This window comes from Mustela nivalis (genome assembly GCF_964662115.1).
Source record: "Mustela nivalis genome assembly, chromosome: 19".
NCBI lineage: Eukaryota > Metazoa > Chordata > Mammalia > Carnivora > Mustelidae > Mustela > Mustela nivalis.
The window spans coordinates 15536582-15758437 of NC_139038.1; the positions used below are offsets into that span (position 1 = coordinate 15536582).

Here is a 221856-nt window from a genome sequence, read left to right on the forward strand (position 1 = left end):
CCCAAGTTGTTCACAGTAATTCTTTCTTTAAATAAGAGTATGGGGGTGGCGCCTGGGTAGCTCAGTGGTTTAAAGCCGCTGCCTTCATCTCAGGTCATGGTTCTAGGGTCCTGGAATCGAGCCCCACATCGGCCTCTCTGCTCAGCAGGGAGACTGCTTCCTCCTCTCTTTCTGCCTGTCTCTCTGCCTATCTATGTCTCTGTCTGTCAAATAAATAAAATCTTTAAAAAAAAAAAAAAGAGTATGGGGCACCTGGTTGGCTCAGTGGGTTAAGCCTCTGCCTTCAGCTCAGGTCGTGATCTCAGGGTCCTAGGATTGAGCCCCTGGTGGGGCTCTCTGCTCAGCAGGGAGCCTGCTTCCTCTCTCTCTGCCTGACTTTCTGCCTACTTGTGATCTCTGTCTGTCAAATAAATAAATAAAATCTTTAAAAATAAATAAATAAATAAATAAATAAGCGTATGGAGCATGGGTGTGAAGAAAGTTTTTCACATCTTATTTCAAAAGTAACCATTTACTATTTTTATGATTTAAAAAAAATAAGTAAACAGACCATCAAATTGACAAAAGAAACATTCACTATAAATAAATGGGTGAAATGGACAGATGATTTAGAAAAGAAATAGAGATAATAAATGGACGTAAAGAAAGATATTGAATTTTGACAAGTAAGGATGAGGTCTTTTATCTATTAAAAATAGTAAAAAAAAAACCTACTAAATTACAATACCTCATGCTGGTAAAGATACACTAAAATGGGCACTTTCTTGTGCTTTTAGTGACATTTGTATTTTATATGAGCCTTCAGGGATAAAAATTGGCAATTTGTATCAAGGGCAACAAGAATGTTCATGTCTTATGACTCACTCACTTCTGGAAATATCTCACTTTGGAATCAATTCAACTTAAAGAAAGGTCATCTGTATAAAGACAGTGAAAATTTGGAAGCAATTTGAGGTAGAGTGGCTAAGTAAAATAAAGTTGTGAGAAATTAAATAATCTATGGTATTTATAGGCATGTTGTATGAGCTTAGAACATTTTAGCTACAGCTGTTATTATTGTTTTTATTTATTATTATGGCAGTTGTACATAATATAAAATTATGTATCATTAAAAATTATCATTGTCAAGTCTATGAAAAAACAATGTATCCTATAGCATAACCATGCAAAAACATATAATATTAAAATATTGAAAATGAATTTACAAAATGATCATGGATGTGTTAGGATACCAGAGTAAGGGTGATTCTTTTTATTTTCTTGTATTTTCCAAACTCTTGATAATATGGTTATATACATCTATAATTTAAAAATAAATTTTAAAATATTTTAGCCCATTACTCATCTAGCTTCAAGACCAAATTTCAAAAGCCATATATATCTCCCAAAGTTAATATTACCAAAACATTCTGAACAAAATATTGTTCAGCACCTAGTAAAGAGGTATTTAGAGCTATTTTGAGTTTGTCCCACACTCAGCTGTGACAATCATAATATGAAGAATAAAATTACATTCCAAGAATTACACCAATAAACATTAACACAATAAAACGTACCAATGAGAAAAACCTAGTTTAGTATGCTTTTTGAAATTTTAATTGAGGCTTGAGAAACACCTGAATCCAAATAAGGTGACTAGAAACAAGTTGTAAATGTAGATGAAAAAAACTGTAGCTGAATTAACTTATTGAAAATTGGACAGAGACTAGAATAGTAGAGACGTGTAGGCTAGGTTAGCTGTTCAAACTTAAGAAATGCACTTACATCTTGTAAAGGAAAAATTATGACCCTCTAATGTTGACCTGTATTATTTTTATTATAATGAAACTTAATATACAAATAGAAAACTAGATATAAATGCCTTATTCTTGTTTTCATACCATTCTTTATGTATGTATTCATATATTTGATAAAAATGTCACAAGTGAAGTCATTATGATGACATCAGTTTAACTAAACAAACTGACCCCAAGGGTAGAGTCAAGTTGCCAAAAATCAGAACACAAGCAGCACACAGTTCCTTAACACCTGTGCCCTTGCACACCCTTGTCCACAGCCAGGCGTGCTCCAACAATCACAAGTGCTAAGTTCAGGCATAATCCCCAGAACTTTTCCTTGGCTTCCATCAAGTCCTGGGATGAGAAGAGAGAAACGGTCAATGAAAAGACCAATGGCTCAACACATCTCTGTTCTAACAACTCAGAGAAGGCAAGACATGGAACACTGGGGCAGTATTTCCTTATAAATGCCTTATTCTCATAGCTGCTTCTATAGGTATAAAACCAAAGCTGATTTTAAAATTAAATGTCATTGTACCATATAAGTAAGACTCAAATGAATAGCTTTAATTTAATATGATGGGGGATGTTTTCTGAAAAGGAAATTCAAATTAAACTCATGAATTACCATTTCCAACCCACTAGAATGGCTAACATTAAAAACAATGACAAGGAAGGAGAGGAACTGAAACAATTGTTGGCCAGGAAGTGTAGAAACTGGAACAATCATACATTGTTGGAAAATGTAAAATGGTAAAACACTTTGGAAAATGTGGTGGTTTCTCATAAAGTTAAATATCACAGCAATTTCACTCCTAGATGCTTTCCAGAAAAGAAATGAAAATACATGTGTCTTGGTTTCCTTTCTCCTCCTCCTCACCATGTTCACTTATTTTGTTTCTTAAATTACACATATGAGTGAAATCATACAGTATTTGTCTTTTTTTTTTTACTTATTTCACTTACCGTTGTACTCTCTAGTTCCATCCATGTCATTAGAAACGGCAAGATTTCATTCTTTTATACAGCTGAGTAATATTCCATTTTATGTATGTGTATACATACACACACACACAAACCACATCTTCTTTATCCACTCATCAGCTGATGGACATTTGGGCTCTTTCCATAACTTGGCTATTGTAAAAAAATGTTGCTATAAATACAGGGGTGCACGAATCTCTTCAAATTAGTATTTTTGTATTCTTTGGGTAAATTCCTAGTAGTGCAATTGCTGGATCATAGGGTAGTTCTATTTTTATTTTATTTAAAAATTTTGGATAAATTTTATATTATATAATAATTTTTTTCTTGCAAATTCTCATCAAAATATATACCAAATACTTTTTTTTTTCACAATAAACTGGAGTGTAGGTAAAATTCCCTTCATAATTGGGCTAAGTACCTTATTTTACTCATTAATATCTCACTATATTAGCTAAATAAGGCATAAAAACCTATACAGTAGAGTGTAATCACAATTTATTATAAAATGCACTAAAATGATAAAATGCAGCTACCGTACTTATTAATAAGCAGGTAAGCAGGTGATTATTAGTTAGATTTAGATTTTAATCACCTAAATAAATACTCTAAAAAAGCATATTAACTTATTATCTGATATTTATAAAGTACCCTCTTAACACTTCAGGCTATTTATCATATTTTATCTAATAGACACACACTTCAAACCTTAATTCCTAAAAGACATTACACATTAAAGCAAACACTTATGCATCTCTTAACATGCAAATTACCTTTGAGTTCCTTGAATCCCCATACTTTCTCTTTGTATTCATTTAAAAAAATTTTTTTAATTTTAAAAAGATTTTATTTATTTATTTGACAGACAGAGATCACAAGTTGGCAGAGAGGCAGGCAGCGGGCGGGGTGGGGGGAGCAGGCTCCCCGCTGAGCAGACAGCCGGATGCAGGGCTCAATCCCAGAACCCCAAGATCATGACCTGAGCCTAAGGCAGAGGCTTTAACCCACTGAGCCACCCAGCCGCCCCGACCACATCTTCCTTATCCATTCATCTGTTGATGGACATCTAGGCTCTTTCCATAGTTTGGCTATTGTGGACATTGCTGGTGCACAGCAATTGTTTGGCTATTGTGGACATTGGGGTGCACGTGCCCCTTCAGATCACTACATTTGTATTTTTAGGGTAAATACCCAGTAATACGATTGCTGGGTCGTAGGGTAGCTCTATATTTTCAACTTTTTGAGGAACCTCCATGCTCTTTTCCAGAGTGGCTGCACCAGCTTGCATTCCCACCAACAGTGGAGGAGGGTTCCCCTTTCTCCTCATCCTTGCCAACTCCTGTTGTTTCTTGTGTTGCTAATTTTAGCCAAATAATGTATTTTTAAAATACTATATTTTCTAAAACAAAAAAAATAGTGAGAAAAGTGGACTCATTTTTCATTTTTGCCTGTCTCCTTAATGTCTGGCTTAATAAAAGACAGCTGGATTTTCATATCAACATTCAATCTGTTGTGAAACCCCACTACATGTAGCCTCTGGAAAATTTCCACTCTACACTAATGAGAAAACAAGAGTGAGAGGTAGATACCATCTTTAACATTGTTATCAAAACAATTTTCACCTTGTGGAACCCCTTTGCTCATAGTTTAAAAATCACTGACTTAAGCCCTTAGACACATCTAAACTTAGATGGAGTTGGTCAAATAAAAAACACCTAGGTTTTACCTTTTTAAAAATAGTTGTTCAAGAAAATTTACTGTTAAAATGTAGAGTTTGAATTCTGCCTGAACTATAAGGAATCTGTAATATGTACTTAAAGTTACCTCCTGCAAAATGGGTTTATTTTTCAGACACTCACACAGCATTATTTGGTACTGCTGGTCTAATACCAGAAACTTCATCTTCCGTTGCTATTTGCTTTTATTTTAAATGTTATTTATTTGTTAATTTTAGAAAAAGAGAGAGAGCCATGCATGGGGGCAGTGGGCACAAGGAAAGGAAGATGGAGAGAGAGAGAATCTCAAGCAGACTCCAAACTTAGCAGGGAGCCCAACTTGGGGCTTGATCCCACCCATCCTGAGAGCATTACCTGAGCCAAAACTGAGAGTCTGATGCTTAACTGACTGCCACCCAGGTGCCCCCATTGTTACTTGTTTTTTAAGCTTTACTTAGCTCTTAAAGAAAAGTCTGCTTATGGCACTATTGACTTCAAACAAGTTATAGATTTGATTTCCAATTTTTAAAAAATCACAATTAGGGGTGCCTGGGTGGTTCAGTGGGTTAAGCCTCTGCCTTCTCATCCCAGGGTCTTGGGATCGAGTCCCGCATCTGGCTCTCTGCTCAGCAGGGAGTCTGCTTCCTCCCCTCTCTCTATCTTCCTGCCTCTCTGCCTACTTGTGAGCTCTGTCTGTCAAATAAATAAATAAAATCTTTTTTAAAAATCACAATTAGTTTTATAAAAAAAAAACAAAACCTGCCATACTGTCTTCCAGAATGACTATATCATTTTACATTCCCACCAGCAATGAATGAGAGCTCCTGTTCCTCTAAACCCTCACCAACATTTGGCGTCGTCAATGGTTTGAAACTTAGCATTCTAATAGGCATGCAGTCATGTGTCATTGTTGTTTTAATTTGTAATTCCCTAATGATACATGATGTTGAGTATATATTTTTTTAACCTTTTTTTAAAATTAAGTAGGCTCTACACCCAGTGTGGGTCTTAAACTCACCACCCTGAGATCAAGAGTCACATACTCTACCAGCTGAGACAGCCAGGCTCCTCTTGAGCATATTTTTATATTCATATTTGCCATCTGTATACCTTCTTTTGTGGGGTGTCTGTCCAGATCTTTTGCCTATTTTTAAGCAAACTGTTAAATTTTCTTATTGTTGAGTTTTAAAAGTTCTTTTTATATTTTGGATACCAGTTTTTCAACAAACATTAAGTTTTACAAAGGTTTTCTCCCAGGCTGTGGCATGCTTTTTCATTCCCTCAACAGTGTCTTTCACAGAGCAGGTGTTTTTAATTTAAATGAGGCCCAACATGAATTTTTTCTTTCATGGATCATGTTTTTGGTGTCGTATGTAAAAAGTCAACGCAAAGCCCATAGTTAGCTGCGTTTTTCACCTATGTTATCTTCTAGGAGTTTTATGGTTTTTTATAGTTTTTCCAGAGGCTGGGGGCAGGAAGGACAAATACTTGAAGTAGGGGGATTTTTAGGGCAATGAACATATTCTCTGTGATTCAATAATGATGGACTCATGTTATCATACATTTGTGAAAACACACAGATTATGGGACACAGAGTGAGCCCTAATGTAAACTATTGGACTTTAGTTAATAATAATGTATCGACATTTGCGCATCAGTTGTAACAAATGCATGACCCTAATAGAAGATGCCAATGTGGGGAAACAGTGGGTGGTATGTGGAAACCTTCTGTACTTTCCCATCAGCCTAAAACAACTCTAGAAATAAACTCTATTAATTTTTAAATTACAGCTACCCCTAAAACTACTACAAAATAAGCAAGTACTACAAAATGAAATTAATAGGGGTGCCTGGCTGGCCCAGTCGGTGGAGCATGCAACTCTTGATCTCAGGATTGTGGTTGGGAGCCCCACATTGGGTGTAGGGATTCCTTAAGAATAAAAAAAATCTTGGGACGCCTGAGTGGCTCAGTGAGTTAAGCCGCTGCCTTCGGATCAGGTCATGATCTCAGGGTCCTGGGATCAAGTCCCGCATCAGGCTCTCTGCTTGGAAGCAGGGAGCCTGCTTTCCCCTCTGTTTCTCTGCCTGCCTCTCTGCCTACTTGTCATCCCTCTCTCTCTCTGTCAAATAACTAAATAAATAAATCTTTAAAAAAAAAAAAGAATAAAAAAATCTTTAAAAAATTAAATTAAATTCAAGTGAGGCTTTGTTCAAGATTATTGGAACTCATACTTTACCAACACTGTGCACAGGTAATTCTTGAAAGTCCAAATTGAAAGGATCACCTCTTTATCTTCATGGAATTTTCTGTTCATTTCAAGATATGAATAGGATTGTGACCTAGGGAAATCTTCATGAAAATGATTATCTAACCCAATTTATGCTGGAACTGGGAACAGAGTTTTTTCGTGAAGTATTTATGGCTTCATTTGCTGTTATAAACTGTTGCTAGTGGTGTTTACAAAGCAAAAGCCTCATTCCAGAACTACCGGCAGGGAAAGGTGGCATCGGGGGCACAGGTGTTGAGGTCTGCCTCAACTGTGGGTGCTGAATGGAACACACTTGTCCATCATCTTTCTCTGTTCCAGCTACTGGGAAACTATGGCTCATCCAACTCAGCAGGACATCATTTGCTTTTACTTGGCAAGAACCACAAATGCAGGAATGATCATGAAAGCACAGGATGGTACCTGTTCTTAAGGGCATCTCAGGCTTAGGTGAAATTTTGTAAGAGGAGAACTAAATTGTTAAAAACTCATCCCAGTTTTTTAAGGAACCTCCATCAGCCTTGGTTGATGGAGAGGGTCCTCTGTTCAATAAAGAGGTGTGTTCTTATTTGGAAGAGATACTGACCATCAAGCTTGTTCATGGCTTCTTTCTGATCAGGAGCTTAGTTTTCCAAGAACCTTTCCATTGGGACAGGAGTCCTTGGAGAGTGGACCTGAGTTTTGAGGCTACTCCAAGGGTAATGCCCCCTTTATAAATTGAAAAATGGTCCACCTGGATTAAAAAACAAGGAGTTTCTTTTAGAAGGAACATTTCCCTCAGGCCCTGCCTATTTATATTGGAAACATGAAAAACCAGAGTTCCTGGCGTATTGCAGGCCCTGTTCTGTACCGTAGAGATCTTATTGAGGTAGAGTGTTGTCAAAGCACAACCCACTGTCTCTACAGGTCCCTGTGTGTGTCTGTGGCTGTTATTTCCCCCAGAGGATGCTATATTCCAGCCCTCCCTAATGTTTTGTATCTTGTACAGTTCCTGGCACAAGGTCTTGCAACAGGGCAGGCTGCTGAGTCAGTGTTGACCTACTGCAGCTCTGACTTCAGGTTCCATCAGGGCAGTTTCCATTTCAGAAAGCAAACAGGAGAGAGTGGACCCAGCCAAGCATTGGCCAGTTGAGCAGTCTAAAGATAGATGCTGTTCAAAATGGGGGCAATTCTTCCGATTTTCTGGGTCTATCTTCACTCCCAGGGCCCTTTGGATAAAATAAATTTGCTTCTTCCAAGGGCCTCCCAAAAATACAGTCCCTACAGAGCGTGGACCCATCTATCTCTCTAGAATTCATATCTTAAATCCCTGTCTTTGTTTTCTTCCCTCCCACCCATCGGCAGGGAGAGCAAACACAGATCTCAGTGGGGCAGGCAGCCAGTTTAAATGAGGGAAGGGCTCCTGTTAATATGGGGACTGGTGGGAATTGTGGAACACTAAAAAGCATTCACATTTGGAAGTTTCTTTCTTTAAGATTTGATTTATTTATTTGACAGGGAGATATACAGCGAGAAAGGGAACACAAGCAGAGGGAGTGGAAGAGGGAGAAGCAGGGAGCCCGCTGAGCAGGGAGCCCGACATGGGGCTTGATCGCAGGGTCCTGAGCTGAAGGCAGATGCCCAACAAATGAGCCCCCCAGGTGCCCCATATTTGAAAGTTTGAAAACTGTCTTGGTCAAATGAAATGCATGAACAGGAAGGGCATCCCAGCAGCCAATGTGGGATGTTTGCTCTACACTGTAGAGTATAAACTGCTTTGCATGAACAAAAGGGCCCTTCCCAGCCTGGCCTCCAACAGCCTGCCCTGCAAGTCCAGCCACTCCTACCCATGCCCCTACACTCGGCTTATGTAACATACTTTCATGCATACTCTCCCTGTCACTTTTGCTTGTACATTCTTTTTGTTCCCTAACACTTATCAAACACCTAATAGGTATCGGGCACTATAGCAGGTGCTGAGGAAGCGATGGTGAACAAAAGTTTCTGACTTCATGGAGTTTATAGTGTAGTAAGGAGACATATATGTCTAACATATATGTTAGACAATTACTAGCCTGTGAGAAGGGGTTGAGAGAAGTACAGGGCGTGACTGAAACATACACAAGGTCACAGAGAGCAGGCTTGGAAGGCTTCCCAGAGGAGTAGATACCCTCACTGAGGTTAAGGATGAGCTAAGGAAGCAAAGACGAGAGTGAAAGAGTAGGGGGTGGGGGTGGGTGGGAAGAGGGTTTCCTAAAAGGGGAGCAGTACTTGTATAGGTCCCTGAGGAAACTGACATTTGATGTGGCTGGAGAGCAGGGCTGTTCAAAGGTGGCACAAAATAAAACTGGGAAGGTGAGCAGAGACCAGATGTTCCCACACTTTGTGCCCCCAAAAGGAGTCAGATTTTGTCCAAAGGGCAATGGACGGCCACCAGCAGTTTTTGCTGAAAGACCATTCTGACGTGACTTTGCATTTTAGAAGAATCCCTCTGGTGTCAGTGTGGAGAAGAGTCTGAAGTGAGCAAGCCTGGAAGGAAGGAAGGACAATTACAGGTTCTCAGATAAACCAGCGGGAGATGATGGTGGCCTGGCCCGAGGAGCAATAGTGGGGTAGAAGGCATGGACCCGACTTGGGAGACAGAGTTGCTATAATTCAGACATTTATTATGAGAGCATGAGGAGAAAGACAAGAGGATGTGTTAATGATGAACATGGAGTGTCCTGATTGCCTACTCCTCCTTTCAGCTTAGTTCTCTCGTAAGTCTTCATGGACCTCTGAAGCACCTTCTTACCTACTGTTCCCAGGACTCTGTCCCATTACTGGTTTGGCACAGTATATCATACGATGGTGAGAACTTGTATGTCCTTCTTCCTTGTAGTGTTGGGCAGGGACCCTGTATCAGTCAGGGTCAAATGAGGAGATGGAAGCCACACAGCAATTTTAACAGCTAAACTTTAATGTGTAGAATTAACTGTAGCAAGGGATTTGAGTAATGAGGGTAATTGGCTGGTAAAAAGTAAGAGAACTCTAAAGAATATAGGACCAGCAGACATAAGGTTCACAGACCACCTCTGAGGCTAAGATAGAGCTGAGACCTTGTGGGAGAGGACATGGCTATGTGCAACTGGAGGGCACAGAAGTTGCTTGGTGCTCTGCCAGTGGTAATTGCTGGAAATTTGCCCTCCACAATTTGCTGGAAATCTACCTTCTGAGCTGCCAAAGAAAGTCATTTCATAGAAAGGTGTCTCACTGGAGGCACCCAGCTACAAAGCCAATGAAAGTGTGTTTCAGGGAGAAACTACTGGCTCCTGGGTGCTGCTAACCACTGTTACAGGAGAAGGCAAGTTCTGGAGAGGCTACATGAGCCGCAGCCCATGGGTACTGCAAAAGCCATCTGCGCTGCAGGAGCTGGGCACTGAGGAATCCCTGCATACTACCGGAGCCTGCTGCAATACACCAGAACAAGGAGGAAAACCCCTTCCTCATGCAGTTGTTCTCCAGAGCCCACAGCTGACAAAGCTTAACATTGCACCACCTGACAAAGGAATAATTACTTTCATATGGTCCAGCTCCATTCTTCCACAGCAAGCAATGAAGATTGAATGTAGAACCAAGAAGCAATAAATCTGTAAGCAGCAAAATCCCTTCCTGTTGATGGGCACCTGGGTGGTTCAGTGGGTTAAGCCTCTGCCTTCAGCTCAGGTCATGATCTCAGGGTCCTGAGATCGAGCCCCGAGTGGGGCTCTCTGCTCAGTGGGGAGCCTGCTTCCCTCTCTCCCTGCCTACTTGTGATCTCTGTGTGTCAAATAAATAAATAAAATCTTAAAAAAAAAAAAAAAACCCTTCCTGTTCATCATAGCTGCTGGAGTACCACAGGGGTTAGAAGTCAATATGTCAAGGAAGGGCCAGCATGAAGAAGTGTATATTTGCCCATTTTTTAATTAGGTTGGTTTTTCATCGTTGTCATTGTTATTGTTGTCAATGAGTTGTATACATTCTGGATCTAAATCCCTTATCAGATACATGGTCTGCAAATATTTTCCCTCATTATGTAGATTTTTTCACTCTCTTGATAGTGTCCTTTAATGCACAAAAGTTTTTAATTTTGATGAAGTTCAACTTATCTATTTCTTTTTGTTGCCGGTGCTTTTAGGTTCATATCCAAGAAATCATGACCAAATCCAATGTCATGAATTTTTCCCCTATGTTTTCTTCTAAGAGTTTTATAGTTTGGTCTCATGTTTAGGTCTTTGATTTACTTTAATTTTTTTTTAAAGATTTTATTTATTTATTTGTGAGAGAGAGAGCGAGCACAGGCAGACAGAGTGGAAGGCAGAGTCAGAGGGAGCAGCAGGCTCCCTGCGGAGCAAGGAGCCCGATATGGGACTCGATCCCAGGACGCTGGGATCATGACCTGAGCCGAAGGCAGCTGCTTAACCAACTGAGCCACCCAGGCGTCCCTACTTTAAGTTAATTTTTATATATGATGTAAGGTAAGGGTCCAACTTCATTCTTTTGCATGTGAATATCTTGTTTACCCAGCACCATCTGCTAAAAAGCACTTGACCATATATATACAAGGGCTTATTTCTGGGCTCTCCTACTCCACTGGTCTGTATGTCTGCCTTTATTTCAGTACCACACTGTTTTGATTACTTTAGCATTGTAGTTGGTTTTGAAATTAGGGAGTGTGAGTCCTCCAAACTTTTTTTTCAAGAATTTTCTGACTGTTAAGGATCCCCAGGATGGACTTTTCTATTTCTGGAAAAAGAAAAAAAGTTCATTGCGTTGTGATAGGGATGGCATCAAATCTGTAGATCACTTTGGGTAGTATGGAAATGTTAACAATATTAAGCCTTCTGATTGATGAATTTGTTTTTCCATTTACAACTTCTTTAGTTAAAAATTTTTTTTAAGATTTTATTTTTAGTAATCTCTACGCTCAATGTGGGACTGAAACCTACAACCCAAGGTCAGGAGTCACATGCTCCATTGACTGAGTCAGCCAGGCACCCGTATTTACATACACTTTAAATTTTCAGCTGTTTTTTTTTAAATAAGATTTTATTTATTTATTTGACAGAGAGCGAGATCACAAGTAGCCAGAGAGGCAGGCAGAGAGTGAGGGAAGAGGAAGCAGGCTCCCTGCTGAGCAGAGAGCCTGATGTGGGGCTCGATCCCAGAACCCTGGGATCATGACCTGAGCCGAAGGCAGAGGCTTTAACCCACTGAGCCACCCAGGCACCCCTTCAGCTATGTTTTGTAGTTCAGTGTACAAATCTGCCTCCTTGATCAAATTTATTCCCAAGTATTTTATTCTTTTTAATGCTATTATAAATGGAATTTTGTTAATTTCCTTTGCAGTTTGTTCATTGTTGATAAAAAATATGCTGATTTTTCAATGTTGATTTATTTGTAATTTTGCTGAATTTATTAGTTATAACAATTTCGTGTGTAGGTGCAGACTCTTAAGATTTGTCTACATATAAGATCATGTTATCTGCAAACAAGAATAATTTTACTGCTTCCTTTCCAATATATGTGCCTTTTATTTCTTTTTCTTGCCTAATTGTTCTGACTAGAACTTCCAAAACTGCACTGAATAGAAATGGTGAAAGCTGGCACCCTTGTCATGCTCCTGATCTTAGAGGGCACGTTTTCAGTCTTTTACCATTGAGTGAGATGTTGTGGGTTTTTCGCATATGACATATTTACATTGAGGAAGTTTCTCTTCCTAGCTTGCCAAGTCTTTTATCATGAAAGGGTGATGAATCCTCACAGATGTTCTTTCCACATCAGCTGAAATGATCATATGGTTTATTTTTTCTATTCTGTTAATGTGGTGTATTACACGAATTTTCTCATTTTTATTAAAGTATAACTGACATATGACATATTAGTTTTAGGTGTAAAACACCACAATTTGATATTTGTTTATACTATGAAATGATCACCACAATAAATCTAGTTAACATCCATCATCGTACATAATTATGAAACATTTTTTTCTTGTGATAAGAACTTTTAAGATCTACTCTCTTAGCCACTTTCAAATATGCAAAGCAGTATTACTAACCATAATCATCATGATAGACATTACCTCTCCATAACTTATTCATGTTATAACTGAAAGTTTGTTGATGTTCTTTTATTGAACCATCCTTGCATTCCAGGAACAAATCCCACTTGGTCTCGGTCAGTAGTCCTGTTAATATGCTACTAAATTTGCTTTACTAGAAAATTTTGTTGAGGATTTTTGCATTGTTCATAAAGGAAATTGGTTTATAGTTTTCTCATAGTGTCTATCTGGCTATTTAAGAAGGTAATGCTGACCTTATAGAATGAAGTAGGAATGTTCCTTTCTCTTCAGTTTTTTGGAAGAATTTGAGAAGGCCTGGTGTTGATTCTTAAGGTTAGTAGAATTCACCGGTGAATCCATCTGGTTAAGGGTTTTCTTTGTTGGGAGGTGTTTGATTACCGATTGAATCTTCTTACTTTCATAAATTTATTCAGCTTTTTTATTTCTTCGTGATTCAATCTTGGTAGGTATGTGTTTCTAGGGATTTGCCCATTTCATCTAGGTTATCCTTTGATTCCTGTCTCCTTTCCTTTTGTATTCTATAAATATTTTCTTTGTGGTTACCAGGGGGATTGCATATCAAAGTTATAACAAGCTATTTCAGATAGATACCAACTTGACTTCAATGACACACAATCAAAAACTGCACTGGATACAACTAATACTGTTATTGATATCACAAGTTACATCTTTATATATTATATTGTATACCCATTGACATAGATTTATAATTATCTCCATGAATTTGTCTCTTAAATCTTGTAGAATAGAAAAAGTGGAGTTATAAACCAAAATTATAACAATACTGGTTTCTATATTTGCCCATGGTTTTACCATTCACAGAGATCTTTATATCTTTATATGGCTACAAGTTACTGTCTAGAATCCTTTCATTGTAACCTAGAAGGCTCTCTGTAGCATTTATTGGAAGACAGATCCAAATGATAATGACCTCCGTTAGCTTTTATTCACCTGAGAATGTCTTATTTTCTCCCTTGTTTTTGCTGGATATAGAGTTCTCATTCATAGTTTTTTTTTTTTTTTTTTTTCTTTTCAGCAGTTTAAATATAATCTGGAAATGTCTTATTTTCTCCCTTGTTTTTGCTGGTTATAGAGTTCTCAGTTGACAGGTTTTTTTTTTTTTTCTTCCAGCAGTTTAAATATATAATTCCACTCCTTTTGGGCCTCCAAGTTTTTACTGATAAATTGGCTGCAATTTTTTAAAATAATTTTTTTCAAAGATTTTATTTATTTAACAGACAGAGATCACAAATAGCTGGAGAGGCAGACAGAGAGAGAGAGGAGGAAGCAGGCTCCCTGCTGAGCAGAGAGCCCGATGTGGGGCTCAATCCAGGACCCTGGGATCATGACCTGAGCTGAAGGCAGAGGCTTTAACCCACTGAGCCACCCAGGCGCCCTTGGCTGCAATTTTTAAAAGAGATTTTACACCCAATGTGGGGCTTGAACCCACAACCAACCCCAAGATCAAGAGTCTCGTGCTCCACTGACTGAGCCAGCAACATGCTCAGGCTACAAATTTTATTGAGGATCTCTTGCACATAATGAATCACTTTTCTCTCACACTTTCAAGATTCTTTGCTTTTTCTTTTCATAGTTTAATTATAATGTGTTTTGGTGTAGTCTCTTTGGGTTTAATCCTATTTTGAGTCATTGAGTTTCTTGGACTTGTAGACCCATGTATTTCCTCAAATTTGTGAAGTTCTTGCTTATTACTTCTTTAAATAATCTCTGCCTCTTTCTTCCTCATGTCTCCTTGTGTAATTCCCATAATGCATATATTGGTTTGTTTGATGATCCCCCACATGTTCCTTCAGCTCTGTTCACATTTCTTTCTCTCTTCAGATGGGATAATTTCAAAATATCCTATCTTCAAGTTCACTGATGCTTTGCCTGCTAAAGGTCTGCTCCTGAGCCCTTCTAATTTATTTTAAAATTGTTATTGTATTTTCTAGCTTAAGATTTTTTAGTTCCTTTTTATAATTCCAACCTCTGTTTATATTCTCATTTTGTTCACATACAATATTCATGATTTCCTTTAGCTTTTTGTACTTAGTTTTTTTTTTTTTCTTTAAGTCTTTGTCTAATAAGTCTGATGCTGTGATTTTTCAGGGATGTTTTTTGCCCATTTATTTTCCTCCTTTAAATGGGTCATGTTTCCCTGTTTCTTTATATGCCTTGTAATTCTGTGATGTTGAAATTGGGCATTAGAAAGAACCCATCTCTCCTAGTCTTTGCAGACTGGTATTGCACTTATGCATTCTTTCTTAGTTATCTGGCTCATCTCTAGAACTTGAGATCAGCTCGAGTTGAAAGCTCAAAAGTCTTCTCATGTCCCTTCTGAGTATGTGTCTTCCCTCAGTCTTTGTGTCTTTACTAATTCCCCTGTATGCATGGCTACTTTTTAATGTCTTAATTTTCCAGAGTCTCAAGAGCTTCTTGAGACTATAGATGGTCTATTGTATATCTCCACCTATAATCCCTGTGGGTCTGTAGTCCTCTGCAGCTTTCTTGAGCCATGCCCACTACTTTTCCACTTAAGCTTTCAGTGAGACAAAGCAGATACAAGTCCTTCAGCCCCCAGGCAGTTTAGAACGTTAAAGTAAGTTCTGCTCTGCTCTCTCTGGTTTGAAGGAGGGAATTGAGGACTGGGCTGCTGCCTCTTTCAGGTGAAAACCATTGCTATGCTATGAACGATATGGGGCAAGGACAGGTAAAAATAGTACAAAATTTCCTACTGTTTTGAATCTGACTTTTTCTTGATTGGGTATTTACTTTAACTGTTTACCAGAACTCCTAGAGGGTTATTTTAGCTAGTTTCTGGGTTTTTAATTTTTGTTTAGTTGTTTGTTCATTTTAATGTCTTGTGTGAGAATAAGAGTTTGGAGGTTCCTATTCTACTATTTTGCTCTTGTCACTTTTGGTGTCTTCATTTTGTCCTTTGTTCCCATACCATTACCTTAAAAAAAAAAAAAAAAACCCTTGTGTCTAAAATATTACATTCATGACATTTTCATGCTGCATATTTCTTGTCTTATCACTGAGAGATCATATATTACATACTTTTTATTGTCTGTCTCTTCTAGAATATAAAATGTATGAGAGCAGGGAACTTTAATCCTGAAAGTCTAAAACAATATCTGGCACATGCTACATGTTTAGAAAATATATTTTGAATGAATGAGGTTTAAATTATTGTTTAAATTTTGCTCATTTTCATTAAGAGCTTTTAATGGTTCTGGTTGTTTAAACATACATATATGTATTTATTCGACATTTATTCATTCAGCATTTATTTTATAACTACTGAAGATGGGGGTGGAGTCAAAGGTGTTTCTAATGTTATAGGGGAGCTAGACAAATACACAGGTAATGCAAATGCGTGAATAAGTGGGGAAGAGAAAGAAGTGTTGAATATAAGCCATAGTGAGCTCTGAGCTTGTGAATGTGTCACTTAATGCAGACACAGGGAGTCACTGCACCATAAGCCTTGTCTTATCAAGGGCAAGCCATATGACCCAGATGAATCTCCATTTCTCTTTCCACTACCCTATGAAGTAGTTGCAATAATCTTTAGAAAGTGACAGAGCTTTATAAACTGTACATGGTTATGCTAACATGAGGAGTTGAAGTCTTCTCCTGAAGCACGCTTACTAGTTTTTATCCCCTGTCTGGAGGTCAAACCACTACATAAGGTACAAAGTCCACTTTATAATCTTACTGCAATGATATCATCAGAATCAATTCGGAGTTCTGGGGCCAGAGAGCAAGACAGATGTTGGCACCTGTTTTTAAGTATCATCTCAGAAGCTAGGAGGGCAGGCATGTTTAGCAATCTGTGAACTGACAAGTAAGGAGTTTCTATGAAGAGGCATAGTAAAATGGAAGATACAGTTACGTAGGGGTCAGATCTCACTCTTAGCCTGAATCTGCTTTTTATTAGTTATATAACCTCAGGGAAGTTGTTAAATTATTTCCTTATTTGGAAAACTGGGACAGTAATAGTTCACAGGGTTTATGTAAAGACCAAGAAACGTAATACAAGGCCCTAAGATTGTTGTGTCTAAATCCATTCTCTACACTAAAAAGGTCAAAGACTCCTTGGGGAAATAGCTAATTCCAGGTCTGGGGCATACAATGTATAGGATGAGCCTAGATGGACATCTTGGTTTACACACAAACAAAGGCATTCTCCAAGACTACTAGGTTAATGCCAATAGAACATAAGAATCACACGAAGGAGCCCCCACTGTCCAAAGATGGAAAAATTTGAGTATTAAAAGTGAGTAAAAATGAATGAAATTGATTAAACACACTGTGTCTTAAAATGGTACTTGAGTTCATAATGATTCTCAATAGGATAAAAGGTAGAGTCTGTTAGAACCCTGAAAACCCATCTGTAAAAGGGAATTAGGGGTGCCTGGCTGGCTCAGTTGGAAGAGCATGTGACTCTTGATCTCTGGGTCATGGGTTTAAGTGCCACATTGGGTGTAGAGATTACTTACACAAATAAATAAATACTTTTTTTTAAAAAAGATTTTATTTATTCATTTGTCAAAGAGAGAGTGCACTAACAGGGAGAGCAGCAGGCAGAGCAGGCAGAAGGAGAAGCAGGTTCCCTGCTAAGAAAGGAGCCCAATGCGGAACTCCATCCCAGGACCCCGGAATCATGACCTAAGCGGAAGGCATCCAGGTGTCCCAATAAATAAACTTTAAAAAATGAAAAGGAATTAAACATTTGTTTTGCCTTTCTTGCCAAAATGTATTTCAGGGTAACTAAATGGACTAGGTTGATGAAAGAAAGAATTCTAGCAAATAAATGTGGAAGGAATGATTGAATTAGAAAGTTGTATTTTGTGGCCTATAATGAAATAATAGCAAATAAACATAATAGCAAATAAAGCAATGAACTATAGATGAAATCATTAAATAAAAGTTTATGTGGAACTTCACAATTTCAAGGAAAGGCTGTTACTACCTGCATCACTAAAACTGAGACAATGAATTATCGTGGAAATCCTGGTGTGATACCAACACACATTACTTCCTAGGAACTTTTCTTTACCCCCAAATTGAATCTGAGTATAAACGAGTCTCTAGATTCAACCTGAATTTACAGGAAATGTGGGAGAGAGAGGAACAAGTTAAATGACACCACAAAGCTGCAGACAAATCCACAAAGTGGGACATTTTACAGGACAACTGACCCAGTTTCTGCAACAAGTCAATATCAGGGGATATGAAGAGGACAGGGAGACGGCCCTAGAACATGAGACTTCCAAGCAAGCTTCATGTAGATTTCGCTCATATTCTGAACCGCATCCCGGTGTCTTCTAGACAATCAGAGCAATGGGATTCTGGACTGAGGATGAGCTAATAACAAGACTGGCTGATTTTGTCAGGTGTGAAGATAACACTGCAATAGGTCTAATTTTTTAGAGCTCATATTGAGAAATATCGGGGTGAGATGACATTAGGTCCGCCGCAGAAGAAAACGGAAAGGGATGTGCAAAGCAAACGTGACAGGATCTTGTTAAGCGTGGAAACCGCGTGGAGAATACGGGGGTTCATTGTTCTATTCTCTGTACTCTTGAGGTATCTGAATATTTCCGTAACAAACTCCGGAGAGATTTTTTTAAAAGACCGTGCGTGGGAGAGTAGTAAAACGATATTAGTTTCTCTTTTTCGCAATAGCAAATATAAGACGTGGGCGGAAGAGAAAATCCTCTCGGCGTTTTATTAAAAATACTCTCGGGGACTCGTTCCTTTAAGGATCCCCCGAAACCGCCCTCGGAGCGGGTACGCAGGCCACGCCCCAGCCGGGAGCGGGCTTCAGAGCGCGGAGGGAAAACTCAGATCAGCACCAAACCCTGCAAGATCGAGTATCAGGGAAGGCGTTTTTTGTTTTGTTTTTGATCTGTTAAAAAGAAAATCCCCAAGAGGGGAGCCGCAATTTTTGTGGGACGAGAATTATCTGGGCTTGTTAACCCTCCGCACAATAAAGGCGGTCGCGGCCGTGACTCCCGGGAGCGGCGCTGAGAGCGACAGCAATTGGGGAATCGGCCCTGGGCGTCGCCGCTGAGCCGGGGGCCACGGAGCGCGGAGCCTCCCGCCCTGCGGTGCAGCGGCGGCCCCCGGAGCGCGGAGACCTGTTCCTCTCGGGCGCAGTCCCCCGGCCCGGGTCCTCTTGCCCCCTCCCGGCGCCGCCGCCCCTCCTTCGGGCCCCTGCGCGAGCCGCCGACGCGTCCGGCTAACGAGTGCGGCCCCGCTGGCCGGGGTCGTGGGCTCCCGCGAGGAGTCCGCAGTCGCGCGGCTCCCGGCGCCGCAGCGGGCCCGCGTGGGGATCTCTCGCTGCCCCTCCTCGCCTCCCGCTTCAGATCATTCCTTCCTTCCTCGTCGAGAGGGGGACGGCGGGAGGGAAAGGAGCCGCGCTCGTGCGGCCGCAGTGCTGGCAGCGCTCTACGGGCCTCCCTTTCGGTCTCCTCGGTGGACGGCCGTGGGGCCCTGCGCTGCCGGGACACCAGAGTTGCTCGTACGGGAGCGACCGCTTCACCTCACGTCACCACCGGGCGCTCCCTCCGTCACCTACAACCTGACTGATGTTCACGGCGGGGGAGAGTCTCCGGACGCGCGCGGCCGGTTTCCCGTACGCAGTCTCTCACGGCTGACTTCGGGCCATTTTCCCGTTCGGGCCAGCGCGGACCGAGGGCTCGGCCGGACTCCGCCGAACGCCCCTCCCGCACCCGCGGCCACACGCCGCAGGGGAGGGAGCGGCCGCTGCTCCTGCGACTGGAGCGCGGGCTCCCGCGAGCGACTCCTTCCGGGCTCTGTGACGTCACCCGAGGTCCCGCCCCCGCGGGCAGAGCCAATCGGAAGACGGGGCACGGTCTGCCAGGAGCGCGCGCGCGCGCGGGCGGGCGGCCCTGGGGCGCAACGCCATGGACCCGGTTCTCCTCAGCGCCCAGGCTCAGGTCCCGCCGCAGCCACCGGAGGGGTGGCCGCCCGTGAACTCCGAGGAGGAGCTCTACGACTGCCTGGATTACTACTACCTGCGCGACTTCCCGGCCTGCGGGGCCGGGCGCAGCAAGGGTCGGACGCGGCGCGAGCGGGAACTGCGCACCAACTGGCCGGTGCCCGGCGGCCACGAGCGCAAGGTCGCGCAGAAGCTCCTGAACGGCCAGCGCAAGCGTCGCCAGCGCCAGCTGCAGCCCCGCGCGCGCACCCGCCTGGTCTGAGCGCGGGTGCGTGCGGGCTGCAGCCGCCCGGACCCTGGCCCAGAACCCTGGCCGCCCGGGCGCCGGTTGTGCCGGCCGTCTGCGACTGCGGCGGGCAGTCTCGCCCCCCCTCCCCCCCGCGCGGCGGCTCCCGCTGGCGAGTCTCGGCCGGCCCCGCTCGCCCCTGGGCCGCAGTACGAATGGCGTGAAGGATCGACACGGTCAGAGTGGGGAGTCGGAGAAGAGGCTCGGCGGTGCGGAAACATCTCTTGAAGACTGAGTGGAGCATTTTCCTCCAACGCCTGCGCGCGGGCCGGGGACAGTGATCGGCCTGGCGGTTCCCTGCGGGGCGCCCGGCGGCCCCGAGCGAAGTGTTTTCTCCGGCTCCGCGGCAGCTGTGCTCCGCAGGGGAGAGTGCATGTGAACCAGCATTTCTTCCCGATGTCGCCCAAGTTGACCGCCGCCGCCTCTTTTCCTTATGATTGTTAAGTAACACCAAGTGTCCAAGGGGTGTGCCTTTTTAGGGTTTCTAATTAAAGCAACAAGAACGGCATTTTAACTCTTGGTGGTTTCTTTTCTCCGTTGCTACGGTAACTCGTTTCAAGTCCACAAAGAAAGTAGTTCATCTTACGCATAAGGAAGATGAATGGGGGTAGGCGGAACCTGCACAATTCACAGATGTGGTGTGCAGGCTTAATACTCGCCAGAATAAGAGTGTATTCCGCTGTAATCGTGTACATGGGACATTGGCTAAGACTTGATCTCGCACCAGTCCTTCCAGGCGCGCCCTGCTAGCTCCCATTCCTCAGGTACGCAGATCAGGCCCCTGCAACGAAAGTAAAGGAAGAGGCGAGAAAGCACTCACCAAGTTTGTGTGGAAGCTCGGAGTCCAGATGAAAAGACCCAGAAGCTCCACATTCAGGTACCAAATGATGTGGTTTTGGAATATAGGTGAGGTTTGGTGAGGTGGGGTCCAGAGCTGATGACCAAGAAAGAATTCTTGAGACATATTTGGTGCACAGGGGTGGTTTTATTAAAGCCTGGACAGAAAAAGCTGCTGCCTGGAGCTCTTTTTTATTCTTTTTTATAGTTACATAGTATGTGATGTGACTTTGAAAAAAAAAAAATTAGGGGCGCCTGGGTGGCTCAGTGGGTTAAGCCACTGCCTTCCGCTCGGGTCATGATCTCGGGGTCCTGGGATCGAGTCCCGCATCGGGCTCTCTGCTCAGCAGGGAGCCTGCTTCCCTCTCTCTCTCTCTGCCTGCCTCTCTGCCTGCTTGTGATCTCTCTCTGTCAAATAAATAAATAAAATCTTAAAAAAAAATAAATCAGTATTCTACTGACAGGAATCTAGGTTGTTTCAAATCTTATACCATTACAAAATAGCCTGGTACAAATATGTAATATTCTCTCTTCAGTGTAGGAATTAATGACTTAAGCCAGGAATGACTTTAAAAGTCTGTTCTGGATGCTTGCCTGAACTGTCCACAGTTATGCTCTTCTTGGGCCCCGATGTCCTATACAAGGCTGGCTCCTTTACTCCTTCTCCGCTTATGAATTATCCGACGGCAAGTACAAAGTCGCATCATTATTAAAGCTTTCATTGAGTTCCGTGAAAATAAAACTTCGTGAAAGGTTTGTGCGTTATTTACCTTTTGGATGCACACACATTCCCTGTTACTGGAAATAATGCGTTAAACTCTCTTACTCTGGTGGAAGGGGAAGGCGTCTCTTGACATCCACGCAGAAATGCAGGGAACACCTCCGCTTCTCCTCCTCCATAAATCCCACCCCATCCCAAGGCCCTTCCCATGAAATGCCACTAGCCAACCTCCCCCCTTACTGCAGCGGTTCGGAAACGTTACTGCAGCCGCCTGTCGCACCAACAGTCACGGAAACGCACACACTTGGGGCTTTCGCAACTGCTGTTCCCTCCGCCGGGCCTGCTGCGACCCCTGATCGACACCTGGTTTCCTTTCGGTGCCTCCTCCAGGAGTCTATTCAATGCCGCCTCTTCAAAGACCGCCGCCCCCTCCTGCCTCTCAATTTCCATCTCACTCGCGCAGCTTCTGTTCCTGTCGCCACGACCTGCTTCCTGCGGGCGTCTGTGTCCCGCTCCCTGCCTGTCTCACGTGCTGCCGTGTGGACCTGCAGGGCCTCGCGGGCGCCGGACCGCCGTTCGGAACACGGGTGACTACCAGCGGACGGTCCTACCCCGCTGACGCGCACAGGCCGGGACACAGACTAAGAGCGTCCGAACACGCGCAGCCATAAATGCGAGGCGCCGCTAATCTCCACTTCTGCTGCCTCAGCCCAGATGAGAGAAAGACAAACCGGTCCGACTCGGCGCCGTCGATCCTGCCTGAGGTATTCCGGCTCCCTCGTTCAGTCCCTACCGCGCGCCCACACGGTGACTCAGAACACCCGACCCGGGCGAGTAACTTCATGCTGAGAGCTAACGCGTCCGAGGGCAGCGGCAGTCGCGCCAGAGATCTGTCCGCGCGACTAACAACTCGCCGGTCCGGAGGGAAGCGGCGACGGTCCCCGGGCCCAGGGAAGCGAACCGCAAGCCCCGCCCACTCAGGCTCAGCTGGGGGAAGAACGCTCGCGCGGTTACTTCACGCACTTCCGGTCCCCTGCCGGCGTCCGGCGCGGAGCCTATGACGCAAACCGTGTGCGACCTGGCGCCGCTGTGGCGTCCTGCCCTTCCAGCGACCTTCAGGGCCCGCGCGGACGTGGGCGAGCAGGAGCCTCTGCGTGCGCGCTGATTGGTCGCAAGCGCAGGCCCAGCCCGCCCCCTGTTTTCCGTTCTGCGGCGCCGCCGAAGCCGCTGGGGTCTCCGCCGAGTCTCGGACGTCTGGAAGCAGGGCCGCTCCGCCAGGAACCATGCCGCGTGGAAGCCGGAGCCGCACCTCCCGCATGGCCCCTCCGGCCAGGTGAGGCCTCCGTGGGGGGTTGAGGCCCAGCCGGCGCGTGACGCAGACGGAGGCCGCGCTAGGCCTCGCCGCGGCCGGGGGCGCCCGGAGGCCGGCGTGGCGGGGGTCAGCGTCCGCCGCCGCTCGTTGGTTGTCACGGCCTTCGGCTGGGTTTCGCGGCGGGGGCCCTTCCCGGTTCCGAGCGCCCGTGACTCCCTAGAGCCCGTTGAGTTAAGTGACTCCTCCGGGAGGGGCTTGGGACTCACGACCCCCGCTCCGGCCCGGCCCGCCGCGCGCTCCCAGAGCGCCTTTTGCCTTGGAGCGGCCGCGGCCTGGAGCTGGCGTCCTCCAGTGGGAGCCGAAACGTCAGGAGGAAGAGGGGAGGAGTGTGCCGGAAAGGCCGTCGGGTGGGGGGAATGACCCGCATTTCAGTAAACTGGCAGATCTGAGCACCAGCAGTGGGTTCCGGGGGCTCGGCCTGGTCGGGAACGCAGTTACTGAAGCCTCCCGTGTAGGGGACGTTTTCTAGTTCTTTTCTCTTCTTTTTTACTACTTATTTGTCAGGGCACAAGCAGAGGCCGCGGTAGAGGGAGAGGGACAAACAGGCTCCCCGCTGAGCAGGGAGGGGGGGGCCCCCCCATGTGGGCCTCGATCCCGCGACCTAGAATCATGACCCGCGGGGAAGGTGGACACCTAACCAGCTGAGCCTCCTGCCCCCCGCCCCCCGTTTTCTAGGTCTTAAAATATTTTGAAAGTACACGGTTACTCGCACTTTAACCTCAACACCAGTAACCTTAGGGAGAGATGTTATTCATCTTTTCCAGAAATAAGGAAATCGACGGCTCGGAGCAAGTGACTTGTCCACGGCCCCTCTATCAGTGCGTAGGAAAGCCAGGTCCGACCCGAGTCTTCCAGTTCAGGACGTTTTAGCACACTGGTTTTCTGGAGTAGGGTGGATTGTGGTGAAACAGTAGGCTAGGAATATAGGGAAAGAATAACGCAAAGAAGTTTCTCTCCAAAGAACCAAAAACCACATTTTTCTAAAGTGATGCCAGATGCACCTTGATGGAACCGAAGTATAAACTTCTGACCTAGCCTTTTTTGGGGCAAGAGCACCCGAGGAAGTAATCTAAAAATGGCCGGAGGAAACATAACATAGGTGAAGATTTTTATTTTATTTTTTAAAAATTTTATTTATTTGTCGGAGAGCAGAGGCAGGCAGGCAGAGAGAGAAGCAGGCTCCCTGCTGAGCAAGGAGCCCAATACAGGACTTGATCTCAGGACCCTGGGATCATGACCTGGGCCAAAGGCAGCCGCTTAACCAACTGAGCCACCCAGGCGTCCCTTTAAAGATTTTATTTATTTATTTGAAAGACGGAGATCACAAGTAGGCAGAGAGGCAGGCAGAGAGAGAGAGAGAGGGAAGCAGGCTTCCTGCGGAGCAGGGAGCCCGATGCGGGGCTCGATCCCAGGACCCTGAGATCATGACCCGAGCCAAAGGCAGCAGCCCAAACCACTGAGCCACCCAGGCATCCCTTTATTTTATTTTTTAAAGATTTTATTTATTTGACAGAGCACAAGCAGAGGGGAGTGGCAGGGACAGGGAGACGCAGGTAGCCTGATGAGCCAGGAACTCCATGCGGGGCTCAATCTAAGGATCCTGGGGTCATGACTTGAGCCACCGCCATAGGTGAAGATTTTTAAAGCAGTACTGGACATGTTAGTGAGAGCCTGTTGATGACCAGAAGCCTTAGTAATAACAGAAGCAGGTAACATGTATTTTGTATGTTTTATTATTAAAATACTGTATTCTTACAACAGAGTAAACTAAAGGAAAAATGTTACTAAGAAATCCTGAGAAAATACATACAGTGGCGTACCTATCCTGTATTTATCGAAAAAATCCACATTGAAATTGGACCCCTGCAATTCAGACCTGTGTTAAATGGTCAACACTACCATTCCTTTAAGTACAAACCTTGTAGCAGGTGGGCATTTCATACTTTCTGTTCTGTTCTTTCTTAGCCGGGCTCCTCAGATGAGAGCTGCACCGAGACCAGCGCCTGCAGTTCAGCCACCAGCAGCGGCTCCCCCATCTGCTGTTGGCTCACCTGCGGCTGCACCCCGGCAGCCCGGTCTCATGGCCCAGATGGCATCCACTGCAGCTGGCGTGGCTGTGGGCTCTGCTGTTGGGCACACGATAGGTCACGCCATCACTGGGGGCTTTGGTGGAGGAAGTAGTGCTGAGCCTTCAAGGCCTGACATCACTTACCAGGTAAGGTTTTGAGCAGTGTTTTCTTTCCATGGGTCATTATGAGAAAACCTAGTTATTTTTAAGTTCCTTATGTATAGGAACTGTCTGTAATTTTAGAATCCACAGTGCTTTTAACAGAAAATGGTTTATTAAGAGCCAAGCTTGGCAGTTGTTAGTGGCTTAGATCAGCATCATCAAGTACTGAACAAATTGTATTCGTTTTTAAGGAATAGAAGAGCAGTTCAACTTGATTTCACTGTAAACAGCCATTTCCCCCTTATTTTAAATTTAGTTTCAATCTTACTAAGTGTTTAAAAATCTCTTCAGTAGCTCTAAATCTCTTCTCTACTATGATCTCTTCTCTGACATTTGCCACTGCCCCTTTTTCTGAAGTATGTGAATTTATTTCTCTGATGAGCATATGTGTTTGGTGTGTAGCCTGTTGTATTTTGGTGTATTCGATACTCTCATCTGTCAGTTTTTCTGTAATAGTCCCACTTTCTCCTCCATGAAACTTCACTGAACCTCACTGGTATTTTGCTTCATTGTTCTTGAATCTTCCTTCTTATAACTGGAATTTTGTTAAAGTCCATTTGCTTTTGCCTTTAAATTTTTTCACTTTCCATGTTATTAGATGGAAACCTTAATTTCCATCTAGTTCTAGAGTTCTAGTTATGTTTCCTCAGTTGACCTCAAAGACATTGGATACTGTTCTTTGTTCAGGCGTAGATCTAATTTGCTTTCTAAATGGTCCTGAATGTTGTGCCTTTCAGGAGCCTCAGGGAGCCCAGCCAGTGTACCAGCAGCCACAGCAGCAATTTGGCCCTTGCCACTATGAGATGAAACAGTTTCTGGAGTGCGCCCAGAACCAGGGTGACCTTAAGCTTTGTGAAGGTTTCAGCGAGGTGCTGAAACAGTGCAGATTTGCAAATGGTAGGTGATGCATCAGTCCCTGTTCGATCCTGCATTTGCTCAGTTCATAACTTTGGGATTCTGTGTCATAAATTAAACTGACAAGTTGGAGATTTCGTTTACATTTTAAAAATCTAGTTCTTCTAACAAAGAGCTGGTCCAGAGGTTTCTAGTCATTATCTTGAGTTTTTGCCAGTTACATTGTGATTCTGATTTTTCTTTAAGTGGGTGTAGATTAGTGTGTCAAGTCTTGTTCTGGTTACAGGATGTGAGTGATCTAGCCATAAAGCTGTGAATAAAAAATTAGATTCCATTTTCACCCATGTCCAAGATTAGATATAAGGACTGATAAGTTATTGGCATTCTTCACACCTTATTTGAGAAAAGAGTTTATTCCATCCCTCAGTGGAACTCTGAGGTTTGGGCTATCTGGAGTGCTGGCAGTGAATTTGTTTATATAATCTCCTCCTTTTGATCTAAGAATTCACCATCTGTTAAAATGCTCGTTTTCATTTTCCTACCTTCATTTAGGCAAGAATCTGATAAACCTGGGCTTTCATCTGTCTTTTTATCATTTGGAAGGCTTCTGCTTTGCCAAGAATATACAGTTATTACTCTACTAACTTACCTTTTCTGTTTGCAGGATTAGCCTAATCAAGAAGTTCAAATTGAAGACACGGAAAATCATCTCTCATGACCAAGTTAATTTAGCATAAAAATATATAATTAACAGTGAATATATAAAGTATAAAATCACCAGTTAAGCCTTTCCATCTTTAATTACAGCTTTCTTCAGAATTGAAATGAAAAAGCATGTTCTTACTGAATAGAAGTTCATTGAGATGGTTTGAGTTTGGGGCTGCAAGGATGTTTGTGTGCCTCCTTAAATCACCTTTTGTGATGTTCTCATTTGTGAACTAATTAATAGAATAAAGTGATTTTCTCTCAAAATGTGGTGTCTTTGAAGTGTGAGATTATAAATTAGATATGGTGTACGCACGCTGCACATAGGCATTTTGCAAAAGAACCCAAGTGTCTCAACTTGTCTTTAAGCATCTATGTTTTATAGTTTTAATATTAAATTAGCATCCATCTGGATGATCTGGCTGAGCTCCCCGAGGAGCTTTTGTAGGAAAGTAGTTCCGTAAGGAGTCGCTCACTAGCCAGCAGTGCTCACTAAAAAGGTTCCAGATGGAAGGCCAGGGTTTGGTACTGAGCAGTAGTAGGAAACTGTTTTAAAGTGAGCGATAAAGGAAATGTGGGCGGAGACCTATTGCAGGAGTGGGTTCCTGTGGCCAGGTCAGCACTTCTGTCACTTCCCCAACTATATCCAATTAATTGGTCAGAGATGTGAACCAGTCTCAGTACAGGCATTTCCCCTGCAAATGTTTTTCTTCTACGTAAGGCCTTATAGCTTCCCTTTGCTGAAAGACTCAAGCTAGCTGCAGCTGCCCACTCCATGCTGTCTTGAGATGGGCTCAATTTGGGGCGCATCATTTTTAAAAAGGAACCCAGCGCCATTCTTCACAACTCAAAATATCATTCACTTCTGGGAGTTCTCCAGCCTGTGTTGTGCTCTGCACTTCTGCTTTCAGATGCACCTTTCTGAGGCCACTGGATTTCTTCAAGTTGCAGAGACCCGTGTTACTGCAAGGTGAGGAAGGCGCTGTTGAGTGAGTAGATCTTCCTCCAGTTGCTGCCTCCTGTTCTCAACTGTGTTCTTAGAGTGTCCCACTCAAAAAATTTTTTAAAGATTTTATTGGACAGCACAAGCAGGGGAATGGCAGGCAGAGGGAGTAGTAGAAGCAGGCTCCCTGCTGAGAAGAGTGCCCAGTGCAGGGCTCCATACCAGGACCCTGGGATCATGACCTGACCCAAAGGCAGATGCTTGACCAACTGGGCCACCCAGGTGCCCCTAGAGTGTCCCAGTCTTACTGAGTTCCTGAAAGGGGCCAAGAACACCTTGCCTGAATCTCCACTGACCACTCACTCCTGGCAAATCCCCCAGCGCCCATTTCTGTGAAAGCTCAGAACTTCTAAATTCTAATAGTGTTACTTCTAATAGTTCTTGTAATAGTGTTACTGCCCCTTATGTCCATGGTGTGTGATGGTGTATGGTGGGTACCCAAATAGTATTTTTTTTAATTCTTTTTTTTTTTTTTTTTAAGATTATATTTATTTGACAGAGATCACAAGTAGGCAGAGAGGCAGGCAGAGAAAGAGGGGGAAGCAGGCTCCTGGCTGAGCAGAGGGCCTGATGTGGGGCTCAATCCCAGGACTCTCAGATCATGACCTGAGCCGAAGGCAGAGGCTTTAACCCACTGAGCCACCCAGGTGCCCCACCCTAATAGTATATTGTTGAATCAATGAATCAAGGGAAAATGGGGCAGCTGGCTGGCTCAATGGGTAGATCATGTCACTTTCAATCTTGGGGTCATGAGTTCAAGCCCCACATTGACCGCAGAGTTTATGCTAAATAAGTAAATAAATAAACAGCTGTCAAGAAGAATGAAATCTTGCCATCTGCAATGGCGTGGATGGAACTAGAAGGTGTTATGCTGAACAAAATAAGTCAGACAAATACTGTATGATTTCATTCACATGTGGGATTTAAGAAAACATAAACACGAAAAAATGTTCATCATCACTAGCCATCAGGGAGATTCAAATTAAAACTATATTGAGATATCACCTTACACCAGTTAAAATGGCCAAAATTAGCAAGACAGGAAACAACATGTGTTGGAGAGGATGTGGAGAAAGGGGAACCCTCTTACACTGTTGGTGGGAATGCAAGTTGGTGCAGCCTCTGGAGAACAGTGTGGAGATTCCTCAAGAAATTAAAAATAGAACTTCCCTATGACCCTGCCATTGCACTACTGGGTATTTACCCCAAAGATACAGATGTCGTGAAAATAAGGGCCATCTGCACCCCAATGTTTATAGCAGCAATGGCCACGGTCGCCAAACTGTGGAAAGAACCAAGATGCCCTTCAACGGACGAATGGATAAGGAAGATGTGGTCCATATACACTATGGAGTATTATGCCTCCATCAGAAAGGACGAATACCCAACTTTTGTAGCAACATGGATGGGACTGGAAGAGATTATGCTGAGTGAAATAAGTCAAGCAGAGAGAATCAATTATCATATGGTTTCGCTTATTTGTGGAGCATAACAAATAGCATGGAGGATATGGGGAGTTAGAGAGGAGAAGGGAGTTGAGGGAAATTGGAAGGGGAGGTGAACCATGAGAGACTATGGACTCTGAAAAACAATCTGAGGGGTTTGAAGGGGCGGGGGGTGGGAGGTTGGGGGAACCAGGTGGTGGGTATTGGAGAGGGCACGGATTGCATGGAGCACTGGGTGTGGTGCAAAAATAATGAATACTGTTATGCTGAAAATAAAAAATAAATTTTAAAAAAAGAATAAAGAATGGTCAAGAGAAAACAAAAGAAAACATAAACACGGGAAGGGAAAGAATAATAAAAGATGAAAACGAGACAAACCATAAGAGACCCTTAGCTATGAGGAACAAATAGAGGGTTGCTGGAGAGGAGGTGGACGGGGGTGGGGGGGATGGGGTAACTGGGTGATGGGCATTAAAGAGGGCACTTGGAGTAATGAGCACTGGGCATTGTTTGCAACTAATAATCACTGAATTCTACCCGTGAAATTAATATGTGATAATTTAAGTAAAATTAAAAAATTAAAAGGAAAATGAACCGCTGACATCAATAAATGCAAGAGTCTGGCTGGCCTGGCCTCTCTCTGGTAGAAGCCATGGCTACAAAGAGACAGGAATAATCCACTAGATACATTGGCCTTTTGCCCTGAGGTTAAAAGGGATTTTGTTAAACACTGAAAGTATAAAGCAGAAATCAAGTCTGTAGTTTAGCATCCAGACAACAGAAGGGATCAGGGAACTTAGTGACCATAAGTGAAGTGTCTTCATCTTGAGCCAGATGCTGCGTCTCAGCAAGCAGAAGCCTTTATGCACAGACCCCAAGTCACTTCTGCTCCTGCCTCTCTAGCAGTCCAGCAAGTATCTCCCCCAGGGGAAGAAACAGATGGTCAACATGAATAACGGAAAGAGCACTTGGGGCCACAGCTGAGATCAGTCTAGAACCTCTTACGTATTTAGTGGCCTTGAGCAAGTCACATTCTCTTTACCATGGGCTTAACACCAGAGTTTTGGGGTGCAAGTGCTTTGTGAAATGCTAACCAGGTGTGCTTGTGGGCTCCGCCTCTGTGTGGGGCACTGCATTACCCCTCCCTTCATTTGTTCTATTCAAATTAGGGATTTGGAAAAAGGTAGTTTTAGGGACATCTGGGCGGCTCAGTCGGTTAAGCGTCTGCCTTCAGCTCAGGTCATGATCTCAGGGTCCTGTATCGAGTCCCACATCGGGCTCCTTGCTCAGCAGGGAACCTGCTCCTCTTTCTGCCTGCTGCTCCCCCTGCTTGTGCCTTCTCTCTCTCTCTGACAAATGAAATCTTAAAAAAAAAAAAAAAAGAGTAGCTTAGAACGGGAGAGCAATAAGTAAGTGTCTACTGTGTGCCAGCACCTTCCATACATTATTTCCAATTCTGTCAACCTCTTAATCATACTGATGAGGACCCTCACCCGAAGAGCCCAAGGGCGCACACTGTCAGAGCCCATATGCTTTTCCTGGCTGAAAACCAAATGGGTTAAGGATGAAATCATGGAGGTAGGTCAGAGATCAATTCCTAAAGGGGATGTTCCCTAACCTTTAAGGTCTGCATTTTGCAAGTCAGCCACACTAACCGTTCCTCCGTGGGCCCCAATGTCTGGGTCCCCATGGCAGCCAGGGCTGCTCTATGGGTCTGCCAGTGCTTGGGTTTCTCCAGGGCCCTGCTCTCAACATACACAGAAATGGTTCCCAGAGAAGTGACTGCATTCCCACCAAGGCTGGCTTTGTCTACTCAGGGTCCGTCCGGAGGCCGAGGGAGCTCCGAAGGGGAGACAGGTCACCTCTGCCGTCCTGACTGGTCCCAGGCCGCCCGAGCTTCCCTCACCCTCCAGCAGAGGTCACCTCCTGGGGAGACTCTGGGCCTTGGCCTGCATCCCAGGTTTGCAGTTGTGATTTATTTCTGGTACGTCAGCCTTCCGTCACCAAGTGGCAAAGCCCAAAAGCCGAAGGAGGAGCAGCAAGATATCTTACTGTGGCCACGAGCGTCTGCGGGGGAGCTGCTTCAGCGCTCAACTGTCCCCACTCCCCAAGGGGCTCTGAGAACTTCAGGATTCCTGTCACATTCACTCCGGGGCCTGCGAGGACCTAACAGTGAGTAGCTGGGCGGGTGATGGACAAAAGCCAGGCGACAGGCAGAGAGAGGGAGAGGCTCTGCGGCAGAGAAGACAGAAACCCCAAGAGCTGTTAGACCCACTTTTCTCTTCTGAGGGCAGATGGATGCAGAGCGACACCACCGACTCTTGAAGCCCCCCTCAGGGTATTTGCCTACAGAGAGCAGGTTCCCTGTATTTTCAGACTCTCTGAGCTTGGGGGAGGGATGTTTTGTTCCAAAAAAAATCAGGTAACCTACTCCCATCTGGGGACCCTTCCCAAAGAAGTCTTGGGAAAGGTGTGGGGGGTATGGATGGAGGCCATGGACAGAGGCCCAAAGATGGCCCAAGTTAGGCCTAGAGCAAGGGGCTGGCCCTCCTGCCTCACCCCAGGAGAGGTGAGTGCAGCCAGAAGTCTGTGAAGCTCCTCATGCCAGGGAATGGAGACCCCAGCCTGGATGGCTTCCGGGGCTGGGGGTGGGGTGATGGTCCAGATAGATACACCCTCTGCCTGTGGAGGGCTGGGGAAAGGGAGAGACGGTGTGCTACCCAGTCGTGGCAGGTGGGGGCACAGATGCCCATCTTGGGAGCTTAAAAGGACTTGCAGGAAATAGGCTTGTTTTTACAGGAACAGACATTTCTGTGCTCAGCTGGGGTTGCTGACTGGGAGCCTGCAGCAGCCCGGGCACCTGCTCTTGGCAAAGGAGACTGTTGTTATTCTAATTCTTCTTCTGGTAACCAGGCACCCAGCAGTGGGGACACCAGGCATCCTGGAACAGCTAGCCCCACTTGGCTGGTCAGAAAATTGGCCCCTTGTATAGACCAGGCCTTCCTGAGCCCAGAGAGGGCAGTAGAAGTGAGACTAGAGGCTGGTTTGGCCCTATGGAGTGTGAACTTGTCCCCATTTTCTGTCTGCCCCCTCTCCATCCCTCAAATCCTCTATCGAAGGTAGGAGTACTAGGTGGCCTCGTGGGTTGGTGGCCTCCATATTCCTGCGGCAAAGCCAGCTAGCTCAGCAGCTCTGTGTCCGGCCTGCATATCCTGGCTTGGTAGTGCCCCGAAAGGCAGTACCTGCCACAGGGCTCACTGGCCAATGTTTTGGTAGGACATGGGGCATTCTGAGGACAGGTCCACTCTGCCATCAGGACCCTGAGCCAAAGGGATACCTCCAACCATTGACTCACATTCAGGGAGCAGCACTGGGCACAGGTGGGGAGGAATGGCTAGGGCATCCCAGATAAGATCAGTCGAATGGAGGAGGTGACGCCACCCACTGATGAGTGACACCAGAGCTTGGGACCATGAAGCTCTGCATCCCTCTGAGCACCAGGCAGAGGGCTTCTCGAGGAGTATGGAAGAAAGAAGAGGAAGAAAGAGAAAGAGAGAGACATGGAGCGAGGGACAGCAGAGCAGGCAGGCAGGCAGGGAGGGTGGAAGGAGAGGACAAGAGGGAGGAGAGAAGGTTAGGAAAGTCCTGGATAAGGGCAGAAAGAGTAAGGAACAGTGGGAAGCACAGGAAGTGTGTCCTCGAAGGAGGGGAGTTTCCAGGAGAGGACAGTTATGACTGCAGGTGGCAGGGAAAGGCTATAGGACTGCCATGTCAAGAAGGGAAATCATGAAGCTTCTCATCTCTCAGAAGTGCAGAGAACAAGCAGAGGAAAAGCAGGACCACCCTCATCTCCTCAAAGAGAGGAGACAGCCCTTTAATTTGTCCCCTGAAGGTTTCTCGGGAGTTCTTTCTGGATTCAAGGGTGTGACAGCCTTGTGAGAGCTGACCTTGAGGGCTGATGGCCCAACCTCCTGCCTCCAGCCTGGGCTTAGGCCTGGCCGACCACATGCTGTCAGAACAGCAGCTTACAGCCAGAACATTCCAGGAGCCACGTGCTTGCCTGGGGTTCACAGAAATTTACAGCCAGTGGGAAGGTGCAGGTGTTTGGAGCATTCACAATAGGGCTGCTCTGTGCCAGGTGATACAGACGGGTGAGAAAGGGCCTGGCCCTCAAAGGGCACACCACCTAGATCAAGAGGACTAACAGCTGCTGCTGCTTCTTTTTTTTTTTTTTTTTAATTTTTAATTTAAATTCAATTTCGTTAACACCTGGTGTAATATTAGTTTCAAGGGTAGAATTCAGTTGACAGCGTCTTTCTATTTCTCCCTCAGAGCCCCTGAGAATCACCCCGAGTTGCTGAGCATGACCCGGGACGAGGCACTGCCGGACTCGTACTCAGCACAGGGCTTCTATGAGAACTATGAGCCCAAGGAGATCCTGGGCAGGTAAGGCCCAGACCTTCCCCAGGAAGTGCTGTCTTAGGCTCCAGCCAGTTCCATGGCCCCTTTTCCATCCCCAAAGCATTATCCCCTTGAAGAAACCCTTAGTTTGGGTCCTGCCCTCCTGAACCAGGACCGATGAGAAGGGTACAGAAGCATCCAGGTAAGAGACCTCTCCCAGCAGAGCTGTCCCGGTGCTGTCGACAAGCACATCCAAACCCAGTTTTGTGCCAGTGTCGGAGATCAGGGGTCAGAGGGAAGATTATGGCCTTCGGTGCTGAGAAAAAGCACTGAACTAGGAGTCGAGGGTCCCAAGACCAGGCTTATTACGAAGCAGCTCCAGACAAATCACCCTCCAACTACCTTCTTCATCCTACCCTCCCCCCAAGCTCACAGGGAGGTTGTGGGCAAGAAAGGACCTTTCTTTGGTGGCTTAGACTTGGGATTCTCCCTGGGGTGAGGGGGCCCTGGAACCACTTGTCCTCCGCACCCCCAGAGGAGTGAGCAGCGTCGTCAGGCGCTGTATCCACAAGCCCACGTGCCAGGAGTACGCTGTGAAGATCATTGACATCACTGGCGGAGGCAGCTTCAGCCCTAAGGAGGTGCAGGAGCTGCGGGAGGCCACACTGAAGGAGGTGGACATCCTGCACAAGGTCTCAGGGCTCCCCAACATCGGTGAGTGGTGGCCCTAGGCCCCAGCACGGTGCTCCACCATGACTCTGCTCTACTAACCCAAGTCCAGGATCGCGGTCCCACCGGCCCGTCTCCTGCCCCTGAAACCCCGCCAGCCCGGTGCCCTGAGGCGTGAGACTCCCAGTTCCATGCTCTCTGCTGCGGAGATTCAGTTCTAAGCCTCCTCTTCCAGCCAGACGGAAGGGGTTGCAAGCAGGGCTGGGGCTAGTTGCAGGTTGGGAATGGGAACGCGAGGTCCCTGGGCGGGTCCCTCCCTTAGCGGTCCTCCTTCGAACAGCATTCTGATGCCCCTTCCAGCTTCTGAGGTCGGTCCAAGCAGCTTTAAACCTGTTGCTCCTCTACCCCTGCTGCCGCTCTGCCCAGGCTCCTCTGCTACCTGACACGAGTTAGTCATTTCCATTTCAGTACAGCTGAAGGACACTTATGAGACCAACACTTTCTTCTTCTTGGTGTTTGATCTGTAAGTACCCAGCCCCGGAGCCAGCCACACCCTGGGGCCTGTCGGAGAACCTCCTGTAGTGGTCCCCTATCCAGTGCTTCCTGGAGCCCAACAGTCAGCTCCCGACACTGTGGAGGCCAAATACGATCTCCAGTGCGTTAGGGAGATCAGCCCTGGGGGTCAGGCTGCCAGGTCTCGAGTCCTGTGTCCACCATGTAGAAGCCAATGATTTCTTTCAGTGTCTGTTTTCTCACGGGTATTGCAGAAGTAATAATAGCACAGCAAATGGCAGGATGTAAATGCTATGAATTATTTACTACAACGGTCCTTCTACAAGCGGTCCTTCAACCCTCACTTTAGACACAGAGGCTACAGCAATGAGCAAGACATATAAGGTTCCTGACTTCGTGGAAGGATTTTCAGAGAGTGAAGAGAAAGCAATAAAGTCAGCCACAACACACGCACAGTTACGTACATGTATAGACACATGAGCCAGAACAGGGCTTAGAGAGAGGTGGGGTTTCTTTAGATGGAACGACCGGCCAGGGAACGCTCTCCAGAAGGTGACCTAAATAGAGACACAGTCGAAGTGAGGGAGGGATCAGAGTCAAGACCTGGAGAAGGCTCCGCAGAAGGGCAGAAGGAAGAGCCAAAGCAAGGGCCCTGCTGGGTGGGCTTTGCATGTTCCGGGAAGCCGGGGTGGGGGCAGGGAGCAAGCCTGTGGTGTTGGCAGGATGTGAGGTTGGTCTGGACTGAACACCAGATTTTGCAGGCATGTTAGCCAGAGTCAGGATTTTGGAGGGATGCGAGCAGGAAGGTGATGGGATCTGATTTACTTTTGAAAAGCATCCATCTGACTGTGAGGAGGCAAGAGTGGGAAGGAGGAGACCCTCAGTATTGGTGCAAGAGGCCCAGGAAAGCAGGTGGTAAAGGTTATATTTGGGGTGTGGCTGAAAGAATGACATCTTTGTTGTCATCATCAATGTCACTATCCCCCTGCTTCTGCACCACTAGGGCTCACAAGATGAGCTCCTGTCCGTGTTAGCTCTGAGAGCCTCTGTTTTCTCAAGAAAGGAAAAATGACACCAACCACTCTCTCTCCCAGGCTCTCAGCATTAAATTCCAACCACACAAAGTGCTCTGTGAACAATGCCTTCAGACCTACTATCATTATTAGAAAAGTGTCCCAGGGAAGGGAGCCCTCCAGCTCCCTGTTCCCCCACTCCTGAGTCCTCACTGAAGAATGTGAATCTCCCTGTGTGCATCATTCCTGTGGGGGCGTCTTGATTTCTCCACACATAATGGCTAATTTAGGGACTGGGTTTACCTGAGGAAATTACTCAAGTAGATTTTGTCTTGTTAGAATGTTTCATACTGTAGCCGTACTGTAGTATGAGCAGGGTTATTGTGCTCGGAGACACAGTGTAACTTGGCTGGTGTGTACTATTCAACTGCCACCTCCAGGAAGCCACAGCCCATTGCACCCTGCACAGTACCCAGTTTTACTGGTAAATCTTTCTGCAGCTGCTAACAGTGAATTCTCCTAGTGTCTTTAAAATGGAATTAGAATGATAAAAACTGGATTCACACATTGCTTTTTAGGAACACAGTACAGGTATCATGCAAGTAAGTTTCACCGCTGTGAATTCTAGGTTATCTCCTCAAAGGGGCCCCCTTCCACCTCCACCAGCTAAGCTCAAGGGTTTTCTTGCCTCTGTGCCATGGGCCAAATCCCTTGTGCCTTAGGAATCAAACCGATTTCCCCAGACGGGTGGCTGGGAGGGGGCAGGACGCATCTTTCCTATTTAACCAGGGGAGACTTTCCCAGGATCCCCAAGACTTAACTGGCTGCAGCTGTCCCAACTCTGCTCAGTGACATGGTCCTTTAGAGCCCTTGAGGCAGCTCAAATATCCCTAACCTTTGAAGAAGTCGCTTGGGGAAGCTATTTTTAATGCTGTCCTGGGTTGCCCTCCAGAGTGTAACTAGATTGTTCTAGCAGCGACCTCTTTCCACGTCATCCCAAGAAGTGAGAAGACTGAACCATAATTCTTAATCCCAAAATAAGCAGACTTCGCTCCCTCAGCACTTGCACTATGGCTTCTACCATTCGTTCCTGGGAAAGATCAGGATACTCCTGTCCTTCTGCTCTGCATCTGGGGCCTTGGACCAGTGGCTCGGGGTCCCTCTTTCACCTCCCAGCCCTGATTTTTTTTTAAAGATTTTATTTATTTATTTGACAGACAGAGATCACAAGTAGGCACAGAGAGAGAGAGAGCGCAGGAAGCAGGCTGCTGGGCAGAGAGCCCGATGTGGGGCTCGATCCCAGGACCCTGAGATCATGGCCTGAGCTGAAGGCAGAGGCTTAACCCACTGAGCCCCCCAGGCACCCCCCAGCCCTGATTTTGACACTGACAGATCCCAGTCTGGGCTGGGACTTCCACACATGGGGGACCCGACACTGCTGCCATCCTACCCCTTCAGCCCCCCCACTCTCTTAATCTTCTAGACAACGGCTCTACTCACGTCCCCAGCTTTTCCCTGCAGCCCTTGGTCCTTTATTGTGGCCCACCCGGTCTCTGGAGATGTGAGGGTAGGAAATAGGTCCCTGGGAGCAGGATAAGGAGGGGTGGACTTGGAACCAATCCAGCCACAAACACTCTGTCCCCACAGGATGAAGAGAGGGGAGCTCTTCGATTACCTCACGGAGAAGGTCACTCTGAGTGAGAAGGAAACTAGGTAAGGATCCACCTGCCCCCACCACCACCCCCTGCCCCCGAGCACAAGTGGTCCCACCACCAAGGGCTTGGAGGGGGCACAGCATGCGTTTGTCTGGGCTGGGGGTGTGCTGCAGGCTTCCGCAGCCTGTCCGGAGCCCTCCCTCACTGGCAGTCCGGCAGGTACATGGGCTTTCGTCTCCCTCCTGGGAGACCTGGCCCTGCAGAGGAGGAGCGAAGAGTAACACGTGCCTGTCCCACCCCAGGAAGATCATGAGAGCCCTGCTGGAGGTTATCCGCAACTTGCACAAACTCAACATTGTGCATCGGGATCTGAAGCCTGAGAACATCCTTCTGGATGATGACATGAACATCAAGCTCACCGACTTTGGTTTTTCCTGCCAGCTGGAGCCAGGAGAGAAGCTGCGAGGTCTGGTAACATGGCCTTGACCTATGTCAGAGGCTCAGGCTCTCTCATCCACACTTCCAGGAACAGAAAATGCCTGCATTTCTCCTCCAAGTCCTCCCCCCTTCCCCGGGAATAAAAATGTTACTGTCTCAGGTTAGGTGTCTTTTCGGGTAAGCCTCATCCCAGGGTTGGGCCAGGTTCCCACTGCTGGTGTTCTAGGCCATGAAACCACAGGCCCAGGCAGGTGGTCCTAGGAGCCAGCACCTAGTCCCTGCCCTTGGTCCTGCAGTTGGTCAGTGTTAGAAGAATCCCAGCCCAAGCACCCGGTCACTTTTATCACCAAGTCACCATTGTTTTCTTTGGACCTTCCCCTTCCAAGTGCCCCCTGCTGACCTATCCCGATGGAAACTATTCCTGCAGAGGTCTGTGGGACCCCCAGTTACCTGGCCCCTGAGATCATCGAATGCTCCATGAACGATGACCACCCAGGCTACGGGAAGGAGGTGGACATGTGAGTACACTGGGGAAGACAGCGACCCACAGTGACAGGGGAGTCCCCATGGCCCAGAGCACCTGGTTACGGAGGGAGGAAATGGCAGGAGCCACAGCCAGCCCTCCTGCCTTCCTGTCTCCCTGGTGCCAGGTGGAGCACCGGGGTCATCATGTACACCTTGCTGGCGGGCTCCCCGCCCTTCTGGCACCGGAAACAGATGCTGATGCTGAGGATGATCATGAGTGGCAACTACCAGTTCGGCTCGCCTGAATGGGATGACTATTCAGACACTGTGAAGGACTTGGTGAGGCCAGGCCTGCTGGAGTGGGGGGCATATGGTGCTGCAGAATGGAGGACCCTGCTGGGAAGACCCTCTGTCTCGTCAAGTGTAGCGGGGACCCTGCCTTGGTGTCTTCAGCTCCCTTCCTTGTTCTCTCAGGTTTCCCGCTTCTTGGTGGTGAACCCCCAGGACCGCTGTTCAGCAGAAGAGGCCTTAGCGCATCCCTTCTTCCAGCAGTATGTGGTAGAAGAAGTGCGCCACTTCAGCCCCCGGGGCAAGTTCAAGGTACTGAAGCTCCTCCCACCCAGGGCCCCGGGGCAGGACCCTCAAGCCCAAGCCTCCAAGTCCCCTTCCTTCCCCCAGGGACTCGTTTCACCCACAGGGCTTCCAGAGCTCTCCACCCATCCCCGCGATGGTTCCAGTTCAACTTCTGAATTCAGAGAAGGCTCCATGTGGCTCCTACAGCCTACATCTCTGCAGATGCCGCAGGGGTTGGGATGTAGGGAGAACACGGGGAAGCGCCCAGCAGTAGGAACACAAGGCTTCATGGCAAACGAGCTCAGGGACTCTCTGCTTCGGAGGGGAAGGAGACAGGCCGGCAGGGGCTGGGGCCAGCTTCTCACTTCTGGCTCTCCACAGGTGATCGCTCTGACAGTACTGGCTTCAGTGCGGATCTATTACCAGTACCGCCGGGTGAAGCCTGTGACCCGGGAGATCGTCATCCGTGACCCCTATGCCCTCCGGCCTCTGCGCCGACTCATCGACGCCTATGCTTTCCGAATGTATGGCCACTGGGTGAAGAAGGGACAGCAGCAGAACCGGGCTGCCCTCTTCGAGAACACACCCAAGGCTGTGCTCCTTTCCCTGGCTGAGGAAGACTACTGAGGGGCTGGCAGGCGGGGTAGGTAGGGTGGGCGACAGGCAAGGGGGGGAAGCCCAGAAACGTAAGTTGAGGAGTAAGACCATGCCCAGGCCTCTATCCACAGGGGGCACTTGGCCCTGGCCAGGACCCCTGGCACTAGGGCCACCATCCCCTCTCAGAGGCTCTGCACAGGAAGAGCATGTTGCTCCCATCACACGTTGTAAGTGTGGTCAGGGCCAGGTCCCGGGGAGGGGCAACTAGCATTTGGGTTTGAGAGCCTTCCTGCTTCTCTCCTTCCCAGCTGTGCCACCATCTCAGGTCCTTCCCCGAGACCCAGAGTTCCTGACACTCACAGGTACTTCCCTTAGGGTTCCAGGAGGAGGGTAAAAGAGAGGACAGTCTGAGATACACAATCATGGAAATTTTACTGACCCCGCAACACCCACTGACACCATGGGAGCAGGTTCCTTTCCAGGGACATGTGTTTAGAGGCATATGGAAGCCCTCATATAATTAATAATAGAAAAGGAAGGTTCTGGTATTTGTTTCTCTGGAGTGTTACTTACTTTGTGACTCCCACAATGTAGTTTTGTCTAGTCCATAATTCAGTTCTCCTAGACCTTTTTAAGACTCATACTGTGCTTTAAAGAACCCAGCTACCGCCTTCTACAGACCAACAGCGGAAATCAGGTTCCCTCAAAGGCACATGAAACACCCCAAATGAGGCTAATGAAGGATGATTTTCCTTCTACAGCAGTTCGCTGGGAAAACAAAGAAAAATGGGGAAATTCTGTTTTCGGAAAACAATGTGGGATCCCTGCATCAGGCACTGAGAAAGGGAGAGGGAACAAATTTAAAAATTTCTAACGACGGGCCTTTCAGAGCATTCTGCCCCAGATGTTTAAGGGCTGGCCCTATATGGTTAATATCTGACCTCTATGAGAAATGGCCAGCTCCCGGGCCACTATCCCTGAGTCAGGCCCCTTCTTCAAGAGATAGCGGGACCCCTCCTCTGAGGTCAGAGTCCTCTCCTGGCCTGACGAGAGATGCCTGCCACAGAGGGATGGGGTAAGGGGAGGGAACTCCTTCTTGAGGCTAAAGCTGAAGAGCCTGGAGTTTGGCTGTGTGGGAGTGACACGGGTACCACCGGGCTTTTCTCGGCTCTGCGTGGCTGTTCACAACTCCCCAGGCAGGCGGCCTGCACTGGAAGCACAGCGGAAGCCTAGGTTGTCTGAGGCTGAATCTGGAGTGTTGCCCATCCTGCCACCAGAGAAGAGAAAGAGAATGGACATTCGTTGAGAAAGGGGCCTGGAGCCTTACCCAACTTTCCTGCTCCACCTCCTAGGGCCTGCTGTGGTCCAGGGTGCCTAAGGACTGAGGGCAGGGACTAGAAAGAAGGCTGGTTTGAGCGCACTCCTGGGGAAAAGGGTAAGAAGGGATCTGGGATATGGTGGAGGAAGTGGGAGTGCGTAGTCCTGAGTGTCTGCTCTGGAAGGCAAGAAAGGCAATGACTAGTAGCTTCGGCTGCTCACAGTTCAGAATAACTCAGCCAAGACAAACCTGTCAGTAAGAAGCGAGAATATCATGTGCCAATGAGTACTTCATACTTTTCAAAGGACTTTCACATATATTCCTGCATTTGCCGTTTCTCAACCTTCCGGCAGGCAGGTTTGTTCACCACTTTACAGACCCAGAATCAGATACCAGGAAGATTCAAATGTCTTGGCCAAGGCCAACCAATGCTTCACGGGCACAAGAGATTCAGTGGCAAACCAGCTTCCTGGTTCCCAGGCAGTACTTTCTCTACTACTTTACTGTAGAAGAGGAGGGAGGGAAAGCCGGGGCCCTCACTGTACCAAAAGAACCAGCTGCAAACCTGACTTCCCAAGGCCACGGAAACTGTGGTCTCTTTCTGGTCCTTATGGAACCCAGGAATGGGAGGAGTCAGAGGGAGATCATCCAAATAACCCTACAGATGAACAAAGCAGAGAGTCCCAGCAGGGGACTCGGGAGCCTGGGACTCTACCACTCAGGCACCAACACTACCCATCTGTGTGACACGAGCAGCTCCCAGCACCTCTGTGAACCTATTTTGACTGTGAAGTAAAATGGTTATAGAAAATGATTTTTCATGTGCTTTCCACTTTGAAGGGTGAGCATTTCCATGACCACGGGCCATGACCTAGTACTGATGTGGCCATTCCCCTCCCCTGCCTCTGCCACCGAGTTATGAGGACGAGAGGAGAAACCCTTATGATGCGAGACACAAAGTCTCTCTGGTTGCTGAGACATGGCAAGAAAAGGTGCAAGTTGACCTAGGTTCTTCTGCTTCTCATGGCAAATGCTGCTTATTCTCTTTCCTCTACCCACAATTTGGGGTGCAGACCGAGGGGTGGAAGCAGCAGCAGCACCAGCTCTGGGGCTGCCTGTGCTCTGGGAGAACAGGACCCAGACCCTCAGACCCCAGCTACCAAGCTCCTCACCTGGTGGTGACCCGGGCCCGGTGATTGGCAGAACCATCAGCTGTGTCGATCCAGGAGGCCCCCCGAAGGACACGCATGTCCTGCTCAGCAGCCTGGTATGGAGATGCTGTCCACTCCCACACGTTGCCCATGAGGTCATAGAGTCCTGCAGCACAGCAGGTGGGTCAGTCCCAGGCTGGGCAGCACCATCCCCCACTCCCCTGCCCCATAGGTATCAAATGCTTCCCTGGTGGTGTTTCTCTCGCCTCATCCTTCAGGCAGAGTGATCCCACCAACCAATTTGAGTGCTGACAGCAACGTGGAGGGAGAACTTACCGTAGTTATTCTGGGGGGGGAAAGCATTCACTGGGGAGACTCCATGGAAGCCATCCTCAGCCTTGTCACCCTTGGGGAACTTTCCCTGAGGGGGAGAAATTTAAGCTCAAACATTTACCATCCTGTTCCAAGGTGGGTGTTCCTGCCTGCCCGGAGGAAAACCAAGGTCACCTGGGGCAGGATGAAGGGCATGAGGCAGTGTACTGAAATGCCCATCCTGAGCTCCCAAACCTGTCTCCTCATGAGCTCCACCCTTACCTCCTGGCTGGATTAGGAAATGTGTGGTTTCCCTGTGCCCATAGTGGTCTACGTCAAGCCCATCCCACTCCCACTTTCTCCACTTTCGGCAGCTTCCACCTCTCAGCCTTGAACGCCAGGTCTTCAGTGCCTTGGGGAGGCTCCTCCTCTCCGCTCAGCACCACCTCCCTTCTCAAGGACGACTGATGCCTGCCCTGTGCTCTCCTGCACCATCTCCTCCCCTTCTACCCCCCAACAGTTTAACTCTCCCTCATCTGACCCGACTCTACTGTCCTCATCTGTTCTTATCACCAAAATGCTTGGAAAGGAACCTGTATTTGCCGATGCAGTTTGTTCAATCTTCTCAGTAAAACTGGGGTTCAGGTCCCCCTACTCTACAGAAGCTGATCTCACTAAAAGGAAGATGAAGGGGTAATAATTTACTCAGCAGCTACTCTGCTCTGGCTGCCACATTTCTCTCTTTTAATTTCATCCTTGCACGGTTGTGAGGTGAGTATTTTCTCCTTTTAAGAAACTGGCAACTGAGGCTCAACGTGGTTAACTTATCAAAGACAATAGAGCGAACACCTCAGATGTGTCTTTCTGCAAAGCTCTGATCCCAAGATCATCTAAAGATCAGTTTAGCCCTCAGGTCCACTTTAATGCTTTCCCCTGAAATGCGGATGCCGTGCCTGCCCCCCCACACTCTACAGGGATTCCCAGGGGAATAACATTCTTGCCTAAGATAAATGTTGCTGACTCTCAAGCCACTTGCTCTGACCCAGACCTCTGTCCTAAGATTCAGACTCATAGATCTAGACTCATGTTTTCAATGTTTGAGCACATAAACGACCCAAGGGTACCTTAAACTAAGCTGATGCTAAACCCATCACGTTCTATCCTTCTGACCCCAACTGCATACCATCTGTTCTGGATGATGGTAGCACCATAACCCTGTTGCCCAAGCTTAGTTTCATGCTTGAATCCAACTCCCTCCCACATCTCCACTTTGATTAATTACCAAACCCCGTCTATCTTTTGGCCATGCCTCTCCCATTTGGCTTCCTCTCCATCCCATTTCTACTTGATTCACATGTTCATAATCCCCTGGGCCATTGCCACAGCCTCAAATTCAGAGACAGCTCCCACCCCTGCCCCCACTGCAGCTCTACTTCACTTAGGCACCAATGAGTGACTAGCATCCTCCCCAAATCGAATGATGTTGTGAGTCCCATTTAAAATCCTTCACCAGTTCCCCACTACCTGTGGGGAAAACCGTACAACCCGCTGTCTACCTCATCTCCTATACCTCCTGGGCTCCAGCCTCTCTCAATTTGTCCCATTTCTGAACACATGGTATCCCTTCCAATATAATGCTGACACTCACATTGTTCCTTCTGTTGTGAACACCCTTTCCTCCAATTTTCACGTGGCAAACTCCTATTCCATCAGCTCAAATGTCATCTTCTCCATGAAGTCACCCCCACCACGCTCAGGCAGTCACTAACTTCTGCAACTCTTCGATATGTAGACCTACCACAATATCCTTTGCTTTACCAGGTCCCTGTCCCATTAGGACACAAAGCCCACTGCAGTCCCACAGCCCAACACAATGCTTAGCCTCAGGAGGTTTTGGTCGATGCTTTGAGAAGGGACGGGGTGAGGAACATATGACTTACCTGCCACAGGTTGGTGCGGTTTGGCTGGAACTGGTTTCCCCATGGGTAAACCTGACCTGCCAGGACACAAGGAGACAGTGGGGGAGGAGGTGAAGGGTTGTGGAAGGGAAGGCCAGAGAGAGGGAGGGAACCAGAAGGAAGTCAGGAGGTGGTGAGAAAAGAGAGAGCGAGCGATTACTTACTTTCATTTCCCATGCCTCACCATCCACTCACCATCCCGCATTCGGAGCCCTTGGCCGCCTGATCTGCTCCAGGGCAGTGCAGTCCCAGGTGTGGCTCGGACTCAAGCCAGTCTGTAGACTATCTGTTACCCGCTCAAATCCGGAGAGGTACAGACACTGAGAGTAAGAGCTCAGACACTTGTCCATTGGACTTAGACTGGATAAATAAACAAGCAACCTCATTTATCACAGTAGTTTTGACTAATGGCATGGCTGGTATTTAAAAAGCAGCGGAGCTGCTGTTTCCTTCTCCTGACTTTTTGTTTAGTTGGGACTGCCACGCTTTGTAGGAGTCCCTTCACGCCTACGGAAAAGGATTCTGGGTAATTCTTTTCTTATTCCCTGTACTATGTTGTTCTGATTATATGCATTGAAATATAACATGTCTGGGTAGAATCTCCAAGAAAAACCAATTTTACGTCTGTTTCTTCATTCCAGTTTTCCAGTTATTAACTTTTATTGGTCTGAGATGGATCAGAACTGAGAATGGTAACAAGTGGCCCTCCGCCAGCCACACAGATTAAGAAGCACTGCTCTAGGAAGTATGGACCCTTCCCCCCCTTCAAAGCTCCCACACAGGGCAGGATGGGGAGAAGAATACGGGTAAGTCGCCTTGCCAGCTCTATACCGTTCAAGCCCCCTCGGGCAGCAAACTCCCACTCTTCCTCAGTGGGCAGCCGTTTCCCCCGCCACGCACAGTAGGCACGAGCATCATTCCAGCTCACGTGTACCACTGGGAGCTCCAGTTTCTCTCGGATGCCAGAGCCAGGACCTGCAGGCTGACAGCCAGGATGAAGTGAGACAAGCTTCTGGGACTTCACAGAAGTCTGAGGACGGCTAGGCCTACGGTGTCTGAGTTCAGCTTTTACCACTAGATGGAGCAAGGAAGTCGGAAGAGGCCGCCTGGAGCGTGAGCAGAGGTGAGTCAGGAGCATAAATGTGAACCAGAGGGGAATGGGATGGGCAACGGGCAAGAAGATCAGGGCGGAGGAAACAAGGGTGCTTGGCCGCTGCCCTTTTTAGTTTAATATCCCCAGATGGGCAAGGGGTCAAAGGAAACCAGGCTTCCAGAATAAGAGTCAGCAGGAAGAAAATGAGGCACAGGAACCAACCCTTACCTGCCTCCAGAACGCCCTTTCCACTGGAAGCCACCAGAGGACAGACTACAAAAAAGAAGAAGTATGACCGCCAGATTCTCTGACCCAGCAAGGGCACCTTCCTGGCTGACACACACGAGGCAGAGTGACACTTCAGGCTCAGAAGCAGGGGGTCCAAGTGCGGGTGTTTCTGAGCCCCTGAAAGCAGGCCACCTCACTGCTGTTACTGGAGGGGTGACAGGCTGTTCTCTTGTCAGCTCAGGGAGTAACTTGAACCCTACATGTATCTGGTTTCTTACCGAGCCTCAGTGCGCAGAAACCAGCCCAGTGTGAACACCAGGAGTGTGTGTCCCGCGGACCATCCGCAGGGGGTCTCTTTTGCTTCCCCCCCACCCCGCCCCCTGCAGCTCTCAGATGGGCTTCCCTGTGATGCTCTACCGTAAGCACCATAACCCACTCGCACTCCCTCCGTGGCAAGCCCGGTCCTCTCACCTCCATCTGATGGGTCACTTTGTTTCTGAGCTCATCCGAGACAAAGTCCTCAAAGACAAAACTCCACCCAAACATCTCAGCCTCTGTCCGGTACTTTTCTTCCCTGACAAACTCCCTGAAAAGAGATATTTCACTTGGTTAAGCTGATGATAAGGTTCCATGTCCTGCTCTTACCCCCTCTTGCTCCAGAAAACCTCATAGAGTCTCCTCGAAGCCACAGCAACAAGCAGGTCCTACGAAAGCCCGGGCAGGAGATTTTCTTTTAAAATCTGTGGCTGGGGGCACCTGGGTGGCTCAGTGGTTTGGGGCCTCTGCCTTGGGCTCAGGTCATGATCCCGGAGTCCTGGGATCGAGCCCCGCATCAGGCTCTCTGCTCAGCGGGGAGCCTGCTTCCTCCTCTCTCTCTGCCTACTTGTGATCTCTGTCTGTCAAATAAATAAATAAAATCTTAAAAAAAAAAAAAAATAAAATCTGTGGCTGTATGTTTAATTCACATACAGTACTTTTTAGTGCATAGTTTTGTGATTTTTGACAAAGCGGACAGTCACCATCACAATCCAGATAGAGAGCAACTCCCTCATGCCTCTGCAACCACTCATCTGTTTTTGTCCCAATGGTTTTCCCTCGCCAAGAATATAAATTCACATAAATTGGATCATACATAAATTGGATCATCCAATAAATTGGATCATAACCAAACTTCGCTTATCCATTCACCAGGCACAGATCATCTGGATAATCTCCAGTTTGGGGAGATTATGAATAAAGGTGTTGAGAAGATTGAAGCGGGGGGGAGGGGAATGGGTCTCCTCTCTGAAAGGCCTTCATCATACACCTACTCACCCAACAATCACGAGAGGGAGGCAGAATGTGTTACTATTTCCATCTAACAGATGAAAAAAATGGAATCATATAAAAATAACGTGCTGAAATTTTAGAACGGATGTTCACACAGTTCGGTATGGTAAAGCAAATTTCAGCAAGCAAACTGCCAGGGTAAGATGGATTGTTTTCACTGGGCTAAAAGTACCCCGTCGATGCCCGCCCTTTGATCTGAGAAGACCTTGTTCACCCGTCAAAGGGGCACTGAGAATGGAGGAGGTCAGATTAATAGCTATTTACCAACCTCAGAGTGTCTGAACGGTTTGAAAATCTTCCACCAGAGAGGCAGAGATAAATCATGGGTTCTAAGCAACGTTTAGAGGCTTGCTGAAAGTCTATCATAAACAGATGATAAAAATAAATAAATAAGTAACAAACAAGTGTTATTTGAAATATAAAAGATTTCTATCACAAAATAGATCATAAGTTGAAATACACAAAAGTGCACATGCGTCTACCCAGCTAGCTGTTTCTGTCATGATATAGTGCAAGCCTGACCTGACGTGATTTCTCCTTAAATTTTAATAAACATTTTTTTAAAAAGCACATATAAGTAGTGCATATTATAGAAAAATGAGAAAATAGAGGTAGATAAAAACAAAAAAACTGAAATCCATTATTACATCAACTAAGATATATCGTCCATATTCTTTCCTGTTCTGCCCCATCCACAGGATTTCTAAATAGCTTTAAGGTGTTTACCTAAAAAAAAAAAAAAAAAGTGCTGGGGCGCCTGGGTGGCTCAGTGGGTTAAGCTGCTGCCTTCGGCTCAGGTCATGATCTCAGGGTCCTGGGATCGAGTCCCGCATTGGGCTCCCTGCTCAAGCAGCAGGGAGCCTGCTTCTTCCTCTCTCTCTCTCTGCCTGCCTGTCTGCCTACATGTGATCTCTCTCCTTCAAATAAATAAATAAAATCTTAAAAAAAAAAAAAAAAGTGCTTCTGTGCAATTATTCTCATTTGGACATCACAAAAACATGGGCAAATTCTGTTACCTAATGCAATGTTACATCTTCCAGTCCTTTTTAAACACATTTACACTCCATGCACGTATTTTTAAAAAATAGGATCATACCCTGTATATTGTTTGTAAGCTACTTTCTTCACTTAACATCTCACAATTCTTTTTGACAAAAGGATTTTAATGGCTGCTAAGTATTCTGTGATGTTGATGTAACATGTTTAAGTGATCCTTATGTTGTTAGTATTTGTTCACAATGCCATCTTTTTAGCTAAATGTTTTTGGAAGACTTTCTTTTGCTTAAGGAGAATCTTTAAGGGTGGAATCACTAAGTCAAAGGGCCTGAGAAGTCACCAACCACCCTTATGCTCACCTCCGTCTGTGTCTCCTGAATTTTAAAAAAAAAAATTGTCTTTTATTTTTTATAGATTTTATTTATTTATAACAGAGACAGAGAGAGACACAGCAAGAGGAAGAACATACACAAGGGAAATGGGAGAGGGAGAAGCAGGCTTCCCACCAAGTAAGGAGCCCAATCAGGGACTTGATGCGTGCTCAATCCCAGGACCCTGAGCTACCTGAGTTACCCAGGCGCCCCGAATCAACTTTTTTCTAAGTCCACAATGTAACACTTAAGTCATTTCCCACGTTTGCTTTGTTGTTCTGTTCCTTCCTTTCCTTACACTCCCCTCCTCCCTCTCCATCCCCCTCCTGTATCATATGAAGGTAAGTCACGGGTATCTCCTGTATCATTTTCTGCTTTAGCCTGCACAAACATACACAAACATACCACCTTGAGGAGACCAATACAGCTCAGCATGGCTTCTCAGATTGAGCTGGAACCACAAATGTCCTTCCTAGACTAACTCCATTTCCCTAAGTAAATATAAAGGGAATTTAAGAGACTCAGCTACTACGACCCTGCTCCCAATTCCTTCTCCCTGTGGAAGAGGTTTTCGTTGAGTGTTTGACTTCCGCCCATAATTCTCAGTGCTATACCCAGTGTAATGGAAAATCCACTGGCTGAAGAGTTGGGGGATGTGAGTTCCAGACCCAGCTCTGCCACTAACAGAGCGTGAACCTCCAGACTTCAGATTCTTCATCTGAAAACTGTAGGTAACACTTATCCCACAGCATTACTGCAAAGATGACATGTAATAGTAAACAAGCTACTTTCCTTTTAGATATAAGGAATGAAAATTTGAAAAAGCTCTACCACTCCTGGAAGAACACCTGATGTACCTGAAATCTTTGTTGGTGACAGGAAATATGTCAATGGCAAAGGGTTTTACTGTCACCTCCCGGACAGGCCCTTCACCATCTCTGCCATCTGGAGAATTTGTTCCCATCTGGAATCTCCCACCTGGTAGCTGGACCATGTTAGTAGTCTGCCCATTGCCTGCAGAGAGGAAGAACCATCATCAGTAATACATGAATATATATTAAACAAGTGGCAACATTTGGATTATATGTAATATTCATAAGGGTGTAATGAAAAAAAGTAGGCTTAAAAATCTGGCCTTAAGTTCTTGTTCTGCCACTTAATTTGTTGGGTAATCTTAGGCAAATTAGGCAGATTTATTTGCCTACAAAGTTGAGATAACATCTAACTATTTCATAGGTGTGGCTGTATAAATTAAAATTTTATGTGTGAAAAAAAAATTTATGTGTGAAATGTTCTGAGCAGATGGTAATTACTCAAGGAATGTTTATTTCTGTCCCTACTGCTCTATTCCTGTACCCAACAACTCTGTCCCAGCTACCTAAACCTAGACGCTAATACTCGCAGAACGTGTCTATCCATACTTCTCATGTTGTTTCTCTGCCTCTTCCTCCCCATTTCTTACTGATTTTCCCCATTATATTAGATGTTCCAGGAAGAAAAGTACTATATCTATTCGGCCACTGTATTCCTGGCATCTAGCACAGAGCACAGTACTTAGCAAATAATTGACTGAGATCCTTCATATCCACTGTTTGAACCTCAGAAAATCAGGATTAAAAGGATCATTAATTCAACCCCCTTATTTAACAGGAAAAAACCCAGGACTCCAAAAAGGAAAAATCACGTGAAAAGCTAGTTAGCCGGGAGTAAGGACTAGATGACCCGGGTCTCCTTACTTCCTGCTCAGTGCTGTTTCCAACCCACCGCACTTGTCCCCACTTTGGAACGTCCTGTTTCTACTTAAGGACGTCTGAGTACCCTACGTTCCTTTATGGCAGCAGCGTGCACCCTCTTCGCGTGTTTCTGTCTGCAACCTCCTGTGCTCCTTCTGACGCACTCCCACGGGGACTTCGGCTACCTCAGGGAGAGGAACGAGCAAGCAGGCCCTCAGACTGAAGGGAGTTAAGAGACGACGTGCACTCGCCGCGCCACTTCCTGTGGACACCAGCGCTCGGAAGCCGGAACAGAGACACTGGGGAGCCGACGTTTAGGGACTTAACGAGAACTGTTACCCTTTTAAGGCAGGGAAAGAGGACAGTATTTTTTTCATGACTCTCTTGTGGCTTTTCAAGCTGATATTTACAAATAAAAGTGTGTAATGCCTGGATTCACTTCAAATGGGAAAGTGGGAGCGACACCAAAACATCAAGATCAGCTATCAATTCGCAACTGTCTTAAGCTGCGCGACGGGCACATGAGAGGGACGTCTTTACACCCTCCTCTACTTAACGTCCAGAGAGAGAAAAAGAAGGGAGTGCACGCCGTTCCCACCGCGCGGCTCCGGAGGTGCGTCGGGCCGCCGCAAGCCCTTCCAGGAAGCGGGCGGAGGGGCCACGGTCTCTCTCCCGACCAGGGCGGGGAACCCACCCCCTTCCTGATGTCTCCCGGGGCACACAGGGTCAGGCCAGCACACTGACCTAACGCGAACCGCGGACCACACAGGAGCAGCAAGAGCGCCGGGACCCGCGGCGAGGGGCCCATGCCGGCAACACGAGCCGCGCGCACAGGACGGCCCTGCTGCGCATGCGCTCCGCGTGCCCCGCGTCGGAAGCCGTACTGCGTGCCCCACGTCGGACGCCGTAGTGCGTGCGTACGGCCAGAGCTTTTTTTTTTTTGGCGTTAAGGTTTACTTCTTCCGGGGCTACGGCTGGGTCCTGACTGAACACGTGTGGAGCCAGGTAAGAGCGGTGTCGTCAGGCTTAGCGCCGAGGGACGCCGCCTTTCCAGAAGTCCCTCATTACCCTATGAACAGAACATTTTGATTTCCTTCCCTTTTATAGTCTAACCCTTGTCGGGCTGGAATAGCATTGGAGATCAGAGAAAAGGTTTCAACTTAACATTTATTATGCATGTACTTAGGCAGCTGCCAAGCCCCCCAAAACACAAAGCTTCACAACACACAACTTTGGGGGCGGGGGCTGCAGAGATACACCGACGGTACCGAAACCCTGGGAGGAAGGGCACAAGCTCGGGGGGTGTGAAGACATGACCCGCGGAGAATCCACCCCTCAGCCGCGGCCTGAAAGGAGTGGAGGCAGCAGTGGTGAGACGGCCTTTTTTCCCCACGTCACACTCTGGGCTCACTCAGCTCCCCCGTCCTTCTGTTCACCACGGCTCTTCTGGGGAGCATATTTAAGCACAGCTGCTTGGAAATCACTAGAAGTCTCAAGATCCAATAGTTTCACTCACAGGAATTTACTAAAAAGGGACGCTTTCAAAATTTTAAGTTACTTTAGTATTTGTATTAGCGAAAACTTCCAAGTGTAACAATGGATAAATGAGAATACGTCCATTAGAAGAAATTACTAAACCATTACAATTTGTTTTTCAAGTTACATTTAATAACAAGGTAGATAACATATACTTAACTAACATGGGACTTTTGTTATCACTCTAGCTAAAGCAAACATCCTTCTCATTGGGTAAAAACGGCCTGCTTGATGGGTGTACACTGCAGTGCAATTTAAAAAAATACTGTAATTTCAGAACTTCAGAATTTAGGTGTGTCAGTGTTCTCTTTTTTCATATGGGAAAGGAAGATGCTTTTGAAAATTGTTTGAAGCTTGGACAAAATTGTCGCTATATTCTTAGGATCACTCTATAGTCTTCATGATTCGGATGACATGAAGGAAGCTTCAAATTCAACCTTTTAGAGAAGACATTCCAGCTCGCATGATCTCATCAACCAGGAGAATGTTGGTGGCAATCACAGTGCTGAAAGGGGAGGAAAATTCAGATGAATTTGAGATATGAACCCTAATTCAGCTCAATTTCCAAACTGCAAATTATATCCAATTAAGTTTCTCCTTTCCTCTCCAAAAACATGGGAGGCTAGTTTAATTTCTATACTTTCAGTTGATGATCATTTCTGCAAACCAAAACCAAACAAAAAAACAAAAACAAAAAACCGAAGGAATTAAATAGAAAACACCAAATTAAGAGTGTGATGAGTCCCTAAAGGTTATCTTAGTTTTGGTTTTCTCAAACTTACCAGGAGTGAAGCAGCTGCTTCTTTACACAATAGTTATCCCATATGCCTACTTCGGCTGCTACCATTGGCTCACCTGCAAAGAAATCCAGGCTTCTTAAAACCACACAGGAGGTTACAAGATCAGAATGCTAAGACAAGAGTATTTTGTCATTTGCTCATCATTATCCAGACTTCCTCAATTAGTCCAATGTTGCTCCAAACCATGAATCCTGTATATACCATCTCTGATTAACTGGTTGATCTCTACTCAGAAGACTTCTAGTAATAGTAATGCTCTATTTGGTTACCAAATGATTTATCATCTCTATTTTATGGGACATGTTCTCATTTGTCCCTATTAAAGTAAAAAGCATTTGAATTATAGTCTGGCCAAAATGGGTTATCATTTCCCTCATCCCAGGAACCTTTTCTATTAACCTGAATGTAAATGATGTTATTGATAACAATAGGTCTTACACATACTGCATGGGAGTATACATCTCAGTTCTCTCTCTTCCACTTTCTACTTGTCTATTTTGTGTGATTGCATTTAAGACTAGGACTTTAAAATCATTTCATTAAGACTTGGTCCCATCTTCCAGCATTATTTGCTATCCTCAGCATTTTTTCATCCACGAATACCATCATCTAATGTATTTTCTTTTTAAAGTTATGGATAAAAGACTGAGTACAGTCAGCCCAACATGAAATCCTTCCATATTAACCTGAACCACCTACTACTACTCAGCAACATCAAAAATCCATCCTCTTTGAAATTACACAAATGTCTACCTTATTCCATTACTTACTGTATCTAGTCATTCCATTTTTATATTTTTTACAACTCTGGGTTCCCTAATAACACTGATGTCAAACTGCAAAGCATCACACCAAGATTCATTTATCTCCATTTTTTAAAACTTATTTTTCGTTTATCTCCATTTTTTATCCTTCCTGGCTTTCTCTCACCTGAATCTAGCTCTCCCCCTACAAATAGCTGTGTTCTCTTACCTGTGTTCAGGTCCACACCGACAAGTTGACCTGATTCTGAATGTTCTGCTTGAACTTTAACTAGTGTTTCCTGAAGGTCAAAACCAGAATTCTGAGCAAGTACCTAAAGCAAACAAATTTAATCCTTTAAAGACAGAACCTAAGAAGTGATAGTCAATCAACAATAAATGAACTGTAATTCCAATTAAGAAAAACAAACAAAGGGGAGCCTAGGTAGCTCAGTCAGTTAAGCGTCTGCCTTCAGCTCAAGTCATGATCCCACGGTCCTGGGATCAGAGCCTGCACTGGGTTCCCTACTCAATGGGAAGCCTGCTTCTCCCTCTCTCTGCAGCTCCCAATACTTGTGCTGTCAAATACATTAAAAAAATCTTAAAAACAAAAAAACAACAAACCTTTAATGAAGACAGACCGGTATTTACATTCACTTCACAGAACAGACATTTGTTACTAACTCAATCCACTTAGCCCAGCAACACACTGATATGAGCAATACCCCCAAATGAGCACATGACAGAATAAAAATAAAAAGCAACGTTTACTCGGGAATATAACCCCTACACTCCAAACCCTCTAAAAACAGTTTCTCTCCTGCATCTGAAACTTCAGATATTCAATTCCCTTCCAGAGGAACCAAACACATCTGACTGATGAGAGATACCGAACTCTAGCTACATTCATGAAAAAGTTGATAAAACCTGTTTACTCAAAATCTACATTATGAAAAAGATCCCACATTATCAAAAACTTTCATCAGCTAACTCATTTTGATATAGTTAGGAACACTGACTGTTAAGGTAGTCCTACCTTGGGAATAATGAGCAATGCATCAGCAAATGCTTGAACTCCCAGCTGGGCCCTGCCTTTTACACTGGGCTTGTACTTAATCAAGGCTTCTGCCATTGCCACTTCCACTGCACCTGCTCCTGGAACTACACAGCCTATGGGGGGTGGGTGAGGAAGGAGAGAAATGCTCAACTACCAAAATAAAGCTGTAGAATCATTTTTAATACATAAAACACAATGTAAAAATCATTAATTTCCTAAGAATGTGTTACAGTCACAATGTTAATATTGTATTTGAAAGCACTATAAGCAACACATCAAATGGCAAAACGGTTTAATTTAACTAGTATCTGCAAGCTTTTAGTATTAGCTCATTTACATGTACCCACTTTTAAATATGATATGCTATGAAAAAGCTTAGCATACCATCACAGGCATTTTAGAGGGAAGACTTTACTTTTGCATGGTGTCTGGCTGTGTAAACTACTGATAAAAAGAACACAGTATTCAGCCATGCCTTTCACATTAGCCAAAGAACATAAATACAGTAAGGATCTTACCATCATCAAGAGCATTTTTAACAGCCCTCAAGCCATCTCTTATTGCATCTTTGATTTGTGTGAGTGTGTGCTTATTTGGTCCTTTGATCAATAATGTGACAGAGCGAGGATTGTTACATTTCTCAATAAAAGTGAACTTCTCTTCTCCCTATGTGAACAAGAGATAATTATTTTCAAAAACAGGGTATGTTTGGACAAAGAATGAAAAGCTTACAGGGCTTATGGAAGAATAAGTAGCATATTAATAAGGGACCAACAGACCAATAATATTACAGCAAATTACTTCATTAAAAAAAAAAAATCACATATAAAAGAAATGTTTTTTCCCATCAGTGGCTTATCATTTACTACACATAACCTTCAAAATGTATGTACACAAAGCAAAAACCTGATCCTAAGTGTGAATGAATTTTTACTACCAAAGAATTCATGAACCAAAAATCAGTATTTATTACATTATCTTTGGAAAGAAAATACACTTACCAATGTGTATTCATAGACAAGTCCTGCATGTCCCAAACAATCAGGACTTAGGTCATCAAAGGAATTTAGAGCCACTCCACCACAAGCAAGAGTCAGCCTGAAACAGTGAAGTGTGTTAAGGAAGATGTGTAAGCGGCTCTGTTATGTCTAAAGAGATTATTAATAATTTTTAGGAAGCAATCTTTCAGAATTACATACTAAAATCCTAAAATGTTATTTTAACTTAAATGTTCCCACTCACCACCAACCAGCTAAACTAGTCTTTTTTCCTAACTTCACATTTAATCCACTCTTTGAAAGTCAGCAAATACTCCTCTGATAAGAAATCTCAAGATGAACAAGAGCTCTTCATTGTGATGAGGTCTGGGGAAAAAGTCATTCTCTGAAACCCCTTGATACTCTCTTGACATACTCTCTTAAGGTAATGTACATACACACATCATGGTTTAAAGCGTTATTCACAATAGCCTAAAGGAAGAAACTGAAGCATCCACTGATAAATGCATTAAACAAAAGGTGATATATCCATACAACGGACTATCATTTGTCCTTAACAAGGAACAGCATTCTAACCCACTACAACATGGTGAACTTGGGAAACACCATGTTAAGTGAAATAAGCCAGACACAAGAGGGCAATTATTGCATGATGTCTTAATATAAGATACCAAATTCACAGAGACAAAGTAGATTAGTAGTATTTGCAGGGACAGGGGAAAGAAACAAAGTTATTATTTAATGAGTAGAGTTTCAGTTTGGGAAGATGAAAACGTTCTGGAGGTGGATGATGAGAATGGTTGCACAATAATGTGTATGTAACTTAATGCCACTAGATTGTATGTTGGAAAAAAATGAGTAAAATGGTAAAATTTTGTATTGTGTATTTTATTCAGAGTAAAAAAGGAAAAACACAATAGTAAGAACAGAAAAAAGAAGTAATCCCACTTAATTTGCAAAGTAAGTAAAATTTACAATACTAAGGTAATACGCTATGCATACCTTTCCATATTTCTCCTTTTAGCTCTACGCAGAGCTACTATACCTTCTTTTGCAAGAGCATCTAAGGAAAATGGGTCAATTCCCTATAACAAAAATAACAGTTAGTTAAAACAAAAGGCACTTTAAAAAATAGCAAAATGGACAATACAGACTCATTTCATTCTCACCTTTTGATTAATAACAACGAATCCTTTATCTGAATCACCACAAACTTTCTTTTTCAATTCTATTATTTTTTTAACTCTATCTTCAATGAATTTTCTTTCAGCCTTTACAAGCTTCTCTCTCTCTTCCGCACTCTTGTAAAAAAAGCCAGAATTCACTTCTCTGTTTAAGAAAAAGTTACGGAAAGGGGGTGGGGGAAGAATGTTTATTTTTTGAAAAGATAAACCAGCAGCCTCAGAAACAGGAATGGTCTTGAGATTTAACAAATAGCCACTGAGCTCCAATCCTGCCCCTGGTATATTTTCAGAGGTTGTTTTACAGAATTCACCTGAACCCAACTGAAGCATTACTGCCCTCACAGTGGGGAAACTTAAATCTCACAAGTGACTTGCCCAAAATACCCAGCTCCTCCACCTTTCTATTCCATTTGTTAAGGGGCTGTAAACTCACGTTTTTTCATATTCTAATGACACATTGCATGTGAGGATGTATGCATCTTCTACTCTTTTTTTCATATCAGGATGCCGTGCCCCATGGTCCAAAACAAGACCTCTGATTAAGCTGTTGAAACACATAATAATTTGTACTGTTATTTAGTTCCAGATGATATATAACCTATACTAATGAAATTCAAATACTGAATTGAGACTGTATTGGTAATTTTCACATTATATTTCTTGAGTTTTTGAAAAAGGCTTTTGGGTTAAATCTAGGCAGGTTCAATTATGAAAAAGCAATACCCAGAACATAGTACAAAAACAAGCCATTCAAACAAAAGTAACAACACTTATCTTGTACAGAAAATTCTGCAGAGATACAGTAGCAACTGTCAGGCTCTCAAATTGTGATAACCTCCTTTTAAAAATTATTTCCGAATTAGGCTTCTGAAATGTAATATATATTCTAAATTCCCTGAAAGTCTCCTGTTATGCTTTGTAACCTACAGTTTAATAAATCACTGACACAGCTCACTTTTCAGAATAATTCCAACTATAAATACATCATTTCAAGAACAAAATTGAGCAAACTAAATACTAAATTACACTAAAAAGTAACTTATCTAGGCAATACACATAAACTCGAAGAAAAAGAAATCAGCCAAATGATATGAACATACGTATAAGGTGCCTGTAAATTTATAAACACACTTTGTAAGTATTTCATTGCTTTCTACCACCTACCTTGTATCAGTTTCAGATTTATGTTTCATCTCCATGATCTCAACCATGAAGAGGTCGATAGGTTCATCTTGTTTTTTAATGGCCAAAATGGAGTCCACCACAGCCTACAATAAGAGCATAACCATTAAATGAATTTGATTTGCAGAAGTCCAGATATTTACATTTCTTCAAAATCTCTGAATCAATCTATGTTTTTTTTTTTTAAAAAGATTTTATTTATTTATTTGACAGACAGAGATCACAAGTAGGCAGAGAGGCAGGCAGAGAGAGGAGGAAGCAGGCTCCCTGCAGAGCAGAAAGCCCGATGCGGGGCTCAATCCCAGGACCCTGGGATCATGACCTGAGCAGAAGGCAGAGGCTTAACCCACTGAGCAATCTATGCTTTTTTTCTAGTCAGTAACAGAATACATTAGTTATAAAGGATTGAAGTCACTTAAATTTCAACATCTCAATTTACAATTACATAACTGACATTCCTACTATTCTATTACAAATATTGGGGATAGGAAGTTTTTGCACAATAAAATCTCAATTTTATACACCTTTGATGAAAACTCTGATTACATCTTTATAACCCGGTCAGGTATACTGCTGTTTTTCTCATTTCACACACATCAACTCTCAATGCCACAAAAAGAGAAATATACTTATTTCACATGGTATGACATTGTGAGTTTTTAGGTAGCACTTTGTAATTTCAACTAGAAAGTATGCCAGGGGTTTTCAGTATAGATGTGCACACTGGACACATACATTTAACATACCTCTGTTAAGACATCAGCAAGTTCAGCATGCACTTTAGTACGCAGAGATGTTTTGGCCACATCTATAAGTGTTTCCCTGTCCATTTCTTTGCTTACTTTGACTTGTTCCAAAAACTGAAGTGCCTTTTCCTTTGCAGCTTCAAATCCTTCTGTTATTATTCTGGGATGAAGACCCTATAAATATACAATTATATAACCACCGCTAAGTGGAGTTCTTCAACTAGATGGTAAAATATTTTAAAGGGATATTCTGGATCATTCACATGCTTTATTACAATGTGCTGACTTTCTGAATACATTTAAAAGGATAAATAGTCCTTTCAATGCAGAGGGAAAGAACAGACATTGCTCTAGCACAGACTCAAAGCCAAGGGAACTATAAAGCACACTTGGGTGTTCACTGTGCACACCACAAGGAATAACAGCCAAAACTTACAACCATACTCAAGAAGACCATTTACCTTTTCGGTTCACATCATTTGCTAACAAAAACAAACAGGGAGACTAGGGGTCTGCTTTTTCTCTCTTCCCAAGAATTTCTTGGCATTGGATTACTATTAAGGTTTGCTTTAACCCTCAGACTAACTCAGGGTTAAAAACATTTTGTAATTCTTTATGTTTTAGTTGGCTTTGTCCTTTAAATAAATACGCCTAGTCCTGAATATCCTGTTTTGAGATCTCAACTATCACTCTTATAGATTTATATAAATGCAACTTGATTTAAAAAGCTTTCAGGCCAAGGAAGTTTCCTTAATCTGTCCAAGATCACAATAAACTTGTATGAAGACCAGGATATAGGTTCTAGTTCCCAGATTAAGCCCCTGCTCTTTACATTCTACTACATGGCCACAACTATTATTAACAACTCAATTTATACAAATTTCCTACATATAAACTACTACAGAAACAAGAATCATGTATACTTCAGAAATGTAGAGATCCGCCTGCTTCAGTAGCTCGCCAATGATTAGGACATTGGAAGTGGTACCATCACCAGTTATGTCATCTTGGGCTGTTGCTACTTTGGCTATTAAGGAGGCTGTCGGGTGCTGAATTTGCTGAAAGTAAAAAAGAAAAAAAATACTTGAACGGAAATAGTCCACATATACCATAAGATGTATGAAAGGTCTCCATACGTGTATTTATTTGTGTAAATTGCCCCAAGTGTTCCGCTACAAACCACGCTGATTTAAAACTCACCATTAACTATTTCCCACATTAATTTATGGTAACTCAAACATTTTCACATATAGATTTGAGATCATCTCTGCTTTACTGATGAGAAAATCTGAGGCCCAGTAAGTTTTACTGAAGAATGCAGAGTTAACAGTAAGAAATAATTTCAAATCCATGCAAGCTTCTTTAGAACTCTTGAGAGTAAACCAGGTTCCTTCTAAAATTAAATCTCAGTCTCCAGTATTACTTGGAATTGAACAAAAAATTACAAAAATCATCAGTGAATGCTAAATCTTGAAAGGTTCTGTAAGAACAAGACATTCACTAAGTCTCCAATATCACCCACGGATTCTTAAAATTGCAAAGGATACAAAAAGTGTTCCTGAACTGCTTTTGGTTTTTAAGTCTCCTTATTCTCTGTAATCTAGAACAGTTTCCAGCCTTTTCTCTTTGGGGACACTGACAGTTTTAAGAATCTAGGCCAGATATCTTGCAAACTATCTCACCTAAATGTGATGTTAATTTTGGGGGGGACAAGAATATTACATGAGTAATACTATATACTTCTCACTGGTTTCATGTGCTTCTTCATTTCTTCTATATATATATATATATATATATATATATATATATATATATATTTTAAATTCTATTTATTTGACCAAGAGAGAGAAATCATAGGCAGAGAAGCAGGCAGAGAGGGGAGCAGGCTCCCCAATGAGCAGAGAGCCCAATGTGGGGCTCAGGGATCTATCCCAGGGCCTTGAGGATCATGACCTGAGCGAAAGGCAGAGGCTTAACCCACTGAGCCACCCAAGCACCCGTCTCTCAATTTATATTGTATTACACAATTTAAGAACTCAAATAAAAGAAGCCACACAGATAAAGCCTTTTTGACAACCTATGACTCTAAGTATTGTCTGTTAGTGCAGGTCACCACTTAGCCAACTAAAAACAGAGTTTTATCTCCCTTTGAGTCTGGAGGTGGAGAGAGATGTTAAAAAAGACAGAAACGAATATTTTAAAAGGCGAAAAAGTATAACCATTTTGCACCTGTCAATCACTTAGTTTTTCAGATTTTAACAGTTAATCTTAATAACTACAACCCTTTAACCACAGACTTACATGGCGAGAACTCAAAATTTAGCTGTGACTGCAGGGTCCCTCCCGGCACTGTACGGTCAGTGCTCTTACCGCACTTCCTCCACTGTCTGAAAGACCTGCTGAGAGCTGACCAACGTGCCCGCTGTTGAAAATAACATTAAAAACCTTCCTGCAAACCACACGCAACGCGGGAAACCCGGACATTTTGGACCTGGTAGAGCAGCCTCTCACCATTTCATGAAGCAGTACATTGCCGTCTTTAGTGAGCTTGATGTCTCCAGCTCCCGAAACCAGCCTGTTCGAAGGCACAAAAGAACCAGTGTGACTTTTTCAACGGGGACCTAACTGAAGAGTCCCACTGCAATCGGGCTTTACCCTGATCCTAGGCAGCGGGGCCACGCGGCCAGTTCTCGCCGCCCGTCACAGGAATGGTGCAGTGCCCACGCCCTCCCTTCGGAGAAACAGCCTGCCCCCCTCAGGGTCGCCGGGGTCCCCGGGCGCGGAGCGAGTCGCGCACGCGGGCGGCTTTGTTCTCCGCAGAAACGGCATCCATTACAAGAGGAAACGGCCGGGGCAGGAAACAGGAGCGACCCGGGAGTCTGCGGGTAAGCAGGGCCGCAGCTGCGAGCGGTGAAGCCCGGGGGCGCCCGGCTCGAGGCCCGGGCCCCCTGCGCCAGGCCCGCGATGGCGCTGGGTGCCCGCCCGGCCCCCGCCCCGCCGGCCCCGCCTTACATCTTCATGGTGCCTTTAGGCCCCAAGTTGGTCCTCAGCACGTCCTGCAGGCCCCGGGCCGCGCTGATGTTCACCGCCAGCGCCGCCTGGGCTCGAGCTACCTCGGCCTTGGGGTTCAGAGTCTTCACGGCCGCCATGGCTAACCAGCTCAGGAAGAGGAAGAGACCTGGCGGCGCGCCGAGTGCCCAACGCCGGCGCAGCGTGGCCAGGAGGCGCGCGCTCCCGGAGGCTTCTGGAAAAGTCGGGCGCGCCCGCCCCGCCCCCGGCGCTCCCGTGCGGCGCTACCATTGGGCCGCGGGTCGGCTAGCGCCGCTCACTGGGTGGTGGCAGCGACGGTCCCGCCCCTCGCGGCCGCCCGGCAGCCATTGCGCGTAGGAGGGCTCTATTACCGGGCAGTAAGGGTTCCGGGCGGTCGGTGTGGCGGCGGCCGGGACCCGGCTTTTCGGACCCGGGACCTGGGGACGGAGGCGGGGCCTGTGGGCCAAGCGTGACCCGGCGGGACTGCGGAACGGGCGGCTCTCGCGGAGGTCTCCGGCTGCAGATGTAGGGTGGACTTCCCCCCTCCCCCGACTCGCGCGGTTCGCTCGGCGTCCTGTCAGCGGCGTCCTGTCAGCAGCGTTTTCTTGACTGCTGCGTGCTTGGAGGGGGTCTCGGTGCCGTGGGGACACGGCGGTGCGTCTGATAGTGTCTCTCGCCCAGTGCTCGGGGGTTGGAAGAGAAAGAGGGCGGGTGCGCGGTGCCTTGTTAGCAAGCTGTGGGCTGAGGAGAAGCCGGGCGAGCGCCCCCCCCCCCCCGGACGCGCTGCTCTCTAGGCGGGTTTTTCTTTATTCATTTGTCGGAGAGCGCCCGGGCAGAGGGAGAAGCGGGGAGCCCCATGGAGGACTCGATCTCAGCACCCTGGAGTCACGACCCGAGGGGAAGGCAGACGCTTACCTGACTGAGCCACGCAGGCGCCCTCGAGGCAGGTTTTCGATGGTGGAGTGAGTCGGGATCCGGTTCTCGGAGAGGACTGACTCCCTTTTATGACCAATTCCGAGGGCTGCGTGCGGTTCCTCTCTGCTCCCCAGTCCTCAGCGCCCGTATTCGGTCTGCGAGGTGACGTTGGGCCTCATTCTTGCAGGTAATGAGGAAAATGTTAGAAGTCAAAGTGCCGAAGGGTGCGGTGAAAAGTAGGCTTCTTGCCTTTCCTTCAGCTTCCTTCAGACAACGGCGTCACCCTCAGATACCCCGAACTTCGGATGCTGAGTTTGTAAATAAGCCAGCAGAGGTACGAGCATTTCCTCCACACGGATGCCGGTTTATAACGCGCACGTTGGGTGTGTTACACTCCATCTCGGCGATTTTGCACATCAGTAGGAGCAGGGACGCCTCCTTCCCGTTGCTGGTATTTTCTGTGAGAGTGACGGGATTAACCGGTCATTCGCTGGGTGACACCTAGGTTGTTTCCGGTCTTTTGCTCTTCAGCTGCCGTGAATACCCTGGTGTGTAATACTCTGAGGTGGCTTTATGCTTGAGAATCGGAAAAGCACACGCACACGTTTGAGTCACAGCGTTACTTACTGTGTCAGCACCTTATGTGTGTGCAGATGTATTGACTGTTACAGACGAGCGGGGAGACGGGAGCGGAGATGAAGGTTGTGAGGTTTCCAGGCATGTGCTTGCAGGTAGGGAAAGGGGGAGTGGATCTCCTGAGGTACAAAATTTAAAGGGGCACCAAAAACTTAGTAATTGAGACCAATTTTTTAAAAAGATTTTATTTATTTATTTGACAGAGATGACAAGTAGGCAGAGAGGCAGGCAGAGAGAGAGGAGGAAGCAGGCCCCTTGCGGAGCAGAGAGCCTGATGTGGGGCTGGATCCCAGGATCCTGAGATCATGACCTGAGTAGAAGGCAGAGGCTTAACCCACTGAGCCACCCAGGCGCCTAAGACCAATAATATTTTAATACAATTAAAAAAAAAACAAAATTGATGCAAGAAATGCACAATAAATGGAATTTTATTTTTTATTTTTAAGGATCTTATTTATTATTTGACAGAGAGAGACACAGTGAGAGAGGGAACACAGCGGGAGGGAGTTGGAGAGGGAGAAACAGGCTTCCTGCCAAGCCAGGAGCCGGATAATGGGGTTCGATCCCAGAACCCTGGGGTTATGACCTGAGCCAAACACAGACGCTTAATGACTGAGCCACCCAGGTGCCCCTGAATGGAATTTTTTTTTTTTTAAGATTTTATTTATTTATTTGACAGGTAAAGATCACAACGAGGCAGAGAAGCAGGCAGAGAGAGGAGGAAGCAGGCTCCCTGTTGAGCACAGAGCCCAATGCGGGGCTTGATCCCAGGAACCTGGGATCATGACCTGAACTTGAAGGCAGGGGCTTTAACCCACTGAGCCACCCAGGTGCCCCTGGAATTTTTTTTTTTTTAATATTTTATTTATTTATTTGAGAGACATCACAAGTAGACAGAGAGGCAGGTGGAGAGAGAAGGGGAAACAGGCTCCCTGCTGAGCACAGAGCCGGATTCAGGACTCGATCCCAGGACCTTGAGATCATGACCTGTGCCCAAGGCAGAGGCTTAACCCACTGCGCCACCCAGGCACCCCCTGAATGGAATTTTTATTAGGCAGCTCCACTAACATGACACCAGACAGTCTAGGCAAAACAGATCCACATGATCCCTGTAGAGGCAGTCTGCTTGCATATAGCAGTCTCCACTGCCACACTTTGAAGCAAATTAATTGTTTTCATTATACCATGCAAAAGAATGTAGCAAGGGAGTGTTGCCTGTATGCTAATATATGTGTAGAGTAGAAAACACTAGATTGTCTTGGGAGAATTTCACAGAAAGGGTCATGTTGTGGGAGCAGCTCCATTTCAATTATAATTGAAGCTGTTGTGGTGACAGGAGATATTTAGCCATTTGATTTGAAAGGGATTCAATAAAGAATAAAATTTTGAGGAATGAACTCTAATGAGGCAAGGTGGTGATAATAGAATCCTAGAGTCAAACAATTTGAGTTTGAATTCTAGTTTGGCAAAAAAAAAAAAAAAGAATTCTAGCTTAACAATATGTACCATTAGTGACCTTGGACAAGTTATTTAATTTTTTTTTTTTTTTTACTCTATTTCCTAATCTATAAAGTGACATCTTAAAAAAAATTAAATGAAATTACGTTTGTAAGTAACATGCTTTGTGTTGTGCCTGACATGGAAGGTGTGAAGTAATTGCCACTTTTGCATTCATACGGTATAATTACGCTATATAATTTTTTTTTAAGCTATATAATTCTTATGGGACTTCACATGTAGTGTTTCATTCACTAATATGAATCCTTTGCCATTTAATAGATCAGGTATAATTAAGCCAGTTTCATAGGTGATTAAATCAACCCCAAAAGGTTAAATGACCAACAAGGTCATGCTGTGTTGTATGAGTAGAGGGTCAGAAATCTAAATTTCACCCTTGACTCCTCCCTTTGCCCCAGCCCCCCACATCCACTTACTCCCTGAACACTTTCACTTTCTAGATATATCCATTTTTCTCCATCCCCACTTACACCACTCAGGTTTAGGCCATGATGATTTCTTACCTGTATAACTACTGTAGTGCCCTAAGTAATCGTTCTGGCTTTCTTCCCCATGTTGCTACTGGAGCAATCTATCAAAAGTAAATCTGTGAGCCACAGCTCTGCTTATAATCCCTGTTATCCTCAAGACCTTAGACTGAAATATAAACGTCTTAATTTGCTTCCAGAATCAGCAACATCTTGTGCCTACCCTCTGGGTCAAAACCCTTTTCTCTTTTTCTCTTACTCACTGCATTCCCTGGTCATCTGAATTTTTCAGTGCTTGGAACACTCTTCAAGGACCACTTCACTCCTCATTCTTATCCCCATTCCCATCCAGTGTGTATAGAAATAAACATCCCTAATCCTCAACAGGCATGCCCTACAAGGAGATAAACTTATAAATAGGTGAATGACTATAGATTGTAAGATGTTATAGTTAAGAGAAATGAAGTACAATGAGCACAGAGATATTAGCTTTGAGCACCAAGGAAAGTTTCTTGGAGAAGATGAGGCTGATGGGATTTTGAAAGATACATAGATAATTCTTTCAAGAAGAGGACTTAGGAGAGTGATTCCAGACAGAGCAACAGTGAAAGGAACTGGCATGCCCATTGAAAGGTGTATACTTAGGATGGAGAGAAGAAGATTGCAAGAGACAAATCTGGAGAAGTAGTATTTCCTGGCTGTCATGTCTTTTTTTTAAGATTTTATTTATTTATCAGAGAGAGCGAGCGAGCGAGCACAGGCAGACATAGAGGCAGGCAGAGGCAGAGGGAGAAGCAGGCTCCTTGCCGAGCAAGGAGCCTGATGTGGGACTGGATCCCGGGACGCTGGGATCATGACCTGAGCCGAAGGCAGCTGCTTAATCAACTGAGCCACCCAAGCATTCCCTGGCTTTCATGTCTTGATTAAGACATCTGGGCCAGCAGTGGGAACCTCACAAACTAGTGATGAAGATGACTCTGGAGGTGGAATGGAGGATGAACGGAGAGAGAAAACTAAGGGCAAACAGGAAGAAGGATGTTGAAAAGTTTGTGCAAAGGTGTTGAAGGCATATTTAATGACATAAAGAGGTGTTCTTGGTAAGAGGGAAAAACATACTAAATGGCGTAAATTTTACGTTTTCCTTTTTGTAACCACTCCCCATGTATCTATACCAAAACAAGGATATGCATCAAAATACTATATTAAAAATTTCAGAATACTTTTATTTTTGCAAAGCTTCACAAATTTATGTAGCCACAAAAGGGAGATGCAGAAGTATATAAATGAAAATATGAAATATACAAAGTGTGTCCAGTGTCTTGTTTTTAAGTCTTCTAAGTGTATGTGTGTATATTTGTATATATATCAATAAAGAACCAGAAGAATATACATCAACATGTTTAACATTTTCTATGTTTGCCAGTCTTGTAGGTGAAAAATGGTATCTTAAAGTTTTGTTTATTGAGAGTGAAGGTGAGCCTGTATCTTAGATGTGACCTGTTTCTGTGAACTGTCTATTCATGTCTTTTGTCTGCTTTCCTATTTGGTTTCTTGTGGATTTGTGGGAACTGTTTATGTTTTCTGTGTTGCAATTAACTTGTCTCTATACTATTTGTACAGTAGTTTGTATGTATGTCTTTTTTCCAATTAAAAATTTAAAAAATTCTTTTCCTGTAATCATATATATATATTTTTTTTCTTTTATGGGCATTGGATTTTGTGCTCTACTGTGTAAAACAGGCCTTATGCTCTTAAAACGTATTTTTAAAATTCTTCCATGTTTTCTTTTGTATTTTTAAGATTTTCGTTTTCATTTTAATCCTTGATTCATTTGAAATTTATTTTAGTAAGGAATGTGATAAAAATCTGTGGTATTATGAAAATATATATTTGGTCTTTGTCCCTGGTTCCTGGCACAGAAGTCCTTAACTATTTCTGAGTGATGGGATTATATTTTGTTATCCATAACAATTCCATTTAGAATATACTTGAGATGTGCTAATGATGTAAGTTAAGGTGAGAACTCTAGATAGCCTCAGGATGGGGACTGGTTACTAGAAAGACTAAATACAGTGATTACAGTGGGTATTCTCAGTCCTATGCCCCCATCCTCTGGGGGAGGCATAGTTATATGATAGTTTATAAAAATGGTTAAATAACCAGTGTGGGTAAACCCATTGGTATCCTGGTAGGGTGGTGTACCTAGAGGGCTTGGAAGCTCTGTGCTTCTTCCCCACTACCAGATCTTGTGCTTTTCTTCCATTTGGTTTCTTTATGAGTTGTATCCTTTATAATAAACCATAAACCTAAGTGAAGTGATTTCCCAAGTTCTGAGTTAGTCTCAAAAATTTTCAAACCTGGGGCGCCTGGGTGGCTCAGTGGGTTAATGCCTCTGCCTTCAGCTCAGGTCATGATCCCAGGGTCCTGGGATCGAGCCCCACATCGGGCTCTCTGCTCTGTAGGGAGCCTGCTTCCCTTCCTCTCTCTCTGCCTGCCTCTCTGCCTACTTGTGATCTCTGTCTGTCAAATAAATTAAAAAATCTTTAAAAAAATTTTTTTTCAAACCCGAGGAGGGAATTGTGGGAACCCCCAAATTTGCAGCCAAGTCAGACAGAAATGGAGGTAGCATGTAGACCTGGAGCTTGTAACTGGAGTCTGAAGTGGAGGCAATCTTCTGGGACTGAGCCCTTCACTGCAGGGTCTGGGCTAATTCCAGGTAGAATTAGAATTGGATTGAATTGCTGGATACCCAGTTGGTGTTGGAGAATCAAGAACCTTGGTATCTGAGGACTGAATTGGTTGTCAGTATTTGGAAAGAGCTCACACAGAATCCAGTTTAATTTTTTTTCAGAGTAATTCATGTTTTCCACCACTAATATGTAATGCAATTATTAGCATATGCTATGTTCTCAAATGTACCTGGATCCACCTTGGACTAAATTCATAGCTAAGTCTATGTAAGTAGGAATACCATATTTTATTTACTATAGTTTCACAATATGTTTCAAAGTTTGGTAGAGCTGCATCCTCTTCAGTCTTTCTTCAGAAATTTTCTGGCTATTTTGCATGTTTGATTTTTCCTAAATGAAGTATAGAATTATATGGTTTTGAAAAATCTGTTCTTTTGGCCTACACTTTCAGAAATAAGCATATATTACTTTTTAAATAAAACTCGTTTTATAAGTGTGATATTCAAATCAAAGCAGTGGACATACAGATAGCAAAAGGCCAGGGGCTACAGGCATTCTTGACATAAAGTTGACAGAATTTTGAAACGTACTACGTGGTCACCATTTCTAGTCTAGGAGTCTGAAGAAGTCAAAGAAATCCCAGAAGTGGGCCAGGTTTAGAATGGGTAGGTGGAGTAATAGTATCCATTTGGGGTAATATTTTTTCTGTTATTCACCATTCATTATTTGAGTGTACTTTGTAGCAGAGTAGTGTGCTTGGGATAAACATATGCACATGAAAAGTGGAGGCTCTTTTCTGTAGAGCCTTCCTAGTTTATTAGACAAACATACAATAGGACACACAATATACACAATGTACTCAACAGCTATAATGGTATATTCTGAGTGCTATGCTACTAGGGTAGACTTCCCAAAGCAAATCTTGATTTATTTTTTAAAAACTTTATTTACTTCTTTGATACAGAGAGAGATCACAAGTAGGCAGAGAGGCAGGCAGAGAGAAGTTGGGGAAGCCGGCTCCCCGCCGAGCAGAGAGCCCAGTGTAGGGCTCTATCCCAGGACCCCGAGATCATGACCAGAGCTGAAGGCAGAGGCTTTAACCCACTGAGCCACCCAGGTGCCCCGCAAATCTTTTTTTTAAAAAACTATTAAAAATATATATTTACTTATTAGAAAGATAATATATGATAATCCTAGAAAAAAACAAAAAATTTTAAATAAATTTATAAACTTCCCCAAGAGATAACCATTTGTGATTGTTAATTTTATGTGTCAACTTGGCTGGGCAATGTTGGTTCTCAGATACTTGGTCAAATGTTATTCTGAATGTGTTTTTTTGGATGATATTAAAAAATTGGTGGACTTTGAGTAAAGTAGGTTATTCTACATAATATGGGTGGGCCTCATTCAATCAGTTGAAGGCCTTAATAGAATAAAGACTGACCTCCCTATAGCAAAAAGGAATTGTGCGAGCAGACTGCCTTTGGATGCAAACTGCAACTCTTTCCCTGGGTCTCCAGTCTGCCAGCCTGTGCTGCAGGTTTTGGATTCATGAAGCCTCCACAATCACATGAGCCAATTCCTTAAATTTCTCTTTTTTAATCTCAATGGTGGATAATTCCCTCACTATGGATGGATATATAGATGTGTATATGCATCCTGTTGGTTCTGTTTGGAGAATCCTGACTAATAAAGATTTTGATACTAAGAGTGGTTCTAAGGAAGCAGAATCTTAAGGGTGAATTCTCTGAGTAGGTTCTGGGGTTTCTAGAATTGGCTCTCTGATCTGATCAGATTTTAGAGATGCTAAGGATTGTGTTTCCAGTAGTAAAGAGTAAAAGTAATGATAAAATCCGTGACATGATATGAAAATAGGAATATGTGAAATACCACTATTGAATATTCCTAATCAAACACAAGAGGCAAGAATCTGGATTACTGTGTGTGATACCTTCAAACATTTTTGTCAAACTAGGGAGTATAATGAAGTTGCTGTTGCTTCTAATGTCACTGAACAAAGTGGGAAAATGGATGAGATGAAGGGTTCAGAGTCCCAGCCCAAGAACTGTATAAATGATTGAAAGCTTCTCTGTCTATGCTGAAAGATACTCCTGTAGCTGCAGAGCTGAGATTGCTGAAAACCAAACCCCAAATCTCATCATGTTAGTAGCCAAATTATAATGTGAGTTGAAAAGTGGAGGCATTGGTAAGGAAGGAATGGGATTCTGATATTTGGAATGGGGTGTATGAGAATGCCCTGATGAAGTTTGGGACACTGGGCCTGTAAATTCAGTTGTACTTTATTTGCTGGTAGAAGCAGTCTGTCTACCCCTCTCTGTGGAGATATATCCTGCATTGCACTAGGAAACTAAAGGTCTTCCCCAAGAGAGTTGCCTTGGAAGACACTGCTGATTCTCTTCAGAACCCATTCCCACCACCCCTCTTTGCACCTAGAACTATAACTAGACTAATATCCCAGTAGGTCCTGGAAGCACAAGTAATTGTATAAAGAAGTGGCCCAAATATTAATGGTCCTAACTCCTGCTGTCCTACCTTCTCTGTCCCAGCCTGCACCTGTGGCTTTATAGGAAGTTCTCTCTGATCAGGTGACAGAGGAAGAGAAAACTTGGTCCTGGTTTACAAATGGTTCTGCAGGATATGCAGGCACCACCCAAAAGTGGGCAGCTGTGTACATCCATGAAGGCAGTGATAGAGGGAGATCCTCTCAATGGGCAGAACTTCAAGCAGTGCATCTGGTTACTCGTTTTGCTTGGAAGGAGAAATGGCCTGATGAGTGATTATATACCAATTCATGGGCTGTGGCCAGTGGTTTAGCTGGGTGGTCAGGGACTTGGAAGGAACATGATTAGAAGGTTGCTGACAAGGAAGTCTGCAAAAGAGATATGTTGATTTCTCTGAATGAGTGAAAAACATGAATATATTTGTGTCCTGTATAAATGCTCAGCAAAGGGTGACCACAGCAGAGGACGATTTTAATAAGTGGATAACAATTGGCCCCTTCAAGCCACCGCTGTCTTTGCCCAGTGAGTGGCCATGTTGGCAGGTTGGAGGTTATGATGGGGTCAACAACATGGACTTCATTCACCAAGGCTGACCTGGCTATAGCCATTGCCAAGTGCTCAGTCTGCAGAGACCAACACTGCATCTCTGATATGACTATTCATTGGAGTGATGAGCCAGCTACCTGATGGCATGTTGATTACATTGGACCACTTCTGTCATGGAAGAGGCAACGATTTGTTTTTATTGGAATTGACACTCTGGACATGGATTTGCCTTCCTTGCACATAATGCTTCTGCCCAAACTAACATCTGTGGACTCCATGAACGCCTTATCCACCATCACGGTATTCCACACAGCATTGGTTCTGGTGAAGGAACTCAACTTTATAGCAAATGAAGCTAGGCAATAGGCCTGTGGTAATGGAATTCACTGGTCTTACAATGTTCCCCACCATCCTAAGTAGCTGATTTGACAGAATGGTGGAATGGCGTTTCTGATTCAGTTACAGTGCCAGCCAGGTGGCAGTATCTAGTGGGGCTGAGGGAAAGTTTTTCCAGGAAGCTTATATACTCTGAATCAATGTCCAATATAGGGTGCTGTTTCTCTCATACCAGGCATTCACCAGTCTAGGAATCAAGAAATGGAAATAGAAATGGCATCCCTAGTAACCCAGTAAAATTTTTGCTACCTATCCCTAAAAACTTGTGCTCTACTAGGCTCCTGGTCTTAGTTCTAAAGGGAGAAATGCTTCTAATAGGAGACATTCCAATGAATTGGAAATTAAGACTGTCACTTGACCACTTTGGATTCTTCATGCCCTTGAATCAATAGATTTATCTTTTAACTTTATGAAGTTTGCTTTTGTTTTTGTTATGTGGAAACATTTATTTATTTTTTAAAAAAATATTATTTATTTATCTATTTGGCAGACAGAGATCACAAGTAGACAGAGAGGCAGGCGGGGGTGGGGGCGGGGAGGCAGGCTTCCCGATGAGCAGAAAGCCCGATGCAGGGCTCGATCCCAGGACCCTGGGATCACGACCTGAGCTGAAGGCAGAGGCTTCACCCAGGCACCCCAAAAAATTTTTATTTATATGTGGTCAAATTTACTAAGGTTTTTGTAAGTTTGAGTACTCATTAAAAGTAACTCCTCTACTGCAAGAGTAAATTTATTTTTCCCTATATGACTTGTAATTTTTGCTTTATGAGTATGATATTATACAACATAATTCCTGATACTTATACCTTTTCTCTTCATTGTGAATTAAAACCGTAAGCAGTATTTCTCATTTAAAGATTTTTGGCCTCTACCTCATTGTCAATTAAAATTGTTACTCCTGCTTTCCTTTATTTGCCCTTGACTAGCAGATCTTTAGTCATCCTATTTCAATCTTCTGAATCACTTTTAGGTGAGCCTCAATAATGCAGCATACAGATTGGTTTCACTTTTAGATGCAATCTGAAAATTCTTTTTTAAAGATTGATTGATTGATAAATACCAGGGGTAAATATGCAGTAGTGCTATTGCTTGGTCGTAGGGTAGCTCTATTTTTAACTTGTGGAAACTCCACACTGTTTTCCAGAATGGTTGTACCAGTTTGCATTCCCACCAACAGCGTAAGAGGGTTTCCCTTTCTCCACATCCTCACTGGTATCCGTTGTTTCCTGGGTTATTAATTTTAGCCATTCTGACTCCTGTGAGGTGGTTTTGATTTGTAGTTCCTTGATGCTGAGTGATGTTGAGCATTTTTTCATGTGTCTGGTGGCCATTTGGATGTCTTCTTTGGAGAAATGTCTATCATGTCTTCTGCCATTTCTTAGCTGAATTTTTTGTTTTTTGGGGTATTGAGTTTGATGAGTTCTTTATAGTTTTAGATATTAACTCTTTATCTGATATGTCATTTGTGAATATCTTTTCCCATTTTATAGGTTGTCTTTTAGTTTTGTTTGTTGTTTTTCTTGATGTGCAAAAGCTTTTTACCTTGATGAAGTCCCAATAGTTCATTTTTCCTTTTGATTCTCTTGCCTCTGGAGAGATGTCTAGCAAGAAGTTGCTGTGGCTGATGTCAAAAAGGTTGTTGCCTGTGTTCTCCTCTAGGATTCTGATGGATTCCTGTCTCATGTTTACGTCTTTCATCCATTTTGAATTTATTTTTGTGTGTGGTATAAGAAAGTGGTCCAGTTTTATTCTTCTGCACGAGTGTCCAATTTTCCCAACACCATTTGTTGAAGTGACTGTCTTTCTTCCATTGAATATTCCTTCCTGTTTTGTCAAAGATTAGTACCCCTAGAGTTGAGCATCCATTTCTGGGTTCTCTCTTCTGTTTCATTGATCCCTGTGTCAAAAACAGGGCCCATACCACACTATCTTGATTACAGCTTTGTAATACAGCTTAAAGTCTGGAAATGTGATGCCTCCAGTTTTGATTTTCTTTTTCAACATTACTTTAGGTACAAATTTGGCTATATAAATTTTAAAAATTGTTTGTTCCAGCTCTGTGAAAAATGCTGGTGGTATTTTGATAGGGATTGCATTGAATATGTAGATCACTTTGGGTAGCATAGACATTTAAAAAAAATTAAATTTATTTATTTATTTTTAATAAACTTATAATGTATTTTTATCCCCAGGGGTAGAGGTCTGTGAATCACCAGGTTTTCACATTTCACAGCACTCATCATAGCACATACCCCCCCCCCACCAATGTCCATATCCCCACCACCCTCTCCCGTCCCCCCTCCCCCCAGCAACCCTCAGTCTGTTTTTTGAGTTTGAGTCTTTTATGGTTTGTCTCCCTCCCAATCCCACCTTCTTTCATTTTTTATTTTCCTACTCCCCAACCCCCCTACATTGCATCTCCACTTCCTCATATCAGGGAGATCATATGATAGTTGTTTTTCTCCGATTGACTTATTTCGCTAAGCATGATACCCTCTAGTTCCATCCATGTCATCGCAAATGGCAAGATTTCATTTCTTTTGATGGCTGCATAGTATTCCATTGTGTATATATACCACATCTTCTTTATCCATTCATCTGTTGGTGGACATCTAGGTTCTTTCCATAATTTGGATATTGTGGACATTGCTGCTATAAACATTCGGGTGCACATGTCCCTTCGGAGCACCACGTTTGTATCTTCAGGATATATACCCAGTAGTGCAATTGCTGGGTCATAGGGTAGCTCTATTTTCAGTTTTTTGGGGAACCTCCACACAGTTTTCCAGAGTGGTTGCACCAGCTTGCATTCCCACCAGCAGTGTAGGAGGGTTCCCCTCTCTCTACATCCTCGCCAGCATCTGTCATTTCTTGACTTGTTAATTTTAGCCATTCTGACTGGTGTGAGGTGGTATCTCATTGTGGTTTTGATTTGTATTTCCCTGATGCCGAATGATGTGGAGCACTTTTTCATGTGTCTGTTGGCCATCTGGATGTAGCATAGACATTTTTAATGTTTATTCTTCCAACCCATGTGCATGGGATGTTTTTCTATTTCTTTCTGTCCTCCTCAAATTCTTTCATAAATGTTCTGTGTTTTTCAGAATACAGATCCTTTACATCTTTGGTTTGTTTTATTCCTAGATGTCTTATGGTTTCTGGTGCAATTGTAAATGGGATTGATTCCTTGATTTCTCTATTACTTTATTGTTAGTGTATAGAAATGCAACAGACTTCTGAGCATTAATTTTATATCCTGCAACTTTGCTGAATTCCTGTATCAGTTCTAGTACTTTTTTGGTGGAGTCTTTTGGGACTGGGTGAAGTCTGCATTTCATGTCATCTGTGAAGAGTAGAAGTTTGACTTCTTTGCCACTTTGGATGCCTTTTATTGCTTTTTGTTGGATAGACATCCTTATCATGCTCCTGACCTTAGGGGAATTGCTCTCAGTTTTCCCCCATTAAGGATGATATTTGCTATGGTTCTTTCATATATGGCTTTTCTGATGTTGAGGTATGTTCCCTCTATCCCTACATTGTGGAGAGTTTTTATCAAGAAAGGATGCTGTACTTTGTCAAATGACTTTTCTGCATCTATTGAGAAGATTGTGTGGTTCTTATCCTTTCTCTTTTATTAATGTGCTGTATCACATTGATTGATTTGTAGATGTTGAACCACCTCTGCTGCCCAGGAATAAGTCCCACTTGGTCATGTGAGTAATTCTTTTAATGTACTGTTGGATCCTATTAGCTAGTATCTTGTTGAGAATTTTTGCATCCATGCAAAATTGGGGATATTATTCTGCAATTTCCCTTTATGGTGGGATCTTTGTCTAGTTTGGGGATTAAGGCTTCATAGAATGAGCTTGGAAGTTTTCCATACATTTCTATTTTTGGGAACAGTTTCAAAAGAATAGGTATTAATTCTTCATCAGATGTTTGGTAGAAAACCGCTGGGAAGCCATCCAGCCCTGGATGCTTGTTTTCTGGGAGATTTTTGATTACTGGTTCAATTTCTTTGCTGGTTATGGGTTTGTTCACATTTTCTGTTTCTTCCTTTTTCAGTTTTGGTAGTTTATATGTTTCTAGAAATGCATCCATTCCCCCCAGATAGTCTGATTTGTTGGCATATAATTGCTCATGATATTCTGTTAGAACTGTTTGTATTGCTTCAGTGTTGGTTGTAATCTCTCCTCTTTCATTCATGATTTTTTTACTTATTTAGGTCTTTTCTCTTTTTGATAAGTCTGGCTAGAAGTTTATCAGTCTTTCTAATTCTTTTTAAAAAATATTTATTTATTTATCTGACAGAGATCACAGCAGGCAGAGAGAGAGAGAGAGGAGGAAGCAGGCTCCCCGCAGAGCAGAGAGCCCGATGTGGGGCTCGATCCCAGGACCCTGGGATCATGACCTGAGCTGAAGGCAGAGGCTTAACCCACTGAGCCACCCAGGTGCCCCTTTCTAATTCTTTTTTTAAACAACCAGCTCCTAATTTTGTTGATCTGTTGTACTGTTTTGTTTTGTTGTTGTTGTTTTTTTTTTTTTTTTTTCCCCTACATCACTGATTTCTGCTCCAATCTTTATTATTTCTTTTCTCCTGCTGGGTTCAGGCTTTATTTGCTGCCCCGCCCCCCCCCTTTCAGGTGTAACGTTATATTTTGTGTTTGAGATTTTTCTTGCTTCTTGAGGAAGGCTTGTATTGCTATATATTTCCCTCTTAGGACTGCCTTTGCTGCATCCCAAATGATTTGAGCTGTCATGTTTTCATTTTCATTTGTTTCCATGTATTTTTTTAAATTATTTAATTTCCTTCTACCCATTCATTCATTTTTTTTAAAAGATTTTATTTATTTACTTGAGAGAGTGAGAGAGACAGAGAGACAGAGCATGAGAAGGGGAGGGTTGGAGGGAGAAGCAGACTCCCCGCTGAGCAGGGAGCCTGATGTGGGGCTCGATCCCAGGACCCCTGGATCATGACCCGAGCCAAAGACAGACACTTAACCAACTGAGCCACCCGGGCACCCAGCATTTATTCTTTAGTAAGATATTATTTAATCTCCATGTATTGTGGTCCTTCCAAATTTCTTGTGGTTGACTTCAAGTTTCATAGCATTGTGGTCTGAAAATATGCATGGTATGAACTTAACCTTTTTGTTCTGGTTGAGTCCTGATTTGTGACCTATTATGTGATCTGTTCTGGAGAATGTTCCATGTGTACTTGGGAAGAAAGTATATTTTGCTGCTTTAGGATGAAATGCTCTGAATATATCTGTTCAGTCCATCTGGTCCAGTGTGTAACTCAAAGCTCTCGTTTCAGGGCACCTGGGTAGTTCAGTTGGTTAAATGTCTGCCTTTGGCTTAGGTCATGATCCCAGGGTTCTGGAATCAAGTCCCACATTGGCTCCCTGCTCAGTGGGTTATCTCCTTCTGCCCTTTCCCCTACTCATGCTTTCTCTAGCTCTCTCTTGTGTGTTTTCTGTCTCTCTCAAGTAAATAAAATCTCTAAAAAAATTTTTTTAAATGGAAAAAAAAAACCCACCAAAAAACCCCCCAAACCCTCATTTCCTTGTTGATTTTCTACTTAGATGAATCCAATGAATCCACATCCATTGCTGTTAGTGGGGTGTTAAATTCTCCCTACTATTATTGTATTATCATCAATAGGTTTCTTTAAATTTGTTTTTTTTTTTAAGCTCTTTTTTAAAAGAGTTCATTTATTTGACAGAGAGAGAGAGCAGCAGAGGGAGAGGGAGAAGCAGACTCCCCACTGAGCAGAAAGCCTAATGCATAACTGAGTCGAAGGGAGAAGTGTGCCATGCAGGCACCTTCTGTAAGTTCATTACTAACTGATTTATATATTTGGCTACTCCCAAGTTAGGGGCATATATATTTGCAATTGTTAGATCTTGTTGGATAAAGCCCTTTATTATGATATGGTGTCCTTCTTCCTCTCTTATTACAGTCTTGGTTTAAAATCTAGTTTGTTTGATATAAGGATTGCCACCCCAGCTTTCTTTTGATGTCCATGAGCATGATAGATGGTTTTATACCTCCTCACTTTTAATCTGGAGGTATCTTTGGGTCTAAAACGTGTTTCTTGTAAGCAACATATTGATGTATCTTGTTCTTTTGTTTGTTTGTTTTGTTTTTTCTTTCTGATACCCAGTGTCTTTTGATTGGAGCATTTAGTCCATTTACATTCAGAGTAATTATTGAAAGATTTTAACCTAGTGCTATTATATTACTTGTAAAGTTGCTGTTTCTGTAGATTGTTTGTTCCATTCCAGTCTTTGTTATTTTTGGTCTCTCTTTCTCTCAATGGGTTCCCTTTAATATTTCTTGCAGGGCTGATTTAGTGTTCATGGATTCCTTTACTTTTTGTTTGTCTTGGAAACTACCTCTCTTTCTATTCTGAATGGCAGCTTTGCTGGATAAAGTATTCTTGGCTGCATATTTTTCCCATTTAGTACATTGAATATATTGGGCCAATCCCTTCTGGCCTGCCAGGTCTCTGTGGACAGGCCTGCTGCCAGCCTTACATGCCTACTTTTGTAGGTTAAGTATCTCTTGTCCCAGACTGCTTTCGGGATTTTCACTATATTTTTGTAATTTGCAATTTTTACTATAATATGTTGAGGTTTTGACCTATTTTTGTTGTTTTTGAAGGGAGTTCTCTGTGCTTCTTGCCTTGAATGCCTGTTTCCTTCCTCAGATTAGGGAAGTTCTCAGCTATAATTTGTTCAAGTGAAACTTCTGCCCCTTATCCCCCACTCTTCTTCTGGGACTACTGTATTATGGATATTATTTTGCTTTACGGAATCACTAACTTCCCTAGGTCTCTTTTCATAATGTAATAGTTTTCTTTCCTTTTTCTTTTCAGCTTCATTGTTTTCTGTAGTTTTATCCTGTAGATCACTGGTTCACTTGTCTGCTTCTTTCATCTTCATTTTTGTGGTCTCCAGTTGGGACTTCATCTCAGTTATAGCATTTTTACTTTAGACCTCACTAGATTTTAGTTCTTATTTCTCTACAGTAAGGGATTCTCTAGTGACTTCTATACTTTTTTCAAGCCTGTCTGGTTTCTTTATAATTGTTGTTTTAAATTCTAGTTTGGATATCTTACTTATAGCCATATTGATTAAATCCCTGGCTGTAGGGGCACCTGGGTGGCTCAGTGGGTTGAGCCTCTGCCTTGAGCTTGGGTTGTGATCTCGGAGTCCTGGGATCGAGCCCTGTATTGGGCTCTCTGCTCGGTGGGGAGCCTGCTTCCCCCTCTTTCTGCCTGCCTACTTGTAATCTCTCTCTCTGTGAAATAAATTAAAAAAAAAAAAAAAAATCCCTGGCTGTGAATACTACCTCCTGTTGTTTCTTTTGTGGTGAATTTCTGTGTCTCATCATTTTGTCCAGAAAATAAAAGAAGAAAGAAAAAAAACAACAACAGCATCATCAACAACAGAAAGAAAACAAACAAACTAGATCCTGGGTGTGTTTTGATCTCTTGTTGAAAGAAACTAGATCCCAGCCCCTGGGTGTCTGTGGGTTAAGCCTCTGCCTTCAGCTCAGGTCATGATCTCAGGGTCCTGGGATCAAGCCCCACATCGGGATCTCTGCTCAGCAGGGAGGCTGCTTCCCGCCCTCCCCCCTCTGCCTGCCTCTCTGCCTACTTGTGGACTCTCTCTATGTCAAATAAATAAATAAAATCTTTAAAAAAATAAATTAGATCCCAAAATAAAGAAAAGAAAAAACATAGACAGGTAAAAATTTCCCCTAGAGCTGAAGCTTTGCAGCCCTCTATGATCAGTGAACTTGGTGTGAATGAGCTGTTGTGCTGGTCTTTTGGGGGAGGGACCTGTTCCGGGTCTCAGGTGAACTTGCCCTAGTGGAAACTGGCCTCCAGTGCACAGGGAGGCAGGGCTCTGTGTAAGCAGCTCTGGAGTCCACTAGGTCGTGCTGTTTGACTCCTTGAGGGCTTTCAGTACTGATGGGTGGGATGAACGTCTTGTTGCCCAGCTCTCTAGCTCCAGAGCTGAAAAATGTGCATCCTGGACTCTCCAGTGAGCCCTTACAGGAGAGCGATCAATCACTCTTGTCTACCGGGTTTCTGTCAGAACTCAGTGCTCACCCTGCCTGTGTCTGAGCATATTTATCTCGGGCATGCACTGAGTTCCCAAACTCTAACTTTCAGGGACTCCTGTGGTGTAGATCCAGGCTGTTCACCCAGGGATGGTCTTGCCACCTTTCTGCCTTTTGCTGAACCAGACCCATGAAAGCGGTCACAGGATGGCTCAGTGGTTCGCAGTTTAGGACAACCCAGAGCAGAAAGTTGGCACCTGGACTCACTGTTCTCAGAGGGCTTTCATGCTCCTGTGCCTGGGAACCATTCGGCATGCAGGCACCACCAGTTCTTGCAAACCTGGCGATCCTCAGACCGCACTGTCACAGCCTGGATTCCACCCAGCTTCGCCACTTGAGCACCTTGAAGCCAGGCAGGTCCCCCACTGTAGCCGACTTCTAAAGGTTCTAATGTTGGTTCTGGTGTTTTTAATACTTTGGGGTAGTCTCCTTAGGCAGTCTCTCTCCCTGCCACCATATCCTTAGCTATAGCACACCGGATTCAAGTCTCTATGCTTCCTACCTTCCAGATTAATGGTGGTTTTTCTCCCAGGAGACTTGCAGAATTTTTCTCAGACTTCCTACTGATATTTCGGGTGTTCCGAATGATTTGATAACTATCTAGCTGTATTCAAGGGATGAGACAAACTTACGGTCCCCCTACTCCTCTGCCATCTTAACTCCTCTCCTGGAGAGATCTTTAGATCCACAAGAACTCTGTGGATCTCCAGACAGCATCTCTCACAACTCCCCCATGTCATTCCTCTGGGCTTGATTCAGAGACCATTATCTCTGGCTGGGGCAACTGCTCTTGCTTTCAAATGGCTTTTAGAAGTGAGGACCACACTGTGGTTCATCTTGATGGGATGAGTGTCCTTCAGATGCTGGAAAGATCAGGGAAGCCTTGGCCTGGAGCTATGACACTAGGTCCAGGAGGGGGAGGAGCTAAAGGAGGATCTTGAGGACAAAGAGCTGATGCAAATTCAGCCACTGCCTCCCACCAAGGTCAGCAGGAAGCTGTTGATGGTTTCTTCAATGGTGTCTTTCCTTATTTTTAAATCCAGTAGCTGTTATTTATGTATCTTTAAATACTTATTTTGTTCTCATGTTTGGTTATTTTCTTTGGAAAGTTCAGCTATGCTTTTGTTGCATCTCCCTTGCCTGTTTTCTATCATTTTCTCTTTTATTCTCTTTCATTATTTTATATAGTTTGGTTAATTCTCTATCATTATAATATACTGTTTGCTTTGCTCAGTTTTATCCTTTATATTGGTAAGTGGGTTTTTCATAGTATCTAATTTATTTGTGTCCTTTTTTAGTTTCATCTTTATTTTTTTATTTTCCCCTTTCGACTTTTCCCTTAGATTTTGTTTTGTCTTTTGTCTTCCTCTTCTCATGTCATCTCTTCCCTGAACTCCTGCCTTTGTATTTTTGTTTGGATGGAGTCAATTCCCTGTGTGTTTTTTTTTTTAATATTTTATTTATTTATTTGACAGAGATCACAAGTAGGCTGAGAGACAGGCAGAGAGAGAGGAGGAAGCAGGCTCCCCGCTGAGCAGAGAGCCCAATGCGGGGCTCGGGGCTCGATCCCCTATCCCGGGATCATGACCTGAGCTGAAAGCAGAGGCTTTAACCCACTGAGCCACCCAGGTGCCCCTCCCTGTGTTTTTAATATTAAAACAGAATATATAATCAGTCTTAGTTTTCATCTTTTCTGTGACTAACAGTTTTCTGGTGTGTACTTTTAGCTATAGGTAAGATTTGCTCTCCTTTTCTACCATTCTTATATAGTAATTTTGTATGAAAAGTTGTATTAGTTTGTATAACAAAAAAACCACAGACTGGGTGACTGAAACAATACAAATTTGTTTTCTCACTCTTCTGCAAGCTAGAAGACCAAGATCAAAGTGTCAGCATGTTTGGTTTCTTCCAAGGCTTCTCTTTGGGCTTGCAGAAGGCTGCTTTCTCACCGTGTCCTCATAGAATCTTTGTTCTCTGTGCACTCACAATTCTGGTGTCTCTCCATGCATCCAGCTTTCCTCTTTGTTTTGAGCTCCTGGTTGGACTGGATTAGGGTGTAGTCTAAGGACCTCATGTTGACCTAATCATCTCTTTGAGAGCCTTATCTCCAACTGTTTTCACATTGTGAGGTACTAGAGGTTAGAACTTAAGCATATGAATTTTGGACATACACAGTTTTAACTCATGACAAAGGTATTTGTCACTCTGTTTTTCTTTATTTTTAATCCATTTCTTTAAAAGATTTTATTTATTTGAGAGAGAGAACATGAGAGGGGGGAGGGTCAGAGGGAGAAGCAGACCAGCCCCCTGAGCAGGGAGCCTGATATGGGACTCCAGGATCATGACCTGAGCCAAAGGCAGTAGCTTAACCAACTGAGCCACCCAGGCATCCATTTTTAATCCATTTTTAAATGAATTGTGTTTTCTAGGACCCATGATTTTCAGGGATCTCCTGCGAAGGAAGGGCAAGAGGGCCCAAGGTAGTTTTCCAGGCTGAACAGTGCCAAAGTTTTTAGCTGCCATGGTCACACACCTCATTCAGTGTGGCTTTTCTTAGCAGCTTTTGTGTAGCCTCTCTTCCTTTGCTTTCTTGTCCTAAACTGGCCCATACCTGCTGTCATACCTGTGCTCTCTGGCTTTGTCACTGGTCCCTGAACCCAGGAAACATAGTGCCTGCATTTGAGGTGAGCTGTTTATCTACTTTCTGAGATTTATCATGTTTGGATTCCAAGACATTCTTTTGGATACTGTGTACCTTCTCTGTCTACTGGGTTTCTTGTAGCCTAAGTGCAACCTCACCTCTCATCGCTGTGTGCGTTCTGGTTGTTTTGAACAACAGGTATTTTCATTTTCATGTGAACCTCTCATCCTCAGGGAATCTGCTTTCTGGTGTTTTCTGGGATCTGCTGCTGCTGCTTCCCTTATGACCTCCCAAGTGCCACTTTCCCATGCGTTGCTGCCCAATCTCTGCTGCTTTTGGTGGCCCTTATTCAGGCCTTGGAGTCTCTAGTGGCTTTTCTTCTAATATTGTGGAATACAGGATATTCAGGTCCCCCTCAACCAACTCTTCATTGCTTTGTAGAATTTCTAGGAGGAGAGGGGAGATTCAGTCATGAATGGCTGCACTTTTTATATTGTAATCATCCTGCTTTATAATGTAAGTTTTCCTATTTTTCTCCACTATAAGGATAGCTTTATGTTTTCCCTAATGACAAATTTAATACTTAATGTGCAACCATGTAGGAGATTCAAGTAACACAAAAGAGTACAAGGAAGAGTGAAAATCATCGAGAGGCAGCCATTTAGCATTTTGGTAAACATTTCAAATATCTTCCAGTTACATACAGATTTATATGAATAAGTTCATACTGTATATATTGTTTTATATTCTGCATTTTTACTCAGTAATTTGTCCAAAAGCTCTTTGTCAATAAATATAGATTTACCATCCTTTTAAATGGCTATGCTGTGTTCTATTGTATAATATATATATATACCATACATACATATATATACCATATGGTATATACATAACATAAATTGTTTAACTTATCTAATGAACACCCTGAAAGAGGAATATTTCTGCATTGATTGAGCTCTTTGGGATGGGTAACTAGAAGTTAAAAAATTGCATGCCTTTATATTCACACTGCAGATAAGGGCCCATTTTTCTGCATCCTTATCAACCTTTTTCATCTTTGTGTATGTGTGAAAAAATTTGTAACTCATTATTTTTTTTTTAAAGATTTTATTTATTTATTTGACAGAGAGAGATCACAGTAGACAGAGAGGCAGGCAGAGAGGGAGAGGGAAGCAGGATCCCTGCTGAGCAGAGAGCCCGATGCGGGACTCATCCCAGGACCCTGAGATCATGACCTGAGCCGAAGGCAGCGGCTTAACCCACTGAGCCACCCAGGCGCCCTTTCTTTGAATTTCTTTACTAGTTTAATTAGTTTTTTTTTGTTTGTTTATTGGCCTTTAGTGAATTGCATATTCATGTTCTTTTCCCATATTTCTACTGGAATTAGTTGTTTCCTTTTCTTTTTTTTTTTTTTAAAGATTTTATTTATTTATTTATTTGACAGAGAGAGAGATCACAAGTAGATGGAGAGGCAGGCAGAGAGAGAGAGAGAGAGAGGGAAGCAGGCTCCCTGCTGAGCAGAGAGCCCGATGCGGGACTCGATCCCAGGACCCTGAGATCATGACCTGAGCCCAAGGCAGCGGCTTAACCTACTGAGCCACCCAGGCACCCCTAGTTGTTTTCTTTTTTAAAGATTTTATTTGCTTATTTGACAGAGAGAGATCACAAGCAGGCAGAGAGGTAGAGAGAGAGGGGGAAGCAGGCTCCCCGCTGAGCAGAGAGCCCAATGTGGGGCTTGATCCCAGGACCCTGGAATCATGACCTGAGCTGAAGGCAGAGGCTTGCTTAACCCACTGAGCCACCCAGGCACCCCTGGAATTAGTTTTTTTTTTTTTTTAAAGTTTCAGAAGCCCCGATTTCTTTCTTTCTTTCCTCTCTCTTTTTTTTTTTTTTTTTTTGAAGATTTTATTTGTTTATTTGACAGAGGTCACAGGTAGACAGAGAGGCAGGCAGAGAGAGAGGGAAGCAGGCTCCCTGCTGATCATGACCTGAACCGAAGGCAGCGGCTTAACTCACTGAGCCACCCAGGTGCCCCTGGAATTAGTTTTTTATTACTTATTTGTAAGTCTTTGTAATCTGTGCTGTTCCTTGGCCTGCCTTTGTCCTATCTGTTCCTTGCTCTTCCTTTGCTCTGTTCTGTCTGACACCTACGGAAAACATATTTCCCCTTAGGTTCCCTGTGTCAGCTGGCTTCTAGGTAGATTTAGCCAGGAGAAACCCTGATGAGAGGAAATGAGAAACCAGGGTGTTTCTCCCCCATGTTTCAGGTGGCAATGTGTGTATTTCCTCTATGGCTCCTGCTTTGCTTGGACAGCCCACTGAGCAACCCAGATGCCCTGAGCATCTTGTGTTCTAATGGAGCACCTCTGGGTGGGGTTCTGGATGAAACCTAGTCCCCAGAAAGACCAGTCCATAATTAGAAGCTTGGAAATTTCAGTCCTGCCCCCATTCTCTTGAGAAGAGAGAAGGGCTGAAAATGGAGTTACTGATCGATCATGCCTCTGAAGACTCCATAAGACCCAAAAGTGTATGGGGTTCAAAGAGCCGCCAGGTTGTAGGACACCCTGAGGTGCTACACCCAGCTTCATGGGGACTGAAGCTCCTACACTTGAGACTCTCCCAGACTTCACCCTGTGTGTATCTCTTTGTTTGGTTGTCCGTCTCTATGCTGTAGTAAGCTGGTAAATGTGTTTCTGAGTTCTGAAAAAGCACATGATCCAGCAAATCAATCAGACCTAAGGAGGGGGTCGCTGGAACCTCTAATCTAGAGCCAGTCACACCATACACATATGTCCATGATATGTCCTGTGAATGAGGCAGACTTCAGAATAATATATACTGGTCTATTCCCATTTTTGAAAGAAGAAAAAACTCTGTGCATGTCAATAGTAATTCTGGTGAGCAATTAATCCTGGGGAGTAAAAGGAATGAAGAATTTACCTTTCTAATTTTTTTGGTTTCATATTGGTTGAGATTAGTTTAAAAATATTTATTAGTTTTGTAATGGTTTATGAATCGATTAAAACTAAATGCTTTAGGAGTAGGGAGCATGAACTACATGAAGGTGGCCAAAAGGTACAAATTTCCAGCTATAAAATAAATACATTATGGGTATGTAATTAAAAAGAGAAAAACTCAGGTTTTTTTCCTCCCAGCAAAACCCAATTCTTTCCTCCTATGTTGACTTTTACTACTTACACAAAACACTTTACTTCTGGTCATGAAATGTGGAAGTTTCACTAGCTGTGTATCCTATTATCCTAAATTTAACTCAATTCTGACACTATCTTCTCAAACATAATATCCCACAGGTTAAGGGCTCAGTCCCACAAGACTGCCCCCATCCACACACACATTTCACACACATTTGTGATTCTTTCATATTATCTGTGACCACCCATTAGCTTCCTCTGGACTTTTTTTTTTTCAGTGCGGTTTGTGTTGTAGAGCACTGCTACCTCATGACCCAAGGGTTAGTACAGATGTGACTATGAGGTAGGTAGAGAGACCATGAGTAGCTGACAGATTTTATTCAGTGCAAATATTTTATTTGAAATCTGTTTCATATTAAGCATCTATGAAATATGAATAATAGCAGGAACTAATTATACTTTCCCACATTATTGTACTTGGGTTTCTTTCCCCCTAGAAATACTCAATTACCGTCTATACTTATATACAAATATTTGGTGTTTAACATCTTTTATTATACTGATGTCTAAATTACGACAAAATATAAACAGGTTCTTAATTAGATTGTTATTTTAGACCCCCTTATTTTACCCTCCCCCATTAGTGGTATCATTTTTTTACCTCATATTTCAGAACATCAAAATTCCACCTCTCCATTCTTCAGATCAGAACCCCCTTTGACACATCTGGGAGAAATTAAACCAGATGTGCCCCAAACCTGCAACCATTTTCTTGCTGAACTTCAAGGGCATGCCTGGCTAAAGAGCAGCAGCACTCTTGTTTCTGGATTGAACTGTGTTTTGAGAGGTTCTGTAGCAAAGAGCAGGGATGTGGTGACCGACTGTCCTGCTCCAGCAATTGCGTCCCCTCTCCCTGAGTGACCACTTGTAGGGAACCTGAACTGTTAGCGCCTGAGGTTTAGGGCGGCACCTCACTGTCCTGCTCCAGCCAGCTGACCCAAAGGTAAATGTTTGGAGGTGCTCACCCCTTATTTATTATAGTCAACTTAAAAGTAGCTCGGCAAGTGACACCTAGAAGAAAATAAGATGACAAGAAAAAAGAAAAGAAAAAGGATCAGACACATTTTGTCATAGCTTTCTGCATTTAAGTTGTTTTGCTTTTGATACTGTATATATTTTTAAGTGATGGTTGATAATATGATAGAAGTAGTTACTGAAATTCTCCTAGAGACCTACATTCCTAGAACAGAAGATCAAACGTGAATTCAAAAAAGACCCCTAGAAGCTTCCGTTAATTGCAGAAAAGGTCCCTAAGGAGCCCAGAAGTCCCTGGCTTTCTCTTACCCTCATTTCTAGTGTGGCGTGCGGGGAGCGCTTCTGCCCCTCCCGCATGAAGTGGAGGAGGGGCGGGCTCAGAGAAGCCCCGCCCAGGGGCGGGGCCGGGAGGCGATGAGGCTGCGGGTCCGCGGCGGAGGGGCGGGCTCAGAGAAGCCCCGCTCAGGGGCGGGGCCAAGCGCTTCTGCCCAACCCCGCAGCGCACCGCCCCGCCGGTGCGGTCGGCGGCTGGGAAAGCCGCCCGGAGGACGCCGCGCTGCCAGCAGACCTCACGGGGCGGCTCGGGGAAGCCTCTTACCCTGCGCAGGCCGCCCCCTCGGAGCTCCGGGCGGAGGGTCGGGGCGCGCCCGCGGCTGCCTGCAGTCGGAAGGGCAGCCCGGCAACCAGGAAGGGCAGCAGCCCCGGGTGAGTCTGGGCGCGTGCCGGGCGCTCCGGTGCCGACTTCAGGTCTCCGAGCCGGGCCTTGTCCGTGGCCGGCGGCGGTCGCGGTCGCGGCGGGGGAAGCGCTCGCGGGGTTTCCAGGCTTTGGCTTCCCGGTGTACTCTGGAGGAGCCCCCCGGTCTTCCCCCGCCGCCGGTTCCCGGGCCGCGGGAATGAATGATGCAATCCTGCACCGGGACGTCGCCGCGGCGAGGTCGGGGGTCGGCGCGCGTCCGGCCGGGCCGTCTTTCCCGGCCGAGCTGGGGTGTCCGCGGAGCACCTGCCGGGCCCGCTGCCGCCCGCGACCGCCGCGAGGCAGGGACTGAGTCCTCTTCGTGAGAGAAGCTTGGCGGCGTCTGCTTCACGGGCGCCGCGCGCCGGCGTCTGCTTCACGGCGTCCGCTTCACGGCGTCTGCCCGTCCGGGGCTGGACTGACCCGTGCGGGCGAGAGGGTCCGGGGAGGAAGGGGCAAAGTCCAGGATTTCTGAACGGTTTTACCACAGCTGCTGGTGGGTGCTCGGTGTGGTCGCGGGGCCCTCACCGCCGCGGGGGTGACCTCGAGCGGTCGGGACGGTTGAGGTTTTCAGGTAACTGGATGCATGCCAGTGCCCTCTCTAAAGCTGATGTTTTCTGAGGTAGAATTCGACGCAACAGGACGCACCCATTTTGAGTGTACATTTGGGTGAATTTCTTTTTATTTTTTTTAATTTTTTTTATTTTTTAAAAGATTTTTTAAAATTTATTTGACAGAGATCACAAGTAGGCAGAGAGGCAGGCAGAGAGAGAGAGAGGGAAGCAGACTCCCTGCTGAGCAGGGAGCCCGATGCGGGGCTCGATCCCAGGACCCTGGGATCATGATCTGAGCCGAAGGCAGAGGCTTTAACCCACTGAGCCACCCAGGCGCCCCTGGGTGAATTTCGAGATTATCTACACACTTAAAATCGCCAGCGGATAGAATACTTCCGTCTCCCCTGCAGAGTCCCCAAGGCCTCTTTGCAGCCCGCCGGGCCCTCCTGACCTGATTTTTGTCTGTGTTTTCTGGTGTGTCCTGGAAACGGAATCGTGCTGCATGCGGTCTTTGGGGTCCGCCTTCTCTCACTATCACGTTTTCTGTGGTTATTTTGGCGCGTGGTACTCATTCCTTCCTCTGGGGCGCTGAGTACGGTTCCTGTGGGGATATCCCCCGGTTCTGAGCGCTTATCTGCTGGTGGACTTTCTGGTTGGGGGCTGTCACAAAGAGAGTGCTCTTGGGTCTCTCTTGGGTAAACCTCTGTTTAACTTCATCAGAAACCACTAAAATGTTTTCCAGAATGGTCGTATTATTTCCTATCCCGAGCAGTTCTGCGGTTCCCTGTCCTCACCAATACTTGGTGTGGTCGGTCTTTTTCATCTTAGTCATTCTTCTTTTCAGTTTAGTTTCATATCTTCTTTTCTGGAATGTCTATCCCAGTCTTTTACTCATATTTTAATAAGTTGTGTTATTACTGACTTGTAAGAGTTCTTTATTCTGGATACAAGTTCTTTGTCAAATACGTGTATGGTAAGTATTTTCTCCTATTCTGTAGCTTGTCTTTTCTTTTTCTTTTTTTTCCCCATTATGGTATCTTTTGTTGTTGTTGTTGTTGTTGTTGTTATTGTTGTGGGCAGAGGCAGGGGGGAGAGAGAGAGAGTCTTAAGGAGGCTCTGTGCCTAGTGTGGAGCCTGATGTGGGGCTTGATCTCACCACCCTGAGTCATGGTTCTGAGCTGAGATCAAGAGTCAGATGCTTAACTGACTGCACCAGCCAGGTGCCCCATCATGGTATCTTTTGAAGAGCAAGTGCAAGTTTTTAATCTTGAGGAAGTCCATTCTATCATGCTTTCTTTTTTTTTTCTTTTTTTTTTTTTTTAAAGATTTTTATTTATTTATTTGATAGCGAGAGATCACAAGTAGGCGGAGAGGCAGGCAGAGAGAGAGAGAGAGATGGAAGCAGGCTCCCTGCTGAGCAGAGAGCCCGATGCGGGACTCGATCCCAGGACCCCGAGATCATGACCTGAGCCGAAGGCAGCGGATCAACCCACTGAGCCACCCAGGCGCCCCTATCATGCTTTCTTTTTATTGTTCATGCTTTATTTAAGAAAGTTTTGCCTACCTCAAAGCTGTTATTCTAGCTATCTATTGCTGTTTAACACATTACCCCCAAACTTAGCAGCTTTAAAACAAACATTCATTTTTTCACAGTTTCTGTGGGTTTAAAATTTGGGAGGTCACGTTGGCCACGTCCAGTTTATTTGAATGCTTTATTGGAGATCTGCCTTGCTCATTCACATGGGAGGCAGGATTCAGTTCCTTGAGGGTTGTGGGATCAAGGGCCCCAGTTCCTTTCTGGCTGTTTCCTGGGGGCCTCTTCCAGTTCTGCCACATGGACCTCACCATAGGGCAGCTACCTCCCAGGAAGAGAGGCTGGGCCAAGATGGAAGCCACATTCCTTTTCTTTGCTTGCGTTTTCTTGCCTCATCTTCTTAACTATTTCTATTATCTTTTTTTCTTCTGAGTTTTGGTACTTTTATCTATTTCTACTTACAGTTTTAATTATGAGGATTATAATTCAGAATTGTTGGCTGTGTTCCCTTGATATTGGGCAATGGAACTTTTCGTTGACTGTTCTTGGCATGTTGGCCACTGTGTCTACTCCTTTTGAAGACAGAAGGATCTGTTTTGCAGAGTCTGGGATATACCTGAGTCAGCCCTCTGTCTGCATTTTGTTCTCTCAGTAGATCCTCTCCCCTTTCCCTCTCGTTGGCATTCTGCTAATTGGGTTAGGTGATTTCCTGTCAGACCTGAGGCTTTTGCAGAATAAAGCCAGAGAAAATAATGTGTTTACTCCTCTGCAGTGTGAAAAGGAGGCAGAAGTCAAGCGTTTCGCAAGGGAAGCAGTCTTAGGGAATTTTGCATCTGACCCTTCTTTGTACTAATCCTGCCAGTGGGGAGAGGGAAGCTAGACAGTTTCTCTTTCTTCTCTTGTGTCTGGACCTTGATGTTCGTTTCCTCCTCTCCTTCTAGGCTCTCATCTTGCAGAACTCTCAAGATCTCTTGTAAAGAGATTCATAGTCAGAGCTTTATGCTGCATTTTTATTCAGGAAAGAAGCAGGGAGAGAAGAGTGTTATTTCCCAGGAATCCAGCACTGGAGAAACGTGAGTCTGGTTTGTCTGTTGTTGTTGTCATTTATCATTACCAGTTTCCTCCTCACCTGAATAAAACTGTCTGCTGTCATGTATGTGGGATCCATAAAATCTCAGGTTCTGCGGAACAGCTATACTTTTTTTGAGTCATAAAATACACTATAAATTCATTGACTGGGAACCCTAGGCCTATTTACCAGAGGCTCTTTGATTCTCCTCTGACCCAGAAGCTTCTCAGGCTGCATTTGTGCCTTCTTGCAGTGCTTGGAGGACCTGAAGCCGACTCACCGCTCCTCTGCAAGGTGACATCCATCTAAGCCTGGTAAGGTTTATTCTCTTGGATGTGCTTTTCTCCACAATCTCTGTACCAGCTTGCATTTGTTCTTACACAGGTGAAGGTAAGAGGTTGGTCCTGACAAAGAGTAAGCTGCTGAAGCGATTTTGGATGCCTCTCATGAAATACAGAGATGAAGGAGTTCAAAGAGATTCTGGGTGAAGAGGTTTTTCCCTCTTATCTAAAATCAGACCCCCTAAGCCTGGCCCTGAAGGAAAACTTGCTTTTGTACTTTCGGAGCTGGGGATAAGAAGGGGTCATCCTCAGAGGCTTCTTCACCATTTGGCCCTTTCTTTCCCCCAGACAGACCAGCTGGGCGCCGGGCGGGTGGGAGACCTGTTCTGACCCGCGGAAGGGAGGGGCTCAGTGGTCCGGACTGGGCCTGGGAGCTGCCATGTCAAAGCACCTATCCTTCCACCAGGACTTCTTCTGCCTCCTGTCCTGTCCCCCTGCCAGGGCCATATGTGAGGGATCCAGAGTCCATTCTCTAGCAAGGAGTTTTGTGTATGTGAAATTCTAAGGTTCACAATTTACTTGGAAGCACCTGAACTTACCAGATGTTTTTTTCCCCCTTGTAGACATGAGAATTTTGACTGAATTATGAATGGCTCCTGGTGGAGAGCTGAGAAAAAAGGCAACTGGCAGTAAATAAGGAGGCAGGGCATTTTATGGTGTGGGCTGGGAAGGGCTAGGGGAGGCTCAGGCCGTTTGTTTTGAGTGTGAGCAGGGAGCTGAAACCTGTGTAACCCCTGGTGTGGAGGGCATATCCCCTGATATGAGCATTTTTTTTTTTTTAGATTATTTATTTATTTATTTGACAGAGAGAGAGATCACAAGTAGGCAGAGAGGCAGGCAGAGAGAGAGGAGGAAGCAGGCTCCCTGCTGAGCAGAGAGCCCGATGCGGGACTCGATCCCAGGACCCTGAGATCATGACCTGAGCCGAAGGCAGCAGCTTAACCCACTAAGCCACCCAGGCGCCCTGATATGAGCATTTTGTGGGCAAAGTTAAGGTTCTGTAATCCAGCTCTGTCTCCCAGGGAGCGTGTGGAGAAAGATTCCGCCTTCCCAGTAAATTCAGTGCCATTTTTGTCTCAAGCATCGTATTTTCTCTGCCTTTGGTACCACTATAGTGTACCATGGGAGGTGTCGGCAATTCTGAGTCCTAAGTCAGGACTCGTGTTCATCTGGGGATATGGAAGTCAGCCCTCACTCTACTTAAGGAAATGTGTGTTTCCTTCCATATTTGAGGCTGATGGTCTGGTGGAAGCTATTTGTTTTGTCTGTGGTTGGGGAGAAGCTCAAGCCACTGGCTTTTCAGACATGAACAATAATGATTGGTCTGGTCATCTCAGTGAGACTGCGCCTCTTGGAGATGATGCCCGTTCTGTACTTTCCAGGTCTAAGGCTAGGCGCAGGGGGGCAGTGTGGACTGGCTTTGGGGCTAGGAGTTTTGAGACTTCAGGAGCCCGCCAGTCCTCCTCAGGAGTCTTGCCCATTCTTAGTTAGGTTGTGTTGCCTCATGCATAGTCTTTAGCCTGTCCCATTTATTTCATTTTAGCTCTTCTTAGGTATATTTCATTTTAGCTCTTCTTAGGTAATTTGTCTGCTCCTGGCTTTCCCTCCATTTACATATGACTCATTCTCCATGCTCAGGGGGGTTGCATTGCACTAAGCACTGCTTCTCTGCTGACAGGCCGTCTGTGCTCTTCTGTGCTGGGGTAGCTGTCTTTCCATGTGATGTGAAGTGCGTTGATTCTCTCTGGACCAGTGCCACGTGGGTGGTTACTGAGCCATAGAGAGTGGGATACGAGGCTCCTTGGTATTCCCTGGCTTGGTGGAGATTGGACAATTTATGAAACTTGTTTCTATCCACTGGTCTCCCAAAGAATGTGCAGACTTTCTTCTTTCATTATTAATGAATCATCATCCATCACATTGTCCAGCTAGCAGAACTTTGGTCTGTTTTTTTTTTTTTTTTTTTTTAAGATTTTAGTTATTTAAGAGAGAGAACATGTGGGGAGAGGGGTAGAGTGGGAGAGCAGAGGGGAGCCCAAAATGGGGCTCCATCCCAGGACCCTGGCATCATGACCTGAGCCAAAGGCAGACGCTTAACCGACTGAGCCACCCAGGCACCCTGGTCTGAATTCTTCATGGCAATCTTTGACATTTCCTCAGTCCAGATAGGTTCCTATCCAATGTTTAACCTTATTTAGTTCTGCTTAATTTATCTGCCTCTCAGTTTATCCACATCTTAATTTATGTACCACCTTTTATGTTGTCTGTATGCATTTGAGATCCAAATTTTAGTTTTTTAGCCATCGCTTAGGAGCTGTGTCACCTGGGTCATTTAATTTCCTTATACCTCTGGTCATTAATCTGTGAAATGGACACATTAATATCATTCCTACAGAAAGGCATGGGTCCAGACCTAAATGATGGCTGTGAAGTTTCTTCCAACTTAAGAATTTATGATGTCAATTCTGTTTCATTCATGATAGTCATCATTGCTGGTTAAGGATTTTAATTTTAGGCTAATAGCATTCTAAGTTGGAATAGGTTTTTTTTTTAAAGATATTATTTATTTATTTGACAGAGAGAGGGAGATCACAAATAGGCAGAGCAGCAGGCACAGAGAGAATTGGAAGCAGGCTCCCTGCTGAGCCGAGAACCCCCCATGTGGGGCTTGATCTCAGGACCCCAAGATCATGACCCGGGCCGAAGGCAGAGGCCCAACCCACTGAGCCACCCAGGCGCCCCTAAATTGGAATCGTTTTGTTGAGAACAATAATCTCAGTTCTAAGTTCTCAATAACTTCTTAGATTCAACTCTATTTAATTTATGAAACATTTACTTTATACCTACGGGGTCCTGGAAATAAAGGTGAAAGATATTTCACTCAAGGAGAGGAATGGGAATGATTAATTAATTCTCTGAAGGAGTAGGAAGGAGATAATGTAGTATAAGGCAGGTTATTTAATTATCATCTTGAAGAATAAATAGGAATTTGCCCACTGAGTATGTGGGATTAGGCGATTTCAGGCAGAGAAAATAGCATTTGCAAAAGCATAGAGGATTAAAAAACCAAGACATATTTAAGAAACAAGACATCTTCTGTATATTATGAACATAAGTTGTGTGTGTGAGTGTGTGTGTTTTGTCTTGGGGGAGAAGGTTGGTGAAATAGGATCCAAATCATGGAGGGCATAAATTAATTGAATAACAGAGATATTATGGTTAATTAATATGCTAATGATGGGGAATGGTTTAGCAAGGGCATCATTAGGTCTGCTATGATTAAGTACTTTTTTTTTTTTAAAGGTTTTATTTATTTATTTGACAGACAGAGAGAGAGATTACAAGCAGGCAGATAGGCAGGTAGAGAGGGGGAAGCAAGTTCCCCTCTGAGCAGAGAGCCCGATATGGGCGGGGCTTGATCCTAGGACCCTGAGATCATGACCTGAGCCAAAGGCAGAGGCTTAACCTACTGGGCAACCCAGGAGCCCCTTGATTTTGATTAGACTTTAAAGATAGAACCAACATAGTTTCCTGAATGATTGGATAGGAATTTTGGACATGGGCCATCAAGGGAGAGAATGGATTTTTATTTTTTAAGAAATTAATTGGACTAGAATCTTGGGGGTAAACAGGATCCTAAAGGTTCCATTTACCTTTAGGTAAATTGAAGAATGGCAGTTTTGGTGGGACAAGAAGATCAGGAGTTCAGTTTTAGGCTTGTATTTGGGGTGTTTCCCAGACATATGAGTCAGGTCAGGAAGGTGGTTGGAGTTGAGAGTTTGGGAGAGAGGACTGGGCTCCAGGTACACATCTGGGAGTTCCCATCCCAGAGACGACATTTCAAGCCATGAGCCCGGATGAATTCCATCGGGGAGTGAGTATGGTTGGAGAAGACCGATGGGGGGCTGGGGACTGTGGGCATTACAACATTAAGAGAATGGAAGAGAAGCAACCTGCAAAGGAGCTCAGTCTGTTTAACGGAAACTAAATTCACATTGAGGCTGATGTTAGTTTAGAGTTTAATACTCTATTATCTTACTGGATTCACGGACTGTCTTCTCTTTCCCCCTTGTCAGTGGGTCTCCAGTGAAACTCCAATTTCCCATTAAGAGCCCTCTTTTATAAGGGTTCCAAACAGGGGTCTGCAGTTTTTCTGTCAAAGGCCAGATAGTAAATATTTTAGGCTTTGCAGGCCTTACAGTCTCTGCTGCAGTGGCCCACCTGCTGTGTTATGTGAAAGCAGCTGTGGACATGTAAGCCAGTGAACATGGCTGTGTTCTTCTGAAACTTTAATTATGGACACTGAATTTTTTTTTTTAAAGATTTTATTTATTTATCAGAGGGGGAGAGAGCGAGCACAGGCAGACAGAATGGCAGGCAGAGGCAGAGAGATAAGCAGGCTCCCTGCTGAGCAAGGAGCCCGATGTGGGACTCGATCCCAGGACACTGGGATCATGACCTGAGCCGAAGGCAGCTGCTTAACCAACCACTCAGGCGTCCCATGGACACTGAATTTTGAAACCCATGCAATTTCTGTGTGTCGCAAAGTTTTATTCTATTTTTTTTTTTTCAATTATTTAAAACATAGACATGCCTGGGGCTGGGGCTCAGTGGGTTAAGTGTCCCGCTCTTCATCGCAGCTCAGGTCTTGATCTCGGCGTTGTGAATTCAAGCCCAGTGTTGGGCTCCGTGCTGGTGTGGAGACTACTTGAAAAACAATAAAAAAAGCAAAACCAAAAACAACTTGCTCTTACTTTACAGACTGTACAAAAACAGGCTGATTTGGCCTACCGGCTATAGTTTGCCTCCCCCTGGCATAAAAGTGTTAAAAATATAAAACGTTTCTGCCCCCAGGTCAGCTTTGCCCTGGACCCTTCTGCCAGGTGCACTGCAGCTCTTTGGGGTTTGTTTTCAGCAGTGTCTGTTCTAAATACAGATTATTTGCATCATCTGTGTAGCCTCATATGGGACATATTTGATGAGAGACGGGTTTGGGGAACCTTTAGGATCCCATTTACCCCCAAGATTCTGGTCCAGTGATTTTCTTAAAAAATAAAAACCCACGACATCCCTTTCGAAACTGTCCTCCATTGCTTCTGCAGCTCTGTGGTCTCTCAGTCTCTTCCTGTGAGTCTCAACCTCCTTTTCCTTTCCAGGCTCCTGATCTGATCCTTTCTGCTCCTGAGAGCTCTGTCCTCAGACCCCCTCTTTCCCCCTCTCTCTACTCTCTGGTGACTTCCGTCAGGCCATACCCTCTGTATGGCTGACTGACAAATGTGCTGTTCCGCTCTGAACTCTCTTCTGTGGCAAAAAGCCTTTCAGGATTTTCCACTACCTAGATGTTAAAATCCAAACCCGTCAGCCTGGCCCAGAGCCCCGCTTGGTGCCCTGCCCGGCAGCTGGACTCCAGTGGGCAGTTTCCAGAATGTCAGCCATCATTCTTGTTCCTTGCCTTGGGCCCTGCTCTTCTCTTTGCTGTCATTATCCTCTCTTCTAGCCTCCATCTCCCTGCCCCCTACTCCCAGCACCCACCAAACTGATGCCCTGCCCTTGGAGAACCCACTCAGGCTACTTACCCTTCAAGATTTGGGTTGAGTTTCTGTCCCCTTGGAAGCCCTGTCTCATAGGCAAGCTCAATCATCTTCTCTGTGTGCCTGTAGTATCTTTAGTATCTTATGCACATTTCCACTTCAGCGCTTGCCTTTCTGCAGTCATTGTCAGGTCAAAAATAGTCGAATATTGGTTGAATGTGATATATATTTGTAAGTCGGTACCTTCACCAGACTGAGCTCCTCAGAGAAGAGTTTGGTCCTGCTCATCTTTGTATTCCAAGAGCCTGATATTTAGATGGTGCTTACTTTGTGTTAAAAACAACAACAACAACAAATGAGCCCAGGAGTCCATGTTTATGTGGAATATGCTGACTTTGATACAGATCAAAGTATATTGGCATTAGTAGGCCTAATTGGATCTTTTTATGGTGAAGCATGTTTAAATATGTCTGTCTTTTTCTGTTGTAGGAGGAAGATTCTTGCGAGGATGGTCTCCCATTCAGAGTTGAGGAAACTCTTCTGTTCTGCAGATGCAGTGTGCTTTGATGTTGACAGCACGGTCATCAGAGAAGAAGGAATTGATGAGCTAGCCAAAGTCTGTGGTGTTGAGGCTGCCGTGTCAGAAATGTAGGAATAGTATTTATTCACTTTATGAAGTGATAAAGAGTTGCAAGAGCGTGTTTGGGTGGCATGCAGGACCATGGCCGTTATTCCCTGAGTTTTAGGCCCTGACAGCAAACCTGGGCAAGTTAGCTTCTTCCGTCACTCAGGGCTGAATTCACCAGTGTGCATCATCCAGTCACCCATTTATACAGACTCTTATGGCAGAAGAAAATAGTTGCCTTTAAATAAATATGAGTGACAGGCTTTTACCCAGTGAGGGAAACGACGACCCTAACTAACCAGAGGAGATGATGGGGGGTGGGGATGGGGATCCACGGGATCCCCAGTCGTCCAGCGCTTTGTGTCCACGGCTGACCGTGTGGCCTTAGTGGCTTGCTACAAAGCTAGTTTGGGTTCAGAGTCTCTTAGTCTATGTGCAGGTGAGACCCTTCCCTCCCTCCTGCCCTCCCCATTGCTGCCTGCAGTCACCAGGTCAGACATTTCATGTTCAGCTGCATTTGACGTGAGATGTGACCACAAAATATTAATGTGATTCTCAAGCAGACTGCAGTAAGTTTATTCCCATGGCCTCGCTGCTGTGGCACTGTAGCATGTTGTGTGGTGGGGCTCTAGGCAGCACCTTCCTCATGGGTGGACACTGGAGGAGCTAGGGAGGTAAGGTGTGGACTTGGGGGACATCTGACTTGCCTAGTCTGATTGTTGGGTCTTCCTCCTAGGACACGGCGAGCCATGGGTGGGGCAGTGCCTTTCAAGGCTGCCCTCACAGAGCGTTTAGCTCTGATCCAGCCCTCTAGGGAACAGGTGCAAAGGCTCATAGCTGAGCACCCCCCACACCTGACCCCGGGCATAAGGTAAGAGGAACCCTGGTCTTGGTACCATCTCTCCGTAGCACCTGCATTTTGGGGCATATCCTCTTGAAAGCATCTCACTATGGCTCTAGCGCTGCCTTCTGCCTGCCTCTTTCAGCTCTTACGTGCGGTGCTGTCTGAGTGGTTCTGCCCAAGTCATCTGCCCTCCCCTTCTCCGAAGAGAGAGCCAAAGTTTCCTCCTCATTATCTGTTTCTAGGTTCATGAGCAGATTGGGTTGTGGGATGGTTTCTTAAGCAGTCCAGCCCCACCTATTAATTTCTTTTTTTTTCCCCTAAACTTTATTTTTTTTTTAAAGATTTTATTTATTTGACAGAGACACAAAGAGAGAAGGAACACAAGCAGGGGGAGTGGGAAAGGGAGAAGCAGGCTTCCCGCAGAGCAGGGAGCCTGATCTGGGCCTCCATCCCAGGACCCTGGGATAATGACCTGAGCTGAAGGCAGATGCTTAATGACTGAGCCACCTAGTGCCTCCACCTATTAATTTCTAAGTGCATTTAGAAAAACATACATGGGGGGCCTGGGTGACTCAGCAGTTAAGCATCTGTCTTCAGCTCAGGTCATGATCCCAGGGACCTGGGATTGAGCCCCGCATCGGGCTCCCTGCTCAGTGGGGAGTCTCTTCCTCTCCCTCTCCCTCTGTATGTGCGCTCTCTGTCTCTCTGTAGCTCTCATTCTCTCTCAAATAAATATATATAAAATCTTTTAAAAAATACATAAAACATTATAATTAACCAAGCAATATACCTTGTCCAATGTGTTTGGGCATATGCTTTGCGAACAAGAAAATGTATTTTAGTTTCCTTTTCATGTTTCATGTTTAGTAATGATTTTGGTGTTTTATATTTCTTTTTGCAGGGAGCTAGTAAGTCGCCTCCAAGAGCGAAATGTTCAGGTTTTCCTAATATCTGGTGGCTTTAGGAGCATCGTAGAGCATGTTGCTTCAAAGCTCAATATCCCGTCGACCAATGTTTTTGCCAATAGGCTGAAGTTCTACTTTAATGGTAAGAATTGAATGGTACCATTTTTCCTTTCTTGTTAGTTTTAGTGTTTGGTATCTTATGAAATGTCTGTTGGAATGCACCTTAAGTAAGGCAGCCTCAGAGTTAAACACTGAGATGAAGGATTCTCTCCTTTTTATTGATTTAATTTAATTTAAATTCAATTAATTATCATATAGTGTATTATTAGTTTCAGAGGTAGAGTTCAGTGATTCATCAGTTGTATAGAACACCCAGTGTAGGGGCGCCTGGGTGGCTCAGTGGGTTAAGCCTCTGCCTTTGGCTCAGGTCTTAATCTCAGAATCCTGGGATCGAGCCCCACATCGGGCTCTCTCCTCAGCAGGGAGCCTGCTTCTCCATAACCCCCTCCTGCCCCTGCCCGCCTGCCTCTCTGCCTACTTGTGATCTCTTTCTGTCAAATAAATAAATAAAATCTTAAAAAAAAAAAAAGAACACCCAGTGTTCGTTTTTTTACACCTAGTGCCCTCCTTAATGCCCATCACCCAGTTGCCACATCTCCCCTGCTAACCTCCTCTCCAGCAACCCTGTTTGTTTCCTAGAGTTAAGCGTCTCTTATGTTTGTCTTCCTCTCTGACTTTGTCTTATTTTATTTTTTCCTCTCTTCCCCTATGATCTTCTGATTTGTTTTTTAATTCTACATAGGAGTAAAATCATATGGTAATTGTCTTTCTTTGATTGACTTATTTCACTTCACATCATACCCTCTTTTTTTTTTTTTTTTTTGAGATGAAGGATTCTCTACTGGTGTCTTTTGCTCCTTGGGATCCTTTGCTCTGTGAAATAGACTTAGGCCATCATCTCTCCCGGCTTTAATGTCCATCTAATCTCTCTCGTTGTATAAGTGCCTGCACTTGATTCCTATGTACCTAGGTGACTTGTTTTGTTATGTGTTATAGTTCCATTTTTTGAGCTCTCTTCTGTATTTGAACCAGTTTAGGCTCAGGAAAGAGGGTTTGTTGGCCACGAGTCGCTGCTCTCCCAGCTCTGAAGGGCCTGCCGGTTCTTCTCTGGGCCATCACAGGGCCGCAGCTGCATCCCTGCCATTTCAGGAGGTTTCTCGTGATGGCCACGGGTGGCTGACAGCCTTATAACCAAATAATGTTAATTTAAAAAAAGTAAATGTGTTGGTGGAACATTTTTGAAGGGTCTACAGGTAGAGATTGTTAAAAAACGTAGACAGGGGGCTCCCTGGGTGGCTCAGTGGGTTAAGCCTCTCCCTTCGGCTCAAGTCATGATCTCAGGGTTGTGGGATCGAGTTCCGCATCGGGCTCTCCGCTAGGCAGGGAGCCTGCTTCCTCCTCCCTCTCTCTCTCTTTCTCTCTGCTTGCCTCTCTGCCTACTTGTGATCTCTCTCTGTCAAATAAATAAAATCTTAAAAAAAAAGTAGGCAGAAAGTGTGAGAATTACTATAAGAAAGAAAATCGATCAGATCTGAGTTGGAATCTCCTCTTAGATGAAATTATATATTAACTTTTTAAAACTTCGAGGGGCGCCTGGGTGGCTCAGTGGGTTAAAGCCTCTGCTTTCGGCTCAGGTCATGATCTCAGGGTCCTGGGATCGAGCCCCGCATCGAGCTCTCTGCTCAGCAGGGAGCCTGCTTCCTCCTCTCTCTCTGTCTGCCTCTCTGCTTACTTGTGATCTCTGTCTGTCAAATAAATAAATAAATCTTAAAAAAATGTTTAAAAAAAAAAAAAAAGACTTCGATATATTACTGTTTCATGCTGTTCTGCCCCCTTAGTGAGGTTTGAGAATTACAACTCTGACAGCTTAGAGGGTAAAACCGATTGACCCCAAGGTGTTGATGACCTAAACACCTCCACAAGAGGGACCTGTACTTTAAAGTTGTCTGTTGGAGGGTGGGGAGAGGTGTGGACATCCAGGCTGTGTCACTTTATTGAGGGCCATTTTTAGCTTTCTCGGTGATATTTAAGTGAGGGTATCATCTGTGCACAAAGCTGGCTCTACCGGTATAATTCTTTGGGTCACTGACAGTGTTTTAACTGCTTTTTTAAGGTGAATATGCAGGTTTTGATGAGATGCAGCCAACTGCCGAATCTGGTGGGAAAGGAAAAGTTATTAAACTTTTAAAGGAAAAATTTCAATTTCAGAAGATAGTCATGATTGGAGATGGCGTCACAGACATGGAAGCCTGCCCTCCTGCTGTACGTATTAAGTGTGCTGGTTTTTCTGGTTGTGTTTTTGTTTTAGACAGCTAATTTGGAACTCTGTGAGATTGGTGAAAGTTAAACAAGAACACTAGGTAGCATTGTGAAGAACCAAAACAAATAAAACAACTTCAGTCTCAGTATGTCAGCTGACATTTTGCAAACCTAAGGAAGAGAATGGTTTAGAACTTTTTGACCTGGTTCCTGACACCTCTCAGCCCAGGTGTGTGCCCGATTTTCAGCTTCACTTCCTTGAATAATACCAGAAATAGTAAGACAGCTCTCGTAGCTGGAACCAAAATTTTAATGTATATACATACATATATATGATTTTATTTTTTGAGAGAGCGTGTGTGTGCGGTGAGAGACACGAGAGCATGCAGGAGCAGAGGGGAGGGGCAGAGGGAGAAGCAGGCTCCCTGCTCGGCTGAGCAGGGAGCACAGTGTGGGACTTGCTCCAAGGACCCTGGGACCATGGCCTGAGCTGAAGGCAGACACTTAATGGACTGAGCCTCCCAGGCGCCCCTGTGTTTTTATATTTGATAAAGTATTTCTTCATACATTATCTTCTCATTTTTACTAGTTAAAGGGGACTGAGGCTCAGGGAGGTTTGAGAGTGTGCCTGTGTTAAAGCACTTCATTCCTATGAATGAATGTTTTCTGAGACTAGCTGGAAACGCATGCTGTGTAGTAAGTGTCCAGAATATCAAATATGTCCCTTTCAGGTAGGACTTTATCCTTATTATTTCATTCTAAATTAAGAAAAAAGAACCAAAAATAGAGTGGTGAACTTTTCAGTACCTACTTTCCTGAGATCTAAAAATAGTTGTCTCTGTAAATGATTAACACAAAGTGGTTAAAGAACCTTTGGGTCCTTTCCACTGACTTGCATCAGCTCAAGATAAGACATCTTCAGATGATTGACCCCCCACACTGGTGCTGAGTTAGTCACAGAGGCTGGGCCAGTTGAACGAGGAGTGCCTGAAGGAAACCGTGGAGAGTTCTGTCAGGTTGCTGCTAACCCTGATGTCAAGAAATGACCAAACTGTGAATAGCAGAGGACCTTACCCGTCATCAGACAATGACAGGCCTGACTGAACCGAGCGCGAGTGTGTCTACGCAGACGTATAGCCCTCAGAGGTGGTCAGAGGAGTGTGTGATATAGAGGAAGGTTAGCTGCCCCATGTGAAGGCCTGGCAGGATGGGGATGGGGGGGCAGCGGAGCAGAATGGGGACGCACTAGGAGCGGACCTGGGCCTGTCAGGGGGCAAAACTTGGCGGGAATGGGCTTTCTCTTCAGCAGCTGCTGGAGACTTTATGTATCAGGCACTTGGGGGTTTCCACTAGGCTGTGGGGAGCCCTGAAAGGCTTGGGGACAGAGAAGGAAGGCGACAGTGTGTTGGGACAGCTGAGTCGGTGCTTGCTTGCAGAAAGGGCTGCCAAGGAGGCAGGAAGCTCGTGAGGCTAAATTTAACTGGAAGGTCAGAATCTCGCTCTGTTTTCCCCTTGTGTGGTCTGAAAACAAAAATGAAGAGAAAAGGCAAGTAAAAGAATTTTCAGTGTCCAAATTAGGTACAGTGTGCCTATACCCTGGCAGAAAAAGAGAAAGTACCGCTTTAAAAGACCATTGACTATAAGAAGGTGTCACTTGGTGATACTAAGGAAACAACATAGATGCAATATTAAATTTAATGATGGAAAGAAGAGTGTTGCCCCAGATCCTGGGGCTGTCATCGCCTTCAGCCCAGAATAACACCCTCCCTGGGAGGGAGGTCCGTCAGGCTCACAGAGGGCCCGTCAGGAGATGCCTGCTGTGGTCCTGATTCTAGGGCCAGTGGGACTTCACCTGCACCCCACGCTTCTCTCTCATCTTCCCTCTTTGAGATCATCTGGCCTGGCTGTGCCTGCGTCCAGTTTAGAACTCAGGGGATTTTATCTTTGTAAGAGATTGTGCTGGTGTTAAGGGGGCTTAAATTCTCCTGGAAGGCTGCAGTGGCCTGGGCCTGAGTGGATTTGCAGCAGAGGTGCTCGGACTCATTCATTCTTGGGACAGGGGAGGCAAGAAGGCACCCTTTGAAGGCTTGGCTTTACCTCTCTTTGCACAGTTTGTTCTTTCAAGGAACACTTACTGCCCCAGGGTGTATCCTTTTTTTGTGTTTGTTTAACTCTTTCCCCCCTTTTTCCCCTCTTAGGATGTTTTCATTGGATTTGGAGGAAATGTGATCAGACAACAAGTAAAAGACAACACAGAATGGTACATCACTGATTTTGTAGAGCTTTTGGGAGAACTGGAAGAATAATATCAATTTTTATACGGTTCATAACAACTTTAGGTAAATTTTTAAGAGTTATACAGTTTGATACCATTTGCTTACAATTGCTTATTACAGCCTAATGTATAGGTTTGGTACCGATTATCTGTACTTCCAAGTAGACTACAGAAAATTGCTCCTTTTTAACTGCAGTCCCAACATTATTATGACCATTAATTACCTGGAGAGTTTTATAATCTGAATTCTTTATGTATTTTCCTACCTATATTTTATTTGAAACCTTTTAAAGGTGTATAGTAAATGAAACACCTTCCCTATTGGAAATACAGGGTAGGCAGCTTATGTGAATGTTGGTTTTCCCTTTGGAGGTAAATAAAAATTTATCATGTATCAGTACAGATTGGTGGCATTGTCACTTTCTGCCTGTCGTGTATTTCACTATCAAATGTTTAAGGTACGTTCAGTGTTTGAGTAGAAATAGCCTCCAGGCAAGGGACCAAGAAGTTGGGAGGCCCTACCCTGATCACAGGGCGCAGTGCTGGTAACCACGCAGTGCTGGTAACCACGCAACCCCGCCAACCCTCACCCTGGGCGGGGGTGCGGGGGGGTGCGGGGGGGGCGGGTTGGTGGGGGTGGTGGCGGCTGGAGAAGCTTCATTAGCTCTTGGAATTAGTCCTATCAGGAATGTTACAAAGGCTTAAAAGAATGGAGCCTTAAACAAAAGCAGTGACCTTAAAAGACAGGCATTTGATAATCCCATGAAGTAAAAGAACTAAAAACACATTTTACTCATCCCAAACGGGTTTCACCTTAAATGAGTTAATACCTCCTAATAGCCGATTTGAGCCGTTCTTTCTTAACAGAGGACTTGGAAAGACCTGGAAGCCAGGTTTGTGTTGATTCTTGCAGTGCCAGGAAAGAGGAATTTCAGAACGGGCTTCGAAAGTAAGTGGTTATATACCGTCCCTGGTAGAGACACGGGGAGGGTAAAGCACAGGTGTCGCTAGAGGCATTAAGTGAATAATTAGGTAGAAAAGGCCAGAAGGGTTTAATACAGGAATTTATTTGAAAAATTTTATTATTTAACCAAATAATCAGATAGTCAGATACTCAGGTAATTGTGTACCAATCAGATGACTCGGATTTCCCTGAATCCAAGTTGCGGGAGGAGCGCGGTGACAGGTTTGGCGAGTTTAGAGGAGACCCGCAAACAGCGAGGCGGCGGTCAGGCGGAGAGACTCGCTGGCAGCTCTCCCGGGAGCTGTGCGGAGGCTCGGGGCGGGGCGGGGCGAGGCTCGGGGCCCGGGGTGGGGCGGGGCGAGGCTCGGGGGGGCGGGGCGGGGCGAGGCTCGGGGCCCGGGGTGGGGCGGGGCGAGGCTCGGGGGGGCGGGGCGGGGCGAGGCTCGGGGCCCGGGGTGGGGCGGGGCGAGGCTCGGGGGGCGGGGCGAGGCTCGGGGGCGGGCGCTGCCGAGCCCGTCTCCTCGCGGCGCGCGCTGCAGGAGCACCGGCCCCCGGCTGCGGGAGGGCGGCCCCCGACGCTTCCGACTGCCGCACCGCCGGGGCCCGCCTTCTGCGGGGCAGGGGCCTGAGCGGGAGGGCGCCCGGGGTTTGGCGCAGAGGCGTCCGATGGGCTCAGGAAGCGCGTGCCCGCGTGGAACCGGCTGCGCCCGTCGCCCGCGTCCTCGGCCCCGGCCCTCAGCGCCGCGCCGCGCGCTCTGCCCCGCTCTGGGGACCCGGCGGCGCCGGCAGCTGCGCGCGGTCCCAGGAGCCCGGGGGCGGGGGTGGACGGGGTTGGTTGTGACGCGGCTTCCCGCCGGTGTGACGTCACGTTCCGTGCTGATGACGCGCTGTGCTGTGTAGACGGGAAGGCGCGAATCGGGGTCGTGGAATAACTGGTTTTTCGCGTGGGAAATGGAAACAGTCCCTCAGGGCTTCCCCGCGCCGAGAGGGGCGCGAGCGCGAGCCGCGGGCGTGTCGCTCCCCCCGCCGCCCCCTCTGGGCCGGCCGCGGGCGTCCTCCCGCTTCTCCCCGGACGCGGTTTCTCCGCTGCCGCTGCGGGGCGCCGGGCCGAGCGCTCGGGACGCGGCGCAGGGGCGCGGGGGGCGCGGGAGGGCTCCGGAGACGCTCGGGGTGGCGCGAGCGCGGTGCTCCTGCCTCTGCGACCCTCCGTCCGACTCGCCCCAGGGTCCGCACGGGAAGCGCGGGCCGCGGCCTGACCCACGGCCCCTCCGCGGCCGGCCGGCCCCGGGCTGCTCCCGCGGCGCTCGCGTGGCTCTCCCGGCCCGGGGCCCGCGGCGCGCGCACGGCCCACCTCTTCCCCGCGAGGGCCGCGCGCGGGGTCACCGCCGGCGGAGGTCACGTGCGGAGCCGGCGACTCCCCGACCCGAGGGTTCACGGGGCGCTGGGCCCGGACGCCCTCAGCGGACACGCGCCCTGGGAGCGCCGTGTTCACGCGTGTCCCGCGGCCGAGGAGGTTTCACTCCCCAGGCCGGAAGCCTGTTCTGCAAAGTGTGCGGCGGGTGTCCTTTCCGGTGGTCACGACCTCTGCAGAAAGTACTGCTTTCAGCCCTAAAGAGAGGACCATTCAGGACTTTGCTGACCAGTTTGCACCTCGGAACTTATTTGATGTATGTTTATGATTTTCCTTGTGAATTGTTTTTGCTGACTTGACCTAGGCATATCATAACTTCCAAGGATTGCTAGAATTTGCCTCAGAAATAGTACGCATGAAGACACTGCCCTGCCTTCCGAGAGCCTCGTGTATTTTCCAGCGGGAACCCACTGTCTCCTGTCTCTTTTCCGAGCTTCCCTTTCTCCCTTTCTCCACTTACTTCCCCCTCCCTTCTTTCTCTCCATTCATCGAGCACATTATTAACATCTACTGTGTCCCAGCCAGAAAGTGAAGGTATCAATTTAGTAAATATAATGCAGAACTGAAGAAAAGGCTCTTTCACAGGCAGCCATGGAATTAGGGGGAAAGAAGTGGGTTCTGTCAATTGTTGGTTTTCGGAGAGCAAAGTGTGGGTCCTAGAGGGCTTTTAAAAAGGAGTAGGGATGGGACGCCTGAGTGGCTCAGTTGGTTAAGCAGCTGCCTTCGGCTCAGGTCATGATCCCAGCGTCCTGGGATCGAGTCCCACATCGGGCTCCTTGCTCAGCAGGGAGCCTGCTTCTCCCTCTGTCTCTGCCTGCCATTCTGTCTGCCTGTGCTCGCTCTCTCCCCATCTCTCTCTCTGATAAATAAATAAAATCTTTAAAAAAGAAAAAAAGGAGTAGGGATGATATCCCATGAATGATAATTAAAAATGAGTGGGCTTGGGGAAGTAATATTCACCAGACTTACACCCAACGGGTGGAAAACGAGTTTGGAAGTTTTGAATATTCCTAATGAAAATTCGTAGTAGGACAAAATGATTTGCTCTTCAGTGGGCATTTTATAAAGGGAGTTGGCAAAGTGGGCAGGAGCTGGTAAAATAAAGTGATTATTTGTAATTAGTATAATGAAAGGATGTTCTTGATAGTCACCAGGTGATGGCCATACTACTTAGTGAGTGCTCAGTTTTCAGACTTCGTCTGACCCCGCCTCGCAGCAGCATTTGCCATCGGTGATCGCATTCTTGATGGACTTGTTCACTTAGCTTTCATGACATTACACTTCCTTCAGTTTCTTCCTGTTTCCCTGATGGTTCCTGGTTCCTCCTTACCCTGGCCCTCTTCTCTGTGTACACTCACTCCCCATAAGACTTTAAGTTCTGTATGCAGAGAGTTCACACATGCCTGTCTCCAGGCGAGTCTGCTCTCCTGAACTGCAGAATTCTCACACACCTACCTGCTACCTCCATCTTATACCCGCATGGACCAGCTCAAACTCTGTATGAGCCAAACAGTTCCTGATCTTCACTTCCCCAGATCTGCTGTACCATGCCACCGACAGCCTTCCCCATCCTTAGTTGTGGAGGCCAAGACTTCATTCACTTGATTTATTCCTTCATTCATACTTTCATTCAAATCATCTTGGCTCAGCCGTCAAGACATATTCAGAATCTCTCCATTCTGCCTACTTCTACTGCTACCCCACTAGTCTAAGCCACATTTAAAATGTAAGTCAGATCTGTCCTTCTCGGCTCAGTACCTTCCAGTGGATCTCATCTCGAAAAGTAAAAGTCAAGGTCCTTCCAGTGGCTCCCAACTCTACTGATCCAACCCCACGACCTCTGCCTTCTCCCATCAAGACCTCCCTCCCTTCTGTTTCAGCCAGTGGCCTCCATCCCTCTGGTGCATGCAGGAATGACCCTGATTCAGGACCTCTGCTGCAGACATTCCCCCAGCATGGTGGAATTCCCCTCTAAACACTTGTTAACACTGTTACCTCCAAGTTTTTGCATAGATCTCAGCTCTTCAGTGAGGCTAACTCTGGCAATGCTCTGGCACTGCCTCTCCCAGCCCACCCTTAGATTCCTGATCTCCATTACCCTGTTCTACCTCGCCCCACTACAGCATGCATCAACTTCTCCCATATCATGTAACTTATAGTATTTTTTTCCAGTAACATATAATGTATTATTTGCTCCAGGGGTACAGGTTCATGATTTGACAGCTTTCACCATAGCACATGCCCTCCCTAGTGGCCACCCGGCCACGCCATCCCTCCCATCCCACCCCTCCGGCAACCCTCAGTTTGTTTCCTGAGATTAAGAGTCTCTTATGGTTTCTCTCCCTCTCTGGCTTCATCTTGTTTATCATATGATCTCACTGATATGAGGTATTTGAGAAACAAGACAGGATCACGGGAAGGGAGGGAAAGAGAACTTGCAGGATCTTACATTTTAATTGCTGGTCTCTTCTACTGCACTGTAAGCTTCACAATGGCAGGGATTATGTTTTGTTCATGATGTATTCCCTGTGTCTGATGCTTGGCACATAACAGAAACTCAGTATTTGTTGAGTGATGACTAAAGCCTAGCATGAGGCAGGCTGCTTTGGGAAACCCAATGACTTAATTAGGACAAATTCTTCTTCCTAGTGTAGGGTATATTCTGAAAGAGCTCCATTTTACAGTTGGTTCATTCCTTGGCTTTCTGGACAGAAAGCTCCTTTAAGAAAGCAAAACAAAAGAAAAGCAAAGTTTCTAAAAGAAAACATCATTCTTGCATATTCTGTTTGGCATCTGGACATCGTGGTGCTCACCAGAGACTGAATGGCATCTGGATGGGGAGTTGGGTGATGACACAATTTAGGGAGACTCATCCAGCTCGTCCACCAACTGAGCTCAGTTGTGATAGCTAATTTTATAGGTCAACTCGACTGCCCGAGGGATGTCCAGGTAGCTGCTAACACATCTCTCGATGTGCCTGCCTGTGAGGGGTGTTCCTGGAAGGTCAGCATTTGATTCAACAGAATGAGTAAATATCCATCCTCTTCAATGTAGGGGGCATCATCTGATCCTTTGGCGGCCCAAACGGAACAAGGCAGAGGAAGGGCAAATGTATGCGCTCTGCTGGAGCTGGGAGGTTCATCATCTGCTTTCAGAAGATCTCTCTGGAGATCTTGGTTCTTGGGCCTCTGAGCTTGGACTGGGAGTTAAGCAATCAGCTCTCCTGATTCTCAGGCCTTTGCACTTGGGACAGAATTATACCACTGGTTTTCTTGGTTTTCTAGCTGGCAAATGGCAGGTTCTGGGACTTCCTGACTTCCATAACCATTAACCAATTCCTGCCTCTTCTTAAGTGTACCTTATTTAGGTATTCTATTGGTTCTGTTTCTCTGGTAAACCCTAACACCCCAGTGAATGATAGAAAATTCGTTTCTGCAGGGTTCACTTCAAGTCCATACAGTTTATAAGTGAAAATCCCTCCATTCCTCGCAATTTTTTCCCAGTTCTGAATAGCTAGGTCACCAGTAAAGGTAATTCACCAGTAATACTAATTCTATCCTTTCTCTTTATATAGTTTAGAAAGCAGTTTCATCTAAATAATTCTTTGTTTCACATCCTATAAACATGCTCTGAGCATCCAGTCAGTAGAACTGCTAAGATGCAGGTCTTCTATGCTGGGGCTCCCTGTCCCCCCTCCTTCCTCCTGCTCCCCGTGGCACTAAGAAGTTAAAAAATTCAGAGCAGAAGGGATGTTAAATGCCACTGAATTCCACCTCCCCATTTTATGGATTCAGGGAGCTGAAAACCGAAGACGGTAAGTGCCTTGTCAAGGAAAAGCGCCGGTTCTTCTGCCAGCTGCCCCAGTCCCCCAGACACCATGCCCTGGTACACCAACACCCAGTCCTCGAACCCTTGGCTAAGTGGCTAGGGAGAAGTCGAGGAGCTTATTCAGTATTTTGCTCCATAAACTCAACATGTGCCCACTCAACAGGGACAAGCTGTATTTCAAGAGGGACAGGGTCATTTTCAGCACAAGTTCATACAAAAAGATTGCAAACAAGTAATATGTGAAAATCAAGAGGATTTTATTGATTTTTTAGGTTCTTGGAGAAAACCATTCACATGTAAAAGTTTGACATTTGCTATGAGATTTATTCACACTTTATTTTATACATAAGTTCTTTAATTTGGGGGTCAGACAATTTTTCACTTCAACAGAACTTTCACGTGATTACAGTCACAAAACAGGCACACTATATTGAAAAACTAAATCAAACAGAGCTCAACAAAATATGCACTTTATTCCAACTTGAATCTCAACATGCACCACCCCTCATACATGATCTTGGAAGTATCTGCTGTGAGCTTACTAAAATATTAACTACAGAATGTCTGAGGTCACAAATGATTGTTTACAAAATAAAACCTCTTTTCCTAGTGCTACTCATTTTATTATAGAAAAATATTACCAATAAAAATTAGTGCTTTTCAAGATGTTCATTTCAAAATCACATATGATACACAGGTTCAAGACATTATTTCCTCTCACACAGAGCTATCACAGTACACTCTGTGAAGACAATTACTGATTAAATGTATGTACCTTAGCAACCACTTAGTAATGACATGTCGTTTACTACACCAACTGATTAAAAAGGAGAATGAATTAAAACATTTTCAGGTATTGGGTATGCTCTTAATTTGTTCTGAGTCTGAGGCTCAGAAAAACTGCTGGAGTAACATGACAAAATTTATATTTCTTCCTGATACAAGAAATTTGTCTAAAAAAATCTGTAATTATAAAACAGATTTGCTTTTAATAAAGAGGTTGCTAGCTTTTTTTTCATGGTTATGTTCCTATTTGGAGAGGATTCAAATTTTAATTTGGGCCCTCTTTTTCCAGAGGGTGAAGAGGGGTGGCTAGAAGTATAAGGTGTATTCGACAAACACAGGGATGTTTCCACTGTTACAGTCAAAATGTAATGGTTTCCTTTCTTGTGATTATGTAAATTTTAAAAAGAAAAGAGGTCTCATAAGCTATATACAGCAGTTTACACTTCAGTGTTTTTTCACTTGATATACAATTAAAATTAATTTATGACAAATACTTGTCCCATAAATTTATGTAGGCACGTCTAAAATCTGTTTACTGGAGGGGTGAGGTCTTCAGTGGGATCATGATTCTGGATTCCATTTCCTGAATGAGTGGGACTGAAAACAAGGATAAAGATTATTACGCTTGTTCTTTTCTTTTTTTTTTTTTTAAAGATTTTATTTATTCGACAGAGAGATCACAAGTAGGCAGAGAGGAAGGCAGAGAGAGAGGAGGAAGCAGGCTCCCCGCTGAGCAGAGAGCCCGATGCGAGACTTGATCCCAGGACCCTGAGATCATGACCTGAGCCAAAGGCAGCGGCTTAACCCACTGAGCCACCCAGACGCCACGCTTGTTCTTTTCTAAACAGCTTATGGTAAATGTACAGTAACAAACAGGTTGCAGAGAATGTTCAGAAGACATGCTGCTTGGAATCAGAACAGACTGGAAAACAAAGGACTGATCTCAGGGAGAGAAATACATAGGCTAAGGGTAGACCAGTTAATGTCCCAGGAGATGTTTTTAAAATTAAAGCAGATTCTGTTTGGAGATCTGTTTCATTTGTAGAAACTTAGGAAAGTCCCTGTTGTAAGAAAAATGATGCTTTCTCAAAAGGCTGAGAAGTCTGAGCTAAATAAAGTTATATAGAACGAAGTAATACTGCTTGTAACTACAGACAGCACTGAAACCCACTGCTGAGTAAACTACGCCTCTTGGAACTAATGAACGTTTAAGAATAAGCAAATCATCCAATACAATTACATGATGTTTTGAACCAAAAGTCAAGATAACACTTTTTTCTAGAACAAATTACTCTTTGATTTTCTTAGTAGTGTATGGACTTAAATATACCTGACATGCAACATGACTTGTACTTATAACCTGTGTCCACGTTACTGGGTTGTATTCAGCCCAACTGTTCTTATAAAAAATCAAGCCACCAGGATTTCATAGTATATATGTATGTGGCTATCCATGCAAAATGTCAAATTAATTTTCAAAATTACTTTTAATTGCTGTACTAAATTATAATGTTTTTGGGAATAGATAACTTTGATGAGAAAGGGAAAGCCCAGAAAAATATTGTGTAATAAATATTCAGAGAATATTCAAATGTACAAAAAAAGGGGGAATGGTGTAAAATTTATAACATACAAGGATCTGAAAACTGTACCAGACAATACTTGCTTTTTTAAAAAGATTTTATTTTATTTTTTTAAAAGATTTTATTTATTTGACAGAGATCACAAGTAGGCAGAGAGGCAGGCAGAGAGAGAGGAGGAAGCAGGCTCCCCGCAGAGCAGAGAGCCGGATGTGGGGCTCGATCCCAGGACCCTGGGATCATGACCTGAGCTGAAGGCAGAGGCTTTAACCCACTGAGCCACCCAGGCGCCCCTAAGATTTTATTTTTAAATAATATCTACACCCAAAGTGGGGCTTGAACTCACAACTTTATGAGATCAAGAGACACATACTCCACTGACCGAGCCTGCCAGGCATCCCCCACACATACTTGAAAGAAGGAAAGTTCCTTATTGAAAACAAGGCATTAAAGAAAAATCTGACTATTCTCCATTCCCCCCAGCCTTATGAGTCACCATCCTAGAGCAATATACTATTAAAAAAAAAAAAGTACATATTAGCCTTGGAGGGAAAGAACATAAAACAGTTAAGATGAGAAGAATGACAAGTTTTATGTTTATGAAAATATTACCTGTATAATATACCAATTCTTCCCAGCCATGTTTATGCCACGCTGCATTCCGTATATCTTCCCTGGTCTGAAGATCCTTGTAAGCTGAAAAAGAACCACACAGAAGCAAGGCTTAAACCAAAGAAAATGTCCTGTATTCCACTAGTATGTCCGTCAAGTACTGGGTCAGCTGCTCGGCTAGTTTTCTCAAAAAGACCACTTTGGGGATTTAACACTAAGCTGGGATCACTATAAGCTGGTTAGGTTACTCTGAGCAAAATTATTTAAGCCTTGTGAGAAGTAAAATAGCTCTCTTAAGTTTGACAGTCTAGTTGATCCAAGACCTATCTTTCAAACCAAGTGAATTTCTTCAATAACATGTTAAATTCATAATCAGAACTGTCACACTACAGATAAATAATATTCAATTCAATTTTGCTCAACATTTCCAAAGCACTACAACGATGTGCTCACTGCAGCGGAGGGTAAAAAGACTAGTAAAGGCAAAGAACACGGTGGTCTCCTTGAGAACAGAGCAGGGAGGAGAGCTGTGGGAGGTGTGATTTGACCAGGTGCGCCTTGAAGGTTGAAAAGAATGTCATCGACAGGAACAGAAGAGAAAGCTCCTCCAGGTAGAGAGAAGAGGGTCAAAGGCATCAGGTCTTCGGTGTCACGTGGTACAATTCAGGGATCTCATCCGGATGCCTTGATTTCTGATTCCCGATTCCCGGGCTAGGCAACCTCCTTCCAACCACTCACCAGGGAAATACCTCTGAGGCATTTTGACAGGGGTGTGTCAGTGCATCTCTAAAGCTTTTCACCATCGCAAATTAAAACTGTACCCACTGAACACTAACTCCCCATTCTCCCTGCCCCCCAGGCCCGGGTAACCTCTACTCTGCACTGTCTCTATGAATTTGCCTCTTCTAGACACCTCGTATAAGGGAATTTAATGTTTTCAAGGGTTATCTGTGTTGCCATATGGACTGGCATTTTGCTCCCTCCAGACGGATAAATACGTACATACCACATTTTGTTTATCTGTTCATCAGTCTATCCACATTTGGATTTGGGGAGGCTTTTATTTTATTACTGTTTTTTTTTTTGTGGTGTTGTTGTTGGGGAGGCTTTTAACGGTGGGAGGCCCTTGAGCGTGGACGTATTGCGGAGGGAGGGAGCCTCCCTCCCTCGGTGGTGGTGAGCAAACGGATGGGGTGGTGGTGAGCAAATGGATGCAGCGAGGCGTTGAGGTGAGGAAGGAACGCACCAAGCGTGCAGGTCAGAGGAAGAGTTGCCGTGCTGTGGAGAGATCTGCTTTGGAGTTGGACGTGCTCAAGTCTGAGCCTGGTGCAGTGACTCAACGGCTACAGATTCTCGCTGATTTATTTATCTGTGAGTCACAGATACCTCGCTGTGGCACACGGTTGTAAGGATGAAGGAGAATGACGCTGGAGGGGCTGGGTCAGTGTGGTTCTCTAAGAAGTACGGCACAGGGAGGCAAGGTTTTGGAGGCAGGCAACTGAAAATTCAATTCTGCCTGTCTCAGTACTTTCTCCAACAAAGTAGTGAGCAGGCAGTGGACATTTGGCACACTAACTGGGGACAACAAAGGCAGGCAGAGAAAGGCACTGCCTAAGAAAAGACACGATCACAGACACGGCCTGGTGGCATGTCCCTTGTACTGGCTCTTCCCTCATGAGACCCGTCACCGCTCTGACACAGCAGGCAGACAGGTGCCGCCCTTGGTGGGACGCGGCAGGTCAAACCAATGCCTCAGTTAATGAATATGGTCCAGAAACGAGTTATGCTTTTCATTTCTTTTAAAAGTGGTCCCCACACCCAGTGTGCAGCCCTTGGAGGGCTTGAGCTCACACCCTGAGATTAAGACCCGAGATGAGATCAAGAGTCCGACGGGTAACTGACTAAACCACCCAGGCATTTTAACTTTAATGAACATACACACATGTGCCCCAAATGACCAAGCTGTTACTCAGACCTGGCTCCCGTTCAATCGGGGGACAGGGACACATAGCCTCAAATGACGACCTACCTGGTATCAGGCTCTGGGGGCTCAGGAGGAGAGGGACAGTCACTGGGGGGCGAGGGGGCACATCTGAGTCAGGCCCTGAGAGGCCAGACCAAAGTGAGCAGTGATGGAAAAGGTGACAGGAGAAGGGCCTCCAGAATGACAGTCTCAGACACAAGGCAGGCAGTAAGTGAGCACGTGGGGACCTGCCTCTCTGGATTGAATGTGGGATAATCCGTGAGGAGCCACGGAAGTGTCTAGAAAGGGATGGCAGCTTTATCATTTTCCCTCTCCCACGGCTGCTCACTTCTCTTGCTCCTCTCACCATGATCCCCACTCTGATGTCAGCCTCTAACACACCCCGAGTCTACGGGCCTTTCACTGCTGACCTCTTTCCTTCTAGACAGCCCAGCACTTAACTTTCTGTGTTTCAGTTTGCTGCAGTGTTTATAGTTACTGATGGGGGATGTGCTGTGTCGCCTGGTATAGCTTATTTGGTAACAAACTCTGAAATCCTAGTAACACAAAAATGAAGGAAAAAGTTACATACCCCAAAGATGATGGACCATGTATAGCTGCCCAATCTGAGAGAAGAATCCTCCCACCGCTTCACTACCGTCCTGTCTGAAGCGAATCGCACGAGCCCTGTGAGGAAGAATGACAACGCTCAGGTGCTGAGCCAGGTGTGCTGGAACAATCCGATTCTCTCCGCCCTCAGAGCAAGTGGTACCCTATCAAGACTAAGTGGTTTTTAGCTACCAAATGCAACTGAAAATTATTTTAATGTGGATAACATATCTAAGTGCAAATGTACTTTTCTGTAGCTTTAACAGTTATTTTGGGGAGAAGTGGACAGTAATTAATGACTCTTAAAATCAGTGCTTGATAATACATTAGTCGAGAAAATTGGCCGAGGATAGGACCCATCAACTTAGAAAGAACTGCTTCTCCAAGAACATGCTGAGAGAAAGCTAGAGAAATGTGGATGCTAGAACACTCAAGATGCCGAAGGTACTGTGTCTTAGGGAGACAGGGACTGCTCCTGGAGAATGGGGTTTAAGAGAGAGATGAAGGGAGCACACCTTCAAAGCAGCTGCAGACCCAGGAATTCTGGAAAACACACTGAATAACCATGAACGTGGAGCTTCCTGGCAATCCAGTGTCACTATCAGAACGGAAGCTGCCTTGTGGTATTGTCATGGTGTTGCCCTATGATGACAGACGGCAGCTACACTCGGGGTAAGCAGAACATAATGTACAGACTTGTCAAATCACTGCTGTATGCCAGAAACTACTTTAACATGTGTGTCGACCATATTTCAATAAAAAATGGAAACAAAACCCCCCTGCCTTTTTTTCTTTTTATCAGAACAAACCATTAGGAAAATTACCAAATGGTATTCCTAATTTGTGGAAGAACATGTATATACATGTGTCCATGTGCATGACATGGAATTGTGATTAAGTTGGCGAAAAACCGGCACTTGTCTTCAACATTCCTTTTTAAGATTTCCTACTGCAAAACCCAGCTCCTTAAACACCTTCCGTCATATTTGTACAGTACTTTGTTTATCTATGTAGTGATGCATCTGAAATCCTAAAATGGTTTTTAAGAAAAATGTACAGGGGCACCTGGGTGGCTGCGTCGGTTAACGTCGCACTCTTGAAATGGACTCAGGGTCCTGCGATCAAGTCCCTCATCAGGATCCACACTCAGCTGGGAGTCTGCTGCTCTCTCTCCCTCTGCCCCTCCCCTAGATCGAGTGTGTGCCTCCATGCTCTCTCTCTCTCAAATAAAGAAAATCTTTCTAAAAATTTGTTTTCCAAAAGCAGTTTTCAGGAATCAAACTTGAAAATGAAGGAAGTGGCCCGAAGTCACCTGGAAAATAGCTGGGGTGTCTCCAGGGCCCCACACCACAGACCACCCGGTATATTTACAGCAACACTGCCCAGGTTTGGGCCTGAAGTCTGTCACCTCAAGGTACCAGAGTTGACAGGACTTGGGAAGATGGATTTGTTCTAATTAATTTAAAGGAGCTGGAGGCATAAGAACAAGGATTCTAATCTACTCACATATACAGTGAGACAGAACTCTTGAGGGACAAGAGATTTCAGTTGGCTTGACCAGCACTTTCTTGTCCTGGAGGTAAACTTCACAGCAACTGAATTAGAACATCTCGAGACAGTGGTGGGGTACAGATCCCAGCAAGGGCAACCAGGGCAGGAGTGATACACCCAGAATCCTCCAGACTGATCTGTGCATCTCCACTCTCATACCCATGAGCTCCACTCTGAGCGGGACCCACACTTTCAGGTTCTTCTGTGGTGAAGGAGGAATCTCTTGCTAGTGCCCCCATGGGTTACCCCCAAATAATATTAAATTCTTTAACCCTTACATTCAGAATTAAGTGATCAACAGCTTTATAATAATTGTAAATCTGATTGGTAAATTACTGAAATTAAGCAAATCACTTTAATGTGCACTCTAGCTCTAGAGGGAAAAACTGTCTTTCATTGATCGTTATAAATATTCAGCATTATTCATTCCATTACGAATTTTTCTAATTCAGTTACAGGAGGCAAAGAAAACATACTTGCCTTAGCGTGGTAATAATCAGAAGCATGTACTGAAGAGATCACCATCTTAAATAGTTACCTATGTGCCAAAATATAAATTGAACGCTGAACTGGCTTTATAAATACTTAACTGAAGAATCATCTCAGCACTTCTTTGTGAAGTCCACGGCGGGCAAGTCTTAATTAGTAATGTGCAAAAACAGAACTAATGAATGATCCTATTCTGCGGGCAACTAAATTATTACATTTATAAGGCCCCTCCCTAAAAATGATCCCTTAATAAAACGGTGCCTCTAGTAGTGGTATCCAATTAAATAGGTATGTCTTAGTTTTCAAATTAAAAAAACTTCTAACTTGCTTTATGTAGCCTTTGATGACCCAAGAAGAAAAGATTTATTAGAAATAAGAATCACGGGGGCCCCTGCTGGCTCAGGCTATAGAGCATGTGACTCTCGATCTCTGGGTTGTGGGTTCAAGTCTCATGCTGGGTATAGAGATTACTTAAAAGAAAATCTTAAAAAAAAAAAAATCCAGACCTGTTTTTTGGAGCTAGAAGAGATCTTAGTTCAAAGCAAGAAATTTCATTGCTGAAAAAAGAACACGTCTAAGCTGAAAGTAAGTAAAAAGTCACAGGTTCTCATTTAAAGATAAGGAAGGCAAGGGGTTAATGTCTGACTAATGGCCAATAACCTACTCTTCTATCCCTCTTAATTCCTGAGGTTTTATATTATTATAACTTCTATTTGTTTTTTCCTCACAATAGGATTTTAAAAAACTATATAAAATGATGGTAAAAGTTGGTGTTTTGTGATAATGCTCTTGAGCCAGCTTCTTATGTTCCACCATCCAGTTTAACATAGCTGTTAAGATGGAAGAAATGGGGCGCCTGGATGGCTCGGTTGGTTGAGCTACTGCCTTAGGCTCAGGTCTTGATCCTGGAGTCCCAGGATCAAGTCCCACATTGGGATCCTGCTCCACAGGAGTCTGCTTCTCCCTCTGACCTTCTCCCTCTTCATGCTCTCTCTCACTGTCTCTCTCTCAAGTAAATAAATAAAATCTTAAAAAAAAAAGAGATGGAAGAAATGGAGAGTTTTATAGTTCAGGCCAGGGCTGGCAAAACACATCCTCAGACTAAATCCCACACCAGAGTGAATTGTTTTGGACACAGAATGGTCCACAAACCCTAAAATATTTACTAACTGGTCCTTTACAGAAAAGCTTGCCAACCCGTGATTTTACGAAAATATTCTCTATTCCTAATTTTTAAAGTGTCTCTTATTAGAAGTTAGTGTTTAAATAAAACTGGTGTTGAATCTTACCAAATGTCCTCTGAACATGTACTAAGATGATTTTTATACTGTTAATTTGTGCCCATTAAAACACTCTGGCCACTTAGATTTTTAAAACATCAATACTTGACATTTTCATACATTTCAGATCTTTTCAAACAGAAATGACCACCACAGAAACAGAGGAAGCTCCCTTTGCATTCTTCCCCCGCCCCCCCGCCCCCGGACTAGTTACCACTTTTTGGAAGCAGTTACCTCTCCTTTGAAGACCGTCTTCCTGTCCACGGTTCTATATTTCTACTTCATATGTGTGTATCCATGAACAGTAATTATATCTTTTTCATAGAACTCGTTTATATCACTCTCTTGATCATTTTAAAATTGTACATATTCTCTAACTAGCTCTTTCTCCTCAACTTGGCTTTTCAATATTACTGCATCTGCCAATCTGTTTCACATTCGCCACCGTGTAGGATTCTACAGCACGAATTTACTACAATCCATTTCCCTCAGACACATAGGTTGTTCACAGGTTTGGCAATTGACCTTTTCTTCATGTGCAACCACGAGTTTCTGCTGTCCGTTAAATGTTTACCAACCGCCCAGGATGGGCCAGGCCTTGTAGACAGTGTCAGGGACTGGAAAGTGGAGCGGCTCCTGGGCTGACAAGTGCTCTAACAGAGGCGTGGAGGCAACGGGCTGGGGTGCAGAGGCCACACACCAATTACACACTTGACTGTGTTGTATCTATCAATTTCCTTATTGTGAATTACCCTTGGATTCATGGTATAAATTCTCTTTAGCGAGGCGTGTCATTAGCAGCTCCACTGAGGTATATTTTATAACCTATAAAATTAAATTAGATGTATAGTACTTTTTAAAAAAAAAGTAAACTTACAGCCTTGTGCAATCATCACTTAAGCTAGGATCCCTTGTGCCCATCTGCAACATTTTCTGTTCCCACCTCCAGCCAAAAGAAATCACTCATCCTTCCGTCTCTATAGATTAGACGTTTCTGGACATTCCATACATGTGGACTTCGAGCACTTATCCATGGTTCACTCCTTTTCATTGCTGAGTAGACCCCCACACGGACCACCACGGCTTGTTTATCCGTTCCTCTGCTGATGGGCATTTAGGTTGTTTGCACTACTTGGTTATTATGAGAAATGCTATCTATGATCACGGATATGAATCTATAAGGATGCATGCTTTCATTCTCTTCGAACAGAACTGCTGGGCCATATTGTAATTCCACGTGTAACATTTTGAGTAACTGCTTATTTTCCCAAGTGCCTGCACCATTTAATATTCTCCCCAGCAATGTATGAGGGCCCCAAAGCATTCCCAACCTCACCAACATTTGTTACTATCTGTCCGTTTAGCCACAGCACTCTGAACATGTGTGGAGTCTCATCTCTTGTGGTGTTACTTTGCATTTCCCTAACAACTGAGAGGGCTGGGCACTTTTCATGTGCTTATTAGCATTTATTTATACATCTCCTTTGATGAAATGTCTATTCAAATCCTTTGCCCACTGAAAAACATTTTTTAACATTTATTTTATGATTATTATTTTTTACTATTAATTTATTGTATCATTAAAAACACGTAACATTAAACTTATCTCAGCCACTTCACAGTTCAGGACTGTCAAGTACATTCACATTGTTGGGAAAGAGATCTCCGGAACTTCTTCATCGTGCAAAATTGAACTCGATACCCACTAAATACCAAGTTCCCTTCACCAGGACCCTGGCAACTGTTCATTTTCTGTCACTGTGATTTTGGCTACTTTAGATACTCATAATAGTGGAATCATATAGTATTTGTCCTTTTATGACTGGCTTAATGTCCTCAAGGCTCATCATATTAGAGCACATGGCAGAATTTCCTTCTTTAGAAGGCTGCGTAATATTCCTTTATGTGTATATATAAGATTTTCTTTATCCATTCATGTGTCAATGGATATCTGGGTTGCTCCCACCTCTGGGCTACTGTGACTAATGTTGTAATGAACAGGAATGTGAAAATACCTTCTTGAAATGCTGCTTTGAATTCTTTTGATTACATACCGAGAAGGAGGGTTGCTAGATCATATGATAATTCTATTTTTAATGTTTTGAAGAACTGTTGTACTGTTTTTTCCTAGTGGCTGCAACATTTTACATTCTTACTGACAATGTACAAAGTCCCAATTTCTCTGTATCTTCACCAACACTTGTTATTTCCCGTTCTTTTGATAATGGCCTTCAGAGAGGGTGTGAGATGGTATCTTATTGTGGTTTTGATTTGCATTTCTCTTATGATTAATGATGCTGAACATCTTTTGGCTGTTTGTGGATATTTAGAGAACTGTCTATTCAAATTCTGTCCATTTTTAACTGGGTTGTCTTCTTATTATTGAGTTGTAGGATTTTTTTTATATATGTGGATACAAGTCCTCTATCAGGTATGATTTGTAAAATTTTCTCCCAGTCTATGACTTACTTGCCTTTTAATTTTAAAATGATGCCCTTTGAATTATAAAAGTTTTTAATTCTGATGAGTTATAATGTATCATTTTCTTGTGTGCACTGTGGTTTTGGAGTTACATCTAAGAAATCTTTGCTTAACCCTAGATCACAAAGATTCTCTCCTGTGTTATGGTTAATTTTGGTATATATGTGAGACAGGGCTCTAAATTTATCCTATTGCAAAGATATTCAGTTATTTCAGCACCCTTTGTTGAAAGGCTATCTGTCCCCACTGAAATGACTTGGTGCATGGACTGAAAGCTAATGAAGTCATGTATGTGAGTTTCCTTCTGAACTTGCACTTCTGTTCCATTGATTTGCATGCCTGTTCTTATGCTAGTACCACACGGTCTTGAATACTCTAGCTCTGTAGTCAGTTCTGAAATTGAGAAGTGTGAGTCCTCCAGCTTTGTTCTTCTTTTTAAGGTTGTTTTAGCTGTCCTGGGTCCCTTGCATTTCTGAAGCCTTGCTGGGGTTCTGACTGGGATTGTTGTGAATGTATAGATCAGTTTGCGGAAAAACTGGTACTTTGTTACTTAAATGAAGGAAAAAAACAACAAGCAACTGTGTTATTGTGGTGTTGTGTGTGTGACAAAGACATTTCAAAAAAAGTAATATCCAAGAAGAATATGAAATAACCTAATGCAACAGGGGGGGTTTATTTAAAAAAAAATATATGTGTATATATATATATATATATATAAAACATGTTATTCAGGATTTACCTTCAAATAGTCTGGGTTGGGAGAGTCAGACCTAAGCAAGACTGGCCAGGTGCTGGTAACTACGGAAGCTAAGTCACGGGCATGGAAGCTGGGGAGATTCATGGGGTTATTCCCTCTAGTTGTGTGTATGTTCAAAAAAATTTCATAACAGAAACATCAAATAAAACAGTCTAGTATCAACTCATGGCTTTATACCCAGATTTTATTTCTGGAATTAACTCTATAACCTAAAATAATCTATTAGTAAGATTACAAACTCACCATTTGGTAATATACTCACCAGTAATTGCCCCATTCTATCATAGTTCCTGGCTGAAAAGAGATTTGGATTTTGGTTTGTTAGTTCTGTGAATACATATGGAAATAGTAGTATAAAAAATATCAAATGACAAAACTAACTTAAAAATAGCTTTTCATAACATGAAGTATAATGTTAAAAATGTAACAAATTAATATTATTTACCATGCTCATATCTATCCCATAGTGGAAGTAATGTTCTATTCTATTTCAAGTAAGAAGGCAGTATTTACAGTAAAGCATCCAATTATGGTTATCAAAATCATAGCTAGGTCCATTCTCCAGATGTACTGAACTCATGATTAAATTGTTGGCACCCATTCAGACTTTATTGTGAAATTTAAAAAAAAATTCAATTTACTGAATCACTATATTTTCCAGTATAATGGTGAGTATTAGACTACTAAGATCTACTACTGATAGGTACTCCTTTTAACAATATTGCCATGTTGCTATCTGGGGCTTTCTTTCTAGTAGTGCTCAGTGGGGAAGCACCATGAAAGGCTTACAAAATATTCCCTTCGACTCTTAACAGTGCTGTGTGACTTATTCAGTGGGGCCACATTTATTAGTGGCTCTAGTTCAATTACAGCAGATGCTATAAATTGCAGCTAGTCCTGCATTTAAGGTCTTTCCTCTTAAAAACCGCTATGCTAGGGGCGCCTGGATGGCTCAGTGGGTTAGGGCCTCTGCCTTCGGCTCAGGTCATGGTCTCAGAGTCCTGGGATCGAGCCCCGCATCGGGCTCTCTACTCAGTGGGGAGCTTGCTTCCTCCTCTCTCTCTCTGCCTGCCTCTCTGCCTACTTGTAATCTCTGCCTTTCAAATGAATAAATAAAATCTTTAAAAAAAAAAACCCGCTATGCTAGATGGAAAAATGTCAAATAATAAACATTATACATAAGATTATAAAAAACAAAAGAGCATGGCAGAAGAGAAAGAATATGAGAAAAGAAGATAAAAAAGGAAAGAGGAGAAGGACTGGACAGCAGAGAAGACAAACCAATCAAAATATTATGCCAAACAAACATCACAAAATGTAAACTCAAGTTTTGTTTTTGGCACTAAGGGGTGCTCACGCCTCCTCACAGAAGAATGAGGGCTGTTACCCGTATTTCAGTACTCACTCGGAGCTGGTAAGATCTGAGTTCATATATATTAGGTCCTGACCGTGGCACAGGCTCATTCCAGAAACTGAACTCCAACAGCAGCTGATTCTTCCTAGAGAGAAGCATGTTGCTTCTTGCCTTGCGGAATTCCACAAATTCCTTTGAGGGAAACAAAAAATGTGCTCATGATATCCTCTGATAGTTACATAGAAACCCACGTTAGTATCATTTATATTCCTCCCATGATAGAAAGCTACCATAAAAAGGGTCCCAGGTGGCCCGAGACAGCCCTGGTTTACAGCTTGTTGAGCCAGCATAAAAATTATAAGCACTCACTTTCACTCTCAAAAGTGTCCAGAGTTAGATGACCAACTACATGGCCATCTCAAGTACTCAGGTAAGAGTGTAAGCAAATTCAATTCCTACAGTTTTAAGTTCTCCTGACAGTGACTGACAACATATCAATAGAAGTGACATAGGATTACAGAATACCAGATGGTCCAAAAGCCACTTAGGTTTGGACTGGGAATCTACACAAAAGGTTTTCTTTCCAGTAGTGTGTGACTGTTCAAATTCTCTTCATCGACCTGCACCTATCACTGAAGGGATAGGAAGGGGAGGGAAGTCGCTTCCCAAAGCAGCTGTGTGTTAGGTAACCCACGGCTCACTGTGTCTACCATGCTGACTTGCTGGCGTCGAAGTACCGGCTCACCAGTTTCAAAGCACAGCCGACTTCTATAGTAAGAACTGTTATGTTAATAGTATTATAGCCTGTTAATTAGTTCCAGTACAGCTTCAAGAATCCAAACAATAAAACTTTTACTACAAAAAAGTTTATTGGGGCGCCTGGGTGGCTCAGTGGGTTAAGCTGCTGCCTTCGGCTCGGGTCATGATTTCAGGGTCCTGGGATCGAGTCCCGCATTGGTCTCTCTGCTCAGCAGGGAGCCTGTTTCCCTCTCTCTCTCTCTCTGCCCGCCTCTCCGTCTACTTGTGATTTCTGTCTGTCAAATAAATAAAATCTTAAAAAAAAAAGTTTATTAATGTTAAAAACTGAGGACAGAAAAGAGTCATTTAATTCTATACTATCATTTATCATTAGTCTGAATAAATAAACATTTTTCAAAATCATACCCGATTTTCTCTGAGTTTACTCATGACCTCTGTGAGGGCTGGGTAGCCTCCTTCATACCTCCAGAGGTGCACTGAAATATATTTTAAAAGAGAACATACATTTAGGGTTTCATTATACTCTTCCCTTGAAAACAGTCTCCACACACACGTTAACACGACACGAAACTATAATGGGCTGTGCTGCATACGAGTGACACCATAAATGTTCAATAATGGATTCAAATTTAAAGAAAAAAAAGTAGTTTTTTGAAATCAATTACTGGAGAAACTATTTTAAACATAAAACTAGACAGACTTGGAGAGCTTTGATTATAAAGACAAGTATTAAATTAAATATTATTTAAGTCATTGACAGGAAAGGCATAGGGAACAAGCGTTTATTCCAAAGACGTCTGCTTCCTACCAGCTTGATCCTGCTCGCCATACCACGTGTTCCAGGTCCCCACCAGAGTACAAGGGTAATGCTTATCTTCATGAATCTTTGGCAACACCTCTTGACTTAAAGAGAAGAAACAGCAACACTAATTACACAACTGACAAGATCATACCAGGTGGACACATGATCAGCAACAGGGAGAAGCCGTCTACTCTGTTCTGACAACTAACATCACAATACATTTATGATAAACCTGTGTTTAGAATTACCCTTTTAGCTACGTTCTACTCTAACATCCCCCTTATCAGAGACTCAGGTTTCCGTAGTCCAACTACCTAGAACAGCTGGAAACAACTGCAGTGATAAAAATGGATAAGGAAGAGCCAAAGGTCCCAGCATTCCAGGAACTACATGGGTCTACCATTTGCTATTTCAGGAAAAAGAAAATGAAGTACTTAGGAATGGTGAAGTTTCTAAGAGCTAAGTTCTGCTAGTTCCCAAGATAGGAAGGAGAGAAACAGGAATAGAAAAAGAGCACAGAAGAAATAAGAGAAGGAAGTGATGTTTAAGACAGGGGACAACAGAAGCGGCCCGAGCAGGTAGAGGTGGCCGGGGCAGAGAACAAGTTGTTTCTAAGGAGGGAGGAGGAAGACAGAGCTGGAACCCAATAGCCTGGAAGCAACCCAGCTCTAACAGTCCCCAAGGGAATCAGAAACCAAATTAAAGATACAGCGTGGAGCATAACTAGGTTCTACTCGATTCAACCAGTTGATGGGATTTAGGAAGTATCATACAATCCCATTTTGCATCATTACCAGTGACTGTACAGACTAGCGGCAAAGCCATGATGGTTATGACAGTCTATTAATTTAACAGAGGTGCCAGAGCTTGGCTCCATGGAAACCTTCCTATCATACAGATTTTAATAGCCAGAGCAAGGCAAAAGGAAGAGACATGACTGTGCCATCCAAAAATAAAAGCTAAAACATGCACATGTTCTGAATAGAAAAACTGTGATGAAAAAATACAATACAGATTCAACAATAAATGCAAAAGGGTATCAAGGCTTGGAAATGGAACCTGTTCGAACTATTTGCTGACACCGAGTGAAAGTTAGTGGTCACTGCCAGAGGCTGAGGCACCACAACTGAGTGTACATGCAGTTAACAGAGAAAAGCCCAGAATGCTCTTCTGTCGAGCCAAATGAAAACCCAAAATGTCATCCTTCAAAAAATACACATGATGTGATCATTGTACAGGTCAAAAAAGACTTACGTTAGAAATAACACTGGACTGATGGAAATCAAGAGTGGGGAAAGATGGATTATATATAACTACTGGAAACAGATCTCCTTTTTTGTCACAACATGAACAACCCCAAATGAGAGCCAGTGTAGAAGAAAATCTGTAGAGATGACCAATGTGGTGTCGAGACAGGGGCTGGGGCCTGACGGCGAGGCCTAGGGTTTTCACCAATACGGAGTGGTATCTTCTTTGCTGGGGACTCCAAAGCTGCTCTCGGAAGCTGTGGCCTTCCTTACACAAATGAAGGCTGTAAGGCAGGTAGTACTTGTACCTAGAACTAGCTGGGTTGGCCAGACCTCATCACTGGGGCCTCTAAAAACTAGGCAGGAGTTAAATCTTTATATACTGGAAACAGTTTCAGAGAAAAGAAAAACTCGATGAAGGAGAAAGCAGAACTCGGGGAGATTAATTTGATAAACTTCTAAGTAATGAATTGGGTGTGGGGTAAGGTACAGGTACAGCCTTGAGGCCAGGAAGGCACTCAACGAGGAGGTTACTTAGAAATGGGGCTCAAGAGGCTGGGAGAAGGAGATGGAGAAGGAAATGGAATAGAACCAAAATGCATGTCAAATGAAGAATGCATAGCTCTTAGCAACCAGTTGCAAAGAACTAAGGAAAAGATTAACTAAAACCATGGTGAGTGACACATGTGGGAGGTAGGAAGTGCCGTGTGATTCCACATGTTGAGTCTGAAGGGAGAGGAAGACATCCAAATGGAAATATGAACACACAGGAAATGAAAATCCGAGACAGGAGATGCAGTGATACAAACAGGACAGGAAGGATAACCCAAGGAAATACTAACATAGACAAGAAATTTCATTTTATGAAAGAAGATTTAGAAATATGCATCTGCTTTGTTTTAGGACATTTTTTAATAAAGAGAACTGTGCTGAGGTGATTAAGAAACACTATGCTAATGTTTTATTTCATGAATCCTTCCCCAAATAAAATAACAAAAAGTTTTTGCATCAAAAAATTATGCTGATTCTGGTGACAAAATTATTTGCTTTCTCATGAAAATAGCAGATGTGAAAGGTAAAAAAATGCTTTTTAATGATGTTTGCTCATAACTGATCATTAAAATACAATTTGTTAGCTTAATCAAGAATGAATGCACTTAATTCTCTTTGGTCTTAAAGTTTACAAATTCTGTAAAAGCATATGCATCTCATTATCATATGAGAATCTGCCAAAGGGACTTGAATCCTGGTGAATGAAGACTTGAGAAGAAATGGTGGCTATATTCAAATATACATGGGACTTCCATGTGGTGGCTTTAGTGGAACTGGAAACAGTGGAGATCACGGGGATGTCAGTTCTAATTCCTAACACTCAAGTTATCCAGAGATGGAATGTATGAATGTACCTAAACACACCAGTCAGGAAGGTCTGCAGAAAGGACTCAAGCACTGGTGAGTAGATGGACTAGATGGCATTATACAGTTCCTTCCAACCTACGAGTCTAGAACATTCTAATGTCTGAGAGCTTACGTGATAGCTGTGTGAGTCCTTAAAATCAAAATGCCCTTGGCAGTCCCACACAGAGCTCAACTTAAGAGCCTCTGAACATTCAGCTTCAAGAAGAGGGATCAAAGATCCGACTCTGCTATCAAGGGTTAGCTGAACCAACAAATATGCAAATTGTTAATTTTCCCCAAGTAAAGGATAGTTTGGTATACACACCAAATTTTGTTGTATGCTTCTAGGCATTCCGGTTTAACATTGTGAACTGAAACAAAAGAAAATTCAACGATAAACTTATGAACAAAGGGAAAAAAGTCAACTATGAAGATAGCAAACCTATCACTCACACTGCAATTTGTATAGACTGCTTGTTTCCTTTTTGGCTAGAAGATTAGAGTGAGCATCTTTTCTTGGATCAACTTTCCGGACAAATAAGGATTTTAGCCAGCTGTCTTCTCGAGGTCTATTATTAGAGAACGTCAATCTCCTATGGAATAACAAACATAAAAATGTGAGTCTCATTAGCGGTATGAAGATTTCAGCATCTTCAGGTAATGTCACATAGCACACCGTTTTCATAAAATCAATCCATTCAGCAAACATGCCTTGAGCACCTATTCTAGGCACTGTTATAGAACCTAGGATACCAGGGTGCGTGGGTGGCTCAGTGCGTTGAGCCTCTGCCTTCGGCTTGGGTCGTGATCTCAGGGTTCTGGGATCAAGCCCCACATCCAGCTCTCTGCTCAGCGAGGAGCCAGCTTCCCCCTCTCTCTCTACCTGCCTCTCTGTCGAAGAGGTAGAATCTTAAAAGAAAAAAAAAAAAGAACCTGGGATACCACAAAGTGTCCACTCTCCATTCTGATAGCATGCAATCGAAATGGCAAAGTGTAAAAGATGTAACTTGTGGTCCTTAAAAGAGAGTTTTAACTTTTTAAAAAGTTTTTATTTTTTAAAAGATTATTTATCTATTTATTTATTTATTTGATAGAGAGAGAGAGAGAGAGAGAGAGAGATTACATGGAGGCAGAGAAGCAGGCAGAGAGAGAGAGGGGGAAGCAGGCTCCCTGTTGAGCAGAGAGCCCAATGCAGGGCTTGATCCCAGGACCCTGAGATCATGACCTGAGCCAAAGGCAGAGGCTTTAACCCACTGAGCCACCCAGGCACCCCTAAAGTTTTAAGTATAGTTAGCATACAATGTTGTATTAGTTTCAGGCATATAACATATTGATTCAACAATTCTACACCGTCTGTCAACATTCAGCATTACGACAGTATTATTGACTATATTCTCTACGTTGTAATTTTCATCTCCATGACTTATTTTATAACTGGAAGTTTGTACCTTTTTTTTTTCTTTTTTAGATTTTACTCATTTATTTGAGAGAGAGAGAGAGAGAGATACTGAATATGGGGAGAGGGACAGAGGGAGACAAAGAACCCCAAGGAGAGCCTGACATGGGTCTTGATCTCATGACCGTGAGATCACGACTTGAGCCCAAATCGGACGCTTACCCAACTGAGCCACTCAGGCACCCCTGGGAGTTTGTACCTTTTAATCCGCTTCACCTATTTTGCCCATCCTCCCTCTACCCACCTCCCCTCTGGTAATCACCAGTTTGTTCTCTATAGTTAAGAGTTTGTTTTTTTGTTCATTTGTTTTGTTTTTTAGATTCCACATGTAAGTGAAATTGTACAGTATTTGTCTTTGACTTATTTTACTTAGCACAATACCCTTTAGTTCCACCCATGTTGTCACATGATCTCATTCTTTTTTTATGGCTGAATAATATTCCATTGTGTATTATGTGTGGGTGTATATATATGTGTGTATCTATATGTAGCATATCTTCTTTATCCATCCATCTATTGATAAACATTTTGGTTGCTTCCGTACCTTGGCTATGGTAAATAATAATGCAATAAACATATGGGTGCACGTATCTTTTTATTTTTATTTTTATTTATTTATTTTTTTTTGCACGTATCTTTTTAAATTAGTTTTTTCATTTTCTTTGGTTAAATACCCAGTAGTGGAATTACTAGACTGTGTGTTATTTCTTTTCGTTTTCCACATAAATTCCTTATACTGTACACTTCATCCTTGTGATTTGTTCATTCCATAACTGCAAGCCTTGCACCTCCTATTCCCCTTGGCATTTCTATTTTCAATGTTTCGTGAACCTTCCATATTGTTTTCCACAATGGCTCAAACCAATTAATATTTGCACCATCAGCGTAAGATGGTTCCCTTTTCTCCACATCCTTGCCAATACTTGTTATTTCCTGTCCTTTCGATACTAGCCATTTTGACAGGTGTAAGGAAAAATCTCATGGTGGTTTTGATTTGCATTTCCCTGATGATTTGTGATGTTGAACATCTTTTCACAGAGTTCATGTTTATCTTTGCCATTTCTGCTATGTGTCTTTCTCTCCTCTAATGCAATTTCTGACATATAAAAAATACATATGGTAACCTAGAGTAGTCAAGTTCATAGAGAAAGAAGGTCGTAGAGTGGTTACTAGAAGTTGAGGAAGGAGGAGAATGAGGAGTTATTGTTTAATTGGAACAGAGTTTGGGAAGGTGAAAAAGTTCTGGAGTTGGAGGTGGTAATGCACAACAGTGTGAATCTACTCAGTGTTACTGCTGAACTGTACACTTAAATATGATTAAAGCGGCAATTTTATGTTACATACACTCTACCACAATAAATAAGTGTGAAGATATACAGGGAAAATGAAATAAATTCTTTCTTTGAAAAAATTATATTGGGGTGTCTGAGTGGCTCAGTCAGTTAACTGTTTGCCTTCAGCTCAGAAAAGATATATGCACCCCTATGTTCACGGCTGCATTATTTAAAACACCCAAGATGTGGAAGCAACCTAAGTCCCAAGTCCACTGACACATGAATGGATAAAGAGAGGTGGTCTATGTATATGCACATATTGTAACAGACACACATGCGCACAAAAATTATTCAGTCATATAAAATAAATTTTTTGTAAATAAGATTTATTTATTTGTCGAGAGAGCGACCAAGCAAGCATGAGGATCAGCAGGCAGAGGAAGAAGCAGGCTCCCCACCAAGCAAGGAGCCTGGGGTAGGACTTGATCCCAGGACCCTGGGGTCATGACCTGAGCTGAAGGCAGACGATCACTGAGCCGCCCAGAGCCCCAAGATTTTTTTAATAGGACTATATAATCCTGTTTTTTCTTTATTTTAGATTTTAAGTTCACTAGACAGAAACTGTATTGAAAAATTTTGGGGGGTGGTGGTTAAATAGATTTTAAGACCTTAGGAATAACTGTTATGAATAATGAAGAAAGGGGTCCAAAGCAGATTTATAAAAATATCAGCATTAGGGAATTTCATTTAAAACAACAAATATTTACCAAAGCAACCACTTCTAACAGTATTTAATTCCAGAAATGCACAGACATGCATCATCATGTGTACATACAGATATTTAATTTTTATGACATTTAATTCTTTATAACATTTATCAGTACCTTATTTCCAGTTTTTTTCCTGGTATAGGCAATTTAGGTATCCATTAACAGGGACCGGTGAAATAAATTTGCAATATCCAAAACCATAATAGAAGCAATCATGAAAAAGAATGAAGCAAACCTACATGCACTGATAACCTGGTATTTCTGAAAGTAAATTATGTGGGAAAAGCAGGTATAGAACTGTACCATAAATACACAGAGCGAATTGTTAATAGTAGTGATACCTGGGGAAGGTTACTGGATGTGGGGTGGGAGTTTTTTCTTTTCATGTATAGTCTTCTGGACTATTTGACAAATTTTCCATATATATTATTGTACTTAAAATTAGCTATAAAAGTGCCCATTTAGAGAGTCTTTTATACGAAAGGCACATAGGTATATTGGCAAACTAAATTTGGAAGGGGAAAGACCCTGAAGTAATTTATTTTCCCTCCTCTTTAGAATTTAAGGGGATTACAAATTAATAAATACATACTTCCTGTTAGGCACTGAGTTAGGTAGCCCGTCTATGTCATCTCTTTCAGTCCCCATACAGCCTAGCAAGGTAGATATTATCACATTTTAAGGCTTGTCTCAGAGAGGTTACATGACATGAGCTAAGACATGGCAAAATGAAAATATGAACCCAGACCTAACTATAAAGTTCAAAGTACTCTCACTTACGTGGGATGCCTCCCGAACATTCATCTCACCAGTTGAGCATTTTCCCAGGTTTTACTAACACCAAAGGGATTCACTTTAAGGTGGGTACAATGAGGTAAAGTGTATGGAAACACTCTGTAATCTACGAATGAGCCTAAGAAATAGTCATGGGACACACACAAGAATGCAAGCGGTGTTTGCTTATCGACTTGGGTAGCAATTGTCTTGACAAATAAAAGAGAGTCCAGTCCAGCATTACCCCCAGCGGATGGTGGAACACTGAAATCTTTTCTGCGTCAGGTGGCCAAAGCTGACTCATGCACCCAGTCCATCTAGCTGTCCAAGCTGAATCAGGGAACACAGCAGAAAGCAGCCATGCCAACAGCTGTCAGGGTGATAAGATCCGAGCCGGGGTTCTTTTTTGAGAATGACAAACACGATCACCACCACATGTATGTTGTGTGGCACTTTACAGAGTGTGGGTGGGAGGGCAGATCATTCTATAAAACATTAGACTTTATTTTTATTGTATTTTCCCAAAGATCTTATTTTTAAGTACTCTTTATACCCACCGTGGGGGCTAGAGAGATCAGGAGCTGCAGGCCTACCAGCTGAGCCAGCCAGGCGGCCCACAGCACAGCAGACTTTAAATAGAGTCCGCATGAGGAGCCGAGGAGTGCCCCGGTGGGGCAGGCTTCGTGCCCCACTCTTGGTTTTGCCTCAGGTCATGATTGCAGGTGAGACTGAGCCCCGTGGTGGGCTCCACTCAGTGCAGAGTCTGCTGGAGACTCTCTCTCCCTCTCCCCCCTGCATGCTTTCTAAAACAAAGAAATAAATCTTCAAAGAAAATAAGCACTATGTGCCAGGCTCTGTGGGTATAAAGATGAACCAGACGCTTCGCCTGTTCAGTCTCACACCCGGAGTGGTCCCAGATACTACAGACTTACATACACACACACACACACACACACACACGCGCGGTCCAAGATACTACAGACTTACATATACACACACGGTCTCACAAACTACAGACTTACACACTCACACACACACGGTCCCAGATACTACAGACTTACACACACACACACACACACACACACACACACACACGCGGTCCAAGATACTACAGACTTACACACACACACACACACACACGCGGTCCAAGATACTACAGACTTACACACACACACACACACACACACACGCGCGGTCCAAGATACTACAGACTTACATATACACACACGGTCTCACAAACTACAGACTTACACACTCACACACACACGGTCTCAGATACTACAGACTTACACACACAGACGCACATACATGCATGTGCACTGTGTGCGCTCAAGGGAAGGAACCACTGGTCTGGCGTGTGAGGAGAGGAACTCCCGCAGAGACATTCTGGTTCGGTCTTGGGAGACAACACAGACTGGTGGACAAGGCGGGTGGCAATTCGAGTCACAGGGAACACAGACCCAGGGGCTTGGTGTGGTGACCCCGTAGGGCGCATCTGGGCAACAGCAGAAGTTCAGCCCCGCGGAGGGGAGGGGCGGGCAAGGGGGCGGGGCTAGGTTTCCCGCGCACCACGGCTGTCCGCCGCGGTCATCCCGCCCGCGGTGCCGCGCTAGCCGGTCTGAGGGAAGCAGCCTGGCCGCGGCGCGGCGGGCGGACGGCGACCCCAACAGCAGGGCGCGTGGCTGCTGGGTTTTCCGCCGGCAGCCGTGCCCCGCACGCCAGCGACACGGGAGGAACCGAGTACTCCTGGGACGGGCCGACAGCCGGTCCTGGGTTCCGACCACAGCAGCAGGCACGAAGGGAAGGTCACCTTCAAGAGATACTCCTGAGCCGGAAAGCAGAAGACGCGGGTCCCGACCGCGTGGGCAGACCGCGTCGCACTTCGGATGGAGCAAACCACACGAGGAACTGCACGCGACTCGGAGACCCCAGGACGCGGCAGCCCTCCGCGCGCGGGCGTCTACACCTGGTGCCCGCGTGGGCCAAGCCCCGTGCCCGTGAGGCTGTCGAGAGGAACACGCCCGGCCGTGACCTCGCAGAGCTGTCCGCTGGTGGCAGCACGCGGACAACCATGATGACGGCCTAGCGGGAGGTGAGCTCCCTGACAGGCGCGTCAGGTAGTGCCGGGGACAGCGCGGGGTCGGAGGAAAGGGACTCCCAGCGGCTGGGGGAGACGTGAACCCCTTCTCCGAGGAAGCCCTTGCTGCGCTGGAGACTGGAAAGATGAGGCCGATGCCCAGGAGAGGAGGCAGAACCGCACCTGCCAAAGCCAGGAGCCCGCGAACGCGGCTGAGGAGGCGGAAAGGAGGCTGAAGGGCCGGGTCCGCCGAACAGTCTTGGGGGAGCGCAGCCGTACGTGCCCCTCCTGACCAGCAAACCCTCCGCCACCCCAATAAACCAGTCTGCAGAGAACTAGCCCCTAACTCTTCATTTTTTAAAAGAAAACTACACAGAGGGGTGCCCGAGTGGCGCAGTCGTTAAGCGTCTGCCTTTCCAACAGGAGAACGTTCTACTCAGAATTCTTTAGTTGTCCCCTTCAGCAACAGGTTCAAATCCTTACTTTTCACAGGACTCCGGACAAGTGTTACCAAGAGTTGAGGTAGGGGTATGGTGAGAGAGAAGGTAGAGTCAAGACATTCCGGAGGCAGAACTGACATATCTGGCAGCTGGCTAGCTGCGAAGCAGAAGGGGTGGACCTGGGGCCACCACACGGAAGATGTACCATTAGTGGAGAGAGAACCTGGGAGGACAAGCAGGTTCTGTTGGAGGAAGAGGAGTTGAATTCTGGGCACAAAAGCATCTCAAGCACCCGTAAGACACTAGTGCAATGTCCGCTAAGCCACTGGAACTCCAGGCACTGCACAGAGCTGGGAGGTGCTGGCAAATAAATCTCCGGGGAAGGCTTCCTCCTTCCCCTCTGAAACCCCTCTCACAAGGTCACTCAGACTCCTGTCGGCAAATCCAGTTTTCTTCATCTTACCTTTTTAGCAGCATCTGGCACAGTTGCCCACCACCTTCTTGAAATACCTCCCCTTGGGCACTGCCACAAACAGGGACGTCACTGGCTGCCCCTTCCCAGTCTCCCTTCTTCTTCTTATATCTAGCATGTGAATTTTCTTTTTAATTTAAATTCAAATTAGCTAACATATAGTATGGTACTGGTTTCAGGAACAGACTTTATTGATTACCTGTAATACCCAGTGCTCATCCCAACAAGTGCCCTCCTTAATATCCATCACCCATCTAGTCCAGCCCCAGACCTATATGTTCTCCATATTTGATTCTCTTACGGTTTGCCTCTCTATTTTTATGTCATTTTATTTTTCCTTTCCTTCCCCTATGTTCATCTGTTTTGCCTTAAATTCCACATAGGAGTGAAATCATTTGTCTTTCTCTGACTTATTTGCTTAGCACAATACCCTCTAGTTCTACCCACATTGTTGTAAATGGCAGGATTTTATTCTTTTTGATGCCTGAGTAATATTCCACTATATACAAATACATATATAATCTTTACCCATTCATCATTTGATGGACATTTGGGCTCTTTCCACACTTTGGCCTACCAATGCTGGCATGCCTCAGGGCCCGTTTTTTAGCCCCTTCTCTATCCACACTCTTCAAACAATCTCATCCATTCCTGTGGTTTTAAAAAATATTTTATTAAGAAAATTTTCAATTAAATGCAAAACAGTATAATGAAGCCAATAGATCTACCAACATTTGGCATTTCTATATACCAATAACTCCCAAATGTAACCTATAGTCCAGACATCTCCTTTGAGGAGTCAAACAGGTCAAGTGGGCCAAATGCCCTTCCATTTGAATAGCTCACAACCATCTCAACTCCAAAAGTGCTCTGGATTCCCCTCTTCCGACCTTGTACCTGTTCTTCCTTCTCCGAATTAGGCGCAAGCTCCCAAATGGCCACAACTTTATTCACTGACATTTCCCAACAGCGCCTGACACATGGTGGGCACTCACTCACTCATATGCTTATAGAACAAGTGGCTTTCAGTAAATGGCACCACTATGAGCCCTTGATTCTGTTTCCTTTCCAAAATCAGACTGGTATGACACAGATCAGATCATGTCACACTAGAATGTATACCTTTAAATGTCTTCCATGGCTCTCAGTAAAAAATCCAAACTCTCCAAAATGGCTTGCAAGGCCTGAAATTATGGGGCTCCTGCTCCTTGCCACCTGTCTTCCGGCCTGTCTTCCCTTCACTCTTTATTTTCCATCCTCCTAGACTTTTCTGGAGTTTCCTGGTATGCCTTGCTCCTTCCCAGTCAGGGCTTTCCTGCACACTGACCCTTTAGGTCTCAGCTTAATGGCACCTTCTTGGAGGGCCTTCCATGATTTCATGGGGTAGGGTCCCTGATATTCTCTCAGACTACCTACCTCAACCTTTAAGTTGATGTAGGTTTTTATACCTCTGCCATGGCTTCCTGGGGATAGTGACCACGGCTATTACATTGAGCTCCGCAAGGTTTCAAAGATATATACATTCAATATTTGTAGAATTAGTGTATTAGTTGGGTCTAGACGTAGTCCCAAAGAACTCCTACAGTTAAGGAAGTCAAAAGATACAGAGGCCTGTGAGAATAATCCAAGAGTCAACAGGTTGGGCTTCAGTTTCGAGCGCATTTGGTTCCAGCAGGGCGTGGGGGTACTGGGCAGACAAGCTGACTCTGGGTACTTTAGATGACTATGTTGGGGGAACACCTTTCAGCCTCAGCTGTCTTTGTTGGAAAGGAGAAAATATGAATTTCAGTTTCGTATCCCCTGTGTAGGGGAAAAAACAACAAAAAACAAGACACAGCAGATGCTCAATAACAGAATAAAGGGAGACTGCTCTGTCGACGAACTCGGAAAGATACACATCGAACCTGGAGACCCAAGTTGGGCTTCAGTCCTAGGAACGCCTGATAACCCTGAGCTCAAACGCCTTTTCTAGCTGGACGTGTCCCGCGCTCTGAGGCTCCCTCTCACGCGTAAAACAGACCCCGACACCGCAGAGCGCGTCTGGGGCTGGATTAAGGGACCTCTCCGGCCCGGAGTAAGTCTGACAACGGGCGCCCCTCCGCAAGCGGCGGCTGAGTCTCCGGAGACTCAACACCCAGCCCCAGCAGACCACGTCTGGATCCTCCGGCGGGAGGAAAACGAGAGCAAATCTGCGCCAGCCAGAGCCTGGGTCTTGACCACGGAAGCAGGACACGGAGACGAGGGGATGGTTCGGGAAACCCAGTAGGGGACCCAGCGCGCGGGGAGAAGTTCCTACTGGAACCCAGAGCCCGCTCCCGAAGGCGACCCGTAACGCCCGTCGCCGCGCCACCTCCGCTTCCCCGCAAGCCAGCCTGTCCGCGCTGGTCGGACGCCCCGCCACTCCGCGCGCCCCGACCACGAGCTACCGAACCCCTGCTCACCGCCTCAGGGGCGAGCAGCAGCCCCGCCGCCGCCGCCGGTCGGCGGACGCAGACCCCGCGGCCCCGCGCTTGCGAGCAGCCGCCGGCGACGCCAGGGCCTGGCGCCTCCGCGCGCGCGCCCTCGGCCACCGCTCGGGTCGCGCCGGGTCAAGGTCCCGCAGGCCGGGCCCGCACGGCGCGCGGATGTGGCCTGGGCACGGAGCGCCGTCCCCGCCGTGACCTTGAGCCCGGCGCGCCCCGACCGCGCTCCGACTCTGCCGAGGCTCCCGTCCGCGCCGGCCTGGCCCACCGCGGCCTCGGCCCCACCGGCCACGCAGCCCCCGCGGCCCGGCCCGAGCAAGCGCTGCCGGGCCGGAGCGGGCCGGGGGACCCCGCGCCCTCCGCCCCGCGGCGGCCACTCCCCGGCCGCTCCCGGAGAGGGCGGCGCTGCTCACCGGAGCGGGGGCTGGAGGCTGCAGGGCGCGGCCCGCCGCAGGAGACCGCCGGCCGAGGCCGCTCCGCGAGCGTGCAGTACTCGCGCCGCCATCTTGCTCTGGCGCCTGGGCTCCCACCGCCCGGGCTGCCGCTGACGCTCCCGCCGCCGCCACCGCCGCCGCGACCCCTCCCCCGGCCGGGCCCGCCGAGCCGGGGCGGGGCCGGGGCGGGGCCGGGGCGGGGCCGGGGCGGGGCTGGGCGCGCGGCTGCTGCAGGGCGGGGCGCGGCCGCCAGGGAGGCGCAGGGCGCACGGTCCCGGCGCAGGAGGCCCCGCGGCCGGGAAGGAGGAGCGCCCGAGAGGCCTGCACTGGGCGACGACGAGCCCCGCGAAGGAATCCGGGCGCCTCCGCAGGTGCGCAGAGGAACGTGGGCTTTAATCACAAGGAGCGAGCAGCACCGCGCTCGACCCGGGCCTCTGCCGGCACCGTCCGCACTTCGTGCCGGCGCGGGTATTTCCTCTTCAAGCCGAGGCCGACCCCAGACGACGCGGTCACGGACACCTCCCGGCTGGAAACACACTCAGGTCGTCGCGCGGTCTCGGGACACCGTGTTCCGGTTCATTTCAACGCGGGCGGGCGCCGGCCGCGGCTCCGCTCTCCAGCCGGCCCCGTCCAGGGGCCGGGGTGTGCCGGGGGGATGCGCTGAGCGCGCCGAGCGCGGAGACGGAGAGGCTCCCAGGGCGGGAGAGCGAGTCCCGCGGCGCCACAGGCAGGGGCCGGAGCCCGGGCCGCCGGCGCCACAGCGTAGTCCCTGGGGGCGAGGAGCTGACCGGTGCAAGGGGGACATCTCCGGCCAAGGAAGCAACTTAGAAGCGTAGGGTCAGGACGGCACCTGTTCCCGGAAAATGCATCCCGGGTCCGATAAAAGGGCACAAGCGTAATCTCGAAAACTGCCGCCCAGACGAGGTAGGCAGAAAGGGAGCGAGACCGTGCGCGAAGGGGGAGCAACGAGGAGGAGGAGACGCCCAGCCGGCAAGGGGAGCATCTGAAGGGCCGCGCGAGACACTGCGGACGCCGAGAAGAAAATGCCCTCCGGACTGGGTAGCTGGGGGTGTCTCTGTTACCCAGGCAGGTCTCCGCCGAAGAGGGCGGCGGCTCGGGACACCTGGGTGGCTCCGGTCGTGATCCCAGGGTCCTGGGCAGGAAGCCTGCTTCTCCCTCTCCTACTCCCCCTGCTTGTGTTCTCCCCCCCTCACTGTGTCTCTGTCAAATAAATAAATAAAATCTTGGGGCGGGGGGTCAGGAACTGGGCTTCTTGGAGGCAAAGGAAGCACCAGCGAGCAAGGGGTGCAGTTTTCTGACTGGGGGATATTTGAACATGTTCGTATGCCACAGAGCCACCTGAGAGGACACAGAGGGGTCCTGTGTATGGAAAAGTGGCAACAAGGATTTGCTGCAGACCAGGGAGATACGTCTCTCTCTCTCTGGGAGGCCAGTGGAAAGAAGACCAAGGGGCACAAGACAGGAGGCCGGAGGCAGTGTGGCTGAGCAAGCTCCTGGTTTCAACTGGCTTACGTTAATGAACCTGTAAGGAACTGGAGAGATCCAAAAGGGAGGCTGAAGTGAGCTTTCCCCAGGGCAGAAAGGACATGTCCCCATCCTTCCCTGCAGGAGCCCTCTTCAAGCCCATGGTGTCAGTGTGCCCTTGTGACTTTCTCACATATTCTCCCAACTTCTCAGCTATTTTTCAAGAGACAAATGTTTTCAGGGGCATCTGGGTGGCTCAGTGGGTTAAGTCTCTGCCTTTGGCTCAGGTCAAGATCCCAGGGTCCTGGGATGGAGCCCGCATCCGGCTCTCTGCTCAGTGGGAAGCCTGCTTCTCCCTCTCTCTCTGCCTGCCTCTCTGCCTACTTATAATCTCTGTCAAATAAATCTTAAAAAAAAAAAAAAAAGACAAATGCCTTCTAATGCATTTTCCTGCATTGTAAATTTGGTAAATATTTCTTGGATTTGACCTTGCTTTTGTGATATTTAGCGTAAGGCCACTTATTCTGCACCTTCCCCCTCCATCATCTTGCTCTGGAGTTCCATTAACCCTGTGTGTCTCACTAGGCGAGGTACTTTAATTTCACAGGTGTATAGCTTAGGTTACTCCATGCCATAGAGGAAATATTGGGCATATTCCTGGAGCACAATTTTTATACCAAGATTATTAAGAAAAATATCTTAACATAAAAAAACAATAAAGTAGGGCGCCTGGGTGGCTCAGTGGGTTAAGCCGCTGCCTTCGGCTCAGGTCATGATCTCAGAGTCCTGGGATCGAGTCCCGCATCGGGCTCTCTGCTCAGCAGAGAGCCTGCTTCCCTCTCTCTCTCTCTGCCTGCCTCTCCATCTACTTGTGATTTCTCTCTGTCAAATAAACAAGTAAAATCTTTAAAAAAAAAACAAAAAAAAAACAATAAAGTATATGCAAACATTTTAAGTGTTTGAGGCTTTTGAGATGGCTTGTAGAGGTGTCCTGTTTATTCTAGGATAACCGGTTCCATACAGCTTCACCTGTGGGAAACCTAGGCACCATTTTGCTTGTTGGAACATCATCTATCCAACCTCTTTTCTTCTTTCCTTATTCAGCTCAGTTTAGGTCTTAGGACCAGTCTTTGAATAAGTCTGTCTCCTTCCTTCTAATCTTTCCTCTTCCAGCTCCATTCTCTACACTGATGCTGTAACGTTTATAGGAGTGTGAATCGAATTATATCATTCTCTTAAAAAATGTCAAATAACCTAAACCACCTAAGTATAATGTCTGCCTATTTCTTTTTCTTTCATTCATTCTTTTTTTAAAGCAAGTTTATTAAGCAAGTATACAGAAAAAGCTCTCAGGAGTGAGAGGGGTTCTGACAGAGTTGCCCTCTGCCTGTTTCCTTACCTGAGCTCCACTCATGTTCAAAATGTCCCAGCAGTCCTCACCAGCTTACAGAACCCCTTGGTTATGCTCCTTTTTCTCATACTTTCAGGATTTTACACTCTTCCCTCTGCGTGGAATGCCCTTTCCACAACCCTCATCTACTAGCCTGGAGACTATTCCTTTAAGATTTAGTTCTCTAACACTATCTAGTCTCTCCCGGGAAAGTTACCCTAATTTCTTCCCCACCGGTGTGCTTTTCTTTGCCACAAAGAACCCCGTGCATACCTCACTTACTAAATTATGAGCCTGAGTGTGTGGACAGTGCCTCGTGATTACTGCTGAAACCCTGTGCTTATAAAATACACATATTAGTTGAGACTGAAATATGTTCCAAATCTCTTTCTAAGAGCCAGAAGACTGAATTGCATAACTTGTTTCTTCAGGTCAAAATCTAGGTTCGTAGTTTATTAATAAACAGCAACAAAACAAACCCTCCAACTCAAATGCACAGTGCGAGAAGCTCTAAAACCTCATCAATGTATCAGATTTTAGGAACTCAGTCTTACTTAATCTACGCTAGAATACAGGATTAAAAAATAAGTGACAGAATTTTCAAGTTTTATTTTCTATGTTTCAACATTCATAATACAAACTTTAATCTGATAAAATCTGACCCCAATCAGACTGTTAATTATTTCCATTTGTAACTAGTTAAATCAGAAAAAAATTTAATTTCAAATATATGCCACCAAAAATAAATATTCACTTAATGTAGTCTTATCTGTTTTTTTATCAAAAGATATTTCCTCCCCAAATAAAGATTCTAAGATAAATTCAAGATTCCTTTGAAAGAAAAAAAAAAAGGATACCTTCTAACACAGTGAGCTTATAAAACAATGCTAGGGGACTGCTAGGCACACTTACTCTAAGAGGAAAGTATGTCCACTGAAAAGGAAATTTAAAACATGACCTTAAACTTTTATGAAAAATTTTAACGGCTTTTACTTCATTTACTTTTAGCTATTCCATAAATACCGGGAGAGAAATCAGTTTGTAATGAAACTTAAAAAAATTTCTTTTTCCATAAAGCAAGCTTATCAATCTTTCCCTTTGGCTCCTTCTTCCAATCCTCCTTCACTGTGCTGAAGAGCTTTTGAGTTCTTCCAGATTTTTGGGTAGGCAGGTGGTTTCTAAGCTGACTGGGCTTTCCAGGTAGGTAGTTCCTGCACAGGGTTTTCCAGTCACTGGATCTATGACCCGTCCGACTTTGAAAATGATCTCGGCCAGTTCATGTTTCACGTGCTTTGTTCGTGGAACAGGTAGAGCTTTGAGAAGCACAATATCCCCAACTGTGCACTGCTGAAGAGCATCATGGGCAAAGTAGGTTTTTCGTTTATTAAAATACTGTTGAAAGAAGGGGGAATAAAACAGTAGTTCCCATGTGTGATCTGACAATACAGTACAGAATATGAAAAAGATGCATGGAAAACAAGCTGGGACTTGGGGGAAAAAATAATACACTAGTACAGAAATTACCTGCTTAATTTCTGGAAAAACAGCTGAATTCTAGAGTGGATCATGTCCCTGAGCTCTCCAGCCTAATACCCTCAGTATCCTTGGTCTATCAAGCATCATCATTCTTTACCCTTATTTAAACTCTTTCTTCCTTGTGGAGCCTTCTCTCCAGCCTATAAACATGCTACTTTCACTACTAGCTATGTGATCTGGGGAAGTCACTTAATCATTCCAAGCTTAGTTTTTTTTTTTTCTCCCCCAGCAAAAAATGAAGCTCCAATATCTGCATCTCTAAAGTTACCCAGAGAATCAAATGCTATAATATACAAAAAACACTTAGCTCCATGTGTGGCTCACACTGCAGACTGAGCCACAGATGGCCATCAACAACCTTGCTACAGAAAGTATTTTCACTCTACATGCGAGAAAACAGGTCTGGAGTAAGGCAATGGGCACAGCTAGTAAACAAGAGTCCATATTCAAGCTAAGGTATTCTGACTCTCACGACAATAACCATGCTGTCAGTTTCCTGCTTGCTCCTGTGTTATTATTGTTAATAAAAGACCACTTTATTTGCTCCCTAACCCACTTGGTGTCCCCTTCCCTCAACTCTGTCACCTCTGAGGTGCCTGGGTGGCTCAGTCGGTTAAGTGTCTGTTTTTGGCTCAGGTCATGATCCCAGAGTCCTGGGAACAAGTCCTGCATCAGGCGCCCTGCTTCTCCCTCTGCCCCTCCCCCTTCCTGGGTGCACTCTCTCAAATAAAATCTTTAAAAACCAAAACTCCCTGTCACCTCTGCTCCTGTGTTTTTCATCCTAGATAGCAAAGCACATTTCTACCTCCCTGTATTCCCAACCTTGAATGCAGAGCCATCCCTGGCACTTTTTCTTGCTTCCTTGCACTTCTAACAAATCAGACTATTTTTTTCTGAAATCTACTTTTCCCACTCCATTTGCATTACTCCAAGGACTGTTTAGGTCCTTATATCCAGTTCTAGACTTTTGCAAAAGCCTTCTTATCTACTTCCTTACATCCAGTCCTCACCTGTGTCTCCAAGTCTGCCTTCCTTTGTCTATAGGATAAAATCCAACAACACCACATCCAAGGCCTCTCTCAGTCCAGCTCCCAGTGTTCTTCCATTCACTCAACAACAGTCAATGCCTATGGGGGTCAAGCTCTGGGCTTGATCTTGCCAAAGTACTTGTTGTTCCTGCACAATGTCATGCCCTTTAATGGCTAAAAGTACTCCCATAAGCCACTCATGATGGCCAGAATGACTCCCCCACACCTGGTCCTTTGGATAAAAGCCTTTCTGAGATTCAGCCCCAATGTCTCTTAACTGAGGATGCCCTCCTTCACCCATGTGGGAAGATAACAAGTGTCCTGCTCTCTGCTCCCAGTACTTTGCATACGAATGACTACAGGAGTTATCAGACCCAGTTAAAATTAACTCTATGTGTCCCCGGAATTTGAGAATGGACCACGATCAATTCGCTCCGTTAGACCCACAGGTGAGCACAGCGTCTGGCTCACAGCGGATGCCCAGGGCATCTGTACTGGCGCAACCGTTTCTCTGCTCAGAACCCACAACATGCTGTGATTTACCAGTGTCTTCTGAAAAAGGACATCCCTCACCTTTAATAAATAGGGATCCAAAACAAGTCTGGTCACTCTCACTTTGGCTGTTTTTTGCATTGCTGTTCCAATCACCTTCCCCACGACCCACTTGGCGTGGACGGACGAACGAACTACTGACATCACGTGGCTCCGGTCACCTGCAAAACAAATCCCGAAGTTCAAGGTGCGGGCTGTTGGGCTCCCACAATGAGTTCTGTTGCGAGAACCGCCGAAGTTCAGAAAGCTCTCCTGCCGGCCTTCCGGCACCGCCGCTGCGGAGACGCTCGCGCTCCGCCTCCTTCCCCCAGCCTTCCACCTCACACCGGGGACGGAGCCGGCCTGGTCGCCCAGGCCTCAGTCTCCCCGCGCGCAACGGGAGCGAGAACAGGCTCCCGCCGCAGCAGTGCTTTGAGGGTGCGCGGTCGCGGCGTCCCCGATTCCGTTCCTTCCGCTGGGCGTGCCCGTGCCCGAAGGCTCCGGCCCCGCTGCTCGCGCGCAAGGCCCAGACGGCCGGGACCTCCCCGGCCCCGGGAGGGCACCCCGGCTGGGTCCGTCCGCCGGGCCTGGGGTACGCTGGGGTGACTGACCCTCCCGCCCCGCACTACTCCAGGGTCAGGCACTCGCCTGGCCTCCAGGCTCTCACCGGGCCTAACCCTCCTCCGGATTCACCCACTGCAGCTGCAGGACACCGGCCGCGCTCGCCAACCCGCTCCGCTTTCGCCGCGCGCGGTGCGGACGGGCGGCGGGAGCGTGGGCCGGAGCGTGATGACGTCATGTCCTTGCACGACGGCTCCTCTCATTGGCCGCGTGGCCCATCGGCCGCGGGCGGAGTAAAGGCGTGGCTCCGCCCACTTCCCTCAGAGGGAACCGCGGACCGTGGGTCAACGGGGGACCTGTACCTGCGCCGTGTCCCCCGCGGTGCTGCTGAGGCGTGGCGGATTTCAGCCTTTCCTTTAACTAGTCCATTCGGCTTCCTCTTTTTCTGCCGAGCTCCCAGGCTTGGACTAGGCCTTTCAGAGCAGAGGAACCTCGTTCATTCTAAACGCCGGACACAGGACACTGCTAAATGATGAGACCCAAGCATTCTGCCCCACAGCTGCTTTAAAGAAACACTGCAGGTTTTTGTGCCCAGTTTGGTTTTACACGTTATTTCTCAATATCTGTGAGACGGAGAGAAGTCCAGCGTTGGCACACACTTCCTGCGCCAGTGACGGAGGAGCTCCGCGGGCCGTGAGCTGCTTGACCTCAGAGGGACGGAAAACTGGGACTGTGTTGGGAAATTAAGAGAAACGGAAAACAATAGCTACTGGCACAGACAATTTGAGGGTCAAAATATGGGTATGGAATCCTGTCTTTAACCATTGAAACATCTTAGCAACTGGTGAGGGAAGACTGAAAATAAGAATTCTCCCATACATTAGTCTGTCCAACACTCACTTCTTTCTTAGCAAACTGGTCTAGAACACTGCTTAGATTCTGTGCTAGGCAAAAAGATGCGATAAAGAAGACTCCTGCTCTCAAGAAGCCCACAGTCTAGTAGGGACAGGTGAGTAAAGAGACAAGTATTCCCACCCACAGTACAAAAGGGTTCCCCTTTCTCCCCATCCTCTCCAACACACGTTGTTTCCTGTCTTGTTGATTTTGGCCACTCTCACTGGTGTAAGGTGGTATCTCAGTGCAGTTTTGATTTGAATCTCCCTGGTGGCTAAACGGTGTGGAGATTCCTTAAGAAATGAATAACAGAGCCATCCTGTGACCCTGCAATTGCACTGCTGGGAATTTACCCCAAAGATACAGATGGCGTGAAAAGAAGGGCCATCTGTACCCCAATGTCCATGGCAGCAATGGCCACAGTAGCCAAACTGTGGAAAGAACCAAGATGCCCTTCAACAGATGAATGGATAAGGAAGATGTGGTCCATATACACCATGGAGTATTATGCCTCCATCAGAAAGGATGAATCCCCAACTTTTGTAGCAACATGGATGGGACTGGAGGAGATTATGCTGAGTGAAATAAGTCAATTATCATATGGTTTTGCCTATTTGTGGAGCATAAGGAATAACACGGAGATCACTGGGAGATGGAGATGAAAAGTGAGTTGGGGGAAACTGGAGGGGGATACAAACCATGAGAAACTGTGAACTCTGAAACAAACTGGGGGTTTTGGAGGGGTGGGTGAGCCTGGTGGTGGGTATTATGGAGGGCGCATATTGCATGGAGTACTGCATGTGCTGCATAAACAGTGAATTCTGGAACACTCAAAAGAAATTTAAAAAAATAAGTAAAAATTAAAAAAAAAAAAAGAAAGAAGTGTAAAACAATTGTACGTTATAGGAACCTTGAGAAAGGAATGCATACTTTTGTGGAGAGAGAAGGCTTGATCAATACATAGCCCTTGACCAGGGGCTGTATAGCTTGAGGGGAGAGGGACATGGGATTTGGGAAGGGGATTTGAAGCAGAAAGGAGAGCATGTGCAGGGGTGCTGGGGTGTGAGAGACAGTATGATGAGCAGGAGGCTGATACAGGAAAAGAATGACAGGGATAGAAATTGGTCAGAGATAGGCCTCTACCTTGTTAAGGGCCTGACCTCACTTTTTGTTCTAAATGATGAGAAGCCTTTGAGAGATCTGAATAGTTTTGGTAGCTTTCAACATCATTGTGGTAGGAGTGCGGAAGAGAGGAGAGATGTTGGGGAGATTGGAGGCTAGATGCTTTGTCAGGGGATGGTGAAAACCTAAATTGAAGCAGTGGGAATGGAAGAAAGAAGGTGGGTTGGAGAAGTGATTGGGAAATTGGTCATGTGAGGCAATGGGACAGAGAGGAGGTAAGAGTGTGCAAGTGAGGGAAAACCTTAACATGTCCACAACTGAGCTCCTTGTCCCTCAACCTTATTCCACCTCCTTTTCTCAAAGGCATCATCATGCACTCAATTAGTCAGGCACATCTTGGATTACACTCTCCTCTCTACTTTTATGAGTATTGTCATTTATACTTCCCAAATATTTATTGTCTATTTCTCTCCATCTCCACTAACCCAAGCCACCATCATTTCTGACTTAGACAAATGCAACTGCCATCCTTTAATTCTTTGCTTCCGTTCTTGTCTTTCTCTACATAGCAGTCAGAATACGCACATTGGATCATGACATTTCCTTGTTTAAAAACCCTATATATGGGTGCCTGGGTGGCTCAGATGGTTAAGTATCTGCCTTCAGCTCAGGTCATGATCTCAGGGTTCTGGGATCCAGTCCCAGGTCGGGTTCCCTGCTCAGTGGGGAGTCTATTCTCCCTCTGCCCCTCCCCTGCTTGTGTTCTCTCTCTCTCTTTCTCAAATGAATAAATAAAAATTGAAAAAAACAAAACAAAACCCTGACTGCTTCTCATTGTACTTGAATACATTTCAAGATCCTTAAAGGGCCTATAGGGTTGTACCATTTAAGAGTGCTTTTGGTGAATGTCTGTATATTAGGTAAACAAATAGAAGTTCTTAGGGGTGATGTCCCATCATGAAACAGGGTGGTTTTTTTTTTTTTTGAAGATTTTATTTATTTATTTGACAGACAGAGATCACAAGTAGGCAGAGAGGCAGGCAGAGAGAGAGGAGGAAGCAGGGTCCCCGCCTAGCAGAGAGCCCGATGTGGGGCTCGATCCCAGGACACTGGGATCATGACCTGAGCCGAAGGCAGAGGCTTTAACCCACTGAGCCACCCAGGCGCCCCATGAAACAGGGTGTTGAGAGGTTTGCAGTCCAGGTCTAGTGAGGGTCTTAACAATGTCATCAAGGAGTCATGTGCTTTCTATCTTTTATCTGCTATCTTCAGTGCTTTGGCTTGTTACCTCATGGGTACAAGATGGCTGTGGTAGTACCAGGAAGCACATTGAGTATCATGGCATAAAGGAGGAGCAAGGGCAGCATCAGCCCATCTGTCTTTTTATCAGGGAAACAAAAACTTCTGCTTATGTCTGCTTCACCAGTACTGTGCCATATGGCCACTTATTAAAGCCTCAGTTTTAAGAGAGGCTGGGAAGATGTGTGTACAGCATCTTTACCTCTGTATTGGAAGCAGGCAAATGAGAAAGGGGATTGGGAGTGGAAGTTGGGTTAAGTATGCAAAGTAGCTGCCCTAAATGTCTTTTGTTTACTTCTCCATCTCAATTTACATTCATCATCCTGTTAGCCACTACGCTCCAGTTATACTCTTAGCTTCTTGCATAAGCCAAGTTTAGTGAATCCTTTTATCCTGAGATTCTAGTCTTTCTTCACTACAAAGAAATTCTACTTTCTTCTTTCTCTTCCTCCTTTCTTCCATTTTCTCTTTGCTTCCTTTATAGTTTCTCTTCTTTACTTTGTAATTATTTCTTTCTGGAAGGTCTTGAAGAATTTAAATTTTGCATAGGTTAAAAATGTATATATTTGTACCTTTTTAAGACCTTGAAATACATAGCAATTTTTCAGATGATTAATTAATTTATAATCTATTATTTTGTTAATCCCTGGCAAAAGTGTATTTTTTATAGCCTTAGAACATGTCATTGTTTCTTTCCCCACTCTCTTTAGATCTCTGTGTTCTATTTGGCATTTCCTTTTTAGACAATCCAGCATTATTTATGTCAAAAATTTCCCGCACAGTTATAGAACCTTTTTAGCATTTGAAAATCACTTCTATATGTAGGTTTTCTTATCGCACATTTTTACAGATTTTATTTTATGGTTATGTGATCCACTCATTTTATATTATTATAAACCAGCCACACTCTATTTTCTACCATATCTCTGAAGTGGATGTTAATTCTTTCATATCTCTGCATCATCATTAGACTAAGTTGTACACATTTTATTTTTCAAAGTTCTTATCTAAATTTCAGTTAGTTTACGTATAGTGTAATAGTCATTTCATGTGTACGATATAGTGGTTCCACACCTTCCACACTACACCTGCTGCTCATCACAAGTGCAGCCCTTAATCCCATCTCCTATTTATTTCCTCTCCCCACCTCCCCTCCGATAACCATCAGTTGGTTCTCTATAGTTCAGAGTCTGATTCTTGGTTAGCTTCTCTCTCTTTTTTCTTTGCTTATTTGTTTTGTTTCTTAAATTCCACAGAGGAGAGAAATCATAGGGTATTTGTCTTTCTCTGACTGACTTATTTTATTTAGCTTTATACACTCTAGCTCTATCTGTGTCATTGTGAATGGTGAGATTTCCTTCTTCTTTATGGCTGAGTAATGTATAATCTCACATCTTCCTTATCCATTCATCGATTGATGGACACTTGGGCTATTTCCATAATTTGGCTATTTCAGGTAATGTTGCTATAAACATTGGGGTGCATGTATCCCTTTGGACTAGTATTTTTGTATTCTTTGGGTAAATACCTAGTGGTGCAATTGCTGGCTGATAGGGTAGCTCTATTTTTAACTTTTTGAGGAAACTCCACACTGTTTTCCAGAATGGCTGCATCAGTTTGCATTCTGATCAGCAGTGCAAGAGGGTTCCCCTTTTTTTTCACATCCTCACCAACAAGTGTGGTTTTATGTGTTGTAGATTTTAGCTGTTCTGACAGGAGTGAGGTAATGCCTCATTGTGGTTTTGATTTGCATTTCCCTGATGCTGACCGATGTTGAGCATCTTTTCATGTGTATGTTGCCCATCTGTATGTCTTCTTTGGAAAAATGTCTGTTCATGTCTTCTGTCCTTTTTTGAATTGGATTATTCATTTATTGGGCATTAGGTTTTATAAGTTCTTCACATATTTTGGATACTAACCCTTCATCCAATATGTCATTTGAAAATATCTTCTCCCATTCCATAGGTTGCCTTTTAGTTTTGTTGACTGTTTCCTTTGCTGTGCAGAAACTTTCTATTTTGATGAAGTTTATTTTTGCTTTTGTTTTCCTTGCCTCAGGAGACATATCTATAAGTTCCTATGGCCGATGTCAAAGAATTTACTGCCTATGTTCTCTTCTAGAATTTTTATGGCTTCAGGTCTCACATTTAGATCTTTCATCCATTATGAATTTACTTTTATGTATGGTGTAAGAAAGTGGTCCAGTTTCATTCTTTTGTATGCTGTTCTCCAGTTTTCCCAACACCATTTGTTGAAGAGCCTGTCTTTTTTCCATTGGATATTCTTTGTCAAAGATTAGTTGACCAGGGGCACCTGGGTGGCTCAGTGGGTTAAAGCCTCTGCCTTCGGCTCAGGTCATGACCCCAGGGTCCTGGGATTGAGCCCTGCATTGGGCTCTCTGCTCCATGGGGAGTCTGCTTCCTCCTCTCTCTCTCTGCCTGAGTCTCTGCCTACGTGTGATCTCTGTCTGTCAAATAAATAAATAAATCTTAAAGATTAGTTGACCATACTTTTATGGGTTCATATGGGTTTTCTATTCTGTTCCATTGATCTATGTGTCTATTTTTTGTGCCAGTATCATACTGTCTTGATCACTACAACTTTGTAATATAACTTGAAGTCTGGAATTGTGATTCCTCCAGTTTTCTTTTCTTTTTCAAGGTCTCTTTGGCTCTTGAGGGTCTTCTGTGGTTCCATACAGATTTTAGGATTATGTGCTCTAGCTCTGTGAAAGATGTTTTTCGTGTTTTGATAGGGATTGCATTAAATCTGTAGATGCTTTGGGTAGTATAAATGTTTTAATAATATTTGTTCTTCCAATCTATGAGCATGGAATGTCTTTTCATTTCTCAGTCTTGTCTTCAATTTCTTTCATCAGTGTTTTCATAGCTTTCAGAGCACAAGTCTTTCATCTCTCTTTGGTTAGGTTTATTCCTAGGTATCTTATTGTTTTTGGTGTGATTGTAAATGGGATTGGTTTCTTAAATTTCTCTTTCTACTGCTTCATTATTAGTGTATAGTAATGCAATAGATTTCTGAACATTGATTTTGTATCCTGTGACTTTTCTGAATTCATTTATCATTCTAGCAGGTTTTTGGTGGATTTTTTTCAGGTATCCTTCCTTCCTCCCTTTCTTCCTTTCTCCCTCCCTCCTTTCCTTCCTTTCTTCCTTCCAGAGATTTTTTTCCTTTCAGAGATTTTATTGATTTGACAGAGCATGGGCAGGAGAGCATAAGTGGGGGGGGGCGGGGCTGTCAGAGGGAGAAGGAGAAGTAGTCTCCCCACTGAGCATGGAACCTGATGTGGTTTGATTCTAGGACACTGGGATTATGACCTGAGCTAAGGGCAGATGCTTAACTGACTGAGGCACCCAGGTTCCCTCTTTCAGGTTTTCTACATAGAGTTGATGTCATCTGCAAATAATGAAAGTTAGATTTCTTCCTTGTTGACTTGGATGCCTTTTATTTCTTTTTATTGTCTGATTTCAGTGGCTAGGACTTCCAGTACTATGTCCAATAATAGTGGTTAGAGCGGACATCTCTGTATTGTTCCTGACTGTAGAGGGAAAGCTCTCAGTTTTTTTCCCATTGAGGATGATATTAGCCATGGGTTTTTCATATATGACCTTTATTCTGTGGAGGTATGTTCCCTGTAAACCTATTTCCTTGAGGGTTTTTGATCATAAATGGATGTTGTACTTTGTCAAATGCCTTTTCCACATCTAATGAGAGGATCATATGGTTCTTATCTTTTATTAATGTGATGTATCATGTTGATTGATTTGTTATCATGTTGATTGATTGATTTGTTAATAATTGAACCACACTTGTAGTCCAGGAGTAAGTCCTACCCGATCATGGTGAATGCTTTTTTAAATGTATTGCTGGATTCAGTTTGCCAGTATTTTATTGAGAACTTTTGCAACTATGTTCATCACAGATATTGGGCTGTAGTTCTCTTTTTCAGTGGTATCTTTATCTGGTTTTGTTATCAGGGTGATGATGGTCTACAGAATGAATTTGGAAGTTTTCCTTCCTTTTCAATTTTTTTGGGATAGTTTTAGAAGAATAGGCATTAACTCACCTTTTTTTTTTTTTAAAGATTTTATTTATTTATTTGACAGAGAGAGATCACAGTAGACAGAGAGGCAGGCAGAGAGAGAGAGAGAGAGAGAGAGAGAAGCAGGCTCCCTGCTGAGCAGAGAGCCCGATGTGGGACTCGATCCCAGGACCCTGAGATCATGACCTGAGCCGAAGGCAGCAGCTTAACCCACTGAGCCACCCAGGTGCCCCACCTTTTTTTTTTTTTTTTTTTAAAGATTTTATTTATTTATTTGACAGAGAGAAATCACAAGTAGACAGAGAGGCAGGCAGAGAGAGAGGAAGGGAAGCAGGTTCCCTGCTGAGCAGAGAGCCCGATGCGGGACTCCATCCCAGGACGGTGAGATCATGACCTGAGCCGAAGGCAGCGGCCCAACCCACTGAGCCACCCAGGTGCCCTGGCATTAACTCACCTTTAAATGTGTGGTAGAATTCGCCCATGAAGCCGTCTGGTCCTGGACTTTCGTTAGTTGGGAGTTTTTGATTACTGATCAATTTCTTAACCAGTTACCAGTCTGTTCAAATTTTAATTTTTCTTATTTCAATTTTGGTAGTTTTTTTTTTTTTTTTGACAGACAGAGATCACAAGCAGGCAGAAAGACAGGCAGAGAGAGAGGAGGAAGCAGGCTCCCCGCTGAGCAAAGAGCCTGATGCAGGGCTCGATCCCAGGACTCTGGGATCATGACCTGAGCCAAAGGCAGAGGCTTTAACCCACTGAGCCACCCAGGTGCCCCTCAATTTTGGTAGTTTATATGTTTTTAAGAATTTATCCATTTCTTCCGGGTTGTCCAGTTAGTGGCATATTGTTTCTCATAATATTCTCTCGTACTTGTTTGTATGTCTGTGATGTTGGTTGTTGTTTATCCACTCGCATTGGTGATTTTATTTATTTGGATCCTTTCTCTTTTCTTTTTGATAAGTCTGCCTAGAGGTTTATCAATTTTATTATTTTTTTTTTCCAAAGAGGCAGCTGGTGGTTTCATTGATCTGTTCTATTGATTTTTTGGTTTCTATAGCATTTATTTCTGCTCTAATTTTTATTATTTCCTTCCTTCTGCTGTCTTTAGGCTTCCTTTGTTCCATGTGTAGTTTTAGTTTTGTTTTATCAATGAAAGGAGGTGAATCAGGATCTTTCTGTGCTGCCATCTTAAACCCTCTCCATCCCGTTTTTCCTTCGCCCATTAAAATTTTGAGTTATTTGTTACTTTGCTATTTACTTGTAGGAGATTCTTATATATCTTGGATATTAACCTGTTATTGGATACATGATTTGAAAATACTATCTCCCATTTCTAGGTTACTTTTTAATTATTATTATTATTATTATTATTATTATTTTTATCCCTTTGCTCTGCAAAGTTAATGAGTCAACTTGTTACTTTTGCTTTTGTTTTCTGTGTCATTTTCAAAAAAAACTATTGACAAGACCATGTCAAGGAGATTCTCTGCTATGTTTTCTTCTAGAAATTTTATGATTTGAGGTCATATGCTTAAGTTTCTAATCCATTTTGTGCTCCTATTTTTACACACTGTAGTCTGGTGTAAAATAACCATTCAACTTTATTATTATTTTTAAAGATTTTATTTATTTATTTATTATCAGAGAGAGAGAGAGCGCGAGCGCAAGAAGGCAGAGAGGCAGGCAGAGGGAGAGAGAGAAGCAGGCTCCCCACTGAGCAGGGAGCCCAATGCTGGACTCTATCTCAGGACTCTGGGATCATGACCTGAGCAGAAGGCAGCGGCTTAACTGACTGAGCCACTCAGGCATCCCCAGTTTTATTCCTGTATATATGTTCATTTAGTTTCCCTAACAAGGTTATCCTTTCCCCATTGTATACTCTGGAAACTTGGTTGAAAATTTGTTGCCTATGTGTCATATATTTCTAGGAATTCCATTCTGTTCTACTGGTCTATTATCTCTTTTTATTAGCATAATTTTCTCTAGATATATCCATATTGTGCTATATATCAGTACTTATTTCCTTTTTATCATTGAGTAATATTCTGCTTTATGAATATAGCACATTTTGTTTATCCATTCATCAGTTATTGGATATTTGGGTTGTTTCTGCTTTTGGTCTATTATGAATAATGCTATGAATGTAAATTTTGTACAGATACATGTTTTTATCTTTCTTGCGGATATACCTAGGAGAATTACCTGTCAGATAGTAACTCCACATTTATCATTTTGAAGAACTGCCGACTCTTCCAAAGTAGCTGCACCAATTTACATTTCCAGCAGCAGTGCCTGAACATTTCAATTTCTCCCACTGTCCTCCCCAACACTTGCTATTATTTTAGTTGTAGCCATAAAAGAGGTTTTGAAGTATTATCTCATCATGCTTTTGATTTGCATTTCCTCAATGGTTAATGATGTTGAGTATCTTCTCATGTGTTTACTGGACATTTTTCTGTCTTCTTGGAGAAGTGTCTATTCAGATTTTTTGCTCTTTTTCAATTAGATTGCCTTTTTTAAAAAAAAAAAACTAGGTTGTCCTTTAAAAAATATTTTTATTTGAGAGAGGGAGAGAGAGAGAACAAGTGAGAGCCTGAGCCGGGAGGGCCAGGGAGGGAGGAGAGGGACAGGGAGGAGCAGACTCCTGGTGAGCAGGGAGCCTGACGCAGGACTCTATCCCAGTACCCTGGGATCATGACCTAAGCCAAAGGCAGACACTTAACTGACTGAGCCACCCAGGCACCCCCATTAGGTTGTTTTTTTATTGCAAGTTTTCCACAAATGGCCTACTAGATCTTTACATATTCTAAATATGAATCTCCATCAGATATGATTTGCAGATATTTCTTTTTTTTTAAAGATTTTATTTATTTATTTGACAGAGAGAAATCACAAGTAGATGGAGAGGCAGGCAGAGAGAGAGAGAGAGAGGGAAGCAGACTCCCTGCTGAGCAGAGAGCCCGATGTGGGACTCGATCCCAGGACCCTGAGATCATGACCCGAGCCGAAGGCAGCAGCTTAACCCACTGAGCCATCCAGGTGCCCTGATTTGCAGATTATTTCTTTCCAGTCTGTGGCTTGTCTTTCTACCTTCTTGATGATTTCCTTGGCAGCACATTTTTTTTTTTTTTTACATTTTGATAAAGTCTGATTTGTCTATTTTTTTCTTTTGTCATTGTGGCTGTGGTATTGCATCTAGGAAGACTTTGCTTATTCAAGATTATGAAGATTTAATACTAAGTAGTTTTTTTGTTTACCATTTTTAAAAAAAATTATATTTACAGATCTTATATTTAGTAGGTCTTTGATCCTTTTTGAGTTTTTTTTTTAATGGTGTAAGAAAGGAGTCTAACTTTATTCTTTAGTATGTGGACTCCAGTTGTTCCAGCATCATTTGTTTAAAAACTCTTCTTTCCTTATTGGATTGTCATGACACCCTTATTAAGGAACGTATGTATTGCATGGAACACTGGGTGTGGTGCATAAACAATGAATCTTGGAACACTGAAAAAATAAAATAAAATTAAAAAATTGATGGATCATCATAAATGTAAGGGGTTATTTATGGACTCTCAATTGTGTTCTATTTATCGATATGTCTAATCTATGCCAGTACCATTGTGTCTCGATCATGATAGCCTTGTAGTAATTTTTGAAATCAATAAGTGTGAGTCCTCTACCTTTGTTCTTTTTCAAGAATATTTTGTCTATTCTTGCTCTTTGCATTTCTATATGAGTTTTAGGATTAGTTGGTCCGTTTCTGCAACCCCCTGAGAGTTTATTAGATCCGTGTTAGATCCGTCTTCTGCCCTTCTCAGCCGTTGTTCGTTGCCTTCTTTCACTGAAGACTTCCTTTATCCTTTGCATTTTCTTTAAAGATTTCATTTATTTATTTGACAGAGAGAAATCACAAGTAGGCAGAGAGGCACACAGGGGCGGGGGGAAGCAAGCTCCATGCTGAGCAGAGAGCCCAATGTGGGGTCAATCCCAGGACCCTGGGATCATGACCTGAGCTGAAGGCAGAAGCTTTAACCCACTGAGCCACCCAGACACACCTTTATCCTTTGTATTAAAATATTTCAGTTTCATGTTTCTCGCAGATGAAATATTAGACTTACATAACAAATGTGCTCATCTAACTATCTGATCCTGAATATAAGAGTGACACCAATAAATGGAACCAATAAAATACCTTTATTTCTAAGGATATTGGAATGTTCAGATCTATTTGGAAACATTTTGGTGAATGTTAGCTGATAATATGTTACAAGAAATTGTAAGAAGATAAAACTGCTCTAAGGGCAAACATTTTCAGACAAAGGGCCTGTTTTCAGGTTTACTCCTTGCCTTCCTCTTGATAATACGCCTGCCCTGTTTGTCATGGGATGTGAGTTGTTATTGTGATGAAGGGATTGTAGTGTGTGGAATAATGTCTGACCAAAATTCATGTCTACCCAGAACCTGAGAATGTGACTTCATTTTGAAATAGGGTCTTTGCAGATGTGATTAGTTAAGGATCTTAAGATAATATCATATTGGAATTAGGGCAGGTGCTAAAACCAATGTTATAAGAAGTGAGGAGACAGAGATACACAGAGAAAAGGGCCATGCAAAGATTGAGAAAGAGACTGATGTGATGCAGCTGTAAGCCAAGGGTTTCTGGAAGCCCATAGAATCTAGGAAGAAGAAAGATTTTCCCCTGAAGTCTTCAGAGAGAACATGGCCCTGCTGAAATCTTGGTTTTGTACTTTAGCCTCTAGAACTCAGAGGATACATTTCTGTTGCTTTAAACGTCTTAGTTTGTGGTAGTTTGATATGTCAGTCCAAGGAACTTAATAAGCTGGTGTGTGTGAAGTTATAACATTTTCATTAAAAATATTTTATTTGTTTATTTGACAGAGTGCTAGAGAGAGAGCACAAGTCAGCAGAGTGGCAGTGAGAGGGGGAGAGAGAGAAGCAGGCTCTCCGCTGAGCAGGGAGCCTGATGCGGGCCCGATCCCAGGACCCTGGAATCATGACCCGAGCCAAAGGCAGCCGCTCAATGAACTGAGCTACCAGGGCACCCCTGAAATGTTGTGAAGGTAGCAGACTTTGATAGAATAAGCACTTTCAAATGTACTCTTAAGACTAGGGGTGGGACGCCTGGGTGGCTCAGTTGGTTAGGCAGCTGCCTTCAGCTCAGGTCATGATCCCAGCGTCCTGGGATCGAGTCCCACATCGGGCTCCTTGCTCAGCGGGGGGCCTGCTTCTCCCTCTGCCTCTGCCTGCCATTCTGTCTGCCATTCTGTCTGCCTGTGCTCGCTCCCCCCCCCCGATAAATAAATAAAATCTTAAAAAAAAAAAAAGACTAGGGGTCAGCAAACTGTAACCTATAAGCTGTATCTAGCCTGCTGCAGGCTTTAAAAATTAATTCCAGTGTAATGAGTACACAGTGTCATCTTAGCATCAGGTGTACAATGTAGGCTAAACAATTCTTTTTTTTATTAATTTAAAAAATTTTTATTAACATATAATGTATTATTAGGCCCAGGGGTACAGGTCTGTGAATCGCCAGGTTTAGATACTTCATAGCACTCAACATAGCACATACCCTCCCAAGGGTCCATAACCCTGCCACCCTCTTCCTCCCCCCTCCCCCTGGAAACCCTCAGTTTGTTTTGTGAAATTAAGAGTCTTTTATGGTTTGTCTCCCTCTCAGTCCCATCTTGTTTCATTTATTCTTTTCCTACCCCCCAAACCCCCACGTTGTATCTCTCCTTCCTCATATTAGGGAGATCATATGATAGTTGTCTTTCTCTGATTGACTTATTTCGCTAAGCATAATACCCTCTAGTTCCATCCACGTTGTCACAAATGGCAAGATTTCATTTCTTTTGATAGCTGCATAGTATTCCATTGTGTATATATACCACATCTTCTTTAGCCATTCATCTGTTGATGGACATCTAGATTCTTTCCATAGTTTGGCTATCATGGACATCACTGCTATAAACATTGGGTGCACATGCCCCTTTGGATCACTACATTTTTAATCTTTAGGGTAAATACCCAGTAGTGCAATTGCTGGGTTGTAGGGTAGCTCTATTTTCAACTTTTTGAGGAATCACCATGCTGTTTTCAAGAGTGGTTGCACCAGCTTGCATTCCCACCAACAGTGTAGGAGGGTTCCCCTTTCTCTGCATCCTCGCCAGCATCTATAATTTCCTGACTTGTTAATTTTAGCCATTCTGACTGGTGTGAGGTGGTATCTCATTGTGGTTTTGATTTGTATTTCCCTGATGCCGAGTGATGTGGAGCACTTTTTCATGTGTTTGTTGGCCATCTGGATGTCTTCTTTGCAGAAATGTCTGTTCATGTCTTCTGCCCATTTCTTGATTGGATTATTTGTTCTTTGGGTGTTGAGTTTGATAAGCTCTTTATAGATTTTGGATACTAGCCCTTTATCTGATATGTCATTTGCAAATATCTTCTCCCATTCTGTCAGTTGTCTTTTGATTTTGTTAACTGTTTCCTTTGCTGTGCAAAAGCTTTTGATCTTGATGAAATCCCAATAGTTCATTTTTGCCCTTGCTTCCCTTGTTTGGTGATGTTCCTAGGAAGAAGTTGTTGTGACTGAGGTCAAAGTGGTTTCTGCCTGTGTTCTCCTCAAGGATTTTGATGGATTCCTTTCTCACACTGAGGTCCTTCATCCATTTTGAGTTTATTTGTGGTGTAAGGAAATGGTCCAGTTTCATGCTTCTGCATGTGGCTGTCCAATTTTCCCAACACCATTTGTTGAAGAGACTGCATTTTTTTTCCATTGGATGTTCTTTCCTGTTTTGTTGAAGATTAGATAACCATAGAGTTGAGGGTCTATTTCTTATTGATTTTGAGGGGAGTTCTCTGCACCTCCTGGATTTTGATGGTTGTTCCCTTTGCCATATTAGGGAAATTCTCTCCAATAATTCTCTCCAATATAACTTTTGCTCCCCTCTCTTCTTCTTCTGGAATCCCAATTATTCTAATGTTGTTTTGTCTTATGGTATCACTTATCTCTCAAATTCTCCCCTCATGGTCTGGTAGGTGTTTGTCTCTCTTTTGCTCAGGTTCTTTGTTCTCTGTTATTTGGTCTTCTATATCACTTATTCCCTCTTCTGCCTCATTTATCCTAGCAGTAAGAGACTCCATTTTTTACTGCACCTCATTAATAGTTTTTTTTTTTTAATTTCAATTTGGTTAGATTTTAGTTCTTTTATTTCTCCAGTGTTTCTCTAATATCTTCCATGGCTTTTTCAAGCCCGGCTAGTACCTTGAGAATTGTCATTCTGAACTCTAGTTCTGACATATTACCAATGTCCATATTGATTAAGTCCCTAGACTTCAGTACTGCCTCTTGTTCTTTTTTTTTTTTTAAATTTTTTATTTATTTTATTTTTACAGAGAGATCACAAGCAGACAGAGAAGCTGAGAGAGAGAGGGAAGCAGGCTCCCTGCTTAGCAGAGAGCCCGATGCAGGACTCGATCCCAGGACCCTGAGATCATGACCTGAGCCGAAGGCAGCGGCTTAACCCACTGAGCCTCCCAGGCACCCTCTCTTGTTCTTTTTTATTGTGGTGACTTTTTCTGCCTTGTCATTTTATCCAGATAAGAATATATGAAGGAGCGAATAAAATACTAAAAGCGTGGCAAAGACCCCAGGAAAATGCGCTTTAACCAAATCAGAAGAGATACCAAATAGTGGGGAAAAGAAAGGGGGTAAAAAGAAGTTCAGGGAGGGGCGCCTGGGTGGCTCAGTGGGTTGGGCCACTGCCTTCGGCTCGGGTCATGATCCCGGGGTCCTGGGATCAAGTCCCACATGGGGCTCTCTGCTCGGCAGGGGGCCTGCTTCCCTTCCTCTCTCTCTGCCTGCCTCTCTGCCTGCTTGTGATCTCTCTCTGTCAAATAAATAAATAAAATCTTAAAAAAAAAAAAAAAGAAGTTCAGGGGAAAAAATTAAAAAAAAATAAAGGAAAAATATAAAAAAGAAAAAAGTATATATTAGACTCATGAATAGAAACAGGGTCTTGCACTTAATTTTGGGAGTATTTTGGTCTCTTAGAAGAAACTACCTCTCAAAATTTTAAAGAATGAAAAACATATATAAGGGTAAACACAAGGAAGGGATGAATATGACTATAAAGATGAAAAATTTTTTTTAATTTCTAAAAAAAGAGTTGATAAGATAAGTTGGTTAGGAGAATAAAGAAAAAGAAAGTGGAGAGAATATGCTCAGGCTGGAGACGAGAACAAAGCCCTGTGCTAGATTTAGGGTATATTTTGATTAGAAGAAGTTGTATCCCAAATTTTTTTAGAAGAAAAAACCCAGGTGTATACAAAAAATAAAGTTAGATACAATGAAGCATAAAATATAAGTATAATAATGAAGGTTCAAAAAAGATTTTTTAAAAAATGAAAGGTATTGTTAAGATAAATTCACTAAAAAAATGTTAAAAGAGGAAAGGGTAAAAGTTAAAAAATTTAGCAGAAGAAAAAATAAAATTAAAAAAAAATTAATTTACTTTGCAAGACTAAAGAATCATGGGGAGAGAACCATGAATTCCATGCTTTTCTTTCTTCTCTGGAATTCTGCTGTTCTCCTTGGTAAGTGAACTTGGTGTTTGCTGGATATCTTGCTGATCTTCTGGGGGAGGGGCCTGTTGTAGTGATTCTCAAGTGTCTTTGCCGGAGACAGAATTGCCCCGCCCTTAGGAGGGGCCAGGTTAAGTAATCTGCTGGGATTCAATTTCGGGAGCTGTTATTCCCTCAACGCTTTCTGTAGAGTTCTGGAGGACGGGAATGAAAATTGTGGCCGCCCAATCTCCAGCCCGGAGAAGCCAAGAGCTCGGGGCCCCACTCCTCAGTACGCCCTCAGAGAAAAGCGCTCAATCACTCCTATCTCCTTAGTCTCAGGCTGCGCTCCGAGTTCACCCAGCCTGTGGCCAAGCGTCTCTGTCTCTGGCACACAGCCCCACCTGGAGTCTCCAAACCCCGCAGATCCCTGCATTCTTCCGGGGGGGGGGTGTCTCCCCGGTTCTTGTGGGGTCTCTCCTCACAGAGCAGCGGCCTGTGTCCCGGGCCACAATTTAAGGTAACCCCAAGTTAAGAGCTCACTCCTTGGCTCTGTCTCTGTAGCCAGCTTCCCTGCTCTAATACCTGTGAGTTCTGCAACACTCAGACACCCCCGATCCTTCTGTGACCCCGTGGGACCTGAGACCATGTTGTCCCCACATGGGCTTCACTCCGGCTTAGCCTCTGGAGCGATGTCCCTCAGCAGAACAGACTTTTAAAAGTTCTGATTTTGTGCTCCGTTGCTCCGCTGCTTGCCAGCCCCTCCCCACGTGGTCCATCCTCCTGTCTCTTTGGATTCACTTCTCTGCTTCTCCTACCTTTCAGAAAGTGGTCAATTTTCTGTTTCTAGGATTGTTGCTCTTCTTGTCTTCGATCTGTTGGATTTGTAGGTGTTCAGAATGGTTTGATAAGCTGTCTAGCTGATCTCCTGCTACCTGTTGTTGTCTCAGCCTGCTACTTCTCTGCCATCTTGACTCCTCCTAACTAGACTAAAGAATTCTATATGTTACTTAGTACTAGTCCCTTTCACCTATTCTACCCACCCCCTCACACACCTCCCCTCTGGCAAATACCTATTTACTCTCTATACTTAAGATTTTATTTTCTATGGCTGCCTTAGTGCTATGGTGGGAGATTTGAGTAACTTCCAAAGAACTGTATGTCCCCAAAGCGTAAAAACTGCGTAAAAAAAAAAAAAGCGTAAAAAAAATGGCTTACATCATCAAACTGTCTACTGACTTCATGACCACAGGCATCATGATGACAACAACTTTAAAAAGATCTTTAACTTTAAACTTTAAATCTTAATCTTTTAACTTTAAAAAAGGTATTTGGTAGAATGAACTTGTCTACGAATGCATGATTCTCAAAACAGCAGTCACTTAAAGGAGACAGAAGTTTATTTCTCTCATCCACATTTAAACAGTGAAAAGCTGGAATGCCAACCTTATGATTACCAGCAACTCTGCTCCTTCTGTATTGCTGATTTTCCATCCTCAACATATTGTTTCTACTTCATAAGCCAAGATGCAGCTAACCCATCTATATTCTAGTCAGTAGGAACAGAGAAAGGGAAAAAGAGCATACTTTCCTTGAAGGACTCTTCTAGGAATTTAGTCACACTTCTACCTATATTTAATTTGCCAAAACTCAGTCATGTGGTCACATGTAGCCACAAGGTGGCTGAGAAATTTATTCTGAGAGGCTAAGTGCACAGTTAAAAATCAGGGATTCTATTATTTTGGGAGGGAAGGAACAGATCTTAGGGAATGGACTAATAACGTCTGCCACAGCTAACCAGGCTGGCTTTTGTCCTTTTTGTTACTCAAGGATCCAAGGGAAAACACTATACCTCAAATAAAGTTGTAATAATATTAACATACTTAAACCTCTTGAACAAATGGCTTTATACCACAGGAATGCATCTGCGGTTCTGTTTCAGGAGTCCCACCAGGAAAATGGTCAAGGATTTGAATCTAGTTATTTCAGGGAGGACTTCATACCTGATTGTATGAAGTGGAGGGTGAGATAGAGAAATCTAGGGTAATTCTCAGGTGTCTGCCTTCAGTGAATTGGCAGGCTCTTGCCAGGTATACTGGCATTTGAGAGATGAGAGAATGAGGAGGCTGTTCAGTGTGATTTACTTCTAAGGTTTTAAAAGTTGTTAAGGTTTATCCCCCCTAGGTGATGCTCAATTGCTCTACCTTTCAGTCCTACTGAATATTTTAAACTTCATTTTTTACATGGCTATCTGGGCCTCGGAGACAAATCATTCTTGCCTTGCATGTCTGTCCTTCTGTCTTATTTGAGCACCTTCCATGTCACTCAGCCATCTCTCAAATCTTGGCAATCTGGACTTTCTAGGTTTCATATTATGAGATGGCAGCATGCTCTAAATTATAGCATTGTATTTATGTAAAATGTAAATGTGTAGTTGTATACAATTGTGTAGGATGAAGTATTAAAGACTGTGATGTAGAGGAAGAAAAGGGTGGTAGTCAGGAGTGTCAGTGATCTTGTAGCTGATTGGGCTATCATGCTATATTCAAAATATCATTATCAGGAGGTGTATTCTTACGGGGTTTTGCTCTAACTTATAAATTCTCAGTTCAATAAAATGTTCAAGTTCTTCCTACATTAGAATACCATTTCTTTCATCTCCTAATTCTTTTTTATAAAGTTTGGGCCTTTTTAAAGGTTCAATGAATGTTGTTTTTTAAAATAATTTTTTTTTAAAAAAATTCAAACCCACAGAAAAATTATAATAGTACAATGAGCAGCCACAAACCCTTACTCAATAAACCCTTACTAATAAACCCTTCACTCAAATCCATGAACATTTCACTCAAATATTCATCAATTGTTAAGATTTTGCATGTTTTTTCTCTCTTGCTATTATATTTTATACATAAACACACACAATCATTTGATATATATGTGTGTGTATACAAATATATACACATGTGTGTGAGACATGTATTTTTTGGAAACCATTTGAGAGTTTCTTGCAGACAATGACACTTCAACCATAAATACTCCATTTATCATGTGTCTGCATCCTCATATATGACCACAGGGAAATTATAAAATTTCACATTGATACAATATTATGAATCCATAGCCACAATTTCTTAATGATCCCAATGATGTTCTTTATTGACCCAGGATTTAACCAACGATCATGCATTGCATTTAGTTGTGTTTACTTTCCTTGCAGTTTTCTTTTCTTTTCTTTTTTTATGACACTGACATTTAAAGAGTGTAAGCCAACTCTTCTGCAAAATAACTCCCAATTTGACTTTGCCTGATGGTTCCTGATGTGTGAATTCAGGCTAATGTTATTTGCAGGAACATTACATATGATATGTCTTTCTCAGAACATTATTATCACTAGTTACATGATTTCAGGGTGTCCCACTTTTTTTTACTTTGAAAATTTAATTAATTAGAGTATAGTTGACACATATTGTTACATTAGCTTCAGGTGTGCAACCAGTGATTCATGAACTCCATACCTTCCGCACTGTGCTCACCACCAAGTGTAGCTACCACCTGTCACCCTCCATCACTGTTATGATACCATTGATTATTTTCCCTGTGCTGTACCTTTTATTCCTGTGACCTATTCATTCCATACCTGGAAGCCAGTACCATCTACTCCCCTCCACCCATTTTGTCCTTCCTTCTACTGTCCTCCCTTCTGGCAAGCATCAGTTTGTTCTCTGTATTTCTAGGTCTGATTCTACTTTCTGTTTGCTTATTCATTTTTTTTTTTTTTTTAGATTCCGTTATAAGTGAAACAGTTTTTGATATTAGTTTAATCTTTGATTGAGGTAGGTAGGGTCTGCCAGATCTCTCCATTGTAATTTCCTTTGTAATTAATAATTAGTGATTAATATTAATACTTAATAATTAAAATTAATAATTAGTAATTGCTAGGAGATGCTTTTGAGATTGTGTGAATATACTGTTCTCCAAACAAACTTTCAGCCAAGAGTTTTAGCATTCATTCATGGCTCTCAATTATTGCCAAGGTGGTTATGAAATAGTAATTTTTCTATCTCTATTACACCTGCTACATTTTTTAGTTAGCATGATTTTGTAAAAAAGAGCTTTCCTTTTCCCCCACATCACATTTAAACGTTATTTTTTGCTTGAGATGTAGTCCACATACAGTGAGATGCATATGTAACTTAAGTATTCATCAGTTTTGATGAATACACACACACACACACACACACACACACACACGCACACACAAACTCAGACCACTGTGAAGACAGAACATTCCCATAAATTTCCTCATGTCCCTTCCTAGTCAAGCCATCTCCTCCGGAAGCGACCGCTGACCAAATTTCTATCACTATACATTAACACTGTTTATTCTAGATCTTCACATAAATGGAATCCTATGGTATCTATTTTAAGTCTAGCTTCTTTCACTAAGTATGTTTTTGAGATAGATTCATTTTTTTTGCATTCACCCCTTTAAAAATTTTGACTTTTTGTATTTGTATGGACTAATGGATTTTTAAATTTACTGTTTTATTCCTCCCATTCATTTTGAAGTCTGCATTTTCCCAAAATTAGCCAGTGGGAACCTTGTTAAGCTGATGTCTGTGTCTTTCTGAACTTGCCTCCATTAGTTTTTGTGAATTTCTTACTTTCTGGCAAAAAAGTGTGATCCAGGCTTACCTGTACTTTTCCTATCTTGGTTATTGGATCAGCAAATTCTCCAAGAAGTTTCAGTGGGGAATGGTATTTAGAAACCAAAATCTAGGTGTTAGGTGAGCGCTTTGCTACAAGAGTTTTTTTGCTTCCAGAATATTGTAGAAGATGTAGCTATCTGTATATTCAAATACTCATAGAGAAGCCTGTGTGCATGCATACAGGCATATAACAGAAACCTCTAAAAACCAATGTGCCTCTTCTTTTCCCTGTATTCTTTGTTTTTGTCCCCTTTCTCCTACAGTGAAAACCTTGGTACCCACTCCAGCAACATCAATGATTGATTTGCCAAATGCTACAGTACACACTAGATACTTTTGTAATTGTAGAAATAATATCACCACTAACAACAAACTTGCTAAGTATATTTGAGATTGCTTTTTGAATTTATTTTGTCTTTACTGCCTACAATGACAGCACTGTGTTAAAAAATTATTGGGATATTTTTTTCTGTGTGGTTATTATCAATATTCTATACAATTAGGTTCATTTGTATTTGTATACAGTTTTGTATTCAAGGATAGGGAGAAACCTGTCATTTTAAATTTAATCTTCATTTTTGAATCTGCAAGTCATTAAAATGGTTCAAAACTCAAAAATATAAAAAGATATATTCAGAGAAGTTTCATTCCTTTCCAATTCCTTTAACCCTGTTCTTGTTCCCATAGGTGACCTATTTGTTTCTGGTTAGTCCTTCCTGTATTGATTCTTGCAAAGATAATCAAATACATGTGCATTCTTTTTCTTTCTTACAAAAAGTAACATTCCATATATGCTTTTCCACACTTGTCTCATTTAACATATTCTGAAAGTATCATTCACTCCAGATTAGCTTATTCTTTTTCAGATGCATAGAACGTTACTGTGTGGATGTACCATAGTTTGTTGAGAAATATTTCTTATATGAACATTTAGTTTTTTCCTCCAGTGTTTTAATAACCAACTTTGGACATATGTATTTAATTATTATTAGTGGTGTGTCTTCAGTGTGAATTTCTAGAATGGGTTTGCTCTATACTGCCAAATGCCCTTCGAGAGAAGTTGTGACATTTCTCCTGGTAATGTATAAGAAAATTTTAAAAGAGGCTTTAAATAATGCTAGTCAATAAAATTCCTATACCAAAATGACATGACAATGGGATAGATGATTTTGGGAAAGTTCAAGAGTCAAAATTTCATATCTGTACAAAAAGGTCTTAAACTGCCCCATGATATAATAAATATTTTGTTATAAAAGGAGATCCAAGAAGAGTCTTTGCACCTAGGTTTTATGGATGACCTAAGAATCAGCCAGGTGTTAATCCATAAGTTGCAACTTAATTTGTCTGACAGTATTATTCTTGTTTGGGTTAGATAAGATTACTAGAACCTAAGGAAGCTATTCAAATAGTACCTGGAAAGAACAACCTAAACCTATGAACAAATGAAAAACTGAAACCCTGGGAAAGTATTCAAATAAGGATAAGACAAAAAAAATCCATATAGGTTAACATTTTAATGGTTTTGGTATAATTAATATTCAGGTTACATTTTACCTTTTTTTTTTTTTTTTAACAGATTTTATTAGTTTGAGAGAAAGAGAGAGAGAAAGCACAAGCAGGAGGAGGGGCATGGAGAAGCAGACTCCCTGCTGAGTGGGGAACCCAATGTGGGGCTCTGTCCCACGAGTCCAGGATTATGATCTGAGCTGAAGGCAAAGGTTTAACCAACTGAGCTACCCAGGTGCCACTTTTTCACTTGTTTCTTTTTTCTTTCTTTTTATTTATTTGACAGAATGAGAGTGAGAGAGCACAAACTGGGGCAGCAGGAGAGGGAGAAGAGGAATCCCCACTGAGCAGGGAGCCCGATTTGAGGCTTGATCCCAGGACCCTGGGATCCTGATCTGAGCCAAAGGTAGATGCCTGATTGAGCCATCCAGATGCCCCTTTTCCCGTGTTTCTTAAGGTATTTAAAACATTTGATACGATCTTAAATTTTAGGCTTGTGATTTTTTATTTTTATTTTTATTTTATTTTATTTATTTATTTAGGCTTGTGATTTTAATGAAGCACTTTGATGTGTTTAAATTGAAATCAGTGCTTAAAAGAGTGGGTATATCTAATTTTAGAAATTCCTAAGTTTTTATATGTTAGTTTCACAGCTGTGAATAATTAGAGGAATGCTGGCTGCTTAAAGAATGTGTTTCTAAAACTAATAAACACTAATCAAAATATAAATAGTAACAAATATATTTCTCCAAGCCCACAAGGCCTTTGGACATAAGAGAATCTATCAACCTGATGATTCTTTAACATTCTGAAGTTCTGAGAAAGTTACACAGATTTTAATGTGAGCAGCAACCTTTTGCTTTATTAACTTTAATATATTCAACAAATATTTTTCATGTGTTATAAAATGCTGCTCCAGGCACTATTTTTATTCACTGTACCAGTAAGTGATCCATGTTCTAGTGACATTTCTAATGAGAAATCCTTTATTATTATTATACATATTATATTATAGGATTATTATACATAATCCTTTATTATTATGTATAAACTTTAATCTCTTTTCATAAAGGACGAATGGACATAGTTGGATGGACCAAATGAACTAAGATATGTGAAAGGGTAATGTCTTGCCCTCCTAGACAGAAATAAGTCATAACTAACAGGTTTTTGAATGACTACTATTCCTCTGGCTTCTCTACTCCAAGAACAATATATAATCAATATACTAAGAGTTCACTCTTTAACTTGCAACATTTTGAAAAGAACAAAGGACATGAAAAGAATTTGATCCCAGAATGATATAGTTTACTGTACAACTAAGATAAGCATCATCATTTATGACCCAAAGAAATTTAATAAGCTTCTAATTTTTAATTCTTATTTATTATGATGAATTGGTGAAAATCTCTGGGGAACTGTGGTCTGGATAAGTCCAGACACTTCTTTTCTAGGATTATCTAAGTTCTGCGGAAACTCTCCTGAAAATCCCATTGTTTTCACCTGTGTTGATACACTGCCTTGTATTGGAACCCTTAACACTCTTTGCAGATAGGTCTTTTTTTTTCTGGTTGCAAAATTAAACTTTGTTCAAAGCCTTTACCAATTTTAATTAACCATTACTTCTTTTAATACATACCTCCACTGTCTGAAATTTCACCTTAGCTCACTTTCTTTCTGAAATGTGGGTGCCCTCTTTATGGAAAATGAATGTTAAATGTAGCTCATTTTGGTGCCTGTTTCCAGAACAGATCTGACCTGAAAGTGGACCCTACTACACAGACATTTGAACACAAAATACTATTAAAAATCCTTCTTGACTATAGTAACTCAGGATTTTATTAGCTATTCCACACCCACTGATGCATGGGGCATAAATGTACTTTGAAAAGTTTGTGACAAAATGAGTTCATTACTTTCTTGGTTTTTAGCGCTTTGGTTTTTAAAATCTTTAAGCATTTCAGCTTTGCCCCGAGAGCTTTATAAAATCTAGTCTTTCAGAGGGAAAAAGAGAAGCCTTTGAGCTGAGAGCTATGTTAGAAGAAAAAAGGTGAGGAAGCAAGGGGAAATGCAATCCTACCTTAACTTCATGGCTTCTTCAAGCCATGCCTTAGGAGACAGAAAAACAGAAAACCAAGCAACTGAAGCACCCCCAAAGGTGCAGCTGTTTGCTGCTTATGACAGTTTACATTTATAATGCTTTGTAACATCAAAAGGTGATAACCTGTTAAACAGGGCAGTATTCATAAAAATAAAATTTAACCACCTTAAATTCTTTTTGGAGAAAGGTGTTATATACACATATTTCAATAAATAAAATGAATTATTAAGCCAATTAGTAATACTTCCTTAGTTGTTCATATAAGCCAGTTAGGCTCTTCCCTGGTTCTTATCCTCATGATGGCACCACAGCTCAACATCTGGGATAGTCTCATACTTCTTGTCTTTCACAGATGTGCAGGGAGGTGCAGGCACTCTCAGCCCCTGGTCCTTACAGAGGAAAAAAAAAAAAGGCAACACAAAACAACAAGAAGAAACTTCTCTCTCCAAACCCACAAATATAGCAGAAATACCCATTTTAGCGAAAACAATCTGCTATAAGGAAATTTAAACTAGAAAAACAGGATAGAAAAGTAGACTTCTCTGAATCACTTTTTAAAGTCCATCACTATGATCCTCGGTCTCCCCCAAGACTCTTCTTAAAGTGATCCTAGGACTTGTTTGATGAAAACGCAAAAGTTGCTAAAAAACAAACAAATAAACAAATAAACACCACCATATCCTGTCATATTGTTTCTCAAATAAAGGTACAGATTTAGGTGGTACATCAAATAGAAACTTCTAATTTGGAAGTTATATATATATATTGATAAATATCTGTTTATTTATTTTAGAACAAATATAATTGACATATAAAACTCATAATTTCCATAAATACTATTTCCTAGGACAAGGTTAAAAATTCTTAGTCCCTTTAAAGGAAAATATTAAGTAAACACAATATGATAAAAACTGTAAAGGAAACACACAAATGACGAAAGTTTGAGAAATATTGCCTTTATGTTTATTTCAAATTTATGTGACTGGTTACACTACATCATTGCCTTAATCAATGTTTACATAATTTAAAAACTTTATATCATAAAAGTTAAAGGTGAATAATTACAGATTATTGCCTACAAGATTTCTGGTCATTGAAAAAAGCTTTATATCAGATTTGGAATGTGACTTATAAGTTATTTTCACTATTTATAAGTGCTCCTTGGAATACACTACTAATTTAAAACCTAAATTTATTTAGTTTCTATGCATTAAAAGTTTTCTCTCCTCTGTAAATAATTTGATATTGAAAGGGATGAAAAGATCTGACCAAAAGTTTTCCCAGATTTATATATTCATATGATTCCCCCACCATGAGTTATGTGCTGCTGGGTAAGTGAAGGACTGGGACTTAAGGTTTTCCCACATTTATTATATTCACATAATTTCTCCCGAGTATGGATTTTCCTATGTTGATTAAGGTGTGCACTCTGGCTAAAGGCTTTCTCACATTCATTACATTTATAGGGTTTCTCTCCTGTATGAGTTCTCTCATGCTGATTAAGATGTGTCCTCTGGCTGAAGGCTTTCCCACAAAAACTACATTCGTAAGGTTTCTCTCCAGTATGAAGTCTATGATGTTCAGTAAGGGATGTGATACGGCTAAAGGCTTTACCACATTGATTACATTTATAGGGCTTCTCTCCAGTATGAATTCTCAGATGTTGAGTAAAGGATGAATGCTGACGGAAGGCTTTTCCACATTCATTGCATATAAAAGGTTTTTCTCCTGTGTGAATTCTCTGATGTTGAACAAGATGTATCCTCTGGCTGAATCTTTTCCCACATTCATCACACTTATAGGGCTTCTCTCCTGTAAGGACTATCTGAGGTTGAGTAAGAGAGGAGTTGTGGCTGAAAACCTTCCCACATTCACTGGGTTTCTCTTCAGTATGAATATGGTTAGTAAGAAGAATACCTTGATTGAAGATTTTTCCACACTCATTATATTGATAAGGATTCTTTCTTACATAGTTTCCCTGATAGTAAATCAAGTCTGGATTATGTTTGATGCTGTTTCCTTGTGTGTCAGAATTAAGGGGTATTTTAATGGAAGGAATTCTCTGATGCGTAATAAGGTTTGCATTCATGTTATAGTTTTCTCGAAATCTATTACAATCACGGCTTCTCTCCTGTGTGATCTTTTTGTGGGTTAAAGATATTTGTGCTAAGTATCTCTGCTGGTTTTCTTGGTTAAACTCTAACTGGTAATCAAAATCCCAGAGTCCTCCCAAGATGGAGTACCAGAAACTATCTCCTGTTAGTCTCTCCATTATCATGTCATGATTTTGTTTTTCATCAGAAATGTTCTGGTTTGGAGTCGATTTTTTGATTTCATGTCTACTCTCCCCATCTAAAAGAAATGCAGAACATACAAATACTTTGTGATCTCCTCTGTTTTGAAAAAGAAACTGTTGCACAATGAATTACCAAGGGAAGTATATAGTAATGTGGACAAGGTGTATGTGGCATAAGTTTTAAAATATGGCCATGTAACAAGGAAGACTATAAAAGGATGATGGAAAGCAGTAAGCAGGGGGAAATTTAAAACATGGATGGTAATCATAAGAAGAGATCATCCAGGAGTATCTATAGCTGAAAGGTAATGGAAAGGAAAACAAGAAATGTCTGAGAAAGTTCTGTGCTTAGAGGTGGGAGATATTAGAGGAAAGACTATACTTGTTGAAGACAGGTCCAAATACTCCACCTTATAAATTTCATCTGTGGATTATTCTATGGTAGTGTCAGTGACCTGTTTATTTAAAAAAGTATTTCTTCATATTTTTATCTTTTGCTTAAAATGACACAATGAATACTTGCTTATAATAACACATTCAAATAATATGGAACTGCAGTAAGGAAGAATTTCAGCCCCTTAGAGGTCATTATTTTTAATAGTTTGGAGCCTGTCTTGCCAGATTTTTTTCCATGTTCATAGAAATATAAATGTAAATCATATTCTAAACAAGCATGAATTGTGATAAAAAAATTTCATTTCAGTCTCCTACTACTTCTTTAAACTTAATTTAATGGGGGCATTCTTACTATGCTTCTGGATGAAGATTTGGGCAGGTTCCATGGTTCCCCTAATTTTTAGATAACAAATACTCCTTCTGTTATATTAAGTTACAAACACAGTCTCTAATCAGTAATTAAAGTGTTCAGTCACCTGTTTAATAATCAAAACTTCAAAATTAATTCCCTTTCCTTCGCCTTGGCCGTTAAGAGTCATAGTCTTCCTTTTTCCCTACCACCTGCCTCTTTCTGCATCCTACTCGTTTTTTCCCCTGGTGCTGTGCTCTCATTTCTTGTTCCCACTTTAATTATTTCCCTGGCTACCTCTTTCTTCACTGACTGTTGTTTAGTTCCCTTCTTTTTTTGGGGGGGGGTGCGCAGAGGGCGAGAGAGAATCTTAGCTCCACACCAGCACAGAACCTGTTGTTGGGCTCAATTTTATGACCCTGAGATCATGACCCGATCCAGAATCAACAGTTGGACACTTAACCAAGTCACCCAGGTGCCCCTGTTTAGTTCCTGTCTAACAAGACTTTGAGGGTAGAAGCTGTGTGGAGGAAGAGATTAAAAGGCCAGTTTTTGTATGACTGTATGACTGAGTAGCTTCACATTCTCACCTTGGCAGAAGATTAAATAGGAACTCATGACTCTTGGGAGGTTTTAGCTGGACCTCTCTTTTTCCTCTCATTTCCATGATCTGGACAGATAAATCTTTACTTGGATAGTACCTTGGGACCATCCCTACAGCAATGAATCCTATTGGACAAAATCAAAGATGTTGGATGACTCGTAAACACCGATGATACCTTGGCTTGACAATCTTGCAAACTGCAGACAGATCCTAACTCAACAGTTTCTCCTGGCTCACCTATAAAAGCCATTTTATCAGTAGGCTGTTCTTGGACCTTGGACAGTTTTAGTTTTCTCAAATGTAAGTCATGTGCTAGTCTTGGTCTTTCAACCATAGGGAATGCATATAAAAGCTGAAAGCGTGTTTTCCCCTGTAGCTGGGACATATGATTATCATCCTAATGAGGGCACTTAACAGTAAAAGGGAGCACCATTAATAATTATGCCAAAAACTATCCTGGAAAAATAAAATGGAATTACACCATAATACTCTTTCGTACTTTGCTTTTTTTTTTAAAGAGAGAGATAAAGTGAGGAAAGGCAGAGAGAGAATCTTAAGCAGTGTGGAGCCTGATGTGGGGCTTGGTCTCACAATCCTGAAATCATGACATGAGCCAAAATCAAGAGTCTGGAGCTTAACTGAGCCACCCAGGCCTGTGAATTTTTTTTTTTTCTCATTACTGCATATCATGAACACATTTCCATGTCAATAAATACATTTCCATAATTTTTAAAGGTTGTAAACTATCCACTTTTATGGATAAATAAAATTATGTTTAATCAATTCACATGGGCACTGGACTTACTGTTATTACAAACAGCATGGCAAGAATAGTTAGTTGGCTGAACATGAAATAGAAATTGTAGAAAGAAAAAGAAAATTGTTAAAAACAGATCAATATACTTACAGATATTACAAAAAGATACAAAAACAGAACTTACTCTGGTCTAAAATTATATGTGGAAAAAAGTGATTTAAATTATTTGTTTTAAACCAATGGACATTTTCAACGAAATTATCAACTGAACCACTTTATTTTTAGCCCATCAGATATTCAATCACAGGGCTATCTATCTATGTCCCATTGGGATGCCAGGGTACAGAGTCTAGACTCCAGGTTGAGACAGTGATTATCTTGTGCTATCTGTGAAGAACATTTGTGAAGAACAAACTCTAATCCATTTGCTCTAGCTCCTTACTTAGCCCAAACCCCCATGTTAGTAGACATGACTGCAACTTACCTTGAAAGGAGGGTGGGCATTGACGAGGATGAATACTTTCAAGCTGTGTATATGAGATGATGTTTTGGTGCCTTTCACTCATTATCCACTGTCTACTTTCCTCCTCGTTTGGCTTTACCTGGCTAGAAACCCAACCATTCACTGAAGCTCCCAAGTCTTACTTTATACTTCTCCTGAATTGATTTCCTATCACATCTTATATTGCCTACGCCTCTGTTGTCTGAGATTATGGAAAAGGTGCTAGTTGGGAGGAAAGTGTTTTCAGACACAGAAGCAGAAGAGCTTCCTGTGCCTACACTGTGGGAATGACATGCATTCTGTTTGTGCCCAAGTTCTAAATTAAGTAAGTGCAATATCTTGGTCACAGCTACAGACTAAGGTTCTTTAGCTTATTAAGGGAGTTCCAGGCTTTCATTATTCTTGCAGGAGCCCAGGAGCTCTACATCAAGAAAAACAGGGGATTTGCATAGAACTACTGTAGTCTCAATATGGTAACTATTTGTCCCCACTGACTCCATACCCCTGAATCAACTCTTAGGGTGATGAGCCTTTAATAAAATTAGATTTCTAGGGTACCTAGACCTCTGACATCCTTTGCATCTAGGCAGGGATAGCTTCTAGATAGGATCTTAGAATTAGCATATTGTGATGCCACTGGGCAGCCACAACATCTTGGAAGGCCTTCTGCACTACTGCATACCTCACCTAGTAGACATCTTACCCTGCTTAGCCTCATCCAATGCCTTTTGAAATAAGTTGTTTAGAAGTCAGAAGAAAGGAAACAAGAAAGGAAAGAGGAAGGGAAAGAAGGAGAGAAGGGAGAAAAGGAAAGAATTAGGGAGAAAGGGAGGGAGGAAAACATTTTAAAAATTTATCTTTTTTAAAAAGATTGTATGTATGTACGTATGTATGTGTGTGTGTGTGTGTGTGTGTGTGTGTGTATGTGTGTGTGTATGTATGTATGTATTTGTGAGCAAGACAGCACGAGCAGGCAGGAGAGGGAGAAGCAGGCTCCCCAAGAGCAGGGAGCCTGATGCGCATGTGATCCCAGGACTCCAGGATCATGACCCTGAGCCAAAGGCAGATGCTTAATCAACCGAGCCACCCAGGCACCCCAAGTTTATCCTTTCTATGTGTAAAGTACTATAGTATTTCTAGTTCTCTTTTGTTAACTAAAAAAAAGTGCCATGATTTATAGTAGGTTATAGTATTAATTTAGTGGATAGAACAATACATTAAAACTGAGAGAAAACAGGCTCAAAAAGTTTAGAAACTATCAGTTCATCAGACATAGAAGGATAAATGTTTTTTGGTAAGACTGTCTCAATTGTAGAGATTATACAGATCTTATGGGTTGCAATAAAAATGAATTTCTTAATGAGGGTGGTGGTTATAAATAATTAAAAACTACTGTTTTAGCAGAGGTCGGTAAGCTTTTTCTGTAAAGGGTCACAGTAAATATTTAAAGTTTTGTGGGTCGTATGGGCTTTATTGTTTAATCAACTCTGCTGTCATAGAGTGAAAGCAGCCACAAACAATATAGTGACAGAGTGAATGTGGCTCAGTTCCCATAAAATTGTTTACAGAAACACGTGACTGTAGACAATGTTTATTCATCCAAACAGTCTATAATACCAAACAGGGTTATCTGGAAAGGGAACCCCCTGTGATAATCTAAGACCTTCTTATGCTGACTGGGTGATTCATCTTATACTAGCAATGTATGAGAGTGCTTTCTTCCCTACAGAGATTTCAACAGTGTGGGCAACTTTTTGGACTTTTGCTAAACTGAGAGATGAGAAAAGGTAATCTGTATTTTCAGTTTGTGTTTCTTATGAGCGAGGCTGATCATTTTTTCTTACATTAAATGTATTTGTATTCTTTATCTAGTAACTGTTCAGAGATGTGTGTACTCTATTAGGCTGTTGGCCTCTTCCTGAGTTTGAGGAGCATTTTATTAATGGGAGCTTAGCCCTTTCGATAGAAGTTGCAAATATTTCCCTTTATTGCCACTTGCCTTTTTACCTGCTTATTGTTCTACACCACGCAGAGTGCAGGGATTTGTGTCTGTCGAATGTATAAATCTTTTTCTTTTATGGCTTCTAGATTTTGAAACATACTCAGAAATGATTTCTCTATTTCAAAGTTTTAAAAGATTTCTCCTGTGTTTTCTTCCAGGTCTCTTATGGTTTCATGTTTTACATTTAAAGCCTCTGATTCCTTTGAGATATCTTGGTTTGAGGGGTAAGTTATGGATCTAATTTTATCTCTTTCCAGATGGCTATTCACTATTCATTAAAAAATCTACTTTTTATAATTATATGTGTGGTGAGCATAGTACAAATATGAATCACTATGTTGTGTACCTGAAACTAATGTGATATTGTGTGTCAGTTATTCTCAAATTTTAAAAAAAAGGTCTACCTTTTAAATACCAGTTGGCTCAATACCATTTTCTTAACATGTCCACCTTTCCCCTCCTAATTTGAAATAACGCTTTTATCGTCTACTAAACTCCTGCATACATCTAAGTCTATTTCTGGATGTCCTATTCTGTTCAGTTGGTCTGCCCTGTTCTAACAAAATTTTACTGAATATTATCTAATTGAGACAATTCCTCTTGTTTTTCTCTGAGTTTTCCAGATTATTTTTGTTTCAGGTTTTTTCTTTTCTATTTCATTTTTTTATATGTCCAATTAACCAACATATAACCAATATGAAATTTAGAATGAGGGGCGCCTGGGTGGCTCAGTGGGTTAAGCCGCTGCCTTCGGCTCAGGTCATGATCTCAGAGTCCTGGGATCGAGTCCCGCATCGGGCTCTCTGCTCAGCAGAGAGCCTGCTTCCCTCTCTCTCTCTGCCTGCCTCTTCATCTACTTGTGATTTCTCTCTGTCAAATAAATAAATAAAATCTTAAAAAAAAAAAAAGAAATTTAGAATGAGCTTATCTAGATCCCTCTAAAATCTTGAAGATACTGTTTATGGGATTATAGTACATGCATATTAGGGACACTGACATCTTGGTATGTCCATTTATTCAAGTTTATTTTTGTGTCTTTCAGAGTGTTTTAAAGTTTTCCTCATGCAGGTATTGCACCATTTCTTGTTAAAAGTTTATTTCTAGTGCATTTAATTTTTCTCCCTAATTGTTCTGAATTTCTCTTCCATTTGAACCCTTTATCCTGATGGCAGGCCTTTATTTCAAGCAAACATTGGAATGTGTATGAGTCACAAGGTGATTATTTTTGGCTGTAAGCAGATTGGGCAAAGGCAGGGAAATACTCTGCCCAGCTTGTTTCCACGTGGGCCTTCGTAGCACCGGGTCTGCCTTCTTTCCCAGAGACCTGGTGACTCAGAAACAATAGACTCTGCTTCATGTACAGAGTGCCCACTTTCCTGGAAAATGCCTGGATTTATTTTGCTTAGAAAGAGAAAGAGAGAGAGAGAGAGAGAGAGAGAAATAAGCAGTGGCAGTGGATGAGGAGAAATAGGCTCCCCCATTGAGGAGGAAGCTGAGGCTCAATCCCAGGACCCTGGGATCATGACCTGAGCTGAAGGTAGTTGCTTAACGAACTGAGCCACCTAGGTGTCCCATCCACCTTCTTTATAATGGTGACACAGTAATCTAATGTATGTGCATACCATAATTTGTTTAACCTTTATTGGTCAACATTTAGGTAGTTTATAGCCTTGTTGTTTCCCCCAATATGAACATCCTTGTATATAAGTCAGTTGTCACATGGGACACTTCAGGTGGGTTTTGATATATTGTTCTTAAGGACTCTAAACATGCGTGCGTCCTGTTACTTATATTTATTTTGTGCATAGTGATGACTAGAAGCCAACTGACACCATAAATGTCTTGACTAGCAATCAAAGATTTTCTATCAAAAGCAAAAAAAAAGTTTATTTTTAGGTGTTTTATTTTTTTGGTTACTACTAAATGGTTCTTCTCTTCCATCTTGTTTTCTAACTGGGTAGTTGTTTGTGCTTCTATTGTCACTCCACTTCAACAGTTAGTTACTTGGTTAATACAGTTATACTCTGAACTCAGATCCATATAAAGAGTCTCAAACTCGCTGTCACACTTTCTTGCCGGGGAAGTATACAATGCCCTTATTCACACGCTACTTGCTTTCTGATCTCATCTAGAACACCACTGCTTTAACCCATCCACTGTTTCCTAGTTTCCAGTCCTCTCCAGGCCTTACTTTACTTCTTGTCACTTCCTGGAATCTATGTCAAATCACCTGAATTAACAAACTCTCATTTTCTTCCTTTAGTTCCACTCATCTAGCAGGTCCTTGGCCTGAACTCTAACTCTACAAAGCCTTTCTGGTGCAGAATAGAATAGGAGAAATGGCATATGCATGGACACTGGAAGCCACAAATGCATGGGGCAAAATCTCATCTGGATCCTCAAAGCTGCTTGGTAATCTCTTGATTCATCTTTGGTCAGCTTCCATTGAACTTAACAGGCAAGAGCAAGTGCTCCTCAAGTTCTGTCCTTATGCCCCACCATTCCTTTACATTCAACAGGGGACCCTGCCTTCAACTGCACCAAGAAAGTAGAAATAACCATGTGCGAATTCCCCCAAATCTCCCACCAACAAACTTATTACATACAAAATCACCCTAATCTCCTTCCCAGTCTCACTCCCATCTCTTCTAGAACCTTGCTCTGTATTTTGTATTTATTTTCTACTTATTCCTTCTTTTTTTTTTTTAAAGATTTTATTTACTTATCCGACAGAGATCACAAGTAGGCAGAGAGAGAGAGGAGGAAGCAGGCTCCCCGCTGAGCAGAGAACCCGATGCGGGACTTGATCCCAGGACCCTGAGATCACGACCTGAGCGGAAGGCAGCGGCTTAACCCACTGAGCCACCCAGGTGCCCCTAAAATCATTCTTGCTTTGACAATCCTCTTTTGACACCACCTTCTATTCTCCCATCATGCTCTATTGTTTCCCTTTCTCATTTGAGCTTCTTGTAAGAATACTGCATACTTACAAGGTCCACCTTTTTACCTCCTGTTCATTAAAAAATGTATTAACTGATTGTTCTTCTAATCACTCCCCTGTTATTTCTCTCTTTTTTTTTTAAAAAGATTTTATTTACTTATTGGACAGACAGAGATCACAAGCAGGCAGAGAGGCAGGCAGAGAGGAGGAAGCAGGCTCCCTGCTGAGCAGAGAGCCCGATGGGGGACTCGATCCCAGGACCCTGAGATCATGACCTGAGCCGAAGGCAGTGGCTTAACCCACTGAGCTACCCAGGCTCCCCTCTCTTATTTTTTTTTTTTTAAAGATTTTATTTATTTGACAAAGAGAGACACAGCAAGAGAGGGAACACAAGTAGGGGGATTGGGAGAGGGGAAAAGCACGCTTCTCACTGAGCAAGGAGACTAAGGCAGGGCTTGATGTGGGGTTTGATCCTAGGACCCTGGGATCATGACCTGAGCCAAAGGCAGATGCTGAATGACTAAGCCACCCAGGCACCCCATGTTATTTCTCTTATTAATTAACATAATTGCTAACCTCTTTGTTGCTAAATCAAACACTTACTAGGTCTTACCTCAGTGAGGAAGAGGTTTCTAGGTAAACAGGCATCAATAGATGCCAGTAAGGCAAGCAGTACCCCAGAGGGCAAGCCAGAATTACATGAGGCCATCAACAGAAATGTCTTACCACATCCTTATAAGAGGAACCAGTGACTGTGTCCCTGTGTCTTACAGGATAATGCCAAAATGCAAGCTGTCTCCTTGAAGGAGACTGACAGCCTGCTTATTCCTGACAAGGTGGAATGAGGAAATCATTTGTTCAACCTGACCTGTGAACCAAGAGCCTTAGGAATCTACAAAATAAGTTCTGGAAACTTTCTTAAGTTAGCGATTATTTTCTCTAGCTGGGGGTCTGTGGATAGGGATATATGGGAAATAGCATGAATCCTACAAATGGACTTGCCTGTGGGAAAAAAATACCTGAAGGAAAAAACACCTGAGGGAAACAATAGATTTGCCTTCTGCTGTAAGTGCCTATGCTGGCAACTCACCTGGAAAAGGAGTTTTTCATTTTCATTTTCTTTTCTTTTCTTTTTTTTTTTTTAAGATTTTATTTATTTATTTGTGGGAGAGAATGAGGGCGAGAGAGAGAAAGAGCATGAGAGGGGAAAAGGTGAGAGGGAGAAGCAGACTTCCCACTGAGTGGGGAGTTCAATGCAGATTCCATCCTGGGACTCCAGGATCATGACCTGAGCTGAAAGCAGATGCTTAACCAACTGTGTCACCTGGGCGCCTAGGGCGTTTTTCATCTTCTTCCTTTAGCTTCCTACTTCCCAGGTTTCAGGGTGTGGAGATTCATAGAAATAACGTCACCTACTACTGTTGGAGAAAGTGTTCGGAGGTTCTTGAGAAAATGTTTTATTAGCTTCTACCCATAGAATGCCAGCACTGGTCAGACCAAAATTCAGGTAAAGTGAAGCTGAAAGAGGAGCAGGTTTCTCACCCAAGATGACCTGGAGCACTAAAATCAATAAGGACAGCCAAGTCAAAGCCACCCTGAGAAAGAAGCTGAAGTCTGAATGGCAGAAAACCAAGTCCAAATGGGAAAACACTGTGCCAGAGCAAAGAATCAGGGTGGAAACTACATAGAGAAGGGGTAGCTGAGTTCAGGATAAAAAACTACAGTGTAAAATACCTAACTCAGTATCTGGCATACATTTAAAAGTGAACTACTTACTGATACAACCAGGCAGAACATTTTAGGTGGTATGCCAACAAGAGGGAGCTAAGGTTTTGTTTTTGTTTTTATTTTTTAGTTAATACCTCTTATTTCATGGATGCTTTATTTATTTATTTTTTATTTTATTTTTATTTTTAAAGATTTTTATTTATTTATTTGACAGAGAGAAATCACAAGTAGATGGAGAGGCAGGCAGAGAGAGAGAGAGAGGGAAGCAGGCTTCCTGCTGAGCAGAGAGCCCGATGCGGGACTCGATCCCAGGACCCTGAGATCATGACCTGAGCCGAAGGCAGCAGCTTAACCCACTGAGCCACCCAGGCGCCCTCATGGATGCTTTAAAGAGAGAGTATAACATCAACAGATCCAGGTTTTGAGATATTTAATTAAGATGATAGTATGACATTCATAAATAAAAATATAATCTAAAATCTGGGAAGATTATATGGGTGAAATATTGAGGCTAAAAATACAGCAATGGGAAAATGCCATAGAAGGGTTACTTAAAAGGAATATACTACAGAGCAGAACACTAAGCCTGTAGGAATACATACATTTAGAAGAATAAAAAGGGAGAGAAAGCAGTGTAGGAGCATATAGAGATACTGGACACAGACTACAAAAGGCAAGAATCATGTACATCGCAAGCCAGAGTGAAAGAAAATTTCTAAAAAAGTAAAGTAAAAAAAAAAAAATCTTAGTACATATTTAAAAAAAAAAAGTAAAGGCAACACAAACCAATGCAACAAGATTAGAGGAGACAATAACTTTTTTTTTTTAAAGCCACTGGATTCGACTGAAGGAAGTTGGTAATAATCTCCAAGAAAACCACTTTAATGGTACAGATAGGATAGGAGTCATGTCACAAAGGTAATCAAGAGAATTAAAATTGAGGCTATGGGTTTTAGACAAGTTTAAAGAGTTTGATAACAAAAGGAAAAGGAATGAAGAAACAGAAAATTCTATGTGGAGATCTGCAACATCAAAGTAGTCATGAATGTTAGAGTTAATACCTTCACACTAACTTTTTGTTGTGTGAATTTTTTAATGATAAGTATATATTATCTGTGTAATTGGAAAAAATTAGAGGGCCATTTCCAGTTTGGAACAAAGTCAAACATAAACTGAATTTTTAAAAAGGTCTCAGTATTCTGTAAACCCCAGAGGCAAAGACTTCGAGCACAGTCAGTTGAATGTTTCAGAAGTGACTGCTTCTCTTCACTGAGCAGCAAATACCCAAAAGCTTGCTCCTCACCTGCGTGAGCGTCCACTGCACTGTCTCTTTCCATCCCCCGCTGCTCCTCTTTCTCCAACTGAGAGATCACCTCTGGCTTATAAAGTTGATGCCCTATTCATGGAAAAAAATGTATGTCATAGAAGTTTGTACTAGGAACAAAAATTTCTCTTAGAATTCATTTCCAACCTTTTTGGTCTTTGGAGCCTCTGGATTTAGAAAGGGGAAACTTCCAAGGCAATAAAATAAAGCTACCCAATCTCAAACTCAACAAAATCAAGACTTTTTACCTGAGGAGAAACAGCAAGAAAGAAAGGCCCTGTCTCCGGCACTGATTAGCATTCTGTGCTGGCCTGAACTATATTCACAAAAGATTTGGAAATTTTCACTACTTAAGGGAATAAACCCATTTAGAATGGTTTCTAGTTTTATAGGGACAACATCCTTACCGAGTGCTACCAGATTCCTGTAGTTCTCCAGCATCACATCTCGGTAAAGGATCTTCTGAGCAGGGTACAGCTGGTTCCACTCTTCTCTGGTGAAGTTCACAGCCACGTCCTGGAATGTCAGTGAGTCCTGAAGATATCAAGTATATCTCTGCTTAGCCAGAAACCAGTATTAACAGGGGCCCTTAGGGGAAGGGGAAAAGGTGTAGCAGTGGAAAAGGTTAGGATGTTTGAGCTGTTGTGGTGACAATCTTTAGGGTTCTCTGAGTAATCTAGGTCAAAATTTTTGAAACAACAATTAGTATGTGTTCAAGTCAGACATAAAAACATGTATGAAATTATGCTTACTTTTAAGCTTTTTACAGTTTTTGCAAGGGAAAGACTCTCATCATCTAAACAATTTTAAAAAACCATATGGGAAATTTATGCTGTAAGATTTCAGAAATAAAAGAATACAGGATTGGTTGAATTACTGTAAGGAGGTGTCAAGTTGGTGGATTTTGTGTAACCTTAACAGATTTTTAAACTCTTGACAGAATTGGAGAGGGGATATTCCAGTGGTTAAAAAAATAAAAAAAAATCAAAAAGGGCAAACAGGTTGAGAGTAGAAGACATATGATGAATGTGGGATCAGTAAAAGAGACTTCCTCACTACAGTTAGGAAATCCAAATAAAAAAGGGTTACCTCTAAATTTTCTTAATGCTTTTTAACAATCCTTTTGCTCTAAGAGACACCCACATATAAACACAGAAACATACAACCAATATATGCCACCCCCTCTTCCCTTACAATCTAATCCCTCCAAAATACCACCAACTTCATGGGCCTAATAACTTAACTCTTCAGAATGAGTGTGGTTCTAGGGCATCTGGGTGGCTCAGTGGGTTAAGCCTCTGCCTTTGGCTCAGGACATGGTCTCAGGGTCCTGGGATCGAGCCCTGCATCGGGCTCTCTGCTCAGCAGGAAGCCTGCTTCTCCTTCTCTCTCTACCTGCCTCTCTGCCTACTTGTGATCTCTCTCTGTCAAATAAATAAATAAAATCTTAAAAAAAAAAAGAATAAGTGTGGTGTTACAAATAAGGGCTTTCCCCCATAAGTTAACAGTCAATATTTAAGTATAGTACTGGCATTTTACTTAAATCAATTTTCATTCTTTGATAACATATCTTTCTAAAATGTATTTCAATTAAGTGACATAGGAATTTAGAAATTAATCACCAAGGCTGAAAGTAATTAAATAATTTACCCAAAGACATATGGTTAGTAAATAGCAAGAACTGGAATTCTTCTTCAATCTTATTCTAAAGCCTATACTCTTTCCATCACACTGCAAAGGTATCTTTTCTGCATAAACTAATATTTTCCCTCTTGTGACTTTTATTTCTAATTTCCATTCTACTTTCCCCATGCTTCTTGAGGGTAGTAGCAGGCTGAAGAAAACTAGGAATTTATAGTCTACATTCTTTAGTATCTGCATTTGTAGTTCCTTTTTGGTTGTTTGAATCAGGACTTTTTCTCTCCTTCTATATCTTCTAATGATCTCGCACTTGGGTTACCAGTTTCTTCTCTTCTTTCCTTCTTTTAAAAAATATCCTTATTTGAATTCTATTTTAAATTAAAATATTAATATATATTAATATAAAAACATACAAAAAAGTACTTCATAAAAAATTGTTTGGGCTTCTTTCCTCTATCCAGCTCTTATGTCTAATCAGTATTTGTAGTTTTCAGTGTATTTCCTGATAATTCTTCACGCAAATATATGGCTTCTCATTTCCTCCCACTTTTTTTTTTTTTTAGCCTCAAAGACAAGGTATTGTATACATTGTTTTTAACTTAACTATGAACATTGGAGTACATATAGCCCTTCTTTTTGCTATATCTGTATCTTTGGGGGTAAATACCCAGTAGTGCAATTGTAGTAGTACTATTACTTATACTATGAATTGTATTACTTGTACTACTAATTGTAGTAGTGCTATTTTTAATTTCTTAAGGAATCTCCACACTGTTTTTCAAAGTGGCTGCACCAACTTGCATTCCCACCAACAGTGTAAGAGGGTTCCCCTTTCTCCACATCCTCTCCAACAGTTGTTGTTTACTGTCTTACTAATTTTGGTCATTCTCACTGATGTAAGGTGGTATCTCAATGTGGTTTTGATTTGAATCTCTATGATGGCTAATGATGATGAACATTTTTTCATGGGTCTGTTAGCCATTTGTATATCTTCTTTGGAGAAGTGTCTGTTCATGTCTTCTACCCATGTTTTGACATCCTTATCAGTTTTTTGGGTGTTAAGTTTGAGGAGTTCTTTACAGATCTTGGATATAGCCCTTTGTCTATCATTTGCAAATATATTCTTCCATTCCATGGGTTGCCTCTTTGTTTTGTGGACTGTTTCCTCTGCTGTGCAGAAGCTTTTGATCTTTTTTTTTTTTTAAAGATTTTATTTATTTATTTGACAGAGAGGGATCACAAGCAGGCAGAGAGGCAGGCAGAGAGAGGAAGAAGCAGGCTCCCTGCTGAGCAGAGAGTCCGATGTGGGGCTCGATCCCAGGACCCTGAGATCATGACCTGAGCCGAAGACAGTGGCTTAACCCACTGAGCCACTCAGGTGCCCCAAAGCTTTTGATCTTGATGAAGTCCCCAAAGTTCATTTTTGCTTTTGTTTCCTTTGCCTTTGGATACATATCTTGAAAGAAGTTGCTGTGGCTGATGTCGAAGAGGTTACTGCCTATGTTCTCCTCTAGGATTTTGATAGATTCCTGCCTCACTTTGAGGTGTCTCATCCATTTCGAGTCTATCTTTGTGTATGGTGTGAGAGAATGGTCAAGTTTCATTTTTCTATACATAGCTGTCCAGTATTCTCAGCACCATTTATTGAAGAGAGTGTCTTTTTTCCACTGGTTATTTTTTCCTGCTTTGTCAAAGGTTACTTACCCACAGAGTTGAGGGTCCATATCTGGACTCTACTCTGTTCCATTGGTCTATATGTCTGTTTTTGTTCCAGTACCAGCTGTCTTGGTGATCACAACTTTGTAATATAGCTTGAAATCAGGGAACGTGATGCCCCCAGTTTTTTCTTTTTCAACAATTCCTTAGCAATTCAGGGTCTTTTCTGGTTCCATACAAATTTTAGGACCGTTTGTTCCAGCACTTTGAAGAATGCTGGTGGAATTTTGATTGGGATGGCATTGAAAGTATACATTGCTCTGGGAAGTATAGACATTTTAACCGTTTCTTCTTCTGATCCATGAGAATGGAATGTTTTCCATCTTTTTGTGTCAACTTCAGTTTCTTTCATGAGTGTTCTATAGTTCCTCAAGTACAGATCCTTTACCTCTTTGGTTAGGTTTCTTTCAAGGTATCTTATGGTTCTTGGTGCTACAATAAATGGAATCAATTCTTTAATTTCCCTTTCTATATTTTTATTGCTAATGTATAAGAAAGCAACTGATTTCTGTGCATTGATTTTATACCACATCTTCTTAATCCACTCATCAGTCAATGGACACTGGGGGTCTCTCCATAGTTTGACTATTGTTGATAATGCTGCTATAAGCATTGGGATGCATATGTCCCTTCAAGTTTCTATTTCTGTATTCTTTGGGTACCTGGTAGTGTAACTGCTGGATTGCAGGGTAGTTCTATTTTTAACATTTTGAGGAACTTCCACGGTATTAACCAGAGTGGCTTCACCAGTTTACATTCTGACCAAGAGTGCAAAAGGGTTCCCCTTTCTCCACATCCTCACTAACACCTGTTGTTTCTTGTGTTGTTTAATTTACCCATCCTGACAGTTGTGAGGTGGTATCTCATAATGGTTTTGATTTGTATTTCCCTGATGATGAGTTGAGCATATTTTCTTGTGTCCATTAGCCATCAGGATGTCTTTTTTTGGAAAAGTGTCTATTCATATCTTCTGTCCATTTCTTAATTGGGTTATCTGGGTTTTTTTGGGGTGTTGAATTTATAGGTTATTTTTTTTAAGATTTTATTTGTTTATTTGACAGAGATCACAAGTAGGCAGAAAGGCAGGCAGAGAGAGAGGAGGAAGCAGGCTCCCTGCGGAGCAGAGAGCCTGATGCGGGGCTCGATCCCAGGACTCTGGGATCATGACCTGAGCCAAAGGCAGAGGCTTTAACCCACTGAGCCACCCAGGTGCCCTAATGGGTTCTTTATAGATTTTGGATATTAACCCTTTATCAGGAACGTTGTTTGCAAATATCTTCTCCCATTCTGTAGGCTGCCTTTTACTTTTGTGGATTGTTTCCTTTACTGTGCAGAAGCTTTTTATCTTGAACTCTCAATAGTTCACTTTTTTTTGCATTTCCCTTTCCTGTGGTGATGTTGAGTAAGAAGTTGCTACAGCTGAGGTCAAAGAGGTTGCTGCCTGTGTTCTCTAGGATTTTGATGGTTTCCTGTATCACATTTAGGTCTTTCATCCATTTTGAATTTATTTTAGTATGTGGTATAAGAAAGTGGTTTGGTTTCATTCTTCTGCATGTTGCTGTCCATTTTCCCAACACCATTTGTTGAAGAGATGGTCTTTTTTCCATTGGATATTCTTTTCTCTTTTGTTGAAGATTAGCTGGCCATACAATTTTGGGTCCATTTTTGCTTCTCTATTCTTTTCCACTAAACTATGTGTCTGTTTTTGTGCTAGTACCATACTGCCTTGATGATTAAAGCTTTGTAACAGAATTTAAAATCCACCATTATGATGCTCTCAGCTTTGATTTTCTTTTTCAACATTACTTTAGCTATTCAGGGTCTTTTCTGATTCCATACAAATTTTACGGTTGTTTGTTCTGGCTCTTTGAAAACTGTTGATAGTATTTTGATAGGGATCGCTTTGGATATATAGATTGCTTTGGGTAGCATAGACATTTTTTTTCCACTTTTTTATTACATTCAATTAGCTAACATATAGTACATCTTAAGTTTTTGAGATGCAGTGTTCAATGATTCATTAGTTCTGTATAATACTCAGTGCTCATCACCACATGTCCTCTCCTTAATACCGATCACTCACTTACCCTATCTCCTTACCCCACTCACTTCTGTAACACTTAGTTTGATTCCTGGAGTCCAGAGTCTCCATGGTTTGTCTCCCTCTCTGATTTCTTCCCATTCAGTTTTCCCTCCCTTCCCTTGTGGTCCACTGCACTATTCCTTATGTTCCACATATGAGTGAAACCATATGATAATTGTCTTTCTCTGCTTGACTTATTTCACTTCGCATAATCCCTTCTGGTTCCATCTATATCAGTGGAAATCATGGGTATTCATGCTTTTTGATGGCTGAGTAATATACCACTGTATATATAAACAACATCTTCTTGTAACATAGACATTTTAACAGTATTTGTTCTTCCAGTCCATAGCATAGAATGTTTTTCCATTTCTTTGTGCCTTCCTCAGTTTCATGATTCATAAGTGTTTCATAGTTTTCAGAGTACAGATCTTTTTACCTCTTTGGCTAGGTTTATTCCTAGGTATCTTATGGTTTGGGGTGTGATTGTAAATGGGATCAATTGCTTGATTTCTCTTTCTGCTGCTTCATTGTTGGTATATAGAAATGCAACTGACTTCTGAGTATTGATTTTATATCCTGCTACTTTACTGAATTTCTGTATCAGTTCTAGCACTTAAAAAAATTTTTTTTTAAATTTTCAGCATAACAGTATTCATTGTTTTTGTACCACACCCAGTGCTCCATGCAATCCGTGCCCTCTCCAATACCCACCACCTGGTTCCCTCAACCTCCCACCCCCCACCCCTTCAAAACCTTCAGATTGTTTTTCAGAGTCCATAGTCTCTCATGGTTCACCTCCCCTTCCAACTTCCCTCAATTCCCTTCTCCTCTCCATCTCCCCTTGTTCTCCATGCTATTTATTATGCTCCACACATAAGTGAAACCATATGATAATTGACTCTCTCTGCTTGACTTATTTCACTCAGCAGAATCTCTTCCAGTCCTATCCATGTTGGGTATTCATCCTTTCTGATGGATGCATAATACTCCATAGTGTATATGGACCACATCTTCCTTATCCATTCGTCTGTTGAAGGGCATCTTGGTTCTTTCCACAGTTTGGCGACCATGGCCATTGCTAGTTCTAGCACTTTTTTAATGAAATCTTTTGGGTTTTCTATATAGAGTGTCTGCGAAGAGTGAAAGCTTGGTTTTTTCTTGGGTGATTTGGATGACTTTTATTTCTTTGTGTCATCCTATTGCTGAGGTTAGGATTTCCAATACTATGTTGAATAGTGGTGAAAGTGGTATCTCTGTCGTATTTCTGACCTTAGGGGGAAAGCTCTCAGTTTTTACCCATTGAGGATGGTATTTGCTGTGGGTCTTTTGTATATAGCTTTTACGATGTTGAAGTATGTTCTTTCTACCTCTACTTTCTCGAGGGTTTTTATCAAGAAAGAATGCTGTATTTTGCCAAATGCTTTTTCTGCATTTACTGAGCGGAATCATACGGTTCTTATCCTTTCTTTTATTAATGTGGTGTATCAAATTGATTGATTTATAGATGTTGAACCACCCCTGTAGCCCAGAGATAAATCCCATTTGGTTGTGGTGAATAATTCTTTTAATGTACTGTCGAATCCTATTGCTGGTATCTTATTGAGAACTTTTGTGTACATGTTCATCAGGGCTATTGGCTATTGTCTAGTTTTGGAATCAAGGTAATGCTGGACTCATAGAATGAGCTTGGAAATTTTCCTTCCATTTGTATTTTGTTAAACAGCTCAGGGAATAGATTAATTCTTCTTTAAATGTTGGGTGGAATTCCCCTGGGATGCAGTCTGGCCCTGTACTCTTGTTTGTTGGGAGATTTTTGATTACTGCTTCAATTTCTTTGCTGGTTATGGGTCTGTTCAGGTTTTCTATATCTTCCTGTTTCACTTTTGGTGTTCATATATTTCTAGAAATGCATCCACATTTCTTTGAGATCGCCCCACTTGTTGGCATATAACTTTTCATATATTCTCTTAAAATTGTTTGTATTTCTGCTGTGTTGGTTGTGATCTCTCTTCTTTCTTTCTTTCTTTCTTTCTTTCTTTTTTTTTTAAAGATTTTATTTATTTATTTGACAGAGAGAGATCACAAGTAGGTAGAGAGGCAGGCAGAAAGAGAGGAGGAAGCAGGCTCCCCACTGAGCAGAGAGCCCGATGTGGGGCTTGATCCCAGGATCCTGGGATCACGCCCTGAGCCAAAGGCAGAGGCTTTAACCCACTGAGCCACCCAGGTGCCCCGATCTCTCTTCTTTCATTCATGATTTTATCTATTTGGGTGCTTTTCTTTTTGTTAAGTGTGGCTAGGGGTTTAACAATTTTGTTAATTCTTTCAAAGAATTAGCTCCTAGTTTCATTGATCTGTTCTATTCTTTTTATTTCACTATAATTTATTTCTGCTCTAATCTTAATTATTTTCGTACTGCTGGACTTAGGCTTTATTTGCTGTATTTTCTCCAGCTTCTTTAGGTGTAAGGTTAGGTTGTATATTTGAGACTTTTTTGTTTCTTGAGAAAGGCCTGGATTGCTATATACTTCCCTCTCAAGGCTGCCTTTGCTACATCCCAAAGATTTTCGACTATTGTGTCTTCATTTTCATTTGTTCCCATGTATTTTAAAAATTTCTTAATTTCTTGGTTAACCCATTCATTCTTAAGTAGGATGTTCCCTGACCTCCATGTATTTGTGGTCTTTCCAAATTTTTTAGGAGGGTTGACTTCAAGTTTCATAGTGTGGTAGTCTGAAAATATGTCTGGTATGATCTCAACCTTTTTGTCTGGGTTGAGGCCTGATTTGTGACCCAGTATACCATCTATTCTGGAGAATGTTCCATATGCACTCAAAAAGAATGTGTATTCTGCTGCTTTAGGATGAAATACTCTGAATATGTCTGTTAAGTCCATCTGGTCCAGTGTGTTTTTCAAAGCTCTTGTTTCTTTGTTGATCTTCTGCTTAGATGATCTCTCCATTGCTATTAATGGGGTGTTAAAGTCCCCTATTATTGTATTATTATCAATGAGTTTCTTTAAACTTATTATTTTTTTTAATTTTTTATAAACATATAATATATTTTTAACCCCCGGGGTACAGGTCTGTGAATCGCCAGGTTTACACTCTCCACAGCACTCACCATAGCACATACCCTCCCCAATGTCCATAATGCCACCCCCCTTCTCCCAACCCCCCTCTCCCCAACAACCCTCAGTTTTAAACTTGTAACTTTTTAAGACTTTATTTATTTGACACAGAGAGAGAGAGAGAGAGATCACAAGTAGGCAGAGAGGGAGGGGGAAGCAGGTTCCCTGCCAAGCAGGGAGCCCGGTGCAGGGCTTGATCCCAGGACCCTGAAATCATGACCTGAGCTGAAGGCAGAGGCTTAACCCACTGAGCCACCCAGGTGCCCCTAAGCTTGTTATTAACTGATTTATATATTTGGCTTCTTCAAGGTTGGGTACATAAATATTTATAATGGTTATATCTTCTTGTTGGATGTACCCCTTTGTTATGATACAGTGCCCTTCTGCATCTCTTATTACAGTCTGGTTTAAAATCTAGTTTGTCTGAGATAAGGATTACTACTCCAGCTTTCTTTTGATGTCCATTAGGGTGACAGATGTTTCTGTACCTGCCACTTTTAATCTGGAGGGGACTTTCAGTCTAAAATGAGTCTCTCGTAAGCAGCAGAGTAATGGGTCTTTTTTTTTTTTAATCCTTTTTGAATTCCTATGTCTTTTGATTGGAGCATTTAGTCCATTTATATTCAGAGTAATTACTGATAGATATGAATTTAGTGTACTGTATTACCTGTAAAAGTCACTGTTCTTGTAGATTTCTCTTTCCTTCCAGTCTTTGTTGCTTTTGGTCTCTCTCTTGTGCTCAAAGGGTCCCCTTTAGTATTTCTTGCAGAGCTGGTTTAGTGTTCTTGAACAACTTTAGTTTTTGCTTGTCTTGGAAATTTTTTTATCTCTCCTTCTAATCTGAATAAATTAACCTTTTGGATAAAGTATTCTTGGCTGTATATTTTTCTCATTTAGCACACTGAATATATCATGCCATTCTTTTCTGGTCTGCCAAGTTTCTGTGGTCAGATCTGCTGTTAAGTAATTTGGCTAAGGACCTTTTGTCTCCAGTTGTTTTGGAATTCTCATTACCTTTGTATTTTGCAAGTTTCACCATGATATGTCTTGGTGTGGACCCCTGTTTGTTGATTTTTGAGGGAAATTCTCTGTGCCTCCTGGACTGAATGCCTGTTTCCTTCCTCAGAAGGGAATTTTTCAGCTTTGTTCAAATAAGCCTTCTGCCCCTCTTTCCTGCTCTTCTTCTTTTGGAACTCCTATGATATAGATATTATTGTGCTTTGTGGAATAGCTGAGTTTTCTAAGTCTGTCTTAATGATCTAATAGTTTTCTTTCCCTCTTCTTGAGCTTCATTATTTTCCATAATTTTATCTTATCACCCCACCTATTGATCCTCTTCTTCCATCCTCATTGTTATTACATCCAGTCAGTTTTGCATGTCCGTTATAGCATTTTTTATTTTGGCCTATTTTCTAGGTCTTTTATCTCTTCAGCCACGGTTTCTCTGGAATCGTCTATGATTCTTTCAAGCCCAGCTAGTATTTTTATGACTGTTGGTCTAAATTCTTGTTCAGCTTTATTGCTTATTTCTGTTTTGAGCAAATTCCTGGCTGCGATTTCTTCTTGATCTTTCTTTTGGGGAGAATTCCTCCATCTTGTAATTACGTCCAGGTTTCTGTCTTTTGTGTGTTATGAAAGCTTGTTATGCTTCCTGCTCCCGAGAGTAATACTGTATTAAGAAGGGGTCCTACACTGTCCACAACCTGGTGCTTCTGGAAGTGTTTTTGGTGTATGCTCTGTGCATTCTGCTATTGTGTTTTGGCTGCTCTTTCCCTCAGGTCAGTCCTCTACAGAGTTCCTCCTTGCTTGCAGTTGGGAGTATCTGGCTCTTCAATTATGTGTGCTTTGATTTGTTTGTTAAGATAAGTCTGCTTTTCCCTCTCCTACTCCTCCTGCTTCTGTTCCTTCCCTCCCTGTCTCTCTCTGTCAAATAAATAAATAAATAAATAAATAAATTCTTTAAAAAAAAAAAAAAAAAGATAAGCCCGGGGTAAGAAAGAGTCTGATCCAATAAAGGAGGAAAGGAAAAGGAATATAAAAGGAAACAAACAAAAAACTGTACCAAAGATTAAGAAAGAAAGAAGGGAAAAAGAAAAGAAAAAGAAATAAGAAGTCTGATCTAAAAAACAAGAAAAGGAAGCAAACAATAAAAAACTATAAGCCTAAATCCAAACACAAAATAAAGATTATATATAAAAAAAAAAGGGTAAAAGAAAGAAAGCCTGGTCCCAGTTCCACCAGAACTGATGCTGATGCTTTGGAGCACTCCATCAGACCTGGTACATTCCGGAGTGCCTGTGTTGATCTGAGGGAGAGGCCAGCTGCACTGGCTCACAGTTAGACTTGCCTTTGCAAAGATATCCCTGCCAGGAGCAGGGGACAGGCTTTGGTGTAAGGAATCTAGCCGCCATTGGAGGTGCTGTTTCTCTTTGAAGTCTGATGGTACTGTCAGCAGGGTGGGGGGTGGTGGAAAATGGTGCCTTCCTCTCTGTTTGGGGAGGGGAGCCTGGGGCTGCCACTGTTTAGGAGGCCCTTATGGAAAAGGGAACAATCTCCTGTGTTTTAGGCTTTGGTCAGATTGCTGCCCTTAACTTGTCTGTGCCCAGCTGTTGGCATGCCTGGTGTCAGTTCTCCTTTTTTTTTAATGTCTGGCCGGTGGTTGGGATTCAAAACTCCAAATCTTAAAGGGCCTGGCAAGGCTCTAACCTGCTTCCCTCCCCTGGAGGAGAGGCTCTTGGTGTACCTCGCACTGTTGTGTATCAGAAAAGCAGTCACATGATGCATGCACCATGGTTGGAGTCTATTGCAATGCACATTGAAAAGCTGTGACCAGGTCTGCCCATGCTTCTGTCTTTGCTGGTGAATGGCTGTTCTGTGGGCCCTTTGTCCTTAGAGAGGCAAAATATCCTATTCCAAATGTACTCCAGGATTGGAGGTGATCTCTTCTAGTGTGACCCAGGGGATGACCTCACCATGGTGTATTGTGCAAACCCTACATATCCTCTCTCCCACTTTCCCTCTGTCCCTTACTTTGCTCCACAAAAAGGGTCCCCCCCTTTCTTCTCCACCAATTCCTGGCTCTGAATCTCACATCTCCCATGTTCACTCCCTCCAGTTATCCAGATTGTTTTCTGGTTGTTCACAATGATTTGATCTAGCTGTGTTTGAGGGCTGAGGCAAGCTCAGAGTCCCCCTACTACTCTACCATCTTAACTTCTCTCAGAGTGCATTCCTTTTTATGGCCAAATAGTATTCCATTGTGTACACACACACACACACACACACACACACACTGCATCTTCTTTTTGTAAAGATTATTTATTTATTTATTTGACAGAGAGAGAGAGAGATATCACAAGCAGGCAGAGAGGCAGGCAGAGAGAGAGGAGGAAGCAGGCTCCCTGCTGAGCAGACAGCCTGACTTGGGGCTCGATCCCAGGACCCTGAGATCATGACCTGAGCTGAAGGCAGTGGCTTAACCCACTGAGCCACCCAGGTGCCCCCACACTGCATCTTCTTTATCCATTCATCCACTGATGGACATTTAGGTTGATTCCACATCTTGGCTATTATAAATGATGCTTCAAAGAACACAGGGGTGCATATACCTTTCTGAATTTGTGTTTTTGTTTTCTTCATACATATACCCAGAAGCGGAATTGGGGGATTATATGGTAGTTCTATTTTTTGATTTTTGAACAGCCTCGACACTTTTATCCACAGTGGCTACACTAATTTACATTTCCACCAACAATCTCACCAACAACTGTATAGCCTTGCCAATACTTGTTAACTTTTGTCTTTTTGATAATAGTCATTCTGACTAGCGTGAGGTAATATCTCATTGTGGTTTTGGCTTTCATTTCCCTGATGATTAGTGATGTTGAGCACCTTTTCATTGGCCTTCTGTATATGTTCTTTAGAAAAATGTTTATTCAGATCCTCTGCTCATTTTTGCTTTTTTTGTTACTGACCTATATGAGTTCTTTATATGTTCTGGATATTAACCCTTTATCTGATATGTGATTGCAAATATCTTCTCCCACTCAATAGGTTCCTTTTTTATTTCGTTGATGGCTTATATCCCTGTGCAGAAAGAAGCCTTTCAGTTTGGTAGAGTCCCATTTGTTTATTTTTGCTTTTGTAGCCATTGCTTCTGGAGTCAGATCCCCAAAAATATCACTAAGACTGATGCCAAGGAGCTTATCACCTTTATTTTCTTCCAGGAGTTTTATGGTATGTGGTCTTACATCTTCCATTTTTTTCTTGAAAAAAAATTTTTTTAAAGATTTTTATTTATTTGAGAGAGAGAGAGTGAGAGAGAGAGAGATAGAAAGCGAGCACAAGCGGTGGTAGGAGCAGAGGGAAAGGGAGAAGCAGATTCTCCTGCTGAGCAGGGAGCTGGATGCGGGACTCAATCCCAGGGCACTGGGATAATGACCTGAGGCGAAGGCAGACATTTAACTGACTAAGCCACTTAGGTGCCCCTCTTAAAAATTTTTTATGGCTTAATTTTTCACATTTAAATGTTTGCTCCATTTGAAGACCATCCTAATGTAAAGTATGAGCTATGGATTCAACTTTACCTTTTTCTAGATGGTTCCCCAGAAATGTCATCATCAATCATTGAATAAACTAACTTTTCACCACTGGTTTGAGATGCAGTCTTTGTAATACACTAATTCCCATTTGTTCAACAAATCCTCAGTACTTCCTAAGTGACAATCATGGTGCTTGAGATATACAAGTGGGGAAAGAAAAAGACTAACATTCCCCCACTCTTATGAAACTTATATTGTAGCAGTGGAAAGTAGACAAAAAATATGATAACTGGGTAAATTATACATTATGTTAGAAGATAAGAGTAGAGTAAGAGGTACTGACAATGTGAGGGGTGAGGCACTGCAATTTTACATAGGGTGGTCAGGAAAGATGTTACTAGAGAGGTGACATTTGATAAAAGACTTGCAAAGTTAGCAGTACAAGGGCCCAAAGGTGGCGTGTTCAAGGAAGAAGAATGTAGCCACTGTGGTTAAAAGATAGAAAAGGGGTAGAAAAGTAAAGGATTAAGTTAGGGCGGTAACAGGCCCAGATTCCGTAGGAATGTTTAGGCCATAAAGACTTTGACTTTTAATCTGAGTGAAATGGGAGCCATGCATTTTGAGCAGAGCAGTGACATGATCTGATTCACCATTACCCTACCACTTCCTGGGCTACATCTTTTTGAAATCACCTTTTTTTTCCCGTTGTCTTTACCACTCTTGCTAATCTCTGCAGTTTTCAAAGAAAAGCCCTCAAATCTACCTATTTTTCTTCACTTTCTAGTTTTAAGCTGTTATTTTCTATCATATACTATATGGCAGTAGCTTCCGAAGCAGATTTCTCCTCCTTCCTTTCTTGCTGCTCACAAATTCACTTGTCATATACCACACACCTGGGTGATTTTTTTTTTTAAAGATTTAATTTACTTATTTGAGAGAGAGAGCAGGAGGGAGAGGGAAAGAGAATCTGAAGGAGACTCCAGGTTGAGCACAGAGCCCAATGAAGGCCTTGATCCCACGAATGCAAGATCACGACCTGAGCCAGAACCAAGAGTTGGGCACTTAATCAAAGGAGTCACATAGGCAAGCCACACCTGAGTGACTTTTAAAGTAGAATTCAGTTAATTATTATTTTACTATCCCATTTACCTTTCTTCCAAGGCTTTCTAGTGCATTTGGAATAAAAACAAAGCTTTTCTTCAGGGCCACAAGGCCCTGTGTACGCAGGCCCTGCCTTCTTCCCCAAGTTTATCTCAAGTCGTTCTCTCCCTCCCTTCATTTCAACAATGGTGGCCTTTTAACTTCTTAAATATATACCAATTGATATTGGTATCTGGTGTATTAAGCTGAAAAGCCGGTTAAACTTGAGATCCATAGAAGGCATCTTAAACATTTAAATTTGAAATATATAATTGTATATTTATGTGCTCATCTTTTGATGTGAAACTAAGCCTTTTCTGAGTGATTTTAATGATTAAGTGTCCATATCCATAATGCATCAGTCAGCTTCTGTTTCAGTAAAATGTAACAAGTGACACTTGGGAAATTATATAGGTATAGAATCCTCTAAGATTTTTATGATTTTCCTTCAGTGTGTCACAGTTTGTTTACACATAATTTGACAGCAATTTTTTAAAAAGTGATGGACATTTATAAGGTCTTTCCAAAGTATTCAACTACTTTTCACAGAAACAACTCCTTGTCATAATTATACCTCATCAGCTTATATAATACTTAAATTATAAAACAGTAACAAGAGGCTTAAACAGGTTTTGCAGAGGTACAAGAGATTCTTGATAAACACTAGCTCCTGGAAGATGTCCTCAGGCATGTTTAATAATGCCATTAGCTGGGCATCATTGATTTTTTACAGAGAGAATGCGTGTGTTGTTAAGTCTGGTGAGTTAAGTGATGGGTGATTAAAAGATAGTCTATAGTTTCTTTTGCTTCTTTTATAATATCTAACACAGACATGAGCTCAAGATCTGCTAAAAATGCTGGAAGGATAGAAGAACTATAAAGGGTATATAAGGTGAATGAGAACCAGCCTATAGAGATTATCATCTGTCCCAAGAGTCTGAAGGGCTCTGGATTCACTTCTGAAAATTGAAAAATAAAAGGGCCCATATTCTTAGAACTATAACAGCATTCCAGAGAGTAAAACTGAACTTACCTGAGACCTGACTATCTGTGATCCATTACTCATTTCTTTCTCCTCCATGTTCCCCCCTTGGGAAAGTATAGCATTGTGAGAGGGCATAACTGGGAAAAAGAAAAAAAGGAGCATCTGGTAAATATATGATATTAATGCTGAAACTAACTTGCAATTTTTGCTTCCTGTCAGAATGGCAGACAGTTTAGAGAGAAGCCTTCTAAGACATAAGCTCAAAGGCTGGATAACTTATTGAGGAATTCAGTGTAGGACTTTCTCTTATTGCAGCATATGAGAAGCTCAAGAAAGCTCAGTGGTGCTTTGCCCTGACTACACACCTGGGGGATTTTTAAAAAATGCTAGTGCTCAGCCCCTATTCCCAGAGCTTTGCTTTTTGTTTTTGTTTTAATTTAAATTCTAGTTAGTTAACATATAGAGAAATATTTGTTTCAGGAGTGGAATTCAGTGATTCATCACTTACATAAAATACCCAGTGGTCATTGTAACAAGTGCTCTCCTTAATACCCATTACCCCTCTAGCCCAGAGATTTGGGTAAATCCGGTATTATCCAAATTGGTCTAGGATGGGCCTGGGAAACAGCATTTTAAATTCTAAAGTCTCTAAGTAATTCTAAGTAGGAGATGACAACCACTGAGAAGAGTTGATACAGAAAACATATGTTGAGGGCCTAATCTCTGAAGTTCTTTTTAGTACTCATTCTCTATGTTTCCTTCTTAGTACTTGTTCTCTACCATTTTAAAATCTGATTCCCCTTCTCTCATAATTTCCCTTTTAATTCCTGTATTGGAAAGATACACACAGAAAACTCCTAAAAACCAACCACTTCCCACCCCCAAACTGTGTGCAATTTTTCATACAATACACACATAGACTTTTCCAGAGAAGCCTGTGGGATTACCACAGGCTTTTTTTCAAATAACTAACCACAATGGCTTGGAAAGTAACAATTCCCTTGATTGCCTAAGGAATATCAGAATTATAATCAATTCAGATAAAGAGTGATTTTGGGCTTAACACTCTTTTTCCTTCAAGCTCTTCTAAAAATCTAAGTGAATTTATCAACCATGTGGAAAACTCATGTAGTAGTTCTCAATCTGGGCCATGCATTAGACTCAGTCCAGATTTTAAGTTATACATATGTAAATGTATAAATGCCCAGGCTCCACCCAAGACATACTAAACCAGAATCTGTTGAGGTGAAGTCTGGCCTTTACACATTTTTTTTAAGTGCCTGACACATGATTCTGATGCAAGCAGGGATTCAGAACAACTGTGAGAGCCTCTCATTTCCTTAACTTCTTCAATGCCAATGATTTTCATCTTCATTCTACTTCAGGAACCTACTTCTAGTACCACAGCACTTTTGAAGTCTTTCTTACCTTATAAAACACTACACTATGAATCAGGAGACCTTAGGTTCTGAATTGGATGGATGGGTAAGGAAGTGAAGGCAGGAGTGGCTCAATGTAAGGGAAAAATAGGAAAAAGCAGTGTTTATCAAAGTGTGGTCTGAAGATCACTTGAATCATACCATTTGCTGAAAAGCAGATTCACTGGTCTTACTCCAGACATTATGAAATAGCATCTCTGGGGAGGAGGTTATTCTTGGTCCATGGATTGCATTAAAAAGTTATTTCTTCCCTGGAATCAGACCATTCTCTCCAGCCTCCTGCAGACCTGAATCTAGTACATAACTTCTTATTCTTCTGTCTTCAACTTTATCTGTCGTTTTTATTGACTCCTTCTTGCCATAATTTAAAACCTTTTACTATATCTCCCAACATTAAAAACGTTCACTGGTTATGTGCCCATTTCTAACTACCATTCATTCTTTTTTCAAAGCTACAACTCTTCAAAGGATTGTCAATACTTGTCTCTATTTCTCCATTACTGACTTATTTTTCAATTATCTGTGACCTTTCTTCTGTTCTGGCATCAGCACAGCACTGAAATTGCTCTGGTTAGGAATACCAAAACCTCTTATGTTCAAGCATTGGAGTTCATTGCTTTTTGGGCTCTGATGAGTATCTGACACTGCTGACAACTGTGCTTTGCTTTATGTCCAGTCTTTCTCAGTGAGCTATGCGCTAGTCCTTTTCCTCTGCTTACCGTTTACATATTGTTGTTCCTTAGGATTTTCCAGTATCTAATTTTGTTCCCTCCACAGGTGAAGTAAAGTCATCTTTACTTGTAAAGTATACAAACCTGATCACATCAGTACCTCACTTTGAAATTCTTTAGTACCTCCCTACAGTTCTTAGATTGGAGTACAAAGCCATAAAAAATCTTATGACCTTTTCCCTGACTTCTCAAGCCACTCTCCTGTTTGTTTTTGAGGATTCATTTACACTGTTCTGCTTTTAAGTCCTTAAGTGTGCCATGTATGGTATATCTCCCCTGCCCCTCCTCTCTAGATAATACCTACTCTTCCTTTAGATCTCAGCTTAAATCAAGGAAGATTTTTATATCACAGACCAAGTGAGGTTCCTCATTTACACCTTCCTGTTTTTGCTAGCACTTTCTTATCATTGTAATTATTTGTATAGTCATTTTTATTTATACCTCACCCTTGTGTGATGTTAGCTTCCATGAAGGCAGGAACCTATTGTCTTATTTATTATTCTACTTTGAATGCTGTCTGTATGTGGCTCAAAGTAGGTACTCAATAATATTTGCTAAGTGAGTAAATGAAAGGATTCTGGTGTTTTCTATTTTTTAATTTTTTATTTTGAACCAATCTTAGACTTACAGTAAAGTTGCAAAAGCAGGACACAATTCCCACATACCATTCACCCTACTTGTACTAATGTTAATGTTCTATATGACCAGGGTACAATGATGAAAACCAGGAATTTAAGTTGGTACAATACTATTAAATCAAACTAATCAAAATTTTTTCTCTGATCCAGGATCTCTAGTTGCTTTTTTCCCCCTTTGTCTTCTCCAATCTGTAAGTTCCTCAGCCTTTCATAAGCTTACTATGAAGAATACTGAGGAGTTATTTTGTAGGGTCCCTTAATTTGGGTTTGTCTGTTTTCTCATGATTGGAAAGAAGTTAAGTATTTTTGGGAGGAATATCACAGAAGTGATTTTATCTCTTTCTTAGTGCATGATATTAATGGGTTTATGATGTTGATATGCCTCATTAATGATAATGTTAACCTTTATCACTGGGTTAAGGTGGGGTTTACCCCACTAATTCATTGTGAAGCTACTATCTTTCCCTTCATAGCTAATAAATATCTTTGGGGAGATGCTTGAAGATTATAAAAATATCTGGATTTTTCTCAAACCCACTAATTTTATTTTTATAGCTTGCCTTAAGTTTTATTTATTTAAAATTTTCTTAAGTTAACATATAGTGCAATATTGGTTTCTGGAGTAGGATTCAGTGATTCATTACTTACATACAACACCCGGTGCTCCTCACATTAACTGCCCTCTTTAATACTCATTCCCCCACCCACATACCTCCATCAAACCTCAGTTTGTTTTTTGTCTTTAAGAGTCACTTATGGCTTGCTTTCCCTCTCTCCTTTTTTCCTTTCTCCTCTTCCATATGTTCATCTATTTTCTTTTTGAATTCCACATATGAGTGAGATCATGTATGAAACCCACTAATTTTAGCATCCATCAGTGTATCTTGTCCTCAACAATCAGTAATATGGTGTTTGCCTAATGGTGATTTCTCTATTTCTCTCTTTACCACTAATTTATTAATTGGATTTTTTCGGTAAGGAAAAGCTGCTCTTTATCTCTTATCATTTATTTACTAATTTATATCTCTATGAACTCATGAATATTTATTTTGATTTATAAACCCCAGGATTATCATTACTTATTGTATAAGTTGTTTTGGGTTTGGCTAGTAGAAGTCTCCTATGTTATTTTGACCAGCCTCTATCCTATTCTGAACACTTTCTGGTACCATAAGATGTTTTAGGCTCTTGTATTATCCCTCCCTGGCCCTGGAAATCAACTACCCATCCAAAGAAACAGTTCCTTTTATTGGAGAAATGCTTAGAAACAAAGATCTGGGTACTAGGTGTGTTCACTGGAACTGGGGTATCATTGCTTCTAGGTCCTCTAGCAGAGATAGAAGAGATATATATGTATGCATATTAATCATACATATACATACTTCTATTGGATCTTCTATGTATCAAATGCCATGAGTTCATACTAACACCTCTGATTCCAATCCAGTACCTCAAGGGCTCATTTTAGTCTTCCTCCTTTCCTCATTGGTAACTTCTTCAACCATAAAAAAATTGTTGACTCTTAGTTCATTTACTTATTTGTTCAATTTTAGTACATACATAGTTTCAGAATTAACTCATATCCCTGTGAGAAACACATTTATTAACTTGATTACAGCATTTATATAGAGTTCTCTTTGTCTTCAGTTATAAGTATCCAACCAAGATAGTGTTTCCTGACGTTATTTGGATTAGTCTTTTTCTTTGCCATTTCTTTCAGTGTGGTTATGTCACTCACTTGTAATACATTTGTTAGTATTTGCATTTATTCTCTTCTATTTATACTCATGTGGCTTCCTTCAGCTTTACCTACTGCCATGGTTTCATTGATCATCTCTTCTAAGCTACATAACCACACACGTACCCAACCACCTTTCTCGACATCCCTAGGCAGATGTCTCTCAGATTTCTCAAACTTAACATGTCCAAAACTCATTCTCTCTCAAGCCTCTTGTCATAGATTTTGCAATGGAGTAAAGTACGTATGAATACCAACTCTACTGCCAGAATGACTGGGTTTGATTCCCAGCTCCACAACTTACTTGCTGTGAGTTCGGTTGTGTAAGTTACTCAACCTTTCTATATGGTTCACTTTCCTCACCTGCAAAACTAATAATAATAGTACTTACCTCATATGTTTTTTGTAAGGATTAAGTGAGTGAATATTCTGAAACCATTTAGAATGTAATAGCCCGTGGTAGCCATATTTATATGTTACATATTATTCTTACTCTATTAAATTCCCTATCTCAATGAATAGCATCAGCAAGCCTGAAACCTGAATGTCATTTCTGACCTCTTTCTTTCCCTTAGTCTCTCTCTTCAATTAAAAGTCAAATCCTGGTAAATTTATCCCCTTAAATATGTAGTGAATTCTCCATCTTCACTTCCACCACCTTGATTCAAGCCACTATCACCTTTCACTTTGACTACTGCCATACTCATTGAACTAGTCCTTAACTTTAGTCCAATATTTTTCTCACACCAGAACCAGAGTGATCTCCCTCCACACTCCTTCTCTACCTTGGAAATACCTTCATTTTATTTCTTGACAAATATTAAAACAAAATTTTTTGTAGATATAGAAAAGCAGAAAGAAAATCCTACCATCACCCAGAGATAACCAGTTACTTTTTTGGGGGATATATACTGGCAAACTTTTTCTATGCAAAGATACACACATTTTATAATATGGTTTGTGTATATATATATATATATATATATATATATATATATGTGTGTGTGTGTGTGTGTGTGTGTGTGTATGTATATATATATAGAAAACTTTCTTTTTCAAAATGTGGGTTTTAATTATTTTAATTGATGATATTGTACATATCACTTCAGGACAGAAAACAAAACTAAATATCATTAAAAGATTAGGGTTATATAGTCTCTTCAACAAATGATGATGGGAAATCAGTACAAGAGAATGCAACTGGACCACCTTCTTATACCATATACAAATATAAATTATAAATGGACTAAAGACCTAAATGAGATCCAAAACCATAACAAATCCTATTAGAGAGCATAGGCAGTAATAATGTCTCTAACACTGACTGTATCAACATTTTTTTAAATATGACTTAGCAATTGCACTACTAGGTATTTACCCAAAGGATACAAAAATACAGATTTGAAGGGGTACATGTACCCCAATGTTTATAGCAGCATTATCAACAACAGCCAAACCATGGAGAGAGCCCCAAAGTCCAACAACTGATGAATGGATAAAGCTGTGGTGTGTACATATACACACACACACAATGGAATATGAGTCAGCCATCAAAAAGAATGAAATTTTGCCATTTTGCAATGATGTGAATGGAGCTATGGTGTATTATGCTAAGTGAAATAAGTCAGTCAGAGAAGGACAAATACCATATGATTTCTCATACATGGACTTTAAGAAAGAAAACAGATGAACATATGGGAAGGGGAAAAGAAAAAAAGAGAGGGAAGCAAGCCATAAGTGACTTTTAAAGACAGAAAACAAACTGAGGGTTAATGGATGGGTTCCATGGGTGATGGGTATTAAAGAGGTCACTTGTGAGGAGCACTGGGTGTTATATGTAAGGATGAATCACTAAATTCTACTCCCAAAACCAATATTGCATTATATGCTAATGAAATGTAAATTTTAAAAAGTCACTTTCCACATAGAAAAAACAAAAACAAATTATTAAAAAAGTGGCACATATGTATGTGCCACATTTTATTTTATCTTATTTCTATTTATTTATTTATTTATTTTTCAAAGATTTTATTTATTTATTTGACAGACAGAGCTCACAAGTAGGTGGAGAGGCAGGAAGGGGGGGGAGCAGGCTCCCTGCTGAGCAGAGAGCCCGATGCGGGGCTCGATCTCAGGACCCTGGGATCATGACCTGAGCCGAAGGCAGAGGCTTTAACCCACTGAGCCACCCAGGAGCCCATGTGCCACATTTTAAAATGTATTTTATGGGACGCCTGGGTGGCTCAGTTGGTTAAGCAGCTGCCTTCGGCTCAGGTCATGATCCCAGCATCCTGGGATCGAGTCCCACATCGGGCTCCTTGCTCTGCAGGGAGCCTGCTTCTCCCTCTGACTCTGCCTTCCACTCTGTCTGCCTGTGCTCACTCTCACTCTCTCTTACAAATAAATAAATAAAATCTTAAAAAAAAAAAAAAAACTTAAAATGTATTTTATATATTTATAAAATTTTAATATATTTATATATTTTATATATACACACTCATGCACGCAGAATGGAATATTGCTCAGCCATTTCAAAAAGAATGAAATCTTGCCATTTCCAACAGCATGGATGGAGCTAGAGAATATCATGCTAACCGAAATAAATCTGTCAGAGAAAGACACATGCCATATGATTTTATTCTTATGTGTAATTTAAGAAACAAAACAAATGAACAAAGGAAAAAGAGAAAGACAAACCAAGAATGAGACTCTTAAATACAGAGAACAAACTGATAGTTGCCAAAGGGGAGGTGAATAAGGGGGATAAGGCTGGTGGAGGGATAAGGTCAAATAGAAGATGGGGATTAAAGAGTACACTTATCACGCTGAGCACTGAGTAATACATTAGAACTGCTAGATCACTTACTGTACACCTGAAGTTAATGCCACACTATATGTTAAGCATACTGGAATTAAAAACTAAAAATAAATAAACAAATATATATGTATGAAAATATGTAAACAAAATAAAAAATAAAAATAATAAAATTTAAAATAGTGTTACAGTATAATCAACTGCATGCAATACCCTAAATTTATTTAACAACTTCATAAACTTTGGGAGCCTTCTTTTCCCTTCTTCCCTTCCACCCTTCCTTCCACTGTTATAGACAACAGCAAACATTGTACAGTTTTGGCATAATTTTGTCTGAATATTTCTTTAGGATAAATTCCTAGAAGTGGAACTGCTGGATCAAAACAAAGGTAAAACACTATTGAGGAAGGCTGTATCATTTTACTAATTCATCAACAATATGAGAGTGACCATTAGCCAAGAATAATAAGCATTATTTAAAAAAATAGAATAAAAATAGTAAAATATAATAAATAGTACATAACCTAATTCTTAGATAACATGGAAGGCAGAACTTCCTATTTTCAGCTTTCATATTTTATCTTTTATAAATTACCCTTTGTGTCATTTGTCCACCTTTCTACCATTTTGCCTTTTTCTTATTGATCTGTAAGAATTATTACAAACTATATTGTGCAGGAAAAGATTAACTGAGTGGGTCTGGGTCATCCAAACGCTGCACATTTTAAGGAGAGGTTTGAGCCTGGTCTGGTTCCTGAGAGATAACCTATAATGCCTTGCAACCCTCTGCCTGTTCAAGTGTCTCTGGTTACCTGAGGCTTTGGGGCAGGTCAGAAAGTTTATGCTAAAATAGGATTTATAGTGGCATTCTTGGAACACGTAGGATCACCTTGACCTCTGGAGGGACTGGAGATTGAAGATCAATAAAACAGGTGGTCAGCTATGGCTACGTGACCAACTTCCAATAAATACTCTGGATGCCAAAGTTTGCATGAGGTTCCCTGGCTGGCAATACTGTATGTATGTTATTACACATCACTTCAGGGGGAATTAAACACTATCTGCATGACTCTTACTGAGAGAAGACAACTGAAAGCTTTGCACCTGGTCTTTCCCTGACTCTGCTATACCTGCTTTTTTTGTTGCAGATTTTAATCGGTCTCTTTTCATTGTAATACTCATGCTACTGTAAGTATAACAATTTTGCTGAGTTCTGTGAGGTTTTTTTTAGCAAATCACTGAACCTGAGGGTGGTCTTGGGGATCCCTGAACACAGACATAAACAGCAACTCCCTTGTGATAACATAAATAACAAATGTAGTCTCCATGTTATCATTTGTCTTTCATTCTTTGATGCTTACAAAAAAAAAAGCTGATTTAAAAATCTTCTCCATCATAAAATGTTTTCTTCTCCCCTGTGTAGGTCCTAAGTATGTGTGAGGGTTTTGTTTTGTTTTTTCCTTACACAGTTATACATGTTCGTAAGTTTTTTACACACGCTACATGAAGACATTAGTACACAACACTTGGGAGTATATGAGTAAGACTGAGTGACCTTCAACACCTCTTCTATTTTACTTTCCCCCCTGGAAGTAATTCACCATCAGTCATTTGGTGTACATTTTTTCGACCATTTATGAACATATATAACCACATTCCTACATAACATAATTCAACATATTGTGTGCCACTGTTCTGCAGCATCATTTATTTCCTAAATGTCTTAGAGATCTTTCCTTGTTTAACTTCAAAATAAACTACCTTATACTATTTTATAGCAGTACAGTATTCTACCATATGGATCTATCATAATATATTTAACCATATTGCTAGTGAACATTTAGGCTGTACCCATTTCTCACAATTGCAAATAATATTGTAATAAACATCTTTTTACACACCTCCTTGTGTACCTGTGCAAGTATTCCTGCAAGACTGAGTCCAGAATGAAATTTCTGAGCCTGAGTGAGCTCATTTAACATTTTGGTATGAATTGTCAAATTCTCATTCAAAGTGCCTTCCTCAGTCTTACAACTGGTGCCCTTCCCTGGGCACTTTCCTCGACACCTTGCATCATCAATATTTTTATATATTGCTAGGCTACTGGGTGAAAAATATCTTTGTTTTTATTTGCATTCTATGGTTACTTATGAGGTTAAGCATTAAAAAAATTTTTGTGTGTGTTTTGGTTACCTGTATTTTTTTTTTTAATTGAATAATTTATTTGAGAGAAAGGGAGTGCCAGAGAGAGAGCACAAGCAGGGGCAGGGGCAGAGGGAAAAGCAGGCTCCCTGCTCAGCCCCATGCAGGGCTCAATCCCAGAACCCTGAGATCAGGACCTGAGCCAAAGGGAGACGCTTAATCCACTGAGCCATCCAGGCACCCTGGTTACCTTTATTTCTTCTAAACATGGCCTATGGGTATCCTTTGCCCATTTTTCTTTTCTCTCTCTCTCTTTTTTTTGCTATTAACAGAGGCTCTTTACATATTATGGACATTAATCCTTTGTCTCTTACACATATTGCAAATATTTTCATGTGTCTTGTTTTTAGCCCTTTGTTCTCTTTGAATACAGAAATGTAAAATTTTGACATAATCTAATGAGTTTTTCCCAGACGGCTGTGTCATGGCACGGCTACAGCATGAAGTGCAAGGGTGGAAGGCGAAACGGTGCAGCGTTAAGATCATAAAGGGCTTCGAGGGCACTTCTAAGGAAGCGCACTACTGTCCTGATGGCAACCGAGCACCATGCAAAGGCAACACAGCGACTCTCAACAAACATTCCCCATCTAGCAACTATCGACTGAGCACCAAAGTACCACGATCAAACCTCTCAGAGAATTATCATTTTTTTCAAGTTTCACAATTTCAAATACATCACGAGAAACAGACCATTGTGTCAAAGGGACTTGCGCTGCTGCCTACGAAAACATATTTTAAACATAAAGTAGAATGGTATCAGTGCGGAAACTGCCAGAGCGTCGGGAAGCGGGTCCGAGTTTGCGGAATATCCGCGCCTGCGGAGCACAACAAAAGTCACTTCAACTCAGTGGGAAACTGATTCAGTTCCTAACGGCAGGACGACCGGGAAAAAGGCATATTCCTACCCAACCACTTACAACAAAATAAATAGCCCCCAAATATAGGTAGACATGTAAAAAAGATATTTAAAAATCCTTTAAAAGCCGTAGAAACAAATAAAGGCGAATGTGTTCGTGATCTGGAGACGGGGAGAAACTTCCCGAAACGGTAACGCCCTCGCCCACACGGAAACCCGCTGCAGAATGCACGACCCCGGGCTGGGGGGTGCGGGTCTCGGCGACGGCTGGGGGCGCGGCCGGGGACTCCGGGTCGAACGCGGGGAGCGACCGCGACGCGCGCACCCCCGGGCCGCCCCCAGCCCTGCCCCCTCGCCCGCCTCCGGGCCCGCGGCGCGCCGCACTCACCGGCCTCCACAGACAAAGGGCGCTCTGGGCGGCTCCGCCCCCTGACGCCGCGGCCGCCGCCGGGCCTGACCTGGGCGGGACGCCGTGCGGAGAGCCTGACTCCCCCAGCCAAGGACGCCCAGCGGCGGGGCCCTTGGGGCTGGACCGGCCGCCCGCGCCAGCCCGGCCCCGACCGAAACCTCCCCGCGATGGCGACCGCGCCGCGCGGGCTTGGGCTGCGCCACACGCATGCGCCGGCGGCGCCCCCGGGCGGCCGGCTTCCCGCAGGCTGGACTCGGAGCTCCCACACGCTCGCCCGCGGGCTGCCACGGCAGCGGCGCTCCCGGGGCTCCGGACCTCCGCCCCGCGCTCCTAGGGCTCCGCCGCCGCGCCGCGGGGTGGGGGCGAGTCGGCCAAGGCCCGCCCGCAGCCCTTACCGGTCCGAGGATGCGAGGACCGGGTTCGCGCCGGATCCTGGGCCCCTGCCCGCTCCTCGTAGGGAGAGACCCGAGCGCAACGATGACGAACGAACGCGGCTTTCCGTCGTAACGCCGGTCTCCTGAGGAGAAGAGCAGCGTTCTGTCAGCGGGGCTACGGTCGGCTTAGCCGGGGTTCAGGACGCTCTCGGCGCGACCCCGACCGCAGGGGTGGATCCGGCGACGCCGGTCTCCTTCACCCTCGAAACCGTGTGAGAAGCAGGGACTGTGCGGTCCTGCCGCCTAGGGACACTCGCCAGCGGCGATGTGAACTGCACAGACTCGTTGCCTGGAAGACTTTCCGGAGCCGGTGGCTTCTCTCTGCGCGTTTGCTTCTGGCACCTCAACGCGGCCGATGAACCGCTTCCACAGGGAGGTTTGGTGGCAGCGCCTCAACTGCACTCCTGAATGGGTGGTGAAATACAGCCTTGTCCTTTGCACCTGCGCAGAGCCTTTTTAAAATAAACGAAATTCAAGTTTAATCCCAGTTTATATTAGTTTCAAGTTTAATCCCAGTATAGTTAGTTTACATTAGTTTCATGTGTAAAATACAGTGATTGGACAATTCCGTATATTACTCAGTGCTTATCCGGGTAGGTGTGTTCTTACCGCCTTCACCAGTTTCACCCACCGGCCCACCCACCTCCCAGCTGGTAACCATTGTTATCTACAGTTGAGTCTTTTTCTTGGTTTATCTCTTCCCGCCCCACCCCCTTTGCTTGTTTGTTTTGTTTCTTAAATTCCACATATGAGTGAAATTATATGGTATTTGTCTTTCTCTGACTGACTTATTTCACCTGACGTAATACCCTCTACTTCCAATCAAGTGGTTGCAAATGGCAAGATTTCATTCTTTTTGATGGTTGAGTATTATTCTGTACTATTCGTATATATACACATATCTATGTGTATATATATTCATATATATGAACATATACTGTATTGTACATACAGAATAAAATTGTACTGTGCATTATAGATAATGTTTATTATTCTATTTTATATATATGTAAAACAGACATACACACACACACACACACATATATATATACTACTTCTTTATCCATCAGTCATGGACATGGGTTGTTTCCATATGTGGCTATTAGATAAAGCTGCTATAAATAAAGGGGTGCATATCTCCATTTGAATTAGAGTTTTTGTATCATTTGGGTAAATACCCAATAGTGTCATTCCTTGATTGCAGAGTGGTTCTGTTTTTAACTTTTTGAGGAACCTCCATACTCTTTTCCACAGTGGCTTTACTGTTAGGGTCCGTAATCAAAGGAGCGAGACTGATGCAAAGTGAAGGTCAAGCAAAACTTTATTTCTCGCCAAGCATCCCGGTGGGGGCTGTCTCTTACAAAGAGGCGACCCTTCCCCACCTCACAGACTAACTTTTATAGAGGTAGTTGAGCCCGGCTATACACAGGTGGCCAATGAGATTGCAAGACACAGAGAAAACTGCACAGTCAGGCTAGGTTACACAGGGTGGCCAATTGAATTTCAATTTACCCTAGTAGGTATATGTGTGCCCCACTGATTGGATGTCTGCACCTGCCCTGACCTGCCCTCCTATCTGGGCTTTGCAAGTAAGTTCCTTTGGGAGGGGCAGGGTCAATCTAAGTTCTCTGCATAAACGCAAAATGGCTCCGGCTGGCTAAGTAGGCCCTTACATTTACCACTTTGCATTCCCCCTAACAGTGTAAGAGGGGTCCTTTTCCTCCACATCCTCCCCAACACTTGTTTCTTGTGTTTTTTATTTTAGCCATTCTATCAGGTCTGAGGTGATATCTCATTGTAGTTTTTATTTGTATTTTCCTGATGATGAGTGATGTTGAGCATTTTTTCATGTGCCTGTTGGCCATCTGGATGTCTTCTTTGGAGAAATGTCTATTCATGTCTTCTGCCCATTTCTTGATTGGATTATTTGTTTTTTGGGTTTTGAGTTGTATAAATTATTTATATATCTTGGATACTAAAGTTTTATCAGATATATTATTTGCAAATATCTTCTCAGTACGTTGCTTTCTAGTTCTGTTGATTGTTTCTTTTACTGTGCAGTTTTTTATTTTGATGTAGTCTCAATAGTTTATGTTTTGCTTTTGTTTCCCTTGCTTTAGGAGACATACCTAGAAAAATGTTGCGACAGCCAATGTTAGGGAAATTACTACCTGTGCTTCTAGGTTTTTTATGGTTTCAGGCCACACATTTAGGTCTTTCATCCATGTTTAACTTATTTTTGTCATGATGTAAGAAAGTGATTCGGTTCTATTCTTTTGGATGTTGTCCAGTTTTCCCAAAACCATTTGTTGAAGAGACTGTATTTTTCCCATTGGATATTCTTTCCTCCTTTTCAAAGATAAGCTGCCCAGACAATTGTGGGTTTATTTCTAAGTTTTCTATTTGGTTTCATTGATTTTTGTGTCTACTTTCATATCAGTATAAACTGTTTTGATTTTGACAGGTTTGTAATATAACTTGAGATGTGGAATTGTGACCCCTCCAGCTTTGGTTTTCTTTCTCAAAATTGCTTTCTCAGGATCTTTTGTGGTTCCATTAAACTTTTAGGTTGTTTGTTCTAGTTCTGTGAAAAATGCTGTTGGTATTTTGATAAGGATTGCATTAAAGGTGTAGATTGCTTTGGGTGATATTGACATTTTAACAATATTTGTTTTTCTAATTCATGGGCATGGAATCTCAATTTCTTTCATCAATGTTATGTAGTTTTCAGAGAATAGATCTTTAACCTTCTTGGTTAAATTTATTCCTAGATATTGTATTATTTTCAGTGCAGTTGTAAATTGTTTTCTTAATTTCTCTTTCTGCTGCTTCTTTATCAATGTATAGAAGTGCAACGGATTTCTTTATATTGACTTTGTATTATTGAATTCATTTGTCAGTTCTAGTACTTTTCTGGTGGAGTCTTTCAGGTTTTTTTTCCCAATAGGGAATGTTTTACTTCTTTACCAATTTGGATGCCTTTTATTTCTTTTTGTTGTCTGATTACTGTGGTTAGGATTTTCAGTACTGCCACTTCCTGACCATGCACAGGAGAAGAATGAGGCACAAACAAGTCAGCTGCAAGAGAAAGGGAGCAGGGGTCAACAGTACAGAAGACTGTTTCCCCAAACAACCCCTCAGTCTCATATTTATTGGAAGGTAGGGAGAAACCCACCAAGAAGCCAAAGTAGGTTACACATTAACCACAAGTCTTGTAGGTAAGTAAGAAGAATGGCAAAATATGTCTGGTCACATAGTACATGACCGATAGTTGAGCAAACCCAAACAAAAGGGATTGTCTGATTAACTGGAGCTTCTCTCCCGGGAAGGGGAGAAAACAGAAAAATGAAGCAGGTGGCATTCCACCCTGAGTGGTCCAGGTGTCCCCAGCTGCTGGGCATCAAGGACATATATCATCTTCTCGCCCAGAGGTCTGTTGCTAGTACATGTTTTTCTTAAGACTATATCTAAGCATGCTTGGTTACTAGTATAATTTCTCATTATATTTTAAGCAGTACATTGTTCTGAGGGACAGTTACACAGTACTATGTTGAATAAAACTGGTGAGAGTGGACATCCTTGTCTTGTTCCTGACCTTAGTGGGAAAACTCTCAAATTTTCACCATTGAGTATAATGTTCATTGTGGGTTTGTCACATATGGTCTTTACTTATACTGAGGTATGTTCCTTCTAAACTTACTTTGTTGAGGGTTTTTGTCATGAATGGATGTAATTTGGCAAATGCTTTTTCTGTGTCTGTTGAAATGATCATATGGTTTTATTCTTTCTCTTGTTGATGGGATGTATCATGTTGATTGATTCAAGAACATTGAACTACCCTTGCACACTGGGAGTAAATCCCACTTGATTGTGGTAAATCCCACTTGATTTTTTTAAATGTATGTTGGATTCTGTATTTTGTGAAGATTTTTAAATCTATTTTCATTAGAGATATTGTCCTGTAGTTCTCTTTTTATAGTGGTAACTTTTCTGTTTTGGCATCAGGCTAATGCTGACCTCACAGAATGTATTTGGGAGTTTTCCTTCCTTTCTATTTTTTGGGATAGTTTGAGAAGATTAGGTATTGGTGACTAACAGAATAGAAAAAAAAAATTTCTTTAAATGTTTAATAGAATTCTCCTGTGTCACCGTCTGTTCCTAGATTTTTGTTTGTTGGGAGATTTGATTACTGATTTAGTTTCTTTGCTAGTGATTGGCCTGTTCAAATTTTCCTTCTTTTCTTATTGATTATTTTTATTAACATATAATGTATTATTTGCCCCAGGGGTACAGGTCTGTGAATCGTCAGGCTTACACCCCTCAGTCTGTTTTGTAAGATTAAAGTCTCTCTCTCTCTTTTAAAAAATATTTTATTTATTTGACAGACAGAGATCACAAGTAGGCAGAGAAGTAGGCAGAGAGAGAGAGAGAGGGAGAGAGAGAGGGGAAACAGGCTCCCCGCTGAGCAGAGGGCCTGATGCAGGGTTCAATCCCAGGCCCCTGAGATCATGACCTGAGCCATAGGTAGAGGCTTAACCCACTGAGCCACCCGGGTGCCCCAGATTAAGAGTCTATTATGATTTGTCTCCCTCCCAATCCCATCTTGTTTCATTTTTTCCTTCCCTACCCCACAAACTCCCCACTCTGCCTCTCAAATTCCTCATATCAGGGAGATCATATGATAATTGTCTTTCTCTGATCGACTTATTTCTCTCAGCATAATACCCTCTAGTTCCATTCATGTCGTGGCGAATGGCAAGATTTCATTTCTTTTGGTGGCTGCATAGTATTCCATTGTGTATATATACTACATCTTCTTTATCCATTCATCTGTTGATGGACATCTCAGTTCTTTCCATAGTTTGGCTATTGTGGACATTGCTGCTATAAACATTCGGGTGAACATGCCCTTTCACATCATCACTACATTTGTATCTTTAGGGTAAATACCAGTAGTCTGATTGCTGGGTCATAGGGTAGCTCTATTTTCAAACTTTTTGAGGAACCTCCATACTGTTTTCCAGAGTGGCTGCACCATCTTGCATTCCTATGAACATTGTCAAAGGGTTCTCTTTCTCCACATCCTCGCCAATATCTGTTGTTTCCTGACTTGATAATTTTAGCCATTCTGACTGGTGTGAGGTGGTATCTCATTGTGTGTGTGTGTTTTTTTTAAAGATTTTATTTATTTATTTGACAGAGATCACAAGTAGGCAGAGAGGCAGGCAGAGTGAGAGGGGGAAGCAGGCTCCCTGCTGAGCAGAGAGACCGATGCGGGACTCGATCCCAGGACCCTGAGATCATGACCTGAGCCGAAGGCAGAGGCTTAACCCACTGAGCCACCCAGGCGCCCTCTCATTGTGTTTTGATTTGAACTTCCCTGATGCCAAGTGATAGTGAGCACTTTTTCATGTGTCTGTTGGCCATCTGGATGTATTCTTTGCAGAAGTGTCTGTTCATGTCTTCTGCCCATTTCTTGATTGGGTTATTTGTTCTTTGGGTGTTGAATTTGATAAGTTCTTTATAGATTATGGATACTAGCCCTTTATCTGATATGTCATTTGTGAATATCTTTTCCCTTCTGTCAGTTGTATTTTGGTTTTGTTGACTGTTTCCTTTGTTGTGAAAAAGCTTTTGATCTTCATGAAGTGCCCATAGTTCATTTTTGCCCTTGCTTCCCTTGTCTTTGGTGATGTTTCTGGGAAGAAATTGATGTGGCTGAAGTTGAAGAGATTGCTGCCTGTGTTCTCACAAGGATTTTGATGGATACCTGTCTCATTGAGGACTTTCATCCATTTGGAGTCTATTTTTGGATGTGGTATAAGGAAATGGTCCAGTTTCTTGCTTCTGCATGTAGTTGTCCAATTTTCCCAACACCATTTATTGAAGAGACTGTCTCTTTTCCATTGGACATTCTTTCCTGCTTTGTCGAAGATTAGTTGACCATAGAGTTGAAGGTCTATTTCTGGGCTCTCTATTCTGTTCTATTGATCTATGTGTCTGTTTTTGTGCCAGTACCATACTATCTTGATGGTGACAGCTTTATAATAGAGCTTGAAGACTGGAATTGTGATGCCACCAACTTTGGCTTTCTTTTTCAACATTCTTCTGGCTATTCGGGGTCTCTTCTGGTTCCATATAAATTTTAAGATTATTTGTTCCATTTCTTTGAAAAAAAAAAAAAAAAGGATGGTATTGTGATAGGGATTGCATTAAATGTGTAGATTGCTTTAGGTAGCATAGACATTTTCACAATATTTGTTCTTCCAATCCATGAACATGGAACGTTTTTCCATTTCTTTGTGTCTTCCTCAATTTCTTTCATGGTACTTTATAGTTTTCCAAGTATAGATTCTTTGCCTCTTTGGTTAGGTTTATTCCTAGGTATCTTATGGTTTTGGGTGCAATTATAAATGGGACTGACTCCTTAATTTCTTGTTATTCTGTCTTGCTGTTGGTGCAGAGAAATGCAGCTGATTTCTGTGCATTGATTTTTATATCCTGCCACTTTAATGAATTCCTGTATGAGTTTTAGCAGTTTTGGAGTAGAGTCTTCTGAGTTTTCCACATAAAGTATCATATTATCTGCAAAGCATGATAGTTTGACTTCTTCTTTGCTGATTCAGATGCCTTTAATTTCTTTTTGTTGTCTGATTGCTGAGGCTAGATCTTCTAGTACTATGTTGAATAGCAGTGGTGATAGTTGACATTCCTGCTGTGTTCCTGACCTTAGAGGAAAAGCTCTCAGTTTTTCCCCTTTGAGAATGATACTCGCTGTGGGTATTTTATAGATGGTTTTGATGATATTGAGATATGTATCCTTTAACTGACACTGAAAAGTTTTGATCAAGAAAGTATGTTGTAGGGGCGCCTGGGTGGCTCAGTGGGTTGGGCCGCTGCCTTCGGCTCAGGTCATGATCTCAGGGTCCTGGGATTGAGTCCCGCATCGGGCTCTCTGCTCAGCAGGGAGCCTGCTTCCCTCTCTCTCTCTCTGCCTGCCTCTCCATCTACTTGTGATTTCTCTCTGTCAAATAAATAAATAAAATCTTAAAAAAAAAAAAAAGAAAGTATGTTGTACTTTGTCAAGTGCCTTTTCACCATCTATTGAGAGTATCATATGGTTCTTGTTCTTTCTTTTATTAATGTTTTGTATCACATTGATTGATTTGTGGATGTTGAACCAACTTTGCAGCCCAGTAATAAATACCACTTGGTTGCGGTGAGTAATCCTTTTAGTGTACTGTTGGATCCTATTGGCTAGTATTTTGATGAGAATTTTCACATCTCTGTTCATCAAGGATATTGGTCTGTAATTCTCTTTCTTGATGGGGTCTTTGTCTGGTTTTGGGATCAAGGTAATGCTGGCCTCATAAAATGAGTTGGCAGTTTTCCTTCCATTTCTATTTTTTGGAACACTTTCAGGAGAATAGGAATTAATTCTTTAAACACTTGGTAGAATTCCCCTGGGGAGCCATCTGGCCCTGGGCTCTTATTTATTGGGAGATTTTTGATGACTGCTTCAATCTCCTTATTGGTTATGGGTCTGTTCAGGTTTTCTATTTCTTCTTGGTTCATTTGTGGTAGTTAACATATCTCTAGGAATGCATCCATTTCTTCCAGATTGTCGAATTTGCTTGCATATAGTTGCTCATAATATGTTCTTATAATTGTTTGTATTTCTTTGGTATTGATTGTGATCTCTCCTCTTTCATTCATGATTTTATTTATTTGTGTTCTTTCCAACTTTCCACTTGTTATTGAGTTGTAATTTCAGAGCATTGTGGTCTGAAAATATGCAGGGAATGATCCCAATCTTTTGGTACTGGTTGAGACCTGATTTGTGACCCAGGATGTGATCGATTCTGGAGAATGTTCCATGTGCACTAGAGAAGAATGTGTATTCTGTTGCTTTGGGTTGGAATGTTCTGAATATATCTGTAATGTCCATCTGGTCCAGTGTGTCATTTAAGGCCTTTATGTCCTAGTTTATCTTTTGCTTGGAGATCTGTCCATTTCAGTGAGGGGGAGGGTTAATGTCTCCTACCATTATTGTATGATTGTTGATGTGTTTCTTTGATTTTGTTATTAATTGGTTTATGTAGTTGGCTTCTCCCATGTTAGGGGCATAGATATTTAAAATTGTTAGATCTTCTTGTTGGACAGACCCTTTGAGTATGGTATAGTGTCCTTCCTCATTTCTTATTATAGTCTTTGGCTTAAAATCTAATTGATCTGATATAAGGATTGCCACCCCAGCTTTCTTTTGATGTCCATTAGCATGGTAAATTGTTTTCCACCCTCTCACTTTAAATCTGGAGATGTATAAATGAGTTTAAAATGAGTTTCTTGTAGACAGCATATTGATGGGTTTTGGTTTTTTTATCCATTCTGATACCCTGTGCCTTTTTGATTGGGGCATTTAGCCCATTTACATTCAGGGTAAGTATTGAAAGATATGAATTTGGTGCCATTGTATTGCCTGTGAGATGACTATTACTGTATATTGTCTCTGTTCCTTTCTGATCTACTACTTTTAGGCTCTCTCTTTGCTTAGAAGACCCCTTTCAATATTTCCTGGATGGCTGGTTTGGTGTTTACATACTCTTTTAATTTTTGTTTGTCCTGGAAACTTTTAATCTCTCCTAGTTTCAATGATAACCTAGCTGGATATAGTATTCCTGGCTGCATGTTTATCTTATTTAGTGCTCTGAATATATCATGCCAGTTCTTTCTGGCCTGCCAGGTCTCTGTGGATAAGTCTGCTGCCAACCTAATATTTCTCCCAGACTTCTTGTCCCAACCTGCTTTCAGGATTTTCTCTTTGTCAGTAAGTCTTGCAAGTTTTACTATTAGATGACAGGGTGTGGACCTATTCTTATTGCTTTTGAGAGGGATTCTCTGTGCCTCCTGGATTTTGATGCTTGTTCCCTTTGCCATATTAAGGAAATTCTCTACTGTAATTTGGTCCAATATACTTTCTGTTCCCCTTCTTCTTCTGGGATCCCAATTTTTATAATAATGTTTCATCTTATGGTATCACTTATCTCTCAAATTCTCCCCTTCTGGTCCAGCAGTTGTCTTTCTTTTGCTCAGGATCTTTATTTTCTGTCATTTGGTTTTCTATATCACTAATTCTCTCTTCTGCCTCATCTATCCTGGCAGTAAGAGCCTCCATTTTTTATTGTGCCTCATTAATAGCTTTTTAAAAAAATTTAAACTTGGTTAGATTTTAGTTCTTTTATTTCTCCAGAAAAGAATTTTATTTCTCCAGAAAGCGTTTCTCTATTATCTTCCATGCCTTTTTCAATCCCAGCTAGCACCTTGAGAATCATAGTTCTGAACTCTAGTTCTGTATTGATTAGGTCCCTAGCCTTCAGTACTGCCTCTTCTTCTTCTTCTTCTTCTTCTTTTTTTTTATGGTGAGTTTTTCCGCCTTGTTATTTTATCCAGATAAGAATATATGTACGAGATGGGACGCCTGGGTGGCTCAGTTGGTTAAGCAGCTGCCTTTGGCTCAGGTCATGATCCCAGTGTCCTGGGATCGAGTCCCACATCAGGCTCCTTGCTCAGCAGGGAGCCTGCTTCTCCCTCTGCCTCTGCCTGCCATTCTGTCTGCCTGTGCTCGCTCTCTCCCCCTCTCTCTCTGATAAATAAATAAAATCTTAAAAAAAAAAAAAGAATATATGTACAAGAGAAGAAAATACTAACAGGGTGGCAAAGATCCCAGAAAAATATACTAACAAATCAGAAGACATCCAAAACCAGGTGGAGAAGAACGGGGAAAAAAGAAATTTTAAAAATTAAAAAATTTAGGGGCGCCTGGGTGGCTCAGTGGTTAAGCCGCTGCCTTCGGCTCAGGTCATGATCTCAGGGGCCTGGGATCGAGTCCCACATCGGGCTCTCTGCTCAGCAGGGAGCCTGCTTCCTCCTCTCTCTCTCTCTCTCTGCCTGCCTCTTTGCCTACTTGTGATTTCTCTCTGTCAAATAAATAATAAAAAAAAATTAAAAAATTTATATATATATGTATATATATGTATATCTGGTGAATAGAACAGATTCACCCCAATTGATTTTGGGTGTATTTTGATCTCTTAGAATAAATTACCTCCCAAAATTTTAAATAAAGGATAACTTATTATCCTTTATTATTAACTATATTAACTTATATATATAAGTTATCCTTATTTAAAATTTTGGGAGGTAATTTATTATATATTTATATATATATTTATATATATATACTTAACTTATATATATACACACAAAAATAAGGGTAAACATGATGAAGTGATGGAATATGACTGTAAAGGTGAAAATTTTTTAAAAATTCTAAAAAAAGAATTTATAAGATAAGTTCATTGGAAAAAGGAAAAAAAAGGAGGAGGGAATATTCTCAGGCTGGAGACTAGAACAAAGCCCTGTGCTAGATTAGGGCACATTTTGATCTATTAGAAGAAATTGTATCCCAAAATTTTTTAGGAAAACCTATACATATATAAAAAACAAGGTTAAATACAATGAAGGGATAAAATATGACTATAACAATGAAGGTTTATAAAGATTTTTTTAAAGAAAGGTATTGTTAAGATAAACTAGTTTAAAAATGTTAAAAGAGGAGAGGAAGAGTTTAAAAAATAGAATAAGAAAAAAATAAAATTAAGAAAAATTTAACTTAGCAAGACTAAAGGATCATGGGGAGAAAGCCATGAATTCCATGTGTTGCTTTCCCCTCTCTCTGGAGTTCCACTGTTCTCCTTGAGCAATGAGCTTGGTCTTGGCTGGATGTTCTTGCTGATCTACTTGGGGAGGGGCCTGTTGCAGTGATTCTCAAATGTCTTTGCCTAAGGCAGAATTGCACCACCATAGCCAGGAGCCAGGCTAAGTAATCTGCTAGGGTTCGCTCTCAGAGCTTTTTTTCCCTGAACACTTTCTGTAAACTCTGGAGGATGGGAATGAAAATGGTGGCCCCCAATCCCCGGCCCAGAGGAGCCAAGAGCTCCTCAGGGTGCCCTCAGAGAAAAGCAGTCAATCACTCCTGTCTCCCTGGCCTCCAGCTGTGCTCTGAGCTCACATTGTGGTATTTCAATGTGTTTTTGATTTTTTAATTTTAAATTCAAAAATTTTTATTTGAATTTTGAATTTTTGAATTTCCCTGATGGCTGCTGATGAACATTTTTTAATGTGTCTGTTAGCCATTTGTACGTCTTCTTTGGAGAAGGGTCTGTTCATGTCTTCTGCCCATTTTTTATTTGTTTTTTGGGCATTGAGTTTGAGAAGTTCTTTATAGATCATGGATATTAGCCCTTTGTCTGTAGTGTCATTTGCAAATATCTTCTCCCATTCCGTGGGTTGCCTCTTTGTTTTGTTGACTGTTTCCTTTGTTGTGCAGAAGCTTTCTATCGTGATGAAGTCCCAAAAGTTCATTGTCACTTCGTTTCCTTTGCCTTTGGAGATGTGCTGTGTTTGATATGGAGGTGGTTTCAGCCTATGTTCCCCTCTAGGGTTTTGATGGATTCCTGTCCTCACATTGAGGTCTTTCATGCATTTTGAGTTTATTGTTGTGCATGGTGTAAGAAAATGGTCAGGTTTCATCCTTATGTATATAGCTGTCCAATTTTCCCAACACCATTTATTGAAGGGATTATCTTTTTTTCCACTGGATATTTTTTCCTGCTTTGTCAAAGATTATTTGACCATAGAGTTGCAGGTCCATATTTGGGCTTTCTACTCTGTTCCACTGGTCTATGTGTCTGTTTTTGTGCCAGTGCCATGCTGTTTTGGTAATCACAGCTTTGTAGTAAAGCTTGAAATCAGGCAATGTGATCCCCCATCTTTGTTTTTCTTTTTCAACATTTCCTTGGTGATTCAGGGTCTTTTCTGGTTTCATGCAAATTTTAAGATTGTTTGTTCCAGCACTTTGAAAAAATGCCCAAGGTATTTTGATCAGGATGTCGTTGAAAGTATAGATTGCTGTGGGCAGTATAGACATTTTTACAATGTTTGTTCTTATGATCCATGAGCATGGAATATTTTTCCATTTTTTTGTGTCTTCTTCAATTTCTTGCATAAGTGTTCTGTAGTTCCTAGATTATAGATCCTTTACCTCCTTGGTTAGGTTTATTCCAAGGTATCTTGGTTTTTGGTGCTATGTCAATGGAATCAAATCTCCAATTTCTCTTTCTACAATTTCATTGTTAGTGTATAAGAAAACATTGATTTTGATCAATTTGATCAAATTTGTCAATTTGATTTTGATCAATCTGATCATTGATCTGTGCATTGATTTTTTTATACTGCCACAGTACTGAATTGTATAAGTTCTAATAATTTGGGGGTCGAGTCTTTTGGGTTTTTCTTTTTTTCTTTTTTTAAAGATTTTATTTATTTATTTGACACAGAGAGATCACAAGTAGGCAGAGAGGCAGGCAGGCAGAGAGAGAGAGAGGGGGAAGCAGGTTCACTGCCGAGCAGAAAGCCTGATGCGGGACTCGATCCCAGGACCCTGAGATCATGACCTGAGCTGAAGGCAGCGGCTTAACCCACTGAGCCACCCAGGCACCTGGGTTTTTCATATAAAGTATTATGCCATCTGCAAAGGGAGAGAGTTTGACTTCTTCTTTGCCAATTTGAGTACATTTTATTTCTTTTTGTTGTCTGATTGTTAGGACATCTAGTACTATGTTGAACAATAGTGGTGAGAGTGGGCATCCTTGTTGTGTTCCTGTTCTTAAGGGAAAGACTCTTGGCTTTTCCCCATTGAGAATGATATTCGCCTTGGGTTTTTCAGATGGATTTTAGGCAGTTGAGGAATGTTGCCTCTATCCCTATACTCTAAAGTGTTTTGATCAGGAAAGGCTGTATTTAGTCAAATGCTTTTTCTGCATTAGTTGAGAGGACCATGTAGTTCTTTTCTCTTCTCTTATTGATGTGTTATATCACATTGATTGATTTGAGAATGTTGAACCACGCTTGCATCCCAGGAATAAATCACATCTGGTTATGGTGGATAATCTTTTTAATGTACTGTTGGATCCTATTGGCTAGGATCTTGTTGAGAATCTTGGCATCTAGATTTACCAGGGATATTGGTGTGAAATTCTCCTTTTTGATGGGTCTTTGCCTGGTTTGGGGAGCAAGGTAATAATGCTGGCCTCATAGAAAGAGTCTGGAAGTTCTTCTTCTGTTTCTGTTTTTTGAAATAGCTTCAGGAGAATAGGTATTATTTCTTCTTTGAATGGTAGAATTCCCCCATGGAATCCATCAGGTCCTGTCTTGTGTTTTTTTTAGGAGTTTTTGATCACTGCTTCAATCTTGTTACTAGTTATTGGTCTATTCAGATTGTCAATTTCTTCCTGTTTCAGTCTTAGAAGTTTATAGGTTTCCAGGACTGCATCCATTTCTTCTAGATTGATTAACTTATTGGCATATAGCTGTTGATAATGATTTGTGATTATTGTTTCTATTTCCTTGGTGTTAGTTGTGATCTCTCCCTTTTGATTCAGAATTTTATTAATTTGGGTCCTTTTTCTTTTCTTTTGGATTCATCTGACCAGTGGTTTATCGATCTTGTTTATTCTTTCCAAGAACAAGCTTCTAGTTTTCTTGATGTGTTCTACTGTATCTCTGGTTTCTTATTCATTAATCTCTGCTCTTTCTGCTCCAATATTAATTATTCCTCTTCTCGTGTGTTGAGTAGGCCTAATTTGTTGTTGATTCTCCAGTTCTTCATAGTTTAAAGACAGTTTGTATATTCAGGACTTTTCTGGGTTTTTGTTTTGTTTTGTTTTGTTTTTGAGTGAGGCTTGGATGGCTATGTATTTCCCCCTTAAGACCACCTTTGCCATATCCCATAGGTTTTGGACCAAGTTCTCATTGGTTTCCATGAATTGTTTAAGTTCTTCTTTGATTTCCTGGTTAACCCAAACATTCTTAAACAAGATATTCTTTAGATTCCAAGTGTTTGAATGTCTTCCTACTTTTTTCTTGTATTTGAGTTCCAGTTTCAAACATTGTGGTCTGAGAATACACTGGGAATAATCTCAGTCTTTTGGTATTGGTTGAGACCTGATTTGTGACCCAGTATGTGGTCTATTCTGGAGAAAGTTCCATGTGCATTCGAGAAGAATGAGTATTCTGTTGTTTTAGGGTGGAATGTTCTCTATGTATCTATGAGGTCCATCTTGTCCAGTGTGTCATTTGAACCTCTCGTTTCTTTGTTTATTCTTCTTAGATGATCTGTCTGTTGCTGAGAGTGGAGTGTTCAGATCCCCTACAAATAATGTATTATTATCATCAATATCTCTTTATTTTGATTAACAATTGGCTTATTTAGTTTTTTGCTCCCATGTTGGGGTCATAGATATTTGTAGTTGCTAGATCTTCTTTTTGGATAGACCCTTTAAGAATGATGTAGTGTCCTTCTCTATCTCTAACCATAGTCTTTATCTTCAAATCTAATTTATCTGATACAAGAATTGCTACCCCAGCTTTCTTTTGTGGTCTGTTAGCATGAAAGATGGTTCTCCATCCCTTCACTTTCAGTCTGGATGTTTCTTTAGTTCAGAATGAGTCTCTTGTAGACAGCATATGGATGGGTCCTGTCTTTTTATCCAATCTTTAACCATGTGTCCTTTCTTGGGTATACTCCTCAGTCCTAGAATATGTTCTAGAGCTCTCTTTCTGTCTTTTTACATCTCCCATGATAGCTTAATAATTTCTTTTTAAAAAAAATTTTAAAATTTCTTTTCAGTGTTCTAGAATTCATTTTTTATGCACCACACCCAGTGCTCCATGCAATACGTGCCCTCCATAATACCCACCACCAGGCTCACCCAATCTCCTACCCCCACCCCTCCAAAACACTCAAATTGTTTTTCAGAGTCCACAATCTCTCATAATTCATCT

General features: G+C 42.7%; 9 protein-coding genes and 2 long non-coding RNA genes across 31 annotated transcripts; 5 read left to right on the forward strand and 6 right to left on the reverse strand.

The window, feature by feature from the left end:
• Positions 1-19726: 19726 nt before the first annotated feature.
• CHCHD2 (coiled-coil-helix-coiled-coil-helix domain containing 2) lies at positions 19727-27069 on the forward strand. Its single transcript, XM_082714470.1, has 5 exons — positions 19727-21170; positions 21370-22973; positions 24978-25227; positions 25980-26139; positions 26762-27069. The coding sequence occupies exons 2-5, from the start codon at positions 22924-22926 to the stop codon at positions 26770-26772; spliced, it is 471 nt and encodes a 156-aa protein (XP_082570596.1). The 5' UTR covers positions 19727-21170; positions 21370-22923; the 3' UTR covers positions 26773-27069.
• On the forward strand, positions 19762-20590 carry NUPR2 (nuclear protein 2, transcriptional regulator; the record flags this gene model as incomplete). Its single annotated transcript, XM_082714473.1, has 1 exon — positions 19762-20590. One exon carries the CDS (start codon positions 19762-19764, stop codon positions 20056-20058), a length of 297 nt encoding a protein of 98 aa, XP_082570599.1. The 3' UTR covers positions 20059-20590.
• On the reverse strand, positions 22839-29593 carry LOC309854875. The gene is made up of 2 exons (XR_014306472.1): positions 24470-29593; positions 22839-24277 (listed from the first exon to the last, which is right to left on the reverse strand). It is a non-coding gene; the product is annotated as an uncharacterized lncRNA (long non-coding RNA).
• Positions 27696-40122, forward strand: PHKG1 (phosphorylase kinase catalytic subunit gamma 1). Its single transcript, XM_082714403.1, has 11 exons — positions 27696-27772; positions 31244-31422; positions 33583-33696; positions 34187-34365; positions 34789-34843; positions 37494-37559; positions 37804-37967; positions 38367-38457; positions 38590-38743; positions 38879-39004; positions 39359-40122. Exons 3-11 carry the CDS (start codon positions 33614-33616, stop codon positions 39602-39604), a joined length of 1164 nt encoding a protein of 387 aa, XP_082570529.1. The 5' UTR covers positions 27696-27772; positions 31244-31422; positions 33583-33613; the 3' UTR covers positions 39605-40122.
• On the reverse strand, positions 39988-50953 carry SUMF2 (sulfatase modifying factor 2). Of its 2 annotated transcripts, XM_082714428.1 has the most exons (10): positions 50808-50897; positions 50149-50403; positions 49188-49344; positions 46106-46220; positions 45635-45679; positions 45145-45295; positions 44296-44351; positions 42380-42464; positions 42065-42209; positions 39988-40841 (listed from the first exon to the last, which is right to left on the reverse strand). In XM_082714428.1, the coding sequence occupies exons 3-10, from the start codon at positions 49322-49324 to the stop codon at positions 40757-40759; spliced, it is 819 nt and encodes a 272-aa protein (XP_082570554.1). In that variant the 5' UTR covers positions 49325-49344; positions 50149-50403; positions 50808-50897; the 3' UTR covers positions 39988-40756. The 2 variants fall into 2 exon arrangements, with proteins under 2 accessions (XP_082570554.1, XP_082570553.1); XM_082714427.1 differs by lacking the exon at positions 50149-50403 and having other exon boundaries at positions 50808-50953.
• A 258-nt stretch (positions 50954-51211) lies between these two features.
• On the reverse strand, positions 51212-61591 carry CCT6A (chaperonin containing TCP1 subunit 6A). Its single transcript, XM_082714356.1, has 14 exons — positions 61319-61591; positions 60818-60881; positions 59230-59364; positions 58307-58480; positions 57543-57646; positions 56812-56922; positions 56364-56523; positions 56197-56279; positions 55198-55294; positions 54715-54862; positions 54176-54309; positions 53372-53474; positions 52382-52454; positions 51212-52104 (listed from the first exon to the last, which is right to left on the reverse strand). Exons 1-14 carry the CDS (start codon positions 61453-61455, stop codon positions 52032-52034), a joined length of 1596 nt encoding a protein of 531 aa, XP_082570482.1. The 5' UTR covers positions 61456-61591; the 3' UTR covers positions 51212-52031.
• On the forward strand, positions 60919-103117 carry PSPH (phosphoserine phosphatase). 10 transcript variants are annotated; one of them, XM_082714447.1, is made up of 8 exons: positions 60922-61191; positions 89750-89881; positions 90097-90191; positions 96239-96397; positions 97111-97245; positions 98120-98265; positions 100297-100445; positions 102641-103117. In XM_082714447.1, exons 4-8 carry the CDS (start codon positions 96258-96260, stop codon positions 102746-102748), a joined length of 678 nt encoding a protein of 225 aa, XP_082570573.1. In that variant the 5' UTR covers positions 60922-61191; positions 89750-89881; positions 90097-90191; positions 96239-96257; the 3' UTR covers positions 102749-103117. The 10 variants fall into 10 exon arrangements, with proteins under 10 accessions (XP_082570567.1, XP_082570573.1, XP_082570571.1 ...); XM_082714445.1 differs by having other exon boundaries at positions 60923-61191; positions 90131-90191; XM_082714443.1 differs by lacking the exon at positions 60922-61191 and adding an exon at positions 62313-62438 and having other exon boundaries at positions 90131-90191.
• Positions 103118-109156: 6039 nt separating this feature from the next.
• NIPSNAP2 (nipsnap homolog 2) lies at positions 109157-136905 on the reverse strand. 2 transcript variants are annotated; one of them, XM_082714431.1, is made up of 10 exons: positions 136727-136905; positions 127042-127181; positions 126914-126959; positions 123950-124044; positions 123547-123617; positions 122434-122574; positions 121291-121322; positions 114454-114548; positions 111899-111982; positions 109157-110303 (listed from the first exon to the last, which is right to left on the reverse strand). In XM_082714431.1, the coding sequence occupies exons 1-10, from the start codon at positions 136816-136818 to the stop codon at positions 110239-110241; spliced, it is 861 nt and encodes a 286-aa protein (XP_082570557.1). In that variant the 5' UTR covers positions 136819-136905; the 3' UTR covers positions 109157-110238. The 2 variants fall into 2 exon arrangements, with proteins under 2 accessions (XP_082570557.1, XP_082570558.1); XM_082714432.1 differs by lacking the exons at positions 123547-123617; positions 126914-126959 and having other exon boundaries at positions 136727-136903.
• Positions 136906-137008: 103 nt separating this feature from the next.
• On the forward strand, positions 137009-140516 carry LOC309854872. The gene is made up of 2 exons (XR_014306469.1): positions 137009-138952; positions 139170-140516. It is a non-coding gene; the product is annotated as an uncharacterized lncRNA (long non-coding RNA).
• Positions 140208-143505, reverse strand: MRPS17 (mitochondrial ribosomal protein S17). 2 transcript variants are annotated; one of them, XM_082714471.1, is made up of 3 exons: positions 143366-143505; positions 142760-142899; positions 140208-141014 (listed from the first exon to the last, which is right to left on the reverse strand). In XM_082714471.1, exons 2-3 carry the CDS (start codon positions 142880-142882, stop codon positions 140745-140747), a joined length of 393 nt encoding a protein of 130 aa, XP_082570597.1. In that variant the 5' UTR covers positions 142883-142899; positions 143366-143505; the 3' UTR covers positions 140208-140744. The 2 variants fall into 2 exon arrangements, with proteins under 2 accessions (XP_082570597.1, XP_082570598.1); XM_082714472.1 differs by having other exon boundaries at positions 143385-143503.
• Positions 143506-165443: 21938 nt separating this feature from the next.
• ZNF713 (zinc finger protein 713) lies at positions 165444-209123 on the reverse strand. Of its 9 annotated transcripts, XM_082714380.1 has the most exons (6): positions 206498-209114; positions 195739-195827; positions 180862-180988; positions 180434-180526; positions 171187-171325; positions 168496-169907 (listed from the first exon to the last, which is right to left on the reverse strand). In XM_082714380.1, the coding sequence occupies exons 2-6, from the start codon at positions 195823-195825 to the stop codon at positions 169895-169897; spliced, it is 459 nt and encodes a 152-aa protein (XP_082570506.1). In that variant the 5' UTR covers positions 195826-195827; positions 206498-209114; the 3' UTR covers positions 168496-169894. The 9 variants fall into 9 exon arrangements, 8 of the variants coding, with proteins under 8 accessions (XP_082570508.1, XP_082570507.1, XP_082570506.1 ...); XM_082714382.1 differs by lacking the exons at positions 168496-169907; positions 171187-171325 and adding an exon at positions 165444-167944 and having other exon boundaries at positions 206914-209115; XM_082714381.1 differs by lacking the exons at positions 168496-169907; positions 171187-171325 and adding an exon at positions 165444-167944 and having other exon boundaries at positions 206498-209110.
• Between the last annotated feature and the right edge of the window lie 12733 nt (positions 209124-221856).

Bases quoted from the DNA above. Each gene is read 5' to 3' on its own strand.
- CHCHD2 (XM_082714470.1), top strand. From the start codon at position 22,924: ATGCCGCGTGGAAGCCGGAGCCGCACCTCCCGCATGGCCCCTCCGGCC. The intron at 22,974-24,977 runs GTGAGGCCTCCG...GTTCTTTCTTAG, and splicing joins CGCATGGCCCCTCCGGCCAG to CCGGGCTCCTCAGATGAGAG. The intron at 25,228-25,979 runs GTAAGGTTTTGA...TGTGCCTTTCAG, and splicing joins GGCCTGACATCACTTACCAG to GAGCCTCAGGGAGCCCAGCC.
- PHKG1 (XM_082714403.1), top strand. From the start codon at position 33,614: ATGACCCGGGACGAGGCACTGCCGGACTCGTACTCAGCACAGGGCTTC. The intron at 37,560-37,803 runs GTAAGGATCCAC...GTCCCACCCCAG, and splicing joins CTGAGTGAGAAGGAAACTAG to GAAGATCATGAGAGCCCTGC. The intron at 38,458-38,589 runs GTGAGTACACTG...CCCTGGTGCCAG, and splicing joins TACGGGAAGGAGGTGGACAT to GTGGAGCACCGGGGTCATCA.
- SUMF2 (XM_082714427.1), bottom strand. From the start codon at position 50,871: ATGGGCCCCTCGCCGCGGGTCCCGGCGCTCTTGCTGCTCCTGTGTGGT. The intron at 45,296-45,634 runs GTAAGGGTTGGT...CCTGGCTGTCAG, and splicing joins AAAGGGCGTTCTGGAGGCAG to CCTGCAGGTCCTGGCTCTGG. The intron at 40,842-42,064 runs GTGAGGAGCTTG...CTCTGGTGGCAG, and splicing joins CGGGCCCGGGTCACCACCAG to GATGGGCAACACTCCAGATT.
- CCT6A (XM_082714356.1), bottom strand. From the start codon at position 61,455: ATGGCGGCCGTGAAGACTCTGAACCCCAAGGCCGAGGTAGCTCGAGCC. The intron at 59,365-60,817 runs GTGAGAGGCTGC...TTTTACTTTCAG, and splicing joins ATGTACTGCTTCATGAAATG to CAAATTCAGCACCCGACAGC. The intron at 57,647-58,306 runs GTATGTTAAATG...CTCTTATTGTAG, and splicing joins TTGCTGATGTCTTAACAGAG to GCTGTGGTGGACTCCATTTT.
- PSPH (XM_082714441.1), top strand. From the start codon at position 89,808: ATGCTGCATTTTTATTCAGGAAAGAAGCAGGGAGAGAAGAGTGTTATT. The intron at 89,882-96,238 runs GTGAGTCTGGTT...TTTCTGTTGTAG, and splicing joins GAATCCAGCACTGGAGAAAC to GAGGAAGATTCTTGCGAGGA. The intron at 97,246-98,119 runs GTAAGAGGAACC...TTCTTTTTGCAG, and splicing joins CACCTGACCCCGGGCATAAG to GGAGCTAGTAAGTCGCCTCC.
- NIPSNAP2 (XM_082714431.1), bottom strand. From the start codon at position 136,818: ATGGCGGCGCGAGTACTGCACGCTCGCGGAGCGGCCTCGGCCGGCGGT. The intron at 127,182-136,726 runs GTGAGCAGCGCC...GTTATTCCATAG, and splicing joins AGCCTCCAGCCCCCGCTCCG to GAGATTGACGTTCTCTAATA. The intron at 122,575-123,546 runs GTATGATTTTGA...TTTCCCTCAAAG, and splicing joins GTAAACTCAGAGAAAATCGG to GAATTTGTGGAATTCCGCAA.
- MRPS17 (XM_082714471.1), bottom strand. From the start codon at position 142,882: ATGTCAGTAGTTCGTTCGTCCGTCCACGCCAAGTGGGTCGTGGGGAAG. The intron at 141,015-142,759 runs GTGAGGGATGTC...TTCTTTCAACAG, and splicing joins TGGATCCCTATTTATTAAAG to TATTTTAATAAACGAAAAAC.
- ZNF713 (XM_082714376.1), bottom strand. From the start codon at position 195,825: ATGCCCTCTCACAATGCTATACTTTCCCAAGGGGGGAACATGGAGGAG. The intron at 180,527-180,861 runs GTAAGGATGTTG...TTCCATGAATAG, and splicing joins CAGGAATCTGGTAGCACTCG to GGCATCAACTTTATAAGCCA. The intron at 169,908-180,433 runs GTGAGGAGCAAG...CATTTCTTTTAG, and splicing joins TGCAGTGGACGCTCACGCAG to ATGGGGAGAGTAGACATGAA.